This window comes from Ammospiza caudacuta, chromosome 12 (genome assembly GCF_027887145.1).
Source record: "Ammospiza caudacuta isolate bAmmCau1 chromosome 12, bAmmCau1.pri, whole genome shotgun sequence".
NCBI lineage: Eukaryota > Metazoa > Chordata > Aves > Passeriformes > Passerellidae > Ammospiza > Ammospiza caudacuta.
This window is the reverse complement of record NC_080604.1, coordinates 282,864-559,602: the sequence shown is the minus strand read 5'-3', so window position 1 is coordinate 559,602 and position 276,739 is coordinate 282,864. Positions and strand designations below refer to the sequence as shown.

Below are 276,739 nucleotides of genomic sequence, written 5' to 3'. Positions count from 1 at the left end.
TGCGGAGCCGGGGGCTGCCGCGCTCAGCGCCATGCGCGGGGGAAGGCGGGCGGCGGAGGAGGGGCGGCTCCGCCGAGCGTGCGCCTGCCCGGGTGCGCGGCGGGGCCGGGGGAGCCGTTGCCGGTGCGGGGCTTCGCGGCTCGGCTCGGCTCGGCTCGGCTCGGCTCGGCCCGCCCCTGCGCCGCAGCCCGCCCCCGCCGCAGCGCCGGCCCTGCCGCACCTCCCGCTCCGCGCCCGGCGGCTCCGCGCCCCTGCCCGCGGGCACCCTGCGGCAGCCCCGCCGCGCCTCCGCCCGCCGCCGCTTTTTTGTCAACGGCAGAGCTCCCGGGCAGCGCCCATTTCGGGCACCGGCGCTCGGCGACCGCCAATGAGGCTGCGGAGGGTGGGCGGCCGCCCCCCGACCTCGGCCCCCGTTTCCCCCGCCCCTCCCGGCCCCGCCGCAGACAATGGGAGGGTCCCGCGCCCCGCCGCCACCTCGCTCCGCGTCCGGCAACGTCCGCCCCTTGGCAGGTGCCCCCACGGGCCCAGAGCATCCCCAGAGAGCATCCTCCCACGGCATCTTCCGACAGGCATCCCCGAGTGTATCCCCTGCGGAGCAGCCCGCCGAGAGCATCCACCGAGAGCCTGCCCTCCACAGCATCTCCCCCAGAGCATCCCCCGAGTGCATCACTCCCAGACACGTCCCCCAGAGCATCCCCCGAGCGCTCAGTGCCCGCGCAGGTGTGCGATGGGTGCAGGGCGCGGGCCTCAACTCCCTCTGATTTCTGGATCCAGGAGGTGGCTGTGCCAAGAAGCCGATTGTCATGCCTGCAAGTAAAGGGAAGGTGACTTGAAGGGAACTGGATACTCTTTGCACACAGCGTCTTTGCATCAGCGTTCCTCAAATGCAAAATGTGACCAGGGACCGACTCAGGCGTGGCCACTGCAAACACCACACAGCCCAGCCATGTGCTGCGTGCTAGGTCACAACACATGACAGGCCTCATGACCTTGGGTTATCTTTTTTGTGGTTTTTTTCTTTATTCCAGGCAGTTCAATAATCAGTCTATGGATATTGACCCCATCATTCACTGTGACCAACACTTCAAATTAGCCTACATAGAGGGAAACTTTGATCTCGACACCCATCTGTGCTTCGAAGAACCCCCCTGGAGCACTGCCTCCAGTTCTGGGGGCCTCAGCACAAGGAGAATATCGACCTGCTGGAGCTGGGACAGAGGAGGCCACAAGAATGATTGGAGGGTTGGAGCCCATCTGCTCTGGAGACAGGCTGGAAGAGCTGGGGATGGTCACCTGGAGAAGAAGGGCTCCAGGAGAGCTGGAGAGGGACTTTGGGCAGCAGCCTAGAGGGCCAGGACAAAAGAGAATGGCTTCCCACTGCCAGAGAACAGGGTTAAATGGGATATGGGGAAGGAATTATTGCCTGTGAGGATGGGGAGGTCCTGGAAGAGGTTTCCAAGAGAAGCTGTGGCTGCCCCATCCCTGAAAATGTCCAAGGTCAGTTTGGATGGGGCTTGGAGCATCCTGGGATAGAGGAAGGGTTAGCAATGCCCATTGCAGCATTAGGAATGAGATGGGCTTTAAGATTTCTTCCAACCCAAACTTCTGTAATCCATCTTTAGGTGAGGTCAGAGACATGGGACACTGGCTTTGCCAAAGGCTGTGCCCTGTAACAGCTGTGACATTTCTGCTCTGTAAATTCACAAAAGGACTCTGATTGCCTCTACTGCCAAGCTGCTTTCTCAAGTATTATGTTCATACAAACATACCGTATGTTTTTGTTATTAAAATTTAAATAAATATAGAAAAATAAAAAGCTAAGTTTTACCAAGTAAAATCCCTGAGATTTCTGAAGGAAAGGAAGTTGACTGTCAGGCAACCATAATTAGTTCTTGTTTTAATTAATTAATTTTCAGTTAAGAATGATTTTTTAAAAAACCCTTTAAAATAAGAAACTGGGTAGTTATTGTACTGGTGTTTTATTTTTCACACTTCACTAATAATTCAGCCTCATGGATGCATTTGATCTTTCAGTGGTTTGCTTTTTGAAGTGTTCAAATATCAGTGATATTTCTAGGACTTGCAATTGTGGCATGAAACACGGATTTGTGTGCTGTATAGAAACCCGAATTCCCGAATATTAGTCCTATGTGCTGGGCTCTGCACCTCTCTGCACAAATGGAGATTTGGTACACAGGGAGCAGTCTGCAGCTACCAGGAGAAAAGAAGGGAAGGGGAAGAGCTCTGACACCTTCTCCTACTTATTACATAAATTGACCTAAAACTCTGTTCAGAATAACAGAAATTTCCACCACCATGTAGAAAAAGAATAAGTTTCAGCGTAATTAGAGGGCTAAATGTAGCTGGCAACATTTTGCTCTGCAGGTGGACAGGATAAAATGGGAATATTCTAGAGCTGACCAAATACCAACCCCAAAACCCACAATCAAGAAAAATATGGGGAGGGGGGGAAGGAGAGTGGATTTCCCTGTCTGCCAGGTCTTGCAAGAAGAAAGAGGGAATCTGTACACCCTCAGGTGTAGGGAACATCCCACCTCTGCCTCAGGAAGATACATGAGCACTGTCATGCTGCACCAGTGTCCCCTGACCCCTTCCCAGGGCTCCACAGATGAAACAAGACCTGTTCTCACAGCTGAATGTTTGTGCTGTCCAGTGCCACATGGTGCCCAGGGCTTTTCCTGTGTCCATATGCCTACTGAAAACTTAGCAATAATTCGCATGTCACAGACTTAATCATGATCCATTATCAAGTGCTCTGTTACATGATGATCTTTAGCATTCTAAAATGGAAAGAAAATGCTTCTTCCCAGACAGCTGTTTGGCCTTTTCCATGCTGCCCTCTGCCTGCTCAGCGTGCCCAGGTGGGCGAGCTGGGCACAGGTGTGACAGCACGGGCACCAAGGGCTGGGCTCCACACCCCCTGGGGCAGTGCCACCCTGCCGAGCAGCATGGCACAGCATGGGCAGCTCTGGCACTGGCCCCGGTCTGACCCAGCACTCCATGGCAGCAAACAATGGCCCATCCCAGCAGAGGCATGCTACCCAGTAGACAGAGAATTTTCCTCAGCCATCAGGAGCTGTCATTCCAGCCTTCCCGAGGGTCAATGACCACAATGGACACACAGCCATGGAGGGATCCAGTGCCCAGTTCTGCCATGCCCTGTGCAGTCCCAAGCCAGTCCCCTGTCCCAGGTTCATGCCTGATGGGTGAGGAATGCTCAGCAGGCATATGGGGTGGACTGCAATGGCACCCAAAATACAGACTGGCACACGCTTTGTTTCTGCCATCTACCCAAAGCCCCCAGCACTGGGAAAAGTCACCTACAAGCTACCTGTCCATAAGGGACAATGTCCATCCTGGGCAGGGGACCTCACACTGAACAGGCTGCACAGAGTGGGGCAGAGTCTCCCTCACTGGGATACTCCAGAGCTGTCTGTGCACAAAGTCCTGTGCTCTAGAATGATTCTGTTTGAGCAGGAGCACCAGGTGACCCACTGTGCTCCCCTCCAACCTTCTCCATCCTGTCATGAGCTATTTTATGGGGTTGCCTCTACTTTCCTCAGTTTACCCAAGACAGAAGCCTGTTATTGATTTTCCTGCTCACCTGTTTCAGCCTATGCAAGCCAGCAGACACACAGACACAAGGATGTTGTTTGCCCACACAGCTTACTACATCAGTGTGCTGTGTTACCAAAGGGCATGAAAAAAGATGAACAGTTGCAGTTTTCCTGAATGTTGGATCATCAACCATCATCAGAGCAAGCTAGAAGCAGCTTCACCCTTCAGAACTGACTGGTATGCAGATGCATTGGAAATTATAGCAGGTTTCAACTAACAGGCAGCAAAGGTGTTACCTCAGACTGTGACCTTAATCAAGCCTTTGACTTGGAGAACTGCTCCTTGCAGGAATGAAAGGATGCTCATCCCCCCGGTGGAGTTCTCCCTCCGTGCACGGTGCTGAGTGAGACACGTCACCCCAGAGCACAGATGGGCATTTGCACCTGACGAGCAGATTACCACAGGTGTCTCTGTGACTCGCCTCACTTCTGGAACAGTCAGTCACTCTCTGACACAGAGCAGGACAGCTTGTCCCAGTTAATAGCTAGTGTTAGTTTTCAAAGGGAGAAGAAGAACCATTTTCACTTTAATAACAGCCCTAATTTTCCTTCCATGTTTGTTAGTTTCGAGTGAGGAAGTTCAGTCCCGTTCAACCAGCTTGCCTTTCAGGTTCTCAGATACTGAGAAATTTTTTATTTGTTTAAAATAAATGCTTGCAGGACACCATGGAAACCTCTGTACTGGCCTCCAGTTTTCAATTAACTCAGTTTTTTATATAATTTATGACCAGATTGAAATCAGGTCAAACACCTATTGAGAGCTACTTTCAGTTGCACCCAGGGTATGCTCTTACACCTGCACATGTGCTACGGGCCCTAATGTAGTGTTATGTAGTAATTGTTTTTTCTTAGAAAGAACAATAATGACCATTTAAAAACCCAACTTCCCAATATTTTCTCCGTTAGGTCATCTGTGTTCTGTTCTAATAATTTGTTTATAGAGACTGTAGATACAGTGGTCCAGGTATCCTAAAAGGATTCCAGGTCATCTCATTCCACCCCCTACCACTGTCCCAGGCTGCTCCAAGCCCCATCCAGTCTGACCTTGGACACTGCCAGGGATCCAGGAGCAGCCACAGCTTCTCGGGAAACCTGTGCCAGGGCCTGCCCACCTTTATAGTAAAGAACTTCTTCCTAAGTATCGGTTGATCTCAATTTGATGGTTGGTCTTGACGTTGAAGGTCTTTTCCAACCTTAATGACTCTGATTCTATGATACTCAGTCACTGAGTTAATACAAACTAATCACAAAGGCATAAACAAACATCTCTTTATGTCAGAATGATGGATGCTGTTGGCAAACTCACCCTGCAGGTCAGGGAGCCAGGCAAGGGCAGGGAGGGAGCGGTGGGAAGGTGTGTGCCACCCTCCTCAGGACAGGCTGGGCTCCGTTTATCTTTCTTTGCCCTGCAGTGGGAATCTGGTACAACACATCATTCTAACATGCATGCCGAGCTTAGACAGAAAAAAATGCTCCATGTTCTTAATTCCTACAGATTTTAATAGGCATAATAATATGCCACCACATTACCTCTCAGGTTCCTTAAATAAACAAGCTTAATGGTGCTGCACAGAAGTTAATGGACAGTATCTTCATTGCTGTATGGATTTATGAGGTGTGATTGCTGCTCCCCAGCCCAGGAACCAGCTGTGCCTAGGGAATTGTGTTCAGGCCTCCCTAAAGGGCAGCTTAGTCAGCAAAAACACTGTTATTTTACAATTCCATGATTTACATTGAGCATTATCTCTCCACACCACTCTACAAAGGTGAGATTTATTTTTCAGACAGGCAGCCTGTCATCTTTCCCACACCAAATCTGACCAATGATGAATAGTTGTTTTAAAATTACTGTGTAATTTCAAAGTTTGTACTTAATTATTTATCTGCTTTTCTTTGCCAGAAAACAATGGCTTTCAGCCTGCCATAAGCCCAAATGAATGACCCAATTAATTTCCAAATGCTCCTGCGTGGCCACAGGGATTGCAAGAGTTCAAAGAGTAGATTGGGTTTTTTGAAAACCTCTTTCACCTCTTGTGCCATTTCCCGCTGTGATCCCTCAGGTACCTTTATAATGAAAACAAAATAGATGGAAGGAGCAATGTAAGAATTAGATCAAAACAAGGAACAGAGCAAAATAGACCAAATCAAGGAGTTAAATGTGCACTTAATAGCATGCTTAGGACTTTCCAAAATGTCAAATATATAAGTTGAGCAAGTGAATACCTTTTATTTTTATTTTTAGCATGAAGCTATATTTTATCAAAGAGCCCATCGAACACATGGTGTTACAAAATATGCAGATTTAAGACGTAACGACAGTGCCATTATTCCTCTTAACATAAAAGATGGGGCATAAGTTCTTCTAACTTCAATAAGAACATCTGCTGATCTGGTCTCCATGCAACGCTGCTCATATACTGAGCTCTTTGATCCTGGCTTTTCCATGAACTGAAGAAAGGGTGAGAGCACAAAACCTCAGCACAAAATCCTCCCTTCACGCAGTGTCCATTTAGTGACAGGCTCCTGTCACAAACGAGTTTGAACAGGTGCTGTGCTGTGAGGATTGCACCCATGTGCCTGACTGGTTCCAGTGCCTCTGAACACACCACTGTGAGGAACACCCAAAAGTCACAAGTACCTCTATCAAGGCATTAACCTGAAGTTAAAACAATATTTACAAAGGTTAACCACTAAAGGAATACAGAAACTGTGTCACACACGGATGGCAACAAAAGACCTGTGGAGTCAACACCTGTGCTCCAAACAGCCTTCGTGCTCCACCCTCCTCATGAGAAGCCTCCTGTTTGGTACACTGACACTGCATTTTTAAGAGCTTTTAAGTAAGCAGCAAACATCACTGGCTTCCTGTGGGGAGTCACCACACGGACACACAGAGCTCCAAGCCTGTTTGGGGGGCACAACAAGGACAAGGAACCTTTTGGAGTCCCAGGGTGACTGAGATACATGACCAGGCCTTTCAGCCAGTGCTGACTGCTCTGCTGGAATCATTGGGAAGCAGGCAGTACATTCGGGATAAATAGGTGCATCCATGGACTCAGTGCTCCGACATGGAGTGTGGGCTACACAGGAGAGGTGGCCTTGTGTCATCTGCTGCAGACGTGTGCAGTTGCTTAGTATAGTGTTGCTCTTCTCTCTGCTGGATCCCCTGCAAACATCTGAAAAAGCCACAGATTGGGAAAGCCCTCTAGGGTCATCAAGTCCAACCATTAACCCAGTACCACCTTAATCACCAGTAACCCAAGTGTCACATCTACACATCTGTTAAATCACTTCAGAGATGGTGACTCTGCCTTCGCCCTGGGCAGCCTGTGCCAGAGCTGGACAACTCTTTCAGTGAAGAAATTTTCCCTATTCCCCAATCTAAACCTCCCCCAGGGCAACTTGAGGCTGTTTCCTCTTGTCCTGTCACTTGTTAGTTGGGAGAAAAGAACCCCCCATCTGGCTGCACCCTCCTGTCAGGGAGGTGCTGAGAGTGAAAAGGCCTCCCCACGAGCCTCATTTTCTCCAAGCTACCTCAGGTTAAGCTGCATCACCCTTTTGGGCAGAATTACATGTGTGGCTTTTTTTCTTGTAATAAGAATTAGTGGAGAGCCACTGGTGTGTATGTTCAGAGTCACAGCTACCTCTGAATTGTTTTTAGAGGTCCTAATAGAATATCACTCTTACTCTTATGCCTTGTAGAATGATACTCCAGAAGAGCATTGATATACTACCAGTTTTCAGTATTTGGTGAATAAGTTTGGCACATTGCTATGTCAAAATTGCCTTCTCATCTGTCAGTCCAACACAACAAAGAAGAAAGTGAGAAATACCACGGTATAAAGAAACTGCAATTACTGTTTCCAGTTCCCAAGAAGAAGCCAGAAAATCCATTGAAGATCCTACCTCAGACCACAGACAATAGATTCCAGGACTGAGTCCTTTGTTCTTTTTCCTTCTTCTCCCTGACAGCAGCAAAAGGCTGCCCATGAACCCTTGATCTCGGGACTCTGCCAAGACAGTTGGCATCCTGCACGAGGAGGGTTTAGGAGGAGCCTTTGAGACCTCTCAGTTACAACATACCTCCAAAAATAAAAGCAACATATCTCACTTTGGGTACCAAACATCAAGGTCTGGAGTTCAGGTTCAGATGTTAAAATTCAGTGTTTTCAAAACATCAGATATCATTCATTGGTTAGTAGTATTTGTCTGATAATTTAGACTAAGTGTTGGACAAAAATAGAAAAATAGAACTCCATAAGATTTGCAGAGCAGCTAATTTATACTTAACAACAGATAGTTTAGATGACAACAGAGTGAAATTGGTGCAATGTGGTGAATTTCCAGGTAGGCTCTAAAGCTAAGGTGCCAGTTCTGGTTTAATTGCACTGACTGGCCATTGATTAAAATGAAGGCAGGATCAGCATGTGATATAATAATTTCCTAGTTTAATTGTGGGTCTGCTCACTGTGCATGTGCTTGTTGAGTAAAAACATGCACTCAAAAGAATGAGGGGTCTCCCACCCAGATACATCCCAAAAATCTGCAAGGGAAATTAAAACATGATTTTTAATCTGAAAAATTAACCAAACATGACACAATTCTACCCATCTCTCATCCTAGATATCATACATTCAAAGATTCTAAGCCCATATTTTAACTTTTTCCTTGAAATTAGCATACTACATATATTTTATTGCTTTTGAGAAAAAGAGATGATTATCAAAGTCATTAGCAGCTAGGCACCAGCCCCTTGCTCATTAGAATTTTACTTTCTGGGCAGGGATTTGGCCCATTTTCAAGCCACAGTGACAACTGGTTGTGCAATTGAAGAGTAAGTTTACAAAATTATGTGTGTGAGAGCCAAAATCACTAAGCACCACCAAGTGGCATAAGAGAGAAGGTGTTGCCATAACATTGAAGCATTAGATGGTTTCAAAGGAACTGATCTCTCTTTATGCTGCCATAATTCAGTCTGCAGCTACCTATGTGGCAGGTGTAGAGCACTGAGGGAGAGATTCCCTGCAATGTAATTATTATCCACTATTCAACTTGTGATCCTGCAGTACAGATCTACTCATCCACAGAATCATGGAATACCCTGAGTTAAAAGGGAGCCATAAGGATCATAAAGTCCAACTCCCTGTGTGTCTGTATTTTGAGCTATGGACACATCATGTCCTTTAAAATGTAGGCCATTAGATAAATATTACAAATAAATATGAACAGAAATAACAACTTCCTTGTTAATAGAGTGCATATTTGTCTACTTTGCTCTACTGCCAAATACTTCAGTGATCTTCTCAGTTCAAAACCACATGTTAAGAACACCTGCATGTTACGGTAATTTTGGCAAACATGTAGTAAATGTTTTTCACACAGAACTGCTGGTTGCCAATTCCACCCTGGTGTCATTACACAAGTCTTAAGTTAGAATTGGGTTGAGTTCAAAAACATGTCTGCTTTTTCCAGGTCTATCAGCTGATGTGATAAAGGCCACCATTTCCATCCAGAAAAAGCGCCCAACAACCTTCATTGCACAGAGCTCCAAGGATGTCCCTTTTAGAATCCCTTAACATGTTTAATGTCAACCCTAGCAGGGTGTTCTCTCTCTCAGTGAATCATTCAGAGCTGCAGTGCTCCCCCAGAGCAACGACAGAGGCTCAACATACTATGGGAAAGGTGCCAACACCCTGGGACAGGTCCCATAGTGAGAGTAATAATAAAACTCCACTACAACTACTCACAGTACTGTTATCAGCAGTGGTTTGGGGGATATTTTACCCTTTGTTTATTTTTTAGGGGACCATTACATGTCATATAACATGTTTTAAATTGTGAATTTGACATGGGAAATAAGCCAGATATACACTGGCGTGCCCAGAGCACTGGGGAAATAAAAGCAGCAAGCACTGTGCAGTTCCCTGAGTGGAATGGCGTGATGCAGTGGGGTAACAGGGAGAATGAAGCCACCACTGCAGCCACCAGGCATCTCAGGCTGCTGGCTGGTAACCACATCTGTCTGGGACTGTTGGGATGGCAGTACCACCAGTCAGGGAGGAAAGGAAGGAAAAACTGAGAGAAAAAACCCTCAACAAAACAGCCCAAACAAAACAGCCCCAAACAAAAAAAGAAAGAGTGAAAAAACTGCAGGACTGGATGATCCTTGTGGGTTCCTTCCAGCTTGGGGTACTCTACAGCTGTATGATTCCAAGTTTCATCAGTGTCTTGCTAGTCACACCAGAATGACTAAACCTCAGTTAAACCCTGCAAGCTATCTAAAAATAATGTTAGATTTTAATCTTTGCTCAGGATAATTCAAGGTATTTTTCTCTCTCTCACATATTGCTTGTCTCAGTAATGTCAGGACTGACATTAAAGCAGCTTCCCTAGCATAGAGGAGAAGCTATTACTGTGTTCCCAGGGTTTAAAGATGAATGACTTTTAATATAAAAGTTTCCTAGCAACTTGTGTTCTGAGCCCAGAACATGTTCCAGAGGCAGTGATGCTTTCAGCGTTGTCTCCATCTGAGGCAGTCGCTGTGCTCTGCTGCCGTTCCTGCCTCCACAGCACTACAGAGCAGCAGTCTCCCCTCGCCAGGTTCCTCTCTCACCGTCTCCCACTTCGCTCTTACACATGAAAACATCTACCCACCCCTGTCTAGTGATGTGTATCTGTTGCTTTTCTTTGGTGTTCTGAGGGAGCATCTCCTTTTCCCTCACTGAGTATCAGCCTCCTGAGTATTTCTGGCTCTCACATTACTTAGACTGCACATGCTCCAAACTAGGCAGCCCTTTTATCTGTGTTTGGAGAGCTGTGGGCAGCAGAAGGATGGCCCTGGACCTGCACCAGCACCTACCCTCCTGCAGCACCACATCCTCCAGCGTTGTGCATGAACACAGAGCAGGAGCACCTTCCACATCAGGAACTGCATCCCACAAGAGAAATAAACACAGGAAATGGCTTAGCAAACTGGGTTTTTTATATGATTGGGGAAAAAGAAGGAAGGAGGAAAGGAAGGAGGAAAGGAAGGAGGGTTATCCTGTAACTCCTTTAAAAGGGAATCATGATCCAAAAGGTTATGCCAAGCCACTAAGTCTTGAGGAAAATCCTTTGGGGTGTGGGTGTGGAGACTCAGGTCTGTGACAGAAGGTTCTTCTTCCCAGGAGCAGATCCTGACCAGACCACTGCCCTCTCTATCCAGGGTTCCCCTCTCATGATCAGGGCTCTCCATGAGAGAAACCATGGGAGAAACCATGGGGAGGGAGGGCACAGGTAGGGGGATGGGATGCTGGGGAATTTGTGAAGGTTGAGAGGAGAAAAAAAAAATTCACCCCTATTTATTGGAGGAATTGGGCCCAAATGCTGGGATTGTAAAGTGCAAACAGACAACTGTCTGACAACATGAAAAAATACTGGAAATACCAGTAGTGGGTACTGCTCTTCCCCTGGAAGTAGGGGATGCCAGCAGAAAGGCATGTTTCAGGATCAAACACAAGTTGCACAATCTCAGGGGGAACAGTGCCTTCCTCACACTGAGGTGCAGCTGGATCTCAGCAACTGAAGGGTGGATATCACAGAATCACAGACTGGTTTGGGTGGGAAGGCACCTTAGAGCTCTTCCAGTGCCACCCTGCCATGGCAGGGACACCTCCCACTGTCCCAGGTGCTCCCAGCCCTGTCCAGCCTGGCCTTGGGCACTGCCAGGGATCCAGGGGCAGCCACAGCTGCTCTGGGAATCTGTGCCAGGGCCTCTCTACTGAGCTGTCTGTAGCTTGGGTGGAAGTGCAGCTCCTTCTGGCTTTCACACTTCCTAGGAACATTTGAGAATTTGTGGCATTAGGAACCATACAATGTGCAAAGGCCAAATAATCCAGATCCTAAAGGGACATTAGCTCTGCCCTGAGCACTTGCTGCTCTCAGAGGAATGGGAGGGCAGTGGGATTTCCTTCCATCAGTTTCCTGCTAAATCAGGCTGTTCCAGCCCTGACTGCAAGGAGGCAGGCTGCTAGTGAACAGCCTACACAGCAGCATCTACGAGCAACATGTGAGCTCTTTTATGATCTCTTCCTCACTTATTTACTGCAAAAACATACTAATGAAGTTTTGCAAACACAAGGGTAGGCAGAAGCAGCTGAGATACCACACTGTCTCTGGTATATCTGTTTTGTGATACAGCATTTGCTTTAATGCATCCTTCAACAGCAGGTTGCAAGACTGATTTAGAGAAGCTTCAAAGAACATTACTTTCAATTTTCTCAGTTCCTACAAGAAGAAATTAATTTGTAATGTCACAGAATACATCTTGATTCCTTCATCTCACAGCAGTTCTACAGTGCCCCATCCCATTAATAAAGGTGCCTCACACCAGCTGTGCCAGCTCTGAACCCTGAAAGGTGCCACAGGGAGCACAAAGTCAGGAGTCAATCACTGGCACACAAAGCTCTCTGCCAAGGGCTGGACAGGCTTTGGAGTCACCTTAGGACAGGTAGGAAACCTTCCTTGGGTTTGTTTATAACACAGGTCATTCTGAAGCTGTAGGGAATATACTCTACTCTACACATGGACCTGATCTTGTTAGCAGCTCCTTAGTGTTTGCATATTATGGGATCTCTAGGCTGAGGAGCCAAAGTTGCCCAGAAAAATTCTAACACATAGTTCCTTGCAAAGGGAGCCATGACCCCAATTGCTTTGAGAATTCATGCACCTGCCTCAGAGATTCCTTCCACAGGCCAATAAGGATGTGAGTCCCTTTTCTTTGATTAGGGCAAATGTGAAGCAGAAATGGCTTTAGGGGAAAAGTTGTCTTTGTGCATCAGGGGCTGGTGGAGGAGAGAAAGGCTCTTCATTTCCCTTTGACCTCAGAGATCAAACCCCAGACACCTCCATTTGGGAGCCAGTGTGTTGCTGAGCACAAATTCCTTGATGCTGAATGTTACCAATCCAGCAGCATTCTCACAAGAGACAGATTTGGACTTGGCAAAGAGGAGGCATAACTGGGATTCCTCTGCTGAATGTCAGGGGTGTCTCACCCTCTCCCTTCCTCTCCCAGGGGACTGGGCTGCAAACCACCTCCTGAAGAGTCTGTATTTTTCTTGTTTCTGCTAATTCTGGGATAAAAGGGATAATTTAGGTTCTTGCTATGGGAGGAAAATATTCAGATAACCTTTACAGTGTTAATTGCAGCACACACAACCCAAGCTTAAGCCATATGTTTTCATTTGGCTCACAGAGTCACAGAGCACACTTTCCTCTCTCCTTATTGGGTTCTACATCTGATGCACTTTATTTATAGACATCTGCCTTTCTCAGGCAGCAGCTCTGGCCCTTCTCGCTCTCCAGAGCTCCCTGACAGGAGGCTGCAATCAGGGGGTTTCTCAATCTCTTCTCCCACGTAAAAAGTGATAGGACACAAGGAAACACCTTCAAGTTCCACCAGGGGAGGTTCAGGCTGGATATTAGGAAAAAAAAAATCACTGAAAGAGCAGCAAAGTATTGGAACAGCCCTGGGATATGGTGGAGTCCAGGCTGTTCAAAATGAGAGCTGACAGGGAACTTTGCAATGTGGTTTAGTGACCAGGTTGGGTTTTGGCTGAAGACTGGCTGACCTTGGAGATCTTTTCCAACCTTGATGATTCCATATCCCATGATTCTTCAGAACTACGTGTTACAGCTTCTATCCCGTAGCAGAAGCTAAACAAACAAAGGAAAAACACCCTGCAGCCCAGGAGCGCTGCCCTTCACACATTACCAAAGTCACAGTGAAGAAACAGCTGGAAAAGATAGGGTCCTATAGTGCCCTAATCTCATATTCCTCTTCTGCTACTTTAAGTGTGCAAGTATCACAGAACCAAGAATGGCTTGGGTTAGAAAGGACCTTAAAGCCCATCCACTTCCACACCTGCCCTGGCAGGGACACCTTCCACTGATCCAGGCTGCCCCATGCCCCATCCAGACTTGGACCCTGCTAGGGATCCAGGGGCAGCCACAGCTGCTCTGGGCAATTTGTGCCAGGGCCTCCCCACCTTCACAGGGAAGAGTTTCTTCCTAGTATCTAATCCAGATATAGAGATGTTCCCCCTTGTCTTATCACTGTCTGCCCATGTAAAAAGTCAGTCTCCATCTTTTCACAAGCCCCCTTAAGGTACTTGAAGGATGTGTCTGCTCCATTTCATTCATGCAGGAGTAAAATAATTCCTTCACAAACACAAACATAATAAATCCATAACGAGCTGTTATCATACATACTGTTGATTCCCTTCTTTAAATCCATCCTCTGGATTTCAGCCATGTACTCAAAACTACCAATAACCTATCTTAGAAGTTCTGATAACATTTAGTTCTTTTAAACAAACTTTTGAAAGCAGGACAGACCTCCCAGCTCCCAAGCCAGCCTTCCAGGGCCAGGCAAGGTATCTCCTGTTGTTATCATATTTCTAGAGTCCTAGCTCTCAGGCTGCTACAGCTCTTGGCCATCCTATCTTCTATCACATCGGGGTCACCAATTGTTTTATTTATATTGTTGTTATCATATTTCTAGAGTCCCATACCACCTGAGGGGTTTCTCACAAGCAGCTCTTCACAGCAGCATTGCTTCTTCATCAGGGCTCCTCCAAGGCTCTCCCTGACCACCCAACCCACCCCATTTTATCCCAGTTATCTTCATTGGCCACAGCTGCTGCCCAATTAAGGACATCAGAGCTGCAGCCCATTTAGAACAACTAGGATCAGGGCAAGGCCACTTATACAATACATATCTTTTACTAGGACTCCTACTATAATCTCCTGGTACTTCCAAGCTTTCAGTACTTTGGAGTTGTCATAGCTGCTCAAGGGGACCAGTCCTGCTTCAGCAGCAACCATGGACCCAGCCCTGAGGGAACAAGAGACTGAAAGATATCTGCCAATTTTCCTTTCTGCTTGGAAGGAAAGCAGGAGGGAACATTCTGATCCTACTCTTACCTCATAAAAAAATTGTGCTGAAAGTTCAGTTTTGCTATGTAAATTTAATTCCCTGATCCTGATTTTTTTGCAGATTCTTAGCATCATATTTTTAAGGCTTCATTTCTTTTTGCTCGTAAACTGTTGCTCTAAAGAAAACCCCGTGATGAACTAGAGGAGGAAAAACCTAGTAACACCTGTACTCATAATGCCCACTTTCTTTTCAGTTTTACACAGTCTTGTAAATGTTTTTGGAACAGCTCTTTAGTGCTGTTCCTGCTCTCTGCAAGTGACTGAGATGATGGCAAAGCACTCAGAAACTGCTTTGGGAACAGAGGGGACTGCCACTGTGATGAGACTGCTGCAAATCCTAACTCCATAACCATGCTGGCCTGTAGCCACTTGAGGAACTATTTTGCTCATTCCAGCAGACCACATTGTCATTATTAGTCAGTGCAGTTATTCCTTCCCCATGGGGCTAGAAAACTGTAAATAGCAAAAAGAATAAGAATAGGCAGCAGTCAAGCAACAGAATATTAAAAAGGTCATATGAAGTGCACAGCACCAAAATATTGAACCGGCTGTATTAGAAGATGGAATTCTGATAATAGCCACTGAATTCTAAGATAATACTAGTATGGAAAACTAGCACAGAATGAGAATTTGGAAACAAGAACTGTTTAAAAGACAGTGAAGGGTTTTCTTCAACATGCAAATTCCTTTTCACAATGTCAGATAAATTCTGTGAGCTTTATTATCCTTTTACCAGAGGTTTTGATGATGCTCCCTTACATGAGAATGCAGCAGAATGAAGAAGAGCCTCAGTTGTTCTGTTTGACCCTTCACTTCCATTTCTCATGACATGCTCTACCCATGCCCTGTGAAGCTCAGTAAATCCTGTGCATCTCCACAAGCATGAAACGACATCCAGCGCCCCACTGCTAAAGGATCAATCCATAATAATCATGGGTGCAACCCCGAGGAAAGAGTGGAAGAGGAAGATGTATAATTGCCTATTGGATGATAGATCAGTGGTTCATGAGCTCATGTCTCTGGGAGATGGGACCAAGCTGCCGAGTCATTGATCAAAGTTTCAAATGATGTGCACTGTGTCTGCTGCTCCTGAACGCCAGAGTGGCTTCAGGCACGTCAGACAATCTCAGTGTTTTCTCCCAGTAGCCTCCTGGAAAGGAAGCCAGTTTTCAAGGACTTCAAAATCTCTGTTATTTCCATAGCTGTAAGAATTGGTTTGCCTCTAGGAATTTCATCCGAAGACTATACATCACCTTTCAGGGCCTCTATCAGAACACCAGAGATGGGGACAAATCCCCTGCTGCTACTGGAGACCAAAGTGAGGTTCCAGTCCTGGTTTCTGGCAGCACCGGGTGACAGCACCGAGCGAACACAGTCCTCAGCTGGAACAACAGGCATCACCTGAATGTCACCTTTTATCTGGGCAAAGCATATTGGTATCACACAGGGAAGTTTGAATCAGACCGGGAAAAGATGTGCGTGGCTTTCACAGTTAAATGCCTGAGCAACAGGTTCAGGGAACTGTGAGCAAGTCACTAGGAATGAATGAGGGCTGGGTGTACTTCAGGGCACACAGGAAAGTTAAATCTGTAATTTTCATTACATTGGTAATGAAAGGGTGTGAGGATGGGCAGGCCCTGGCACAGATTCCCAGAGCAGCTGTGGCTGCCCCTGGATCCCTGGCAGTGCCCAAGACCAGGCTGGACAGGGCTTGGAGCAGCCTGGGACAGTGGGAGGTGTCCCTGCCCATGGCAGGGGGTGAAACAAAATTCTCTTTAAGGTCCCTCCAACCCAGACCATTCTGGGATTCTATGACATGTAATAAACTGCAAATAGGGTGACGGTTTCCAGAGGCTGAATGTGCTGTCCTTGGACAGACCAGGAGCTGAGGGTGGCTCAGCACTTCACCTGGGCACAGCACAATCTAAAGCTTGGCTTTTGCAGGAAACAGGATAAACAATGTTTCTGCTGGTACTGGTTGCAAGTGGGTTTTTAATAATTTACTTGCACTTTATAGGGGATCATAATTGTTTTCAAATAGAGTCACCTCATAATATCATTGCTTCTTAAATACTTCTGTAATCAAGGGTGCAGTGCAAAAATCCCAAAGATCTTAAAAGCTGGAAAAGCAGCTAAAACATGGGGCTTTCAGGTCATGCATCAGAGAAGCACTCTAATTATTTTTGGGCAACTTTTGACAACAGGACACAGACCATTCTGTACTGCATTTCATTACAATTTTGGACAAATCTGAATAAAAAAATCTGTTGTACAAAACCTGTTGTGCAGATGGACTTACAAAGTTTGTCAGAGGTTTGCAGAGAATATTTGCAAAAATTAAATAAAACCAGCTAATAAAATATTTTTAGTATTATTTTAAATAAAAATTCTCAGTTCTCCCCTTTGCGCAATATCCTGGTACAGCTGGATCTTTTCCTATTTCATTTTGTGGGGCACAACTGCACTCTATAAGGCATTAGGGTAATACCTCAGTAGGCAATTTTCAAGCTCACTCTTTTAAGCATTTACATTTTCTAAAGTGTTATTCTAGTTTTACCAATAGACTCCAACATCAATAAGTAATTGAAACTCTATCTGTGTTCAGTAGATCGAACATCCTTTATCTAAGCCACAGGGGAGCAAAAATAAACTTCTATCCTCTGCACTGGAACCCTGAATTTGACTCTTTCCAGTGATCTTGCAGATTATATTACATTATATTATATTGAATTAACTATTCAGTGCCAAATTCTGCTATTGGGTTCAGGTCCATTTGATCTAATTACTAAATAATAGAAATATCAGAACAATAAAGAATCAGTTTCAAATGTGTGCAATTTAAATGCATCTGCTTATCCCTAAGGTTGTTTATATCAAGGATATAATAGAATTAGTGCAGTAGACATTGGAGCTGCATCATAGCAAGGAAAACCCCACTGCCTGGAATGAATTTTCCCAATGTGACACATGAATATACACATAACCCCACCTCCCCAAACATGGCAGCTGCGGGGTCTTCCAGAGCTGGAAAAGCAATGAAGGGAACAGAGGTTCTGGGAGTGCCATGGAGAAGGACAGTGACAGCACCAGTAAAACCACAGACCCATAGATTCTCCTGAGCTGCAAGGGCCATCGAGTGCAGCCCCTGGCCCTGCACAGACACCCCAACAATCCCACCCCGGCTGTCCCTCAGAGTGTTGTCCCAATGCTCCTGGAACTCTGGCAGCCTTGGGGACATGACCAAACCCAGGGGAGTCTGTTCAGGGCCCCAGCGGCCCCTGGGGGAAGAACCTTTCCCTGATGTCCACCCTGACGCTGCCCTGGCCCAGCTCCAGCTGTTCCCTGGGTGCTGTCCCTGTCCCAGAGCAGAGATTGGAGCTGCCCCTCAGGAGGGGCTGCAGCCCCTGGAGCTGTGACCTCAATCTTCCCTTCTCCAGCTGAGCAAACCAAGTGCCCTTAGACACTCTTTGGAGGGCCCCTCCAGACCCCTCCTCATCCTGTGTCCCTCCTTTGGACACTTTCTAATGAATTTCTTAAAAATCATCACACGGTGTCTCTCTGACACGGGGTAAGAGATCACAGCAACAGAAATCTCCTCATGCAAGGCAGATGTCCTAAAGGCACTCAGCCTGATTTTATGAACGTTCTCTGAAATGCTTTGCCAGCATTTCTGTAGGTAGTTGTACGGTATCAGGCCTTGTTTTATCAAGGATGACACAAGCTCTGCAAAGCTGCCCAGGGCAAGGCTGGGCTGCCATGGCTCTCACAGCCCAGGACAAGAGACTGCAGCCAAGGCTAAACCTTCTGCGAGCACATGGCTGCATTTAATGCCTCTTCCAATATCTTAAAATAGCTCTATTTGCTTTTCTTTTGTCATGACACTTGCTTCATTCGCAGGCTGGAGCAAGAGTATTTTCTCACTTGATTAATGTCCCCCTAGCAAAATGACTTATAAATAGATATAGGCTGAGTGTTGCTGAAATGTCGAGGGCTTGAGCCTGTCTACCACTATGGGTTTCATAACCATGAACATGCTGCTTTCCAAAGCTTAGCCCTCCTCTTTGCCATTCTGCTGACTCAAAAATAGGCCTGTGTTAGGTTTTTTCATAACCACCATATGGTGCCTAGAAAACCTTTGGTACATTTGCAGTTCCCTGGGGCCTGCTCTGGATTTAAGAAGTAGATTTCTGAGGATGGCAATCATTTATGGCAGCTCAATAAATTTTAGGGGTGGTTTTTTACATCTTTTCTAGCGCTTAATGTCTGTCCAGCAAAGAGGCAACATCTGAGGACAAGTGGCTCCTCAGTGAAACTGTGTATTGCCTTTTCAATACATCAGATTTGGTGTCTCTTGATTTAAAACACTTGCTTCTGCAACCAAAGTACACAGAATGCGAGATTTCTCTTCAGATCTCTTAGCACGTCCCCTCTTGCCTGTATGCTCCCTGCCTGCCATTTGTCTGGCTTATTTCTTACCTGCTTTTCTCAGTAGTTTTTATTTTAAAAATCCTTTTTCAAACAGAACTGAAAGTTGTGCTGCAGGAGAGGCTGTGATGTGGACCTCAAACAGGATGTGGTTACATTTGCTGTGGCATTTATCTAGATTATTAACCATCTTCTCACATTTTATGATATGGCCACAGCCACACTCTGATCAGCTTCCTTTAATTTCATCTCTGCAATGTCTAGAGATGCTTCAAGTTTCTTTTCTATTGTGGGTTGTTTTTTATTAACCCTAAATTTTATCCATTTTGTGGCTTGGTTGGTTATGTTCATCTGAAGCCTTCAGGTTTTATCTATTAAACTAAATTTCTCCTTGAAAGCTGTGACATGAGTCATCCACATTTAATTCCTTGCCCTCTTCGCTCTAACGCCTTCTGCAGTTTCTTCTGTTCCAGAGACGAGAATAATTAGTACCCACTCTTAATTTTATAGTTTTGGAGTGTACTATTTTTGCTAGAATGAATATTCCCCTTCTTCTGAATGTGTTTTAAGACAGCTGGAGGTAGGTGACTTGATCTGAATAAATTAACAGCTAAACTTCCTTACAGAACAGACCTAGATATACTTTGATGAGTTAATTAATTATTTCCCATTTTTTTCTGGAAACTGGTTTTGACCCCCACAATGGAAACAGAAATATTTAATAATAATCACACAGGTCACCTTCTTTAAACCACTGAAATCTCAAGAACATTCTCCAGATTGTGCTGGCTGTTTGTTTTGGGGAGACTTCTGCCCAATTTATCCCCCCAGGCCTTTGATAAGCATTTTTCCAAGTATCTAATATGTAGCTGACATTAATTACAAAGTAAATAAAAATAAATGAGACCTCACTTTCATTATGAAAATTGTTTGGAACAAATACAACAGCCTGAAATTCATCTACAGTGGATGTAATATAACTTCCAGGAGATTACCTGAGCACTCTCATAAACATAGATTTACTGGAATAAGTCATTGGAAGTAGGTGCTTTTAGACGAGACCCATTAGGCTCTGGAATTTTCATTGAACACATTTCAGGTGTTAGCTGGGAGAACAGTTCAGCAGATCAGCTCCTATGGCAGAGTTAATTACTGTGACTTTGAAATACACAGTTTCAGACACAGGAATTGTCCAACTCCCTGCCTAATGCATCCACCTGGCAAAGCACAGAAACAGGCTCATGGTGCAGAACTCCCCAGCACGAGTGACTCTGGTGGGTAAATCTGCCCAAGAGACACCTGACAGGAACAGAGTAGCTTAGAATGTTGCAAGAATGGATTAGAGATGTGGGTTAGTGACAAACAGGGCTGGATTAACAGTTGGACTCAATCTTAGGCAGCCTTTCCAGCCTTAGTGATTCTGTGATTCTGTCCATCCGTGTGTTGCACAGACTGGGCAGCAGGCACAGCTCCACCTTAACCTCACCTGGCGACAAGAGCTCCCCACCAGAGATTCCCTTTGCTCAGGTTCCCCCATGCACACAACCAGCTGGAACTCAATAAAGGCACCTTCCCCGTTTGTTAGATGGTTTTCCTTCACATTTTCCACTTGAGCAGTTCAAACACCTTATCTGCTGGAAACACGCTGCACAGAGGAAGCTCCCAGCCAAACAGCAGAGGCATTTCCTTGTCAAAGCAAACAGTATTTTGAGAAACATAAGACCTTAACGACTATAATAAAAATAAGCAGGATAACCCACACTGCCATACATATGTGTTGCAGTGTGTTGTAATGTCCTGTCTTAAACTTCCGGGTCCCTTTCCCAGGTGTGCCAATACCTCTCTTCCACTTTCCCCCTTGCCCCCTTGCTGAGTGAGTCCTGTCAATCAGGCTTAACATTCCAGGAGGGTTGTCGTGTGGTTGGTCAAGTTCAAAATATGCCCCTATGCCCAGAGGTCATTGGCCTGTCTGGGTGTCATCCTCCCCTGAGACCCTGCCCCTCCCACCAGGTTGGTGGCCCACCTGTCCCTTCCCTCCCCCTCCTCCTGGAGCTTAAAAGGTCACTCAGGCCATGCGGTCAGATTCTGTTGGAGCTGTCACTACGATTCAGATCTCTGTGACCATGGAATAGAACTCTGGATATTAACCCTCCGACAGAATCGTCTCCTTCCTCCTCACCACAGCCTGAAGCCTTCGCACCTGAGCTAAACGGAGTTCCCAACAAGCCTGGACTTGTTCAGCTGCCCAGCTGCAACCTCCAGCAAGCTAAAGGTGTCTCTGGGGTGAAACACCACAGTTGCCGCCTTTGGCCCAGCAGCAAGGGACAGACTGGCCCAGGCACAATCTACCTGGTAATATTGGGATTCTATTCCAATACCCAACTGATTCTGAGTAACCTAAGACCAGGCTCTCAGAACCTAAAAACAGCCTTGCTCCCATGATTTCCAAATAAAACCTGGAGAATATAAAAAAAAAAAAAAATGGAGCTGTTACTACTATTCAGATCTCTGTGACCATGGAATAAACCCTCCGACAGAATCCGTCTCCTTCCTCCTCACCATAGCCTGAAGCCTTCCCTCCTGAGGTAAACGGAGTTCCTAACACATATGCACTTGTGAAATAATGTGCAGTTTCTAACCAGGAAACAACAGAAAGGAAATGCTACAGACATTCCTGCCAGCGCTGCAATGGGTGTATGCCTCGCTGGTCCAGACTCAGCACAGCAAGCAGCAGCTGCCTGCTTGAAGCAGGCTCTCACCCTGGGTCACTAACTGGTTCCTCACCATCATGGACCAGCAGCTATGGGAAGATGCATCAGGGTCTTGCAATCTTTCTTCCAGGTTTCATCAGTTTATAGGGAAACGTGCTGATTCCAGCTGCTCATTCTGGAGTTGAAGTTAATGAACACAACAACAGATAGAAACAGCTTCAGATACAGGAAAATAAGGAAAACCAGCAGGGAAACACTAATGGGGAGTTAAAAAAAACTTTAGTCAAGTTTTTTTTTACTGGGTCATTATTTCTGCTGTCAGAGAGGACATACCTTACCAAACAGAGACAGTTCCAGTGCAACTGCAGAGAGGTGCTGATTTCTGCTGTAGCTGGATGAAGACTCACACCGTGCAAAATCACTTTCTGATGCCAATAACACAAATAAAGTACATAATGCACCACACTTTCAACAGCCTTCTGCTTTCAGCAGTTCTCCAGCTTGTTGTGCATTTTCATTAGGGCTTCACTGCCATGCAACTCTATTCCTAACTCCTATTTGTTGACACCTTCCTTCTTCAATACAAACGAGCTTCTTCAAAGGAGGACAACTCAATAGCAAGAGGTAATGGACCAGGCAATGTCAGTAACATATCACAGCCAAGCTGTGAGGGAAGCCTGGCTTGAGGCTCACTTCAGTGAGCTGTGCTTCCTCTACCTGCACATTCCCTTCAACATGTTCTGAAGGCAAGACATGAAACAGGTGGACAAGATGCGCACACCGGGTTGAGGGTGCTGCATGTGTGGAGTGGCAGCAGTAGTTAATACCTCAGCTCCCTTACCTTTTCTAGCAGCTGAGATACACAGAATCTGAGATAGACCTGGTAAATCTTATTTAAAAACATGACAGTAAAAATATCTAAATGCAAATATGTAAAAAAAAATCAAAGTTTGATGGTAGTAGCTGCCGAATTTTGTGACTGTTGAGCTAAAATGAAGGTATGGGTAGGGAAAGGCTTTAAAGGGGGAAGGGCTTCAAGGCCCTTTCCAACCTAAACCATTCTGTGATTTTATTTGTCACAGCTGTAAACCAAGTAAAACCAAGCCAAGTATCATGACACTAACCAGCTAACTGATGATAAAGTAAATTTTAAGAATATTGCCTTCTTTATCATTAAAAGAAGACTGTATTAGTATGCACAAGATAGTAAAGCAAAGTTGTCTTTATTCAAAACTAAACAAGGGTTTCTTGCTAAATTTAGACTAGTTCAAGAGAGATAGAGAGGATTTCTGCCTGTTTTCATCACATTATTTTTTACTGGATACGTTTTTAACAATAATAGGACGCCCTAGGAAGGATCCAAATAGCTGTCAGTGGTTTTCACTGAATGCTGTGACATTTCCAGAGTACTCTGAATGATTAAAATAATGAAATGTGATAACTTCTGGAAAAAACCCCCATTGGATAGTTACTAGCTGAATATTGCTTAAACACCTTTTGGGTGTTAAATTGCCTCAGAAGGGACGAAGAGAGGAGTAATTTTGCTACATTCCCACCTTGCTCAGCCGACGACTGGATGAGATACATTTGCTTGGAGAAAAACAGAAGAAAAAATTTAAAAAGTAAGAGAAGGTCATTAATACTGATGCATCATAACTTAACAGTGTTCATCCCTGTCAGTCAGAACGTATTAAAACAACTTAAAACAACCCACTGATATTAACAGCATGACATCCACGACTTCAGGATGGTTGCATTTTCCAAGCAAATTTAGGCCCCATCCAGCTTTACCTGGATACATCATTCTAAGAATACAAAAGGCCTTCCATTGAATTACAGCCAATTTAAATACATTTCTTCTTATAATTTCTAAAAAACAAATACATTACACCTTTTTTTGCAAACTCAAAAGGTTACAAAGGCATGGGGTAGATTTCAAGAATTGCAGCAGGTTTTCCTAGAGGCATGAATTTTCCATATCTGTGTATCTTTGTCTTCTCTGTGTGCATCCTGCATTCTAAGTCCCCTTGACAGAGCTGTCCATCTGCTCTCCATGCTCTGAGTGTTGTGTGTGGGGCCCTTTGGAGTGCAGTGCCATGGGAACAGCTCATGGGCTTTCCCTCTCCATGCTCCCACTGGAGCTGCATGCTCCTCTCCATCTCTGCAGCCTTCCCCCGGGGTCTGAACCTCCACTTCTCTATCTTCTCACAGACAGAGATAAAAAATTACTTTGGGGGCAAAACTTCAGAACTAGACAGAGTTGTTGCTTAGCTACACACAGGCATTTACATTTGTATTGCCCGTCAAGAGGAAAAAAGACAACTCTATTGGAGTAGCAGGGATAAAACAGCACTGTAGAGAGTTCACCCAGCCCAGCCCGATGCTCTGAGGCAGGGTCCTCAAAGCATGCACCACTCCTGCCAAGTTACATCTTGTTCCAGCCTGTTCTTAGCAGACCTCCAGTGGTGGATAATCCACGTCTCACAATGCAGGCCAGCGGCCAGGGCCCCGGTGGAGGATCCTTCCCTCACACCAACAATGGTCCTTTTTATTCTGTTCTGGCAAACACAGAAAGGGATTTCTATCCCATAGATCAGGCTAATTCTCCTGCTTGGTTTCTGCCAGCTGAGCTTTGAAGATGCCCAATAATTCTAGTCCTACAAGAGTGTTATGAGCTGTTGCCTGACAAGCACATCATCAAGGGTAACATTGAATGGTTTTTAAATTGTTTCTCTTAGTCAAAGAATTAAAATAAAAATTAAAAAGAGACAGAAGAAACAGTGCAAGCTTTAGACAAATATAAAAGGAATGCTTAGACACTATGAAAACCAAGGGAGAACATAATTACAGACCATGTTTCACTGAGAGCATGACTCATTAGAGAAGACTAAAAAAACACCTTAAACATACATATCTAACTGTTTGGCTGATAATAAAAGTGATAATTAAAAACTCCAGACACTTTGGGACTCCTTGAATCCCTCAGATTCTTCCATCCAGAAATACAAATCCGAGCCCATCCTCAGGTGGTGCACGGAGTGTTCCAACTCCCCCAGGTGCCAGGTGGCTGCTGCAGCTGCAGAGCCTCTGGGCCTTGGACAAACCACACGTGCAGACCATGGGATGGTGGCAAACAGGAGTTGGTTGTACACAAGGCTGATGGTTGAGTGGTGCGTGAGCCCCATCAGGCTGGGCTGGCTGTGAACAACCACGTGTCCCAGCAATGTTGGGTGCACCAGTAATCTCAGACAGCAGCCAGGGGAGGTACTTCCAATTCAAAGAGATTTGAAAAGGCCATTTCCACCCCCAGTATGCTCACCTGCACCTGTATGAGATTACTGGAAGCTCAGTGTGTCACAGCACACTGTGTGTTCCATCACAGAAGTGGTTTGAGCCTGAGTTACCAGCAATGTCTTGCCAAGATTGCGAGGAGCAAGGTCATTCCAGATGTGCACAAGGACACAGCAGCAGCATGGTTTAGATTATGGTTTTGCCCAGCTTCCCAGCAATGGAAAAGTAAAGCAAAACTTGACATTTCTTTACTGAAAAAGCAGTAAAGCATTGGAACAGCCTGCTCAGGGCAGTAATGGAGTAGTAAGGTCAACAGGTAAGGCCAGCTTTAAGGTTCTATGATGCCTGTCTTTTGCTGAGAAAAGTGAAAGAAAAAGAAATCTGTTGATATCTGATCACTGAATAGATGTACTCCAACAGGATTTACATGAGCACCCACATACACAAGATGTTGTCTGATGTGTGTAAATACAGATATACCAAAATAGATACATGTATTGATTAACTCCTGCAGCAGTTTAAACCTCCCAGCTATTAAAAACTCCAAAAAGGCAGTCAAATTGCTTAAAAGCTTAAGGAAGAGCTACTTTTCAGCTTTTATTATTCTGCATTCAGTCCAAGAGCATTGCAGAAGTCTCAAGGCATGCCTAGAGAGACATAATCATGCTGGTAAAATAACCTCAAGATGCTTTTGTGGAAACCTGTACTATGCTGTGTCCCTGAAGTCCCATCATCCCCTGAAGATGATGTTTCCATAATGAAATTGCAGCTGCATGATATTACCACTATTGCATTTTAAGAACACATGCTCAACTGTGTAAGAGAATGAACAAGAGCACTGGAAAAAGCCATTGCACAGTAATCGTACTCTAGGCAATTTTCTTCAAAAAAAATTTAAAAACCCAGCAACCCTGATTTTACATAAGGTAATTGCAGAGGTGAAAAAATTTAATGGGAGGTGTTAGAATTGTGCCACAGTTAAAACACAACAGTCAGCAGGGCAAATTATGGACTGCTTTTAAAATTAATATCAAACACCATGCGCCAAAAACCTAAATATGTAAATCTTGGCAAAAATTCAGCTCTTTTCTTAAAATCAAATGTACAGATTCCTCTTTGGAGTGTATAATGTATCCTTTGTGCCTCTGCCTAGCAACAAGCTGCCTGGGGCTGGATGCTCTCAGGAGAGACATTCCTATTATCCAGACCTCCCATCTCTTCACATCTTCTGCTGGGTTTTTAGGGGAAGTCAGTCCTATTTCAGGTTTTCTCCACACTCATTCTGTCTGAAGCAATGGTGTAAGGTGGGTAGGCTGCAGAGTTCTTACATTAAACAGACTACTGGTGAGCTGTATTCTGTCACTGCACAGTTGTACTCACAATTACAGTCTCACACCCGATGTTGATTGTGTTTACTGGCAAGACCTATCTTGTCAATGATGACCAAAGCCTAATTTGTCACCTAATGGCTTGGACTTATTAATAGGACTGCAATAGAGGCTTTAGACCCAACCTTTGCTCTCATATTGCCAAAGGCTATAATTAAATTTTAATTGACAGCCTGAATCCACCCAAGAGTTATTTCCTCACCCCTCCCAAGGCTTGCAGGGTGCTGTTCCCTGGACCTGGCTTGCATTTACTCAGAGCTGAATAGTACTCACAGGAGCATCAGGGTTTTTACCAAGCTTAATTCAAGCCCCAGATCTAGAATAAAGAGTAACACACCTAACCTTTGTCTGAATCAAAGGCTTTTCCATTTTATGTGATGGATGAGCATTCCTGAGGATGGTGGCCATGGGAGGGCTGCCAGCCATCCACCATGTACCTGCATGAATGCCTCCTGCAGCTCCAGTCTGAACAGAGAAACCCCTTGACTAGTGGTCTCAGACCCTGTTTGTCAATGATGAGGTTTGATAAACTCTCTGTAAAGAGGATATCTTTGCTCTTCCAGCCCACACCTCAGCAGAAAAAGACCTTCTGCTACAACCAAAGGTCACCTTTGCAGCTGGGGTTGGAAGCTGTGGAGTCTCCCCCAGAAATGGGGGAAGGAAAACACTGGCAGAGGAGGGCACACATGAAGGTATTTGTCTCTGTACATGTTCACTTAACTTCATTTCCATTCTACACAAAACCTTCTCCCACCCAAAACCACCCCAACAAGACCCCACAGCAATACAGATTTTAAATAAGGGTTTTTTCACAGACAGGATGTGAAAGTCAATGGGACATTTGATGCAGGCAGTACATTTTTATCCTGGAAGCAGCCTGGTTCTCCCTCCTGCCAGCGTATATTATTCCTAAAAAAGACTACCAGCTAAGAAGGGAAATCCACAGCTACAGACTCTGCATACACTGAGTCTGAAAAAAGAAAAGCTATTGTAGGCAAGGGAGATCAAACATGCAAGCTACACAACAGGTATCAAATGTCTTTTTCTTTTTCATTTTAACACCAGCATTTTTATATGTTTTATCGCATTCTTGGTTCATGTTCAACACAGCAAAAGCTCACTGCAGGATTTCCTTCAACTTCGACAAGATCTGGATCAACTCTCAAAAATACAGGTTCTCTTTCCAGTACAGAATCACAGAACCATAGAATGGGTCAGGTTGGAAGAGACCACAGTGGGCTCACCGGGCCCAAAGGCCCTGTCAGTCACCTCCCTAAGGTCACTGGGAGCACTAGCCCACAAAAGATGCGGAGTACACACATGCATGACGAGCAAGAGGCTCACCCACAATCCACAGCTTGGAAATCGTGTTGGTAGCAGCCCCCTGCCCATGAGTGACTTCATCTCAACAACCAGAAGTGTCTGTAGAGATGCATCAGGATGCTTGCTCTGCACTGGCAGACTCAGGAATGTTGTCTGGCAGCCAGCACACACAGCTGTGCTCTGTACCACAGTACCACCCAGCTAGGATATAAGTATTGAAGTGGGGTAGGCAGTTTAACTCTCTTTCCAGTGCATTTTTCAGTATATCTATTAGGGAGATAATGCCTGGCTGTGCCAGGTTGTTTCTCAAATCACTAGCCCCATGAAAAAGCATTTTTGATTATGTTTGCATATGTCTGCAGATCTTCTCCTAAATTAGGCTGTTGGCCTTTCCAGTAACACTTAGGTGCTTTTTACAGCAAGTCTATAGTGAATTGTGTTTGAAGAGAATGGCCCTAGATATCCTTGAGCTGCTTTAAATCAAAGCAAGCTGTATATCTGAACCTGAGCAGATAAACAGAGAGACACAAGAAATACTTTTTAAATTTTACTCTCCTTTTGCTAATTCAGTGGCATAGCAGAAAAACCTGTGCAAAAGTCTACGATTGTATTCTAGAATCATACCTCGAAGGACTTACCTCAAATGTACTGTCTACAGGCCTGCTTTACCTTTACTAAAAGCCTTTGCTTATTATGGGTAATTTCTGAAGGCATGTTTCACCATACTTTTGATTTTTGGCTTCTAACTTGAGCTGGAAACTGAGAGCAGCTTTCTTGTTTCAGTGCATACTCAGGCTCCTCAGCACAGCAGAAATCTCAGGGCATCTGATGGCCTCAGCACAAAGCTGCTTTTTGTTCTGCCTGTCTGGAGCGCACTCGATGTGATGGCACGCCAGGTGCTGCTGCAGGGACAGCCGTGCACACCAGAGCACAGCTCCACGCAGAGCTGCTCCCAGGAAAACTCCACAGGCACAAGGCAGCAGCTTCCCCCACAGCCTTCCCAAAAGGGCAGAAATCCTGCACCTCAGCCACCACTCAGCATTACCTACAGACACAGTGTCATTACTTACTTTGTTTGCAGCTGCTTGCCCAGGCTTTGGCTCATTATTTAATAGGGCCCCCTATTTTGATTATTCAGGAATTTAGGAGTTTTGTTAAAACCTTTGCGAAAAACACAAAGTTAAACGCAGCAGCCATTTTCAAATCGTCCCAAAGGATCAAAGCAGGTTAAAGAACTACAACATGCAGTTGGTTAATTTGTGCTGGTTTGGCTCTATGGGACTGGGATTTTCTCAAGCCTTGTGTACCTGTCCTTAATTGTACTTTCAATGAATTCCTGAGCGGACAGTAATGCTGTCTACAGCAAGGCACACCACTTAAAAGCAAAGCAAATAATTTCTTGGGATCATTACTTCAACATGGTAACATAAACATGTATTTTGTGCCTTGAGCAGTATCAGAATAAGCTGACTCAGAGCACTGACCAAAGATACCCTTTCCTACTGCTTTTGCCAGATTTATGTAAAAAAGAAAGAAAAATAAAAAAATTTTAAAAAAAGAGAAAATCTACTGTTAGATAGTCAGAGAAACTGACAGACAAGCTTTGTATATATTTAGTGGATTAAATTTCCTTTAATAAACTGGAGCCATTTCAATAACAATAATAGACTCCTAGATGCTGGTTTCCAACAATTCATCCCATATAACAGTGCAATTTCACTTTGCATTGTTTTGTCTATGACTTGGATGAACACCATCTAAAGGCAGGATGTTGGGAGGATTTACATTGTGAACTCGCCTTCAGACCTTGCCCTAAGGTTACCAAAATAATTTTAAATTCCTGGAAAGCCACACTACTGATCCCATGTCACAGTGAAAATGGAATAAATATCTCATTTCTTTTCCTAACAGCTTTGCTGTTCTGCTAGAACAGAACAGGATGGATCTCTTTACCTGCTAGCTCCTATACATACCTCTTATTTTATCCCATTATATGGATGCTTTTAAGAGTCCACCAAAATTAATAAAGATGCATTTGACTATGTCTAGTCTGAAAAACGGTTAAGAACACTTAATAAAACAAAAAATTAATGATATTTGGAATCAGGATGTTAAAGCCCAACTTGGTGTCTAAACTGTGTGGTCTTTGAAATCACCAATGGATCTGACATAAAGATATCAAAGCTGAAGTTTTCAGGAGTTTTAATTCTGATTTCTTTAGTACATTAAGACAAAAAGTATTTGGAACATATATGTAACCAGAAACTGGCACCCCTGAAGTTGGGACAGTTGGACATCTTAGTTTTCCTATAATATTTTCAGACAGGTGGTCTGGAAAACAGCCCCAGTTTTAAGCTTTTCATGCTCATGGCAGTTGTACTAGGTTTGGTAGAAATGTGGTTTTAGGAGGTAAGTGACTGGCCAGTAGCAATTAAGTACATCAGAGCAGTTTTACCTCTCACACTTTGCATTGCTCCTGACAGGAGTTCTTTAATGTCTATGCTCAAGGTTTTAATGCCTCACTTCCCATACAGCAGCACCATTGCAGAAGCCTCAGCCAGGGAAATCTGCAATGTTACTCACCCAGAAGGAGACTAACCATAATTGTTGACAATAATACCTGTCAATATTTACACTGTAACATAAACCAAGGCTTACACTATAATATAAACATGGTGGCTGGAGCATGGTGCAGCCAGGCTAAGGAGTCCACATATAGATTTCTTTCTCAGCTTCCTAATTCATCTTTTTATCACCACCGATATAAAAAAAATGCAGCATTTCCAAGCTAGGCTGAAATTCTGTGTTTTCCTTTCTTAAAAATATGAAGGTGTTAATTTCTGTCTTGATAATTTTCTTTTTTTAATATTTTCAAAATTGCTGTTCTGTATTTGGAGTCTATAGTTGCAATGCTTTTATAAAGGTCCTGAGACTGCCCAGTGTTGTGTAAGTATTCGTTACTCTTAAACACTACCATTGGAGTTTCTCTTCTGAAATAAAAACCAAGTGCCTAGAGATGCAGCACACAACAGCATCCAAACCACAACTGCCCTGGCCTCAGCATTAGGACATTTCCTGTCTCTGTCATTGATTACCTCTGGTTTGCATATTAATCCTGCAGGAAAGTAATGGCAGAGAGAAAGATAAATTCATACTCAATCCCCCTGCCTACTTAGGAAGTCAGGAAAATGGTTTGGTGGTGCTCAAGAAGGAAACCCTCAGAAGGGACTAATGACTTCCCCTTGAATTATAACCCTTGTACAATCCATCACATTGATTTAGGGCCTCACAGTTCGCCCTCCTGACAGCCACTGCACTGCAGTGATTCTCTACAGTCCTACAGCAGAGACAGCTCTAGCTGAAAAGATTCAATTCTGCCTGCATCCACACCTTGAGCCCAGCCCTCCCTGGGCCTGTGGAGGCTGGCAGCGAATAAGAGCACAGGGGTGCAGATGCAGGCACCTGGAGTCTGCTCCAAGCACTGGGTCTGGCCTGTGTTTAGTCACTGCAAGCTCCCTTGGGAGCCAGGTCCACCACAGAATTGCATTTAGCAGTGCTTCATCCTGAAGCAGCTGATCCCAAACCAAAACTGTGACTGTACCCAGTTGTTTTATCACAATGGGATTGGACACAGCCAGCAGTGCTGGATTTCCCTTTGGGGCTTACTCTCATTAGCATGCCTGACTTGCCAATGCTTTGAGGCAGCAGCTTTTTCTCCTTCTATTCTCAGACATTCAAGTCACCCATCTTCAATGAAGGTTCACAGCCTAGAATGGTTTTCCTCCTCCAGCAGATGTGTGAAATTCTTTTCTGAAATGAAGGAGTGTGTTTTCCCTAGTAAAGTGCAGTAGTGTAGCTGTCAGAGCACTCAGCTAACTCCTTTATCAACAGGAGGGATTCAGGCCTGTGCCCCAGACACCATAATAGTGGCTTTGTCACTGTCAGGGTCATGGTGATCTGCCTCTCACACTGCAGCCATGTCACTTCCCCTGAAAATACTTGCTGGATCAGCAAAAGAGTGATTTTGGATTGACTTTCTCTTTGCTCCCCAAAGCACTGCTGAGCAGCTCCATGCTGGGCTGAGACCCTAAACTTCTCCCACTTCTGGGCATAATCCCAAACTTTTATCTAGTACTACCAATTTAGCTCCTCTAAGGCCTATGATTTAAAGTAAAATTGCATCTTCACCCTGCAGACAAGAGGGACCTGAGCCTTGTCAATATAATCTGGACATGCCTGGGGTGGATGGGGAACAGCTCCATGCTCAGACCCTCAGGGAGGTGAGTTAACCAGGGTTCAGCTTTCAGGCAGATTCGGCAGCAGGATGCTCAATGAAAGCATTTCTTTAGGTAGAAGCACAACTACTGATTTTAATCTCTGACTAGACAGAGGGTTTAAAAACCACATTTGCAGATCTTAACACCATTTATCTATTGGAAATTTCCTCCACGCCTCAGGATTTCAGTTACACTGGACTGATGTTCAACTCCTCCACGAGTAATAGGAGCATTAAACAGAGATGCTGGCAGCACAGTTTGGCAATGGCAGAAACTGTCACAGCAAAGTTTAAAAAGTAAAACGTGCATGCTAATGGGGCAGTTATCCTAAACTTACATTCCATGTAAATTTCTACAAAGCTTCTATGAAAACAGGTAGGAATTTATTAGAACAAATACCCTGTATTTATATATTCATGGGCTATATAACTGACATTATTATATTCTTGATACCTTTTGTATTTATTTTATGTACTATTACTTCCATGATCACTATACTCTAAGTCAAAGAAAATCATTCACAAGTAGTGCAATCATCAAGAATTAATAAAAACACAAGAGTCACTCAGCAAGTAAAAGTAGAAAAAACAACAATGGGAAATAATTGCTAGTATAAGGAAGTGAAAACATAGCAACAGTGCTAATAAACTGGTTGAGTTGAAATTAGTTTTATACACTGCAACAAATATTTGGTGAAAAAAAGGAAGAGAAAGCCAGATGGCGCTGCAACATGTCTTGCAAGGAAAAGCCCTTATGTTTATATGAGGTTTGGGAGATAGGAACCAGAAGAGACAAATATTTGCAATGTCTTTCTGATAGTCTGCCAGTAAAACAAAACAAAATTTGTATTTTTACAGGCAGCCCTCACCATAACTGCAGAGGGGAATACAGACCACAGGCAGAATTAATGTCTACAGGTTCTGCTGAGGCCACTTCAAGGTGAAACAGATTTTAAAATTTCCTTATGTATCATATTTAATGGTTTCAGTCCAGTCTAGTCTATAGGCTGAGATTTTACCACATCCCAAAGCTGTCAAGTTTTTTTAATATCAGCTTTAAAAGCAATGCCAAGGAGTCCAACAAAGCCAACTATCCTTCTCTGGTTCAACCACAAGCTACTGAGCAAACTGTGAATGGTGCTGCATGAAATTCAAGCAATAGGGATTTCTGGCCACAAAATTCCATCTGGGCTTGAATATCCTCTTACTATTTTAAACTGTGTCAGTAGTAAACAACAATCTGTCTTTGGTACCTATCTGGTCACTTTAAATCATCCAAACCTAAAGATTTCATGTGCTTTTCTTTAAAATTCAAACAAACAAATGAAAAGTTATACTGTCAAATTCCTCACTTTTCAAAAAGCTTCCATCTATGAATCTGGCAAAAGAAAGCATGGCAGGGATGGAAATTTATATTTGCAAATTCATATATTGGAATATTATCATGACAAAGAAACTACCAAAAAATGCTCAAAGGCCAATGAGCATGAGCCAGCCCTAAGTCACCTGGTGTGGCCTCACAGCTTACCCTACTTGAGCAAAATGTTGGTCTAGCTGACCTCCTGATATTTCTTTCAACCTGGATTATCCAGAGAATCTAGCAAAAACTTCCAGAAATTCTGGGAAAAACAACCTTAATAAGGAACTCTTTCTAGAGAATGAAACCAGCCCCACTGCTTGTTCACTCCAGACACGAGAGTTCCCATGCTGCACACACCAGTCACACTCACAAGCCTATTTTGCAGTATTTATGGGCACATGCAATGCATATAAACTCATCCCATTGCACACTGTGGAACCTGAACTCAGTCTTGAGAGAGCACAAAAACCCCAAAAGGGATCAGGCCCTACAGCCCTGTGCACAGACACAATCCTACTGCTACACAGCAGCTCTAAATCTTGACTCATGCTGCAGAACTGGGATAGCTGGCAAACATCACCTGGTTTTTTGTCGTTGTATTCTTGGGGGGGGGGGTTGTTTGTTTTGTTTTGGTGGCTTTGTTTGTTTGTTTGTTTTGGAATTTGTATGGATTTTGGTGGTTTGGTTTGGTTTGGTTTGGTTTGGGTTTTTGGTGGGTTTTTAAGGTCAGTAATATTAATAAAAGACACAACAAATGGGAACAGGCTGCACCTGGGTAATGAAGGCTGCTTCTTTCATGCCTTCCCTCTGGGCCATTGCAGGGCAGGAGCTTGGGCTCCTGGGGGCTTCTTTTTCTGCCTTCCTCTCTCCCTCCTCTCCCCATGCATCTTGGAAGCTGGGAACAACTCCTGAAAACATGAGTCTGATACAAAAGAACCCTTGGAACAGCTAATTTATTTCCTTTTTTCCTTTTCTCTTTTCTTTTTTTTTCTTCTTTTTTTAAATGCATTTCAATAGCATGCATTGTTCTATGACTTACATTTGGGAGTAACTCCATACACAAAGGCCTTTTCATTTAACTAGATTAGTCTTTTCATTGAATTACTCTTTCCCAACAGTAGTTCTAGGGTCTGATTCTTCTCTTATTGACCTGGTTGCTGACAAGTTATGTGGGGACATACAATTCAGATTCACACCTGTAATGAGACCTGGCATTTTAAACGGATGCATTCTTTACTCTGGTTTACAGATAACCTCCTTCCACTCCCTCTTCTAGACCACTGCTCCACTTCTGCACAATCCTGAAAAAATACATTAGGTTTGATTTTTCTTTGAATTCTTTCTTTTGGGGTATATTGCTGCAAATGGGTCATCTCTGACCTATCACTGCCTATGCATTTGATGAAAAAAGTTTAAATTTACCTTTCAAAAGTAAACATTAAATCCAAGATTTGCACATAGATGTATTTAAATCATTCTCCATCTATTTGACATAACAAAATCTATTAAAAGAATTCATTGATCATAAGAAAGTTCTGTTGGCTAGAATGAAACAATGACAACACAGTTCAGGAACATAAATGCAACTGATTCCTGGTCTCATTCATTACCTAGATTAAGATTCAGCACCTCTGAAGTGAACTGAAGTACATCCTCTAAAAACACACCACCACCTCCTAAACACTGTGTTGTTTGTGGATTTTGTAACAAACCGCTAAGTTACGCAGCTTCAGGCACATGCAAATGTGATTTTCTGAGCAAGACACTTTACCAGCTGACAGAAATCATTAACACACAGTTTTAAAAAAGACAATGCTCAAGCACAGCAGAACTTTTATACCAGGCTTCCCATGCCAAATTTGCAATTTTATATACCATTTCATTTCAGCTCCACAATTTCCTCAACAAATTTTGCAAAAAAACCACATCCTCTAATTGTACTAGTGTGTAAATACATATGCATATATATACATACATATATGCTGTGGTTAAAAAAGGTGCAGAGACTCTACTAGGACTTTTGGAAGAAGGAATTAATATATAGAAATAGACTAAGCTATGCAATTTCAGCCAGAATGTATAACAGCTATGAAGTCTTTAAGACCAAGGATAAAAACAGGAGTTTTATTTCCTGCAATTGAGTCTCTTCTATCCAAATTCTTGGCATTTCTTTCCTATTTTAAGTGCAAGGCTGCACCTAGTTTCTCAGCTAGCATTGTGTTGTCACTGTTGCTGAAGCAGGGAAGGTGCAGCAGTATAAGCACACCCCAAAGCAGGCGTTCCAGGAGGGAATTAATAGAGGGCTTAAGCCAGGAGTGCCAGATCTCCTCAGGAAGCGTGCTCCAGAATTAGAGAACAGTACCACCACCTGACAACCTGGCAGGCTGTCATAATTTAAAAAAAAAAAAAATGTGAAAAACTGATCATCAGACTCTCCAGGGAGGAATGCCAATAATTTGTGTAAAGGGCCAGGCTGGGGGATCACACAGCTGTCTCTGAACACAAAGTTTGGAGTCAGACAACACACTGCCATGCCATGCCATGCCCAGGCACAATCCTATGGTCTCCAGATGACTTGTGGCCATGCTGCAAATTTGAACTTCACATTCAGATGAGATACCCATGAGCACTCCCAGCCACCTCTGTTCCAGAGAAGCCCGGAGCCATCGGGTCCCTCTTCTCCCTAAAATCAGCCCTGCCAGGCATAGTCTGACTGACATCTGCACTGCAGGCACGTTGGCTGCCCACCAAACAGCAGCCAGCATTCCAGACTACGGAACAGCTGTTTGTACAAGGCAGAATGGAGCAGCTGAGAGGCTGATTCAAGTGTACAAGCGATGTGCTGTGAACACAGCACACTGCACAGCAATGAGGGACTGTGTGGAGGGCAGCAAGCCCAGGGGAAGTGAGCACTACTGCACAGAGAAGTCCTTTGTCTAATGGGTAGTACTTGCTCTTTACAGAGAAAATGAACTACCTTACACTTCTAAATGCACCAAAAAAATAATCCAAAAGAGTATTGGTAAACTGTGTATTCACGGTAAGAGCATTTTCACAAACTCCAGACATCCCCATTTTAATGCTAAACAACTTGCATAGATGTTTCTGCTTATTTCTACACAGGAGCTTACTCATTTCCTTCTGGCACAAGTCCACACTGCTGGAAACCTTCTCTTTCTCATAACGTCTGTTCCAAACATGTGTGTGCCAAGCAAGGCAGCACATCTTAAGCAAAAAAAAAAAAAAAAAAAAAAAAAAAAATTATATATTTAATCATTGGCTTCAAGATTTTAAATCCAAAATGGAAAAATGTGATTGCTGAAACTGATCTCCCCAACAACAGACGCTGGAAATTTCCTTATTTGCTTCAGGTATTAAGCCCACACCAGTTGCATGTGAGCAAGCAAAACCAAAATCAGAATCATGGAATGTTTTGGGTTGTAAGGAACCACAAAGATCGTTTTGTCACAACCCTCCTGCCATGGACAGGGAATCTTTCACTAATGTCTTTCCACAATGTCTGGAAAACGTTCTGAAATGTCTTTCCAGGTCCTGCTGATTAGGAAGGAAGGGCACTACCCTTTGCCTTGATCACTGGCTTTTCATGAAAGCTCAGAGTAAACAAAAATATTCAGGTCACTTTCAGGACTCTGATATTGTCAGAACCGCTGATTCCTCGGGGCCCGGGGCCGAGCGCTGAGCTCCGCCGGGCCCGGCCCTGCGCGGAAACCTCCGCCCGCGGGCAGGGAAGGGAGAGCGGGGAGAGGCAGGCAAGGAGGCGGGGAAGAGCCGGGAAGAACGGGGGAAGGCGGCCCCGGCGGCGGGAGTGGCTCCGGGCGCGCTGCGGCAAGGCCGGGCCAGCTCCGGGAGCCGCTGCCCCTGGGGAACCTTCCCCTGCCCCGCCCGGAGCAACAGGGCCCGGGCGGCCGCCATGGACTCTGGCAGCGAGACCCACGAGCTCAACGGCACGGCGGAGGGCGCGGACTCGGCGGCCGAGGAGCAGGTGAGGGCCGGGCCCGGCGGGGCGGGGCGGGGGTCCCGGCGCCGTGTCCGTCCCTCCGTGTCCTTCCCGAGACCGGGCGGGACGGGGACTCCGCGGGGTGCGGTGGCGGTCGGTGCTCTCGCCTCCTGCTGGCTTTTTAGCCTGCCGTTCCTGCGGGGAGGCCGCTGCGTGGGGCCGTGTGCCCGGGCAGGGCCGGGCAGAGCATCCCCGGCCGCTCCTGGCTCCTACAACTGTCACCCGGGGGCCACCAGGGCCGCTCCTGGCTCCTACAGCTGTCACCTGTTACCAGGGGCCACCAGGGCCGCTCCTGGCTCCTACAGCTGTCACCTGTCACCAAGGGCCACCAGGGCCCTCCTCGGCCGGGGCCCGCCCGCAGCTCGCCTCACCTGCAGGGCTCTGCCCACCCAGCTGGCTTGGGAGAGGACATCCGCGCGAAATAAGCAATTACAAAAGCAGGAAGAATTGCTGAAGTGGTTGTGCCTGTATGGTTAATTTCCGTGCAGTAATCAAAATAAAAGCCAGAATACGCAGCTTTTTCATACTATGTATGGTCAAAACATGACCAGACACCCTCACTGGGAAATGTTCATTCGCATTCTGTTTAAGTATAAAGGATATTTGCAGAACATGCCACTTATCTGAAGAAAACAGACGGGTAAAAGAGTGGCTTTTATCTTGTTTTGGAAAGGACTAAACTCTAAAGGCAGCTCTTACTCCAGCCTAAGTCTCTGCCACACAGAAACCACTGTACTAAACCCTCTTCTGTGTCGCTGGTAAAATGTTCTGGTTACAGACAGACTGGGCTGATTGTGTAGCACATCTGTCCTTCCTCCCTAACAAACATTTGCAGTCATGAATATGAAACCAAGAAAAATAAAAATCTGGTTTTAATAAATCCTGGAAATCCTACCTAAAGTTAATCAAGCCTAGGATATGCAAGTCAAACTGGTGGCCTGGAGTGGTTTCCTCTAAACTTCTGACTTCTCAGGAGTTCTCTTGTTTTCTTGATGCAGCTTTGTGATTGCATCACAAGTACTCTTGATGCAGACCCCAGTGTGGTCTGCTCCAAGAATTTTCCAGCAACTTTCCTGTTTTACTTCATCTTCAGTTGCAAGCAGCCCTCATTTTGTTACATCTTTCCCATCAAAACTCAAGTTCTCAGTGAGTGCCATATAAAGAATAAACAGTGAGACATGCTATTCCATTGTTTTAAATGTATACAGTGGCACTTCAGTGAACTTCATAAACACTTTTTAAATTTTCTCTCTCTCTCTCTCTCACACACACACTCACACACCCAAAGTATATGCCAGGTAAAACAAATGGATTTTCCAAGAACCCATCTCTGAATAGGAGATACCTTAAAAAGTCTGCCAGTGTTCACAATTCCCACAAACAAAAGAACACCCCAGCTCGGCAGCCACCTAAACCTGGAGGGACCATCTGCAGCTGCCTGAATCTTCTGTATTGGGGTCAAGAGTGTGTCTGAGGAATGCTCACAGGCATGGGAACATGGGTCACTCTTGTTTCCTTCCTGCCTGTCCCAGCATCTGTCCTCTCCTCAAAACAGACTCTCTTGCACACCTTCACCACAGACCACTGCCTTCTCATACAGAAGAGCTGGCATGAAATGCAGATGTAGTTGTTACCTTCAAAGCAATCAAAGCATAAGAATTTTAAAAAGACCAGTTAAGCTCTCGGTAGATCTGAACAAGGGTCACACAGTGGTTTGATGTGGTTTATTTTTACTCCAGCATTAATTTGAATACATTTTTTTAGCAGATGTCAGACTTTTGGAAGCAAGAAATTCCTTGCTTCTAGGATTGGTCTGGCATGGCACACCTCACTGACTAATATGTGGGATTACACCTGGCACAAGTATCTCATCTCTTCTTCAAAGGATCTGTTCATACAAATACAGATTATAACTAGTTTTTTATCCATCTAGTTGCTTTCCTTGTTCATTGTCCATATTGAAACACTCTCCATCCACCATGTTGTAAAATCTAGTTTAGTGTTTCCAAGATAACAGGACGTGCTAGATGAAGAGTTAAAGAAGAGCTATGAAAAAGGTGAACAAGAATTGCATAGTAGAAATAAACAGTTTTAATTGTGTTATTCCTAAAAATGTGTTGAAGTCCATATATTAATTCAGGGGTAATTTGGAACATGAAAGTAATTTGAAATGGCAGTTTCTTGGCATCATATTGCAAGTAACCAGCCTGTAGGAACTTGAAATTATTTTGCTGCATATAGCCTGAAATAGTATGTTCTCATTACTCATATCAAACTGAATTTGGAGTGTTCTCTATACTCCAAATATTGATACTATTGGTGTAAAGTTTTTGCTTGAATATTTTTAAGTAGCTATAATAAACAGTGTGTTAACCACACAAAATACACAGTCCACAGCCCAGTTGTGAGAAATAGTATTGTAAGACCAAATGAGTGGAATGAGTAGTAATAATGCAAGGCAGAAAAAATTATACAGGAGCAAACTTCTATTTAAATAGCTGTGTGAACAAATTTAAGTTACTCCTTCATTTCACAAATTTAGTCACGAGATGTGCTGATTATTTTACAGTAATTTAATGAGTAGAACTGGGCCCTGGAACCAGTACAGCTTTAGGAAAACAGTGCTAAAGCTGTTAAAGCTGCTAAAGCTGGCCCTCAGCAAACTGTACTTTTGCCTTTTTTAATATTAACTTCTTTAGCTCTCAGGACTCAACATGATTGCCACTGTTTTTTTCTTAATGTAGTCATGCTTGCATGATCTGTTTGTATAAAAGTGATTCTTCTTAAGCACAAGGTTTTGGAGCTGCTAGAAAATCATGACGTCTATGAAACACAAATACATGCTGAGTTTTTCCCTTTTTTCTTTTTTTTTTTTTCCTTTTTTTGTATTTGCCAGCAACCGCATCCTGTGATTGCAGAGTTCTCACAACTAGTTAGTGTTACACTGGGTTGCTACTTGGGTGAACATCTCCCCCCTCTCCTCAGAATGAAATTTCCATGGGAAATGAAACTGATGATTCATTCCAGGGCCAGAGAAGGGGTTTTTCTCTCTTGAGTCAGTACTAAACTGAGCAAGTGATCTGATGTGTTTTTGAAGGATAAACCACAGAGTATCCTCTGAGGCAGTGTACAAAGAATCCATTAGAGATAAGGAGGCCACGAGGATGGTGAAGGGCCTGGAGGGGAAGCCTTGGCCTGTTCAGCTGGAGAAGAGGAGGCTGAGGGAGACTCACTGGGGTCACAAGTTCCTTGTGAGCGGCACAGGAGGGGCACTGATGTCTCTGTGGTGACCAGTGATAGGACCTGCGGGAATGGCCTGAAGTTGTGCCAGGGAGGGTCAGGGTGGAGCTCAGGGCAAGGCTCTTCCCCCAGAGGGTGCTGGCACTGCCCAGGCTCCCCAGGGAACGGGCACGGCCCCGAGGCTGCCAGAGCTGCAGGAGCCTTTGGGCAGCACTGCCAGGGATGCCCAGGGTGGGATTGCTGGGGGGTCTGGGCAGGGGCTGGGCTGGGTGGCCTCTGCAGGTCCCTTCCAACTCAGCCTATTCTGTGAATCTGTAATCATCCATTACATGACTGATATGGCTTAAAATATTTTTGTTGGGCAAATACTTTTTTTCTTTGTTGAATATTTACCTGACTGTTTTTAGATCAGCAAGGTCTCTGAGATGGAGGGGAGGACTAACTTCAGAGTGGCCATAAATGGCCCTTTACACTTTCAGTGTGTAGGTGATGGAGATATGAAAATTCTACAACTATAAGTATTATTAAATACTAGTGCAAAGTTGCTAGTTCAATCCTGTAACTGTAAGTTTGATCTTACAAAAAAATAAAAGTTCTGAAATGGTGTTCTGTTTTAGTCCTGTATTATTCCTTTTATGTCTGATCCATCTCTTTTTTGATTTAACTGGAATTTTTTCCAAACATGAAATTTTCCCTCAAAGATCTGGAAAAATCATCCGTGTGGTATTTTTCTGAAAGATTAATACTTCAAAACCATAGTAAATTACTTCTTAAACAAAATTGCTTTTTAGCATCTTTTTATCCGTTCTGATTGGGAAGAATATTGCAGAACACAGTAAAGAGCAGCCCCACTAAGTTCAGTATGGCTCAGCTTTAGTTCTGCATATCTTCATTATTATTTAGCAAGTTTCCATTGTTTTATAATTCAGACTTATCCTAAACACAAGATTTTCAGGAAGCTTGCTCTATGGCATTGCAAACCCAGAGGTCATTCTGGTCCAGTCTCATTTTCAATCAAAGCTGTTGGCCCATAAAATTGCATTAATAACTAACCCCAAATAGAAGGAAAACTGCTGTAATCCTTTCTATAACAATTTACTGTGTTTAGCAAAGATACTTTATTGTTTTCAGATATTTCCATTTTCAGTGCTGTTTCCTTCCTGTTGAATCACCAGGTGGGGCTTCGCTGTCATACACTCAGCACCTAAGGACATTTGCTGCAGAGCCGCCTGTATTTGCTTTTTAATAAATGCAACCAATAAATTCTTTCTGTACTTGAGAGGGACTCAGTTTTTCTGGGTGTACCATTGAAAGGGGGGGTGAAGCAAAGCAGATGCAGAGTGTGTACTAACACAGAGGGACTTGTGCAATCTTGGAGCGAAGGTTCCGTCCTACAGAACCGGAACCGTGCCTGTTTATGACATGGCATTGTGGCTCTGTCCTTGCAGAGTGCAGTGCTCTGGGCAAGCAAACAGCCCCTGCTTCTGTGAGGAGACCCAGAGTGGTACTGCCTGTGGGACAGCACCATGTCACTGTGAAAATCAGCTCTTCACTCCCATTCTTTGTCTAACTGTGCATGGACCAGCAGGGCAGGTTGCTGTGCTGTGAGGCCCTGAGGGCAAGCAGGCAATACTGCAGGGAATGGTGTCCCAGCTGCACATGGCTCTTACATGTGAACACATGTGCTGGCTTTGCTCAAAGTCCTTTGGAGACACAAACACAAGGGCTTATCTTGTCTCTACCAAGGAATTTGAATGTTCAATGTGTGTGAGAAGATGTTTTGGTTGCCCTGAGGCTGAAGCAGGTCCTGTGCAATGCGTACTGCTCTTTTGCCAAGTGACACCTGCAGGAAGAGCATTCCTTTAGGTGCATCCTAGAAAATCTCCAGACATTCCACTGTCCCTCTGTACTCCTGTGGGTCATCAAAGCACAGCAAGTGTTGTTTGGTGCTGTGGGCTGCACACGTTGCTGCATGCCTGGAATCCCCCTGAAACCATAAAGCCACATAACCCAAGTTCTACTATAATTTCTGTTGTACAGACTGTCCCTCTCCTAAGGTTAAGGCAACATCTCTTTTGTCTTTACCTGTGTATATATTGCTGTTTTACACACAATCTGATCTTTAAAAGTACCCATGTAGTACTGACTGCATCAGCTTCAATACCTCTGGCAGTGGCCTTCAGCTGGCTCCCAGAAGACAAGGCCAATTTGCTCTCTTTTTTGGATTTTTGTTTTCTGGTTTTGCAACATCAGTCAGGAGGCAGGAAGTGAATGTTTCAGGGGTTTTCATGATTACAGGCCATTTTTCCTGGTGAAGGCAAGATCACAGGCTGAGAAAAACCTCTGACATTTTCTGCTGCCCTGTTACACTCAGTCAAACATTTAGGCTTGTGATGGATTACATGTCTGGTGAAAGCAGGTCAAGTTTGGTATTTAAATGCCCTGAAAAAACTGGCAATGTGTATATGAATATCTACCCTGTTTAAAAGGAGGCTTTTAGGTCTGGACTGTGGCAAGCCTGGCTTGGGAGTTGATAATGTTTGGTTCTGCTGAGGAGAGTAATTAGAGGGTGTCTTCTGCATTTGAGCTAACCTGCAAAGCCAGACTCCTTTCACAGGAGTCTGGCAGGGAGCAACACATCTGGGCAGTAAAAAAGTCTCTAAGAAGTAGGTTTAAAGAAGACAGCTAGAACAAGTTTACTTTTCATATATTTGTCAATTATTTTTAAAGTCTAGAAGAGCAGAAAGAATGAAATTGCTAACCTGTTCAGAGACAGCAGGATAGAGGATCACTTACTCTCCATTCCTCATGGAGTTGGGCTGCTAAGTCTAACCTAGTTATCCTAAGTGCATCTAATCCATAGAGAAATAGGCACTGCTGGGAGACAAGCAGTGAAATTGCAAGTCAGGTCACATGAGTCATCATCAGGAAACACTCATGTATTCATCCTGTTGGGTTAACTAGCCCTAAGTTTGCCCTGCAATTGGTTTTTATTTTCCTGCTTGTTTGCAGAGCAATTTTAAAAATATCAAACAAATTAAAAACAACCCAAAACAGCTGATGTGAAAATGGGGGAAAAAAGATTCCCTTGTAATTGGGCAATTCTTGGCAACAACACATCATATGATGTGATGATAGTTAAGTGGAAAAACATCTGTGTATGGGTGTATGGATGGCCCTGGACAGTGGCATGGAAAGAGTGGCATGGAAGGAAGGAGTAGCAAGGAAAGGAGGGCAAGCAAAGCTCACACATTGGCCAACTTCACATCTGTCTTTAAAAGAAGATTCATGAGAAATGACAGAACTTTTTGGATGTGTAAGGAGAGAAAGTGAATTTAATAAATATCTGTATTTTTAAGTGTGCCTTCAGGAGTAAATTAGTCACAACAACCTGTTGTTTGCTGGATTGTGTTACAGTGGTTTTTCCCTCTCAACTTTTTCTCAGTGCAAACTTTTCAGCCTTTCCAGTCTCTTCTTTTCCCAGGGTAGAAACATGCTGACTGTTTGAACTGATCCTATAGGCAAGCTGGAAAAGGTGTAAAAGGGCAGTAGAAGCAGGCAGGTTTCTGCTCTCCTTCTGGACGACGGGGGTAACAGGGGAAAGCTGCACAGAAGATCTCAGCACTGCTGTGGTTCTGCCCATGTAGTCACAGGAATCATTTGGTGGGCCAAGTGATGTCCCACTCACCACCAATTAAGAGATGTGAATAACCATTTTCCTCTCTGCTGGCTCCAGCGCAGAAGGTGGCAGTGGTTCCAAAGGAACAGACCCATCAACATCAACCACTATGCCAACAAGAAGAGCGCGGCCGAGAGCATGCTGGACATCGCCCTGCTGATGGCCAACGCCTCCCAGCTCAAAGCTGTCATGGAGCAAGGGCCCTCCTTCTCCTTCTACGTCCCGCTGATCATTCTCATCAGTCTGTCGCTCACCCTGCAAGTTATGGTGGGAGTGCTCTTGATATTCCTTGGTAGGTAGCAACACCAAGAACCACTGACTCGTATTTTTCTTATAGGACACAGCCTGTAGGATGGTAAATAAACTCCCTTTGCTTTTAAAAAGCCTTTACCTCAGAACCGATGCAGGTAAGGATCACAGAATTGTTTAGGTTGGAAAAGACCTCTAAGATCATTTAGTCAAACAGTTAACCCAGCACTGCCCTGTTCACCACTAAACCATGTACATAAACATCACAATTGCACACCTTTTAATTATCTCCAGGGATGGTGACTCAACCACTTCCCTGGGCAGTCTGTTCCAATGCTTGACAAACCTTTCAGTAAAGAAATTTTTCTGATATCCAAAAAAGCAGATTTTCTCTTGAAACCATAGAAATACTGCAACAAAGGGAGGAAGGGCAACGTTATGTGAAATCTTCAATTTTTGTCACCTTTCTCCTACTCATTTGCCCATACTATGAATATTTTTCCTCCAGAAAGCCTGAGGAGGAAGGAAAGTTATGAAATATTGTAAAAGAATCAGTAGGCCAGATAGGATAGTGAGGTCTATCAAGTTTCATAATAATGTTTTTGGCAAGACCTGTTACTTAATCTTATGACTGAAATGTGTTTCTTCCATATCATATAAGAAAATAATGTGAATGGGGAACTCCAAAGGGGAAGTGAAAGTCAAATGTCCATCGTCATGTTGGTGTGGCATGTTGTCTTTGGCTTGGCTGTGTTGCAATCAAACTGCATCTACCATTGCCCACCTGGAATAAATGACACTGCCAATGGTAGGAAACAGCTGTGGATCATTTCTGCTAGTGATATGGGATCATTTATTCTCATAACATTTTTCAAATCTCATCCTTTACCTCAGTGGGAACTAGGTAACTGACCTTGGGCCTAATGCAAATGAAAAGGCAGACTTCACACATGGCATTTAAAGAGTTTGGCATCCCTGACAATCTTTCAGTGTTGTGCTCTCTTATCACAGCTGAAAAAACAACGTTCTGTTCAAGGAGAAAGTTCCTAGGGATCCAGGATATGCATGACTTGTAATATTCACAGTTGATATGGCTTTTTTCTTTCTTACAAAAGAGATGGAATACAGCTGTCTCTGCATTTGTTAGAGTTGGTGCAAAAGCAGAATCCAGGTCTTGGCTCAGAGGAGATTGCAGAAGGGGACTGGAAAAAACCCAACCTGTTGATGCTGGCAGGTGTGGGAAACAAGTAATGGAAAAATGAGTAAAATACTTCCATGTTCCTCAGTTGAGGGCGTCTCACTGGTTGCTTCAGCAGGCTTTGAGGCTGTAAACAAGCTCCCTGTCTTTCTGCTGGGCAATAGTTTCTCAGTATATGCTGAGATACTGCTTTTTAACACTTGTTTCTGCAAGACACTGCTGAAATGGTTTAAATTGCTATTATGTTATGGGCCACATGTTCAGTCCCTTAGGTGGCTGGAGACAGGGACGACACACACACCTCAAAGCCCCATTTGACAAACAGAGTGTTTTGGTGTCCAAACCTAGTATATATAGGGGATTTGAAACCTCTGGTCCCAACTGCTGATTGATCTGATCCCCACACGGCCCAGCTCCTGACCAGTGAGATGTCTGCAGCTTAGGATGGAGTGTAATTGGTTGAGGTTCCTGTCTGTCAACCCAGGGGCCAGTTTATGGAACCAGTTGGATTTCTGATTTATAGCCAAATCAATTGCCCAGTACAAGCCAGCTTGTACTGTGACAAATTGCTGTCAATTTTATCTTTGTCACATTGAGGGTAACAGAGCCTTTGGCTTATGGTGATGCACCCTTGGAGCAGTGTTGTCCTGCTAAGGTAAAAGACAGGAAGAAGACAGGAAACAGGACACAAAGGTACGAAAATGCAGGTATCAGACCAAGAACTTGCTTTTCACAAAGTATATTTTATAGTTTTGGCTTGCAGGAATAGTTTGTTTCTGTCCAGCCATGAAATTCTGTCTCTTCAAGCTCTCACATGGCCAAACAAAAGTCTGTGCCATGATCCAGTTTCTTTCCTTGAGTCAGGGTTTTGTCCTGGGAGCTACCAATTCTCACATTTTCTACTAGGTATTAAAAGATTTTCCTCCTTCTAAAGAGCCTTTCACGAAAACAATGTGAGAAATGTTCAGCAAGCTTGTCCTTGGAAGGGATTTGGTGACCTTAACTTTTTGGAAGAAAAGCAAAGAATGTCTTGAAATAGTTTCAGTGGCTTGAAATCATTTTCACAAACACCCTCATCTTAAGTGCTGTAATTACAAAGATAGGATTACTGCAATTCTACTTGAAAGTTTAGAGCTTTTCCTAAACTGACAAGTATTACTTGTCTTCTCTGACCCTCCTGTGGACAAAGGGACAGCTCTGAAAGTGTCAGTTTGCCTTTCAGCGTGACTGCTTTTAACTCACATAACAGTCAGGCCATTATTGCCTTTCTGTTTTTATCCAACTGTCCCAAATGCTGTTATTCTGTGTTTCAGAACTCATGATTCAGTTTCATTTATTCTTCACTCACATGGAGTCCTTCCAGGTCCTGTTGGGGTGCAAGCATCCACATGCCTTCAGTAAGCTCATTTTAAAGTCAAAGTGCTTACTGAATTTAAGTTATTTAATGTCTGCAAAGGTGTGCAGTAGCTTCTCAGGGTAGTTCCCCCACACTGTTCTTCAATGCTTTGCCTGGCCTGTGATGTTTGACTACGCTGCTTTAGCAAACAGGACTTGAGCAGGTGCTCAGAATTCCTTGAAACCAAAGCAGCATTATTAGGGACCCCAGGTGAACCTGGCTGTTAGCACTTCAGCATCACAAGTGTGTTTGCCACCATTCAACAACAAGGGATACTGGTTCACTGGTTCACTTCTGCAGTATGGAATACAGTGATGATGGTACAAGCAAGTAACAAGATTTATTTTGTGTGGTAGAGTCATAAGTTGTGTGTCTATGTATGTGCCCATCAGAAGGAGCCCTAGGTTTTATGTTGCTGTAAAAACTTGTCTGGTATAAACTTTCTCTCACATGTTGTGCACATGCAGACACAAACTCCAGTGATAGATGCTGTTGAGAACTTGGAGTCTCAACAGACAAAACCCATTCTCAAAACATGCTCCAGAATTCATGAGCACTCACTCCATCAGCATCAAAGGAATGTAGCCAAGGGTCTCAGCTGCAGGGCCCTTCCTGCCAGGGAATAGAGACAGGAAACTCTTGGGTTTTCACATGGTATTTCAGTGGGCATAGTATTTGGTCAGAGTTGGATCTGATGACCTTGGAGGTCTTTTCCAGCCCTAATGATTCTGTGATGCCAGGCAAGTGCCCCAGACTTCTCACTGTCTTAAAACCAAACCTATTATCAGCCCGATGTAACTAATTTGTATGCTGTCACGAGGCCTGGAATCAAAGCTTACACTCCATTAATGCTTGTGTGAGCCTCCCTCACTCCCTTTAGCAGTTCAACCAAAAAACAGCTGCAAGAAACAAAGGAAAATGTTTACACAGCAGATGCTCTCTGTAGAAAGGACTGCAGCTACACTGCTCTGACACCCCCCTCTGTTTAACAGATAGAGTACCCTTGCTTGCTAAAAACAGAATCAGGGCAAAGGCAGGGAGTACAAGGGAATGTAAGCTGGCGAAGGGCACCAGTACAGAAAAAATCCAGCCCTGGTAATGAGATTTGTAGCATTTTAACTAGGAAATTTAACTTCATCCTGTCAGGGCTTCAAGTTTCATGTATTCAAGATTGAAATAATTTTTAAATGCTTAAAGTCTGCAACAAAGCTAGGCTTCAAAACCTCAAGAACTCGAAAGATTTCTAGTGATGTTAGTGCATCCATTACTTCCCATGTGTCTCCACAGAGATTAGATGCTAATTACTGAAGTTAATAAGCTCCTTGTGGTTACAGACCTTTCCCTTAGCACTTTCAGTGACACTGCAGAATCCGACTTCCTTTTAAATATGACTGATCCAAATAGCTTAGCATAAGATAAATTCTGTAACTGCAGCAGAAACCTTTTATTCTGGATTTTGAAATATACATATTATTAAACATTTTTTCTCCTTTCTCTTTGAAGTAAAATATGACCTTAACAACCCTGCAAAACATGGAAAGCTGAATTTCCTCAACAACCTTGCAACTGGACTAGTATTCATTATAGTAGTTGTGAATATTTTTATCACTGCCTTTGGAGTGCAGAAACCAGTTGCTGAGCCAGCATCAAGACAGTAAGGACCAGGTGAGTGTGGTCTCCTGCAGCATGAGGTAGCAGAGCACTGCATCCAGGAATGCAGGGCACACTGGGGCACCTCAGAAGCAGCCACAGGCTGATCTGTGCTGTTGAAGTTCTTGCAGATACCTGAGCTCACTTCCCATTAGTGCAAAAGCAGAAGCTGCTGGGAACTGGTAAGTTATTACAATGTGTTTGTGAATGTGGAGTTCAAAAGTTGATGGCAGCATTTGTCACCCGTCGGAAGTGTAGGGATTGTCCTGGCCTAGCCACTCCTTTTCCTTACTGCTGACTGAGACAATAAGGGAAATAATGTTGTTCTGCTTTCTCCAAATGCCTCTCCTTTTTTTGAGGAAGGTTTGCATCCGGTCTGTTACTTAATGCTGGAGACAATCTGTTTCCAAGTAGCTAGGGCTGTTCAATCTGACATGTAACCCTGCACATGCTGGAGTCTCTCAGTTTCTGGGCTGGCTCCAGATCGTGTGGCTGCTCTGTCCTTCACAGGAGGGGGCTGTGCTCTGTGGGAGACTCAGCTCACAGAGATGAGCACCGTCACTTCACATGTGCCCATTTAGGGCAATCTTGGTGCTCTACCTGCACTTGCAGCTTTGTTCTTTACTTATGCAGAAGGATAAATGTAGGGATTGTGGGGATCAAACTGGGTGTCTTCCTAGCTATGATGAGCAGTTTGGGAGGACATAAACCTAAATTATAAGCTTATAATGCAAGAAGCACCATAGTCAACATCTGCCTTTAAAATAGCAGTGCTGAGTCTGTGTGTGCCAGCATTGCTCTGGCACTTGGTCTCCCAGATGCCAGCCCAGGGTCAGAGACCCGCTGAGGGAGGAATGGCTGGGCTGCACTCTGTACCACACAGAGAGCCCGTGCAGGTAACATTACTGCTTTGTGCAAGCTTCTACAAGAAACCCTTTCTCCATAAAAACGATAAAAAGATACAAGGCCTTTAAACCATTAATCTGTAGATGAACAGCGCAACAGAAATCTGCGACAAAAATGGGAATCCAACCAAAATTTATCATCAGTCAAAACAGCATGAGGAGAAATCACTGTTAAAAAATTACTAGGAAAATTAAGAACTACAGTAATTTATCTCAGGATGTGGGTGTAATTTTCTCCTTTAACCAAAACCTGTGAAAATCTGGCAGTGAAACAAGCTAGTTTTAATGCATTTTATGGCCATCGTTGCTACAAACAGACTAATAAGTATTTAATTTTAACAGCGAAGAGCACATAGATTATCTGAGCTATTACCCAAAATGCAGGTAGAATGTTGACTTCAGGAGAACATGTTAAAGCAGTACTGAAGCAATAACCCCAAAATTAACGCTGGCAAAACCAAGGGAGCTGCATGAAGGATTATTGGAATTTTAGCTGCCTTCACGGGATGAAACACACAAAATACCTGGGACAGAGGCACAGACAAGGATCTGGAATAGGCATAAGGAAGCTCAGAACAGAACCCAAAGCTGTGGGCTCCTGCCTCCATGCTCTCACACATGTAGTTTCCTAATTAAACAGCCAAATGTGGTGTCCAGACCTATTTTTTGCTGCAGACTTATTAAATGTGAAAGTTCTTTATTGCTTTGGAACATTACAGCTGTTGTTTGCTCATTTGTACGCATTGCCCTTGCTAAAAACATCTTGTCATCTGAATGTAACCTGAGAAATAAGTGTTTTTCAGTCTGTTGCCACAGTCTCCTCAAAACCCTGAGAGAAATGAGTGGCCATGTTCTGGCTTCACCTTTACTATTATGCATCCTTTTCCACAGAAAACTTAATTGCCCCTTTAAAGTAAATGTATCATTTACTATAATTCCTGTATCACTAAAATATCAATGTCTTTGTGTTTCAGAGACCTGGAGCATCCATTTTAGATGCCATTTGCACTTGAGCCAGCTACGCTGGACACAGTGGGGAAAGAAAAATAATTTGAAGAAGCTGGACACACCAAGCAGCTTTCTCGAGCTTCCAACACACCTGTATACCTGAAATTTTCCCATGTGTTAATATTTAAATTGTCTGGCATCTAAGAGAAGGTTAGCTTTGCCCTAAGGATGCTGTTTTTCTGGAATATTGGCATTTCAATTTCTGAAGAAACTTTTTTTTTTTTTTCAGAGAAGTGACATAAATTCATGAAACAAGGAAATAGCATCTGGTAGCATTTCACAGGACTTTTCTTTTTACATGCCTTTGATTTTTGTGGCAATTTGTCATTTCACGATGGTAAGAAATGTCAGGCCTTTGATTCTGGTGTGGTCACATTGTCCTTCATTTCACAGCTTGGCACCAAGCCCATGCACTCTGTAGCCCAGCAGGGCTCTGGTTTGCAGTGTGTAAAGGTAGCTCTGCTTTTGCACAGCTTTTTGTTTTGCTTTTTTTCCCACTCTAGCTAAAGGAAAGATGAGACAAAAAGAAATAAGCAGCATTCTTTTGCCCAGTTTTGTTCACAGGTAACCATTTGAATTGTTTCTTCTGGACACACATGCACAGACACAAATCACCTAATTGTTAATGGCTTCTTACCATGTATTGCTATTCTGTGTATTCTGTCCATTATATGTATTTATTTGAATCATAGAGTAGTTTGCATTCAAGGGACCTTTGAAGCCCATCCAGTTCCACCCCTGCCATGGCAGGGACACCTCCCACTGTCCCAGGTGCTCCCAGCCCTGCCCAGCCTGGCCTTGGGCACTGCCAGGGACCCAGGGGCAGCCACAGCTGCTCTGGGCACTCAGCACCTTCATTGTAAAAGGTTCTTTCTTATATCAGATTTCTGGAAACTCTATTACAAGTGCCACCTTTTCTAGGCTCTACTGGTAAACTGGAAGATCCAGGGTGAACTTTACCTGTTAAACTGGTACCAAGTGCCTGTCATCAGCAACTCAAATGGCAAAATGAACTGAGTTTTTCTATCTAGTTTCCTCTCTCTCCTTCCCATCATTGATTGCTGCAGTTTTGTTCCTTTTATGAGTTTATGGCTAAAAGCAAAATAAAATTTTAAATTTTTATTTTTAAATATATATATAGAGTTATAAGTATCTTCTAGTCTCTTACCTGCTGGCTCAGGGACCTACACTTTTTCTAAATACACTATTGCTAATAATAGTGTAGGTTACAATAATTTCTTCAACAAAAACATTTTAGTAATTTTATTTCCTAAGTATCGTACCTACAATCAGAAAAATCTAAGTTTTCTAGATTGCACTTATATGTAAATGTAAGATGTACATTTGTATGAATCAATTTTCTCAGAGTCAATTTTCAAAAGCTCCTTTGTACATAAGAATAGAAGATTGACTTCATGTGTCTCATCTCATTTACAGGTTTTGTTACTGACCTTTCTCTTTGGTTATGTCTCAAAGCCCACTGATGTACCAGACTTTCATGTATATGTTCTGTAAGGATTACTAACAGAAAACAAATCAAACTCATGTGATTAGTAATGGAATAGATATTCGTTTTTTATTTTCTAATTTGTCTTTTGTTGCTTCATTTCCACTGTTACATGTATTTAACCAGTATCCAGCAGGCAGTGGTTTAATTTTGTGGGCTATACTAATGTAAACATAACTCAGAACAAGTTCTGAAGGAGGCATGCAGGACAACTTCCTTCCTGTATTTATTTTTCACAAACCACCAACTGCTGTAGGACTCTTCATGCCCACTGTCTGTCTGTCATGGCTGTCACACTTTTGATGCCGCTTCCCATGTCTTTTATTGTGATTAAGTAAGATTTGCAAAACATTCTTAGACATGAAATCTGTATTTTAAGTCTTTGAAGCCTTCAGAGTTCATGCATTTTTTAGCAGACAGCAGCATCTGCAAGTTGGTTTCAAGTATAAATAATTTAATCACAGGATTATTATTCTTTTAAGTCAGGTGCTGCTTTAAAATCCAGGCAAATATCTCAGAGGGGCAGCAAACAAATACATATGTTTGACTCATTCTCTGGTTTGCTGTGCTTTTTCAGAGTTTTTGGTTGGAGGCAAATATCTCTTTTAAAAAGAGGTCATCAATAATGAAGGGAGATGAATTTTCCAGGCTCTGTGGGGAGCAGTTCGTGCCAGGTCAGCCGTTTGCTCTTGTTTCATAAGCTCTGGGCAGGGTGAGCACTGCTCACAGTCCTTCTCATTAGTCCCTTCAGCATGCAGAATAGCCTGGGCTGGGATTTTCAGCGTAGCTCTACTTACTGAAGCAGGTGACAACAACCATATTTACTGGAACTCACTCTGAGTATTTGTCTTCTAAACCAGGTCACTGCTGGAGCTCGTTCTGATGCTGAGTCTTATATAAAATGGGCTGAAGCAGAAAACACCATCCTGGTTTCTGTATCCCCTCAACTGCCATTCAGTTGTTTGAATTAACAACTTCTTTACCCTCAGTGAGTTTGCACATGACACTCAGGTTGCTGGGAGTGCTGTCAGGCAGGAAGGCTCCATAGTTTTATCTGGAGAGGCTGGATCATAGGCCAGTGATTGAGGCTGAACAAGGCCAAGTGCCAGGTCCTGTCCTTGGGTCACAACACCCCCAGCAGCTCCAGGCTGAGCCAGAGGGGCAGGAAAGGCCCCGGGGGTGCTGTGGCAGTGGCTGAACAGGAGCCCAGGTGGGTAAGAAGGACCAGGGCACCTTGGGCTGCTCAGCACTGGTGTGGCAGCAGGGCCAGGGCAGTGCCCATCCCCTGTGCTGGACATGCTGGGGTCAGTTTTGAGCCCCTCACAACAAGAAAGAGCTGCAGGGGCTGGAGTGTGTCCAGAGAAGGGAACGGAGCTGGGAAGGGGCTCAGCCTGGAGAAAAGGAGGCTTGGGAGGGACCTTCTCACTCTGCACAACTCCCTGACAGGAGGGAGCAGCTGAGGGGTTCTGGCTCTGCTCCCGGGAAACAAGGACAGGAGGAGACAGAGTGGCTTCAAAGTGTCCCCGGGGAGGGTCAGGGTGGGTGTTGGGAGGAATTGCACAGCCCCAGTTCCTGGAGCAGGTGGTGTTTCTGATAGGCCCAAGAGAAGCTGAGCCCAGGTACATTTCTCAGATCGTGGTGCAACTTGAAAAGGGTCTGGGGGAGGCACCACCACCAGGACCCCACCAGCCAGTGCATGAGCATCTGCTGGGGGAGCCCATTACTATTCACAGGTGATCAACAAAGCCGAACCAGAGACAGGAGCTGAGACGTCCCTAGAGAAGGAAGTAAACTGAAATAAGTGAGAGAAGGTACTCCAGGAAGAGATAAATAACAACATGGTCATAGCAGGCCTTAGGGCAGAGTTTCCATCAGAGGCTGGGTGGCACCCAGGTGCTGCAGCATGACATGTCAGCTGTACTTGGAGTTTCACTCCTCTCCCCATCACTGAGTATTCCCATCCTGACACTGGAACACGTCCAGCAGCGGTGGGAGGGCAGAGGGGAAGGAGCATGGACAGAACTGACCAAACAACTTGAGCTGATTGATAGCAGACAGCTCTTGGGCATGTCAGGAGGCAAACACACATTGTTGGAAGTACATCTACAGCAAAGAGACAGGAGAAAATGTAGTATATAAAGGCTTCAGCTGTTTGCAGGAATTTCTTCTTTTCACACTTGATCAAATTATTTTCACTGTATGAAATCATGAAGTCACAGAATCACTGAATCATTTAGACGGAAGGGATATCAAAGATCGAGTCCAACTTTTGTCTGACTCCACCTGTAATGCCCCACCTCATCCTGGCTCCTGATGTTCATGTAGTCCCTGGCTGTGCCAGTCACTGACGTGTCAGTGCAGGATCAGGTGTGAAACACAGGATACAATCTTTTCAAAATAATATCTGACCAATAATTATCCAACTTCCTAACAGGGTGGTGACAAAACATAACCTGCCCTCCTATTGGATACTATGGGTAATTTTGAATTCACTTTTCTCCTCCTCCACAGTCTGTTGAAGATTTTCATGGTTCATTTTATCCCTTTGGGTTCTCATAATGAGAACTATTTACTAACCTGGCTGCCTCCCCAAGAAGAATGCCACAGCTACAAGTCAGGAACAGAGACTTATCAATATTTCCTCATCAGGCAAGTCAGGCTTTGTCAGAAATGGAGATGGCAAAAACTCCTTTTTCATTCAGCCTCCTTTCTGATGTTTTCCATTCCTCTTTTTCCAGTCTTCCAGGCTAGAAGTTGTCCCACCCCCTTTTTATATGGTACAAGTTTTAACAAGTTGAGAGGTGAGTGTAAATATGGTGCCATGCTAGGAAGCACCACACCAAGATTACTGAAACATTGCAAAACATTTTCACTGGTACCAAAAATATTTGAGAATAAATCAGCTTCATCACCACCCAACATTACCACAGATTTCTGGCGTGAAGGATGAAAATAATCTAAACTCTTGGGAAGGCCTAATGTTTCAGATTTGTTTTGGACTTGTGGAAGATATGGAGGGAGACAGCTATGTGTCTTTACCCTGAAATAGGAATCAGTTTTTTCTGTGTCAGAAAACATGATTCACCAGGCATGCCAGGGAGAGCATTGCTCAGGAAAGAGAGCCCTCAGGCCTCTCCGTCCCTTGTGGGGTTTCAAATCCTGGCAACATGACTTGGGAACATGACTGAACTTCACAAACTGTATGAAGTGCACTAACTGGGGAACACTGGGAGCAAGCCACAATGTGCCTGTGTGGGTCACTGTTCTCCTTCATACTCCGTAAAAATTCCTTCTTCTCCATGCTAGTAGTAGAAAAACAGGTTTGGAAGCCCCACATCCCAGCTGCACTGGTAGGATGCCTCACAGCCTCTTGAAGGGACCCTGGTTATCACACAGAAGTCCTGCAATCTTCAAACCTGGTATCACTGATAATATTTTGCTTAACTTGCATGTCCTCTTCACTTGCAGACACAGGAAGTGATGGAATGATGTGTCTTGTTCATCTTTCCAGAGTCAGGACCAGCCTAGACTCATCCAGGGCTGAATTTCATCCAGCTCAGAATGAGGAATTTACTTCCTACTTGTTTTCTTATTGACTCTGAGATCACCAAGATGAGTTTCACTTGTATCTCACAGGATTCGTAGCTTGGGAATACCCTGAAAGATATCATTGCAATTCTTTCATAGAAACCTGCTATCTAAATGGTTACCATTAATAATAATTTTTATTTTGTGCTATAATTTTACCTGTTATACCTGGACTGTGAATTTGGTTCCAATCTGATGTTAGTTATCTCCCTACCTCCTGGCAGAACAGAGTTCTTGCAAAGCAGAGCAAAGTAGCCACGTTAAATTGGCCGTGAGCCAGCTCCAGAGGCACAGGTGAAACAAAACCCAGCTCTATGCAACCATTGTGGATCAGGAATATTTAAGAGGCACAGGCATCATCTTTCCAGCCTTCACTGGGAGCTTTTAAAATGAATTAGCTCAGAGCCACAGAGGAAAAACAACGTCGGCTCTCTCAGTTTCTGCTGCAGCGGAGCGTTCAGGACCCGGCTGAGGCACCCAGCACAGCGCAGAGCAGCCCTGGGACAGCACCCGCAGGGCTGGAGCACCAGGACACCCCCAGGGTAGCTAAAGCCAGGACTAAAAAGGAAAAAAAAGCCACCTGAGCGTGATGAAATATTTTGCTATGGAGAAGATTTGCTGTAAATCGTGCTGTGAGAACATGTCTCTCCTGTGATTTATCCAAGCTTCATGTGCAGTGGCACTCTGGCTTCTGGCACCCGACTTCACCTGTTACCAGTTTGTGAAGCACAGAGTCTGAAAGGATTTTGCTTTACTAGACACAATGTTATTAAAGATTTATCAACAGCACCACGGCAGAAAGTTTTTCCTTGTGACAACAGTGTAAAGTGGCCTGTGCTCCAAAATAGCAAGGGCAGCTCAGGATTCCCCCAAAATGTTCTTTTATGCCAAAGCAATGGGACTGAATTAACTGGAGCAGTGTTGCTGCATAGCTGTCTCATCTCCTGCCTCTGACTTATTTCTTTCATTTGGCTCTAATAACATCTCTATGCAGTGGGTGAGATGAAGATAGAAAATTTCCCCCTCCATGAATCCTATAATTTTGTAGTTTCATCAGGCTGTTGTTTCACTCATATCCAAACCTTGGTGATGCCCTGACGCTGTGCTGTGGTCCCTTCACCTGGTGCCTGGCACAAGGCTGCTCCTGCAGGGGCAGAGGGTTGGGGCACGCTGCCCAGCACAGCCTCCACTACGAGCTGCTCCTCTCCCCAAAGGGCCACAGAGCAGCAAGGAGGGGAGCCCAGTTCCCACTCACCAGGGAGGCAGTCCACAGAAGGGCACAGGATGAAGAGGATCTCTGCTCCTGATGAAGTTATCTCAGAGATCCTCCTCCATCACCACTCGGGCCCTGTTCAACAGAACCCAGTGCCAAGCTCTGGGGCTCCTCTTGTCCCCAGAGTCTTGTAGCAGCAGATGCAATCCTGGCTCTGGGTTAGTGACTCTACCTAAGATTTTAAGTTGTGTCAGGGGAGATTTAGATTTGATATTAGGAAATATTTCTTCATGGAAAGGGCTGTCCAGCCCTGGCATGGGCTGCCCAGGACAGTGGTGAAGTCACCATTCCTGCAAGTGTTTAAAAAACGTGGATATGGCACTTTAGGACATGGTTGAATGGTGAACATGGTGGTGGTGCCAGATCAGCCTCAATTGTATTAAGAGCTCTTTTCCAACCTTAACAATTCTGTGATCCCATGATTATCCTGCTACAGCAACAAGTTCCTTTGGTGGGATGCTCAACACTCCTCATAGAGGCACCCATGCCAGCAGTTCCCCCTTACCCAAAGGAACAGGCCAGTAACAAAATGAAGTCCCTTTTCGGGTGGCCCAAGTAGCAGCTCAAATGAGCTGTGTGTCAAAGTCCCTTTACTGGTGCACCTCCAAGGCTTCATGGGCAGTGACCCTTGGAACTCCCAAAATGACACAAAATCAAGGATTAACCCAAACACACCCAGTCTTTGAACTGATGAGCCCTGTTTAACTCCAGATCCCTAAACAAGCTAAGCAGAAAAACTGCAATTGTGAAATCAGGTGAAAATGTTAAAAATCCTGGTGCAAATACCCAGAAAAATTTAACCATGAGAGGCAAGAGCCCAGGAGGGGTCGGTCAGCAGCCACAGGAGGGCAACAACCAAGGGGTGCTTCTGCAAGGAAGAGCAGTGCATTAACTACAGGAAAAACAGCAGCATTCTTCTCCCAGATTTTATTTCAATTTAATTGACAACTTCACCCCATTAAAAAAAGAAATACATTCATTCCTAAAGGAGGTACATCCAGGGAAATTAATACAGGACACAGGCCCTCTGAAGTGCAGCAAACTGATTCTTGCCAGCACAGCCAAGGCATGGCATAACATGGAGTAACATCTGTGCACACAGAATGGCAGGGAAAAGCATCCACAATGGCACATTTGGATCGAGTATGTTTTCAATTTATTACAATATGAGAAAAATAACAACAATTGAAAGAAACAAAAGGAATAACTTTGTCTTGGCAAAGGCACTTGTAACTGCAAACTCCATCCAGCAGCTGTAAAGCAGCCCAGTGCATCCCAGAATGAATCATCACTTCATTCCCATTCCAGCTCATCAGGCACATCATCCTTCACCAAGTCCTTTAAATAGCAGTCTGGCTTTAAAGAGAATTGTGCAAATTCTTTGTAGGATCTATCACTTTGCTTCCCAGCTCTCTGCACACAGATGGTCCTGTACTCAGCCTTGAACATTTCCATGGCTCAGGCCAGTACCTGCTCAGCTCCTGGACAATTCCTGCCTACAGCATGGCAGCCACAGTGTTCACCAGGAGGGTCTCCACCCTTGGCATGGAACCACCTACAACCCAGCCAGGACAACTTTCCTGCACAAAGTGTGAACCATGTTTATAAATTAGTACCAGCACAGTTTCAGCAGTAAAGGCCAAGCTGTTCTTGACTTGCCAGGGAAACCAGAATTCTGCAGCTAAACAGCTTCATCCAAGACCCTGCTTGATTTATTCCCAAGTCTGTAACACTGTTTGCCTAAAAGGACCTGACTCCATGCAGGTAGATGCACATGTGCTTCCTCCAGGAGCTGAAAATGGAATTATCACTGTGCTCCATATGTGCTGCATAGATGTGCTTGCAGAGAAGCAAGCTCCTAAAAGAAAAATATTCTAAGAATGTCTCCCAGCCTGTGCACATGCCAACTGTATAGGCAGCCTGACATTCATTATTCATGTTAATAACTGGCACTAATGAAAGAACAAATTGTTTTCTATTCTTTGCTGTTAGGTCCTTCAACACTAGGATGAACCCAGACTCACTTTTTCTTCCTCCTTCCAGCTCTAACCCTTGGCATAGCTCATTCTGGATCACTTTTTCCCTGAGAGATATCCTCATTTCTGGCAACCTCAGGAAGGGAGGAAATTGTAGCCCTAGCCATAGTAAAATTTCCTGTACCATACTGGGAAAGAATTCTTCCCCCAGCCCTGGCACAGGTTGCCCAGAGAAGCTGTTGCTGCCCCATCCCTGCAAGTGTCCTTTCAAAGCTCTCTAGTAGTTTAATATCTTTCTTATATTGTGATGCCCAAACTGCCCCCAGCGCAGAGCAGAGAGGGACAATCCCCTCCCTGGCCCAGCTACCCACGCTGGGCCTGATGCCCCCAGAACAGGGATGTTCCCCTGGCTGCCAGGCTGTGCTGACTCATATCCAACTTTCCACCCACTAGGATTCCCAGGTCCCTTTGCATGGTGCTGCTCTCTAGCATCTCATTCCCCAGCCTGTCCATACATCCAGGGTTGCACCATCCCAAGTGCACAATCTGGTACTTTCCCTCGTAGAACTTTACTGGGTTGGTGATTGTCCAGCCCTCCCACGTGTCCAGGTCCCTCTGCAGTCTCCCTTTACTTCACTGGGAAAGGGAAAGCTAAATGAATCTTGAACATTTTCTTGGTAGTCTGAAGTGCTTCAGGTCAGACATTCCACTCCCTGGAACAGCCCATGTGCTGGGAAGCAGCCTGCAACAGCTCCAGGGCATTCAAACCAGGGCCAGCAGCTGTGGCAGACTGGGATGAGGCACCAACTGGGAATCAGAAGACACAATGAATACAAGGCACACATCAAGGGAACTGGCGACCACAAACTTTTTCCAGGTGCCAGTACACCTGAGCTCAGGCAGTGACTATAAAGGGTCTAGACAAAACAGTTCTGAGATGGAGATCCATTTCTTAGTAAGGGCTTTGAGTGCATGTGTTTAAGTTCTTTTCTTAAATTAATTCTCACAAAAGGAAAGTCAGAGTTCTTCAAACAGTTGTGATCCTTCATTCCAATATAGAAAACACATATGCAAACATGGCTTCAGACCCATGCGCACTTAAGAGATCATTTTAAAGCTCATAATAAAAATATTTTTATACAAACAATAAATACTTCAAGCATTTACAAAAATAAATGGTCCATTCCCATAAAGAAGGACATTTATAGCTGAAATTTCGAATACATCTGGAGGCAAGGCAATTCTTGATTAAGCTAGTTAATAAAATCTTTGGTATGAGTACAGGACATTTTTATCCACTGTTGGCTTCCTTTGGTGTACTGTACAGACAAGCAAAGAGACAGCTTTTCCTTAATTTCTTGACATGTCTTCCAAATACAACATACAAATATTTCTAACATGTCCTCCTATGATAATAGGAGAAAAACCCAAGATTCTCCTGGCTCTTCCTATGACTTGCGTTTCTAAAATGGAATGATGAGAGGAAAAAGAGAAAGTGAACACAGTTAGATTTCATTTTGTCTAGGAAGCAGCATCTGCAAAAAATAAAAACCAATTAAAAATAACTCTAGAGGAAAGCCCATTTCCTTCAATTTGTAGAAATCAACTGCCAAGAGAGGTGAACAAGGAATCTGTTCAGATTCATTGCTGCAAGCCGAGACAGGAAAGGAGATTGATCAGCTGGGGAAGGGGGCAGCTTCACCCCTGAGCACAGCACTGGCTGGTGTGGAGCCAGTGTGGACTGTCAGGGGGCAGTCAGAGCTGACACCCAGAGCCAGCAGCGTGGGGCAGCTGTAGCTGCTGGAACTCAGCAAATCCAGCCAGCATCCCCCAGCCCTGGCCAGGCTTCCACCAGCTCCCATGGGGTGCGGGGCCAGAAGGTTTGGGGTGCGTCCCATGACTGCTGGGAATCATGACCCATTGCCATAGCAACAGGAGTTCACATGACTACTGCCTTTGAAAAGTGCCCCCATTTGTGGCATCTGTAGGCAGAATATCCATTATTTATAGCTCAGCATGTCTGCTGTGCAATTTGTATCCGGAGCTCATTAATGAGTGATGAAACCTTGACCCCCTCTGTTAGGGAGCCCTGTCAGGTGAGGAGCCCAGCTCGTTGCACCCCTGCTGAGGGAAGGCAGGCAGGAGAAGCCCCTGAGAAGCTCACCTGAGTTACAGCAGTACCAGAAAAGGGCCAGCCCTGCAGCCACGCTGAAACACGCCAGGAAAAACACTGGGCCTACAGAAAACGGCAAGAAAACACACTGAGACAGAGCAGGGCACCAGAAGTTTAGCTCAGCTCACAAATCACCAATTGCTATCAATATGCATAATTAAGCATATTCAAATGAAGCTAACACATTCACAATTCTGCATGTTCTGTAGCCAATGTACTGTAGCTAATGTACTGTGAAGCACATTTATTAGGCTGCAATTAATTTTTACTACAGTTGCTCTGCCACCATTCCCTGTTCCCCTCTGCTCATCTACCAGCTACAGACTATGGCATTTAACGAAAAGTTTCCAAACCAAATCTCCTGGAAACTGCCTGCCTGGAATTACACAGAGTTTAATGGTGATGGTCAGTACTGATGTTCAATAAAACCTTTCTAATTCATACTTATCCATTGACAAAACAGCATTAAGATTTATATCTGTTTCTTTATTACCTAATACTCTATTTGTAGTTACTATCTCACTACAAACAGAGATACAATTAAACTACACATCTACTTGTAGATACAATTAAGCTACACCTATCAATTTAAGGTCAAGTGTACTGCCTCAACAAATTCCTGGAGCTGACTGCGTGGACAAGGACACTGGAGAAACACCACAGGAGCACAGATTTGGTTGCTCTGTGGCATGTAACCTCCCAAGGAGGGTGGCTAGTGGCCAAACAATCTCTAGTCTGAGGCCAGGTCAGAAAAAAAAAAAAGTAATAAGTAAAAAAAAAAAAAAAAAAAAACAAAAAAAACCCAAAAAAACCCATACTACTTCATTTTCTTATTTCCAAACACTTTCTCTGTTCATCCTGTACTGTTATGCTGCAGACAGCAGCAGCGATGTGTAAACTCTGAACAGCAATTTGGTTCAATATTCACAGAAACACCACCACCACAGACAAAAATATACATTGAGTTAAACAGTGTTACTTATTTCAGTTTTTTCTCAGGAAACTGCAAAAAAGGCATAATTCACAGAAGGTGTTTTGAATCTCTCATTATTGTATCTAAATCTCTAAATAAAATACTGAACTTAAATGACACAATAGTTCATTATAAATGGTGAGAATTCTTCATCGTTATTTGAAATCTTCCTTTTCAAAATATCCTACCATGAAAAAAATATTTGTCTCTGTAATCTGGCATTGAACAGAGGAAGGTGAAACTAATTAATATGTTTTCCTAAGGAAAATATATTGAAGCTTTTCCTGCCTTTCCATCATTGCTTTCAAATCACTTGTAGTTAAATTGAGAGCTTAAAAAAAAACTGAAAAAAATTGAAAGCCAGATCAAAAAGTTATTGATGGCTTTATGCAAAATGAATAGACCTTACTGTTCAGGCATTGAAGAAATCACAGGAAATTAAGAGCTTAGCTGTTTTAGTGTAAGTAATACCATTGTAAATATTGATTAAACTCTACAGTCTCTTCAATTTCCTGGCACTGGTTTCCTCGACAGTAACTCAGTACATTTTCCTCCATTAATTCTATTTAACTTGTGACAGTAAACACATCATAAGCCAAAGTAGTTGCTATATACAGTGCAAATTACATGATATAATAAATTGCATCATAATCTGCAAAGCCATTCCATCCGGTGACACTGTATGATTTATTTACCCCTGTCATTTAGCATATATTGCTCCTTGTCAGTGTCTATCTCTGTGGGATCTGGGGTTTCTAGAAATAAAAGCAATACATGAAAAGTTAGTACTCAGCTCAAGCAAACAAACAAACATAATCAGCACATGCAAAATGGTGCAAAACACTGTATTTCAGAAAAATATCCAATATTGACATAAAGTATTAACCCCTCCAATGGTTAACCATTGCTAGAGTTAAAGCTGGACTGACCAGAAGACACAGGCAAAGAGCCATCTGATGCAACTACAAATAGCTGCAGCCCCACCTCTGATCAGCCTAAGCACTGACCACATAAGTAACATTACACTTTTTTCCTAAGTTAGGAAAGCAGTAGATAATCCTTCACAATACCAGCAGTTTTCATTGTAATACACAGAAACTCTTTGTTAACAGATGCACTAATCTCAAAACATCTCTATAATTTAATGTATCACCATTCTTTGTTCTTGAGCAAATCTCCAGGCATTGATGTATTTAGCAGGTAAAGCACATAGAAAGAACTTCTTGGTGTAGATTATTTACTAAATGCAGGTCTCAGCTGAAGGCATTCTGTAAAACTCTGTGGGTTCTACATGTTAACATTTGGCACAAGTAATTTCAGCCTCTATCTTTCTGCAAATTCTAGTAGAAAAGGAGGCTGGCCATAGGACGAGGTGTTCAGTAGTTTCCAGCCTGGGCAGAAAGACCCTTTCAGAGCTGCCTTTGCCACACAGATTTGGAGATTATGCTGTCTGCAGAAGGGGGATGCACAGCTGTCACCAGACACGGCAGAAGAGTGACTTTTCATAACACATCACTGATCTGCAACACTGTTTTAGCCAAAGCTTTCTGTAGTCATGCAATCACAGAATCATAAAGGTTGGCAAAGACCTCTATGATCACCAAGTCCAACTGTCAAAGGTCTAGGAGGGTTAAATAAGGAAAGGAAAAAAAAGTAAGAGTTCTGAATCTGGCTGTCAATGAGGAAGAATTTAAGATTGATTGGTTTCAACTGCTCTCCTTCTCTCACATGACACCAGGATGCAGGAGAGGTGCCTTGGAAACTGCCCAGTCCACCCAGGCAGGGACAGGGGAACACCCATCTCCCCTGCTAAAGGATATCCCTCTCTGTGGGGGGACAGGGCATGGCCTGGAGCAGGACAGAAGCATCTGTGCCCTTTGCTGTGAAGCCTGAGAGCCACCAGAGCAGCAAGGATTGCTGCAAAGCTCCCATAAGCTTGGTGTGCCCCTAGCAGCCTCACCCAGCCTGCCCCTTTGAGGAGCTGATGTCCTTCCTAGAAATTCCAACTAGGAAATCCTCACACCGCACAGACAAATCTCTGCCACTTCTATCGCTGCATGGGGCTGATCCAAGCCTTTATCCTTTAAGTCCATGTCAGCATGGAGAGAAATAAAAACATTTTCTGAGTCCCTTGGAAACACCCATTTGCTTCAACAGCTCTGAGGCTGCCCATACCACGTGCCTTACCTCCCCTCTAGTGGGAATGTTCAGACATTACCAGACACTTCATTGGCAATTTACACTTCAGGCAAAGAAATTTTGTTCTAGCATGAATTTTAAAGCTGTTTTAAAAATGAAAAAGAAATATTTGAAAGGATTTCCTCTGCTGAAAAAATCTGTCATATGTATAGCTGCATGTAATTTATTACAGAACTATGGAGTTCATCCATGAACCATCCATGTCCTCATTGATAATTTCTCCAGCTGTTTGTAATGCTGCTTATTTCAGCTCAGCCTGCATTTAGAAGAAAAGCCCCATGTTAGTGATTCTTCATATTTACAAATTCTAGTGGCAGCTCTGTAAATGCTTTGCGCTAAATTTAATAACTATTGCTAAGAGCATTATAGAATGACAGCACGGTTTGTGTTGGAAGGGACCCTGAAAACGACCCAGTTCCAACCTCCTGCCATGAGCAGGGACATCCTCTGCTGACCAGAGTGCTCAGGACCCCATAGATTTTGGCCTGTAACAACCCTTGAGCACTTCCAAGAAGTAAAATTCGAGTAACAAATTGTGCGTGTTGGAGGTCTGAAGGATAATGCCTTTAATATTGAAAATGTCCAAGTTCACTTAAAGGAAAAGTTACTCCTCATATTGACAAAAGGAGCTTTTCCTGAAGCATAAAGGTGTTTGCAGTTTCAGCTTCAAAAGCTGCACAGATGTTTCTTGACCATTCAATCCAGAATGCAGACATTTGTTTTAATTACAGAACTCTAGGAAGCAGCAAGCATATTAACACAATCATCTACATATTTATTTCTTAGGTCAACAGAAAGAAACTGCTGAATCTCAGCACACAGTAAAGTTTTAACTCTGTTCTTTAAATTATCCTTATCCTTCTGAGGATGGTAACATAAAAGAGTGTACCAAGATAACACAGAATTTAATGACTTTTCATGTTTACTGAAGTCAGCAGTTTGCAGCAGCAGCAAAACTGTTGGGTGCCACAAGGAGCTGTATGTTTAATGTGAAGCACTTCTAGCACAGGTATTTGCTATGCAGAGTCTGAACATGAGAAACCCTCACCCTGCCTACTCATGGCTACCTGAGGAAAGCTCAGAGTCACCACATGTGCAAGGATGAGCACGTTTCTGCTCTAGCTAAAAGTGGAAACATCCCACAGACCCTATGCAAGTCTCCTTGTAAGGATACATTTTCAAAAATGGCTTGTAGAATATGCTGTTGAACATCTAAAAAGCTTTAACTCTTAAACATCAAAACAGTCTTGAAATTTTTCTTCTTAGTGATTACACCAAGACTTCTCAAACTGCTCTTAATTCATAAAGGCTGTCTGCTAACTGCTAGTCAGCCTGGCAAAAAAAAACTTGTTTCTTGACCTCTACCAAAGTAAAAATGATAGATCCAAGACAATTTTATTGAAGAGCCTGTTCTCCAAAGTGCACAACTTCTGCAAGGTGAACATCAGACCAAAGCATTGCCTCCAAGCTGCTGCGAGGCTCAGTCAGTTGGGACTGGGGCTCATCTGAGATTCTGAGGCAGGATGGGCCCAGACTTCCCCAGTTCAAAAGGGTTCAGGTATGGATGTGGGGTAACTCTGCAGCCTCCCCATGCAGGCAAGAAAATGGTCCTCCACCAGTTTGTGCAGGGTAGATACAAATTACTTCTTTCAAAATGAAAGACAAAATGAAGGAAATTACAATTTTACATCACAAAATCCCCTTACAGCTTTTGGAAAACTCAAGTCAGAAGGAATTAAGGTAGACCCCAAAAATTATTTAAGTAACTTATTTATTTGTATTATTTATAATCTGTTTAGGTTGTTTAAATGACCTACACTGCATCTGAAATTAGGTTTTGTAATATGCTGGTGAGGAAATCCACAACTCAATCAACTTACAAATCAACTTACTCAAGATTTTCCTGCTTGGCAGGTCATTAAACAGCTGTTCAGCATTGATCTGCAGAGCCCTGTAAAACTCCTGACAGTGTCTGTCTCCTTTCTTTTGGAGGTGTTTTAGCAGATCTGAGAGCCTGGTATGGAGTGATGCTTTTGGGTTCCTGAACTGCAAGAGAAAAGTGCTCATCAGAAAAGAGATTAAAACAGAAGAGAGATTAAAAGATCAATTTTACATCACTGTGCCAGTTATGTAGCTTCTTTATAGAGCTTCTTTGATATTTACTAAAAGAATGGGCCAAAAAGGGAAACCTAAAAAGGACACACATGCAGCGCACAGCCCTGAGCTCCATGTGGTCAGCAGAATCTGATGCAGAGCATTTTGTCTCTGCCTCTCCTTCTGCTTTTTTCTGTCCCAACCAAGTGAAAGACACTCTGCATTTGACATCTTCCCTGCATCCAAGCTGACATGGTACTTGCTATTGTACAGTTTAATTCTGGCAGCTGTAGATAGAATATTTCAGCAAATCTTATCATTTGAAATAAAGTTTGATGCTTTCAAGTTTGTCCTTAGCTGCCTAGCAAGGGTCCCCTAAAAGGCACTTTATACTGCTTATCCTGGTCCCAGTACTGGAGTGTTCATCATCCCAAGATTTCATACTTCATGGGGTTTTTTTGTTTCCAGCCAATTAACTGCTGTACACCCACTTCAACAGGCACAAATTCCCATTACTCAGGTTGGCAAACAGTTGCAGTGGGAAATACATTTTTTCTGTAGTGCTAAATGTGATGAGTATTAGCAGACCTTACAAAGAGAAGGAAAATGCATCTCCAGCTTTACACATCAAACCGTTTTCAGTTTATTTAAAAAAAAATCCAAATCCACTCTCAGCAAAACACCATATTTCATAGCAGCACAGTGGAAAACCTTTGTAACATACTGAGTTGGGAACAATTGCTGCTTGAGGGGGACAAGAATGCCACAGATTTTACACAATACTTCTTATTCTGACAAAATTCCCACAGGGTCTTCCAGATACAGCTGAGATTATAAGCTTCCTAAACATTCAATAGAGTTGACACAAACTTGCCTGAATCTATTAAAAAGCAGTTCATTTCTGCCTAAGTGCAGAAGTCACAAATCATGTTTCAGATGCTTTATGGGTTTATTTTGAAACTCTTGAGGGAAGTGGCAAGACTGGCTCAGTAAATGATCTAGCTCTGCTCTACACCACAAAACACTATTTGTCTCCATGAAGTTTGATTCTGGTAGAATTGGACCTATTTTTCCTCATGTTCAAATACTGATACACCAAAACTCTTTGCAGACATGAAGCCAGCAGAGGGTAAGTACAAACTATGGTAAGTAGGATTGTGGAAGCTCTTAGCTGACTTTAATTTTGTCTCCACACAAGATTAGAAGCTTTTTTCTCCCTAAAGAGAGCTACTCATTTTTGAAAGCTTCACATCAGGGAGAGTGGCCTTCCTGCATACATGGTGGCACCACTGCAAGACATTTAACTCGACCCACCTCCCACAGCTCCACACTTACTAAATGGGACTAACACCCCCACTTCTCTACCAATACTTAAAATTATTAATTCTTTACCAAAACTGATTGAGCTAATATAGATGATTTTGTGGGCAGAGATGGATGCAGCACAGATCACCTGGTGTGCCACTCCACACCACCTCACGGGAGGAGACAGGCATGTCAGGCATGTGGTCACAGGATGGGTGCCCTCCTGCCCAAGGACTGGCTGCCCCTGATCATGGCAGGGACTGTGGCATTAAACTGCTGCTGAAGAGAGCATTCTCTCCCATGACCACTTGGCACAGGGAACGTGCCAGCCCTGTGACTGCTCCTTGTGCATGAGATGCCAGACATAAGTGGTCAGCAAGCAGGAGGTGAGGCAGGCTGGCTGCATGTGGCACCAAGAGTTGTGTCAGGAAGAGGGCAGCTGGGGTAGTGAAGCAATACAGCAGTCAGAGACACAGCAAAACGCCTCAAATTACCTTTTCTGCTTCTTCATTGGTAAGAATTTGGGGATAGACTCTGTTGAGCTGAAGAACTATTTTATCAACCACTTGCTCATTCAGTCGGCTAGTGCTTATAAGGAAATACATGTCATGCTGCAGCCGATGGCAATACGACTGATCTAAAGATAAAATAACACAGAAGAAACCAATGCAGTTAATTAATAAGCCATTTTTAAATTCCATACATTTCATTTTACTACCAGTGATTACATAGCTAAAATAAAATTATCCCCACCACCTAATATTAGCAAGCTGAACTATCTGTCAGGGAAACATAACACTGCCACGTGCTTTCAAAGACTCATGCACTTGAAATTACACTAATCAGAACTTCTGGCTGGTCACTCCTACTGCCTCTCTCCTTCCAAAGGGAGAAGGCTATAAATCATTTAGAAGTCAAGTTCTGATGGATATTTAATCAAATACAGCCTTAAAGTTAATTAATTACTGCAGATAAATACTCTATCACTTATGAAATCAGATTATGACATTTAAGACAGCTGCAAGATGCTTCTCCCGTCCAATGGGATGCTCCCATTCTGCTCCTGGAAATAATAAGGCTCATAAAAAAACTTATCATACATGACCATAAGCTGCCAGACTGTCTGCTAGAGCACCTGCAGAAAAAAACATCAGGGACACCCTTTCTTAAGTTCTTCAAACAGGGAGCTTGTCAGACACGATTCCCAACAGAGGAAGGGATGTGCCAGACCCTGGCAGCAGCCAGAACGTTGGACAAACCCATATAAAGCACTGTGCTTTATGTGCCTGTGCTGAGGTGTGTGGCCCCTGAAAGCTGTCACTAGCCACTGGCACAACACAAACTGGAACTTTCAAGTTACACTGGTTGCTAAAAACCCCTTTGTAGTTTTGTTTCTGCTTAACTATTTTTAGCATAAAACCCTCATGTTGCTTTCTGTACAAGAAACATCAAACAGGATTTTGTTCGTCACAATCCCCTGCGTACATTTCTTCATGATCTACTTTCACTGCCTTTCTGGATAAAGCCACAGGGCCCTAAGGAGTTGCAGTGCCGCTTCATATTTATCACAGTAAATTAATAAGTACAGCTGCATTTCAAATTTGTAGGCCGAGATCAGCCCTTCCCTGCCCCGCTGCAACACGCAAGCACTCTCATCCACACCCAGGTCCTGGGAGCTGCCAACCACCTTTAGTCAGGCAGGTACACCCTCCCAATTCATAAGTCCACCAATATTTACATAAGGACTCTGGACACTGTCTCTGACACCACTGCATCTTTATTGTGGTTTCATCTTTGGTTTGTTTTCCCCTTAAAAGCCTTCTTAAGTTTATCAAGCAAACAAACAGGATCATTAAGGAGATAAATTTAAATACAACAGACATGAAAACCGGTGCAGCTCTCTGATGTTCTCTGGAAAACACAGAACTTGCAAACATCCATTCCAGAAAGCTCAGTGGTGTCTGCTGTGCAGTGCAAACATGAATTGCTACTCCCTGTAAAACTCCTAGGTGATTTTCATAAATATACAGAAAAGCTGGCAACTAAAACCTGGAAGGTTTGGATCTGATGATCAAACCATTTGTACATGTCCATAAGAACTCCTTTCAGAAGCATTTCAGGAAGAGGAAAAACCCTCTCTCAACAAAATGTTAGCTTAACACTAATTTAGTTTTGCCTCTTCCCTTTCAAGATCACAAGAAAGGAATGCCAAGGATTTAAGACTGGCTGCAGAGAAATGGTCTTGAGAAGATCAGATGGCACTGGTTACCAAAGGCACCCACGAAGAGCAACTGGTCTGTTCCTCTGGGCTGAAAGGATGACAGAGAGGTGAAAAACAAGATGCCACCCTCCTCTGCTACTCTTGCCCACTGCCATGTGCTACTGGCAAGTTACCGGAAGTCAAGGGACTCTGACAGCAAGTCAAGAGAATCACAGAATCATTTAGGTTGGAAAAGAACCTTAAGACTTTTGAGTCCAACCATCAATCCAGTATCATCACCATGTTCAGCACTAAACCATGTCATGGAATGCCACATTCATATGTTTCTTGAACATTTCCAGGGACGATGATTGCCATGGGCAGCCTCTATCAGGCATGGGCAACCCATACCAGGCCTGGGCAATCCTTTCAATGAAGAAATTTTCCTTTATACACAACCTAAACCTCCCCATGTGCAACCTGAGATTGTTACCTCATCTTGTCACTTGGTGCTTGGGAGGAGACTGACACCCACCTGGCTACACCCACCTGTCAGGGAATTGTAGACTTCAACAACTGCAGTGAGCAAAATATTAAAAAGCATTTGATACTAGAGTGCAACGTTAGGTTACACACAGTCCAAATCCTCCAAGCTCCATAAGACGGCTAAAACAACCGGAGTCACCAGGAAAACTAACCTGTGTGCTCCCCAGGTGTAGAGGCACAATCCCAGGGAGCTAGATGGAGGCTGGGAACAAACAGCAGACTCCGCCGCCACACAACAGGCAGCCGGTGTGCCAGGGTGTGAAACGCGGCACGGCCCAGCTACCCCGGGCACGCCAGGCCGGGGCTCCGCACGGCCCCGCGGCCCCGAGCCCCGCGCCCGGCCCCGCCCCGCCCGCCGTCCCACGGCCCGCCTGCGCTGGGCCCGGCAGCGCTGCCCGGGCCGGGCCGGGCCGTGTCCCGGGGCGCTCAGCCCGACCCACGGCCGGGCCGCGGCCGCGCACCGAACCGCCGGGGCCACCCCCTGGCGGGGCCACTGCGGCGCGCGGCGACACCGCGACATCGGCGCTGCGGCCCCGGAGGCTCCGGCCGGGCCTGGGAGCGCGGCGGCGCTCGCCAAGCCGCCGAGGATCCCCGGACCCTGCCCGTCCCGCACTCACCGGCCATGGCAGCCCCGGCCCCGCCCGGCCCGCGGGCTGCGGCCTTCGGACGGCGGCCTCCGGCCTTCCTGCCAGGCCGGGCCGGGGCGGGGCGGGCGGCCGGCGCTGGGCACCGCCTCCCGGGCCCGGAGGCGGCGGGGGCAGCCGGGGCGGGGGAAGCGCAGCGCAGGGCCGGGGCAGCCCGGGCGGTACCGGGGCAGTTCCCCCGGAGCCCACACCGGCGTTCCCATCGCATTGACCTCCGAGGTAAAACATTTCTTCAAATGTCTGTGCTCACCAGCCCGTCCCGTGTGGAAGCATGAATTTACACTTGCACAGCCACAAGTTTTTAAACAATTAAAGCCGCGATTTCTTTTCCCAGAAGAAATTACAGTGTCCAAAACACCATGTCTACATCTTCACAACATCCATGCAGAATTTACATTTTCCTTGTGCTGCAGCACAACACGCATTTAAGTGCAGCTGGACACGTAAGGTGCATTGGGCAGGTAGTGACTCAAGCCCAAGGAGCAGGGACAATTTATCTCCTAGAAAAAGTTTCAGTGAAGCATGTAATTAGTTGGGATAGTTAACTTTGTGAGTGAAAAAGTACAAGCAAATGTGTGGATGTAAAACCTGCTATTTGCCCCAGATTTCATCAACAATTAATTACCTAGCAAGGAATGGAAGAGAATATGCCTTGCTAGGGATAAATGCTGCAGAGGATTGAAGCATTGTCAATTGCTGTGACATTCATGGTGCATATCCTTGAGAAGATTAGTAGAGTATATACATCCTGAGTTTATCCTATTTACCCTCCGGAATCCAGATCATCCTAACAGCATGAAAATACATTTTAAAATTATTATTATTATTATTATTATTATTATTGCCCATTGAGACCTTGATCACACCTGCATTGGTGTGATTTTTGGCAATGTATTTTAGTAAAGAAACAGAAATCTTGGGAAAAGTAACTTGGAATTTTGTAATTCCTTTTGTGATATATTTTAATGTGATTTTGGATGGGGCTGAGCTACCTGGCACAGCTGAAAGCGCCCCTGCCCATGGCAGGGGTTTGGAACAAAATTATCTTGAAGGTCCCTTCCAATCCAAACCATTCTTGTATTCTACGATTCACTTCCATATGCATATTAAAACATTACAGCAAGAGGGGTTGCCTAATATTAAGAAGCAGTGGGAGAATGCCATGCTGAGAATTTGTTTTTATGACCCCTTTATACCTCTGTGAATTCACTGCATTTTGTGCTCTACTAAAAAGTTTCCCTGGAAACTTTTAGAAATTTTAGAAGTTTTAAATTTAAAAGCTTTTAGAACTTTTGAAACTCGTAGAATCTAAACCATTAAACAGAAAACCTGGTCATCTTAGTGCGATATGGACTGAAATCTCTAATATAAATCTACATGTTTTTCAGCACACGGTGATTCAAAGCACAGTGAGTGAAGTGGAAACGAAAATCAATCCCTCAGGAATGCTGCGATGTACAGTGCCGCACCGCCTGGAGATATTTTTGTCCCGCAGACTCAGATAAATCCACAAGAAGCAGAGGTTAAACATATCTCCTCTCACGGCGGTGGCACGCAAGAGCTCTGCGGCAGGATCGCTGTCAGGTTCGCTCTGCAGACAGACCCTGGCGGAGCCCCCGGCAGCAGCGGCGCCCGCGCTCCTCGGGCGGGGCTGGGCCGGTCCCAGCGCCCCCGGGGTGACAGTCCCGCCCCCGGGGTGACAGTCCCGCCCCCGGGGTGACAGTCCCGCCCCGCGACAGCCACACGCACGGCCGGGCGGGGAGGCGGCCCCGCCAGCAGCGAGGGGAGAAACGCGCCCTCAGCCCGCTGCCCGGCAGAGCCCAGAGCCCTTCCAAAACCCGGGTTCGCTTCAGAGCTCTGCCTCCGCACTCAGCGGCCATGCGAAGTGACCTGCACAACGTTTCTTTCCCCAGCAGACTGATTTCCTGCTTAGCTAATCTCAAAAGCCAGTACTGTTTCCTCCCGCTAAAGAGACCGATTTGTTTATTTAAGCGAACTATTTTACCTACTAAATAACACCCTTGTCCTATCATGTAGTGTTTATCTGTTAACTGTTGGATCACAATACGCTTTGTTGTTTTCCCACCGCCAGAGGACTGAATCTCTTTAGCAACAAATTAAATCTAGATAGCGTAAGCAGTTCCTCTAACAGTCTTTCTTTGTGCTTAAGAAAATACAATCAAGTGTTTCTTAAAAAGGTCAGATAGCGCACTAGGCTCCCTTCAGTAAGTTTCAGTCAATAATTTACAAGAAGAAGCTCTAAAAGGGGGGAAAACGTGAAGGCAGTGACGGGTTGGCCACTCCCGTCACAGCCACTGCCCCTCTGTCTGAACTCCTGTTCCCGCAGATCTGCACCTTTCAGACCCTTGTTTTGCCCAAATTCCTCGCTACGAAGGTGCACTTACAGCTTCTGTAGAACATCATCCATGGGTTTCGGGGTGGGTGTGTGCCGTGCCCGGCACACGTCCCACGCGGGGCGGCCGCAGTGCGATTCTCCTTGATGGGATAAGCGGAGGTCACGGGCAACTTGGAGAAGCGAAAGTAAAACAGGGAGGGAGCGAGTCCGGTTGTGACAGCCGGCAGAGCTCCGCCGGCAGCGGGGGGCGGCTGCTCCTCTGCGCCTGGGAGTCAGCAGCAATTTGCTGATGATTTTAGGGGACGTATAATTAGCTCTGAAAACCAAGATGTTTGTTTGCTCAGAGTTATGAAGGCTTTTTGTGTGTATGCTAATAATTTCTAGAGTTGCTTTGCACATAAAATGGGTTATTTTCCAGTATTATTTATATAGTCAGAGCATGATTATTCGTATGATTACTTTGTTGGCTAGAAGGAGATGAAGAAAAGAATTATCTGACTCCAAACACAAAAGCAGAAGCTGTGCTGCAAATTCCCAGCTCTTTATTCCTAACCAGTTAAGCCAGACCGTGAAATCGGAACAGAACTGACTTGGATGAAACTTCCCCCAGAGGGTGCTGGCACTGCCCAGGCTCCCCAGGGAACGGGCACGGCCCCGAGGCTGCCAGAGCTGCAGGAGCCTTTGGGCAGCACTGCCAGGGATGCCCAGGGTGGGATTATTGGGGGGTCTGGAAGGGCCAGGGGTTGGACTGGATGATCCCTCAGGGTCCATTTCAGCTCAGGATATTCTATGATAGCCTGGAGCATCCACAGGTCTGGAAACCCCTGGTCAGTTGTAAGTTCCTGTATATTCACCCTGTACCTGGTGAATTACACACCCCTGGTTCTGCTCTATGCTACCCTATCATTGGACATTTTAACAACATAAGTAAAACAAGAAGATGATGCAGATAATGAAAAAAAATGTGTATCTCAGTCCTGGCACAAGGGAATAATGGGCATGTAGAATAAGTGTATAGTGATCACAAATAGTCCCTGGTAAATACTGCACAGATTCTGGAGAATGAACAACCAGCTTCACAAACATGTTCAATAATGCACTTGGCTCCTTATCTAAAGCACAAATCAAATTGTACCCATGAAAAAATACTCAGCTAATTATTTTTTTAAAAACCAAACAATTGAATTCTTTGAAGATAGGAAGCAAATAAAATTGTTACAGCATCCTCCCCTTAAAATAGGTGTGTAAATAAACAGTTGACAGATTTGGCAAACTGACATTCTGCAGAGCTGTGGGAAGGGAACAAAGCCACTTCAGGTACACGTCCTCACATGGAAGTCATCCCTGTGCCAGCTCTGGGCCTCATCTGACCCCCAGAGCCAGGAATGAACGAGAGGATGGTGTGCAGCCTGTGTGAAGTAAAGCTCTGGGCATGGGTTAGTGGAGGTCCCTTAGAGCTCTTGGGTTGATGGAGAGCTGCTGGGGTGTGATGGTCTGCTCAAATGGGTGGATGCCTTTATCTTTTGTAAAAGGGATTTTGGGGGTTTTAGTTGTTGTAGTCATAGTCTTGTTTATGTTTTCCTCTTTAGTTAAATGTTTACAAAAATCCATAGGAGAGGCCTTTTTAATAAATAAAGAAAGGGGAGTTGTGGAGGCATGTGGACCTGCTAGGGGATTTCCTGCGTCTTTGCCCTGGAAGAATGTCCACTGGAACTTCAACCTCTCCCATGGACTCCTGTGACATGCTGTCAGTCAACCTCAGTGTCACAGCCCCTGTTGGCCCATTGGCTGTTCAACTGCCTGCTAACCATATACGGTCACAGTTCCAGCAGTTTCTCTGTACCCTCGTTTGTCTGTACTCTCTGTTTACCCTTGTGTTTCCCTTTTGGTCACTGTAATATTTTTCTCGCTCACACAGTCAGGTGATTGGTTGTTGCTGTTGGCTCTGCCCCTTTGGAACAGTATATAGTCCTGGACCCTCCACCTCTCCCTGTCTTTGTCCCAGGACCCTTTCAGAGTGTAGGTGAAATAAGCTACCACTGGAAACCTGTACAAAGACCCTTCTGCCTCTGCTGTCTCACACAAGCAGCTGCTGCGTGTGAGTGTGGCATTTGCTGTGTGCTTGGTGGAGCGCTCTCCTCGTGGGGACACTTCAGGAAGGTTTCAGCAACCAACCATCTGCCTGTGCTGCAACAGCTTAGAGGCCACTGCAGATTCCAGCTCATAGACAGAGCATAAGTCCTGTGAGAAACACTTCTGTGAGCAGCGTGCAAGTCATCAGTTTTACAAAATGCACAAGGAAATGCAAGTGTTCTGTAGCAGAAATAGGAGCTTGAATCCAGCTGGAATCACTGGCCAGCAAACATTTAAGGTTACAAGGTTTTAAATGTCTATTTTAGAGTCTCAGCTGGTTTTGTCTCCTTCCTGCACAGCACTTACTTCCCTTCTGACAATAAATTACATTTGCACGAGCAATAAAGCTAACTCCAGGGGGTGCAGCCATCAGAACTAAGCACAGTTCCAGAGGAAGCCAAGCCACAAATCTTTCACAAACAGTTTGGGTGTTGCTACCTTACCTTGGTGTAACTTTGCTGCCTCTTGCATTAGCTGCCCAAGTAAATGACAGTCATTTAGCTCTGGCACAGGGACAGTGAATTTACCTGCCTTCTGGGGGGCTTCCCATGGCTGCAAGCATCCCTGCCAGCTCAAGGGTGCACTTTTTGTCCCATGCAACATTACTCAGCTTCTCCTCAAGCAGAACAGGAGCCAGGCTGTCTGCTCACACAAAGTGTTGACCCAAACATCCCAACAGGGAATTTATTTCACTTGCAGTCATATTATTGCATTTTAAAGCCAAATAATGAAATTAAAACACCAGGGAACTAAATAATGGAATTCTGTGAGCATAATCATAGAGATGGGAAGAGGAAGGAAACTGAAAAGAGCTACAGAGAGGCAGGATCAAGGATATCTTGGCCACCCTTCACATGTGTACCTTAAGCATAATATTGCCAGTAGGGCAGATCACCTCCCTCCTATGCCTGTAACTCTTTTTAATCCTAGGCTGAGCTGTATCTTCTTTGTGAAGGACTTGTTTAACCATTTGTTCTACAGTTCAGGGGATCAGAGAAGCCCTCCCATTCTGGTACTTTTGAGGTTCTCTTCTCTCCCCTTATTAAAGTTAAATTTGCCCTTTTCCATTTTCTAAGGGCCAGGCCCTCACCACCCTCTCAGACAAGAATTTCTTTCCTGTATCTCATCTAACCTTCTGGCAGTGGGGAACCATTCCCCTTAGTCCCCAGTTCCTCTCCAGCTCTCCTGGAGCCCCTTTAGGCCCTGGAAGAGGCTCTGAGGTGTCCCTGGAGCCTTCTCTTCTTCAGGTGAGCACACCCAGCTCTCCCAGCCTGGCACCAGAGCAGAGGGCTCCAGCCCTTGGAGCAGCTCCAGGACCTCCTCTGGGTCTCTCCAGCAGCTCCATGTCCATCCTGTGCTGGACACAGAGCATCGGATGAGATCCCAGCAGAGCAGAAGGACAGAACCATCTCCCTTGAACTGCTGCCCACACTGCTGGGTACAGAAGCTGTCTGGGTCTGACAGGCAACTGAAAACTGCAGGCAGAATAGTTCACAGCACAACTATATCGTGATAAACACTAGCTAGTACTAACTGGATGAATTGAGAACTTAATTGGGTGGAGTGATGGGAAGTACATCCATTCTCCTTTTTGCAGTGCATAGTGAGAAGGGTGTTGCAGGATGCACCTTGGAATAATGTACAGTAGAACTGAGCTTATCAGAAACAAGAAAAAAGCTCTTTTGCTGCAACTTTCATCTTACTGAGTTTCAAGCACGTGTTTTTGATCTCTGCAGAGTATGGCCAGGATAGAAGAGGGCATTTGCCAGCAAGCTACAGTAATTTGAATTTCAAAACTGAAGCTTCAGAACTGCAGGTTGTGAGACGATACCTGATTCATACCAAGGGAATATACCATAAAACAATTACTGCAGTCTGCTATAAGGTCATGTTTCCACCCATGAGAGAGACGTGATGATACCCATTAAACAGACAGCTGATGACAGTATTAAGTAAAGCTTCAATTGAAACAAAAATAAGTAGTATATATATCTATTTGCATATAAACAGTAGAAAAAGCACTGTATCTGTTACTTAACTATTCAAAAAGGACAAAACAAGAAAAAAACCACACCTTGTTTCCTCACATGATGTACAGGTGAACAACAGGAAAAGAAGGCAGGCTTTCAAAAGCTACCTCAGCCCTTTATTTAGAGAGGTCTCAAAGAGATGATGCTGCAGTGATCCCGAGCTGGTTGCTCCAGGAAGGCTGCACTGCTGTCCCCACCTGCACACCAACTGCTCTTGCACTGGGACACCAGTAGAAGCTACAGGAGGTCACTGGTGGGAGCCCCAAGGTGGGGACACCACATCCCTCCATGGGCCACCTCCTCTCCCTCAGGCTGGCAGACCTGCAGATGGGCCTCTGCTGCACCCAGTCTCACACGGTCTCAAAACACAGAGCAGATGAACTAAAGACCTTTCTGATACAAAACAATGCGGCATTTAATTAAAAATAAATTTTTTGTAGTTCTATCATGCTACTTTGTGAAAATATGGGGGACTTTTCTTTCTGAAATTCTTACAAAACCCACTGATTCAGAGAAGATTGGAGTCTGAGGGGTGTGTAGTTATTATCAGCAACTTCATATGAGGCAACTATGCAAACTGGGTACCACCTCTCTAGCTGTGCAGAAGGGCATTATGCTTTTGCCATGGTCACACTGCACAGCACACCACATAGAACAGCTCTGGACTGACAGCCCCAATATTCATATCTTTATTTGTATCACACCTTGAAGCATTACTCTTAAATAACCATCTTGGAATATAGAAAACTTACAGTTCATATGAATAATGAACTTTCTATGTTGTCTTTAAGGCACATATTTCTATCAACATTTCATTTTGGTCCAGAGAGCAGTTGCATTTGAGACACCAGCTATCCAGGTATCTGGCAGGTTGCTTTGTTGTAACTATCCTTATGACTGTAGACTTCAACAAGGTGTATGGAGTTCACCATCTGCAGTGCAGTGTTGTGTCTCGGTACCATGTGTGCCCCAGGTGCACCACTGCTCTTGGCTACCTTCAGGTGACTGTTGTCTTTGCAACACCCAGGAACGACGACATCCCGAGTCTGCTCTTCCTGGGACCTGTAAGCACAAAGGGAAAAGTTATTTCTGTTTCATTAATTCTGGTGAAGGTACAGAATTTGTGCATTTTATTGTCACATCAGGTGTTTCGCAAATGACTTGTGCTGTAACATGAAAAATTGCTTCTCCCAGCATCAAAACCAGTTGGCAGCAGTGGTACAAATAATTGTGTCTCTGTAAAACCTCAACAAGACCTCAAGTACCTTTTTGCTGGGTACCAACTGAGCACCACTGTGACCTGCCATCAGGGAACAGAAGCTACATGGGGTAATGCTGCACACCTCATTGCCAAAAGAAAATCTTCTGACATAACTGCTGTTGTGCACTTATTTATTATTTTTACAGTATAAGGAACTTGGTTCCATCTTCTTGAGTTGGTAGTCAAAGGTCAAAATAAAAATCAAATCAAAGCAGCACATAGACAGAGAAGGACTGGAAAAAAGCTTTGCCCGGGCCAGCAAAACAGCCTTTGAAAAAAAAAAGTCTTTGCAAATTGTTCTGCCAGGATTATAGCTCAAGTCTAGGTGTGCTGGTTATAGAGCAACAAATCCAGTCCACCTGGGCAGAAGTCATCTCATTCTGATGTTTTTCCCTATAAATCTCTATGTTGTGAAACACTTCAATTATCCATAGTCCACCACTCAGGAACCCACACTGGCTAAAACTGTACTTGGAGAAGAAATGTACTCCTGGCTTAGCAACCCATTCCTCCCATTTCAGGAACTACTAAGCTTTCATTGACATCTGCTGGCACAGGGTGCCCAGAGCAGCTGTGGCTGCTCTATCCCTGGAATTGTCCAAGCCAGGTTGGATGGGGATTGGAGCACCCTGGTCTAGTGGAAGGTGTCCCTGCCCATGGCAAGGGGGGGAATGGGATAGCTTTTAAGGCCCATTTCCTTCCAAACCATTCCATCATTATGTGATTCTGTAAGTGTAGGGTGAGACAGTAGGCACCTCTCTTCCCTGCAATAGATGAAACCCTGAGGACATCAGAGGGACAGTGAAGGCAGTGAGGTTTCACCTCAGCAGAGGATGAGAAGAGCTATTAAGAGGGTTGCAGTGTCACCAAGGGGCAACTGTGCATGCAGTGGGCTTTGCTCTGTGTGCATGACCTTCAGTCAGACACAGTCTTCAGTTTGCTCTCCTCTCATCCTTGGAAGCTCTGTACTTTGTCCTGAATGAGCGTGACTGTTTTTTCAAGCACTTCAACGTTCCTTAACTCCAGTTCCCAACTGAGCTACTTCAAAACACCACAGTAAGAGGATTAGAACCCTTCTCTTCACCCTTACCTGGCTTATATAAACCTGCCCGGGGCACTGCACAGCCAAGGGCATGATGCATTTGCCAAGGACAGACTGTATCTGACAGATAAAATTTGGAACTCCCGTCAGGGGAGAAGAATAGCCATTACAGCATTAGTCAATGGGATTTAGAGGATTCACAAGAATATTTTTCTGTGTGACTTGAGAGATGCTCCTTGCTGGAGGGAAAACACTGTTAACAGGACATCCGAGACGTGTGAGAACACAGCCACAAAGCTGCCTGGTGCTGGTACTGCCTCTCAAAACAGCTTTTATACTAGAGGATGGGAGGGGATTTTTTCCTTACTGTATGCCTAGTGGCTTTGTACAAGACCCTGGGGTAATCAGGAAAGCATTATGAAAACAATAATAGCAGCTCTATTAAAAGCACATGTTGCTGTACATGACCCTTTCGAGCTCTTGCAATGACAATTAAGACTGAAATTCAGAAATGGGTGTAACTTAAAAGCCAGTTTATCCTACCCTTCTAACAGGGCCCCAAGGTGAAACCACAGCTCACTTCTCCTGTCTCAGCTTTCTTTGAAACCTGCATGTCGAAAGGTACTGGGAAGATCTGAGCCTCTAAAAGGTGGTGGTGGGGAACACAGAGCACAGGAAAAACAAGAGTTAAAAAAAGAGTAACTCCATGAACAGAAAAGCTCAAGGCTGGACCAGTCATGGGCAAAAGCAGAGAAAAGGAGGGAAAGGAAATCTGCCCCTCTCCTGTGCTGCTGTCTTCCCTTCATGGTGCCATGCAATCAAACATTTTGTGTAGGGAACTGTGTCAATTCCATACAATTGTATCAGTGAATGCTCTATGCGATGCAGCATTAAACCCCGCAGTGATGCTGAAAATGCTGAGCTGCCTCTCCTAATAGCATGCTGGCTTTGTGATTTTTTACAAAATCTTTTCAGTTGGGATTCTTTGTTGTTGGATTGCTCTTATTTGCTTTTTGCCAAGTAGAATGGTAAAGCATCTTGTAGTCAGAAAGGTCTCTGGTACAAAAATTTCAGCAACCAAAATTATCTTCTGTGGGAGAATATACCAGCCTGCTTCTCTGCAGAAGGATTTTTTCTTCTTGGTAATATGTTCCAGCTGTGTGAATAGCTGAAAGGAGGACTTTAACCCTACTGAGACATGGGCTTTTCCACTTGACTAGCTTCTGCAGTCAGATTAACTGCTTCATAGAGAATGTTTTGTAACTTAGAGCTGTGAAAAATAATTCACCTCTAAGCAGTCCAAATTTGAAATGCCCAACTTCTTCCAAATGTTTCCATGCTAGACAAAAACAACCCACCAAGTTTCCTTGATTCTCTTTAGATTGCATTTTTGAGCTGGACTACTTTTTTTTTCTTGTTGTCATCTTAGCTGACAGAGAATGAAAAGGAGTTAGAGTACAGCTACATTCCGTTCTCCTGAGTATGGAAAATGCTGAATCATCAAATCTTCTTTACAAAAAATCAGCACATCCCTTGAGTCAAGGGAGTGTCTATTCCAGGACAGGTTACAGGACTTTTACACTGAAAAGCAGAGCAACAGAGCCAAGGTGTGGTTATTTCTGACCATCACTAGGAAGATGATGCAAACTGAAATGAGCTCTCAGCGATTTCTTTACACTTGCTATCTGTGCTGCTCCTGGGACAGTATCTTCTACACATGCAGAAGGTTGTGCATATTTTGTCAGAACAAAAGTGGTTCCAGTTGGATTCAGGATCCCATTTCTGGCACAGAACACTTGCATTTCTTCGTGCTTTTTATGGAACTGATGGCTTCACTTCCAGAACAAATGTAAATGCTACAAACTACTTAAACAAGCACAGGACAGTCCTCTTCCTGAATGGATGCTTACAATTTAATTGATGTACATTACAGCAGTGGACACGACAATTCTTTAAAAATTTTAAAACTGGCAATGATGTTTATCAGAGCAATTGCTTATTTGCATTTCCTCAGGCTGTATTCCTAGAGCAACAGCTCTGCTGAGGCTGTTGCACTAGTTTGCTGTGAAGCTTTGCCTCCTTGCTGAAAACTGAAGGCACTTTTTAAGCTCTGTCATTTTGGGGGAGGTTTAGGTTGGATATTGGGAAAAAATTCCTCACAGAAAAGGTTGTCAAACCCTGAAATACCTTCACCTGGGGAACAGCTACAGCTGACCATGAGCAGTGGGTGAGCTTAGGCCCCTCCAGCATTAAGCTGACCCCACTCTGCTTTTGGACACCCGTTTCTTTAACATAACACCTCAGTGATCTTCACTCCATCTCTCAAACACTACTAGCAGCTGGCACAGAGGAAGGACAGCTGCCATTAAGTTTTTCTTTACTGATATTTTACCCTGTGCCTGTCATGTGGCAGAGGACAACCTGCCTTCCTGGGCAGATGCCTGATCCTAGCTCTCCCACATTGCTGCTTGCTGGGATGGCAGAGAGCTGTTTGTCTCGGGTGGTGGGTGCCCAAGCAAGTGCTCCAGAGCACAGTTAGTGCAGGGTCAGGTATTATTCTTCATCACAAAATAATTGACTCAAAAATAACACATCCTGGTGCATCTTGCAGTCAGGCTCTGAGAGCCGTTCCCAACATGCTGACAAGCCCTCTGCCCAGCAGTCCTCCTGGGGACTGCTTTGGAGGTTCATGGACATTGTTCTCCTCTAACTGCGTGGCCCAGGGCTGCAGCTAATCTCCCTTCCCTAGACACAGACCCTTGTTTTCAGCTAATCTGGCTCAAACCTCTGCACCACAGAGGAAACTGCTATCTCTGCTGCTCTGAGCTTCTCAGAAGCAACGCTGGGGAAACACCTCCCTCCCAGCAGCACCATGATCTGTAACTTGTTTTTCCCTGCTCAGCATTATTTAGTGTTTTCAATAATACAATAGAGCAAATATGCTGTAAATACTTGCAGCTCATGCATATAAGACCTTTTTCTGCTAAACATTGGTATGTTCATCCTTATTATGATTCTTTACATCCAAATGAAAGAGGTGGCATCTGGAATGACAGCACTCTGTAGTTAATGATCCCAGGTGTTTGTACACATATTTCTTATAATTTTAAAGCAATTTGTTCAACCAGAAAAGCAGCCAGAATGAGGATCATTATAATTAAAGCAGTTGCCACTAAAATTCAATGTTTTCCTGCAAAACTGCATATTCACGATGTTTGTGATATGCTTCAAACATGAGGGGAGAAAGTTCTCATTTTGTGGCAGCCAGGTCCACAACAGCACAGTGGAGCCCCTACAGTCACACAGCTGGGCTTCTCTGTTATTTATAAGCTCTGCACATCAGCACTCTGCACCCACATTGTGTCACCTCATTGCAGCCAAAATTATCTTGTCAGCGTCCTAAGGCCCCTCTTTAACTGATTAGAGTGTTTTAATCTTAAATTTGTCTGTAAACTTTTATTTGTTTTGTAAACCTGTATTTGTTAATACCTTAACTGCCTGAAAGAATTGATTTTTTATATTATACTGCCTTACTTAAAAGAATCAGCTTTTTATTTTATCTCTTCTTACAGTATTTTGACCCTCAAGTACTGAATCAAAATGTTAATGTCAAAATCTATTCAATTAAGTCTGAAAAGTAGCACAACCTACATGATTTTCTAGTCAAAAATAAATTAAGATATACTCAAGAGAGTTTTCTTCAGGAATGGAAGAGTTCTTACTCTTCCAGATACTTCATATGCTACAAGAATATGAAGCAGAACTCTCTTCAAGAAAAGAGAGAAAGCTATCATAAAAATGACTGAATTTTTCATGCCTCCACCTTCTCCCTTGTCAGACATGGGCAGCACTCATCTCAACTTCCCCTTCTAAGTGGGCTGCAGAGCCACTTCCCATGGCTGGGTTGCAGAAAACAGCATGTACCACAGCCCTGGAAAAGGCAGGGAGGAAAGGATTCATCCCCTGTGCCTCTTCAGACAGCTCCTGCCTAGAAAAACCAAGCAGGATTGCTGCTGTGCTTGGAGATCTCATGATGCATTGGGCAATTCCTCCAAATGGCTGAAACTTTAACATAAGAAGAGGATAGGGTAGGATAGAACAGGGATAGGGTGCTGATAGACTACACTAGACTACACTAAACTAGACTGAAATATTTCAGTTGGAAGGGATTCACAAGGATCATTGGGTCCAACCGCCTGACCCCTTTAGGGCTGACTAAAAACTAAACCTCATTACTAAAGGCATTGTCCAAATGCCCCTTGAGCAATGCCAGTTTGGGCCACCAACACTGACCCGCTCCAGGACTGTGTTCCAGGGTCTGACCACCCTCTTGGTACACAAATGGCTACTCATGTCAAGCCTGAACCTTCCCTGAGGAGTCTTGGTTAAATTCTCTTTTGGTTCTTGACCATGGATATGCAGAAATATATGGAATCTTTCCTTTGGGACTGCCCACCCTCAGTTTTGCTGCTGTTTTTCAACCATGCCACATGCCTGTATTTATTTCTTTGGACAATCAATACTGTAACAGCTTCACCACTGCAGCAACATGTGCCCAGGTCTAGAGATTTCCTCCAGGCACAGGCTGCCAACATTCCCACCTCACACTGGAGGGGAAATGGTACCACAGCAATCACCCAGACAGGTAATGTATCCTTTCCTTCTGGTCCTCCCAGCACAGCCCAGCTCCATGTTTGCACCTCCCCAGTGCCTGCATTGTTCTCCTGCTCCCAGTAAGCCAGATGAACACAGGATGAGGAAACTTAGCCTAATTTGTTACACACACTAAAAAAAACAACTTGCAAGTGAAATACAAAACTGACAGGCCATTTGTTGTCTTCATGAAATCTGTCAGTAGAATTCCCACATCTCACCTTGCATGTCTATTCATTTTACAGAATTAAAGAATAGAAATCACTTGAAATTACTTGATTAAACAGCTCTTACTTGAGTGAAAAAAGAGAACAAGGAGTAAATGAGGAAGGGTCACATCCATTCCAAGAGCAATTCCAGGACAGTTTTATTTAGAATCACCTTTAATGACACTTTCATCTCTGATGAGAAGCAGTGCCCACTCTCCATACCCAAAACAGCCAGACTTTTGGCTAAGGGTGCACAGACTGATATACCTGCTCTCATAGCTGGTTTTAGCTCTGGTTAGTGTTTAGCCAGGATCCCATCAGCTCATTCAAACCTACTTTATTTTAACAGCCTTACCTGTAGAAGCCTTGGTTATCATATGCCATCTTAGTCATGTCACCGAATACAGATGTATTCCTGAGTTTCTTATTATTGTTGTTATTGTTCCTTCCCTTAAAACCAAAGTAAGCAGCTTGCATGTGCTCTAGTTCTTCAGTCTTCAGCTGGTACCACAGCTGCATTTCTCTGTGAATATACCAAGCAGTAGAAACACTATTGTGATATATGGCTGTACAGCTGAGCTGTTATCTGACCACAGGCCTGAGTCTCTAGAGCTTAAATCCCATTCCAGGTTTGTGGTGGTGTTTGCAGGGGTCCCAGGACCAGGGAAGAGATGAGGATCTGACTCCATGTTTCAGAAGGCTTGATTTATTATTTTATGATATATATATATACTATATTAAAACTATACTACAAGAATAGAAGAAAGGATTTCATCAGAAGGCTAGCTAAGAATAGAAAAAGAAGGATTCATAACAAAGGCTTGCGACTGACTGAGACAGTCCGGACAGCTGGACTTTAATTGGCCATTAATTAGAAACAACCACAGAGACCAACCACAGATGCACCTGTTGCATTCCACAGCAGCAGATAACCATTGTTTACATTTTGTTCCTGAGGCCTCCCAGATTCTCAGGAGAAAAAATCCTAAGGAAAGGATTTTTCATAAAACATGCCTGTGACACAAGTTTACTGAAAAAAAACCACTTCAACATGTGCTGAACTTCATGTGTAAGCCAAATTTGTATAGATTTAAATAACACCCTAAAATAGGGAGTTCTTCAATAGCATAAATATTATTGTGCAAAATAGTGTTATTTTAAGTACTGTCCAGCACTCCTCAAAAAACAAACAGACAAACAAACAAGAAAACGAGAAGATTTTCTTATGAGCACCAATGGACAGTCTGCTTCTTTTGGCTCTCAGCTGGTCACCTGAGAGATCATCTCTGCCTGCAAACCTGCCTTGGAGCTGGACTCTGTTGCCAATGGGATGGAGCAGCTCCTTCAGGAGACAGGGAAAGAAGCACAGGGGAGCAGGGAACTGAGAAAGTCTCAGCAAAAGGAATAATTTTACAGCCTGATGACAGAATCAGGTCATTATGTCCAGAGTGAAGGGCTTTTCTTTTGTAAGAGGAAAAATATCAAGTCATCAAAATAATGAGAATGGCTAGTTTTTACAAAACTTCATTTAAAATAAATTAATAACAAGGACTGTGATATGAATAGTCTTATCAAAAAGAAAAGTGGCAATTCCAAAAATGTCAATTAACCTTTCATTTCAAAGCAATTTATTTCATGCTACCAGTAAATACCTGAATATTATGACCGACACTAAGGACTCTCATTTTTTGACACAAAAAAGTCTTTTAAGAGAAACAGAAAATCTCTATTTTGGCTACACTTGGATTTCAAATGACAGAAGTTCCCCCTTCAGCTGGCTCCCACACAGCTTCAGATAAATCACAGCTCAGCATAGAAACCTTCACTACTGTCTTCCCCAGTCTCCCTCCAGTGCACTGGAGGGCCTGGTGGGAGTAACCAGCAAGAAAAGGGAGAGGTAAGCCAAGTTCCTGTGGAAAGCTTTCTGCAGCAGTGACTGCAGGAGGGTGCTCTCGTGAGCACCAGCAGCCTGGCTCCAGCCTACAGGCAAACACGCTCCTGCTGACACTATCCACGTTGAATTTTTATAATGAACTGGATTGAAAATTTGACTTTTTCCTATTCCTGTTTATAATCCACCAATTTGTGCTCCAAGCCAGAAGACAAAATCCTCCGTTCTTCCAGCCCCATGCTGGGACAGCTTTGAGGATGCTCAGCAGATGGTGAGGCCTTGGATGGCTCTGACACAGGGAGATTCCATTTCCCAGCAGTGTTCAAAGAAAGAAAGGGAAAAAGGAAAGAAATAGAGAAGAAGGGGAATGATTGCCAATCTTCAATAACTTGAGAAGAGAAATACTGTGCCAGAAAATAAGACTTGTGTGTTCAGCTTCTGCATTACCCTGGATAAATACAGATCTGCCTAGGCCTGTTGAGGTTATCGGTTACTAACAGGTATCAGGTATTTAAGTACTCTGGAATTCCAAGTCCTTCTACGCCTAAAGCCTGACCTACAAATTAGGGATTTTAAGTAATGAACATTATTGCAGTGCTGTAAGCAGCAAATCCTTTGAAGCATTTGTTATCACAGCAACGGGGTCCATATGATGTACAACTCTTACACTGTTATTAAAACTGTCATCTTGACATACCTTTGAGTTCTTCTCCTCTCACTTTTCTTTGCACATTTAATCAGACAGCAAGTTAAGAAAGCCATGGACATCAGCAGAATGACAGCACAGCTCACAATGGAGGCAATCACTGCGACCTTAAAGCCAAAAGTGTCGTATTTTGATATGGCTGCAACAAAGCAAACACAGAATTGTTTCTAAGATCAGTCCATGAATTTATCTTTCACATTTTCATTAAACCATGCTAAAGCCTGCCTGCTTCACACTTCTGCTCAGTGAGGACTTCCACATTACTATGTGTCAAGATACCAGAGAATCTTGGCTTCAGCTTTGACTTATGCAAGCCTCAAACTGGACTCTGTAAAAATCTCCTGTTTATAAGTTACCCATGAATTGTTCACAAGCATTTCACCACTGCAATTAATTAAACACAGCGCCCTTAGCACTGCAGTAGCTTAAAAGCACAAGTCTGCAGATGAGCTGCAAACTCTTTATTAACAAGGACTGAAGCTACAGAAATGAATACTAACACGGGTAAACGGGCTTAAAGAAGCCATTTAGAGCAAGGACAGTTCCATGTAATTACATCCTCTTTGGCAGGCGGCAAACAACAGGTCTTCCTCTGTTTGGGGAAGAATACAGGATGGAAGAAGTGATGTGCAGGGCTGAGTGTTCTCAAGGATCTGATGCTGGAAACGAGTCATCCAGACAAGAGGAGGAGTAGGAATGTGATGTGGCACAGCTAATGCAGATCTCTGCCAACTCACTTGGAGCAGTAAGCATGTCTTGCTTCAAAAGTCAGCTAGTTCTCCCAATGTCACAATGACCAGCATCACAAATGGTTCAGCTGACCTCCACACAAAGTATTACATTTCTGCAGCCTCTGGGGGAATGATTTCTCTCATTTTTTCTTTTATGAGATCTCCAAAGAAGAGGTAAGAATAGCTGAGTGTGGGAGAGAGCACTAAGTGTCTGAAGAGCAATGTATCCATTGGGGATTTAAAATTATACGAGGTCTGAGGCACCTCAAAGCTCAGAGGTACCAAGTTTTCCTTGGGTCTACTTCTGGTCAAACTATTAGCAACCTTAGAATAAATAAGCAGAAACACAGCTAAAAGGTAGTTAATGCTGTTGTCATTCAGACACTATTTATCTATATGGTAAATTTCCCATGCAGCTGCAACAACCAAGAATTGTTCAAAAAATATCACTGTGCTTCTTTTGCAGCAAAAACATTGTCAGAAAAGACTGCCAGGAGATAAAAGGTTCGCAAATATGTTTGCACATCAGTTGGTCATTCCCATAGTGTTGGGGTGATTTATGATGATGGTCCATTCCCTGATTCTCTGCTTTATGCCCCAATATGATTGCTGTGTCTTTAACGTGGGTCCAAGGGAAGGGGGAGCCTTGGGGCCCTTTGCTGGGCTCTTCCAAAGCCTCAGTGGCCCGGCGTCCACGAGTGTGGTGCAGTCTGGGTTTTGCTTTGCTAGTTTGGGGGTTTTTTGTTAGCCCAGGCGGAAATTTGTTTGGTTTTTTTCTTTGCTTTTCTTGGGCGTGGAGAGGCTGCAGCAGCAATCCTTCAGCTGCTTTTCAAGGTGAATTGGACAGTTCGGTTTTCGTCCAAGATCAGTGAGAACAAGTGCCAGGAGAAGAACTGGCTGGGCCCGGCGGGAGGGAGGGGCTGCTCCTTTTTGGTCCCAGACCTGGGAAAAAGCCAGAGCCGGGCAGGGAAAGCACATCTGCTTCACCGGGGGACCAACACCACACATTCACTGGGTTCCCATCTGCTTGCGCCAGCTGCTGCATGAACCTTTTGGTTTTTTCTCTGAGACAGGAGCTGGCGTCATCTTTCTCCCCACCCGCCTGCTGGCCGTTGTGGGTTTTTATCTTGCTCTGGTGTTTTGGGGTTTTTTTCCAGGGCAGGAGGGTGTGCGTGTTAAGGTCTGACGGTTCAATATCTAGCATTTATTTACCTTTTCTCCTGTGCTGCATGGGCAATCTGTTTGTCAATAAACGGTTGGGTTGTTTGCCTTTCATCCACTAGTATTCATTTCTTATTGGTGGAAAGGGATTGTTGGAACCCTTTTTTTTAGAGGAAACACTCATTCCAGAGTGTTTTTCTCCTAAATTTGCCTCTAAACTGAGACACCCATACATTCTCTAAAGAAGCATACAGCTTTTAGCTAGAGGCACAGTTATTCCAGGTGCTACCAGTGACATGAGATCAAGGACGAATCCAACTGAGTCTTTTCTGTGTGTCATGATAATGGCATATCAGAACATATATGGAGTGGAATTACCATCAGTGGGGCAACTTTGAAGAAAACTGAGTTTGTCTTTTTCTTTGCACAGGTATAATCCCAACATCGCAGGATAGGCAGGGCAAAAGGAAGGCACTGCATCCCAGAGGGAGGGGCAGGGTTTGGGAAGAACCTTACGCTTGCAGGAGGGCGCTCCGGCTGTCCACTGCGTGCTGTTCCCTTCCCAAACGCAGGTGACCATGGCCGCTCCCTCCAGCTGGTGCTCGGCGGAGCACTGGAAGGTGACCACGGTTCCCACCTCGGTGCCGTTGCCGTGCAGGACCCGCAGCGAGCCCAGCGGCGGCGAGAGGAGGCGGCTGCACTGCCCTGCAGAGCGAACACAGACACAACGCTGCCGGCAGGGAAGCCATCCACTGAGGTTTCACTGACACCAGACTGTAAATCGGTCGCAGTCAATGGTCAAAACAAATGCCAGACCTCGGGGTGGCCAATGCTGGCTGCTCTGCCAAGCATCAGCCCATGGCTACCCTCCATCAGTGCCCTTCAACAGCTCCCCTGCCCTCATCCCCAGCACAAAGCAACTGACGTCGTGACATTATCTGCTCAGACTGGTACATGTTGAACACTAAAAACACTTTAAAAAAGTAATTTCTGAGTAGCACAGTCCCCTATGGATCCCTGTATTGTTAGATTCTGATTAATTTAGTACTCAGGCTGGCTGGGAGTATTCATTATGTGTCTTCCTGCACACATATTTCCAAGATCTACTGGACTGGTCATGCAGTTCAGCGTACTTGGTAGCATCTTGGCATGATCTGACTGAAACTTCTTATCTTTACAAGAACTGCATGTCTGCTTGGCTTGGCTGAAAGGGGACAGCGGGGTCAAAACCACAGAGAAGAGCACAGAAAGACACACACATATAACTTATCTCACTTTTTGAGTGACAAACTCTGCTTTACAGTAAATCATCAATTTTTAATATATTTTTGTTCATTCCACATTTCTATTCCTTTGTTGTTTATACAGCTGCTCTCTGAGCTGTGGAGCAGTTCTCCTCTTGGCCACCTAATGTTCGCCATTAACTTCATACACTAAATTTTATTGTCACAACATTCCTTGTTCACAGTAATTTTAAACAAAACTTTCAATAAGAGATGATTAAAACAACATATAACATATAGATAACTTCAAAGGTAACAAGTACTCTTTCTGGGTCTGTACATGCACTTTGACAGAATCTAGAAACTCGGATATTTTTAACATTTACAGAATACCAGCACTGCTTCTGCATCAGAGCCCGAGTTCCCTATTTTTCACTGGATTTCCAAAGACTTGAGAAAACTCAGAGGCATAGTGCTGCAAGCACTATGATGACACATACAAAAATATTAAAAGCATGTCTACAGGCAAAAAGAAATTACAGCCTCCCTGAGAATATCCTGACAGAACCACATGTTGTTAGCAAATGTATTTTATTTTGAATGCTAAAACTCCCCCCGTGTCATTATTGTTGCTAAGCCCCCAAATCATACCACAGCAGGCAGGTGTCCCACTTATCTCCAACTCATGCTCTTAAACTCCCTGTCCCTGGAAAACAAACCCAAAGGAATCTCAGCAAAAGACCAAACAGAAGCCCCAGTGACAATTACTAGACTAATCTACTCAGTAAATATGCACCAAACACTAGCTTTGAAAACCATAGCTCTTTAATTCCATGCTGATTATTTATCTTTGTTTTGCCACTTCTTTCAGCCACTTACTATGGCAGAAATTGGCCTCAATGACAGCAAATATTTTCTATAGGACTGATTTCACCTCTTCCCACCCACATCCCATTCCTGGAACATACAGGATGCATTGGACAATTTTCCTTCTCACTCCAAATGAGTGTTACGAGTTTGGGCTTTTTTTTTTATTTTAATCACTCTGTGGTTTACCATGAGAAAACATTGTCCTAATCTCCTAATCTGTAAAATAAGGATTTTACATATAATTGTTTGGTTTGGGGTTTTTTTTTCATTTTACAATTTCAAGGCTATTTTTAGAAAACAGGCCACATTCTTAGAGTTCACATTGGTGACTCTTGTAGCTGCACAAGATGCAAAAAGTAATTAGAGCTGAATTGGACTTGATGCACACCTGCTGGGCCACCACATGCAGCCTCAGTAGAGGCATTCAGTATATCTGCCAGTTATTGGACTCATTGTTCACTCTTTGTTCTCCAAAGAACAAATAATTTGGCACTGGATCGTTTCTTTCAAGACATATTTCATTTACTCCAGCACTGACCATCCCGAGTTACACGTGCAGCTGCAGCTGCTGGTGTGTTCTGAACCTTCTCTGCCCCGTCCTTGCCCAAGATGGTGTGTGCCAAGACATCAAACCTCTGAATGGCAGTGACCTTGTCAGCACCATTCCTCACCTGTGGGCTTTAAATTATTTTTGCTCCACTTGAGCTCTACAGAAATGTCTATTAGCCAGCATCCCCTGAAAATGTGGGCATTTCCATGCTTTGCCCTGGGCTGCAACAGCATCACGGATCATGCCAGGATGATCATTCTCATATGAATGTATTTGGGGCTGGAACTACAGAGGTGCCTCTCAATGAGAGCTACACATCCAAAACCTTCTGTACCTGAGCTGAAAGTTCATCAACAACTTCATGTACCTGCACTTGTGCAGAGGAGAAATGCTGTTCTTCTTTTAAGAGCTTTCAATACCACTTCTTCTCACTAAGCCAAAAACTTAAATGTGTCACTGCTTTTTGCTTTTCACAAATGCATTTATTGAAATGCCCAGATGGAGCTTTGCCAGAATAACCTTTTGAAATTTCAACCAAGCTGAGATTCAGCTTCTCTGCATAAAATCTTCCCTAATTTTAATCATCAATTAACTTCTAAAAATGCTTTTGGAAAACTTTCCTGCAAGCTCTAGTGTCCTTCACTTCCTTCACCTGTAAAGTTTTCGTAGTTAGCCATGGCATTCACTTTTCTGCTGGGTTAATCTTACCCTTACATCTCCAAAGAATCATGTTTAAGTAAGCTTCCATCCTTATACTTACATAAGCAGATGGTCCATATAGACTTCTTTTTTGAATACCCTTCAGGCATGTTTATCAGACTAAATCTACTACAATCAAGAATTTTATTATTGTTTTTATCATTAGAATTAATTATATTTTTGTTTTCAACTGAGACTCGAGTCTGAGGCTGCATTGCTGCCTGGTAAAACACAAACATTTGTGCTGACCAGATTAACATTTAAATTTGTATTTCTTTTATAAATATCTAGAAAATGTTATGTTCAGGTCTTGGTTTGCATAACTGGCACCCAAAAATGTAAAAATGAAAAACCGTAAAATTGAATAAACCCCCTAATTAGAGAGCTGGAGGCTCTCTGCTCTGGAGACAGGGTGGGAGCACGGGCATTGTTCAGCCTGGAGAACAGGAGGCTCAGGGGAGACCTCAGAGCCCCTTCCAGTGGCTAAAGGGCCTACAAGAGAGCTGGAGAGGGACTTTGGAAAAGGGCCTGCAGGGACAGGACAAGGGGGAATGGCTGAAACAGGGCAGATTTAGATGGGATATTGGAAAGAAATTCCTGGCTGCCAGGGTGGGCAGGCCTGGCACAGGGTGCCCAGAGCCTTGAAATGCCCAGATGGACAGTGTCCCAGCTGAAGGTGTCCCTGCATGGCAGCGGTGGCACTGGATAGGCTTTAAGGTTCCTTCCAACCCAAAACCTCCTCTGATTCTACAGTTCTACGATTCCAGTTTCTGCAGCTTTTTGCAGAGCAGAGCTGATTTATACAAACGCAATTCTCAGCTTGGCCTCACACTGAGAGGATATCCGGTGCTCAGAAAATCTCTGAATCTGATGCTGCTGTCTGGCAGTGCAGAATGGCACTGGCTACAACAAACAGGTTATTGCATATGACAAATAACTGTCCTCAAAGTAAGACAGACACTAAAGCATAGTGTTCTCCATAAACTCTTAATTCACCCAACCTCTGGGTTCAGAAATAAACACATACATAATTTCTAGGCAGGGAAAAATAGTGAGTAATGTAAAAATTAAAATAATTCAAAATATCTCTTCTCATGTACGGCCAGGATTATCTGTATTGCAAAATTGATTTGCCAAAAAGAGGAAACATATGGTTTCATTGTCATCAAGCCGTGGGTTTATGTTTTGCTGATAAGAAAAAGAAATGAGAGAGCAACCTAGGCATGCCTGCCTGGTAACATTTCCTCTGCCCTTCCACAGCAAAACAGTGAGTAAAATCAAATGCATTGCATAAGTATCTACCAAAATTATCTAAACTGCACAAGTAATTACCTGGAAGCATGTTAGCAAGGCTGCCACTTGCGGTCTGTGCAGAAAGAGAGCAATCCATGTCTTTGTCTCATTATTCCCAGAGACACAAAGGTTACCCCTCTACATTGCTTACTGTTGGGAATTGATACCACTAAAATACGCTGGAATAACTAGATGCCAGAAAGAAAGAGAACACTAGGGTCTATCAACACTGTAGAAAATAAACACCAATATTATTGCTGCAAGTCTCTTTTCCTAGAGAAGCACACCTCAGAAACTGGTGTCCCTGACATCACAGGTGTGTTAAGCATCCACAGCAATCTCAAAGAAGAGCTCTGGGAAGAGCTCACTGTGTTAAAAAGCAAAAGAAAAGCAGCTAGAAGTGAAATATGAAATAAAGCAGATGTAGCAAAGCATCTTGTATAGAGTGAAACTGTCTGGCCCTGGCATTGGTCTCCTCACCACCAGGCCTTTGCTTCCTTGCAGAGCTGGCCTCAAGGGCTGCCAGGGCTGGCCTTTTAAACCAACAAATGGCCACCAGGATCTGATCCTCCCACGAGAAAATCCAGATGCTGGCATGGTTTTTAAAGAAGTTAGTGTAAGCATGATACCAGACCTACAGTAAAAGAGTGGGGTGAGACCTGGGCTATAGAAGCTGCAGAGATTAACCAAGGTCCCCAGCTGTGCTGCAATCCCTGGGCAGCTGCTGTGAACATGTGGGAAAGCTCTTACAGACCTGTCTGCCTTCCAGCACACAGGTATGGCTCTCTGAAATTCTTCCCTGGGGGGAAGCTTTGGCGGTTCAGGCGTGGCACAGAGCACATGCACCAAAACACAGCCCTCTGCACTCCCATCACTGCAGGGAGGCAGCGTCAGGCTCAGGCTCCACTGCTCCGGGAGCTTCACACCCCAAATCCTGATGGAGACCTGCAAGAACTGAGCAGCAGCCACAGGACTGTTCCTCTGGGTCAGTCACATAGAGGAACACCTGGACAACTGCACAGGGTAATTCTTGCAGGTACCCAAGGAACACATCCGTCACAGCACATTACCTGGAAAAAGAAATGCACCTTATTAATATGCGGTTCTGGCACCTGCCTCATATTAGCATTTCTGAATGAAAATATTCCCCATAAAACATTCCATGTTTCTATTGATCAAACTATTTTTAAAGTGTGATCCAGGGAACCCAATATCTGATGATTCTTACAGGCCACCATTAAATATTTGTAAAAACACCTTTTTAGAAAAGCCAGTTCTCCCATTAATATGTAACTTCCATGCAATTAAGAAGGACAGTAAAAAGGTATTTGAAGAGAGTTTATTTCTGTGTTCACAAATCCATGCTCAAATAAGCTCTCTGCTCCTACCCTTGTTATAGCAGATACCTCAGGCTCACTCCTACCCACTTCCTTTATTTTATTCAGTGTTCTGTTTAGTAGATAAAACTGATTTCTCGGCACATGTAATTTACAACATGCAAGGGTTCAGGTGCTGAGACTCCCACATCCATCACATTTTGGGCAGCATTGCTTTCATGGAATCACAGAATGGTTTGGGTTGGAAGGACCCTTAAAGCTCATGCCATTCCATCCCCTTCCATGGGCAGAGACGCCTTCCACTTGGTTGCTCCAAGCCCTGTCCACCTGGTCTTGGATCCAGGAATCCAAGGGGCAGCCCCAGCTGCTCTGGGCAACTTGTGCCAGGGCCTCACCATTCTTTCAGGTCACCATAGGACTTGCAACATGCGAGTCCCAGGGCAAGTGTGCACTTTACCTCTGCCACCAGGTCCCTCTGTTCTCAGACAGGTTTTGGTGGGCACATCCTTGCTGGTGTCCTTCATTGGACCAGTGAAGTCTGGATTTTTATAATTTCAACTTTCACCGTTATTTTTTCCCACTACTAATGAATAATCTCTCATTCAATAAACAATTGTAACATTTCTGCAGAGGGTGCAAAGTGATCCGCTAGTTGGAAAGCCAGCCACTGAAGAAGCCAAAAGAAACCCCAGATGTATTTCCACAGGGAAAGCACATCTCTGTTAGGAGCCATGGACAGAGGAAGGCTGAGGGATGCCCCACTAGAAAAGTGGACAGGACAGAAGTTGTGTGCTGCCCCATGGGAAGCCTCCTGCAGCATCCCTGCCTGTCCACTGCCCACTCCCAACACGCTCTACTCTCCTGCACTGCCCTGGGTGCTGCAAGACACAGAGCTCAGCCTGGCTGCAAATTTGTCTTGCCTGGCTCTGGGTTATCTGCCTGCACCAGCTCTTTGATCTGGCTTGTGCACAGCAACAGGCACGTGCTGGGGCACTGGACAGGGCTGATAAGAGCAGATGTGCCTGCACGATGTGGCCGGTGCCTCTTGCTTCTGCATGACACTTGCCACACTGGGCACAACCTCTATGGATGGCTGGGGCCACACTGCACTGACCTACTTGACCAAAAAAGTTCTCAAGGAGGAAGGGTCCAGAGCTGGACAAAAAACAGTTCAGTCATTAAAAATCCACCCCCAATGTGAAATTTTAGGTGGACCAGATCTGCATGCTACTTGATGGTCATATTTTAATTTTTTGCCAAAAAGCTTAAAACATAGGAAGTGCATTTCCACAAAGAACTGATCTGTAAAGAATATAGAAACTTTTCAACCTTTTATCTTTGCAACCACTTTCCTGGCTTAAAACAGATGATGGAATACAGGTTCGTTATTTTTCATGGGGAATTTCCAATCACCCTGTTAAGCAAAACAAGCTGGGATGCTACAGACCTTACCTGCATTCCCTTCCCCTGGCTGGCCCACTTTAGCTTCCCTAAGTCTTTCCCAAGAGCAATCTGAAGGTAATCCTGTCCTTGGTTTGCTGTGTTAAGCTGTAAAATGCACACCACAGAGCTGTGACCTAGCATCCACAACTGTCAGCAAGAATTTCTGTGAACTGATTTTTCAGACACCAGTCTGAAAAAGTTAGCAATAGCATGCCTTTTATTATGGTGACAGAAGTCATTCATGGGCTGAGAAACCAACAGCCAGATTTAAAACCCATCTCTGTGGTTTTATAATTTTTTATTTTGCTTCTCTCCCGGTTGGTTCTTTTCCTGACAGAGTTTGGCTTTCCTGTTCTGGGCTTCACGCAGAGGGACGTGCAGCCAGCAGCCTGGCCACGGCCACCAGAGTAAGCTGCAAACTGCTGGGTGAGAGCCACGCAGCATCCTGCCAGGAACTGCTCAGGCACAGCAACAATTAACAGCACAAGTCAATAAACACGCCTGCTTTCATCCTCCCTGCACACAGGAATTGCTGCAAGGTGGCACCCAGACAGACAAGAATGCCAGTATAAGGACAGGGAACCAGTGCATTGTGTTTGCTTTTTCCCATTTAAAAAGTCAAGGACTGCAGGTGAGTTATGCACAGAACGACAAACAGCTCGAGGGAGCAGAGCAGAGGAGGGCAGCCCCACGTCCTGCCCTTCCTTTGTACACAGCTGGGGAGCTCAGGGCTACACATGAGAATTCAGCTTCTGGGCTGAAACAGATTCAAATGAATCAAAACCTTAGTCCTAATCTAAATTTCTGCAGTATTAAGAATAATGGGCACCAGGGCTCTCCTGCCTGTGCAAAACTGCCCCTGGTTTTGTGGGGTACCACTTCTTAGAGCAAAGTGGAACCCCTGTGTCCAGTCCAGATGCCTCTTTTGACCCAGTCAACTAGCAAAGATTTTGGAAATAACTGTGGCTGTAAGCAGAAACCTTCCTGGGTGTAATTCTGCTTTTACATGAAGGCACACATTTCTGCTCTTCTGAACAGGAAAAAATCAGACCCCAAAACTTGCCTTTTGCAGCTCTCTGAGCTCCCACAGGCCAAATCATCCTCCTACACACTGCTCCCAGCCCACACACGCACTTAGGGAATTCTGTACACCATCCCTTCACCCTACTCAACTTCTGTCCCCATTTTGACCTCTCCTCAAATTCATTCCCAATCAAAGGTACTCTGCTTAGGAGTCTGGAATACACGAGCAGTCTTGTGACTGGCTTTATTTCATCCCAGAAATAACAATGGAATCATCTCTCCCAGGTCTACTGGAGGAAAGGCAAGCAGTTAACCCATCCCTTTCCCCAACCCTGCTTCTGCCAGCCACCACCACTCCAATCTGGGCTCAGGTAGCTGTGACTGCTGCCCCCCTGGCAGCTACTGACCCCCCTAAAGATGGTGCTGGGCCAAAGGAGCTGTGCTCTGCTGCAAAGGCTCATTTGTAATCCAGGCACCAGCTCAACCCCCATCCCTGAGACCCTCAGCAGACACAGGAATTGATTTATTTTAGGGAGCAGTTGCTCATTCTGCAACTTCTGCATTTCTCTCTGTCATCTGACAACCAAATGAGAGGCAGACGTTCATGCAGACTGCAAAATCACCTCTCTGCCAATCCTGATCCACTTGGCCAGTCAAAACTGTTCTTTAGAATAACATGCTTGCTCATCTGCAGCTGCATTTCAAAGACAGTGAGTCAATAAAGTGCAGAAACAAAAACTGACAATTCTCCTGTGTGTTAGCTTGTCTCCACCATAACATTGAAGGCAAGACTCTCCAGTGCACATAAAAAGTCGGTGGCAATCATGATTAGTAAGCAAAATCATGCCAATTCTATCATAGTTATAAATCTCTTTGCTGTAGAGTTGCAGTGATGCTTGGGGATGCTCTGCTTTTCTAGGGGATAGGTCCAAGGATGTCCTGGCTCTGACACAGTGGGAACAGCAAAACTGGCAGCAGTTCTGCCCTTTAAAATAGATTACACCACCCAGAAAATGCTGGGTTATCCACTGTCATTGGGGTGCTTCTGTGTTTTAAGACTGACTTGTGATTTTTTAAATTTCAATGTTTTGGATCCAAAGCATTCAGCTCACCTCATTCATTAGCTGAAATTCAGATGTCTACTAATAGTCTGTCTCTCTAGCCTAGGTAATTTCAGAATAGCTAGGACAAAGCATTGGAGAATACCACAGGGAATAATCTTGCACTGTGGAGGACTCAGAAAACCCAAAAGCTCTCTTCCTTCTCAATTTTGTACTGTTCTAATGGTTTAATGACAAGCACAAAAATCCTTCCCTCAAAGCAGTATCAATGTCTGGTGCAAATGCCTAACCATCCAGATTAACTCCTTGCAGTACAGGAGATAAAGCAAATTACCAGACACTCTGCAACTGTCACTTCTTTTACATTACTTAATACAAAGTTTGACTTTGAGGTCATGGATTAACAAGAAAGGAGAAATAACCCTGGGGAAATGACAAACCCATATATTCCAAGCTGTTTCACCTTCTGCCCTGTGGAAATGGAAATTTGGGATCCAGGTTTTCTTCTGCACCCTAAAAATGGAAACCACATGTGAGGATCGCAGGGATAAGGTGATAAAATTCTATGCGGCCGTACTACAGAACAGCAGCGCTCCTGGCTTCCAAGAACAACTTTGTTTTTGCTGTCCTGGAAGAGCAACTGTAAGTTCTTAGTTAGGTAATTTCAGTTTCTGCACTACCAAGGAAACTCCAGAAAAAATAAAAAGTTGCTCACAACAAAAGAACAGCTTAAGTCACACCATAGGTACATCCACCCCGGTGCCGGCATCCCACCACAGCCACCAACATTCAGGCTACAACTGAGCCAAAACATGCTGTCCTGCCTCTATCCTCCAGCAAACTGCAACTTCTATCTGTTTTAAGCAAGAGACCCCATCCCTTTCTTTCAGTGGTGTCTAATAGATAATTCCTTCCACAATTAGGTCTGAAGAGAGCATCCACTGCAGCCTGCAGCATTTCCCACCTCACGAAACCTCTCCCCTTCCCTGGAAAGCGGAGGAACAAGGCAGAACCACAGACAACAGCCCAGCAGTGAGACCTACTAATTAAAAACCTGTCATAATGAGTGTTTCTGCCAGATCCGGCATTCATTGTTCCTCTGTCTGTGGCTGCACGCATGTGTTTGTCGATGCATCTCTGTGTTGGCAGCAGTACATGCTACCTGGTCTGAAAGAGCTACAGGAGGGTATTAAGGAATGAGAGGAACCACAGCAAAAAAAAGGTATCACCCTGGATAACTGGAGGGCCAGAGCCTCCCACTTCAGCAACATAAGGACTAAAAATAATTATATGCCTTTGTGCTTCTCTCTCTTTTTCCCGTTTCACCCAAAAGACCCCGGTATAACCTGGGCAGCTTCAGAGGCACCGGTACCTCAGTGGCACAGGCTGACAACAGCAGCCAGGCCAATTCCCACAGGGCAGGAGAGTGCTTGGGTCACCTGACACAAGCCTTTCAGGATCTCAGAGGCTTTTCCAGAGAATTTACTGAGCCTGGCAAGCACTGGTTGATGAGTGTCCACAGAACACTACCACAGCATGACACTGTAAACACTGCTGTGACAGCACAACAGCCACAGCACAGAAGGCTTCTTCTCAGCTCCAGAATCTATTGTGCTCTTTCCCTACACATTTGCTGACCTTCCCTCGGGGTAAGCCCGGCTCCCACAGCTCCTCAGGGAACCACATTGCTGACCCTCCCCAGTCTGAGGGTGGGATCATTCTCCCCGCTCCTGTCAGCCCTTCAAACGAAGGCAAGACCAGGAAAAGTGCAGGGTGTTTGAATCTCACAGCTGTGTCTCAGGAAGCTCTAAGACCTCTAAATACCACAGGCATCAGGGCTGTACTAAGGAACTTCCTTTAATTTCTCTCTCATTCATGCGTTAATTCAAATGGAAATCCTGTCACATTTTTTTCATCCTCTCAGAAGGAACATGTGAGGGAGTTTATCTGTGCAAATCTTTATTATCACCTTATTGCTCATGGTCTGAAATAATGTAAGGGGGTAGTTAGCATCAAAAAGGATCACCAATAAGGACAGGATGCAATGAAAGATACTGTACACTGTGCAACAATTGGCAGCAAACATTGACGTATAAATAACACGGTCACATTTAGACGAACAAGAGTTTAATTTAAAATTATACAATTAGCCATCGTTTTAGCTATCTAAACTGCTTAGGGTTGCCACCAGTACATCCACCTGACTCAACAGTTCCAAATGCTTTTTTTGCGAAGGTGGAATTACACCATGGAAAAGCCCCATGAAGCAGCAAAGAGGGTGAAGAGCCGACACCTAGCTAAGGTCTGGCAAAGCCCTGGGTGCTCAAACATCACCGCTGGTCCTACAGCCAGTGCAGCACAGCCAAGCCCTCACCCAGCATATTCCAGTTCAGCACCTTACTGAGAGCTCCTGCTCCACAGTTTTGGTGTAGTTGGCTTGGAAAAAATGGTCTTTTTCATTCTGGCTGGAGACATGGCTCAGAGGTGCCAGGTCTATAGATACCCAAGGGATTAATTGAGGGTGGATTTCTAATTTGAACCCCAAATAGTTTTTGGCAGATTAGCATTCCTCGCTGTTTTGTCACAGATCTACACAAAGATTAACCTACGCAGAAACAGAAAGGCTGAGTGTAACACAGGACATGCCACTTCCAAAACTCATTTTAGTGTGGCCAAACCCAGTCCCACAAGACTTTGACACAACACACAAAAGCAGCTAAATATACATTATTTTAAATAAGAGAAAAGTCAGTAATTAGCAACACTATCAGACTAGAGCAACAGGGTTTACACTTGGGTTTGAGTTAATTCTCTAAGCCCATTTCCCAGAACTTGTTTAGTGTTTTCAAATTAACCGCTATATTAAATTCAAATTAAACAGTCAAGCACATTCAGAAGATACAATTTAAAGCACTGCTACTAGCATTTAGCTAGTAGCTAAAATACATTTGCCAATTTCCATAGGCACAACAAATTCAGGTCATTAATGAAGTCTTTTAGAACTTTCACGAGCCAAATAAATCGCAAGGATATGAGAGAACAGGCTGCACACGAGAAGGAGGTCTCTGGATTTCAGCAGCACTCAGCTCTGCTTGCACTGAAGCCAGGGAAAAGCCCATCTACTCTGTGATCTGAAGAAAAGAGGAAGAAACCCCCGCAACCAGCAGGTCATGGCAGCTGCACCAAGCTCTAGCATCCTTCCATCTCACCTTGGTCCTGGACTGCAGAGGTGGCTGTGGCTGGGAACATGCATCTCCTGCCGCCTGGGCCAGCAGGTCCAGACCATGGTTCTGCTCCCTCCAGGCCCAGACACCCACCAGCCCCACAGCCCTAGCAGCGAACATGTCCCACCAGTTCAGACCCTCCCTCACCTCACATCACCTCCAAATTATTGAACCCACTTAAGCCAAAGAGGTTTTAAAAGAATTTTATAGTCTATGCAATTGAATTGGGTAAGAAAACTCCAGGGAACAGAAAGATAAGAAGGAAAAAGCTTTGCTTGATTTCTCATTCCACCCCTCCATGTATTAACATATTCCATTAAACCACTGATATCTTAATTTCCTTCCCAGCCCGGTGATACACACCCAGGAGCGATGTCCCTGAGAACCAGCACTCCCTTCTGCCCCTATGCACTCGTTCCCTGCGCCGCGGCCATCCCAGCGACTGAACCCCAAACTTGTATCATTGAACCGCAGCGCCTCCTCTGCGGGAGCAACCACCCTCCCCAGGGCCCCGGCAGCCCCGGGTGAGCCGCTCGGACGCTCCGGAGCGCGGCTGCTGAGTGCAGCCCGGGCGGCTCGGCCCCTCCGCCCGGCCCGCGGTCCAGCACCGGCCCCGCTCGGCTTCCCGAGTGCAGCCCCGGCAGAGCCGCCCAAGGGCCGCAGGGACCCGCCGGGGCGGCTCCGGGACACCCGTCTCGAGGCGTGCCCGAGAACTTCAGGGTGCGGATCACGGTCCCCTCCGCGCTCCGCGGCTGCAGGGACCGGCCGGAGGCGGCACGGAGCGGGACGGGAGGGGCCCCTGCCCGGCGCGGGGTTCCGGAGTTGAGCGGGAAGGTAACGCAGCCCCGGCTGGGGTCTCCCGCGTCTCTCCCCGGGCACGTACAACACCTCTGTCCAGGGATACCGCATCCTACCCCGGCCACCCCGCATCCCTACGCGGGAGGGATCCTGCACCCTGACTGGGGTCTGGCGCTACCCCCGCTGGCATCCTCCCTCCCCTCTGCCGCCAGGCAGGAGGGAACTTGCGCGAGGAACGACGCGGGACCACGCTCGTACCTGCGTATCCGCGGGGGCCGCCGCCGTCCCGCCCTAGCGCGGAGGTGCGCGGCGCGTCCAGCTCGGGTGTGCTGGCGGCCGGCATGGCTCCGCCGAGCGCCGCCGAGCCCCGCCGCGCCGAGCCGCCCGGCAGGTGCACCGCACCCGCCCGCCCTCCGCCGGGGCCGGGCCGGGGGGAGCAGCGCGGCACGGCCCATCCCGGGCAGCCCCGCCGGGCGCCCGCCCCGCGGCCCCTCAGCGACAGCGCGGGGCGGGGAGGAGGGGCCGCGGGGCGAGGGAGGGACCGCTCGGGGCCCGCGCAGCCCGAGCCGGGGCCGGGGATTGCGCCGTGCCCTGACGGCCCCGGGCTTTGGCCTGGCCCTTGCCCGGCCCGCGCGGCGCCCACGGGCGGCCAGAGACCGCCTGCTCCTCGCTGCCCGCCCTGCCTAACCTGCTCGCCGCCTGCCCTGCTTCCTGCCTGCCACCCCCTGCTGCCTGCCATCAGCCCCCGATGCAGCCAGGCTGGTGCTCAAAACCTGCCGAGCCTCAGGTACCTCAGTCTGGGTCTAGTCTAGCAAACACAGTATACTGCTCTTTATGTGGTTATATTCCAGGAGCAGAATCTCTCACATACATCCAGTTTATGGTCTACAAAGTTGTGTTTGTTTTCACTGGGATCTGCAAGGAAGCCCAGTGGATGGTTCCCAGATCCATCATCCTGTCCGGAGCTGGGTGGCACACACAAACATGCACAGGCTACTTGGCAAAACCCAAGTGCCTTGTGCATGCTGCGTGTGTCATTTTGTGCTTGTCACATCCTGGCCGTGTCTCCCCTGCCACTTGCACTTGCAGCATCACCATAGTGAGTCTGAGTCTCAGCAGTGTTGGCTGAGATCCTTGATTTGCTGACACTGGCAGTGGATCCAAAAAACACCTTTAATGGTCTGCACTTGTGTCCACAGATAAGAGGAGGAACAACTAGCTCTGCTGAAGAAGCTCTATATGTTGGTGCTGAGCCTATAGTCTGGGGCCCACACCAAGCACTGCAGCTATTCACACTCTCTCCCACTTGTTACACCCTCTCTTTTTTTTTTTTCACCTGGAATTAGAATGAAAAAATAGTCTGCAGGAACAGATTAGAGAGATTAAATTCCAAGGTACTCGAAACCCAAATAGACTAAAAAAACTCTTAAGGCTCTTCTGGAAACATCAAATAGAGCAGGATCATGCCCACATGAAATGGTAACAGCTCAGTGTGCTGCTGGCCATAGCACTGGAGCTATGAGCTTATCTGTCAGAGAGGCCTCAGGAATATTGCAGATACAAGGGATTGCTATTTCTAGCTCTACCACTAAACCACATTCATAAAGCAATGCTTGGTCACATTATAGTAAAACACCAGCATTTTTGAAAATGCTGCAGTTTATGAATTGGGTTTGTATTTCTAGTAATGCCAAATATTAATCTAAGTCAAAAAGAAACTGAAGCTCCTCCAGTCAAGTCCAGTGAAACCAGAGGATTACCAAAGACAGAGAAGTAGTTTTTTCTGTAAGCCAGGACCCCTGCAGCTGCTGTTACAAATGCAAGTTGAACGCAAGTGTACACAAGCGAGTCAAATCTTTCCTTACAAGCACTTACAGAAGAAAATTCAGCAACAGCACCTGAATTCCACTCACCTCATGGCAGCATTCAGATTTGCTTCGTAAGCAAATCAGCAACAGCACTGGTTTTGCTCCACATGTCCTGGAACACCACAGGCAGCCCTGTGGCATGACACCCCAGAACATCACTCACCTCCCTAGCTGCAGGTGAGTGCTTTCATAATTTTTAATGCCACTGGTTTCACCTTGAGCATTAGGGGAAGCCATGCAGCCTCAGCCAGACACTTCCTGCTTTTTCTTAGGGATCATTTAACTGTTGGAGTTCACTAAACTGCCCTAAGACATTGCCTTTCTTTTAATCCTAGTTATTAGAGCTAGCCCCAGGCATGCCAAGGGCACAAGACTACTGAAGTGACAGTGCCCAGCAAAGCTGCCTGGACAGCTGCAGGCACCAGACAGGGACTGCCTGCCACTCACTGGCCACCCAAACAGGGACATGCTCCCAGATCCCAGTGGGTGATGGCAGCTTTCCAGCAGCAGCAAGCTGATCCCCTTTCTCCTCTCCTGGCTGGCCCTGCTGCCACCCCCTTCTTCCCTGAGCCTCAGGAGCTGAGGCTGGCTCAGCAGAGCATCAGCCCCTCAGACCCAGGCAGCGACTCCTGGGTTTGCCTACGTTGTTCAGAGCCTTAGGCAGACTCTGTTGCTTGTTCTGTAACTCTTGAAAAGGAGAATATTAGCTCTCAGCTTCAGCTTCTGTTTAGTTAGATCACACATGCACAGGTGTGATAGCTAAAAACTCAACAATTAGATTGCTGAAAGAAAAATGTGAACTTTAGAAATGACATGAAATTATCTGGTGGGTTGTCAGTTCTGTTGCCGTTATTGGATCAGTGGCGTGCTGCTGGCCCAGGGAGATGGCTTCACTCTGCCCCCGACTTTGCCTCTTCCTCCTCTCCCAGCTATAACCTTCACTCACAGTATCACAGGATTAACTAGGTTGGAAATACCTTTGAGATGACCTAGTCCAACCTCTGACCTAACACCACCTTGTCAACCATACCATGGCACCAAGTGGCATGTCGAGTCTTTTCTTAACCATCTCCAGGGATGGTGACTCCACCACCTTCCTGGGCAGCCCTTTCCAATGCCAAAGCACTCTTTCTGTGAGCAATCTTTTCTTTATGTTAAGCCTAAACTTACCTTGGGGCAGCTTAAGGCTGTCTCATCTTATCCTCATGTTGATTGCCTGGGAGAAGAGCCCAGCCCCCACCTGGCTGCACTCTCCTGTCAGAGAGCTGTAGAAAGTGATGAGGACTGATGAGCCTCCTCTTCTCCAGGATCAACAACCCCAGCTCTCTCAACTGCACCTCAGAGGACTTGTGTTCCAGACCCCTCACCAGCCTTGTTGCCTTTCTCTGGACATGCTCCAGCCCCTCCATGGCCTTCCTAAACTGGGATGCCCAGAACTGGACACAGCACTCAAGGCAGGGAGTGGAACGAGATGGGGTTTAAGGTTACTGCCCACCTAAACCATTCTGTGATTTTATGATAGATGTGGGAATAAAGTGTGGCTTCTCTAAGCAGGGAGGAGTGATGCTCTCCAGTGTGGAAGAAACCAACCTGGTCCTGTGTTGTCATCATATTGTGAAGCTCCTATACCTTCTCAGTGATTTCTCATGGGCAATTCCTCACAGCACTGACTCCTCCTTCTTCACAGTACAGCCAACAAACTCCATCTCTCTCCTCAACCAGCTAACCCACTCTTTTGTAGCACTTGTCTTCTTATTGGACACAGCTGTGGCCCATTCCTAATCTTTGGTGATTAGTACAGCTGCAACTCCTCAGGTGTGAGACCACCTTCTGCACTATATTTTCTTACATTCTATCCCTCCGCAATTCCCCATTTTCTTTTAATTGCAAAGTTGCAGCATCTCTGGAAAGATATGTTTGAGTAAATTGATATTATAACATATTCACATATCTCACTTAGGACTAACAGTATACAAATGTTCAGGCAACATGTCACAGCAAGGACATCAGCCTAAGGCTTTTAATAAACTAATGTGTTTCCTATCTTTTGCAGGGCCCTTTGCAAAAGATAGTAAACCCAGTACAATCATCTTTTGTGTAATTTCTGTTTAACTCTGGAACGTGTCTGTGCGCTGACCTTGATTTATTACTCAAACTTACATTACATATTACCAGAAACTCTTACACTTAACACTTCTAGAATATTGACAATATCAATAGATGTACAACTTAAAAGGCAACTCACAAGAATAAGTTAAAGGCTATGTATTAGGATAGTAACAAATCAACAGTTACATAATTTTATCAATAGCTATAGAATTCGAAGAACATCGATCCAGTATCTGTCGAGTGTACTTATGCTTATGGAATATAAACTTTTACATTTATGCCTAATCAAAGATTAATAGTTGCCATTCACAAACAAAATGCATGTTTCATCAGCAAACGAACACACCATACTGAATGATGGAGCTACTCTGTCCCCAGCTCCAACTGCTCTTTTAATAATTCTCTTCTTCCTTCTACAGTTCTTTGTTGTATTAGTTGGCCACCTCAAGCCTCTCTTGCTCTGTTTTCCATGTTGATGAAACAATCTATTCTTCACTTGATATGTTATTTCCCATTGTGTCTCCCGCGGCTCACCTGTGCTCCAGGTGTTGAAATTCGTCAGGTCTGGACCAGGCAGCCTCCCCAGCTGCTCTCAGTGTTGTGCTGGGCTCCCTCTCTGGCTGCACCTCGCCCTACAGCCCAATCCCAATCACATCAGGCTACTGTGGAGATGGCCTCTATACAGTTTTAGAAAACTTCTCTTACGTGTTGTCTGTTGATGTAGTAGCGCCTTTGCCATTGTGCCCTGCTGCACACACTGCCACTCAGGGGGAACCCGGCACCGTCCTGGGTCCCCTCTGGACTGCAGCCATACCTTGGCAGTGGGCACAGGGCTTGCTCCAATGCACCAAATAAGCAAAGTGTGTGGCGTCTGCTCCTCATATCCAGCACTCTTCTTCTTGGGGGTTGTGGGAACTCAGCACAGCAGTCCTGATGTGCAGAGTCACCGAGACAACCCTTGGGGGGCTCGGAGGTCCTGAAACATTGCCAGAAGTGTTTGGTGGTTGGACTTTGATCCTGCACAGGATGCAACACCTGTATGAGGATGGGAGGATCACACGGGGATAAATGGTGAAGGGATAGATTAATTATGGTGCGAAACACAGGTTTTAGAATCTCAGTACAGGGGGGTTCTATGGGGGCAAGATGGAGGAATTAGGGCATGCCCTGTCCTTCTTCTTCTTCTTGTCATCCATCTTCAGTGGTGGTGGTGGCACTTCGGGATTGGTTCTTACTGGATGTGCACTTGTCAATAAGGGTGAAAAGTATTGGGGGGAAAAGGTAAATATCTTATACATAGTTTTTAGTATAAAGATAAATGACTGCCCCGAGGGCAGGCAGTGTGCTCATGGCTGGCTTGCTGTGCGGACCTCTGTCGGGCTGGGGGAAAATATTGTAGATAAGATTTAATAAACAACACCAAAGACCGAAAAACCTGAAGACTCCTTTCGTCCTTTGGAGTGCAGGCTGCCCCAAGGCCATCCCGAGCCTTTCCAGGCCATTGGAACAGACGAGGGATGGGACAGGGGGTAGTATCCCATACATTGTCCCAACTTCTAGGCTCCCAGGTCTGCCTGGCTATAGCTCATGCAGATTTTTAGGCTCTCAGGCTCTTGGTCTGCCTGACTCCACTGTCTTATTTATGTCCTTTTTCCCAAACCACAACAGGATCACCTCCTTACTGTTCTCTCTACAGTTCTCTACCTGAATCGCCTCAGGATCATGTCAGAATCATAGGGTCACCAACTGTTGTGAAGCTCCCATACCTTCTCAGTGATTTCTCATGGGTATCTCCTCACAACACTGACTCCTTCTTCACAGCACAACCAACAAACTCCATCTCTCTCCTCAACGAGCTAACCCACTCTTTTGTAGCACTTGTCTTCTTATTGGACACAGCTGTGGTCTATTAAGGGCAGGCCTGTTCCTAATCTTTGTGATTAGTACAGCTGCAACTCCTCAGGTGTGAAACTACCTTCTGCACTATCTTTATTTTCTTACATTCTGTTCTTCCACAGTCCTGCACCAGGGAATACAGCATGCAGGGACCTGGAGAGTCCTTTCTGCCAAGGACACGCTGAATGCCCATGCCCAGCTCCATTTTGGCTCTTCTGGTGACTCCCCTGGGCTATCAGTGCACAGAGCTCTGCTGTGCTCGTCTAAAGATGGCTCATGGCTGATTACATGTGACCTGCTTGCTTGCTGCAAACTCCAGTGTGTTTTCCTTAATTCTAGTAGGTGTTAGGGAGATGGTGGATTCAGCTTGGGGCCACAGCCAGGAACTATTTTCTTGTATTACCATTAAGTGCAGTCCAGTGTCACAGTATAGAAAAACACAGCAGATATATCCCATCTGAGCCTGAAAATGCTAAACTAATTTGAGGAGGGAACATTTTTGTTCCTTCTTTTATAGAAATGAATAAATACAGTGTGACAGGCCAAATGGCATCAATACACATTCTGTTTGTCAGTAGCTTGGAAAAACAAACACTCTGAGAACAAGCATTCGTGTCTTCAGTCCAAGGTATAATGTTGCTGTGAACACTCACAAAAGCTATCTCCTCCAGCACTGTTTGAGGCTAATCAGAACGATTCCAGTTAAGCAGACATGGCCTTACAAATTCATTTGTTAATTTCCTTCTCCTAATATCAACTTTTTACAAATGTCAGGATATTCATTCTATACCTGGTCATTCTCTACCAGAGATGAGATTTATATTTTATAAACTTCAAGCAAACAGAAACAGAATGTCCATCCAGTCCATCCAGTTCCACCCCCTACATTGGCCAGGGACACCTTCCACTAGCCCAGGCTGCTTCAAGACCCATCCAGCCTGGCCTTGGACACTCCCAGGAATGGGGCAGCCACAGCTTCTCTGGGGAGCCTGTGCCATGGCCTCACCACCCTTCTAGTAAAGAATTTATTTTTAATATCCAGTCCAATACTGCCCTCCTTCAGTTTACAGTTGCTTCCCCTTGTCTTATTGCTCTATACCCTGGTGAATATCAAGTAAATTTCCCTCATTTCAGAGAAACACCACTCACTTGGTGGAACCGGCTCAGAACCTGTCCTGAACCACGGCGCCTTGGTAAGGTTTGTGTGGTGAAGTTGGCACGTGTGATCAAATCCTGGGGATCTGATCTGCATAACTCAGAAGAGGATTGAGCTCATGCGACACCAGCAAGTGCTTTAGACCCTTGCATGAGATGCGTATTAGATTTGCTTTTATCCTTTCAAAACAGCAAAAGGAAGCATTCTCTAAGGAGCATAGTAAAGCGTTAGTGTACTGTTCCTGAGTGACAATTTCATTACAGACTTATAGAAATACATTATTATCCTAAACCTACTGCATACTTCAGAAATCAGGGAAGTCTGATTTTTTTTTGTCTCAGGCAAAAAAAAAAAAAAAAAATAGCAGCTATTGGAATAACACTGTAGTGTCAGGTTCTCTCTGTGCTAGGAGAAATGGCGGGAAATTCACCATAGAGGGAGAACATTAACTATTTGCAAGCCAAGACCAATGAAAACCTGCTGGGTCTTGTCTCCAGATGTGGAGCAGACATCCTGCTCAAGTTTCTTGTGCATCTACAGACAGCAAAAGCTGTGCTGTAAATCGCTGACTATCTCAGTCTTGGTAGGAAGCAGAAATGCTTAAAGATCAAACAAAACTATATGGTTGGATCCTCAGCTAATTTAACAGAGAGGTGTAACTAAATCCATCCATTTACACCAGCCAAGGAGCTGCCCAGTGTCCATTCTAGCAAATAAAGATTTCTTTTATTTTATGGTGGATGCTCAGTACTTTTCACAGCTCTGCATTTCCTCTGTGAAATTTTAAAGGGATTGTTGTGTCGCCACATTTCTCTTCACAGAGAAAAGCAAGGCACAATTCTTCCCAAGCATATTTCTGGGTTTCACATTCTCTGAACCTCAGAGAAAGGAAAAATAATTTTTATCTCATTTGCTGTGCCTGTGTTTGTGTAAAGGTAGAATGCAATATGGAGATTGTTTACCCAAAGTGATGTTTTGTTTCCTTGGCCTATCAGGGCCAAGTGAGTGTGTGTCAGGACTGTTGGCTGACAGTCAAAAGATGCTGTGCAGTTGTATGCAGTTGAGTGCTTGGCAGATTCAGTTTAGATGTAATATAATATAGTGTAATATAATATAGAATAATATAGTATTATAAAGTAATTAATTAGCCTTATGATAAGATGGAGTCCTCCCTGCCACGGGGATCCCTGCAAATACTATATTGTTGCAATTCTATTAAGCAATTTTTATTTTAACGTTTTGCACTTTTCAATTCACATAATGGATTTGTCAAGGTCTCTGAGTGGTGCATTCAAATGTAATTGCACAGATGCTCTGCAACATTGTTAGTTTGCTCATTTAGCAAAGGGCAGTGATTGAAGGATATGCGTACACATGTCCAGCATCAACTTCAAAATAGACTGAACTGATATTGGTTAGTATTCCTTCTTCCAGCTGGCTTAAGGGACTGAACAAGAGAAGTATTGCCCACCAGCAAAGCCCTGGCACATCACTGTTGTTCAAGACAGTCAAAATGGCACAAGATGCTGAAAAAAGAGAATATTCAAGTATTCTTTGCCCCAGATATAAACAGTCTGGGATGGAAATGTGAGAAAAAAAATCCCCTGCCCCAGCATCTGCCCTTGACCCACCTCATGTCCTGTGTGGCCAAAGAAAAGAGACTCAGGGAGGGGAAACAAATGTGATCAGAGCTACCCAGCAAGGAACAAAGAAACAGACTCCTTAGTTACAGAAAGAGACACCTGGGAAGACCCAGGAGAGTTCTGTGCAACCTCAGGGTCCTGAGGAAGGTTACAGGGAAGCTGTTCAGTGCTGCTTCCCAGGCCAGACCTGGAAGGTGCCAGCACTACAGATTCAAAAAAGGGAAGAAGCTTTCTAGCCAAAGTGGGGTTTAGGTTCAGAATTCTTTGACACAAGATATTGTGGATATTAAAAAAAAAAAAATCACAGTGAAAAATATCATTGGCTAAGTTCTAAGTCAAAAATCCTCTATGGGGTTATTAAAAGCCAGGCCATCTGTAGCTTGGGATATCTTTCAGCTGGCAGTCACACATGTTCCTTCACATCTGCTTTGGAGACAGGTTCCTCACCTGGCTAAGCTGTGTGCTCTGCACAGGTACAGGTGCTCACCTCCCAAATCCACAAGCCTCATCTCCACATCAGTGTTGGAGAGGGACATACACACAGTCTCAGTGTGCTCCAGCACACAGTGACTACTTTGTTCCGTCTCTGAAGATGCTTATAATGGACATAAAACCATATCCCCCATTTTCACTGCTCTGCTGTATTTTATCTCTCTGAGCAGCTTCAGCAAAAAACAAGAAACTCACAGCTTTGTCATCTTTCTCTCTCAAGAAGCTGTGAGCATCTGTCAGTGACAAGGAATTCCATGAAAACAAAAGATCTGGGATTCCCTCCCTTGCATCACCTTTAGAAGCAGTTTTACAGACATGTATATGATTGTGCTCACCTCGTGAGGTCTCATGGGGTTCAGATTTAAGAAATAAATTAATTCTTCCCTGTGAAGGTGGTGAGGCCCAGGCACAGGATGCCCAGAGAATCTGTGGCTGCCCCATCCCTGTGAGAGTCCAAGGCCAGGTTGGGCACTGGGGCTTGGAACACCCTGGGATAGTAGAAGATATCCCTGCCCATGGTAGGAGGTGGAACAAGATGATCTCAAAGTCCCTTCCAATCCATACGATACTGTGATTCTATGATTTAGCAAAAACCCTCATTTGCTCACAACCAGGCATTGATATGGTGGCACTAGTTCTCCTAAACCCTCAGTCAATGACCCCTGTGTAACCCATCACAGCCAACAGAGGCTGGAAGATGAGTAAACCAAATGAGCACACTGAAATCTAGCCTTTTATAAGAGATTAAGGCAAATAATAAATAGTCCATCTGAATGGATCAGTCCCATTTGCCTCTGTGAAAACCTGGCCCAGATTCCCTGAAGCTGATGGTCTGCGGCAGACACAGCAGATTTCCCAGTTTTCCTGTTTCTTAGTAGATTTGTCCATGCTGACTTTGCCCCTGATGGACCCTGGACACAATACCCCTGATACTTTAGATACCCGTGAGCAATTTGGGGCCAGAGATATTAAAAGGCCACACATCATTTAGCAAAACCACAACTTCCTTCTTCATCATTTTGAATGGAGACATTGATTTCAAATAAAAACTCTTAACTGACTGGTTTGATTTTTTGTAGTCTTGGTGTTGACAGTGAGTCTCCTCCAAAGATGACAGCGGTAGAGCTCAGGTATTGCTTGTACAGTACCAAAGGCTCAAATGTAGGTGGGTATGATGTAGGTGAATCAACTGGATCCAGATAATTTCTGGAATGCTGTGTTTCTCAGAGTTGAATGTCGTTCCTCATCCTCATCACTTCAATTTCTCACCATCTACAAAATAAGCCACCCGCCAACATGCATCCCACCTCCAGGAAAGAAATAAATAATTGGATACTGGCCCCGTCTGTCTGCTCTGTCACTCCTTTTTCTCTTGCCAGTTCTTTGTATTTTTGCCTTTACCGGCTCTTCTTTCTGAAGGCATAACACCACATTTTAATAGGAAAATTAATAAATAAACACTCAGAATGAAAAATTTGTGGGAATGAGATTAAATACAACTAATTGATTTGTTAATGAAATCTTCCTGAAAGAAATCCAGGGTTGTTCAAACCCTTTATCTGTGATTGCCAATTTACACAAAAAAAATGACAGACATCAGTTTAATTCAGGCAAGAGATGATGGGCACCTTGGAGAGAGACAGCAGCTCCTGGAGAAGCAAAGGAAAGGAAAGGTTTATCCAGCTGTTGACAGGAAGGACCAAGAAAGCTCTCTCAAGATTTGTGAGGTTTAGCTTCCAAACACAGCAGAACTTTGGCATCCGGCAGTGCCTGAAAGCCCAGAGCCCCACAGCTTGGTTTAATTCTGCACCAGCCATGCTCAGAGCAAGAATGTTGTGTCTGTCTGGCAGGTAGGGTCCAGTGCCTTGACCTGATAGGCAGAATCAGAAAGACCTGGTGGGTTTTACTTCATGGTTGCAAGCAGCAAAGTGGAGAAGATTTGTTGGTGCAGCTCCACAGGCCACATCCTTCATGCACAGAGAAGCTTCTTGGCTTATTGTGAGATTTTGGCATCTTTTGTGAAATCTGCTGATGTCAGGACACCACAGCTATGGGTATTGTGCTTTTAATCCCCACTTAATCAAAATTCTGTCCCCTGGTCTGCTGCAGCCACATTTAAATTTTTTTTTCTCAGGTCTCATCATGGCCAGCATATATAATTCAGCTCTATGCAGAGCTAGAAAGGGGCTATTAGCAGCTTAAATCTTATTTATGCACTAATACGAAGGCATATGTAGTATTTATGGGATGCTTAATCCCTGTGCTAACTCTCTGCACAGAAGCAGGCTGAGCTAAGCAGCACAGCTTTTATGACAAAGGAAAGTCTAAAGCTTACAGCTTTTATGACAAATACTGTCAGCAACACCTATTTCTTCAGCTCTGGGAGTTCCTACTTCCTTCCGAAGGAGAGAAGATGAGGAAGGAGAATGAAACAAAGGTCCTAACCCTCCAGCCTTTGATCTGGATGAGATTAGATCCTGCTGTAAATTTAGGACAAGCCTTCAGAGATGTGTGGCGATTTCTCAGAGCTTGATTGTGGTTTCACAGTATTCTGGGGCCTTGTGCTAGTCAGTCAATGCCGACCAAGAGAGACTCTCCTGCAACAGCATTCTGTAGCCTAGGGCTGTTCTCTGAGGGTGCTTTGCTCTTGCATTGCTGCTTGTTGGTTTGTTAATGTACTCACTGTGCACATTTCCCTTGATTTGCTTAAAATCATAGAATGAGAGAATGCTAGTACATTGTAAATAAACAAAGAAACAAACAAAAAGCCCACCTCCAAACCAGAAATGTTTCTAAAAGAGTAAATTTTCAAGCACTCTACATCATTACATTTTCAAGGAAGCTTGGGAGAAGAAATAACACACACTGGAAAAAATTCCTTTTCATGGTAAAAGCTGCTCTTCAGGAAGTCTTTTCTGTGTAGACTGTTGGGAGAGGGTGGATAGGGAAGAAACATGCAAGTCTCAAGAAAATTTTCCAGTAGATAATCAAATACATGGCCTATAATTTTTTATCATCATGGACTTCAGATATATGATTTATTCACCAATGTAAAAAATAAACCAAACCCCAAACAAGGATAAGTCCTTTTCTGTAGGTCTGAAAAATATTCACTGATGCAGATCACTAATTTTCAATAATCCTAAAAAACTCTGTCTGTATGGAGCATTTATTCCTCTCTATCAATATCAGAAAATGTAGAAGGCTGAAGAGGAAACAAAAGTTAAACCAAACCATTAAAAAATACAGTACTGTGACAGATTTTATTTCATTTTGATCGATACTACATGCTTACTACGACTAGGAACAAACATGCCTTTTTTTTTTTTGGTTTGTTTTAGACTTTTATAATTTTTTTAACCTATATTAAATGTTGACCTAAACTTTGCTGTGCCTAGGAAATCTGGCTCAAGAGTTAACTGCAGGAATTTTTATTTAAATAGATAAGCATTTATGTTTGAAAATAAGACAAAAACAGGTGAACAGGAAAATTAAATTACAAATTCAGTTCATACAAATATTTCTTACACTATGTAATAAATCCTGTTAATTAGCTGAGGTCTTTTAAAAATTCTTAAAATACTTATGAAACATTATTTACAAATTATATAAATAAAATCTAGGCCACTTAAATTAACCAATACAACAAAAAAGTCACTTTTTTGTATGGTATGTACTAAAAATGTTTTTGTTTATTGATCATAACCCAGTTTGCAGTATAAAATGTTTGTTCACTTACATCAAAATGGGTTCCAATAGAAGGAAGGAAGGTATTGTTTCCAGAAGAAAGCAATCAATATAATAAATGCTTAAAATCAATGAGACTTCCTAATGTTCTGTTCTGCACCACTTGCAGTCATTTTTAGAAGTCCCTTCTACACTATTTGTCATTTGAACAGCTCATCTCAAAACAGCAGAGACATGGTTTTAGCAACAGGAAAATACTCAGTACATTGCTCACACATCACAAAGACCTTACCAGGAGGGCGAGGCAGAGAATGGAATGTCAGTGGCCAGCACAAGCCTTTACAACATTTAACTTAAAAGGCAGCATTTATAGAACTAATCACAGAATATACACATCCTGCACTCAACAGCAATCAAAAGGACTGGAAAATATACATTTAGGAAAACAAGACTGATGATTTTCCATTACCTTTGTTAAAATTAATGCTTTGCTCCTTGCCTTTTGTTTTAAAACCAGCATTGACACCACCACCAACTATAACTACTTTCTTTAACATAATATATGACAGGTACCTACTGTACTTGAAAAATGTACAATAAAAGGTGAGAAACCACTGAACTTCCTATGCAGACACATGAAAATATAAAGCCATATAGATTCCAAAGTGCCATGAATACCAAATTCAAGTGATGGTTTATAGCATAGGAAAGAAACTAAATGAAACTTGCTCTATGGGTTGCTGAGCCCTTCAGCTGTATCCTCAGTCTCTCCTTTGGCAGCTTTGGTGAGAATTTCCATCCATTTCATTTGCAGCTCTTCATCTTCTGCACTGAAATAGAGAGTTTGATGGGACTGGCAAAGCTTAAAAACATGCTTCAGATCAAACTTCTCACCAGAACCTGGTAAACTGACTTCATAGCCAGGCAGAGGGATTGGACGTGGGCTTCGTCCATCCTAAAGGAGAGAAAACAAATGTAAGGGTTCAGGAGGAAATGCAGTTTGAGGTGGGAGGAGGGCACAGTGCATGGAGCCAGCAGGCACACACTGCAGGAAGCACACAGACGCAGTCCCAGCTCCTCGTTCAGCGCTGCAATGAAGGAAGCGGGACAAGGCAATACCGACTGCTCAGCTTAAACCAGCAAAAAGCAATGACCTAGTGGTGCTTGATTCTTACTTCACTGATTTCCTTTCACAGTAAATATGGCCAGGGATTTTCATATAATTTCATGTAACTTATGCGTGTGCCTTTTACAAAACTTCCTCTGCATTAGGTACAGGCAACGGGAGCCAGCCTAGAAGAGTTTGATGTCCCTTTTGAACATCATGGGATATTTTGTAGGATTGGTTAAAAGGAAGCAATTAAGCAAAGCTGGACCCTGCGAGATACCAAGGCAACTAAAGGGCAAGGGAAAAGTCTTTGACAGAAAATACAATTTTTGATTTTCAGTAATTTATGATGCTTTTTGGAGATGTCAAGAAAGCCAGTGCTCAAATTCTTGACCATGCTTTCAAAGCCAGATTGACTCACAGATCTAAGGAGCAATACAGCTCTCTAACAGTCACATCTTGAGCATCAACCAACTCCTTTCCTAATCTCTCAAGAAAGACATATTTTAGCAAGGCAAGGTGTGCCATAGCCAAGAAACCTCTTCAACTGCTCCCAGCAAAGTGTTTCTAAAGATGAGTCCCCAAACTGAAGTCTGAATCACATAGGCATCAAGCATCTGTACAAAGCTACCACCTTCTGTAGCAGCTGCTTGTGTTGCAGCCCCATACCACAGCTAACAAAGCATCCCACAGAGAGGTGGCAAACTCATTCTTTTGTCAGCCCACACCAAATGCAGATGACTTGGTAAATCTGGAAGAGGACCAAAACTCTGAGAACAATGGTCAAAAAAGTTGCCTACTTTTTCCACATTTTGTCTAAAATAATTAAAGTATCAAAACTGCTCACATTAATGCAGACACATACATGAACTAAATTGGCAAGAAATACAGTAAAAAATGTATCACAGTTAATTAATAGTTTATCAATACAGGCTTCTTGATTTATTCATCTATTGCTTGTTATTGTCATGCAAAAATGCCAGAGTCCAATTGCTTGAAGATCAAGCACTGTTCAACAAGATTTAAGGCAGCTTTAGACTAAACACTAAAGTTACACTCAGTTCCCATTTGAGTGTAACTAGTTGTCCTAAATGCAGCACAGTTTCTATTCCCTGAAACCACAGCAACATCCCTAAAAACAGGAAGGTCTTGCCCATGCAGAGGAACTGGCATGTACAGAGCAGCTCCTGCACACGTGGCACTGTTCAAGCAAGCAAACACAAGACTGATGAACACATATGCACAAGAGCACATGCATGCTCAACCATGCCTGTTTCACTGGTCCTGGTTTGGAAGAGCAGACATTTAGACTTGTCAAATGGAAAATTGTAGGTTGCCCATGACAGTGACAAACGATATTATTTCTAGCCACAAAGTGCACTGTAGGAGCAAATTGATGTTTGAATTGTATGTGTTGCACCTACCCAACATGTGCAGACACAGGCAAATTAAGCAGTCTGCCTTTGGTCTCGCATCCTCCCTTAATATGCTGCCCTTGACACTTTGTCTGTACCTGCCTGATCCAAAAGGAAGGGATTTACATTATCTCTGAAAAGCTGTACTACTGAGAGGTAAAGGTGAAGCACTTGGCCTTGAGGAACACCCCACCCCCAGTCCAGACTTGTCTTTGGGACCAGCAGCATCCATGCATGTCCTTTGCCGCTGAGCCCTTCCCTCCTACCTGAAGCCCAGCAAATCCAGCAGCTATTATGCACCCATGAGGAATTTCAGCCTTATACTGAGTATGTAAGTAGGATTTACAGGCCTTATAAGAGAGATGAAATTCATGTTTTTAAGAGCCTACAGGATTTGGCTGGTTGGACTGTATTTAAAAAAAATATTTCTGTGTGCAACATAGTACAACTGCAAGATACTGGTATTTCATCAAACCAAAATACCCAGTGCTGAAAGAGCTTCACTTTAGGGCTGATTACAATAATTTTCCTCAGATAGTGTGAGTGATAGATAAGAATTTAGTGGATGTGTAATACTGTCAGCAATCACATGCACTGTGCACTCATCCTGGCTCTCAGCGGCACAACACAAATGGGTTATTTACCTAGGTCATTAGAGCAGCATGTATTTATTGTTTTGTTACAGCCATTGCAGCATCCAGGGTTTAAGATTTGGGAACAGAATACTCAGTGCCACCAGACAGGCAGTTCTGTTTCAGGCACCCCTGCATACAGACATGCCTCTGGCACTGCACAGCTCTTTGCAGTGTATAAGCCTTTGGACAGCAATGACCCACCAATGGCATTATCCACCTCCTACTTCCAAGTGGGCTTAGAAAATCCATGTTTTTTTCTACCCAAACTCTACTCTTTATCCACTCATGATCTAACCCCAACCTTACACAAGTCATCGAGAGACTCCTGTGATCTTCAGAACCATAAAAGGGCAAGCAGAGTTTACTGTAGGGCAAGGTAAAGCTTCTACTAAACAGGATCAACAGGCAAGCAAAAAACCCCAAACTTCTCAAAAAACCCTGAGGTCAATTTCAAACTTAGCTACTCCCTTATTTTCTAAAAGTAAATCACATTTACATGATGAATGGAAAATTTCTCTTCTTTATAAAGCAAAATTTTCTCTTGGATCAAGCCTGATCTGATAGATATATAAATATAGCTATATATCTGATATATACATAAATATAGCTAATGTACTAGTACAGCTCTAGCTATACTAGTTTTACCCTTCATATTTCTTCAAAATCCATTACTTTTTCAGCTATCCTGGAAGCCTTTGCACATCTCACTCAGGTAAGTTCATGTCAGAGCTTTGCAAATAGCTGAGCATTTTACAAGGCCAACAGGGGCACACGGTCCAGGTGGAGCCCTTGAGAAGACTAATTTATCTTAAAACTGCTGCTCCTTACACTTGAAGTGGCCTTTGCTTATAAGTAAACTCTTATAATTTCACTGAGATGAGCACGACAAACAGCTGTACAAATTGTGACTCCATTTGAGGACAAATCAAATTCATATGATTCCCAAACCTAAATAAACTGGGAAACCTGATGTGTGAAGTCTTATGCAAGACTTGAACTGTGAACACTCAGGAGATTAATTCATTCTCCTGGAACTAAAGAGCAAAAAGAGCAGTTTTCTTGCTATTTTAAATCTGTGAGTCAGGTTTGTACCTGCATTGGCATCCCTTCTTTGGCATGAGGGCCAGGGGCGCAGAGGAAGAAGCTTTCACTGTATTCAAAGCTCCAGATTCAGCTTGGTTTGCTCCTTCTTCCCAAGAGGCAGCTATTCTCTATTCTTTCTGTTCTTCTTAACAATAATCCCCCGACTTTCAAACTTCTACAGTCATGCTTTACTCTATGTTTCAAGAGTTTAATAGTATTGTTGGCAATATTATTCCCAAAAGACACATCTCAGGCCCTGAAATGCTTCTTTGCAGGTCTAAAGAGGTCTGTGAGATCCACAGAGGTGGTTATGCAAAAAAGAACTATGCCTGGGAAAAGAATATTTAAGCATATGAGTGGCTCCCAACTGATTCCAGACATTCAGACACCAGTAATGAAGCTCTGGAAGAGATTTTCCCCTGAATTTTAGTGTATCCTGTGTAAACCAGAATTAAGAAGAATGTTGGATTAATATCAAGAAATAGAAGTTCCTAATTTTTTTTTTGCAGTTGGATGCAAATTGAAATATACAAATGGGAATGGCAGGCTCTTGAAGAAAGGAATAACTTCTTGTTTATAGTCTCATTCCTGACAGTAAATGCTGGTTTTGGAATGTAAGATAAACCTTGTTCTTTTGCTTTCTTGATACTTTATTGGGAGAATTCTCTCACCCCTGAAATAGTTGAGGACACTAACCTCTAAATTTAACTGTCATAAAATTGACAATCAGCGCCAAAGGCACCCTTTTTCCCTAAAAAATAGGATCTCACTAATAATATCAGCAGAGGCTCAAGATCAAATTTGGCAGGACATGGACAAAGTACACAGCAACTGAAGCAGAGAAGTTCCCCCAGCTTCCATCTGTGGTTTTGCATGACTGTCAGGTGGGGCCTGCAGAATCATCATTGAGTTTGCACTGAGTGCAGGTGATTTATATCCATGGATTATTGGGCAGTAAGAGAAATTCTCAATCATACTGTGTAAGGGGTGTTGCTTCCTCCCAGCCTCTCCCCCCACCACCTCTTAGATGACACATGTTTCTGTGTGAGGAAGCCTAAAGAATTTAAACTTCTCTCCCTCTATTCCCACTCTCCCTGCCCAAGTGTGAGGCAATCTGGCTTGCTTGTGTGGATGCAGGGCTTGCACTGGCCCTTGGCTGAGCACAGCTTGCGCATCAGTTGAAAAGTTCTGCGGGGGAAGCTGCTCTCTCTGCTTGGCTTTTGAAAGCATTGTTCCTTTCTCCAGACCCTGGCTCCAGAGAAAGCCAGGCTGTTTGTCTGAGGCTGTTTGCTTTTCCAATGTGTAATTTCAGCCACACTGTCTGCAGGACAAATTGGAGGCTTACCCATTGCGGGGCTGGAACCACAGATGGAGCCAAGGGGCATGAAGCTCCAGATTCAAGCTTTCAGCCTTTTGGAGCACTGTGTTTCAAACATCACACAAACTTTCTAAAAGCCAGAGGTGCTCCTGCTGACAGGCTGCAAAATGAACACAGCTCTAACGACAAGGTGTAGTATTTGTCAATCAGATAAAGGGTGAGCTTTACTCTGAAATGCTTTATAAAATCACAGGGAAAATTTATTTCCTTGACTGATCCTAGCCACAAACAGACGCTAATAAAAAGAAAACCTTTTTATCGCTACAACTACAGCAAGGTAATTGCTGGCTGAATTCAGTTCCATTACTACTTCCATCCCACAGAGGAGATAAAACAAAGCTGTGTATAAATGTGTCAAATGCCAAATGCAAAACTGGATATGGGGAATCTCCTTTCAGCATTGTTGTTCTTCAGTGCTAAGGAAGCATGAGAGATATTCTGGTTTGGATATAGATGTTTCTATCCCTTGATTTTCATCACACACAAATGCTAGTTAGCTTCAACAGTACATTTAGAGACAAAAAACTTTTATAAATGTCAGTATTTCCATTAAAGATAAAACCCCATGATGCTATGACAAGGAGCTTTATAATTTTTCAGGCCGAAGAACATCTACATTTTCACAAATTCCTCTATCTCATCAATCCAGAACTAGGTTTAAAAAAAAACACCTGAACCAGCAGCTCCAGCAATTGCAATATCCAGCCTCCTTTGCAGCTCCATATATTTAATAGGAAAGTGCTTTCCCTAATGACAGCTTAATAAAACCTTTGATTACACCTGTATAAAAGCTTAAAAAAGCTAAAGCATATCCTAATTATCCTTGTTTTGTCCTCTTTTTTAAAAAAATTGAATGAAAAAGCATTGAGCTTTAATATTTGCTCACAATGGTATTAGCAGTAAGTACAGATAACAAGGTGTAACCTAAAATCTCTGAGGCTTTGTGCTATCCAGAATAGGAAATTCAGTTCTGTTGTTGAAACCAAGCCAAATCCTTTGACCCATTTCTCAGCTCGACATGTTTAAACTTATGCTTTTCTTTTTCTGTGTGTTAGCCCTCATGAATGCCATCTCACCTGGCTGCTTCCTTGCAGATACAGAACAAGAGGTTCACTCTTGGGGATGGTCACCCACATTTTGTTCCAAGTCTTCCCTTTTTCAAGGAACTGGAGGTAGCTGCTGAAGAGGCTGTTTTCAGCCACAAGGATGCTTTGCTTCTGGATGATGGGGAAAAAATTAAACAGAGCTGTTTCCATTTATGTTTAAGTGTGCAAAATACTTAAAATTAAATATAAAATACTCAAGTGGTACAGAGTCAAATAACACTTGAGGGCAAATGTTGGGTAGGCCAAAACCAAATGAGAAATTAATAATTATTATATACAATTAAGAAATAGCATAATTCTGTGCAACAGAGGCAGAACCACCATTCCCAGCAGACATGAAGCTAAATTCAACTTCCACCCAGTAAATTGAAAATGGTAATTAAGATGATGCACCTCATTTCTTGCTTAGCAAAGTAGGCTGGGAGATGACTTCAAATTAATGCAAAGGGTTTATTAACAGAACCTCTTGTGCATGGTGGAGCCAAGTCAGAGTGCAAAAAAAAAAAAAATGGAAGAAGCAAAGAAAATCAAAATTCCTGTTTGCATTAGGATTTGCACAGAAGCCTTCCAAAGATTTCTGGCAGCTGCTAATAACATTTGTTAAGTGGCAATCTCTTCAGATTCTACTGAGCTTGTTAAGAAAGTTTAATGTAAATAGAAGGGAAAGAAAAAGCCTGACTGATCTTTTCTTTCTATACCCTGGCTTTCTTGCATTTTACCTCATCCTTTGAAGATTTAACAAAAAAACTAGCAGCCTGAGTAGAGGAGGGAAAAAATGATACTTGTCCTTGGGTTTTTACAGCATTTTGTTGTAATCTGCTTTCTGAAGTAAAGCCATGGGTCCCATTTCATTGGTTTGCCTCTCAGCTTTTCAGATCAACAGGGCTCTCTCTTCCTGTGTAGGTGCAGGTTTGCACTGAAATAGTGTTGCAAAGTTTGTCATGAGATATCACAGACTGTATTGGCACCCATAAAGAGCTCACAATCGGTAGTCACAGCTGGAGCATATATCACAGAACCACAGAATGGCTGGGGTCAGAGGGGACTGTAAAGACCATCTCATTCCACCCTCCTGCCTCAGAGGGCAATATCTGATACCATATCTGAAGGTTTTGATGGGGTCAGCTTCCAGATCCAGAACTTTTACTGCACTCTGCAGACCTGGCAGCTCATGCCACGGGGGACTTGTGGCTTTACCCCACCCTATTGCTGAGATCTTGGACGTGTTTAGGTACAAAACTGTCAAAGCCCCCAAGCAACAGAGTTGCTACATGGAATTAAAAGTGAAAAAACAGATCTTATTTTTTGAAAAGTTACCATGCACTGCTCAAGATTGGAAATACACCATAATAAAAAGAAGTCAGAGGGTTTTCCTTTTTTTTGTAAGTTTGGAAGCTGAAGCTTAGCTGCCAAACCTGTATGCATCCATGTGTGATCAACATCCTATGATAAATGCTTACCATCTACAAACAGCATCCAGGCTGCAAGCGTGTTCAATAAGATTTATAGGTCAGAGGATTAAATACCATGGTGGGGCAGAAAAGAAAACTAATTTGATTAGCTTTTACTAAATACACTAAAAAAAGAGAGAGAGTCTCACAAGGTTTCTTAGCCAAAGACTGTACCTCTGCAGCTAGTCTTTTCTTCTGCTCCCCAGCTGCTTCCACGCCAGGGCTGCAGGGGCTTGCTGGGAGCTGCAGGAAACACTCTTTACACACGCGGTTGTGGCGGCTGTTATCCGCAAGTGGCTTGAACTCAGAGCATTTTGCACAGATCACCTGCAACAGACAGATGGGGTTCAATGGCGTCATGTTTAAAGCACAATCCTTTATCAAAGAAATTGACTTACAGAATGGTTAGTAAGTCAAATGGTTAGAATGGTTAGTAAAGCAAAGTTCAATGAAAGCTAATGTAAATGTAAGATAGAGAGACCAATAGAATATTCACTATGTCTATCTCCATTAATAATTAATGTGCTTGTGATCCCATGCCATATACCAAAATACCAAATTAAGGAAAACTTATGTCTTTGGGGAGATACTGTATGACTAACATCATGCAAGTTTGCTTTTCTTGCCTTTTCTTACAAGCTTTTATAAGTCAAAAAGAGCTTAAGTTGACAAAGCAATTAGTGCTTTTTAATGGTCTAAGAAAGACTCTTTTTCAGAATGAAAGTGGCTGACACTCCTCATCAATCAAGGACATCCTGGAGAACTGAGTAATCCAGAAAGTACCAACTATTTTAAGAACATAGTCCAATATATTATCCATTAAAAGTGATTTGTCTATCCCAGCTGCCAACAGCATGCAATAGCACATTGGGCCCAAGGAACCAGTGCTTGGAAACAGTGCTGGATCTTCAGCTCCAGAACCTGTTTTCATGCTAAAAATTTGTCTCTAATACACCTGCTCCAGGGAGACAAACTGTCCCCAGGGTGTCAGCCTGATGGACATCCATTCTGACTTTCTGTACAATAATAACCAAAAACCCACAGCACACATATATGTTGTTATATGGTTCACTGTTTACTATATATTTACTATATGAAGAAGACTGCCTTAATTCAGGCAATGTTACCCAAACAAAAGCAAGGCAGCATTTTTAGCAACATGATAGTCTTTCCTTCAGAAAAATTAACTTCTTTAATTCGAATGCTATTGCCACACCACAAGGCATTGCACAAAAAATGGTGGTTTAATGATAAATTATTCATTTTGTATTTCTTGTTATCTCTTTGTTCCTGGGGGAAAGCCATTATTTCATTTCTTTAGTGGCACTGACTTTGCAATGGGATATTTTAAACCCCCAGAAATGTATTTCATTATTTAATAAAAGCAAACCCAGAAGACTGAAAATCCCAACTCTAGGGTAGAAATGCCTCCTCCACAATTTAATTTCAGTTGCTAAGACTGAGGTTTCCTTTAACACCTTAACTATACATTTAGATCTTTCTGCAGCTGAAAATTTATCTCTACTTCAAATCACTAACGTTATTTAAATAACATTACTCTTAGTTACATTAGGAACACTGAATGAGGTTTCAAATAATTTTGCAGAAATCCATCTCATCTTGGCCATAGTTGATTTACAGAAAAAAACAAAGGGAATTCAGGCACTGATAAATGGCTCTAGGGGAGGTGGCTAAGGGCCTTTAGTAACCCAGCCTCTGGGATGGATTTTCTTTGGTTTTTCAAGCAGGAGGAAAACACTTTTGCACAACATGTCTTTAGGGAAAGAAACGCAGAATCACAGAGTGTGCTGAATGGGAAGGGACCTACAGGGATCACCAAGTCCAGCTCCAGGCCCCACAGAGGGCATCCCCAAGCATCACACCCTGTGTGCCTGAGAGCGTTTTCCAAAATCTCCTGGAGCTCTGGCAGATTTGGTGCTCTGACTGCTTCCCTGGAGAGCCCGTTTCAGTGCCCGACCACTCTCTGGGGGAAGAACCTCTTTCTAACATCCACCCTAAACCTCCCCTGACACAACTTCAGGCCTTCCCCTTGGGTTCTAGAAAGAGATCACAGAAAGAGATCAGAGTCTGCCCCTCCTCTTCCCCTCAGAGAAAGTTGTTGACCCCAGTGAGTCTCCCCTCAGCCTCCTCTTTTCCAGGCTAAAGAGAAGAAGTGCCCTCAGCTGCTCCTCACATGGCTCCACTTTGCCATCTTCATTGCCCTCTTTTGGCTGCTCTCTAGTAGCTTAATACCATCTTTAATATTGCATGTTCAGCTGTTCATTTTAGCAGAGCTGCTGTCTGGGTGAAGTGAGGCTGTCTAAAGGCCATTGTTTCTGCAAACAAACTACAACTCCCTTCCCAGATATATGCCCATCCCCACAAAAAGCACCACCTTTCTTTCTGTCCACTGAGGCATCGAATTTGCCTTTAAACTGGCACAAACTAGGACTCTTGCACCAGTTTTGCTGCTTTCCCCCGTGATATCCAGAGAGTAAGGCAAGTGGAAAAACCCGCTCTGTCAATGACTTGCCATGAACCAGGATGTCTTTTAGTCCCTGTACTGATAAAACAAAAAATTGTCTTCTATGGTCTCTGCAGAAGAAACCCAAGAGCTGAGCGTGCCAGGATACTTACAGCCCCACACTGCTTACAATGGTGCCGCCTCTTTGTGATGGAGTTGAAGCTCTCGCTGCAGCTCTTACAAGACTGTTTCTCTTTCTCTCGCTTGGATTTGGAAGATTTCCTAGAGGAATCACTCTGAAATTAAAAGTACAAGTATGTGATTAAAAAATAATGGCAACATTGTTCGTAGATCCTCTTTGGGGTTCACACCATTTTGGGAAAGAATTTGCATGACTCTGCTGCTTGCCTCAGCTGGGGGGTTGGCTCAACCATCAGGCGTCTCGGGAAGACACAATGTAGTCTCAGCCCCTTCTGCCCGCTCATCTCCTCACCACCATAGAGCAATCTCCTCTCCCTGTCTGTCAGCACAGAGGTGGAGGAATGGTCAAGGTGGGCATCTCAAGAAAACTTCTCTTCCAGCACTCATCCCTCCCTTTTTCAAGGTGCATGTTGACTTTGTGGGTGCGCTGTAAACCTCCCTCTCTTGCTGGGAAGGAGGTGTGAAGATTTGGGGGAAAATGGCTTGACTGAAGAAGGAAATGGTATTAGGAGTGGACTTTGCACCACCCAACTTCAAATGCTTAATTTAGAAGTTTCCTTAGTCTCCCTCCCAGCACAAGATGAAGCATAAGGCTCCTCAGGAAGGCAGGGACACCTCTGCCAGGGACCTGCACTCTCTGGGACCTGCTGTCGAGGTGGCCAGGCAAGGTTAGCCTCTAAATCCAAGCCAATACCTAAAGTCACTCAGCAAACCTTATTACACAATTTCCTGATAAATTGAATAGCATTACTGGATCCAGCATAAACTGGACTTCCCATGCCTGGACGTGTTTAAGGCCAGGTTGGATTCAGCTCTGAGCAACCTGGTCCAGTGGAAAGCATCCCTGCTCATGGTGGAGGTTGGAACGAGATGATCTTTAGGGTCCCTTTCATCCCAAACCATTCCATGATTCCACGATTAACATGCCAACATGCAGATCACAAAAATACAACATGTCGTATAAAGATGTCTTTAAGTGTTTGAAGAATGCCAGCAACACTTCACAGTATTTCTCAACATTGTCAGAATACAGTGAGAACAGAAGAGTTTGAAACATTGCATTGTAGCTGCAGAAAAAAAAAATAAAAAATGAAAAAGTCTTTATTACTTGGCAAATTCCAGAGAGCTACTATAAAAGAAAGACTTTTTCAACAAAATGTTATTTAACTACTGACACTGAAAAAGAATTTTTAAAAAATCCCTTTCCATTCCTGTGAAAAAGATGGGACCTTCCTGCACTGGCAATGCCCTCATGCCACCCAGTGATGGCTCAGGTGACTTTAGCACAGACTCATCACATATGGTCTGAACAAAGGGGCTTTTGTAGCAAACAAGGATACGCATTGTAACTCACATTGTTCACCCGAGATAAATTCAACAGTCACTTTGCAACTGTGTCACTTATTACACAAGCTACTTTATTTACTGCTGATCCTTTTAAAGGAGGTGCTAACACAGAGCTACCCTTGCTTCAGCATCTTGATAATAATGAGCTTGAATAATTGCCATATTTCTCACCTTTCTCAATATACCCAACTCTGTTTTGAAGCTGCTAAGTCTGACAGGAAAAAACACTCACATAAAATTTGTTCAGAGCCAGGATCTACTTCTTTCAGACTAGGCTGTTTTGACTGCTAATTTGCTTTTACTCTACTGCATTTAACTCTCTAAATCTTGACAGTTTCCTTGAATTTTAAAATTTTGGTGGAAAAATAGCATATATCCCAGCAAGAGGTACAACTCATGTGACTGCAAGATGAAGGCCTGTGGCAGGCCTTCTTAGGTGAGCAGACATCTTGAACTTAGTGAACTATGCAGCCTCCATTTGCTTCTGAAATGCAGGGGAGAATCACCAAAAAGCTGGTAGGAGCAACAAGGAAAGCAGGGGGCTTAGGAGGCTGCTGTTACCATTATTTATTACTTGCTATACAGTCGGAGAATCACGCAGTCCCAGAATGGTCTGGACCTTGAAGTCCATCCAGTCCCACCATGCCTTGGGCAGGGACACCTCCCTCTGTCCCAGGTGCTCCCAGCCCTGTCCAGCCTGGCCTTGGGCACTGCCAGGGACCCAGGGGCAGCCCCAGCTGCTCTGTGCCAGGGATTTCATTCTGTCTGGGCTAGCAGGTAGAAATTCAGCCCCAATGTTGTTCATGTGACCCATAAATACAGTCTGATGAGACTCTAACATGAGCAGACACATGAGCTACAAAGCAGTTTCAATTATTTTCCTTCTCATTATTCTCTTACAGGTGTATTTTCCATTTATAAATTAACTACCTGGAGCAACCCACAATGGGCTTGCAATCAGCAAGTGTTTCTGGAAATGCTAACTATAAGTGAAAAATAATTTTAAATTATATAACAGATTTTGTACTTTGTATCTTTTAGTTTGTTTCTCTGCATGCCAACATTATATTGGCAAGATTATGTGTAAGACATTTTAAACACAGGCTCACATTTCCTCCTGCATACAGAAGTCTGAGCATAACCTGCACTAGCAGTGCAGAGCAGCAAGAGAATTCAGCAAAGAGGTACCGTGACACAATAGACAAGCAGATGATCCTTCCTGCAGCAGCACTTCATTGTCTGGTTATGCAGGCGTGAACGAGAATGCTGAAGAAAATGCCAGAAGCCTCTCAGGCAGGCTGGGGAGGCACAGGAAGGAGCTCCCAGTGTGCTGGCCACCACTACCACCGAGTGACCACAAAATGTATTGCTTGTGCTCTCACTGAGCTGCACTAAAGGGATGCCAGCACCAAAAATTCATATTTTCTGAAGCTGCAACTAACGTTTTTATTCATTATTCTCTTGATATTATTCATTTTTAGCAAAATTAGAGCCCAGAATCAACACTAAAAAATTTGGGGTATTTTTGTCTTTTTTATCAACTCCATTTTTTTTTCTATGTCAGGAATTAAATTTTTCTTTAAATACATGATTTAAGGAAAATTACTTAACATATCAAGATATGCTATCATATGTAAATCACTGACACAACAATTTATAATCAACTAAAAAGATACAAGTTTTTTATTTAATTACAAATAAAATCTATATACTTAAGACCACCCAAAATTTTTATGTAGGCTTGGGGTTTTTTTTAATACTTTAAAATATATTTTTTTCTAAGTAGTTCACTAAATACAGCATCTGCAACACAAGGCACAAAACACTAATCACAAAACTGACTGTAAATAAAGTAAAAATTGTTAAGTGAAAATATTAAGACAAAAAAAATAACCAGCAAGGAGCACACTAATCACAAACTCTTATAACTTGGTTTTTTTATAGTCAGGTTGCTGGCTTGTTTAACAGCTTTGCATTGACACTGTGCACTCTACCAGAAGGTTCCAAGCTTGGCCAGAGGTCTGGAGGTGCTGCTAAATGGCTCCTTAGTTCCTAAAATCATCATGCTAATACATAACATCCTACAACATGTCTCTACAGGTAAGGGTATTTTTGGTGGTTGGTTGTTCTTGTTGAGGCTAATTTTTAGTAAATTCAACTAAGCCTAGGCATTTCCTGAAAATCTTTTATTCTAGAAGAGAGAGATAAGAACAATAAAAAATAGACCTTATTAAGGACTCGAACACTTGATTTGATTCAGCAGCAGTTATAGCCATTTTACTGAGCAAAATGAATAGTATCTTGAAAGTATATTTTGCTTTCGTGGCAGCCAATGTTTTACAGGCCAGAGACACACAAAAGTACTATCATCTCTTCCTCTGCATTCGCAGAAACATGGAAAGCATACTGTGGAAGAAGTGTTATTCAAAATGTCGTTCTGGAATGAAATCCTGAGTTATACAATGCAACAGCATTAATCAGATAGATTTCCTGGTATCTTTTTGCCCTTCTCCCTTCAATCAGTGTAGCTCCCTATCACAATTTAAATACATGCACACAAAGCCGAACAAACAAAAAAAAACCCCACCAAAAATCGCCAAACAACAACAAAACAAACAAAAAAGCCCACACAAATCTGCCCCTCTCCAAACCCAGTGCTACAAACTGAAGGAATCAACTCTGATGTGTGTGCAGCATGTATCTATTACCAAAGGAGTTATATTGCTCTAAGAAGTCTATTCATGCTTTGAGGAGAAACCCCCTCACATCCAGCACTGTTAGTAATGTCAACTTTCTAACCCAGCAAATTGGTAGAAGAGTTTATTTCCTGGTTTTTGTGACACATCTGAGCAGGATTCAAATTCCCTGATGCTGCAAATGGCAACTAGCTGTGGGCATAACTTAGCCAGGAAACTAATGACAGCACAGCTGAGGCCACAGACAGCAGGATATAAACTCTATAAAACCTATATTGAAGTATGATTATTTTTTCCTGCTATAAACATAACCCACCTCCCAACACAGCTCTGACTAAAGTATTAGCTTCAAATTACTCACCCCTCCTAATGCACCACCACCATCTGCTCCTGGCATTGATTCAACTGAGCTGGTGCTGGCTATCTGAGGAGAAAGAGAATGACACAGAACAGCTTCAACATGGACATTCTTCCTCAAATAAGGGAAGGGAAGGGAAGGGAAGGGAAGGGAAGGGAAGGGAAGGGAAGGGAAGGGAAGGGAAGGGAAGGGAAGGGAAGGGAAGGGAAGGGAAGGGAAGGGAAGGGAAGGGAAGGGAAGGGAAGGGAAGGGAAGGGAAGGGAAGGGAAGGGAAGGGAAGGGAAGGGAAGGGAAGGGAAGGGAAGGGAAGGGAAGGGAAGAAGGTGGGGGTGGTGGGGGGAAGAGAAAAGAAAAAGAGTTTGCTTTCAGCCCGTCAATTCTTTGCTTGTGAGCACACTTTAATTTATAGAATCAGATCACAGAATTATAGAATGGTCTGAGTTGAAAGGGATCTTACAGCTCATCTTGTTCCAGCCCCCTGCCATGAGCAGGGACACCTTCCACTACCCCCAGGTGCACATGTGCTCAGCCATCCTCAAATATGGGGTGGGCTGTGAAGTGGATGATTTTACAGATGGCACTGAACTGCCAACCTTCCTTTGGGTGCAACCTGTGCCTGTCCCTTACATGCTGCAGAAAGCCAGTGCCAAAGTTTGAAGGACACTTCTCTATTGGAGCCTGCCAGCCACACCAGCAAAAGCTCTGTGAAGGTACTTGATTCTGAGAGGAACAAAATTTACTCTATTAAAACACCACTCCATTAAGTTTCTCTTCTTCGTAATCCATTTCAATCCCTAAATAAATGTGAAGTGACATCTCCATTTATACAGTTATGGAGATGTAAATGTACTAAATACACATAGATGTTTGTATATCTATATATATATATTCCTATAGAGTTAATATATAATATTCATATATCTATATGTAAGCCATATATATACATTCAATAGTATTCAATAGATATAAAGTGCAAATAAGCTTTGTACACTGAGTACCAAAATCACAGGCTACATTCTAAAAAGAATGGAAAACCACCTTATCTGCAAATGAATTTACAGGGAGTTTGCGAGATTACACAAGGTTTTCAAACTGTTAAATTCTTTATGATAAATTCTCCTGTTATTCCCATAGGTCATTCTTCCTTTGCCGATCAGACAACATCTCTTATTTGAAGATTATCCAAATGGCCAGTGCATTTTGGCACTCTGGCTTCATTTCATTTTAAAGCAAGAAGGTTTAATCTCTATTTGAGTGGCCAAATTGAAGAGCTATTCATTCTGATGCCTCATTGAGTCTATTTATATTCTAATACAATCAATCAACTCTTTAGAACAAGGAAAGGAGCAAATGCATCCCCTGGGACCAGGGCTGTCCCACCCTAGAGCACTTCCTAAGGGAATACAATTGAATTAAGGGAAGCATCACTACTTAGCTCTAACCAGCTATTTCTGCCTCTGCAAAAACCCAGCAACCCTGAGGTATTCACATCATCTGTTCCTCAGTCCTCTGCAAAGGGGGCTCTTTTCAGTGGAATCCTAATCAACCCAGGGTTTTACTCTGCCTAGTAAAATGACATCTCTGGGTTCTGATGGGACTTGGAAAAAGAAAAATGTGGAGGAAAAACAAGATTTGAAGAAGAGCTTGAGAAAACCCCCAGCAAATTTAGGGAAAAGAGTCAATTACTTCAGTTGCCTATTCAGATCCCCTTGTTTGTTTGTCTATTTGGAATAATGGGCTAAATACCCTCTACTCTTACCTGGAAAATATTTCAAAAGGGCTTCCCCCTGTTACATTACCATTACCACTCACACTGTCTCAGAGCTGGTAACAATACAGTTATTGACATGTTTGTCAGAACCACTCAGATCTATGGGGAAAGAAACAGCAGCATCTAACATTCATGATTTAACTAACAGAAGCATTCTCAGTCTCAGATCCTAGAGATGTCACTTCCACAGAGCTCAGCTCTCTGCAGCACCTTTCCTTGCCAGCCTTCCAAGACTGCACAGATTGGGTCCATCACCACACCAGGTGCCTCCAACTCTTCTGAGATGAAGCAGTGGTGAAAGAGGTCCTTTTCCTTGGGAACATTTTTAGATGGTTTTAAAAACACCTTTCACACAGCCTGAAAATGCTGCAGGTGAAAAGGGAGGAAACTAAACCACAAAGGAACCCTAAAGCTTTCCAAAAACCCTTCTTAAATTACTACTGCTACCACACAAGCACGTTCAGAGTTGCATGCACTGGTCATGAACTGCAACCAGTCCTAAGCACCCTAACAGAGAAAATGTATGGCCAATGATGGGAAAAAAACAATGTGACTCTTTTTGCACAGGCTAATTTCTAGTGGCTGTTACAGATCCAGACAGGAATCCATGAGTGCATATCCATTTCTTGAGAGAAAAACAAGGGTCACTTTTCCCTCTAAAGTTGCTGCCCAGTGTTCCATAGATGATCTGTCTGGTGGATGCTACCTAGTGCAGTGTATTGCAGTTAGAATGTTCTCAGTATTTGTCCAGTTTTCCTTACAGAAATACTTTACCTTTTTTAACTGACAGCAATTTCTGTCACATTTAGCTGTGACATCAGTTTCAAAGCTGATTATCTAGGGAAGATAATCTCCTAAAAATGCAGGTTAGTATTCTGGCATTAAAGAAATTACAGTACAGACTGCATTAATATCACAGCCAGGGATAAACCAGACTCCTGCTCTGCTTGGCTTTTATGAAGAGTAGAATATAAGTAGGAGGCTACACCATGAACACAGAAGCAAAATCAAATTGAATTTACAAAGTAAGATAATAATAATGAACTTGACCAGATGCTGTGTTTTAATTCCATAGAAAGAAATGTGTTTATTAGTTTACTTATTATTTGGGCTCTGAATGCAGCCTGGCTGTGAATGCAGCCATAAGTTAACTGAAAAATATAGGCATGAATTGACTATTTTCTATTTTTTTTCCCCAAGTATTTTTAGCTGATGAATAGTTCAGGATAAGTAAACTACGCCAGATTCTGAAAATGGCTCATTGCTGGCAGCTATCAGTAGCACTATTCTAGACTCTACGGAGTGTTGAGATCTTCACTGTCAATCTGACTATGTGGGGAGGAAAGGCATATCCAACATCTCTCCTGAGGCCCCTGGAAACTCTGGCAGATAAAAAATCCAGATTTTTTATCTGAGTCACCAAATCAGTCCTGAATCTCCAAGGAGAGATGTCAAAAATGGTTAGGTACCAAAACAAAAGAACCCCAAACAAACAATTTAGTTGGCAGGGAATGGGGAAGATAAAAAGCTCCCAAAGTTCAATCTCTGCAGATGGATTTCTCTCCCTCTACTCCAAGATCCACCACGTCTGAAGTCATAAAAGTCATAGGCAGCACCATATGATATTCCTAAACATTTTGCTCTCTCAAGCCCCATTCCTCTGTAGTTTGTAGCAAATGCCTGTGCTAAGGTTATCACCATCATTTTCAAGTTGAATGGAGAGATACAGTCCTGATGTCAATACTTCTAAAACAAAATTCCTAGCAAACACAGAGTGATACCTTATGGCTGTAGAGAAACAACAAACTTTTAAGACTATATTACATATTCAGTTGAAGAGTATTTTTCTGAAATATATTTACTATCTAGAAGAACAGTATTTCAAGATCCTTTTAAAATGCATAATTTTCCTTCCAAGTCTTTAAAATATTTTAAATAATAATAAAATAACATCAAAGAAATAATCCCAAAATGCATCTCTGATGAGATGGGGAAAAGTAATGAATAATATCTCTTAGGGACACAAATAACATTCCAGACCACTAAGCACTTACAACATTGAGGAATTATACCTGTTCTGCTAAAAAAAGCCACCAGCCTGGAAAACATGCCTGATGGGTCTCAGGCAATTGAATTGTCCTGGGTAATTTATTCTGTATCTGCACGGCTGACTAACTGTGACTGATACACATTTGAAAGCCAGAGAAATGGAGATTACTGCCCTGTAATGTCATATAAAAATCCAGAACAAGACTCCACTATTTTAAAGTTAGCTGTGCAAGTCTCAACTGCTGGTAAAACTGTTCTGGCAAAGGAGAATGAAGCACTGGTACTTACTGAGGAATCAGGAGGATGCTCCTCCTCTTGTGAAAAAGAGCTATTGAAAGCTCTGAAGGTCTGGCTGTTCTGTTTGTGCTTTTCTATTGTGGCTTGAATGACCTGAGACAAAGATGTCAGCAAAGATAAGAAGCATCACAAAAAAAAACTTCTCTCATAGGAAGATCGGTAGGATTACCATTTGATGAAAAACCCTTACACTTGTATAAATGAAAGGGAAACTTAAAAGCCTTAAGTGGTGGTGTTAAACCCATTATTGTTTCAGTTAAAAACTAAGACTGCCATCAGACAGTATTTCTACAAGTCAAACTGGAAGAATATACAAGGTCTGGTGCCTCAGTCTCTTCTCATAGTGGGCTTGAGGAATGCAGGGAAGGGGAGCCCGGCTGGAGCCCCCAGATACTTTCTGGGGCCAGCTGGTCAGCACCAGGACCCTGACTGAGCTCCACACTTCTCCATGAGCAACTCCACCACACTGGCCCACCCAGCTTCCCTGCACAGCCACATTAATTCAGAACCCCAAAATGATGATTTCAATTGCTGCCTGCATGGTGATTGCCCTCCTTATCATTGGTGCTTTGTACTAACATGAATCCATTCCCTCTTCTCCTCTTCTGTCCTGTTAAAATAAAAGCAAAATAGAGAAAACATCATTGTTCTACTTAAAACATTTTCAGTAAATTCAATTCACAGCTTCACAGCTTTATATCCATTAGATTTTTAGCTTTGCTACCCACTATTTAAAAAACACTATTGATAATTATTCACAGCAATTATTACCAAATGCCAAAAATACTTGAATTGTTGACACAGCGGACCCTACAAGCACTAATATAAACACTGCATTCAGTAAAGGCAATCAACACATTTTGACTTAGGACCAAGATTCTCTTACATATCTGTTACCCACCTCTGCTGCTCACCTCATAATTTAAAGCTCTGTCACACTAGCACAGCCTGTAGATCAATTTCACAAACCTTCAAAGACAGAACAAGTATCATACCTGGCTTGCAGTTCCAATGATCTCTTTTTTCCTGTTATGGAAAATGTATGAGCCACATTTTGCTTGGCAATTTCTTGGACCTGTAAAAAGCACATCAGCTTTTTCACTCATTGAACTTGTCTTTCCAACATTTTTAATGACTTACAAATACAGGCATTCTTAGAAATGCTTGGTCAAAAAGATCAATTGGAATAAAGTATAGAAGTAGAAAAAATAAGGGACTGTTTCCATAGTTACCTGTCTTGTAGCAAAACTTGTGTGTCTGTATCACCTATGGCAGTAGGGGGAGGTGTGCCAGCCAGGGAACAAGGTAAGGCTCTCAATTCAAACATGTCACAGTCACCATTACTATACTCTCTTTTTGAATGATTCTTATAAAAATTTCAAAAGCCCAGCTGTCAGAGACTGAAATGTTATAATTTATGTCTTAAACATCTTCATGAAAGACTTTTGCTTGTTACAGCAAAACTGTACAACAGATGCAGAGAAAACCACAAAAACCCTGAATGGAGCCCTACACTGCTCTTTGATGAAGATAAGATAAAGTGACTTAGGGGAGAAGAACACATTCAGAGAGAGATCAAGCTTAGCACCTTCAGGGTGGAAGTCACAGCCCCAGGGCTATCAGCTGCCAGGCTGGAACAGACCCACACACCAAAGGGTGGGGGGAGGAGAGGTTTTGGGTGTGTGATGAAAAAGCCTCTGATTTGAGCAGTGAACACCCATCCCCTGCTGTGCAGAGGAGCTCAGCTCTGGGCTCCTTCACCCTGGCAGAAACCGCATCCACATGAAGGACAGCAGAGTCATGGTCCATCAAACACCCCCCTACAAAGGGGTCCCCAGACCCTGCACTAGAGGTGATGCAACAGATCCATAGTGTTGCAAAGGACAGTGTAAAATGTGCCCTACTCAGGGGAGGCATGTGGGTGCTCCCACCTGGCCCAAACCACTTTCTCAATCCACTGGATTCCACACTTTCCAGCGACAGCTGGCAGGGGGACCCTCACCACCAAGAAGAGCAGATGGAGGGGAGCAATGAGATGTTGTTGGGACCCTGGGAAGGGTGATATGTTTCCACCCAACTGGTGTCACCTTCTCCCTTTCTCCCCACCCATGCACACCTCTTTTTCTATTTCTGTCCTTATTTTCTCTTTCTTTCTCTTTGCCTCTTTTACTATTAAATAAAATATATCACTTATTTTTTGGCACCAACATCGAACTTCATTTGGTTTTAATCAAGTTTCAGGGTACATTTCGAACCTTTCTGGGTTCAATCCATTTTATTCACAGAGGCTTAGTTTCCTTTGGTCTTCTGTGTTAAACTGGTTCATAACACCAACCAACCAAAAAAACCCAAAAAGAGATAAAATCATAGAATCACTAACGTTGGAAAAGAACTTTAAGATCCTCAAGTCCAACCATCAAAACAGCACCATCACATTCACCACAAAACCATGTTCTCAAGTGCCACATCCACATGTTTTTTGAACACTTCCAGAGATGGTGACTCCACTTCTTCCCTGGGCAACCTGTGCCAGGGCTGGAAAACCATTTCAGTGAAGAAATATTCCCTAATATCCAACCTAAGCCTCCCCCAGTGCAACTTGAGGCTGCTTCCTCTCATCCTGTCACACGTTAGAAGAGGCCAACCCTCACCTGGCTACGCCCATCTTTCAGGCAGTTGTAGAAAGCGAGAAGGTCTTGCTCCTTATCTCCAGAATCCCCCCAGCTCCCTCATCAGATTTGTGCTCCAGACCCTTCCCGAGCTCTGTTGTGCTTCTCTGGACACACTCCAGAACCCTAAGGTCTTTCTTGTCATGGAAAAACTGCATTGATCCAAAGCGATCCAAAGCTGGGTTTTAGAATTCTACTATATGATGTTATGTATTTAGATTCAGCAGGGATCCAAAGCTATCAAGAACATTAAAAAAAGAGGAAAGAAGAGATGCAAACCTGCAGTCCTGCAATGTCCATCTTCTCTCGGACACTGAACTTCTGGCCGATCAGCCTCAGTTTTGGCACACAATACAGCACCATGCTGTTAAACTGCAATGAGGCAAGAGTTTAACTTAGGCAGTTACATGCTAGACACAGCCTGCACTGTGAAGGTTTAGGGCTCTGGTGTGTTTTACTCTAAGAGACAGCTCTCAAGAAGAGATTTAAGGTGAAAGTGAGACTGATGGATCATTACTGAGAGAAGTGGGCACATAGAAACACCTCAGCCAGTCACTTCTCCCTTCTGCCCCTCCCTCTGAATTGGACTGCCTTGAAAGCACGAGAGCTCTTCCCCCAGTGCCAGTGAGAGCTGGCCATCTCCTGCAGCAAGGTGGTTTGGCTGGAAACCACCTCCTGTGGCACTCTGCAAAAACTCAGCCTATGAGGAGGGAGGTGGAAAAGACCCCTTTGGGCCAGTAAAGGCACAGCATGAAAGAAAGAAGGAAATCTTTGAGGAAAAAACTACAAGAGAAAACTGCTGCTCAGAAGGAGTAGCTGGGCTCAGCTGGTGAATGCTTTTTGTCTTTAAGCTTGGGAAGATGTAAACATACCACAGAATCATAGATTCAAAGGATGGCTTGGGTTGGAAGGGACCTTAAAGCCTATCTCCTTCCACTGCCTGCCATGAGTAGGGACCCCTTCCACTAGACCAGTGTGCTCTAAGGCCCGTCCAACCTGAGCACAGCCCTGAAAATAATAGAGCAGCTGAAACACTCACCAGGAATAAATACCTATCCTGTGCTGTGCCATTCTTTGCTGAAAGTTTCTGAATTTGTCCTTCTTTAATGAGCTCGTTGGCTGGGTTAACAATATCCTCTTCACCACCCAGGCGCTCATAGACTTCCAAAAGCTTGTGCATCTTTTCCTGCCAGTACAAACATCCAGCAATTTAAATTAAAAAAAAAAAATTATTCCATGTGGTCTATTTGCCACTCTTTACATTCTGTGGTAAATGTATGTAAGTTGAAAGAAAACAGTCTTATATCTTTGCATTTATATTGAAACGCATTGCATATTGTTCAGTGCTATTCCCCACTCTGGATTTGTCATACTGGATTAGTTATACTTGGATTGTACCATTTAATGAGATAAATTAACTTTGAGATAAATTTATTTGATACTTTTATACTATTACTATTCAATGCTAAATATGTATTATAGAATCATAAAGGTTGAAATAAATCTCTAAGATCATCAAGTCCAAATATTAATCTTTGGAACTTTAGAAGCAATGTCCAATAAAATCACTGGCCAAGTTGGAGACCTGTACACTACCAAATAATGGAAGCATGATTTATTTCTTCTACTGCACTACAACAAGAGTAAGCAGCCAACAATTAATTCAACCCTCCACTAACTTTTGGGGATATTGCTACAGCATTCACTTTCCTTTCAGTCTGGCTTGGACCTCAAGCAGCAAAATTATTATAACAGCCTTTTCCAATGTGTTCTTGTGTACTAACAGAAAAAGCAACTGACACAGAAACCAATGAGCCAACGAGTTGTTTCATATTCCTTATATCTGCAGAGATACTGTACAAAGCTCCCAGGAGTTAAGAGGCCCAAAACCAGAAAAATTTCCACCAAAATATATCCTTATCAAGAGAACATGCCAGACTCAAATAGAAACAGATGGTTTCCTAACTATGCTTTCAGACATACTGGAAATACACAGACATCAGCTGGCTACTTCCCCATAGCAGCCACAGGAAACATAGTCTCATGGTGTCCCCACCAGCTGAGAGAGGAAGTAATGGTCTGATAGGGAAGTGAACATAAACCTTGGACCTAAGCCAGATACACAGCATTTCAGGTCTGTTTGATACAAAATACCCTGAGACACCTGGGTGCACCAAAGGGATAACATCTGCAGCTGTAAAGCCCATTTACTTTAACAGTAATGCACTAGCTCTTCTATATGTAAAACCTGTGCTAATGTCCAAAATTTCCACATCTGACTGCCCAGCTTTTGAAGCACAGCTTTCTGAAGCTACTGATGCATGCAAAATGCACATTCTGTGCACTTAAGATGGGCCAAAATCAAATCAAAGCAACCTTCATTCTGTTGAAGAACTGTAGGACTAAAAAAACAGTGTGAAAATCTGCAAGGACACCTTGTGAATGGGTCTAATTGGAATACTTCCAACACTTCTCAAGGACAGGCAAATAACGGGTTTTATGAAGACTTCCTTTTTCAACTCATTGGGTCCTTAAGAATGAGGGAGGTGGAATTTAAGCCAAACAAGCCACAGAAAACTGCATTTGCAATAAAAAGAACTCAGACATCCAACACATGTTTAAAGCCTGAGTGACAGGCAGATTTCCTCTCCAGTTACCGTGCTGAACCTGTTGCAACGGGAGGCCCTCAGCTGAGCCAAATGTTTCAGTCAGATCACAATTCTGTTCTGGAATTGCTACTCACCATCTTCCGGATGGCTGCATTGGAATGGTTTGCTGCTGTTGATATCAGCTCCAGTGACTCTGCAATAAAGGTACCAACAGTTATGCATTCTCTAGATTATATATTTTAATAGCACCTTGGGAGACAGGTTCACCTCTCTGAGTAGTTTTTCCTTCAAAATTGATGATACATAAGCAATTATGGACACAATCAGTTCTGCCTGTTCAACTGATCTATGTTTCATCCTTCTCTCCTAAAAATCTAGATGAGCCAAAGCACACAGTGACAAAGAACCCTCACTTTCTAGGAATCACCTATTAAAAGTCAAGTTTCACTTAAGTCTTCTCAAGCATATTTTTGTTTTCCTAAAACAGGGATTGCCATCTTATGGTGATATGGACACTCTTTTGGTTGAGAGCAAAAACTCCTTGTAATCAAGAGAAGTCCACTTCTCCTGTTTCACCATATAAACAGAGTCTATCTGGTTTTCTTGGCAAGAAATACACATTTAAATTCAATACAAATTTAAAACCATTCTTCCTTTCTTCCTCTGGCTACTGCAAGGATGTCTTCCTGTCTTTGTCCTGAGCCACACAATGGAGTAAACAAAAAACTTAGATGTTCTACTACAGCAAACTTCAACATATTGTCACTGTTTGTTTGCCAAAGCTGCTTTCATTCCTAGAGCAGGTATTCCAACCCTTTTCTTCTCAACTCCAAAAGCATTCAAAATCCCTTTGTTTGGTAATAATTTGATTAATTCAAATCTCCATTTCTACCATAGTCCTGGCTGTAAGTATCTGAACACACAAAGAAAAACTGCCCAGGATTTCATTGTGCTTTTAGACAGAGAGGCGTTTACATGTACTTTCAGCATCTTTCCTGTCTGGAGATTCTTCTGGAAGTTTCTTTAAGTAGTCCTTCAGGAGAAGCTCATAACGAGGAATCCTTTGCACTGGTTCAAGCATATGATGCTGCAAAGTCAGGTTTCCACACACCTCCTGTTTCTGTAATGGAGAGAAAGCAAGAACAGGAGGGTTTGATTTTTTCTGCCTTTGGTGTATAACAGAATGAAAAATGACCATTCACATACAACTAGAAGAGTGTACAGGAGCTTCTCAGGCCATCATAGGTCGACAGACTCATTAGGTTGGAAAAGACTGAGATGATTGAGTCCAAACATAAACCTAACACTGCCAAGGCCAACTAAATCAAGTCCCCAAGCACCACATCTGCATGTCTTTTAAATCCCTCCAGGGATAGTGATTCCAGCAGCCTGAGCCAGGGCTGGACAACCCTCTCCATCAAGAAATATTTCCTAATATCCAATCTAAACCTTCCCCTGGCACAGTTTGAGGTCATTTCCTCTTGTCATGTCTCTTGTTCGCTTTAAGCAGAGCCCAACCTATCCCACATCTGCCTCTTCCTGTCAGGGAGTTGTGCAGAGTGAGAAGGTCCCTCCCAAGTCTCCTTTTCTCCAGGCTGAGCCCCTTCCCAGCTCCGTTCCCTTCTCTGGACACACTCCAGCCCCTGCAGCTCTTTCTTGTTGTGAGGGGCTCAAAACTGACCCCAGCATGTCCAGCACAGTGGATGGGCACTGCCCTGGCCCTGCTGCCACACCAGTGCTGAGCAGCCCAAGGTGCCCTGGTCCTTCTTACCCACCTGGGCTCCTGTTCAGCCACTGCCACAGCACCCCCGGGGCCTTTCCTGCCCCTCTGGCTCAGCCTGGAGCTGCTGGGGGTTGTGACCCAAGGACAGGACCTGGCACTTGGCCTTGTTCAGCCTCAATCACTGGCCTATGATCCAGCCTCTCCAGAGCTGGAGAGCCTGACAGCAGATTTCAGAGCTGGCAGCTTTTATGTGAATCTTCATCCCACGTCGGGCATTTTCTGCTGATATGCAACTATCTTCTTTCAGAAGGCTCAGAAAAGCTTTTCCCATCCATGGCCCTGCGCAGCATTGTTCTCCCAACTTCATGAAATCACAATGCCCCCAGGAATGTACTGCTTGCCAGAGCTCACTGTATGAGCAGTAGGCACACTGCTCACACATCAGCTTTGAAAGGCAGAGCTCTCTCAAATTCTGCTTCTTTTTCACTTGGCCAAGAAGGGGAGGAGATTTGAGTCTGGTTACACAACACATCATCCAATAAGGCACCAATGTGCTCTGCTTACAATGGCACTGAGTATTGCAGTGTACTTGTTTTCATAGGATCTCGTGAAGCAAAAGAATATTTTCGTTTAAAAGAGAAGAGATGAGAATCTCAGTAAGAACCAGTAACTTGCTTTAAAGCACATAGGAAGTTTCTGCTAGTGATGTAATCTGACTCCACAGCAGCATGTTAACCACAGACACACACAAGCTCTTCTACACAGCATTATTTTTACATCAGCCCACTAATGTGGTCTGCTCTCATGTAAACAACCTCTCTATAACGATGTTAATCTCACTGTGTATTTCTCAGAGAAAGGAACTTATTTCAAGTATCTGCAATTTCCTCATAAATATTCCAGCCCACACCACACTGCTGACTCGCTCCATTCTCACAGCAAGACTGGAGATAATGGGATGAATGTCTGAGAGAAAAATATTAGCTATCTTTCCAGAAATTCAAAGGACTAAATTTGATAAGTCACAGTCATCAACTTATTAGTAACATTTGATTTTTGTTTTCTGCTTTCCCTAATTTAACATAATTAGTAACAGCGAATGCATAATGCTGTATATTATATATACACTATTCCATTAGCAGCTTAGGCAGACAGTGCATCCCTGAAGGATCACAACATACTTCAACTGGTATGTTGAAAACTATCAGTGGCTTTTGATAGTGCAGAGATATGTCAAATAAGTGAACTAAGCATTCTGGGTCCAATCTCTGCCTCCTGCAGCTATAATCACCGAGCAACAGAGCAAAAGGTGCTGTGTAGGTGTGACTAAATAAGCTGCAGTGCAATTCTGTCATCAGCAGGCTTCCGAGGCGCATCTCCTGCCTGCATCGCCAGTGCCCACACTGCCTGGCAAGAGCTCTGCTCAAGCAACAGCAGAGCTGCCCATGGTCTGCAACCGGTGAAGACCAACAGGCGACATACATTGTTTATGTTGGAAGATCCTTGGTGGGAAGAGACAGGTGACTTTTAGAGAAGAGAGTTGCCTGTGCTGTAGGGAAAACAGTCCCAAATAGATTACCCTGCAGAAAGCCATGACTTGCCACTGGCTGAGGACAGCAAAACACAGTGCTGGTGTGTGTGCCCTTAGTGGGAGCAGGACGGGTACAGGCAAAAGAAGGGTAAGAAAAGGTCCTGTGGAGCAGTAGCGTGGCAGGAAAGGACCTCTCCCAGTCCTTGTTTCTCCAAACTTCTGTCTTGAGTCTCTGACACAGCCCTAAACCTCCACTCAGGGCCTCTCCTCTCCTCTCCCAGCTTGGCAGGGGATTACTTGATTCCCGACAGCTGGCCCAGCCACAGTCCTGCCATTTAGGGCAGGCAGCTGTGCTCCCTGTTCAGCTTAACCCACTCCTTGCCAGCCCTTCCTTCCCAAAGGATGGTATCTGCCTTCCAAATACTGGCAGAGAGATGCTTATGAGCATCCGGGAGCCTGCATCCATTCAGCTGGCCCAGGGGACAAGCAGGATAGAACAGTTTTATGGATACACCAGCATAACCAGAGCTCTTCCCCTCTCCCTGCACAGCTTTTTGTGCAATTATGAGAAAACACATGAAAATCCATCTCAAGCATCCTCCTGTGGAGCTGTGATCCTGAGCGCAGCTTGCCACTTTAGAAGCCTCAGAAAAACCAGACAAACGGCAGATGCTGTTAGTGACATATCCAAACCTAAGCCCACCCACCTCAGAATGAAACTGTATTTAATAAAAAAAAATTAAAGTTAGAAATGAGGAAGACAAATTCAAAAGAGTCAGAATTACTGGGCCAAGGGTGAAGTTTGATTCTGTGATCTGATACTCTTCTTAAACCACAGAATCATGGAATAGTTTGGGTTGGAAGGGACCTTGAAGACCATCCAGCCCAACCCTCATCCACAGTCCCAAGTTGCTCCAAGCCCCATCCAGCCTGGTCTTGAACATTTCCACGGATCCAGGGGCAGCCACAGTTTCTCTGGGCAGCCTGTGTCAGGGCCTCACCACCTTCACAGGGAAGAATTACTTTCCAATATCCAATCTAACCCTGGCCTCTGTAAGTTTAAAGCCATATTTAAAAAAAAAAAAAAAAGTTTGAGTGGAATAAAAGCTGTGTGTGAAATCTGTGTAGCAGAAAAAGAGAAGAAAGGAATGCCACTAAAATTGTGTAATTTTAGTATGTCTTATTATCTTGACAATGTGTGTCATTAACTGGGAAACAAATAAATACACTGAATTAAGTGAGGATCTCTCACTCCTGGTTCTAGCCAGCAGAGCGTTAATTTTTTCCAGTAGCCAGGAGGGGTGTGGCCAGGGCCTCAGTGTTAGTGGATAACACCTCAGGTCATTGCCAGGCTGGAGGAGAGGGTTTCATTTCAGAGAAGGTTCCTTATGGTGGAGCAAGTGTGGCACACGGAGCAGTTTGGGTGATGCTGGTCCTGACTGGAGGGAGTGGTTTTGGTGAGTAGCTGCAGCTGGATTGAACTCTGCACTCTCTTTTTGGTACACCTTTATTTTTATTATTAATATTGTTGCTCTTACTGTTTGTTTTCTTATCTCATTGTTTCCAGTAAATTGCTCTTACCTCAACCCATGATTTTTGCTTTTTGGGCCTCCAGCTCTCCTCTTCAGATACTCCCGGAGGAGGGGAAAAGGGCAGTGGGAGAAAACAAAGGAGTAGTAGTGTGGTTTTGGAGTCTCTAAACTGGGGAGTATCATTCCTAAACCATTACAATCTCCAAGTCCTATTATGTGAATTAAAAACATACCTGTATATTCTGAACAACATCTTTGAAGGGAGAGGACCGCTGCATACATGTGTTCACTATGTCCATTGCCCTGTCAAAGTTCTTTACATACTCTCCATACATCTTCAGAAAAGGAGCAAGTTTCTGCAGGATATCTCCTAGCCGTGGGTTGACGCTCCTGTGGTAAAGAAACAGGTAAGTACTGAAATCTCTGGAAATGAATGGTATCTTCAGAGAGAAAACACAGCTGTAAGATTTCCACAGTTGTTTCCCACATGCAGAAGCATTTACACATATGTGCAATCAAGACAGGCTAAGTTCAGTTTATGGTAATCTATGCAATATCCTAGATGAAACTTCAAACATGAATCCTGTTGTAAAAGGGATGACATTTCTCCCCTCACTGTCTTAAGTGAAAAGCAGACTGACTATACATCATTAAAAGAACTTCTGCCCAACACTAAATCTTGTGGGAAACTTTTACTTATTAAAAATAATCTCTTCCACCACAGCCCAACATCTGAATTGGTTTTAATGCAAAGAGATGGCTCAATTCAACAGGGTAATCCCTAGGGGCTAGTAACCCCAGGCTGGAGCAGCAGTAGCCACAAATCTCTCTCTGCCAAAGACATGGCCAGGCAGAGAGCCAGCCATTCTCCCCCAGTCTACTTGCAAGCCCCTCTTTAGCCAGGTGACAAGCTTCTATCCTCCTCTGACTCCCAGACTCTGCAGTTTTCCTCTCCTCTGTTACAGCTGTCCCTGCAAGTGCAAGTCAGGCACAGAGGTGCTGAGACTCATTTACCCCTTCTGGTCACTGACAAACGTGTGAAGACTGGACTCAGCCAAGAGAGAGGCAAACCCTGGTCTTGTCTTGATCAATCAGGGGACCTGCAAAGGTCAGCACTATCTGCACCTGCCGCTGCAGGACACCATGCACCCAATGTGTCCCCTCAAATTGGATTTCCTAGATCTGACTTACAATTAACCTTTCTACCTATCACTGTGTGCCTTATCTACAGCTTAGAGCATCACAGAATCATTAGGGTTGGAAAAGACCTCTAAAACCAGTAAGTTCTACCTTCAACTTCATTAAAGCAGCCAAATTTTAAATGGTATTCGAAAATATTTATTTCAGCTATGGGGCCAAAAGAAGCAATTTTATTCCTTCCTAGTACTGTAATTTCATAGTACTGCAATAATAGGAGAGTAGGAATGCAGTAAGGAAAACAGCTCTGGTAATACTTCCAACTAAAAAAACGCTCGCAATGTATTCTGGAAATTTTGAGTGCTCAGGCCTACTCCTTAAGTCAGAAATGTTTGAGAGTTAGTAAATAACTAATGTAACTACTGCATTAAACAATAAAAAATTTGGACTTAGACTAGGCCTTATGGTTGCAACAGTTTCTTGAAAACATATTTTTTAAATAATTGTAGTGACAGCTACCTACCATTCTTGTGTAATTCTTGTTTTGAGCTCAGGAAGAAGAAATTGTCCATGGAAACAATAGATGGAAGAAATATTTGAGAAGATGCCTGTTATCACTTCAGATGAGATCCCTGCTTCGGACAATTTAGTGCAAAAAACCTGCAGAAGGCAACAAGACAGTACCAACATTTTTAACGAAAAACAGTCCTAGACATGCTGATTTTAGATTGCAATTTTGCAAAGCTGACTGCTTAGAACAGAGCTGCAGATTTTGACCCCTGGTAGCCAGTTCTTGGAGTCTTAAAGAGGTTCACAAAATTTAAGCGGACTGTCACCCAGAGTTAGATATATCACTATAGGCCATTGAAAAAACTAGGAAAATCTGAGCTATAATTCAAAAAACATTGAAATGACTGGGAAGATCAGACATCTCATATTTGAGTGCAAGCTGCAAACATCATTCAGTCCCTGAAAAGCATTTACTGCTATTTACACAAAGCAAAATAAATAATGTGATTGGGTTTTTCTCAGTAGGAAAAATTACACTATATTGAACAAAAGGAAAAGACATTCCCTAGATTTCTATGGTCCAGAAACAGTTTCTGTTAATCTAATACAAGCACTGTAAGTCTTTCATACAGCTCCAAGAGTTGTTAGGGTGAGGAATTCTCCAACTTACAGCTTCCAACAGTATTTCTTGCCAGGTGACAGTTTTCTATTTTTTTTTCTTCTACTCATTTTTAAAAAGCACTTTGCTAGAAATATGTCTCATCCTCATTTTTATTTCTTTCCTCCATATTCATGTTTTTTTTTTTTTGTTTGAGGTAATTATAGAAATGTCTGAATTGTGTAGCATCAACTCCAAGTCTATGGGGAAGAAAGTTCAGACTCATCAGACCAGTTTCACTTCATCCCCACGTGTAAACATGATGGGCAACAATTACAAAACAGACTGGTAAAAAAATAGCTTGCTGTAGGCTCAGGGCTAACACATGTGGCCTGATTTTAGTAAAACTTCAACTTCTTGCACATCAAAGAGCAATCACAGATTTCATCATTTCTTAGTGCCTTCATTATCCCTGTGATTTCCTCTCCCCATACACCCAGGGAGGAACCGAATGCTGGCAGTGTCTGTGTCTTGGACTGCTGCTTTCCCATTTCCCTTTCTGCCATCCCAATCCTCTGTTTCCTTTCAGAGAACCCTCTTGCTCAAAGCTCACATCTGGGCTCCACGGCACACAGCCTGACAGGCAAACTCCATCTTCCATCTACACACAGCATTTGTACTGAGCTACAGCTTAGGCACTGGACAGGAGACATCATTGCTGCTCACTGGAAAGAAAGGAGAGTTAATTCAAAATGGAATTACCTGGTCCAAGAGATGGAGTCTTTTAACATACGCTTCTTCTGTGTGGAGCAGCTCATTGGCGATGTTGAATAGCTTTTGGGGCTCTGTACACTGAAAAAAAAAAAGTTACAAATGACACAATCCATCTGCACCTCCACCCCTAAGTTCCACTAACTGTTCTGTTTTTCATTTTTTCAGTGGCCTAAATCCTACCAGCAGAGGAGCCTGGAGTGAAAGAGGTTAACACATTCCAGAATCTACCCCACACCTCTCAAAAGATCACTTTGTTCCAGAGATATTTTAATGCTGTTTTCTGAAAGAGCAATTAGTAATGCAATCAGTGTCTGGTCAGGACATCACTTGAGTTCATTACGACTTTATAAAAAGAACCAGAAACATCCTCTAAACCTGGAAATAAGTCTAGTTAATTGGAAAAATAAGGCAACAGATTGTAAATAAACTGTTCTCGTTTTTGGATTCAGGTCCTGTAACTAAAATGAAAACTAGAAATCAGGTTGTTTGGCCAGATTTCTACTCTTGCCAGCACAGCATTACTCTCTATGGCATATTTCTAAGATTTTTGTGCAGCTTTATACACAGGCCAGTTCCCTGGAAAGAATTTTCATCAAGGTAACCCAAATTACTCAGTGAAGTCTTTCATTATGCTCATTAAAAAAAAAAAAAAAAAAGAAAAAAGAGAGAGAGAGAGAGAGAGAGAAAGGACTACTTAAAAACTCTAAATACATTTTTAAAGCACTGACTTTAGGCACTGTTCAGCCAACAGCTACATAGACCCTTCATTCACGAAGTGCTTAATAATATCTGAATTACTAGAATACAAGTTTGAGCTTCCCAACAATCTTTTAAAGTGTTAGATTTTAAACACCATGCCTACATATAATGAAACCAGTCCAAAACAGTGCTGGCTGGCTTGTGTTCAGGAATACAAGCATGGAAAATGGGCAGAAAGGATGATCAAATGTAGGGAAACTTTACTGGGCTGGATCCAGAAAAAAAGACAAATGCACTGAAGGTAAGAGGTGCATTAACGATTCCTGGAATGCAGAACATTGACTGGGTGCAATTAATCACTATTTCTATGGGAAAACTGAAGGGCATCAAATAAAATCACCAAGGTGCTGCTTCCTCAAGAAACACAACATTTCTGGCAGTAACCTTCACACAGGTTCACAAAAGAACCAGAACTATCCACAGAGGAAAAATTTAGCTGAAGTTTATTAAACACATGGGGCAATTGCCAGTTCAGGAAGTACCTGGGCCTGTCACCAGCAGCAGTGCTCAATCCCAAATGTCTGTCTCTGGTGCTCACATTTGGGGCAAGGACTTGTAGATATAACCCTGTGAGCCGCCATCAGATTGTTGGAAAACATCAAATAAAGGCTCTCTTTAAGCTTCTTCAACATTACCGTGTTTTGTTTCCAAATAAAGTTGATGAGAAAAATTTAAACACCAGCCCTCCACAGAGATTCAGACAAACTGCAGTACAACTGAAAACTTCAAAGGTTTTTCAAAGAAAGCCATGAACTCCAACAAATCAGACCCACAATTATCCTACATGGAATGAGGTGCCACTTGGCATGAAGTACTCATAGCTCCATGATGTAAGTATTATTGAAGGAAAGTAAATAGCTTTCCTTTATTTGAAGCAACATCAGACTTCCTTTGAAGCAATCCAGGCACAAATTTGAATTATTTCCAGGCACAAATCTGAAGATAGGCAAACATGAAGTTCTGACAGGGACTCTATCTGCCCCACCTCTCAAATTATTCCAAGTCAAATACTCTTTTACACTCTTTCAACATGCTACACAACATCGTGCTCTGTTCACTATATATTAATATTTAGGGGAAGTGAAAAACAAAACAAACCACAGCACAATAAGTCTTGAAATTGTTCCAAGCAAATACATCTTATTACAGTTTACACTGCAGCACTCTGCTGGCCCAGTCAAACCCAGTAACTACAAGGATCTCTCACTGAGAAAGAATTTATCTACTGGTGTTGCTGGGCACAAAGGAGTGCTCAAATGACAAACACTGATGTAACCAGCTGGCATGCCAGTTACCAAGAGCATCCTTTGAGTTGTTTGAATTCAGAATTGGAAAAATACTTATTTCCAACCAAATACATTTGTACTCAGAAGTAAATCTTTACATAGCACAGGTAGTTTTTTAGCTCCTGACCTTCACCATCTGCAATTCAGCTTATATTTCAAGAAAACTTGCTGACATCTGCTTAAATACTAAACAAGGGCTTAATAGACTCAGCTTGAGCTCAGTTTTACAGTGACTCTGTCTTCAGTTGCTCTCTCTGCTAAGCAGAGAGGTAGGCACATTTTTCAGACAAATTTGCAACATATTTGCCTTTCAATGGGCATAACATTTTAAATGAAACTATAGATTAATTAAACGTGAGGCAGTCCCATTCTTCTAACTTCATTTTGTGCCATGGTGGGATAGCTTTAACAAAGCCCAAGCCATCATTCAGTTCACTAGGAACAAGATATTTCATGGTCCATGTTTCTAAAGGAAAAGTAAAACAAACCTGCAAATTGAGATTATGCTCTGCTTTGTGCAGTGCTCTTGCTGAGTGACTGCTTGCCACAAGCCCCAGCATCTCCTGTGCAGTCATTCCCTAGAACCTTACACCTACTGCAAAGGCTGGACAGAACAGTGTGGCTGGAGGGGTGACAAGAAAGATGAGAAAATTGAAGAGGGAGGTGTTGACTTCACAACACAAAATTCACTCCAGTGCTCAAGGCAGCATGATGCACTTTCACTTTGTGAACGATTCAAAAATTCATTTTCAGCTGCAGCTGTCCATAAAACATTTTAAATAAAAAGAAACAACAGCCTGAAATCAAACAGAACCAGTTTCTAATGAAGGTCAGATTCACACTTGGAATGTATTTGGACCTTAAATCTTGCAGCAACCATTTTCCATACAATGAGTGTGCACAACTACATTCAGTCAGCATCAGTCTCACATAGGGCACATAGGGCTTTCAGCAAATCTTGCAAGAGAGCTGCTGGGATAGAGCTTAGGTTAAAATCATACATGGTTATGCATCAAAACTCCATCAGTCAGCCCTGCAAAGACCACAAAAAGTCACAGAAATATTACAGGCCACTTCCTACTCAACAATCCTGAAAATAATACAGAAAAGTTATCCTATGCTTGGTTGTCTTTGTTGCACTGAAATCACATTTTCCTTAAGATATTTAAATCATCATGGTGTCATATCTGAATTTTCTCAACCAACATTATGACTAAAACATTGACATATAGACTTTTTTTCTGAATATACATGGAGATAATCTCACCCAAAGGTCATAGTAGCAGGATTGCAAGCCAAATTTTACAACACACACTAGACAATGAAATCAGATGCGAAACCCCAGCCACATACAGGCAGAATGGAAGCATGTGTCCATGAATGCATGAGACCCAAGGGGGGCTCCATTGTTACTATTTACACATCAGGAAGCATGACAGAGGGAGAAAAGCATTCTGTGGTGATTACAAATGAGCATATATGACTCTTAGTGAAAAAATGCCTAAAAAAACCCCTCTGAAGCACTGATACCCCTCCCAGAAGCATTACTCAGGCTCTCAGGCAGTCAGCAGAAGTCTTGGGACTTTGGAGCACGACAGTCCCTCAGTCTCACTTTTATGTCACTTCTTTTCTTTGCAGGCATCTTTGTAACCATCCATATTAATGTGCATCACTTCCTGGAGCTCCTGACATTTTCTGAGACATTATCAAAACTAATAACCTCCCCTTGGTTAATTTTTATTTTGATAAAAGATAACTGGAAATCTCAGTAAATCACTCCTGAGATTTAAAAACATAATTTGTGCTAATACTGAGCCCTGTTAGACTGCTGCAGACTCCTAAGGAATCACTGCATAGCTAAGCCTAGACTAAATAAAACATTACCACTCACATATCAGGTAAAGTTACCTTCCCCAAGCATGAGCTGTGTGCAAGCTTGGGTGGAAGATAGAGGGATCACTGAAGTAGAAAAGAATAGTTATTCATGATCTTCACTTACACTGATATCCTAGGAGTTACTGATCCATCATTAAATCACTCTCCAGCTGTACTTATGATTCTCCTCCAAGTAGAACAGCTTTCATATTTAATGAGACCACTGGCTACCTTCATGGTGCAGCTGCAAAGCCTGGTACTAGGGGTAGGAGGGGAAATGCAGGAAAAATGCTTTCCCAACTTAAGGCTTTTTGAAGGAGATGAGGGCTCCCCGGCTCCCAGGCCAGCAGCTGATGCCAATTGAATTCTCTCTTCTTTCAAGCAGGAAAATTATCAGTTTTGTCAAGGATGATGTGAAATTCCAGCCTAAGAATAACCATGGAACAAGTCAACTTTGAATCACGTTAGCTCTCCTTGCTGGAAGCTGTGGCCCTTCACTCTAACCCTGAGTCCATAGTGCCTCAAATCTGCAACAGAATCAAAGAGGGGAGCAGGAAATGACCTTAAGTTATGCCAGGGGAGGTTTAGATTGGATATTAGGAAAAAATTTATTCACTGAAGGGTCAGGCATTGGAAGAAGCTGCCCAGGGAAGTGGTGGAGTCACCAGCCATGCAAGTGTTCAACAGACAGGTAAATGTGGCTCTTCGGGACACAGTGGACCGGTCAGTGTTTGAGTAGTGGTTGGACTCAATGATCTTCAAAGTCTTTTCCAACCATAATGATTCTATGATTTTATGTGGACACTTGACACAGAAATTAGCTTCACGCAATGTGCCCCCAGAAGAGGGCACAATCTTTACACTGAAAGAAGAGGAAGCTGCCCTCTCAGCCTTCCTCCTCCATGTGACTGCAAAAACCAGGTAACTTAGTATAGCTTGGTGAGCTTCAAAACTGCCTTTGGGAAGGGGAAATAAACTCAAACTGCATGGGAAAACCTGCAGTGCATCACATAAAGGAGGGAGGGTAATACAAAAAAACCAAAACAAATGAGTTTTCTTCTAGAGATACCTCTCATAAATTTACCAGGTGAGCTCCAGAGAATTATAGCCTCATAATTTTGTGTCATCCTTATTTCCTACTATATGGACACATAACCTAAGGAACAAGACTCAAAACCAGCCATCAAATCATTGATATCATATGAAACAGTGGTATTTGTCATTAAAGCACTTCTTAATCAGATGGCAAAGTGTTCAGCTTGGGGTTGTTCCAGTTGGATTGATACAGCATTCCTAGTCCAAACTTTAAATTTAATTACCAGATTAAAGATTTTTAATGTAATATATTATTTTCCAGGAGTTGGTCTTTGATGATTGTTATGGGTTCCTACCAACTCAGGAAATTCTACAATTCTAGGCTTTCTTGCTGGCCTGTTGCAACTAATAACATATCTTTCAAATAATATTTCAGTGGCACACATGCACATACATGCACATTATGAATATAAAACAAATAAAGTATGTCACAGTGTGTGTATGTAGGTATAAACACACTTGTCAAGCTCCGAGGTACAGAACTTGCATGCCATTTCATCATTCTTTTATTTATATCAGATGATTGACCTAGAAACTAAGAAATGCATTCTAATGTCCACATTTCCCAAGGGGCAAGCCCTTGACTGGCACAAATCATTATATACTTGGTGATTTCAACAGAACCACACGATTTATAAAAACTGAAGTGTGGACACTGCATTTCACTAGCTACAGATCATTAGCTGCAGCTGCTGATCATATTCTTTAAAACACAAAAATCCCACATATTAACTTTACTATCATCATGGCTTGGGGTGGGGGGGGGGAAACTCTAACAAACCCAAACACCTGCAAGTACAAACAAAAACAGCCACCAAACAAAAAGTGCAAAAAGTGGAATATTTTGCAGATACTTTGCAATACTCTGTTCTGTTTTTCTGGAAAAATCTAATCCCTTTTAACAGCACTATTTCCAAAAATAACTGTCTTGATAAGCTGATAATCAAAGGAATCTGTCATTAATCTTACATAGCTGCTGCAAACACACAACTGGACTATATTACTCTGGAATCAAAGAAAAATCTCTTTTCCAGCTACAGTTTCCTGAAGAGTAATTTGACATAACTACCATTAAAACAACTTCTTTGCACTCAAGAAGTGGTCACATCAAAAACAGCAGAGGTTTCTGTAAAAAAACACTCCAAATTTTGTGTGAGACAAGATTCTGATCCTGCCCATTCTACTCAGATGCAAGGTCCTGACCCTGCAAGATGCACTAGCTGATTAACTCTGAATAACAGAGAGCTCCATGGAAAACAACATGCTCTAACAAGCTGAACCTAGACAAACCCAAGCAACAAACACAAGGTAGGAGTCTTGACCTACAAAAGTATCTGAATTTTAACAGCTAACCTCTGGCTGTGATGGATTCTCTTATATTAAACCTTTTGAAGTAGCTGGGAACCTTTCTAAAAAACTATCTAGGTCAGAAACAAGTTAGGACCTGCATAAAGCAGGAAACGATACTATCATGATCCTTTGATGAAAAACCAACGAAACAAATGATCCAAACAATGTATTAAAGTGATGCAAGTGTCAGGAACTGGTTTCTGAGCACACGAGAGCAATAAACAAACTCCCTTACCTTGTTTACATCCAAATACTCCAACTTTGGCACTTCTGCTATCTCTTGCTCCTCACTGCTTCCTTCATCAATGTCACTGTCGTCATCCTGCGTGGAGTCTCTCTTCTGCTCCACAGAGGAAGGTTTGGTGCCCTTTCTGTCAGGTTCCATCTCTCCTGGGTTCCCAGCCATGCTGGACTTCTTCTGCTCGGCCCCTTCTTCACTGGGGAATGTTTCCCCAGCCACACTACAAGAAGGACTGTCAATGCCACTGTCTCTGTTGGGAATTTTACCACTCCCATTCAGTTCTGCAGTTGAGTCTTTACTGCCAAGCTCTTCTTGGGACTCTTTGCTCAAAGTCACAGCAGTACAGTCTTCATGGCTTTTGCTATCACCTATGCTCAGCTCTTTAATTTTCATTATGTCTGTGTTAGTTAGATCCATGCTGCATGGTATGTTGGGCTCAGTTTCATCCAAGTCAGTTTTGTCATTTGTGGAAGAGTCACTGGAAGCCACTGTGTCACGGTCACACAAGCTCATCTGCTTGGATGAATCCAGGCCAGGTTCCATTTTAAGAGCTAAATTTAGCTGGTTTCTTTGAAGAATATGTACAGGTTGCCTGTGAGTGAAAACAAAGCACCACAGTCATATTAATACTCAGGTTTCACAAGTGCCCTGAAAGGGAGGGTGTGATTGTCATTTGATTCAAGCATCCCACTGACAATCCCAGAAGGCAAGAGTGTGTACATTTGCAATAATAATGATCACCCAACAACACCCAGCAAAAAAACATCACCCCTACATGCTACTGAAATGGCACCACCAGAATCCTGGGCCTTTTAGTGCTTTCCATGTCACCTTGAAGAACAGTCTGGTTTGAGGGTTTGGAGAAGAAATCGCCTCTAAAAAGAAGCAATTGGTTCTGGGCTCATTTAAACAGAAACTCTCATTCTTCAACAGAACCAAGCCCTTTTGGCAAGGTGTTTTCTGCCAGAGAGGATGTACTGAAGCATGAGTGGGCACTACTTTTCCTTTTTGAAAGACACCAGGTTCACCCAGGTGATAACACTCCAAGGCACAGTATGATGACTGTCTCCATCTCCCTCTTTGTGGAAAAAACCCCATCATTTAGCTCCATCAGGCAGAGCTAAGTTCTTGATGTGTTTGCTAACTGAGCTGGTTTTACACCAAAATATATATATATTTTATCCAATTTAGTGTCTTTCATTACAAAGTTTTAAAACAGCTGCTGTTCTACATGACATTGTTTCACAGTACCCTCTATCCTTCCCTGCCTCCAAGAAGCAAGATCTGATGTTTATTGTATGTCGGACAAAATGCTAAATTAGTTCATGTCATAACAATCAAGTTCCTACTATGCAATTCCCACATCTAGCCAACTTACCAAAAGCAGACTGTGGGCTACTTGCCTTTGTTAGAATCTTACCAAATTCAGCAGGTCTTAAGCTCCTTAAACATGACTGCATGTTACAAACTAAAATTTGCAGCTTGTATTAAAAATATTCTTTATACTCAGTGAAACTTTGCACTTCCAGTAGAAAACATCCCAAGAGGACTTTCCAGGGAATCATTATAGTTAATGTTTTCTACTATTACATTCTAAGTTAAAAATGCAGAAAAGGGAGAGGAGAGCAGATCTGGCAAAGCCATATTTACCTAATACTTTCAAATTTCTCAATGAGCGTGTTGACTCCTGCTGATATTGGTACTTCTTCCTCTCCAGGTGCTAAGCTCCTTGATGACTTGGGATCAGCTGGCAAAGGCCGAGATGGTGCAGGAGGAATTCTTTCCTGCCCCGGTTTGAGATGGACAGGCTTAGGAGGTACTAATGAAAGAGAAGAGAAAAGACAGGAGGATAAATCTCCATCTTCTTTATCCTAAACTGGGAACAAAATCCAGACCAAGAGGTATCCATTCTTTCCTCATTTTTTATGAGCGGCACTGGTGCAATCCTGAAGTATTGCTTGCACCAAAGCAAGCTGCTAAAGAAAATATGACAGGCTTCTATTTTGTGTCTCTACAGCTGGCTTAGCCATGCTAACAAACTGAGCAGCCTGCAGCACTGCACTGCTTCCTCATTACCAAACAGGATGCAGAGCTTACGCTTCAGTTTGCAAGTTTGCTTGCTCTCTCAATCACACTAATGAGCTTCCCTTTCCATGACTTCTCAAAATTCTGGTACCCCATTGAATGTCTTATATTGGGAATAAAAAGGTAGAGGGATGAATCATATCCAAAAATAAACCTTTAAAACCCAACCCCAGCATGGATTTCAGTGCCTTGCGTTTGCTTGGTCCAAAATGCCACAGGCTGAACATAATAGCTTTTCTTCCTCTCCTACTCTCTCCCCCCTCTCTTCTGTGGTGTACTAGTCTTCACAAATTTCCTTCCTCTTTTGGTTCTATGTTGCGTTGTATATGGTATAAATAAAACAAGTGTTGTAAGAACACTCACATCCCTCTTCAGGACTCACAAGGAGGCCAAGGCACAAAGTTTAATACAGTATTTTTTAAAAATGGCATTAAATTGTAATGTCATTCTAAAAAGATTATTCAGACCTTAACATTAGTTGCAGAGTAAATTATTTAGCATAGACAGGCAGTAACTCATGGCAACAAATTCCCATGCTGTCATGGTTTCATACAGGGAAAACAACTCCCATAGGAAAAACTGACATTGGAAGGCAGGAAAACTGGCTGTGGGATTGTTCCCAAAGCACACACTGCATGGAGTAGGATTGCCAAGTGTGCCCTCCAATCTAGACTATCCAATGACTTGACACATTACATGAGGAAATTCTAACTACATGTTGTATTTTGAAAAAACATTTTTGAAAACAGTTTCTTTCAGCCATTTCTGACTCTGATCATCCAGTTGGGACATGTGATCAGCATTGTAATGGGGCTTGAGTTGACAAATGTTCTGAATGTAATTCCAGGGTTACTTTCTTTAGGAGGATAAACTGAGGCATATGCACCCAAAAAGTAAATTCCAGTTGTCCCTTCCTTGCATAAGTCCCTTCATTCTGCATTTGTTCTAAGATCCACATCAGCCCAGATGTCTGCCCTGCTCCAGCCAATGGGGAGCTGCCACAGTAGTTCATAGCCAGACCGTGTCTGAGGTCAGTGATGAAGAGGTGTTAAAGCATTTTGGAGTTTTGAGTATAGGTCACATTTTAGACTTCCTACATTACTGAGTTTATTTCTGCATGAAAGAATAAAATCAAAATTTTTAAAGATTTGAGCCTTAAGAGGACACTTCCTATAAGAGGACTGATTTGCCCAGTCTCCAAAATCACCTGAAATTCCTATCATAAAATAAAGATGGTAAAATCCAATTCTGAAGGGACCTCTACAAGCCCTATCTTATAAAGGAATAACAGGGAAACAGGAGAAGAAAATCTTCTTGCATATAAATGGGATGGTGAAGATCTGTGTTTTGTTCACCAGGTTTTCAAGTGCATACCACGTGATCAGTGAGCGTCTGACCATGTTTCTCCATGTAAAAATAAAAAACAACCTAAAAACAAGTAACCACACAGCCATCTGGCCCATCAACCAAAGATAAGCTCTGTGCTCCTTACAGAGGGTGCACAGTGTAGCAGGCAGACATGTCAGAACCTACCCCACATACCCCATCAGGCCTTTCATACACCCAAGGTTTTATAATAATATCAAAGCATTTACACTGAGTCTCACTGCTGTCCATGTAAACATTTGATGTCTTTCCTGTTAGTGGATTCATCTGAATCGCATCAGACAACAAATTCTGCACTGGACCAAAAGGAAGCAGGAAAACCCTTTCGTTAATTCTGAATTTTTACCTACGAAGTAATGTTGAGAAATGAAGACTTCAACATGGAGGCAAAGCCACTAACCTTACCAAGGGCTACTTAGCAAGCAAAATTTCAGCCACACCAGATGTTCAAGGCCACTTTGGTTCAAGGCCAAGTGCACCTGTGTCAGGGCAATCCCAGATGCAGACTGGGTGGAGAATGGATCAAGATTAGCCCCAGGAAGAAGCACTTTGGGGTGTGGCTGTCAAGATGTTTCACATGACCTGAGCACATGCACTGACAGCCCAGAACCTCGTCGTGCCCTGGACTGCATCCCCACCTATAGCACGAGCACCAGGTAATGCAGATTCTCTGCCTCTGCTCCATTCTGGTGAGACCCCACCTGCAGCTCTGGGGCCCCCAAAACAAGAATGATGTTGACCGGTTGCAACCAGATGAGGCCACAGAGATGCTGCAAGGGCTGCAGGCTCTCTGCTCGGGAGCTGGGCTGAGAAAGCTGGCAGGGTGTTCAGCCTGGGGAAGAGAAGGCTCCAGGAAGAGCTTAGAGCCCCTTCCAGTGACTAAAGGGTCTCCAAGAAAAGTGGAGAGACTTTGGACAAGGGCCTGGAGCACTAGGACAAGACAGAATGACTTCCTGACTGACAGCGGGGTTAGAAGTGATATTAGGAATTAATTCTTCCTAATTCCTAATTAATTAGGAATTAATTCTTCCCCATGAGGGTGGTGAGGCCCTGGCACAGGTTGCCCAGAGAAGCTGTGGCTTCTCCATCCCTGGAAGTGTGCAAGCCAGGTTGGACACAGCTTGGAACAACCTGGTCTAGTGGAATGCATTCCTGCCTATAGCAGGGGATGGAACAAGATAAGCTCTAAGTTTCCCTTTCCACCCAAACTGTGATTCTTTGGCTCTAATTAAAACTAGAAGTTTGCTACATGGAAGATACCAACATTACAAAGCACTTTCAGGTGCCGCCTGAAGGCTGAAGCCATATGCTGGGAAGATATCTCCTCATTCCTCCTTCTCCTGAAGGTTTTACACAGCAGCTCATGGCTTCGAATCAAGCTATCTAGGGCCCCTCCAACTTTCTGAAATACACACATAGAAAAAACATCCTCAGTGATTGGAAATCAGTGCCCATGAATACAACAGCAAAGTATTTGCACCAGATGAATTCGTTCCAGTTCTCACTGAACAGACACTTTCGCTATTCCTTTTTGTTGCCAGTAATAACAACATTCATTCATGGAACAATCATTAATTAATCTTGGGCTACCAAGACCGCTAGGTGAAAGCTCCATAAAGACACAAACCTTGTGAGATGTTTCAAGCACAAAGTAGTATATTAATTTAATGTTTAAGGTTTACTTCCAGAAGCAGAAAATACTATGCTTTCTTTGTTGTTGTTTAAGGCTGAATTGCTTTTGTATAGATATTTTAATTGGGATGGGGTGGTAGTGCAATCGCTTAGAGTGTACAACACAATAATATCTTCTTTTTCAGATGACAATGACCATCTATCACATGAACCCATATCTTCTAAACATTTTGGTTTATGAACTTAGTATCTCCTTGAGGCTTAGCTTCCTTTGTTCAAATACCTTTCAAGTTCCGTGCTTTTTGCATCTGCAATTCCCTTGAGGCAAGCACCTATTACACACATAAGTGCAATTAATTCTACAAAGCATGGGGTGGTAAGAGTAGGACTCTTGGCAAGCTGGCATTACAAAGACCACATGTCATTTCACTGATGAAGAAACATGAAAACAATTTCTACTCTTTCAAGAATCTGCAATCTTTTTTGTAGAATTCAGAAGCCTGGGGAGACCAGAAGAACAGCTGGAACACACTGCTTCCAGGCTCCTCTTCCATCATATTTTGGGTGTGCCATCTATTTGACTATTAGCTGGCAGTTCTGTGGAAGTACCACAACCCACGGGTGATTGGTTTAGCTTCTACGTAATATTTTCAAAATATATTTGCTCCATTTAGGCATTTCCTGTTGCCATATGTAGTTCTTAAAATAAATGGAAAACAGACAAGGTTTTGACAATAAGATATTATTACCTAAAATACTTCTAAAAAATTTATCAAAAATATAAACAATGTTGTTAAATTCAACTTACGCTTCACAGCTGCATGAGGTACACCAACAAGACAAGAAATAGAAAGTGACAAGTTAAGTAACTGGTTATTGCTGAATCAATTTCTTCTTGAAGGCTTCTCTAGGTGGTTATTTAACATTGGGAAATGAAGATAATAAAACCATACCAGCTATACATTAGAATGCAAAAGTAACTGGTTTGCTGTGACTCAAACTGAAGCAATAATTTTAAAATATTATACTTCCTGTGCAATAGAAACTTGTACAATTTCTAGAAGGACAAAGCCACCTACCTTGGGGTTTCTGTAGAGGATGCATTTTGGCCAGTGCAGTTTTGGTTTTGGGCTTCCTTCCAGCCTGATGGAGACATTGTGCTGAGCTGATGTGCTGCAGTTCCCCACATGCTTCCAACGCAGGACTGGAGTCAATGTGACACTTGATTTGAAAAGGAGAACAAGGGCAACCTGAGGGAGGGAGGGAAGGAAAGAAAGGAGGGAGGGAAAGAAAGGAGGGAGGGAAGGAAAGAAAGGAGGGAGGGAAGGAAAGAAAGGAGGGAGGGAAGGAAAGGGAAGGGAAGGGAAGGGAAGGGAAGGGAAGGGAAGGGAAGGGAAGGGAAGGGAAGGGAAGGGAAGGGAAGGGAAGGGAAGGGAAGGGAAGGGAAGGGAAGGGAAGGGAAGGGAAGGGAAGGGAAGGGAAGGGAAGGGAAGGGAAGGGAAGGGAAGGGAAGGGAAGGGAAGGGAAGGGAAGGGAAGGGAAGGGAAGGGAAGGGAAGGGAAGGGAAGGGAAGGGAAGGGAAGGGAAGGGAAGGAAAATGTTAGTATGTGTTCTATTGATCCTGAAGAAAATTTGTGCTACTTCTGGTATTGTATCACTCATTCAAGTTCCTGAAGAAGGGAAGGGGGAAAGGAGAGGGATGAGCCATTCACTCACAAGTTATTACAATCAATATACCAGCATTAATAATCCTGTTAAACTGCCTGACTGATAAGACAGGCAGAATTTCCGCAATCCTGTCTTTAATGAATTATTTACAGCTTTACCATAGGCACCCAAAATAAAAGAGCAAATATAAAAGTTAAAAAACATTTCAAAATGATTTCTCCAAAAAGAAATACAAGTGTTGCAGCATATAATATTCTGTTACTTGATAAAATACAACTGTATAAGGATGATTCAGAAATATGTTCCATGTGGTGGGAATGGTACAAGTGACATTTCTTCAGATTTAATCCCTCCAGTTAGTTATTATTCCTCCTTATGTAAAAGATTAACATGCCTGCAAAAGCTCCAGTGTAGAAGATGCCATTAAGATACAATCCAGTGGCAACAGAGAGAAAGAAGTGATTAATATGATTGTTGTTTTTTTGTTTTACATTCTTGATTCAATTCTGTGAAGACTCAGCAAACAAACTAACATGGACCCCGCAGTATTTAATTTGGAGTTTTTTTGGATTTGTGGCAAGGCTACACAAAACCCTTACATCAGCTTTTCTAGTGTGTGATAAGAAGGCTGAAAAAAGAATTTAAAAAGGAATGTGTTTTAAAGTTGCTGCTTTTGAACATATAAATATATGGGGTTCTGGCAGTACTCAGAAATGGAAAACATATCAAATTTAGAAATTTGACATAAATGCACTAAAAAATGGCAAAGAAAACATTCTTTCCCTATTACTGTTTTGAAATGGACTAGCTGAATTTACCAGAATCTCACCAGAGTGGAGGGTGGCCTACATCACATAGAAAGAATACATCTAAAGGTGAAAAACCCATCTTTGCCTTTCTGTGATATCTTCAACAACATGGCTTTAGCTGCAAAAATGCAACCTACTTTCTCCCAGATTCCTATTAAGATCAAAAGCCTGAAATGAAAAGCACTCCCATTCACATCAACTAAATTTTCCTATATTTATATTAATGGTATTAAATCAGGATGTGACCTTTTGAATAAAGCCCCTGGAGTCCGAGCCATGCAGACTGCAGATTTTGTTGTCAAAAATAGATTCAGATGGCACAAATCTACTTACTGATCTCTGCCACCCAAATATACAATCCCTGAATTCCCCATGTATGGATGCCAGTTGCTGCTGGTCGAAGCTTCATTAGCATTTCTACCACAAATATCTTCTTTTCAGCAGATTTGAGACCAGCTATTAAAACATCCTTCCAGCTAAAACCAGGAAATTTTAAGTATTAAGTTCTATTCAAATATAATTTCATTTAACAGAAAAATGTGGTGAAAACAGAAAGGATTATTAGAGCAGATTAATAGATTACTGCAAACACATCATCACTGACAGAATTTACGCTGATGGCTTGGCTCTGGGTACCAAAAGCTCCCTGTGACAGCAGCAGTGCTGCCACAGGCCAGATTTTAAGGGGAGGGACTAGAACTTCTTCCTTATGAACAGTAGCGCAACACAGCCAGAAATTAAAACGGTGCACAAGGGAAAAGCCTGAATTCGAGAAAATTAAAAGGGCAGCATGCAGAAAACAGAGCCCAATATTTCAGCAGGTATTCACTAGCATGTGACTGGAACGCAATCTAACAATGTTGTATGTTCTTAAAAACTGCTTCACTGATCCAATTCCTCAAGAGACAAATCTCTGCCCCTACCATAGCTCTAGAAAATATGAGAAGACCCCTCTAATCTGTGCTCTGTTGTGTGATGACACAGGCACAGCACTGGTTTCAGATCTGGCAAAGCACTGAATTCCTGGTAGATGCCAGACACGTTCACAGTCCCCCACCGGCGCTGAAGCAGGAGAGCCACAGCTTCTCCTGCCCTCAGGCACCACATCCCCAGGACATCCCCAACTGGACATCCTAAGCTGAGCCCAGCTACCCCATGCTGGCTTGGAATAAAGTACCAGTTACCCTAAGCATTCCTCATTCTTTTTCAACCACTGTCACATGTTGGTATCATTTTGTGAAATTTCAAAAGGAATTAAACCCCAATTCCTGCGTCTTTCCTCCTGGGATTCATTGCTGTGAGCCACCTTACATTTATACTGAAAACAAAAGCTAGTGGTTCCTTCATTGGTTTCAAATGTGTGGCACCACCAGACACCCCTTCTGTCTAGGTCAAAACCTCTTACGAGCTACTTACAGTACTGCAAAGTAGGTGTTTTGACCCTTATTTTATAAATTCACACATTAATTCTTCATCTTATGCTGCTTTATTAGCTCCAGCATTTTGCTCAAACCTACTTAAAGTTCATCTCTTCCTCCCGTCCTCCTGCTGAGACTTTGGCAGGGGTGTAAGGCAGTGTTTGTGCTGAGGCTGTACAGCCCTGCTATAGAACCCAGCTCAGTGACACTGACAACAATTAGCTTACATTTTTCAGACATTCCAAAACATCAAATTCAGCAAAAGGAGTGATAGCAGAGATACCACCATAAGCTTTCGGAAACAGATGCAATCAAACAAACATTATGTTCCAAAGCAAGCAAGAATCTGGCATGGACTGCAATTCCCCACCAAAAGAGAGGCATATCACTTACTTGTGCTTGAGCAGAGACTCACACATTTTTTCTTACTTGCTTAAGTTGTAGGACAACTAAAAAGAAGGAAGAACAGCTCCTGCTGCAGCTTTCATTTCATGGGTTAAATGCCATGTTCGCAGGAAGTGACCTCCCCCAGCTCACTTCCGACCACCACTGCGGTTGGTGAGTCAAAGCATATAAACGTGGCAAATGCCCATGGAGGAGCTGTGCTAAGCACAAGTCACACGAGATTACTGCTGGCTTTGACTTTCAAACCGTCTGAAATGCGATACAAAGGATGTGGATGGTTTAGAAGCCTGAATCTTCTGAAATAGAAAAGAGAAAGCTAGATTATGGAATCATAGATTCTCAGAATGGTTTGGAGCAGAGGGCACTTTAAACAAAAACCATCTTGTTCCAATCACTTTCCATTAGACCAGGTTGCTCAGAGTCCCATCCAGCCTGGTCTTGGATGCTTCTGGCTATGGAACAGCCAGAGCTTCTCCGGGCAACCTGTGCCAGGACTTCACCAACCTCAAAAAGAATCTCTTCCTAACATCCAACCTAAACCTAAGCTCTTTTAGTTTGAAGTCATTCGCCCTTGTTCTATCACAACATATCCTTGTAAAAAATCCATCTCCAGCTCTCTTGTAGGCCTCCTTCATATTTTTATAGAGTTTTTTAATTAAATATAGTTTGCTATTAATGCAAGAACAGTCAGTAACAGCAGTAACATGTCATGGAAACCAACAAAAACACAGTTCTCAGCATGCAAACTCTCAGTCTGCTTCACAGTCTGAGAAGGGAAATGAGGGACCACAAAAAGTGGCAATAATGAGGGACCACAAAAGTGACAATAAGTGCAATTCTACCAGCATGGGATGGAGCTTGCTCAAAGATTTACATCAAATGTCTTGAAGATGTTCAAAGATTCTTCTCCTATCTTGCTCTCCCATCAGAATCTCCATGGGAAATGATAAAGGATGAAGCAAAATCTAAAATTTTTGAATGAATGCTGCATTGCAGGGCAGACTCCATCTTCGAGGAGACACAGAGGGGCTGCTGCTTTGAACTCTTACAATAACCACAAACCTGACAAACCCTGACAAATTGCTCAGTCTGAGCAGGGCTGCCAGAAATTTGGTCTATTCAGTTCATCTCACCCCACCACAGAAACACAGACACAAAAAAAGGTTTTTGTGAAAGAAGCACATTGCTGAAATTAACAAATTTGTGCATGTAAAGCACAAGAAAGGACCAAAAGCTTCCCTAGACCTATAACACTATTTGGGATTTGGTGTACCTTTATCCTGTTCTGACTAATTTTAACTGCCTTAGGTGAGAATGCTTTCTCTAACAGATGTTTCATAGCTTCTCAAGTGTCACTACTGAACATCATTGTCATTGTATCTTCCATAAATCTGGATCACAATACCCCACCTTTATTCTCATTAGATTTTCCTATGGTACATTCCTGCAAGCTAATCCAAATAAAGGCTGTGCTTTACCAGCACTAGCACACACCTTACATCTCATCATCTGAATCACAGCAGGCATATTCCTGAGGAGTTTTCAGCTCTGACTTCTGTTCTCCTTGAACAGGTTTTTACATACAAAGAGTAAAAACCTCTTTTACACACTCATTTGAGTGCAGTCTCTGTATCTGTCATTGCATTCTTGTTTTTATTGCCCTGTCCAGAACAGCACATAACCCAGGTACCTGTGCAAAGCTTTTCCGACACTTCTCTGCCTCTGGGACATTTTACACTTGATCCTGCAGCAAAGGATTTCTCCACAACTGCTTTAAAGGAACCATTACAGAATTTTCATTACTCATTTAATCTGGTATACTTTCATTTGAAGAATTAGCTTTTCAAGAGATGTACATCAGCCCTTTCCTCACAACAATAAAGCACACTCCTTGTCCCACTCAATGCTCCCTAGACAGGGTAGTACAGTACAGTCTTCATTTTCTATATTGCATGTAAATAAAAAAAAACTTCACACTGCAGACCCACATTTCTCCAGCTAGAAATACTCCTGGCACTGTTAGTTCTACATGAAGCAGGAATGCAGTGTCAGTACAGGCTCTCTGGTCCCCCACCATTGCAGGGGCAGCTTGGGCACTAGGGCTTTTCTCTTAGATATGGGTTAGCTGGCAAACTGCTATTGAAAACTGGTTATAAAAGTGATTTTTAAGTGTTTACTTTACATTTATATAATTACAATGGTCAGGAGAAGATTTCTGAGTGACATAAATGAGAAGCATCCACATCTAATTCTTTATTGCAGCACTAGTTAACACAGATGTGTGAAACAAATTCCTGACAAAATCTTCATACTTAGCCAATGACAAGGTAAAGAAAAGGCAAAATTACAAGCACATCTCAGAAATCCTGCTGCTATAAAGTCATTACATACAATTTTACACTGGGGCAAGGAAAAAAAAAAACCAGACAAAAAAAATCAAGCAGACACTCTACTGTCAGGTGTTTTATGTTGCTCTGAGTGCAGCTGGCCACTACATCCCCCACAGACAGCACAAAGCAAGGATCCTTCCAAGGCCAGTCAAATATGCCCCATCATTTCTACCATAGTGGCAATGATACCATCTCTTGAGACATAATACAGAATCAACTCAACTTGCCACTGAGTTGCCACAGAGAAAATTTAAACTCCTTTCCAGAACAAAAAACCAGAATCTGTCACTAACTGTATGGAAGGTCATCCTTCCTTAGTTAAGAAGGAAAGTGGTATTTCTTATTTTATTTTTATTTTGTAGCAGGCTGCCAAGCAAATTCTGTCCAACAAATGAGTGAAGGGGAAAACCACATCAGCTGAATGGGAAGAAGGGCCAGCTTCCAACCCTAGGGATTCCAAGGGGGCCTGAGGAGTGGAAGCAACAACCAGAAAAGCCATACTGCGAACAGAATAAATTCACTCAAAAGGAAAATGAGAAAGAAAAAACACCACAGAATATATTCTCCTCCAAGACTAAAAACAGGCACAATAAAGCCTCAAAACAAAAATATTTTTCTTTCCTGTATGAAACAGGATGTGGTACTGCAGTTAGCAAGAACTTACCTTCAGCTCCTGGGGTTATTGGTACAAAGTTAAAAAAAAAAAGTCCTGTGTTTTTACTGACTGTGTTTTGAGCCCTCTGTAAACATGCACACAGACTGAGGATATGCAGTCTGCTGCTCAGCCCCAGCCTCCCTTCAGCCACAGCAGTCAGCCCCAGATTACAGGGCTGTACTGAAACCCCTCTGTGAGAAGGCACCTGGCTCATCCAGCTGGCACTCCAGGGACCAGCCCAGCCTGAGGATCTCCTGCAGAGAAGGAGGGACTGTGGTGAAGCAGCTCCTCCTTGTGCAACACTGTTATCAAAGCTCTACGTGGACCAAAGTCCCAAGAGTGGAAAACTCCACATGTAATTATTTCTTTGCTAATAAACTTCTAAGTGATTATAATCTAAACTCTGCTGGAGAGTAGATGAGGATTAATGGATTTTGTGGGGGCTTGGGAGATTTTTTTTAAGTAGTCATATACGTTCATGTGGTTTAACACAAATATTGTAATTTCTAGATCTATGTCTGCAGTGTGATAATGCTGCTGAGTGTGATAATGAACTACACAGTAAATGTCCTGAACCAATGTCAACGTTGTGTGCTTCTCCACAGTATCACAGGATCACAGAATGGTTAAGATTGAAAAAGATTTCTAAGAGCACCAGGTTGAACCATCAATCTCCCCATCATCTGCATGTTCTCCACTAAACCATGTCCCCCAAGTGTCACCTCTACACATTTTTTTGAACATTTTTGAACACTTCCACTTTTTGAGCACTCCACCACTGTCCTGGGAAGCCTGTGCTGGGCTTGACCTCCTTTTCAGTGATAAAAATTTCCCTAATATCCAACCTAAACTTGCCCTGGCACAACTTGATGCTGTTTCATCTTGTCCTGTCACTTGCTACATAGGAGAAGAGACTGACACCCACCGAAGTGGCAATGCTCAAGTTCTTCCATGCTATTCTGTGACAAACTTGTACCAAAGTTATTTTTTCAGATTTTGTTTATATTTGTATCCCTTTGGAGAGTATCAGTTTGGCCTTAGGTTTTGTCTCTCAGTTAACTTGCACACAGATGCCCATCAGTAACTTTTGCATTAGCATTTCTGTCATACCTCAGAATTTGTCATATCTTTACAGATCTGGTCCCTGAAACTTTGGCATTATGATTTCAAACCTCCAGTGACATTCCCGTACAGGAAACAGACAAGGCACACAGAAAACAGGTTTCCAATTGTCTTTGTCTAGGGCTGGAGACTATTCATTGGTAAGCAAATTCCTGCATTTAGCCATAGTCTTCTCAGTATTTACATTTGGCCTGCTCTTCATATTGACATATAGAGAATGGATGTTAGGGGATACTGAACATCAAATCCCCATAAATGAAGGCAGTTACAAACTTTTATGATCTAACAAAATATAACAAAGAGGCTGTGAAAATCTCATTCTTCTGGAAGAAACATTTAGCTGATTTTCCCCCTCAAATGAGGAAATGGTTTAATTAGGCAAAAATGATCATCACAGTTACTTTCTGTGACACAAGATCAAAGGTAGAAGAGAAAAACCCCTGAGACTCCTCCATCTAGTAAGAAAAGCAGGTTAGATGACATAAAAAGACTGAGGCATAAAGAGTGACAAAGAAAAGGAGAAGGAGCCTGGGGTAGGTGTCAGCCAGGTTGACACTGAAGGAGACAAAAGCCCTGCCAGAACGCTGCACACAACAGGAGATTCAGCCATCACATGGGACTGTCAAACACTGTTCCTCTACTAGAGAAAATGGAGGTAAGAAGGGATGACCAGCCAGACTCATTTCTTTGGTGCATACATGTCTTGTCTTACTTTTGTGTGATGAAATGCAAAGCAACTTGTTTAACTTCAGCAGTAGATTTCAAGACTTAGTTCCTGCATTGGCCAAGGTGCAGATGCCAAGGTCTAGATATCAAAGACCATCTTAAGTTGTTGCATGTGCCCAATTTAGAAGGGAAAAGGGGAATTGGTTTTCATTCATATATTTCATTATAACTAACATGAAACCCAGAATTCATTAATTCAAAAGACCGTGTTTTGTTTTGATTTTTTCTTTTGCAAAAGGATTCATTGAAAATGGAAGATAAATGGGCCTTCCTCTAATTTTTTCCTGAGTTCAGGATTGAATATTGGGCAGATAACATGCACAGAGTAAAATATAAAGTAAGCACTTGTAACAGACTAGAACTCTCTCAAAGGAAGTTCTAGTTATAGTGAAGTATTTCTGATCATAATTTTACCCTCATTGTTCTTATTCTAGCCAGGTGAGCATAAGCAAGGGCATTTCTCTGACTTGTCCCACACACCACCACTTTTCAGTCTTTCAGCAACAGCATTTTAACATATCTTTTCCTCCTCCTGCCTCTTTCCCATTCAAACTCACTTTGCATCTCATGTTTCTGGTAATTAACTTGGTTTAGCTCTGGTCTCCAGATTTAGTCTGGTTGCTTCCTCCATGACACAGGGATGCTTACCCACGGACAACTCCTGGTCTCCCAGAAGGGAACGCCCCACACCAAACTGATCTCTCTACAGTGTCCCCAGAGGCAGCTGAGCACGAGGTGCAGTGTGTAGCTGCAACTATAAATGCATTTTCACCATGGATTTTCAAAGATGAAGCTATCATTTTGCCTGACAGCCTCAGAGCCCTCACTGATGTCAGATATCTATACCACCTCTAAGATGCCCACACTGGATGAGCCTCCTGTAAGATGCACAAACCAGATCCTGATGAAGGGATGCAGACAGAATCTTTATTCAGCATTCCTGAGGCTTTCCTCTTAGATGAGCACAGTTTGTTTTTTTTTTTTTTTCTTTTTCCCCTGAGAAGTAAAAGGTTTTTCATTATGATGAAAGAGTCCCAATTAATAATTACACTGATTTCTGATTTTGCAAATCAATGAACTATTTCAGCCTAATAATATACCCACAACTTCACATCTGTACTACTTAAACACAGGAATTGCAACACCAAAGCGATCCATTAATGTGAAAACCTAAAGAGATTTATTCTACAAACAAATTACTGCAGTCAGAGCCATCTCAATTTGTTCCTTTCAGGTTACCTGCAGCTGTGTGATGTATTGTCTTTGGGATTCTCTCCCAAGAACAAAGAGAAAGATGGCAGATCTCCAATTCCCAGAGTTGTAGGAAGAGTTTCTCTGTTCTCCGAACAGAGAAAAGCATTACACTGCCCACCTTCCAGTGATTTAAAAGACAAAATGATGAGAAACAGCCCAGTCAAGTCCTATGAGCAAATTCCAGCCTTCATTCAAAACCATGTCAAAAAATGCTTTGTGTGCTTTGTTTCTTCTCTTACTGAAAGCTTACTAAATTATTCCTAACGACAAAAGCAGCATGCAAGGATCTCTCTTTCTGCTCAGCAGATGTGCCTGTACATCTTCTTAATGCTACACATTGCAATGTGTAAGACCTTATTTAACCAGCAAGATGAGTAAAAATTACCCTCCACTTAAGATTTAATGACAACATAATTCATCTCCAACAGTGTCCCAACCAACTCGCTTTCTCTTTATAATCCTGAATTGTTTCATTAGTTTTAGTAAACCAATAATTAGCCTTTGCTGATTTAAAAGTCTATTTAGGTACTAAATAAAAGCAGGTAAGTGAAAAGTAGCTCAAAACTGAGCTCAGGTTATTTGCTACAGAAGCAAGCTTTGCAGGGCAGGTCTAGCTTTTCTGTGTGATCACAAAGTGCTGTCACTCCACACTGCAGAAATTAAGAAAATACAACTTCGTTATTGAAACACAAAAGGAGTACTTTTACACTATTTTGACAGCAGAGCTGCATGTTTCAAAATCCAGAAAAATTTCAAAATAATCACTAGAAGAAGACATATTTCAGCTCTCAGTGTGGCTCAGTAACATTCTACTTGAAGTTGAGAGCTTTGATGGAAAACGGCCAAGCCACAGATTCTTTGAGTTTGGAAGGAACTTGTGGAGATCACCCAGTCCATCCCCTCTGCTCAAAGCAGGGCCACTCAGAGTAGGCTGCTGGTTTGACTAGGTCAATCACACATATTACAATGTGACATGTATAATATTTTTTATCCCATTTAAAACAAACATAACAAAATAACAATGTAAATTACCAATAAATAACGTTCTCGAATATTAACTCCTATATTGAGAAAAGGACACAGAATGAAACATTTTTGACTGATAATCTGAACATGGGCAGCAATGAGAAGCAAACAGGTTGCTGTGGTGCCCCGGCTGTGGACTGGGTGATTGAGTGCCACGTGGGCTCACAAAAGCACAGTCGCAGTTTGGAAGAGCCTTTAAGAGCCTGGACAGCACTGAGAGGATAACAGCAAAAGCATCCCTAGTCTTGTGCCTCTTTCTCATATCTATACTTCCAACAAAGCAATTCCACACAATGACTGCAAATCCAGCTCAAGAAAATCTTGGAGGGATCTAGCCACTGTGAGTCTCTACTTTTTGGAGACTTGGAGCAGCCTATGACATTGACCAAAGGTCCACACTACACTGCACTGATTTCTCAGCTGAGTAGAGAACACCATCTCTGTGGCCTCAGGCTCTGCACCCTGCTCCTCCAGAGACCTGCACACCCAGGTAATCCCAGAGCCACTCCTGAGGTCAAACTCCACATCTCTTCCAGCTCTGAGGGGACACACAACCACATTCTGTACATTGCAGATGGAGGAACCAAGAGCAAAGAGCACTTTTTCACTTGCATGACCATCTCCTTATCTTAGATGAATGCTTCCTCACTCTGTGATCCACAGTCTCTAAGATCCAAAGTGAGAGCAAGAAAAAGAACCTGGGAAAGGTTAAAGGTGTCCATGGGAACAACACACAGAAAAATAAAGTGGAAGAGACTGAAAACCACTGAACCAGCTCCAGTATTTTGGATCCCAGTCACAGGATAGGATAAAGTATCTTTTATTTCAGCCTGACAAGCTCCAAAGAAAGTAACACCAGATCAAAGGCCTGTAATATAGAGTACAGAGAAAAACTGGAGTAAAAGGAATTAGTATTAAGTTTTCTCAACAAAACTTCAGTTAATTAATTATATCTATAGCAGCTATTCCATCTCTCCAGTTATCTACAATTGCACTTTCATCCAATCCATAGCCAATACAACATGAAAACAAAGGACATTTTTCAAGAACCCAAGTTATCATTTGGGACATAACTTATAAATCACAAAAAATAAAATCCGAGTGAATGACTGCTAAATTTCCATTCTAAAGAAAAAAAAAAACCACAATCTCAAAATTGAATTTCAAATCTGCCAGAAATTACTTTAAAATAATTTTTTAAAATAAATAATTTTTTTTAAAGCTGGACAGGAACAGGCAACAATTTCAGAATCAGATCATTAACCCAAAATATGCATTCAAATTATTATTGTGAAAATAGTACACATTCTGTCTTGCTTAGGTGATAGCTTTCAATTCTGAAGTTAACTTAGAGTGTGGTCTATCATTACATAAAATATAACAGGCAACTAGCATTTTCCAATATGCATGCATAGCCAACGTGGATAATTATAAACTATGTCACTTGCACAGGATAGCTGAATGTTTGTGTTTAAAATTATATTGCATAAAACAGCAGATACTGCATGGCAGTCACTGTTTCAATAAATTACTGGTTTCTCTATAATTTCTGCAATGTTATTCCATATTATTTTTTCATTATTGGAGAAATCTCCATGCATACAATGTATGTTTGTTGGCAAAGCTGCATTATTAAGAAAGGATGACTGGAGGGATTTAAAAATAAAAGTCAATACAGAAATTTAGATGCTATTAAGACAAATGCAAAGAATTTTCACTGTACAAGAAAAACAGTAAAAGAAAATCATTACAAGATTATTTCAGATAATAAATGACTCTTGTAATGAATTTACAATCTTGAGCTCGTATAATAATTGACAGTGAAAGTGTAATTTAGTAATAACATCATAATCCTATCAGTTGCTTAGAATGGGTTATGGATAAATAATTTTTGTTTGATTGGATTTTTTTCAGATCTATTATGTGATATTGGACCCAGAGAGCTTTAACTACTGCCAACTTCACAAGGAGAGGAACAAGACACCTTTCAGAGCAATATCTTTACATGTAAAGTGAGGATCTGAGTTGGCACCCATCAATAAAGAACAAAACAATAACATTAATACAACTCCAGATTGCCTAGGACACTTCCTGATTCCTTTTGCAGCATGCTGGTGTCAGCAAACACCACTGAGCCCTCCATAGCCCTTCCAAAAAAGAAAACCAAAAACCACCAAACACATGCATACACAAATTGCAATAAGGCCTGATTATGCCCTGGCCATCCTGCTCCGCTCTGGGAATGATTGACCCACCCCAACTCACTGACTGTCATTGATCATGACACTGTGTGGCACAGTCCTTAGCCACACTCCCCTGCAGCAGCTGGGTCAGCTTCTGCACATGACGGGCAGACCCCTTAAAACACTGCGATGATTGTCACCACACAAAGTTACTGCTCAAAAGGCACCTTAAGCCACATTATCCTAGCTCACAAATAAACTGAGGCTAATTCAGAGATGCTTAGAGCTCAGATGTCATCCCTCCACATTCAAATCTGGCATTCATAAATGTCTGCACCAGTCATGTCTCCCCACCTGCACTGCTCAAGAAGGACAGCTCTCCTCAGAGAAGCCAAACAGGATTGCTGCAGTTCTGGCAATTTCTATGTTAGGCCAAGTGCACAGCCCGTCGTGCACATCCTATCGTGCACAGACCTGCACACAGTCCTGTTGCTCCCCCACCCTCACTCCATACCACACCACTGTGCTGTGGGGCCATTCCTCTTCTGTGTTCCCTGCAAACACTCCACAGAGACACACTCAGAGGGACCAGCCCTGAGCTCCAGTATCTACTGGCTAAAGCTGTGTTCTCAAAATGGAACACACTGATCAGTTTCTGTGAGGTACTGTGGCAAAGGAAAAATCAGACTGTTAAGCAAAATAATTGCTTCAAGATGGCTTTTAACTGAAAAGCCCATTTGCACTAATGGTCAGGAAGAATCAGGTATTTTGCTCCCTGCAGAGTTATAGAATCACAGAATGGTTTAGGTTGGAGGGGACCTTGAACTATATCTTGTTCCAACATCTGTCATGGGCAAGGACATCTTCCACTAGACTAGGTTGGCCAGAGCCCCATCCAATCTGGCCTTGTGAAAAAACAAACAAAATAAAACTAGAAGCAAGTTGAAAATCCTAGGTAATCTCTCCAATTTTCTGGTCGCAGATCCAAGAGTGTCTTCTTTCTTACCACAGTGAACCTCCTCTTCCTGCCCAGATACTTGAATGCAACTCCTACAGCACTCCCAAACCCAATATCTACAAAGAACATTCTTGGACCAAACAGATCCCTCTTCCTCTCAGAGCAGCCAGTTTGGAATTCTCAGATGCACAAAAAGGCAACATCCCCTGCAACAGATATATGTTCAGAAAGGCATAGAGCACAAGATGCACTCTACTGAGGATACTGTATTAATCTTCTACTAATCTTCTACAAGATTATCAACATTTGATGTATCTTCTACATTTGATAATAGGAACGTGTGACTGGCTTAGTATAACAAACATTAAGTGCATCAACCTCCAGTTCTTTTTAAACTTAATAGAAGTGGCTACCCAATACATGTTGTAGCAATCTTATAATTCTGCACCTGTCATTTAAAAACATTAAATAACATTAGAATGCCAGAGTGCATAGCATACACAAAGCATAGGCAGTTTTCAGAATAAGTGACCCAACCAGGGATGTTGTCCAAATATTTCAGTTTAGTGACCTCATCTGATGATGGAATTACAACAGCTATATTACAGTTCCATGAAAGAATTCATTCTAGCTATGAAAACTATACAAATTTCTTAATATCAAGTAAAATTCAATTTATCACACATTCTAAACTATTATACACTAGGGTTCCTCCTTCTTCTGTACAGTAAGATATGCCTTATTTCAAAACATTTTCAGAATTAAAAATATAATAGTTATATACAAGCCATAACAATATATTGGCTTCTTTGACTAAAGAACCTAAATTGCAATAACATTTAACAGCATAAAGTTCCAATTCACTCAGCAATCTATTGGAAATACACATGATAATGTTAAAACTACTGGGTTTTGACATTTGAAAAAAAATTTAAACAAACAAATTGTTACATTTGATTGTTTAATCACCTGAAAGTGACAAAGGCTTCAAGCAGTTTTGGTGTTCAAAGAGGATGCAAACAAGCCTTTTAAAAGTCACCACCATCTGGGCATCAGGGACAGCAGGCAGGAGTTGCCTCTCTCCCCAGGGACATACACACAGTGTAAGCTCATCATTACCATTCTTATGCAGATCACACCATGGATCTTCAATGACATTTTACAGACAGATAAGACTAAAAAGTCCTGCCCTTAGGAACCAAAGCCTTAGAGGACAGGGCAAAGCCTGTATACCACACTTTTCAAACTGGAACTATCCATGTCATTGAGAAGTGATTTATGGGTCAGAGCCCTGCAAAAAGTCAGTAAGACATTGAATTTTGTAATCATTTCCTCAGAAAAGACTACAAATTAATTACCCAAAGATTAAAGGTAATCTTCAAAATGTCTGCGATTACTAGGAAGTCAGCTCCGACTAGTGCTGCAGGACATGATGAAAGACACAAGTAATGGTTCTAGAAAGCCCATTTAGAGACTTATTGAACATCTCACATCTTGCAAAGCAACAGCAGTGCAACTAAGAACACAAACACAACAGAAACTACAATTACAAAGTCAAAGTCTGGTGCTACTACTCGACAAGATGTCCCCCAGTCCATTACCAACATAAACCCCCCTGGCTTGTCAGTAATGTTCTGTATTTCTCCAGTCTCAGTCCTCCATGACCTAAATATTCACTGATTAATACTTCTGTGTATTTAACTCTTTGAGGGCCCTTCATATTTTTCCATCCAGGCTGGTCAGAAGAAACACAAGAACACTGGGCAGCTCCTTTGGAAGGGAAACTCAATACCTGGTAAGAACAGCACACTAGCACCACTAGCATTCCATGTTTTGGATCTACTGTCATTCTGCTTCTCATAGCACTATTTTCCATTTTAACAAACCAGACCAAACACCCAATTGCAGAAAGAAATGGTAAATCCTGGGCTAAAGGACAGAATTTTTCACAGGTGCAAGATACATGTGGTGGGACTAATGGTGTGGTTTAATACTACCCTTAGCATCCTCCTACTGAAAGAGTCTTCCTGCCCTGCTCCCTCAACCACAGGCATTACATTATTCTTACTTGGAAGGTTTTGACCCGGCTCAGAACTGATTGAACTGATCCCATACACAGGGCAGCAGTAGTGTGAAAGCTGCACTCAGGATGGAAGCCAGTAAGACCACAGGCAGCAGAAATAGGAATTGGGCTTGGAGGCATCTTCTACAGTGGAACTGCAAGCAGGGCTGCTGTTGTAACAGGTCCTACACTCTGCAGAACCCTGGGAATGACATGGTTTACTGCAACTCAATTGGCCAGCAAACAGAAACATTTCATCTCAGTTATTATTACCTAATGGCATGGAAAAAAAATATATCAAAACCTCTTGTTCTGCAACAAAATACTTTTTCACTGGGAATCAGAAGTATTGAAAGAAGTATTCGAAAACTGATACCATTTATTCCTCTTAAAAGCAAAGTCACCTTTACAAGGAAAATAACTCTAGTTTGATCTTTCCACCTTCTCAGATCATAGCATTTTTACCACTCATTCACTAAATATAACCCAAGTTAAAGCAGTTTGTCTTTTATAACCAAAGAGGTCAAGACCTTGAGCTTTTTCAGTGAAGTGTGTTTTCTAGACATTTACAATTTTTGTGGCAAGGGTTTTTCACTGCCATATCACATTTACAGGGGAAATTAAACTTCAGCTGATCCCATGCTTAAGTGAAAAGGCTGAGTTTTGGTTTCCTGTTGGAACTTGCATATGCAAAAACTTCTTTTTTTTGGGGGGGGGGGAGTAGGAGAGCAAGGCAAAGAACAATAGCTCTAAAAAAAACCAAGATTCAGTTTTAACACTGAATTGTGAATTTATACACTATGATGAAGTCTTTCCTTTTTTTGAAGGGGTGGTAAGTGGGACCCAGTAAGTGGGAAAGAATTTTTAAACTTTGGATGCAGTTCTTCATGGCAGTCCATACATCCACACTCTCCATGTACTAGGAAGGGACAAGAAGCAGGATTAAAGTGCAAGCTAGTGCCAGTCTCTGACACACAGCAAAACCAGGTTGTTCCTAATAAAATACTGCAAATTAATTTAATCCTATTTTGTAGGACTGAAGCCAAGACTTTTCTTTCCCCACTTAGAAATGAAAAAATTAATAAGAAAAAATAAATACAAATGCCTTGATTTCAGGTGACTGTCATTGACTCTTAGAGCACTACTGCTGAGAGCAGGTGGAGTAAAAAGCATCATTTTCATCATCAGAATCCTAAAGTACCAAGACTGCTGTAATGGCATCACCAGTGTCACTCTGCCCTATCCCCACCGGATTTTCATATGTTAGAGCTATTTCTTTCGGTGTTGATTTCCTTACAGCATCAAGCTTGACTCTAACCCTAGAAGTAAGAAGAGGTTTATTTTGTTGTTTGCAGCTGGAGATTTTTGGCAGGGAAAAGAAGGGTGGGTTTATGTTTGTTTTGTTTATTAGCTACTCCTGAATCTGGGACTTTCAAGTTTTTGCCTCTAATATTATGTATCATAACTGTAAGAATCTTGAAAGCAAGGTATGTAACCACAGAAGTCTATATAACAAACTCCACCAGTCTCTTGCTTTTACTTGTTTTTTCTCATAACAGATTTATCTCATTATTTGAGCCTCTAGCTCAAAATAAATCTTTTCTCAGAAATGTGAGATGGATTTCTGAAGGACTAAATTTTCCTCACATTTTCTATATTCAAAATTATAACATCGGGTAACTTCAAGAAAAAGGGAAAATAGGCTACATCACACAGACATACTGCTCTTCAAAGGAGATAATCCTACCCAGATGTAGAAAATTTCTTTTCAGCATTACTTGAAAATTTTGCTCCAGCTTAAGACAGAACTCAACATTTTTCCAAATTAAAAAAGTCATTTTATTATTCATTTGGCATCCAATAAAACATTAGATTAATGGGTGTCAAGAGGAAAATGCATGGTTCTTGACATTTTCATGTTAAGATGTAGTGTAATAATACAAGGTGAAAGTCACTGTCATGTTGTACTTACTTTTCAGTTGCCCCAATACTGAAACATACTCACAGCTCTGCCACAAGGGCAAGTCAATCCATACACTCTCAGAAAACGTCACAGACCTACTTTCTCTCCAAGTTTAGATAGGCACAAGTGACAACTGCAATGACTTTACTTTCATTTACCCAAATTACCATGGTTTTTTTCCATCAAGTATGATGATAACTGAGAAGCATGTAATTACCCTCCTCTGCTGACACTGAAACACCACTTCCACAGAACATCTAGTACATCATTCCACCAAATTCACTATCAATTACATAGGTTGCTGCTACAAGTATGAAACAAACACCTCTCCAACCCTAGTAACCCTGCCAGGAGGGAGCAGAAGACAGCACCAGGGAGATATCTATAGGTAAGATGTCTCCTCCCCAAAGTAAATACTCTTCTAGAAGATTCCTAAGCTGGATCACCCTAAAATATTAACCACAAAACAGGCACATTTAGTTCCACACACGTGCCCATAGCTGTGCAGTGGAGACCAGAAATCAAACTCCACAACTCCCCATCAAAGCCTTTTACTGTGCTGACACTACTGCCTTCCCTGCACACCCTAACGTGGGGAGTCTTTCATTCCCTTCTGAACAGTGCCAGGGCTTCAGGAGAGCTCAGAATGCCCTGTATGGTCCAACTTCTCACAGTCTGTGTTCACCACTCCAAAATCTGTAAGCGGTGATGGAGAAAGGAACTGAACACAAACCTTACTCCCCTTGGGCCGCATTACTTCACTATGTCCCAACAAGTGCAGAGGAACAGCCAGCAACATATCTCGCAAAACCCTCTTCTTCCCTGAGAGCTACACTCAGCATCCCTTAGCAAAGGAGGGTAGAAGAACTGTTTGTTTCTTGACCATGATCAGTCCCTTTTATTGCTGTCCCCGAGCTTGCCCCTAACTCCAGGCACTCCTATACAAAGATTCTCTTACACCTTAGCTTAACTTTCAGGAATCTCCAGGCTCTGGGTCCTACATGGGAACACCACACAGGAATCCTCAGGACCATGGAAAAGCTCATCAGAAGTTTTCAGATCTGCAACACCAAAAATTGCAGTAAAGGCAGACCCTTAACTCCTGCTGAAGGTGCTCATGTCCTTGTTTAGATTCTACCTTAATTATACCACAAACTGAATAACACATTGGACTGAGCCAAAAAAGCCCTGCATAAATAATTTACTTTAAGAGCTGGATATCATTAAAAGTCCTATACCAACAGGAGCTGTAAGATACTCCCTCAAACAGCTTAGGGAATGCCCAAATAACAAATATTAAACAAAAAAAACCAAAACAGCATAAGCGTGGAGAGAAGTCTGATCCAGGTCCCCATGTTGTCATGGTGACTTCCCAGTCATTTATGTACTTCAGGCACATTTAGAAAAAGGCTATATTTTCACACGTCCCTGCCAAATAATGTAAGAATGGAAAAAAACCCTGCTCGCTTGTCCCAAGCCAACCAAATGGCAACCAAATCCTTTGATCAGGCAGCACCCCTGAAATATTTTAACCAATACTTTTCCTGCACTGTGAATCAGATACTCAGACAACATGGAATACATCAGCAGAAAATTCTAATTAATAATCCATCCAATCCCTTTATCATACAAGGCTCAGAACACACTTGAACCAGACAGGTTTCTGCTTTCAGATTATTAAAAAAATAATTACTTACAATATCATTTAATTCATCCCCCATTTGCAGACACTGTTTGCAAGCAATTGGTTTTCTTTTACCAAGTACTCTGTGTTCCACATGCCGCTGTTATCATACAGAGCAATCAAACAGTCTTAGCCGGTTCAAAAAGCATAAAATCCTCTCAACATTTACATGCAAATACTGCATAAATATGGATTAAAAAAGGCAAAAAATCAATACAGCTCATTATGGCGCTGTACAGAAAGAGCAAATGTTTTACTACCAGTACTAAATTGCTCACACTCAGCAAGCACTGCCCAACACTGCCAAACCCCCCCACTTCTACACCAGGAAAAGGCTAATGCATAACACAGTCGAGGAGGAGGCATCTAGTAAGACACCATTTTCTACATCATACCTGAAAAAGCATTACAGACTCCACAAGAAAGCGCTATTTGAACAGATCGCAGCATGCACACTTACCGGCAGCTCACCAGCCCAGCCTGGCCAGCCATCTGCCCTTGCCCGCCACCTCCCAGCATTCAGGAAATCACTGCATTTGCTTCACAGACAGACCATTCTGATGACCGTCACCCTCCCCATTAATCAATTAATGAAGCAAGACTGTTTTTTCCTTACTAAGCAATGTACGGACACTAAGCCACTTGAAGGTTGCCTGTTCCTTCCTGCTGCAGGGCCTCCCAAATAAAAATTGCCCAGCCAAATTCAGGCTTTTTCTTTTTTTTATATTCATTCAAAGCTGTAGGAATACACTCAGCCCTTGACAATGCCAGCTTGCATGATGAAAGAGCAAAAGTAGTTTTGAGGCTGCAGAATGCCTTCTGTGGGTTACCATGGAAATAAATGTGGGAAGGGGAGGGGGCTTCACCGATGGCAATTGCTGCTACTCGGTGGAGATGTTCTAAAGCCAGACTGTGTGGGAGTGTAGTCCAGGAGAAGAAAATGTATTTTACTATTACTACTATAATTTTATCTGCACTTCCTTTCATTTGCACCAGATTTCACATAGTTGAAAAGCATGAAACTTCCCTGAGATGCTGAGGGGATGCTGGTTGAAACAGGTGCGGTGTAATGTCCCTCCAATGAGGAGCTGAAGAAAGTTTATTTACATATTGGAATTTACACAGATAGGAACTAATGCTCAATCGCAATTAAAACTTGATTGACAAAGATGAACATGTTGCAGAGCTGAGGATGTAGCAAGGAGGACTAGTTTCACAAAGGCCTGATAAGAAGCATCACTTTATCATGAAAATACAAGGTAGCCTTTCCTTTACAAAAAATTCTCGGATATAGTATGAGACAGATCACCTCAAGGATCTTGTCCCTTGTGAAACTGAGGAAAATTCATCAACAAAAGCAGGGGGGACACTGTGGCACACTGCTCCACAGTGCTCCTCCATGAGATCCTGACTCACATCATCCCACCCTTCCCCTCCTTGTGTCTTGTCAGGGTCCCCATGGAAAGTCAACCAAAATAATCCACGGGAGGTGGAAGCCTGGCACCAATTTCATCAATATATTCATTATATTTTATGCAAATTTAATTAGTTTTTTTAGGATATTATTAGTAATATTTTTTAGACATTAAGAAAATTTCTTTCATTGAAACAGAATGGCTAAACATTAGAACAGGCAAACCAGAGCAGTGGTGGAGTCATTGTCCCTGGAAGTGTTCAAAAAACAAGCAAACATGATGCTTGGTGACATGGTTTAGGGGCCATCATAGGATTCCGTCAAATGTTGGACTTGATGATCTTGGAGGTCTTTTCCAACCTCAGAAACAAGTAAGAGCTGCTCACTACAGTGACATTAACACATTGCTTGAACCAAAGTGCAATACTCACTGTCCAATACTTGCCACAAAACAAAGCAACTTCCACAGTCATCAGTTTACCACTGATTATTACCAATGTAATTTAATTTTGCACATCAAAAAATTCTCCAAGCACTGTCTCTGAACACACAGAAAACGTTTTTTAACAGTAGTTAATTGATAGAGAGCTCCACCTTGGCACACTAGCCAGACCTCCTCCTTCCTCAGCCTCTCTGCAGAGGATACCAAGAAGCCTGCACCAACACAAAGACCACTTTGATTTGCAAGAACAGCAGCTAAAGGCAATCCACTTCAAAATCCACCGTTTATTTACTTGTCAATTCCAATGGGCTTGTTTAGAAACTTCAGCCAAAAAGAGAGGAGGTAAGCAAGTTGTGGGCCATATAAAAAGACAGAGTAAAGCCAGGGTGGAGATACTGTGAGAGCAATTACAAGCCAGCTGGGCACAAGGCTGGAAAAAACCTGTCAGGCTTTGCAGTTTCTTCTGAAAACCCCAGTGCTGGCTGCTCCATCTAGCCAGCCCCCACGCGCTGCCTGCTCCCTGGAGCTCCCTCATCTCTCCAGTCCCATGTCAGAGAAAAGGAGGCCCAAGAGAAGTGGCTGATATCGTCTACCAAAGTGGGACCAGGGGAGAACTGGTTTGAGAAGTAACCTAGGCTAGGTCCCTTTCTGACTCCTCTCTCACTTGCAGCAATTTCTGTCCCAATCTGAATTCAGAGAAAGAAAAAAAAAAATGAAAACATTGTTTTTGCAACATGTCACAGCAGTAAGATGAACTAGTACATTACATTTACACATATAAAATCCCTAGAACACCTGAGGAACCCTAGGGACCTGAGGAAGGCAGGAGCAAACAGTCCAACCCATCATTTCCACCTGTGTTCCTCCTCAGCCAAATACAAGTTCAACATTTCTTTACAAGACCACAAACCAAAAACCCTAATACAAATAAAACACAAATTTGATTTTATGGTATCACAATAAAAATCAGTTTTGCTGATCACACCTGACCCAGATCACACAGTACAACTCTCCATGCTTTCCCAAGTTCCTCCAGGCGGCCTCGCCATCATGTCTTTATAGCTGCCAACAGCAAAATTTCACTCACAGCAAAATCTCACTTCATACGCAAAGTCAAGGAAGAGCAGAATTAAATCTGCCAATGCAAGCCCAGCAAAGTGCTATAAAATGCTAGCTACTACACACAAGCAATGGAGAAAGGCTGAAAGGGCTTAAAAATCCAAACAGCTGGAAACCAGAGCAAGCCAAAAGCACAGAGCAGCTCTGCAGGGCTCACCTGGCATGGGTTACGTGTTTCTAGCCACATTGCCTCACACCATGCCAGCTTTCCACTGTGCCCCTCTCCCAGCTCCAGCAGGCACCAAGCGGTGCAGGATGGGGCTAGTCCAGAGCAGCTCATGTCCACTGTCCAGCTGTCATCCTGATGCTTCTGCCCGCTTGTCTCCTCTCTAGGAACCAGTCTATCTGGCTAATAGACTTTAGGGAAAAACAGAAAGGAAAAGGAAAAAAACATTTGCTTAGCTCCTTAGCCCTTCTGTTGACCAGTCTGAAATGAGCCCGAGGAGGAAGAAGGGACAGAAAGCACAATGCATAAACCTCACTTACTCAGGAAACCAGATTAAAAGCCACACCATCAACTACCAGGGAAGATCAACAAGACCAGGGAGCAGCTCAGATTGATTATTCTTTTCTTTAAAAGGCACCTGCTAGGGCGAGACAAAGGTATACAGTGAGGCTGAGCAGAAGGCCAAGAAATTGCAGGGAGAGCATATATTGATTATTAAAAGTCAAGAATATATTGATTTTTATGTGTATCATACATACCCAGGTATGTCTTGGAAAGGGCAGCCAGGAGATTTCTTTGAAGCCACCCTGAACAAACAAAAAAGCATCACTGTTTTAGACTTTCTAACAGCTAAACAGCAACAGACTGACCGGCCAACATTTCTGTGATTATGTGGCTAAAACCTTTGTGCTCCAGGAACATACACATCATAAAAATCATACCTCGTCTCCTAATATCAAGGCAAGGTATCAGATGTGCAAAGCTGAGGGGAAAAACAGACTTTAGTCTTTTATTGCAAAAACATAAACAGAACAAAACTGACAAATGATTGGCTATTCATTATTACATGATCCTCCTGTAATCTTATTGAAGCTTTTTATCAGAACACTGCATGTGCAAAGAAATGAAGAGTTGATCTCATGGGTGGTGGTAGCTTTTAGATGACTGATAACCTCTTATTGGAAGAACAGACATAAAATTACAAAAAAAAACCCCAAAACCAAAAAGGAGACATTGTTAAGGATAAACTACCATTTCAAATAACGTACCCAGAAGAACAGGGAACAAGTTGATATCTATTATTTCTTTACCTTACTTTTTGTGTTCTGACAACTACATTCATCTGCCAATGAAACAAAGGAGAAGTCAGCTTGCCTAACTGCAACATCTGATGCAGGCACTTGCATTGCTGTATATTCCTACTTTCACTAGTTGCATGCACCAAAGTTAAACAAAAAACCAAACTAAGAATATGCAATAAATCTCTCAAGCCACAGTGGAGCAAGCCTTCTCCTTGAGTTTTCAACATTTTAACACCATCTCTGCTAACACCCAGCATTTCCTTCTCATACGGCAGCAGAAAAATTCCTCATATGCACTAATAACGCATACAGGTGCTACCTTACAGACCCTGGCTGCTATAAATATCAATTTTAAAAAGCTAAATGATACAGTGCTCATTAATTATTATTTCCCCTGCATGTGCAATCACTACAGGGGCACTGCAACTTTAAAGCTTGATCATTCTGATCCACTAGGAGTTATCTTAAAGGCATTAAGACAGCAAGGGGATTTTATCACTGTTCTGTTGCAAGAGCAGCTTTTGAAAACCAAATAACTTTCGAGAAAATAGAAGTAGGTCTGCTGTCAATCACTTCTGCTGCCAAAATATATTCCTTTAAGAACCCAATATCTTTGCTCTTTTAGTCTTAAACAAACTAAACAGAAATTTTTGCCTTGGTCATACAAATTTCTGAAACTTATTTTAGAAACTCCCTGCATTAAGGCCTGCAGTAAAAATAGAGAGGTTTAAATGACTTGCATGGTCTAAATGGCGCCAAAAAAAGGTTAAACACCCAAATAACTTCACCTACTTAAACTGGGTAATTTTTCTACTAGATCAACCAAAACAAATACTCCTCAATAAAGCTAGAAAATTGGTCTTCAGACACCTTTGATCCAGCCATTTCATACCACATCTTCAATAAGTGCATTAAATTTCACTGTTCTAATAATAGGCTATAATTGCTCTTATCATCACTGACAACAGACAGGCAGTGCTGACCATTTCTTTAAGCACAAACACTTCTGAGTTTCATCCTGGAGCTGCGTGTCCCCAGAGTGTTTTGCTCTGGAATCACACCAGGAGAAAACCCAGAACTGAGCCAGCATGAAGTGGGGAACAGGGGGAGCTGGAAGTTCAACTCAATGGAATCTGTCAAACAAGTATGAGAGGTATGAAGTGCCTTTTTCAACTTTCATTTTATTTTCATAGTCAGAAAATGCTTTGAAAATAAATAGAACTTATTTGTACGAGGTCACTGATGGGAGTGTATTTTTCTTCCAAAACATTTGGAAAAGAGGAACCAGACTTGAAAGCAGAAACTATAAACTATGACATGCACATTTATTCACAGTTGACTTTGCAAGTTCCAGTTTGGTTTTTATCAGGACAAAATCTCATGGTCTCATTTCCTTCAGTTTACAGTGAACTTCATTATTAAAACACGAGGTTTAAAATAGACCATGACTTCACCCAAAAAACAAAGGTTGTCTTTGTGCAAGGGGAACAACAGTTGTATGCTCTGAATGGTGCACAACACCACACAACTTTAGTAAGAGCATGAGCCAAGCCAATTATTCTTAATTTTTTATATGTAATTCTTAATTTTCAATACCTGTATATATGCATCCATACACTATACATATATATATATATATATGTACTCATATACACCTTGACAACCACTCCTTTTAATAATTTCAAACTTAAGGAAACATAGTTTGCTAATGTTACAATAATTGTTCATGATTAATTTTATGTATCATCTCTTTAAGAAAAATATTAATATAAATCTATCCATAAATAACATCACTGAACAATTTTCTTCCCAAAATCCCTATCACTGCTCCCATAGCAAACAGTGCACAAGAGCAGCACACTGTGCTCAGGTCTGTGACATACTGAAGTGACCAGAGAGGAGCATGAATCTCTGCAATTGGCTGAATACGTGCGTATGTATAATGAAGCAACTTGCTGTCTGCATTTCCAGGAAGCTGTCTGCATTTTTTGGAAGCTCAGGGATGTGGAACACCAGAGCTTGCTCTTGGTGAGAGCCCTTTGATAGCAGCTTGTTGGACCATTGGCTGTTTCTAATTTTATTATTCCTACAAAGGCACACAACAATCCCAAAAGAAAGCAGAGCCCATCAAGATAGGCACTGTACAAATACTTACTAAAAACAGGCTTTGTTCGCAGTTCAATCAAATAATGCTTTAAAATGGAAGAAATTAAAAAAAAAAAAGAAAAAAGTTAAGTGTTGCCAAGGTTTCACAGCAGGAACAGAAGTGTAGCATGGACTCCTGGCCAGTGTCCTACCCAGCTCCTGGGCCAGGGCTAACTCCCTTCAGCACTGGTTAGCGAGCTGGTAGTATTGTTTCAAATAAAAAGAAGTAAATAGGAACCTTTGTTCTCCCACCCCACAAAGTAAATAACTGAAGTATATGTATTCTTGGTGCACACAACTCCTCCACATGGCGGAGGCAGGGGAATTCTTGTGGGAATCCCCTACTACAACACTGGCAGAACATCACTGGCACTACAGAAAGCAAATCTGTACATTAGTCACAGCCCAATGCAAACAGCATGCACAATTCTGCAGGAAAAAAAAATAAAAGGGAAGAAGCACAGAGAGACTGACATCATGCAGAGAAGTTAGTATCATTTCATGCAAGAAGCAGTAAAAAGAAGAGAGAAGTATCCCATATTGATTCAGTTGCACTGAGCAGTAAGAGTATTTGAAAGAAATCAGGTTTAAATCAGTTCTTCCAAGCAAAACCCCAAGTTTTTCAAAGAATCTAAATCCTCTTCATGGCACACTAAAACAGGGTCATCCCACTGCTGCCATACAAGGTTTAATAGATCAAAGATTTTGTCTTCCACAAGTAGAAGACCCTTGGATTGATTGTCACAAGCCCATTAAAATTGTTTTTAAAGATACTTGTGAGCACATGGAGAGTGTCAGGTGGGCTCATATAAGGATTTATACCAAAGTAACACTAACCAGAACAGAAACCATATTTCTGTAACAATCTATAATGTAAAAATGGGATGTCCCAAACAAGGGCCAATTCCCATCCAAATTCCATAATACAGCAGCCTTAGACAAAAAGAAGTGTAAGGATTCATTCAGTTAACATCTATTCTTCATGACTAAGGGTGACAGAACACTGCAATCATAGAATCATTAAGGCTGGAAAAGACCTGGAGATCATGAAGTCCAACTGCCAATCCAGCACCATCACGTTCACCATTAAAACACATCCTTGAGTGCCACAGCAACATTTTTTTAACACTTCCAGGGATGGTGACTCCACCACTGCCATGGGCAGCCTGTCCAATGCTTCACTTTCAGTGAAGGAACTTTTCCCTAACAGTCAATCTAAATCTTCTCTGGTGGGGAAGAGGTCATTTCCTATTGTCCTGTCTCTTGCTCCCTGGGAGCAGATCATGATTTACCTCTGGCTGCCCCCTTCCTGTCGGGGAGCTGTGGAAAGAGACAAAGTCTCCCCTGACCCTACTTTACTGCCCCCATCTCCCTCAGCCACTCCTAGCACTCCAGACCCTTCCCTAGCTCTGTTCTCTTTCCTGGACACGCTCCAGACTCTCAAGGCGGGGCCCAAAACTGAACCAAGGATTTGAAGCACAGCCTCATCAGTGCTCAGCACAGAGGAAAAGCAGACCGCCCCTCTGGGCTTCTGTTGGGTTCAGCACAGCATCTCCTGCTGGAGCAGGCAGAATGCTACGCTGCTTTCCTCTAATCAAACATACAACTGGACCACCAGCGGTCCTTCTTTCTCTTACTTAGTTCCCAAATTGATTCAGAAACACCAAAAATGGTGTTAAAACAAAACACTGCAGAAATGTGCACAGTAAAAAAGAGCCTGTGATTATATCAGCAATTTTTACATGGACTATTGCTCTACTTCTGGTTTATGAAAAAAGCTTTAACACTCAAAGCTTTATTCTGCAGCTTTTGTAATTAGTTGTATATATGCATGCTTTCATGAAAAACAAAGAAAAAGTCTTTTTGTTCAATTTTGCCTTTCAATTTATCCTTTGCTGTAAAGTAAATGGTTACAATTGACTCAATTGGTCATTTCTCTACCAGGCCTAAGAGGTAAAATGCTCTTGTTTCATTGCCAGCAAACAGCAGCAGCACACTTGCTTGACATGGCAAATCCATGCATCTCACTCCACACCAAAGGAAAAGTTTAAGCTTTATAGATACAAATTTAAAAAAAAAAATTAAAAAGGAAGAAAAAAATTCTACTAGTTTCAGTATTGCATTGATCCAAAATCAGTGCCTGTACAAAGATCTGCAAAATTCAAATCAACTCAAGCCTGTAGCTTTTAGAGCCCTCATCTTGGATTTTTAAATGTGTTCAATCAGAATAAATCCGGCTTAATAATAATCTTAATATACAAAAGGTGTTTTTCAAAACCCCCCAAAAATCCCAAAGCACTTCATGAAGTAACATTTCCATTCATATGAAACAATATATCAATTACAGACATTCAAACACTTCCTAGCTGAGATTTTTATAAGCTTTTGGTGAAGGCACCTAGACAAAGAACTACAAATCAAAAGACTCAATTTTGAATTTTGCCAGCTGCCATTTTTGGCGCTGAGCATGGCAATTTGGAGAGCACTGCTCTGTGACCAGAGCCTGGTCTGAGATGCTCTGGACCCAGAACTAGCTCAGTACCTGCAGAAGGAACATTTACTTTAGTCCTTTGATTTTTCAAATAGCCATGAAACTGCACCCTGGCTTGAGGAACAAGGTCACAATGCATTTGTCTTGCACTGAGTTGCCTATTTTATGGCATGCAGGGCTTCTGGTTTGAATGTTGTTCTTTTAAGCACAGCCTCTCACACAGGTTTAAATGTTTGGCACAAGACAGTCCAAAAAGCTCTTTGTTGTAGCTTGCTGCCAAGAGGTTTGGACTTAGGATGGCTATCATTTGTTCCCTCCATACTAGTGACATCCTTTAGACAAACATTTGGCAATGCACTCTTGGCTTAAAAAAACTCACATTTTCTCAAGGAAACATCCTCCCAAGTTAAATGAATATGAAAAATTAGGATCTCTGTATGAAAAAGGTGGAGAACTACTGTACTGGTTATGAAACTTGGACCTGTTGGACTACAGGAAGAAAAGCAAGGCAAAAGTGAAGATAGAAAAGGCAGAACACCGCTTCCAATAAATTCCCAAGTTTCCCACTTTGAGAAAATGTGTGCAAATGCAGTCAAACAAACCACCCATGCCCTCAGTTAATGCCAGCAGCACTAAAACAGAGCTGCACTGAACCACTCTGTGACTGGTGTCCCACTCCACTCTTCCCCAACCTGTAAAACATGATTTTCCACACAAGTAATTTCACATTCATATTAAGGTAAATATTTTGTTGCCCTTGGAACATTAGAGTCTTCTGCCTGCCTTTAAGAGCTCTTCAGATCCTCTTCAATCCAAAAGAAAATAAATTTTATGCATCTTTTGCCCCCTTCAGTAATACACCTTGAGAATATTCTGGATTTTTTTTTTTTTTTTTTTGAAGTGAAACAAGTTGATTTTAAGACAATTTTCTGGACACTTGTAGTAAACCTTGCACAGCGGACAGAGCCCCAGGACTGCTGGGACTGCAAACACATCACAGCGCAGCTCCTCCAGAGTCCCACAGACACCCAGGAACTGCATCTGAGGCAGCAATAATCTGCTATTACTTATTAAGTTGGGCTTCAACAGATGTTTAAACAGGACTGAGGTTTATCATCAATAAATCTGTCATGCTTACTTAGCTTTGCCTCTAATTAGGGATGCATAAACCTCCCCTTGTTCAATTTCAAATCTCTTTTGAACACAGTTTAAAAGCTCCGTTTGTCTCACTTACTGCTTTATGGTTTTGATCTAATTCTTTTATGGGGTTTTGAGACAAAACTGAAGGGAAGGGAACAAAAGAGTTGATCATGAATGCTAAGAAAAGTTGTGAAAAAAGAGTTAAAGTGAAAAAGAAAAGATTTGGGGAACAGATGGTAAGGGAGGAGGGAGGGCAGCAAAGAACACAACAAACACATACCATGGCCTGTAAAACCCCAGCCTGGAGGATCTGTAATTGCTGCCAATATTGTGGTAAAACCTGCAAAGGCACCGGGGCTCCACCACACTAATGGATATTAAAACTACTCACATTCTGATAAGTTTAACAGGGTAAGAAAACACCCTTCTGAGAGTCTTTACTCCCACCAGTAACCTCTCATTAAACAAGAGTACAGAATCATGGAAGGGCCCTCAAGGTTCATCTCATCCCATACCCTGCCATGGGCAGGGACACCTTCCACTAGCCCAGCTTGCTCCATGCACTGTCCAGCCTGGCCTTGAACACTCCCAGGGACGGGGAGCATCATTTGTACATACCCCTCAAACTTCACAAGTATCAAAAGAAAACGTTTTGGAAATAAGATGATCTGAAATTTTTTCTAAATCAACATAGGAATGCAGAATTTTTCATGCAGGACCATTCATGTTTTCATCCTTAAGCATCAAGTGTCATCTGGTGGACTGACTCAGAACTGCACCAAAGAACCTCACACAAAAGATTTTGCTAGGGAGGAAAAAATAAATTAACTAAACAGGGACAATATTTCATTCCTGTGGCCTCAGGAATGAAAAGAACAGAAGTACAAACCTCTGCCAGGCGCAGGTATTGTGAAATCAGCCATACAATTTTTATAACACATCCAGGGATTTGGTGGACTTAGCTCTCTGAAATTTGGGAAATGCAATTTTTTTATGACTTACTGTCTAAAAAGCTGTATGCCTCCAACAAAAACATTGAAAAATCTCAGTCAAATATTTATTTAGTTGTTTTAATCTAATCTGAGATCCATAAGTAACTACCTGAATCTAGAACTGGAGCTTTAAAGGAAATCTGTCACCTTGGGTAAAATGTCAGGCTGTTTTCCCTCATCAAGAAAAAAAAATTCAAAGGAATTAAAAATCAGATGCCTTAATCAAGGCAAACAGAGATGCTGCAAACCTTTAAATAAAAGTAAATTTTTAACTAGAAATCAAGCTTTGTATTTCTTTCTGTGCCTTTGAAACGTATATCCTGTGCTTCTCTCTCAACCAATGTTAATTAGCTCTGATATACTGATTTTTAAAACCAGACATCCCCTTTTTTTTCCACTAAAGAGAAGTAAGAGACTGAGCCAAGAAGAAAAAGACAGATTACAAGAAATTCCTACTAATGAAGCTCCTGGAGACAAATAAAAATAATTTTTTTTAAAAAAATGAAACCTAAATAAACAAACAAAAAGGAGCAATTGCCAGGATCACCACAAAATTATTTTCTATCAGTTTTAATGCTTCAGTTTTAAAAGTAATCCCCCCTCCAAATGAACATATTACTTTAAAGACATTGATTGTAAAACATATTTAGCAATCTTGATAAGCTAACAATGGGGTATACACCTCCAGGAAACACTCCAGTTTATAGGAAGAAGACAAGTGTTGATCAACTTAGGAGGCAGAAAAAACAGCAACATCTTCCTGACCTTTCAAACAATTTCATTGCTTATTGTGGAAGGTCATGGCTACTGATGGCACTAAAGCAAGTTTTAATTGTTTGAAATCACAGCAAAAGCCAATTGTCAGAGAAGGCAGCCCAGCCTTCACAGCATGGCTTTATTTGTCAAGGTCCTAAAATGATTTGGGCTCAATGGCAATTTAAAGATTGTTTCATTTCAACAAGATGTTCCTGCCATGGGCAGGGACACCTCCCACTGTCCCAGGTGCTCCCAGCCCTGTCCAGCCTGGCCTTGGGCACTGCCAGGGACCCAGGGGCAGCCACAGCTGCTCTGAACAACCAGTGCCAGGGCCTCACCACTCTCACAGCCAAGAATTTCTTCCTAAAATCTAATCTAACTCTGCCTTCTGCAGTGGGAAGCCATTTACCGTCACTGTCACTCCAGGCCCTTTTCCAAAGTCCCACTCTAAATCTCTTAGAGACTCTTTAGGCACTGCAAGGGACTCTAAGGTCTCCCAAGAGCCTTCTCCTCTCCAGGTTGAACGCCTCCAGCTCTCTCAGCATAGCTCCAGCCCTAGATGGTACAATCATGGGACTGTATGCTTTTAATTCCTCTTGTTCATTTCCCATGCTGTACTCATGTGCATAGGGGAATTTAAGCTGGGTCCTAGTGATGCCAATCTACTGGCTTGGAATTGCTTTGCACTGTCCTTCAGGTGCTCTCCTGCTGACCTGTGGTCCATCTCCAGGCTCTGGGTATCTTTTGCTGTCACTGCCATCAAACCAGAAGGAGTGCAATGGATTGAGGTTCTCCTACTTTAGTTTTTGGGTCTAGTGGCTGAGTTCTGCGTTAGACTGGCTTGTTCTGTGTTATGCAGTCAGACATTTGCAAACATCAATTTCATCATTATCCAAAGTCAATTTGATGAGCAAAGAACACCTTACAGACACAGAATTAATCTGCTCTCTGATGCTTCTTTCCTATGTGGGATCAAAAAGAGTGGCCAAGGCTCAATTTGAGCCTTGAGTCATGGCCCCACAAAGGTGGCTGTCAAACTCCACCGTGTGGGTTTTCCAGGGGATGACAAGTGATATGTCACCATTGATCCCCATCAATGATCATCAAATGATCCCCATTTTAGTGCTAGCCAGAGGGGTCCTTTGAAGCTATCTCCCACCTCACTTCATACCACTGTGCTTTGGTTTGTAGCCAAGCACAGCCTGGGAGCATATGACCTGCTCTCTCTCAAGAGGACAGGCATTCAGTGAGTGTGCAAGCACACAACAGCAGCTGACAGGCACGTGGTCTTTCAGGGCCTACCGTGAGCTGATCTCAAAGCCCTTCACGCTCACACCCAGGGCAGATGGTGAACCTCAGCACCATCTTCCTTCCACAGATCCAGTTCCACAGGCTGATGTAGACATAGCAAATACAAGCTATTCTTCTTTCTTTGATATTTTTAAGTAAACATCTTACCTAAGCAAAATCTACCACTAAATACCAAAAACTAAGAATACATCCCAAACGGAACAATGTCCGCTATAACTGCTTCCCACACCTCAATCAGAAACACTCCAAGAATTTTTTATACTCCTCCCTTACAAGCCAAATCCAGTCTTTCCCCAAAACTGACACAAGAGAGAAGGCAACCACCAAGTCCAGTCTTGTGAGAGCAAGTGAGACCAGACTTCTTATCAGGAATTTCTAACAGGAAGCATTCACTAAGAAAAGGTTTGTAGAGACTGTTAGTCTCTGCATCCCAAGTCACAGTTGCCACTAATAAATGCCAATGCTACAGATGGAGAGAATCCATCCAGCTGCAAGGGAGAGCGTGTGTCTGTGCACTCTGCATCAAGCTGAAATCTTAAAGGTTATCCAAAATACCACTAGTTCTTCATGCCAAGAGGTGTCTTATTAGCAACACACTAGCCTAGATATCCAGCCCAATCTTTTGGGTAGCCTTAAAGCTGATCCAAGTCTAACAGGGTTTTCCAGACAGCTCAAATAACCTAATCCTGTTTTTTACAGACTCCAAATAAAGTCCTCAACTGACCAAGATGAATTATGGAAGAGACAAAAAGCTTCAGGAGGTCAGAGGAAACACAGCCAATCCTCTTCTTGACTTTCTCAACTGCTGTCAGAGGTCCAACTGAGCCCACAAAGACCAAAAAGCATTACCTCAAAGCTCAATTCAGAAGTAGCTGATTAAGTCAAATTGTAAGCACTGTATACTAATACCTAAAAGTGAGTTTTTCAATTATACAGTGTAAGTCAGTACTTGAAACAGGACAAGCTTCTGATTCTCCTGATTAGAAACCCTCAAGCAACCAAGTGCAAAACATGGTCTGCCTAACTGCAGAGAAAGCTAGAACACTAGAGCAGCACCTTACCTCTCAGTAATCTCCTAGTTCCATGCCTAGTTGTTTTGGGTGAAATCTAAAAATACTCTAGGTAGCTAAAGAGGTTAATAAAATTGTTAGGGTTTTTTTTGTTTGTTTTGTTTTGTTTTTTAATCAGTTTACTGCAATATACCATGCATTTAGTCCTGGTGCTCCTATGTAAATATGATCTTGCTATTAGTCCTAGCAGAATAAAACACTCTCTATACATAATAAGAGGAGCCCTCCTCCACAAGCTGCAGGGCAGCACCGTGCCAAAATTAAGCTGTGTTACCTCTCAAGGCATCAGAATGTCTTACCACAGTGCCAAGTAAAGCCACTTCAGCGAGAAGTCTTCATGCCTAATTAGGGATTGCAAACCCTCTGTTTAGATGCATGGAAAGAAGCCAAGAGATTTACAAGAATTAGCAGGGCCGTATCTTGAGTTTCCTACAACATCCACTTTTTCCAGTGAAGGAGATCTGTGGTCTTCTGATGACTCCATCAAATGCCACTTTATCCAATACAAAAAGATGTAAAGCCACCATGACACCAGCTTCTAGCTCAAGGAATCTTTTCCTGACATACATCTTACAGATTCATTAAACACACATCTTTCTAGTTTTGCCTTTGGCGCTGGTGCCAAGACTGCTGGCTGCCAGTACAGTAGTAACTCAAGTTTGTAACGGGGGAGGGGGGCAGAGGACCATTCCTGACAATATTAGCAATTAGGAGTTTCCTGTAACACCAGCAGAGCACTGACTGGTGAACACCTCTGAAATGCAGAAAATTATTTTCTTCTCTCAGACCGGATCAGCCATTATAAGACAACCTCTGTTACCACTGTGACTGCAGGGCCCCGTGAACTCTGCAGAGACAACAGTTTAGATTACTCACCAATGAATAAGACCATTACAAAGCTCTTTTCTTTGGCAGAACTCAAATTCTCCCACTTTTCAGCATCACATTTTTCCCTTGCCTTCACATAACTATCTTAGGCACTGATCACTAAATATCCTTTGTTTACTTCAAAAAATGACAGATACCTTTCTGTGACTGCTGCAATTTTTTCCTAATCCCCCGAACTGAAAGAAATCTAGTGTTTCCAGATGGACCCATGCAGTTCACAAGCTGAAGCACAAAAATAACTTCTCAAACAATTTCTACTGTAACAAACACACCCCCTCTGACAAAGAGGAAAATGAAGGGGGGGGGAGAGACAAAATTTTGTTCCTACTTTTATTTTCCCATTGGAACAGAGTGGTGTAACAGGCAGTAAAGATTTTTTTTTTTTCCTGTCATTTCCTGCTCTTATGGACCAAAGTCTTTCATGCCACATAAACAATAAAATTTCTATCAAGCCTGTAAATACAGAGTGGAAAAGATAATAGAAGAACTATTTAGAATAGCCTGGGCTTTTACCTAATGATATTGACATGTTGAAGACAATCCTCAATTGCTAAGCACCCCAGATCCTAAACTAAGATTATTTTACAATCTGTATCCTCAAACTCTTTTAAAGATAATCTAAGGAGATTATCCAACATTTGAATGTGGAGAACACTCATAACACGACTTGTAGGGAACTCTACATTTGGTTCAGATCTCTGAGCATACTTGGGACCTAAATCTGGAGAAAATAAATATCTGTTTTCTTACAAAGCTGAATCTGCAAGGGAATACACTGAACCCCCCATGAACTCAGAAGAATTTTTTTTTCCCTAACAGGACACACATTTTTCCTCTGCTGTACTGGGTCTGCTTAGTATTGCAAGCTGACTACAGTACTAAAACCTCAAGTGTCAGTACTTGTTTCTGAAGCATCATCCCAAAAAGAACACTTGTCCTGGGCTCAAGCCAAGACAGAGTTAATTTTTACTGTAGAGCCCAGAGGTTATGCTGTACTACTTCACATCATTTTCCAGGATGGGGGAAGGAGTCCCTTCCAGGTGGCACAGCATGGTGTGGTCAGGTATTGTCAAGCGTCCTGCATGGTGATGAGCACATGAATTGTTGGCCTCTTTCCTGTTCATTCTGTATTACTATTGCTGCCTTTACTGTTAATTTTCTAACCTCATCGCTGTTTTCAGTAAATTGGTCTTCTCTCAACTCATGATCTTTATCTGCTGCTCCTCCAATTCTCCTATCCAGCTGCCACAAGGGAGAGAGAGCAAGTGGAGCATGGCTCGGAGAGTCTAGGTGGGAACACTTAGCTGGGGAGTACATTCCCAAATCATGACACTGTGAAACCGAGCACGTCAACAAAGAGCAGAAAACACGTAACCACAATCCTGGTTACATGATATAAAACTATGATGTGCCCACATTTACAAACACTGCAAGCCAACTTTTAATAGTGGGCTAGCCTACTTGAACTCAGAAGATAATGCTTCTTTTCTAGTGGAAAATCCATCCAGGGATCAAAAAACATATAATGGAAACTAAACCTGAGCTTTACCATACTGAGCTATACTGCCAAGGATCTGCTGCTTCCTTCACTGGGATGAAGCTATTCCAGCATGTATAAAACACATAATGTTATTTTTGAAGGTCTTCTTAAAAACCAAACACACTAAAAAAACCCAAACAAACAAAATAACCAAACGAAACAAAACAAACAAAAGAAAAACCCCAAACAAAAAAAATATCAAACAAAACCAACCACATCCTCCTCCCACAAAAAAAAAACACAAATCACCCAACAAAAACAAGAAAATCACCCCCAAAACAGTACTTGTAACAAAGATTTCTTTATCTTCCCAGGTAGAAGACCCTTAGCCATGCTGGCTAGACTCCAGGTGAGTTAACAGGGACAGCCCCAAAAAGGAAGGAGCTGACTACCTGCAAGTTGTTTTAGCAGAAGAGAGCTTAATGAGTGCTCCAAATTTGGAGGCTAGCACAGGGAAACAAATGAAATCTAGACACAAATAGCTTTTTCTACATGGTCAGTATGACAGAAGCTGCAGGAAGAAGAAACTGGAGGTGTTTGCATTAGCTTTCTGGAATAGTTAGTGTGCTGGGAATGTATTCAGAAGCAGGTCTGCATGATGGAGTGTGGATCTGTCAGCTCAGATCTAACATTCAGGAGACAATTGCTAGCACTGAAAAAAAAAATAGAAAGAAGGAAGCTATACTTCTGATTTCCCTCAAAAAGCAATTAGTTAAAAAAAAAAATCCCAACCCCACAAGACAAAACCCTAGTCAAAAAACACATTAGATTGAATATCAGCAATTAACAAAACCAGAAAATCAGAACAGATATAATGTGTAGGATTGACAGAGAGCAGCAACACTGACTATCTAGGTTAACTCCAAGAGACCAGAGATGTCAATATCTTTAATGAGTATGCTACCTATTTCAGCCAAACAACAGAACCAAACACTGTCACTATCTAGCCTCCACAAACATTTCTACGCTTTCTATAAACTGCTGTAGAAATCCACAGCTGAGCTACACTTCAAATCCTGCATAAATCAGCCTCTATCATGACTGTCATTAAATAAACCTAAAAATAACAATGTAGAAAAAATACAGACTTCCAGTTTTTGAACAAACTTGTTCAAATCTTGCAACTGTGACATCGAGCTCTTAAAAAATGCATTTAATGTATTCCAAAAGGAAGAGGAAAAAAATTTGGGCACTACAGTTTAATCAATATCAGCAAGTGGAAATGAAGACTCTACACCACATCTTGAATAGACCAGCTGGGTGCAGGGCATGGGGACAAATTCAGAGTCAGCTGAAGAGTCAGCTAAAGATGCAGCAATACATTTTCATCACTGAAAACCAAACCCAGTACAAGTCAAAGCCAAAACAAGAACCTATAACAATCTACATTCAGTTTCTGCATATTCATATTACAGAATTACATATGGTTTGCATTGGAAGGGGCCTTAAAAACCACCACATTCCAATCCCCTGGCTATGGGCAGGGACACTTTCCACTAGACCAGGTTGCTAACATAGAAAAGACAAACCTATTTGATAAATGCGGTCCTTATGAAGAAAAATCTTGTTAGTTATATTTCCTCTATTCTGGACACTAATTACGCATTTATTCAGTAGACACATTTACACAAGTCTATTACCAAGCTGCAACATGATCTAAAAATACATAAAATTAAGATGCATCATTTTAAGCAGAACTCTGATTATAAATCCATCCGTAAGTTGAACATTACCACCATATTTCCAGTTCAGGCTCCCTTTTGGATAAGCATTTTTTCCAACAGATTCCCCTTCTCTGGGGATGCAATCTGGGCATGCAATCTGGCTTATCAGCTCTAGTCCTGCACTGGTTACCCACTGACATTGGAAGACATCGAAGAAGCAATACCCAGGCAAAGCTCTGCCTACTCTGTTTAGAGAAGGATTTATCTTGCTCCAGGCTGTGTTAATCCCTGGAAGTGTGACTGCCCTCCAATAAATCTATCTGGCAGCAGAATCATCAGGGGGAAAGCTGTAAAATTTCTTTGGGTTGTGTCTTTTAACACCAAAGTTGCTGAAAAGCCTACTCTGCTTCTTAGTGAAATAAATTAACGGAATCTTCACTACACCAGACTGAAAAGTAAGGATTTGGATTTGAAGGTCTGCCACAAGCCTTCTCAGCAAGGGCACACCACTGCAATCCCCAGCATCAACTTAAAAAATCCTTAAACCACCATCTGATTTTCAAGTCTTAAAAAAACAAACAAAGCCAAAATGGAAGTTAGAGAATCATATTCTAACTATTCCCCCTTCTATAAATGTGATCCCTTGAAAATTCTTACTAACATTTTAAAAAGAAAAAACAATTTTATTTCATAAAAAAGTATTTTAAGGCCTTTACTGCAAATGATGATTCTGCAGTATTTTTAGAAACTAAGACATATGTTATTTAAACATGTTTAATGCATTTCAAAAGACAGATCAATATATTGATTTACCAATCAAATGGATATAAGATTAAGTCTCATCTTATTTTCCTCACTATCTGGTGAAATAAAAAATCAGCTTTTAGTGTCAAGCACCTCCTCAGTAGGTGCCTGAAGGGATTCCCTGTGGGATGCATGGTACTTAGGAATGACAATTACAATGGATTTTGTTATGTATCATATTACCACACCCAGAATTCTTCAAGCTACACCAAGAGATTACATGCTCAAAACTCTCATTTAATATGCAAAATCACTTCTTCCATCACAAGATAGAGGAACATAAATTCAGTGGGAGGTGGGAATTAAATGAAATAAAATTAAAAAATGAGGGAAACAGCAGCACAGAGTTATCATAACTCCACAAACACAATCTATCTAAACCTCAATAAGTTTTGGATATGAAACTAAAAGTTTTAGAGGACAGAAAGTAATGCACAAAAATGTGCATTTTTGCAATTTGGTCTCCAGAAGGATCTGAAGATCAAGGCTAAATTCAGCTCCAACTGCAGTAACTTGGGGTTTATTAATTTTTATTAGTCCGCCAAGCAGATGCAACAGCAGAAACATTTTAGAACAGATGTCATCAGGAATATCCTGGAGCTTCCATAGAACTGTGTCACTCAGAACTGAATATGTCAGAGGGAAGAGACCAAGAATAGTTGGAAATGAGGAAAAAAAAAAGTGTTAGGTTGATGCTAAGCCACATCAGTAGTACTCAAGGATTCCTCAGGCACTATGAAGTGGGACAAACAGATGACCAGGACTCAACAGGAGTTTGATGTTCATCCTGTAAAGCTAATGGAACAGATCAGGAACCAGGAGACAGGAAAATCTAATGTGTTTGGCAAATTTGGAATATAGTCTTAGCAGCCAAGACCTTTGTGGTTGGCAGACCCAAGCAATGTAGGTGCAAAAGCAGATGTAGGGGAATCAAACAGCCACATTTAAAAGCCGTGTTCTCACAGTTTAAGATTTTTAAGAGCATTTCACCAAGGCTCTCCCAGATTACAGGCACCGCCTATGACTCCTGGGTTTCTGACCCTCCATGGGAGAGAGAGGAAGCCACCACCCTATGGAGGCTCTGCTGTCATCAAAAATCATTCAGCAAGATCCTGCTCAATTCTCTATGAAAATCCAACAAAGACGGAGTAGAGAAAAGGGAGCAATAAAACCGTGCACACTGTGCAGCTGGAGGCAACTCACCTGCGGGTTCCTTACAGCTCTGAATGAATCAGCTCAAACACAAAACTCAACACTTTGTACAGAGGAGTGGGTTGGAACATCCACCCCACTCTCCTAATATATTGTCATGATACAACATTTTAACACTTCAAACATGCAAGTAAAGCAACTTGGCACAACTCTGTATACAGCTTCTGAACGACTAGAAATTCTTTACCAGCCATAAGAAAATGTCAATTTCTGTGGAGGCCGTGAATTCTGTGAGTCAATGAACCCTCTATCTTTAAGACAAAACGGAATTTTTAAACAATTGAGAGTTGGGGGAAGAAAAGAAATAATAAAACCACCTCTTGCTGCCAGTTATTCCATAACCATTTGCTACAAAGGTTTTCGGTCTGTGGCCAGAGCCCCAAAGTAAATGGACAAGTAACTCAGCAGCTCTCCTATACTCAACATTTGCTGCGGCAGTTTCTTTGTCCTAAGAGGATTAGCAGTTTTAAAAATAACTTTTGGGACTTGCATGGTCTGGAAAATACCAATAAAAAAACCAGACTATCCTTTCAAGTGAATAAGAAAAGCATCTGTTCTGCATTCCAAGTGAAGCAACTTTTTTGACTGCACAGCCATCAAGATCAAGCAGCCATAACTCCAATCAAAGACCCAGTTCCAACAACACCACACAGCATGGATGAGACAGGACTTTCTTAAATTACTACTTTTATTTTACTGTTTTGAGGAAATCTTACTCTCCCCTAGCTGGGAACACTTGCACTTCCAACAGTAAATTAGAAATGGCAAAGCAAGGCATGTATTTGCATAAGAGGAAAAAAATTTTAAGACATGCATTTCTCAACCATGCCACAATTAGAAGGGGACTTCTCCCCACAGTGCTGATATTTGGCCCTGGAATTTCTACAGCCAAGAAACAGGCTGTAAGAATTTCAATAGCAATTAGTAAAACAGATCCAGGAGAATACAGCAGGCAGCACCCTTTGTTTTTCCGTGGGAAACTTCTCTCTGAATGGATGACTCCCACAGCCAGTGAGAGCGATTCACAGAGGTGGCACACCTGGGTCCAACAGGAAATTGGAATGGCTGAAGTTTCCTCTGGGCAAAATTCATCTACCCCCAGTGAAGGGCTTTGCAGATATTCAACAAACAAGGAAAAAAGGGGAAAAAATTAAATAGAAAAACCATATATGTTATTTTAATACAAACCTCTAAGAGTTTCAAGATGTACACTACTACAGCCTGGGGGATAGGCCTTAATCACTGTCAGTTTTTGTAGGTTCAGCACAGCTCCAGTACAACCATGTCACCCAACAGTACAATTTTACCTATGGGGGCACAATCCCCTTTTCCATCCAATTTAAGAGGGAATACAATGCCCAGCTTGCACTGGATTCTGTGTTCAGCTATCCCATGCAGGTGCACACAATCCTGCTCTCCTGGCAGCTCACCAGCAGCAGCATGGAGCTGCAGCGTGACCCAAGGGCCACACCACCACCAAATCTCTGCAGCTCCAAACACATCTCAAAAGGTGTGGCCAAGGTGGGCTTGTATGAGGAAGCTCCATCCTCCACCAAGAACCTCCATGAGAAACCTTGCATATTTCTCCCCCAAAAGGTGTGGGAACTGAGTACACTCTCATCCCCCGTCTTTCCCAGAAACACTGCAGCCAGCACAGGGCACGATGCTGGATTGAAACTGCAAAATCCAGGGAAAAAAACCAAACCCACAGGAAGCTGAGATCTGGTGGTATTTTCATTCACTGGTCTGCAGAGAGATCACTCCTTCCTTTACTGCATTTATTCAGCTCTCTGCTGGTGTTACCATGGAGAACTTTCCCCTCACTTCTGCAGTAAGGGAATTCACCTGCCCACAGGTTAATCTTCCAGAGTGTTTCGTACAGGTTTCCTTTTCCACAAAATTCAGATTACTTACTAATTTTGACTTTAAAACCCTCTTTCTTCAAAATCTCTTCCTACACCCCTATGAGGTTTTTTTGCATGGTACTAACTTTTTCCTTCTTTTTTTATCTCAGCCTTCTATTCTACTTCTTCATTCCATTCAGTTTTTACACAAACAGTTTTATTCAGCTTTTTAAAATTCAAATCACAAGCCCCCATCAGACACATAGGGCCAGTGGCAGAAAACACGGTATTTCTGTAGATCTCGTTCTGGAAGTGATAATCAAATTACACTTAGCAGGTGATTCATATCAAACATGGTAAACCCATGGCTGGAGGCTTCTTTGGTCTTCCTTTCACAGTTCCTTGCCCCAGTGTTTGGTACATTAACTTTCACCCTGTCCCAACCTCACGGTTCAAAATGATTACTGAAGTAGCAAGAATCTCATGAATGTAAATATTTGCTCAGGGTTAAATTACCAAGAGAGAATTTCTGCTCAGAGCCTGCAAGCCCAAAAAGAAAGAATAAAAAGAGGCCAAGAGTTTAAGAAAACTAGAGCCCAGTGATAAATTCCTTCATTATAGTCAGACACCTGCCTGTTTTTCAGAAGTATAAAATAAAGAGGAGAAACCTCCGACATCCAAGTGATATTTAGATGTCACCCTGTCTTTCAAAAAATACTGGGACTATTGGGTTCCTCAGACTTTTAGAAATTAGATTCTTTAACATGAAGACTGCTATCCTCCAAAAATCTCCATCCAGGTTGCCGTGATGCCATGTAGAGGTGTGTATGCTGTTTGCACACACTGTACCCAAATGCTCCATCCCAAGGATAGAGGCTGGGCTTCCAATGACAGGCTGACATCTAACCAGCGTCAGCTTTGGACTCTCTATTAGTGTTTTAGCCATTCACATTAATTAACCAGCTCGATGAGTACCAGAATCTACCTGTAAAGGTACTACACTTTTAGCAGTGATTCTGTATACTTCAGTGGAGATTACTCAAAATGCTTCAAGAGAGAAAAATGGCAAATTAGATGTGCAATTGATTCGTTCAATAGTCCAGCATAAAAATGCTCTCTCCTTGAATATTCATTAAACAAAAGAATTTCTGCGAAGCAGCATCAAGTTAGATGAATAAAGAATAAATAAAGAACCAGAGCAATCTTGCAAAAGGGGACATTTCAGGATTTTAAAATGCAATTACAGTAAAGTACTTGCTCATGGCCATGCTGAAATGCATGAGGACCTAAAAAGTTTCAAAGCTCCTCACCTCTCACAGCAAAGGTCAGTGGTCTGCTCCGTCCCTGCTAGTACCTTGAAGGTTCTGTCATCCCAAAAGATGCATTTTTACTATGACTAGGAAAAAAAAAATCAACAGATTTGAAGACCATTAATTCTACCTTACTCTATTCACTGCCCAATGACTTCTGACCCAGCCTCAAGAGTGCTCTCTGAACAGCTATCAATACTTCCAGCACATTTAAATGTACTCTAGAGGCCTATGAAATTTTAAAATTTAGAAACAGTTTGCTAGTTTTGCTAGTTTACTAGTTGCCTCTAGTAACTCTGAGCTCTCTAGAAATTCACCAGCATTTAAGACACCAAAGCTGGTAACACTCGACATATTTCTTTGAGACACAAAACATCCTTCTCAGGTTATTGGTGCCCAACACAAGCACAGAGAGGGACCAACAATGCCTCTTGGGGATGCCTTGTGACAGTGAAGCCAGATTTACTAGGCCCACCATTAACATACATTACATCATTCAAGCACTGCCAAGCTCCTCAACAAAGGAGAAAAATCCCATTTTAGCACTCCTGCAACTTTTTTATGCTGATGGTTATCTGTGGAAGAGCTGTTGGTTTTTAGAGTCCATAACCACAAAATTAATTACACTAAGACGGAGAAAAGAAAGACTGAGGGACAAAAGTATTGTGCCCATATCTGAAAGGTTACTCAAATGGCCTAGCTTCACAATAGGAATTTCATCCCTCTGTTATTACAAATGAGGAGTTGATGAACTCACTTTGCTGAGCCCCTTAAGGATCCTGCAGTGAGTCTTGTATGCCATGATTGAGATTATGCTATGTCAACAACCTCCACTTCTCAGCCTTCCACCTCAATTCTTCACCTAGCCCTTTCACAGCAGTTGAATCACTCGCTTTCTGTCCCACACAAGGGTCTTAATCCCAGACAAATAGCAAGAAAAGTGCAACCCAGAAAACAAGGAAGCAGGTAATACCAATAAACTCTTTCACAGAACAACAAAAAAAGCAATGGAAGTCAGTAAAACCAGAAGAAAAGGCAGGGAGAATAGCATTTTGTGAGGTAGTGCTTAGGAACCACAGAGGCAATGTGCTTTAAATAATGCCACTTAAACTCAACAAGTTAACCCTGAGAAGCCAGACCACAACTGCAGACCTGGGTATTTCTCACAGAGGACATGGTGACCACTGACAGAAAAGGTAACAGCCACGCCACCAAGGGAGTGGAGATGAGCATGAGGCTGTCACTCCAACGAGCATCACCAGCAGGGACAGCCCATACCAGCACATCTTCCTGCACAGGCTGGCACAGCACTCGCTGGGTACCCAGGTAAAGCAAACACTCAGTATTGTAATATCAGCAACTCCTAACTGCAGGCACTACAGATAGAATGAACAGCCACAAACTGTGAAATAAAACCCAAAGACCCATTAAATTTTAAGATGCTGCAAAGTGTAAAATGTAAATCAAGTTATAATAACCCTTGCTTTTAGGACCTGGCTGTGAATGGGAGGGGGGAGAGTAGAGGGAGGGAAAAAAGTTCTCCTGGAAGCACTTTCCAGTATACCTCACTATTGTTCCACCAACAAAGGCATCTCAAATTTCACCACTCATAACCTCCAAACCAGCCAGACTTCCGTGCTGTGACTTGACTGCCTCCCAAATGCTCCAGAGAATGCAACAGTGAGCTGCAGACATCTATTTTCAATTTCACATGGATTTTCACCATGGAGGTCTGGGGTCCTGTGCTCAGGGGTGCCAGGCTCAGCTCTCAGCAGGGTGTTCAAAGGGGTTGGCAGAGAACAAAAAGAGAGCCCTGAGAGCTGGTGACGGGCATGCAGCATGGCTCAAGAGCTGTCACATCATGGAAAGGACTTCAACGATACTCCCTCCTACTTTCCTCCTCCTCTCACTCATACCCAAGTTCATCTTAGCTCAGGTTATGTCATATGCTCTGTTCCCACATCTGAAATATATGAAGTCACATTATTTTTTTTACCTAAAAGGAACTTTCAACTAGTTCAGAGAATTTGAAACAAGAGATATATTTTCAAAAGAGTATCAATATTCACCATTGTGTAAGAATCACAAGTCATTGTCTCAAGTGAAACATCAAATTTCACAAATCTGATGCTGCCAATACAAATGGATACTACAGTAGTTATTACTGATTTTATCCACCACTGTTCACTCAACTCAAATGCAATCAATGGCTCAAATGTCTAACACAATAGCTGTATCCAGGGAGCTAGAAATATTAATTACTTAGGTTTTACCAGTCACCTCTTTTAGTTTCAAATTGAGTTTTCAGTAAATGAAAAATTTAAATTTAAAAATTAAAATGTAAATTTCAACAAAACAGCTTGAAGAAGAAAATTAATCTTACTCAAAATCTTGCTCAAAAGTATTTCAGAAGTTCACAGCTTCTGTGCGCTATGTGGTAGAAAGCAGTGCACAGTCAGAGAAATTAACTAAAGCATTAATCATATCATTGCTGCATGTATACTCCCTGCCCTTTCAATTCTCACATAGACCCCTTGGTCACACGCACTGATCAAAGCAGGACTATTATTGATCTCCAATAATCTTATCAAGATCCCTAAAAACTAACCAGACAACTTGGAAAAAAAACCCCATGCATCCATAATTATTAAGCTTGGTCAGCAGGAACAGACATGCTTCAGTTAGGAAAATTCAGTGTTTTTTAAGCTTATAGACACATGGGAAGACATAGGTGTTCCCAAAACTTCCTGCAGAAATTAGTTGTACATTTTTCATTGAAAAGCAGTAGGAAACAGTTGGACTTGAGGTCATATTTCAGAGAGCAGCCCTGCCCACACCACTGCACCTCACACAGCTTTTTTGAGAACAAAGCTTCCTCAAAACCAAACACATTGAACCTGATCAGGGAATTCAGAGTATAAAACCATTGGAAAACCATGCGACAAAAACCGCCTTGAAAACAATGCAGTGCAAACAATGCACAACTAAAAAATCGTCACGTGGGATTTTGACTTCTCAAGTCTGTCACTCCTGGTGTCACAAGGTTTCAATATCCCACTTCCACTACCACTGACCTAAGGCAGTCTTCCTCATTCTGGACCATGCTACAGAAGTTCATCCCACACAAAAAGCCATGGGGACCATCATCACTATGATTCTACTGCTTTTATTGTTTTGAATGTAATATTCTCTCTTGCACCACTGAGACACTCCAAGACCAAATACACTCTGCAGTCCCAACCTTGTCCTACATTATCACTTCAGCCATTGTTAGGAGCTGGGGAGACACCCACAAGAATTGTGTCGGTCAGTATTTCCATAGCATTCGCATGCTACACTGGATTTCATTAAGGAAAGGGCAACCTAGTATCAACTCCATCTTTCTTCCTGCTTCTGTAGAAGTTACCTGCCAGGCCTTAGATCTGCACACTCGGCAAGAGGCAAAGGTCCTCTGGAAAGAGAAAGTCCTGACTCCACTTTCAGCAAGAGTTTTAGACATACATTTAAATGCAGGAAACTGTGGCAAATATGACCGAACAACAGCAATTCCAGCTCCATTCAAGAAGGATTCCAGCCAGGACTATGCAAGCAGGGCACATCAGATCAGAGCCACAAGAGCAAGCAAGCTCTATTTCCCTTATATTACCACACTGAGTCCCCTGACTCTGGAAACAGGAGTAAGGCTCACTGGTTGATGCTCTTTAGCGAGATGCACCACACTCAAGGAAATCACAAACACACACATACAGAGGGACACATATTGCACCAATCTACAAGCGACTGACATTGCAATTACATACTGCTTGTATTGCAATTCACAAGCAATTGACATGAGAGCCCTGACCCTTTCACTAACAGAGCACGAGGCTGATAGCATGGGCATTTCACTACCGCAGGCTCCATCCCATGTGGGAGGACCAGCCTCTAAAAATTAATGTACTGAAGATTGGTACACAAAGTTCAGGAGGTGCCAGAAGTCAGATTGCCTGAATATCTCTGGATCCAGGGCAGGTGGGGAACTTCAGCAGCTCTGAAACTCGCCATCATCTTTCCTAGGTTGACCCAACTTTTGTAGGTAAAAACAGGACAGAAAACTTCCACTTTTTAAAAATAAGAACTTATTTCTGTAAAAGGAGTTCCTTCAAACTCAGTGTCATTTTTATAATTTTTCTTTAGCATTATTAAGGTAAGAACACTTACAACATAACGAACTGGGTCACAAATGAGCTAAATCAGGAACAACCCAGCTTGATTATTCCAAGGGATATTATAAACACAGCTCTGCTAGATGGAGTACAAACTCTAAAGCATCTTCCTAGCATTGTGAAAAACAGCTTTCTATGAAAGACAAACTTCTTCTAAAGAATGCAAGAATCCTTTTATCAATGTATTGGTCGCCATACATAACCCCTTTCCATTCTGCATGCTTCTCAACAAAACCAATTCTGGTCATTAACAATTGCCAATAGTCTCTCCGATTCCTTGGTGCCGCTGTGTATCAGGCACTGCAAGATTCTTTTATGTTGCAGAGCTGTTTTCCTTTGTGTTAAAATTCCCTAAAGCATGCAATGGAAAGTAGAGTATATCCCTTTAACGTAGTTACACCACTCTTAGTATTTGGAATGGAAAATGTGACATAGGTACTGAGGTTTAAAAAACAGCTACGATGAATGTGGCCAGTTTTCTAAACATAAATCTCTTCAGGGTTTTTTGGGCTTTTTCCCCCGTTCCTTCCTTGTTTCTGTTTTTTGGGGTTTTTTTGTTTTATTGGTTTTTTTTCCCGCGAGAATCCTGGTTTTACAGAGGCAGCCAGCTAAACATAGCAGATCATTATGGTTCAGAGATTTCCCATTTGCAACTGGAAATGGTTTATGTTTAGAGTACTAACAGTTCCAAAAGGTATTGAAAAAGGAGAGAAGGAAAAAAACCTCAGCATTTCATAAGTGCCTAAATATGGATTGGCAGGAAATAAATTTAATCTCTACAGTTAATAGCAGTCTTAATGAAATTAATGTTTAACAGAACTGATTTTGTGTTGTTTTACGAGAACTAAAAATATATTTACACAACTCAGTGCTGCATTTACTCAAACATGGATTCCCTGGCCATTGTGAGGCGCACAGGGACGCCGGGTCCGGAGTGCGTGTGCGGGGGCAGCTCGGGGTGAGCCCGCAGCTGGAGCCTGGGAGGCCGCGGCCAGCGCGGGCAGCGCCGCTGCGGGTCCAGCCTGGGGAGGGCGGGCCGGCCCCCCGGGCGATGGGTTTGCATCAGAACCGCGCCAGCCGCTCGCGGGGGCAGGGAACGAAAAGAAAAAATCAATTAAAGAAAGAAAGTTAGTTGAAGGCGCCTCCGAGTCCGTGCGAGCTGCTCCGCTGGGCCCCCGCCTCCCCGTGGCGGAGCGGCCCGACCCCAGGCTCCCCGCCGAGGGCGCGGGCGGAGCGGGGCCCTGGCGCCAGCAGAGCCGGCGGGACCGCGCCCGCCCGCCAGCCGGCGAGGGGAGGGCAGCGAAAGGAGGCGGCGGCGGGCCCGCACACCTGGAGCGGGGCCGGCCCGGGAACCAGCCTCCCGCCCGCGCCGCAGAGACCCCGCGGCCCGCCGGGACCACGGCGCCGCCTCGCTCCCGGCCCAGCTCCCCGCGGCCGCCGCAGCCTCCACCGAGAACTCCCTCCGGATCGCGGCCGGGGCGCGGGGAGCTGGGCGTAGCCTTACCCTCCGGCTCCATCTGCTCCCGCCGCCGCGCTCCGGCGCTCCCCGAGCCGCTGCGCGCTGAGCTGGGCCGGGCGGTTACAAAGGCGGCCGCCGGGCGAGGGGGGTGGGTTTCCTCTCCCTCCCACTGCAGCTGCATCGCGCCATGAGGCGCCGCCAGCGGGACGCGGCGCCCCTGAAGGCGGCGGAGGCGGGATGCGCCCGCGCCCCCGCCCCGGCCCGGCTCGGCCCAAGCGGCAACGGGACACGCCGGAGGGGCCGCCCCGGCTGCCAGGGGACCAGGGGCTGCGCCCGGCCCGGGGGCAGCGGCGGGGAAAGGGCGCACCCGCCGGGGCTGGCCCCTCCCTAGGGCCGGGAGCGGGGGCCAAGGGGAGGGGGGAAAACACCCTTTCCTGCCCCCTTCCCGGCCGACCCTGGGGAAGCAACGCCTGCCGCTTGCGTGGCCCTTTGCGAGGAGCTCCCGCTGAGCCAGACCCGTCCTGGGCTAACCGTGCGCATCCCACTCGCCCCTGAGCGAACCAGTGGGCTCCGGGATGCAGCTGCAGGGAGCAAGAGGCTCTCAAGCTCCTCATTATTCGCATGCCACAGGGGTGTTTATGGGCCCCTTAGTGGACGAACCCAGCGAGAAGCTCAAAATCACGTCACAAGGATTAGGAAAGGAAAGGAAACCTAAGGGCCACAGGCTCTACCCCGGCTGTTGCCCTTGGAGCCAAAAGCTTCTCGGTGCAGCTGCTGGGGGCGGCTGTGGGACACAAGCCGAGAGGAGAGACCCCGGGCTGTGCATGGCTTCTCTGGCTGATCTGTTATTCCATGGACGCATCAGAGAGCAATTCAGATACGAATTTTGTCTGAGGGAACCAAACCCTGCCAGCCTCTTCCCAGCTCCCAGAACCACTCCAAAAAACAAGAACTTCTTAAATAGCCAGACCCGAAAGCCCACCTGACACACTACTCTGTGCCTGGACAGGGAGTAGGATGCTGTAAGTAGGAGGGATTGCAGCAGAGTTGGAGGGCGATGCTCTCTTTTGTAGCCCTGGTGAAGTGCTCCTTCCACAGAGGTAAAACCCTGCCTCTTCAGGTGAGGCACATATTTAAAGGAGAGCTTTCTGAGATTTCCCAGCTTCTCATCACAAGGAGTAAATTATACAAAGAAAAACAAAAGTACCTATCAAGCAATCTGTCACTGAAAACAAAAGATATGTGAAATGGTCTTCACAAAGGCATTTACCTTCAGGAAAAAAATAGCAAAGCAATAAAATGAAAAGTTATCTGTGTTGGGCTTCAGTCTATTTTTTATTACCCAGTAGTTCGTCATTGCTCTTTACCTTCCCCCTAAAATAGCCAATGTTGATGCAGGCATTAGTGTGGAAATATACTGTCAAGGACTTCAATAGTGTGCTGGAATGGAAACACAGTTTTGCAGTGACATTCCCAAAAATAATTTCCATGGACTAATCATTCCAGAACAAAAGTAGCTGTTCTAGATCAAGTCTATGAATAGGGTCTAGATAAACCAGAGTAAGAAAGCAGATTCATCAGTGATGAACCAATCTGGATTTTTTGTCACTTTGAAAATCCAACCTGTTACTTTCCAAATCCTACCTTAAAGCATTAATATACATACACAAATTTAATACACAACAAATTATTTCAGAACTATATTACTGTAAAAATGGATATGGCTCTCTTAGATTAGTCCTGTCCTTTAGGTCAATGAAGTGGGTCTTGTCCATAGCATTTTCACCAGAACAGAGCCAAGCTGGCCAGCCATCGCTGCATGGTTATCAGGTACAATGGAGATACAGCAGCAGAAACAAACTTACAAATTGTTGGAAATTTCCCAGGTTCTTTGCTCTCATGGAAGCAAGGTCCATGCTATAAAGTGTGAAGCTGAGACAAGATTTATTTTAAGCATTTAAACTTGTTAGATATAGCACCAGAACACCAAATAACCAGCATCACTTAAAATTACCTATTTATGTCCTGTCCAATTCTTTCCCCACCCTAGCCAGCATTTTGATTTGTTTTTTTCTTGAGAATTGGACCATTTTTCATTTTAGGCACTCAGTATCTACAGTCTGAGTTATCTGCAGCATTTGTTTCTCTGACCAGAATCAGTTAAGTTATTCTGGAGTGAGTTAACAATTTAAGCAAGTTGTAGCCATCACTTTTGAGCAGCAAAATTGTAACAGAGGGCCGGTGTCAGTTTCTTTACATCTGGGAAATAAGCCATGTCTCCAACCAAGGTAAATTGTATGGTCTCAGAGAGAAGTTTCAGCAGGTAAGTAATAAAGAAGGGCTCTGTTTTGCAGCTCTGCTAGGAACTGGAGGGAATAAAAGCTAAGAAAAAGGTGGTATGACACTGCCAGAAAAAGAGCAAAACAGAACAGATTTAGGAAGACAAAAGAAATTGTTGGGACACCTCCCCTGAATCTGGAACTTTCTTCCCACCTGAATTGAAAGGCATGCAATCCTTTAAAACTGTGAGGAGCAAAATGTTCCTGAGATCATTTACAGCACAGTTTGTAATGGCGACTCTTGAGTAACAAGCATGGGATGCCACCTTTCTCTGAGTTGCTGGCAGTAGATATATATTCAGCTCTATAGAGCCCTTTTCTTCTAACCTGTCTCATTAGGTTAGAAGTTGTTACATGAGCTGTTTCCCTTCATGTCTTATGAAGGAAGTCATAATAGAAACAAGTCTGCCTTGTCAACATTTCTGTGATTTCTGCCATTCACAATGTTAGTCTCAAAGAAGTTGAAGATTCTTTTAAATAGATTAGAAACTGGTTGGAAACCTCCTTCAGTGACCTGGATCTTGCTGAGGACCTGAAGGTCTTTGTTTTATTAAATTTTAGCAGTGAATTCTACTTTGGGCCCAGTACAATGGGCTTAAAGCTTCTTTAAGCTTTAAAGCACTGGGCAATGTCATTGAATATGGTCCTTATCTTGGGTCGGTTTTAATTGTTTTCAATCCCTTGGTATCTAATGCACGTGTGTGCAAGGGTAAGAGTAAAGGGCCAATAAATGCAGTGTGAGCAGTTAGCAAAGTTCATACAGATATTCTTTCTCTCCAAAAATAAAAAACTTGCCTGTCATATTGCATTAAAATTCTGTTACAAGATGAGCTGTCTCAATACAAAGTAAATTTTCTTCATGATAGGCTTTGCAGTTCGATGAGGATTACCACTGCATGTCCAGGAAAGATAGATTTAATGGGGGAAAGAATAGCCTCTTCTATATTTAAAAAGACATTGGAGACCAAAAAGCCAAGGCTTTGCAAATACATGGGGTTTTTCTGACACGCTTTTCCTGTAGGAGATGCATGTTGTGTTTTGTTCCGGATCACATAATCCTTGGGGTGACCTTCATGTGCTTTAGCACATGACACTCTACGGCAAACACAGAGTTCCTTTGTGCACAGAGTCCTTACTTATAAATCTTGGAATTTTGATTGGAGTTTCTTCTCATTCTGAAAAGACTATTTTTCATGTGAAAATTAAGATTTGAAGATTACTGTGATGTCTTTTGAGTATTTGTGCAATCTCATTCTCATTAATTTGAGGCTGGGCCTTAGCACTTGCAGATAAAGCAGAACTGCTTTATTTCTCATTACAAACTAAACCAGAAAATGCAATAAAAACAAATAAATTTTATGGGAGCACTGAAACTTATTCAGTTGCTTTTAAATTTGAAAAAAACAAGTTTGAAAGAAATTGATCAAAGCTAGTTTTCAAGGGAAAATTTATTTAAGCCAAAACTCTACTGTGGTAGGATTTGGGTTTTGTTTTAATGATATCTTAGGCAATAGTAAGTCTATTCCTTATTCACCAACACCTCTTACCACAGCAGCCAAGAATCCAGAAGAAAAAACCCACAGAACAATATACAGAAATAAGGAACTGCAGATAAAAGTAAAGCAGCCCTCCATTTGGGACACGGGTCCTGTGGCAGCCTTTAAACTCTTGCATGAGTTTTATAGCAGACTGGAATAGTATTTTAGCTGCACATCATGAAGTAATTGAATGTAAATATTTACTGGGGCTTGAATGTTAATTTTTCTTAGCAATGAGGCATTTCCAATCCTGGACTTTCTAATATCACTAGTATTCTTTATACACTGACTTCACAGGTTTTTTTTTTTTTTTTTTTTCATTTAAATTGATTCAGATATTTCTAAGGTAATACACCTCTGATTTATTATTTGGGCTCTCTGAAAGCAGAATTAGGTTCATAGAACAGGTAATGGAATGATCAGTGCATCACCTGTTTTTGGAGCCTGATCTTCACAACTGAAAATGTCCTCTATGTCCAAGGAGGGCACAAGAGCCATTCTTCACCTTTTAAATGCTGGGCTGGGTAAAACAGTAATCCTGTTGCCAATGCTTGACAAAAAACCATTGAGCTACAATACAAGGGTGGTGGATTCATTCACTTCTGTCTCTGGGGTATAAAATGAGGGTGGATCATTAGGGGACTCATAATATGCTGACCAGAAAGGCTACACTTGATGTGTGACTGTCCTCACTGGAGAGGATGATGAGGATGAGGAGGTGTTACTGACCACTAGCTAACAGCCAATACGTGTGACAGACACCAGAATCCTCACCTGTTCAGTCAGTGTCTTTCTGTTTATTGGCTGTTACCAGAATGCCAGGGCTGAACTCATGACAGAGCACAGTAGCGTTATAGAAACTTCTGTGTATAGATTAGGTTCTGTTTACTGTGGGTTTGCATTATATTTTGGATTACTTAAAGCTGTAGACTTGTCAGATATGCACATTAATTTGCAGCAGTGGGGGTGAACTCAGTGACCCAGAAGATTTTTTCAGGTCCATGCTCATAATTTATTCTTGTATCACATTATAAAGTAAATGAGGAGCTATAGCTTGTCACCATTCAATTGAACACTTTTAATCAACACTGACTTTTGCATTACCTTCAAAAACAAGACGTGCTTTAAGAATTGAATCATGCATCAAGGGTGATGTGTTTTGCAGTCAATGACTTTCAGGAACACAAATCTCATTATTCAAAAGGAAAAAGCACAGAGGTACCTAAGTGCTTTTAACAATGAGCAAATTAGAGTTAAGCCCTTTCAGAAATTAAATAATCTAAAGGACATTGCAGATTTTGCTCAAGATTTTCAGCACCCTGAAATCAGCCAAACTGAGGTTCTGTCAGATTGCTGCTTTGATTAGAAAGGTAGTAAAACTGGAATCTCTGTCAAACAGGAGAGGTAAATACTGTTTTTTCCTGGGCACCACTAGATTAGAAATTTACTCCAGAAATGTTGATTTCTAATACATGCCACAGTGGTCTGGCAGACATAAGGTATAGCTTTTAAACAGAAAGAGGGAACTTTCAGCACTTGATTTTTGTCACCCTAGTCACTGTTAATCTGGGTTCAGAAACAAACACTGACACATTTTGAATTCTGATAAAAGAGTTCTCATCTCTTTTTTTTTGTTACTCTATTTGTACAATTCATCAATTTTGGAATCACTCCATTACTGAAGGGTGACCCAGCAAATTAGCTGAAGCCAAAATATTTAGTAAAACTTAGCTCTGAAAAAAACCCAAAGCAAAATGGTTAGTACAATATTTCTGTAATCTATTATTAAATTATCCAGAATACAGATGTATGCTTTTTGAAAACAAGATTCTCTATGACTTTTCATGAAACTACACAAAGGTTCTCATAAAGTTTCACACCAGCCATCATCAATTACTCTTCTCACAGACTTGGCTGGTCTATGTGTTACCAGGATCTTGGTGATTTCAATAGTGTCATGAGCTATTCAAGCATCCCAGGGTGATCACCAAATTCCTGCCCAGCCTGGTCTACATACAGCCCCGCCCTGCAATGACATGCCTGTTTTCTGTCACATGGGAGATATAAATTACATAAAGCCTGAACTTCCTTGAAAGTTACAATCTGTGGATTTTTAGCCAAAGCACTTTTTCCCCTAGATATTTATCTCCCCAAATATATACTAGATTTAGTTTTTACCTTGTGTATACTTAATATATATACTTAATAGATATACTTAATAGACAGGAGATGTTAGACTGTTTGTCTTCACATCTATATTTTCTTAGCTGTCACTATTATGAGCAAAGGCAGGCTTTAAAGTAGTGTGGTCTTCACTAGCAATCCATTTGTGACGCTTAAATACCTTTCCACCAGCAGCAACTGTTCCACCATATGACTTCACTCACAAGTAAAAAAATACAATTGGAGATGAACTGAAGATCCAAGAGTGGAGTTTCTGGTGGAGCTCCTTCAAATCTCTGAGAGAAATCAAATCTTTCCAGGAGTGCTATTAGCCTTTAATTGTTGGTTAAATAATAGAATTATTTACTACTTTTCAATGTAGCAGGTTTATCTGCTAGTGAGAAATTACACCAATTTTTGCAGCTATGCCACTGGGACTTATTGTAGCTTCCACATCAGCTCTTGGCAGCAAAACTGCCTAAACTAATGAAACTAGGCGTGTATGCAGTGTGTATGTGGCCATGCTATTATTACCTAATGAGATTTTTGATTGATTTCAGTAATGTTAGCTTTGTTTCTCTCTGTACAGTAGGATGATGTCTGCTGCAGGACCCCCAGCATTGCCTGCCTGGCTTTTTACCTTTCACAAAGTCCCCCCGCAAGCTGGCAACGCCAGTGAGTGGTGAGCTGAGAATATGTGGAAGCGCTCACTTAGAGGTAGCCACATCTCCCAGCCTGGCTGCTGGCCGCTGGACTCAGCTGGGATCAAACCTTGGCCATGCTGATTGAAGCAGTGCTCTCAGACTTGGGGTTATGGATGGGCAAAGGGGAAGGTGCACACCGAACTCCCAGTGGTTGCCAACCACTCTGTCAAACCTGTGACCTGACACACAGCTGAAGACAGCTTTTGCTGCCCCAGCCTATTCCTGCTAGGCACTGAAATTAACAAGCAGTTAATTTGTGCAGTGTTCTATGCCCAACAGATCCTGCACAAGCCCAGAACAGTTATGTGAAACACGGACAAACGGTGAATACTCAGGAAGTGAACTGTGTTACCATACCAGAGCAATTAAAAAAAAAAAAAAAGAAGAGAAAAAAAAAAAATTCTTCACAATTGTGGTTCCATTTATTGTCTCTCATGTGACTCAGGGTAATCACCTGCAGCACTGGCATCCATCCATAAAGCTTCATACCCCTGAGCTGCCAAGCCAGTAACTCACTCAAAGAACAAGCAATATATCTAAGGTGAGCTGTACAAAACCACAGGTAACCATGGCAAACCTGAACAAAAGGGAGAAGGGCAGGGGTGAAGGGGAGAATTCTTGAGACAAAAGTCAAATCTCTTAGTGTAGAAGTGTGACCAGCTTTGATCTGCTCTCAGCTCCCATTTTCCTTGAAGCAGCAGAGGGTCCTGTGAGTTGATGAGTCCTGCTGGCTGGTGCTGCCTGGCCCTGCCTGGCTCTCTCTGGACCTGTCTGGCTCTGTCAGGCCCTGCCTGGCCCTCTGTGTCTCTCTCTGGCGCCGTCTGGCACTGCCATCACATGTTCTTTGCCAGAACTGCTTCCTGATTCCACACAGCTGCCAATAATTATATTTTGCATGTTCAGGCATAAGGGCCACATCCCTTTTATGTTTCTTACTATTTTTCAACTCACACCATGGATTCTCCTCCCTTCATGTAGAACACAGTCAATGTTATTTCTCCAAGCTGACTTCCAAAGGGAGTTGCTCTGGACATTCAGCAACTGGGTAATAATGTGTACTGGTGAGAGCTGGTAGCTGGGAATTCTGTCCACTTGGAGAAAAACAAAACCACAAGGAACTTACTTTTACAAACTGAATCTTATTTTTGAGACTTTTTACTAAACAACCTCTTGATTACCAGCTAAAAAGAATTAATGCTTTTCCCATCTTAATAAGGCATGGTAATTTTAGGATACTCCTTAGAGCCAGGTAAGATCACATGATAAAACCTCCATCCATCACTGTGCATGGCATGTCAGCACTGCTTCCTGGTGGAGACATCCTGCTAAACAGGAGAGAGGTTTCTGCACCAGCTCCAGGGCTCTGATACATGGCTCAATAAAGGTTTGTTGTTCATCTGGCAACAGAAGGAAGCTGATGATTCACTGCTGGATCAAATATTTCATTCTTTATCCTTTGATAAAGCTTTGAGGTGCATTAATGTGAATTCCAGGGTAGAAGCCACAGAGGAAAAAAAGCTAAGAAACATTTGAGATTGGTAGAAGCTGCCTGAATGTTTAGTCAATATAATTGGAAATAACTGTCATAGTTAGTAGCAGTCTCACCATATGAAATTAAGGGGAAATTGTTGGTTATTACAGAACTGCCAAATTGAGTTTTTTCGCTAAATGTGAGGTAGCATGTGTCTGAATGCTGAGACAATGTTGAAAATTTCTGTGTAAAAAATAGGGAGTAAGGTTTTGTGGAGAAAATATAAAAGAAATTATGTCAAGCAATATGAAGAAACATATAGTTAAATCAATTTTTTCTTATTCTCTCCTTAAAAATGAAAGATTGTAATTCCTCAAATAGATTACTGTTTGAAAAGCAGAAATGATCAGTTTAAAAAAAAAACCTTAAATGCTATTGAGAATGGATTGTGTGATTGCTAGTGAGAATTCAATTTTACAAGTTTCACTCTTTTAACATTTTTTTCTTCCTCTTACGATTGCTTTAAAACCATATACTAAATTATCAGTATGGAAGTTGTTCCTGCCTGTTAAGCCTGCTACAGTATTTTGGCCTAGCACATTCAGAGCCCAAATGTCCACCTGCTGATATTTCTTTTAAAAGTAACATCAGAGATGCTTCAAATATATAAAATTGTTCAAAATTCTTGCAATGCAAAGATAGTCACAAGGGTAGATATTTGGCTACATACAGTGTAATTCTAATATGACACGATTCAGTCAAAAGCCACAGTATTTGGGGGTTCTACCCTGAAAGTAATTTTCAGCTCAATTAAATTCATATTCTCAGGAGGCTGATGGGAGGTCTGGACATGCACTAACTCACTTCAGCCTGCCTTAAACTCACCTCATTTACATCTAGCTAATTCAAGCTTTGCTCATGTATGTAACTTTCAACTGCAAACAACACATTACACACATTGTCCTGGTTAGATGTCAGTATAGATTTGGTCTAAATTTTAAAATTTTTCTCAGGTTTTCTCCAGCACAGTCACAAAAATCAGCTTTCATTATACTGCTCCCACTCAGTGTATTACCTTTGCTTCAGAAGTACTCTAGAATCAGATCCAGATTGTTAGTTGGCTTTCTTGGGCTTTTTGAGATTTTTAAACAGTTGCTGGACCTAGGGCATTTTACAATCCTTTCACTTGGTAACTATCAAACCTGATGGCTTAGTTCAGGAGCAGTGTGTCCCAAAGTGACAGGGCTGGGTAAGGTAAGGGGCAGATCAGCTTTCAGGTTACCTCTGAGATACCAGTAAGGATAAGGAAAAACATCCCCTCCTCAGCTGTGATTACTTCCTTCTTGGGGAAACTTGCATTTGCATTGGGAAGCAGTATCCTCCCCTCCTTTCCTGGGAAAGGACAGATGAAGCTATCTTTTGAGTGGTTTTAGTGATTTTCCCAACAATCACTAATGAATGTTTGCTTGAAACTTTTATAGATAAACATTCAAAATAACACTCAAAAATAACAACACACTCAGAATAATCACATTAACTAGCACTTTGCTTAGTTATGAGCTCCCAGATGTCTCTTTTGTTTTTAATCGTTTCTTCAAAGTTCCATGCAAAAACACCTTTTCCTGTAGGTCCATCTACTACATCAGCCTTTAAAAATCACAAGAATGTGAATATAATTTTTAAAACTCTAACTATTGTAATTATTTGTCTAGCTGAATTTTCCCATGTTATCTAGTGGGATCTCCAAAAAGCACCTCAGTCTTAATCTTCATCCAGGTACCTGGGAAATTCCAGGTCTCTGATCTTTAGGCATCTTGGTACATCCAGAAATCTGCCCTGTTCCTCTTTTGGGAAGCGAGCAACTTGTTTTCAAGCCTCACTTGCAAGAAACAAAGAATCACTGCTGGATTACTGACTCCACAGCAAGCAGGAGTGTGACATTTGCTGGCAGATTCCTCTCCCAGAGACTTAACTCCAGCCACATCTGCAGTTGGAATGCTGAACCCACCCTCCATCTCTGCAGAGGCAACATTTCCCCCAGGGCTTAGGGAGGGGATTTTTCTACACAGAAGAGAGTCAAAGAAATGAATGTTTTCATTAATAGCCATTCACCAGACAACCTTTTAATGTAAATACTCTCCTTTGACAGTTTTCTCATTTTCTTTCTTACTAAAGTATTCTTGAATCCTGTTTTACTGTTTCACAGGTCTGCTCTCACATGCATGCAGATGGATTTACATGTTTCTTCTGCAGATTACCCTGCAGGTAAAGCTCCTGTTATAGAAAATGCAGACCTCTACAATCAGGGCAAGTGTCCCAGCACACATGCTCTGCTAGTTCATCGGATACCCCTGAACAAGTGTTTTCAATGCCCAAGGAAAAACTGGCATCTTGCGCTCCAGCTATAATTTATGTTGATGAGCTGGTGTCATGCAGCTGACTGCTACCAGATAGAGAAACAACCAGCAGAATGGTTCTGAGAATCCTGCCTGGGGGCACAAGAGTTGTTAAACTAGAGTATAAAACTATATAGAATGTTTCTTGGGGACAACATGAAGTCACTGCCCCAGGAATATCTTTGTATAGATGGGGCAAACCTCAGCTTTGCCCTCAGAATTTTGGCATTCTCTTTCAGGGGCTTTTTGTGAGTTTGTTTGCTAATTCTACTGGACAAACATCAACTTAATGGATTTTCACTGAATCCCTGACTGGTTGGAAGGGACTTTAAAGACCATCTTGTTTCTCCTCCCGCCATGAGCAGGGACATCTCCCACTGGACCATGGTGCTCAGGGAACACTGCCAAGCCAGTAAATACTTCAGGGAAGTGTTCACAGCCAGGCTGGATGGGGCCCTAACAGTAAGTGAGTATTTTGGAGAGTATATGAGAAATTAAGATGCAATTTCAGGATGAATTGCCAACACTGATACCATAGTTCTACCCTTAGTTTCCCTGTACAAGTGTTTGCAAGAGTGTTCAGTGACACACATTAAACCAGTCGGATCCAGGCCAAAACTAACCCATGAAGATGTCACAGAATAGGAGAGAATGGTGCTTCCTGAACGCGAGCACAAATAATTAATTTTCTAGTTCTGCAGAAAACTTCATGTGACGTATTCAGTTTCTTTCAGATAAAAATTAGTATTTATTTGGCCCCTGGCTGAAAATCCCCTCAGCCAACTACTTAAACCAGCACCTTCTTAAATCACAAAACCAACAGGCAGAACACACAATTCCTTTTGTCTTTTATTGCTCCTGCCAATGTGACTACCTTTACGCAGGCACATTGCTTTCCTAGATTAAAAACTGTTTTATTAATCTGGAAGCAGTATTTTGACCTCCACTCCTCCTCCTAAGGTTATCCAATTAACACAGTTATCATTTTAAGAAGCATAACTTTTTTGTTTTTCAGGTCTGTGTAAAGGTTACTTGGCAAGAATACATGCACAGGACGTTAAATGGAGACCAACCCACCACTAAAAGGTAATGCACATGGAACATAATACAGTACTTTGACATAATTTCAAATAAATACCCACATACAAATGTAGTAATTTTAAATGCAACAATATTTCTTATGAATCAATAGTGTAACAGAAGATGGAAATATAAGTCCCCACATCTAGGAATAATAACGCTTTTTCCAGCAAACAGAAATCTTCTCTGCACTTTCAATATTAATTCAATTTGTACTTTTTTTGAGAAGTGGGAGGGCTCCCCTCCAGCAAGTACCAATTAAATCATCCACATGAGCCTCACCAAGCCATTGAGAACCTGGCATGGCTTGTTGATGAGCTTCTCTCTTTCTGTTTGCTGAAATCACAATTAGATACAACATGCAAAGGAGATCCAATGTGCTGCGGTTCACATATGCACACATGTGCCGTGGCTCCTGCCCCCACCACCGCCCACAGTCAGCAACATTCCTGACACATTCCCAGACTGATACCATAAATGTGGCCATATACTGCTCATCTGCTCAAGATGAGTCCATCTGGCTCCCAAAGTGTAGTCATGTTTGTTCAGGTTTGTGGTTTTGATTTTTTCCTGTCTATACTCTGAATTTGCAAGGATTTGCATGATGAAATATCATTGACTAACAGAATTTTTTACAATTCCTTGAATATAAAAACTCTATAGTAAGCCTACCATTAAAAATGTGCGAAATGGGAGTTCACTTTGCACTTATTGCTCCACATCTTTAATAAATTCCAAACCAGCCATTCCATTCCTCCTAAGTGACAGGACTTTAACCTACGCTACTCTAAGAGTCTCCTTTCAAATTATCAAAGGCACTACTGGCAATAATGAGTGACAGAAAGGCGCTGACAGATAACACCCTATCACTGACCACTTTAGAATTTTTCTTTCTAAATGTACCATAATTTGGCACAATAAAATGAAAAAGTAACAAAACAATTCCAATTTGGAATTTAACTGGTATAGTTGTATAAAATTCTGTTAATCGATAATACTTCAACTTCCTAAAACCCAGGAATTCTGGAATTTATATGTAATACTACTTATTTAATATTTTTCAAGTGCCTATTACTGTTTTAACCAGAGCAAAGTCAAGTTTTCTTCTTGTTACCTTGAACTATTCCTAAGAATAATAATACAATATGAAAAAAACCCCAGAATTGGAATACCCTGGATTTCTTAATGAACATGGCAGTTAAAAAAATCAGTAATTTAAACATATAAAGCATAACATTTTAATAAAAAAAAAAAGATGCTGAAGCACAGCACATAGTTCAGCAGAGCTCCTGCTTTTTGTTGAAACTCTTTTCTAATCACAACCTAGAGCCCCCCCCAAATCTCTGCCACATGCTGATATATAATTCATAAGTCACAAGTTTCAAATTGGAGAGAGACTATGAGCACAAACCACTGCATTTATATAAACCTTCTACATAAGGAATTAAAGAAGCTAAAGAAAAATATCAAAAGTGCACAGGTTTAACAATCAGGTAAAAATGAGCATCTGCAATGAAGTAAATTCTCCCATCCAAGATTTCTAGGACAGCACAGACTAATATGGTGAGGATTACAATTGAAGTAGGTTTCTTCAGCACTTGTAAGGTTTCTTACTGCAGCAGCACTTATAGGTAAAGCTTGTTTGTTTTATAGCTCCAGGCAGAAAGGGAAGGTTTCAGGTAGTATATAGCAAAAGGTGTTTTCAAAAGTTAGGATCAGGTCAGTGGTTTCCATTCTGTGTGCAATGGGCCACCACTTTGAACCAGAGTGAGAAGGGTTAAGAAATGTGTTGCACTGTTGGAAAGGCCTTCTCCAGGGACTACTCTACAGCTGAAAAATGGAAAAATAAAATAGCATTAGGAAAAAAAAAAAATCAGTGTTTATTTCTCAATCAACTGAAAACTTAACCCCATTCATGTGCTGCACAGGCAGGTTAGTTGGCTGAGGGTCTGTTATCTGGCTGGGGGAACAGCAGCCACTCCAGCTCGCAGATGCCTTTCCAGTGGGTGAACAAGGCTTTATGGGCTCAGCCTGGAAGCAACAGCTTTGCAGAAAGAAGGATTCTTACAAGTACTGAATACAGCTTTGCTATTCAAGCATAAGTTAAAAGCAGTGAGTGTGCAAGAAATGTTTTCAGCGAAGCTTTAGGTTCTCCAGAAACATGCAGGTCAGAATATCATGCAGGCCTATGCAGAGAATCATTCAGAAGAGCCTGCTTGCAGAGGTAGGTGATGGCTTAAGGAATTTTCCATGCTTTACCCCAACCCATTGAGACTAATATGAAAGACTTATAGTAAATTAACATCTCAAGAAATTGTTAATCAAGAATTAAAAGACTCAGTCTTAAATATTACCTAAAAATACAAACAGCAGGATCAAGTCACTTTACACCATTCCTCAGTTCTTTTTCTCACAGGATAAACCATTACAGTGATAGACTCAAACAGCAGGCTGGCTGTTAAGGTTTTTTAAATATTTGCAGAAATGACTGAAGATGGAAATGATCACTAAGGCTACTGGGCTAATAGCAAAACTGCTCACACTTGGAACTGACAGAAGGAGCCAAGCCTGAAAGCAATAGTCACTGTCTGGTAACACCAGAATTGTTACAGAAAATTCCAACTAATTCAAAGAAAAACCTAACAATGCATTCAATTAATTTCTCCAGTTTACCTTTTTGACATCAGTATTTTGCAAAAGTACTGTCACTAGAGACATGGAAGCAGTGCAAACTGTGTTAAAGCTCGCTACTATGGTGGAAGCAGAATTGTAACTGAGTCTATTAGAGCAGAGAAAGTTAGCATTCAAAAGCCTGCTTTCACAATGTATTAAATTGTACTTAATGTAGGAGTGAGAAGAATAAAGGCCTTTTGGAAGATTGTGCAGCAAAGAGAAAAGCAGGACTGAAAATTATAAAAGGTATCTCTTCTAAAATATCAAGCCTGCTATTTAGCAATATTAAAGCTCAAATTCAGGAGAATTCAGTATTTTCTACAAGTAGTAACAGACACACAGGGCCTAGTTTCTAAAACCAGAACTGAAATTTATTTAAGCCCCAAGCAGCCATGTTTTAGAAATGTATTAGAATTTAATCACTTGAGGTTTTTTGATTCTTCTCAAGATCATTAGATGAAATTCTGGTTCTGGGCTGCAGTATTTCCATGGTTCCCAGCTTTGAAGCCAAGTTCCATTTGTTTAAAATCTCACTGTAGTAATTTAGACTTTCCCCCAACATGCCTAAAAATATCTGGGAAGCCAAAATTTCCCATGGTTTCTCCTCAGTGGGAAAACCAGCCATGCTCTTATTAGCTTCTGTTAGCACTGGATATCTCCTGCGTGTGCATGGGCAGCACACGGAGCAAGCTGGGAGCAAGGACAGGGACAGGCAGGGGAGCACAAGCACAGCACAGGGTTAGAATGGCTTTGGGAACCATGCTATCAAGCACTCACCAGCACAGGCTCACATTTCTTTTAGTAACACTACAGGCATATAAAAGTATTTGAAAGAGTACAAAATGAACAGGGCTTTACATTAAAATAAAGTCTGAGGCTAGGCACTTCAAACTCCAGGTTAAACAAAGAACTGTGCCTTTCTGTGCTCCACAAATTTTCCACAATTTTAGAAGCAAAGATTTTAAATCTTTTTCTGTTATGTAGGCACCAATTAGAAAGTAAACTTCTATACTGTCAAACATATTGTAATTAAGTGGGTAGAAAGGCCCCTTAAAAGTTCAATATCAGACAAAGGTTTATTAATTTTTAAACATTAATATGTGCACTAAGCTACTTCATAAATTACTATTAGCAGGATGATCTGGATCAATTTCCTGTGCCTCTAATGTAGAGCCCTGTGAAACACATGGCTTGTGGAATGCAGTATCTTCCATGTACTTAAAAAAATGATCAGAGGTCTGAAATGCTACCTATTTACGTTAATACTGAGAGCTGAGAAAAACTGTTTGTGACCAACAATGCTAGACCATAGTCACATTAATTCTACACATACACGTTGTGTGGCTACTTTCCTGTAAAGGGTATCTCAGATGGGTTCTTTCCAAAGTGTTATGCTTGCAAGGAGCAACATAAGACCACACAGAAACTTTCAGGACATAACTTCTTAAAGTGGAACTATCTACCAGGTAGAATCCCAATTATTAATATTTTAACTTTTGTATCAGATGGAGTTAATATTGCATATTTTTAATATAAATGTGCAAGTTTCTTCTGATTATCCCTCTGAAGAGAAGGATGCAGAGTGTCCCTAATGCACCTGGTTTTGTTTTAGCTTTTATAGCCTATAAAAGCTTTAGGACTTTGGTTAGTGGTGATACAACAGCAAGTATTTAACATCCACTACCACAGGCAAATTAAGTTTGACTCCAGTTTCCAAATGCTCTGAATTCTGGAGACAGCTCTAATTTTAACCTTTGTTTTTCACAACTTAAGCCACAGTAACAAAGAAGGTTTTCCATTTGTTTCTGCCTATGAAAGCATTTATTGAAGTATGCTGCAACCCTGGAGAAGGGATCACATTTGTGCTATACAAACTACAGTAAGTAACACCAGATACATACTCTATCAGGCGTACTCTTAACACTTACCATAAACAGCAAACCCCAGATATGTTAATTGTGGAAAAAGCTAACAGGTTTCCACTATTAACTTGTTAATAGCATCCCCATACTTATGCATTAGTTACAGTTAGGACCACTGTAATACATTTGTATTACCTGGTTCAACAACATACTAGTAGGAGTCAACTCATTGTGACATTAGATATCGGGGATTTACGCTGACAGTTACAGCATAGAATAAGATGCAGAATATGGTTTTTCTAGACATGTGTCCTAGTCACAACAGATTTTATATTTCTCACTACAAAACACCTGGTTGTTCAGGACAGATCCTTCAGACCTGTCCCCACAGGACCGAATGGGACTTACACTGGGGTTACTGCCCTTGGCTTTGGAGGCAGACTTTGTGCGCACCCTTTTGGACTGCTCGTGGTCCAGTTCCAAATGTTCCAGGCGCTGGGTCAAGGCCAGTTTCTGTTGGATAGCCATCCGAAGCAAGGAGTTCAGAGTCTTCTTCTCATCCTCGGCTGCTGCAAGTTGCCGCTGCATTTCATCCAGCTGTGTGACATACTCATCACATCTGCAATGAAATACATCAATCTTTAGCAATACTGGTTCCATGATAAACACCTTCCAACATAAGCCCATGTGTCCAGCCTATACAGGAGTGATAGCTTTGCAGCTGCTTATATACAAACTCTTAAACAGGAACTTCAACTAAACTTGTAGAAAACCACAACTACTTCTCACTGGGGTTCTAAGAATCCCACACTCAGCACTTCATGTTTGTGGTTTTCAAGATGGTGTATAATTAACAGCCTCCTTGGAGAGAGGAAGTGTGGAGCCTGATGTATCTGTACTCATGTCTGAATGTCAGTGAGATGTCCTCCCACAGCAAGTAGACCCCATGCAGTCATACTACTTTTGTCTGTGCTTACAGAGTGGTTCTAAGCTTCAGGCTGGAAAGGGTCTGAGGGCAGCAACAGGAGCGTTGTGAAATGGCCACCTGAACTGTGCTGTTTGTTACTTTACACAAAGTCCAAGTAAGAAATCTTCAGCGGTGACTGAACAGTGCTATTAAAAACAAGCATCCTTCAGAATTCTACTTTAACCACTCTGATTATGCTGCAAGTAGTGGCTGTCTTCTCAATAGCAAGTGGCCTTTATTTAATTGATCTCACCATCAAAATCAATTTCAGAACAATTAAAGGAACTATGTTAGTGTGAAGGCTGTGGTAAAGCTATATGAATGCCTCAAGCTGTTCCATCTACAGTCATTGTCACTGAGTCTGGAAGCTGCTTAACTTAAAAAATTAAAGTCTACCTGTAGATCCATATAGAGACAACAATTATGCATATGGATAGAGAAGTAAATATTCATAGGTACCAGCTGGAATTTACCATCTGCAAAGTACAACTTCTTCATAAAAGCAGAAATATCAGCAGAGAAGTTCCTTTAAATTTTGAAATGGAAAAGCCCCTGACTTAAAGGGACAGTTATCATTAGGTAATATAAAGCAGACTGCAAAAAAACCCACCACAAAACAAAATCTCATTGATATGCAGATTCATCAGCTGTGCTTATGCTATCAAATTCTAGTCTCCCTGACTTTAAATAGGAGGATTAGGCTTATATGCCAAATTATATTTGCTTGGGAATATAAATAGGAAAAAGAAAATCCAGATTTTTAGTTTTGAATATACAGAGATGTTAAATAGCAACTCAGTAACATGAACATATAGTTCATATGCATGAACTATAACTGCACTGCAGCTTTACAGACCAGGAAGTTTGGGTGAGTTTGGGGCCCCCACATGCACAGGAATCTGTCCCCTCGCCTCTCTGGGCATCCTGCTCTGGAGTTCCTCACAGCCTCTCCCACACTGTGCAGCCCAGGAGAAACCAGTATGTGAGGGGTCTTGCTTTAAAAAAAAAAAACAAGAACAAATAACCAAACCCAGGAACCTTAAACTTGTTGGAACACTGACACCCGCCCTTCTCAGTGTGGTCAGATGGACTTATACCAACTGCTACACGCCAGGGAGTGGAAGCCAGACTCTGGGCCAGATCTTGTCCCATTGACCCATTTCAGCTCTAGAGACAAAGTAAGATTGAAACAGCCCTGGGAAGTCTGAAAAGACTAAAATAATCTTGAAAGTGTAAGAGTCTTCCCCTCTGAGGGAAGGTGTCACCAGCTTCAGAAGGAGGGTGTGGCCACAAAACTGAACAGCTCCCAGCATCCTACTGACCCTGGGCCCTGCTGCTCCAGAGTGTCAGAGAGGTGTTTTCTTCCCCTTTGGGGTGGGAGCAAGACACAAGCTTAAGATTTCTGGGAGGACAGAGAGGCTGTGGGGTTTCACCCTAGCTTTCAAACCCACTCATGCTATCTGAGGTGAAAAGCAAGGTCTGGTTATATTAGAAGTGAGCTTTCTGCTATCTTTTCTGTGCACATCTTGAACCTGATTCTTCCCAAGCTCCACTATTGCAAACCAGGGGGATGTCCAGAGTAACATTACCAATTCCTTGAGAAATGAAATGTGATTGCTTCAGCAAAATATGATCTGGCACTGGAGTGACCTGTCCCTGTTGCCCTTGTTCATGCTCAGTATTATGGTCCCAAAAAATGTGGGACGCGTAAAAAAATATGCAGAGGTTCCCCCCCACTCTCTTCCAGCTTCTTTCTTGTGAATGAAAACATATCCATATTTTTGTACAGAACACATAGTTAATGTAGCCCCAAAACTTGCAGCTCAGTGAAACAGCACCAAGATTGCTGCTGTCTTGATTTGTCATGCAGCAGAGAAGTGTTAATCCAGGCCAGCTAAAGCAAGGGGAAGAGAACTCTTCACCGCCATCCCATTTGGAACAAAAGGAGATAAGGAAGAGAAAACCAAACCATTGCAGTAAAGCAGAGCAGGGACTTCCCACACCATCTTACTTATGTTCTGGTATCACTCCTGCGTCTTGACCAAGTACAGCCAGTTGTGCCAAAGCAAATGGCTCACTGGCCTTTCTAGGCCTGGCATCTAGCCTAGAAAGCAGTGAAGTCTTTCCCATGTGAGCCAAGCTGTAATTAAAGCCAGAATTTTGACTCCAAAAGATTATTGTAGCAAGTCATTATCTCACAGAGCTTCCTGTTAGCACAGAAGTTTACAACATCAACTTACTGGCCCTAGACATTACAAAGTATTCACTATTTCAAATACCTAAATTGGTTGTTTGGTTTTTTTGTTTTCCATAGAACACTATTCGGGGAGTTTTTCCTTTCTTCCCTACAAAAAGGGAAGTGTTGTCAGTAGCATATGCGCAGCTGCAGCTTGTAACTGTACCTGAGCGACCAATTTCTTCTGTAGAAGAGACGACTGGGGAGAAGCAGGAGCATTAGCTACTCTGCCTACACACCATCCTTCACCCTGAACCTGCTTTCCTGATTCTTTAATCCAAAAGGAGTAATATAGCCGCGTACTCAAACCTTGTCCTGGTGCAAGCACAGCTGTCCTGAGTCAAGGAACATCACACTGTACAAAGCACAGCAATCATTTACTGGAACAAGGGGATAAGAAGTTTTCTAGAAGTGGCTGTAGATGTTGCACACAGAGGTGGACTGGGATCTGCACTACTTTCTTCCTTCACACTGCTCACTGACTCTCAATTTCATTTTCCCAAAAAAACCCAAACCAAAACCCAGCAATGTTGCCTCCTTAACCATCTAGGAAGACACAGGCTCTGGACCTGCTTTAGTTGGTGGCAGCAGCAGCTATAGCAGCATATCTTTGTGCCCTGTGTATTTTTACTGCTTTGACAGAACAATAAAGGCTCTTTTACCATTCCATTTGTTACGTGCTAGGCAACTTCCCAGCTACATATTCAATAAAATCAGAATAGAAGATGTCTTTCTTTTAAAAACACCTTTGAAAGAATATAATTTGGCTTTCACGCTTTTAGGAAGAATGTGAAATTAGTATCAACCTGCTATACTTTCACACATTTGCAGCTTTAAGTAGATAGTGAACACAAGGCTCTGATTCTGCCCATTTTCTTAGTACTGGTAATTAACAACAACAAAAAAAGAAGCTTAGGAAACATCAACTAGATTTTTAAAAACAACACCAGCTATATACAAATATATACACTGAGAAAATAAACATTCTGAGTATTAAATATAATGGTGAGAAATAAAAACTAAATCTTCTAAAACTCTCTGAAACCAAACTATTGAAAAACCTAACTTGGCATTTTCCAAACCCGCATATGACTGCTTCCCACAAACATTGGTTTGGCCTTAGTTCTACAGACCACTTTATGTAAGGCTCAGCATGTAATAGTTTTAATACCATTTATATGTAAATTCATTAGTAAGTCAAGCCCTGTTCCAGGGAAAAAAAAAAAAAAAGAAAAAAAAAAAGAAAAAGAAAAAGTGAGGCAACCAAAAGCACCTGGGCATACCCATATCCTTCCCCTCTTCCCTGCAATCAATGAAGACCACATGACAACTTCCAAGGAAACAAGACAGGTGACTCAACAGTGACAGAAGGAGGCACTAGAGAGAAGCATCAACTACGTCTACCTCGAGAGACTACTGTCAACTCACTAAGGAAATTCAAACATGCAGGATTAAAATCACAATTTCTCAGCTTTATTAAAAACTGGGAAACGTATTAGCAGAGACACAGTTAAAATGAGATTAAAATGAGCACTGACTGCATTCAGCTGTAAGAGATCAGCCACCTGCTGTTTCTAACTCAATCTTTATATTAGAAATTAATAGTAAAGACAGATTTTAAACACCTTCCCCCACCTTTTCCTTACCCCAGGCTCTAATTCCAAGCTCTTCAGCTCTCCCCACCCCATGCCACCCAAGCCGTGCATGTGCTTTGCTTTTTACATCATACAAGCACTTTCTATGAATTGTCAAACATAACCAGGACTTGTGAATCTAAACCATGAAGACAAATAGTTGTTGCTGCAGTAACCTCCTGTATTTTAAAGTAATTCACTTTCCACTTTGATTAAAACAAAAAGCGCAGACAAACTGCCAAACAAGAGCTGCCACGGTGTACTGTGTGGAGCTCTCTGCACCATTATTATTTCACAAGAATGAATCCTGTGGTTCACTCTCTTAGCACCAGTGTTCAAGCAAAGCACCAGGAACATGGGAAGCTGGTGTGACATAGACACTTCAACAAATCTCTGGAAGAATGTTACAACCCAGGTCCAGGGCCTATCTACAAGAGGCACCTTCACCAAGGTTGAATGTCAACATATGCAGCCCTACATTTTAGTTCTCAGACACAGAGTCTAGAGCAGGCACCTCAGTGCTGTAAACGTGAGTGTGTGCACAACATCATTTATGGGGTTTTGTAGCATGCCCATTGGATAGTGAAATGCCTTTGCCATGCCTGCACATCTCCTTGCTTTCACAGGGATGCTGACAGCCCAGACCTTTTTTAGTCTCTAGATGCCATTCATCACCTCCAGATCTAGCACCAGGAATAGGAGGTAAATGCTGTTATTCCCATCTGGGAACCCCTTTCTGGAAATGCTCAAAGTCACATCTTCTGTGTCTAGCTTTTCTGAATATTAATGAGGAACAGCTGAGGGAGCTGGGTTTATTTAGTCTTGTCAAGAAGCGGCTTGGGGGGATCTCATCACTCTCTACAACTGCTGGAGAGGCAGTAGTGAGGTGGGGCCAGTTTCTTCTGCTGTGCCTGAAGTGAGAGGAGCACAGGAAATGGCCTTGAGCTGAGACAGGGGAGATTCAGAGTAGGTATTAAAAAAGTGTTTTCACTGTTCAGGTGGCCAGGCATTGGAATAGGCTGCCCAGGAAGGTGGTGGAGTCATCCTCCCTGGAGGTGTTCAAAAAGCATCTGGACACAGTGCTGGGTGATGTGGGTTAGAGGTTAAATGGTAGTGCTGGGTTGGCAGTTGGACTTGATGATCTTAAAGATCTCTCCCAAACTTGATGATTTAGTGATTCCATTTATCACACCATAAAGCACAACTAAGAAGCAGAAGCAAGTTCCAAAGACAAAGCAATCAAATCATCTGACACAGGCCAGTGAAACGACAGATGCCAATTGCAGGATGGACAGCCTAAGAATACCAGGATGTTTGCAACATCTTTACCTCTTCCTAGATCATCAAGGTCAAGCATCCCATCTTCCGTGTACAATAAATGCTCATTTTCCATTGTTAAATGTCACTCCTTCTCAGAGCTAATCGCTTCAAGAACCAGGGAAAACAGGTAATCAATCTCTCAACCAACTTGAATAAACACTGCCACAACAGCTTTATGTTTTGTAGCAGCACACTATATCCACACATGTTCCTCATCAACAGGAGCATATCACAGACACACACACACACTGCAAGCAATGATCTTGGGAAGAAGCACCTACTGCTTCACTCTCTGCATGGTGGATGGGAAGGATGTTCAACTCTTCCCCACATAAGCAAGGAATTAAATTTTGGGGAGTTCATTATATTTGTTACCTTGTAGCAAACATAGCTCTCAGGGAAGAGAAGGTGGCAGCATCCTCCTTCAAAGCCTTCAGCTCATTTCGCAGCTTCATCATGGTCTCTGTAACCATTGCCTTCTCATTCTCATACTTGCTTTTTAAGTTGGCAAGGGCTACTTCTGCAGTCTGTTGGTTACCAGGGAGAACAGAAACATAACATTTAATGAAACTCTTCATCAAATGTCTGGCTAAAAGATTTTTAATCACTATTCACATAATGAAACATTTACTTTGTACTGGAATGTTAAACCTGTGGTCAACCTATCTTGTATAGATAAAATTTCATTTCTGAACACTGGGAATAGACACAGTCATCTCTTACTCCCATTAACCATGCAGCAGCATTAAGAAAGTTACAGAATATAGATGTAGCGAAACCTATCTACTAGCAACACAAAGGAACAAAACAATCTACTTAGTATCTCAATACTTAAATGCATTTGTCAATCACTAGCACAGTTCTCTCTTACAGCGTCTTACTTATCTTACATTTGGGACACCTTTATTAAAATGTGCAAAAGAAAACTTAATGTGTTTATTTCATTCTTAAACGCCACTAGTAGTTTAGTAGACTAAACTACCTTTTTTTAAGATTTAAGTGTAGAGAAGAAGATGAAGCATGTCCCACGGTTCTTCAATGGCAGTAATTTTCACCTACTGCATTGCTAATGTTGTTGTAATGTCCAATCCCCAAAGACTATTTTTACCTTTCACCTCTGTTATTTTGATCACATTCTTATATCACATTCTCATTTTGGAAGGCTCTCTTTTATTTTGGAGTTTGAGAGAGAACAATACTTAAATTTCAGAACTCTTTTAAGGGTAACTACTAGAATTCTTTCAAGTAGAAAATAAGATTACCTCTTCATTTTAGGTGTCTGCGTTAAAAATAACGGATCTAATTCAGACAGACAGTAGATTGAAGCTACCTTAACCTTAAAAAAGTCTCAGGAGTACGTGAGGAGCTGAAATCAGTTACAGCCCCAGTGCTCATCTTTAGATGGGACAGCTGGGTGCCTCTAATGGAACAGCCAGCTTCAGCCTCAGACTAGTGAAATAACACCAACGAAAGCCCCACAGAACTGAGGGAATGGCAGAATGAATTACAAGAAAAATTTTCTTTTGTTTATGACCTAGTTGCCTAACATTGTAACCTTCAAACCTCTAAGACCCAGTTACCTGTTTGTTGGCTTTCAGCACAGTTCTCAGAGTTGCTATCTGTTCCCTCTTGGTGCTCAGCAAGGATTTCAGCTTCAGGATTTCTTCCATAAGAGCTTCCTTGTCTTTGTCCACCACTGGGCCAAGCTCTTGAGTAGCAACGCGCTGCCTGGACAGCTCAGTTGTTCTGTCCACAGCAGCCTGCAGGTGCTTGATCTGATCCCGAATGATAGCAATCAAGTTGTAAATGTTCATCGGTTCCTTCCGAGGATCTGACACAGGGGATGGCAGAGATGACACCGGGGATGGGCTGCTGTCACCACTTCCATTCTCTGCCTTTCCCAGCTCAATAGTTAACAGCCCTTTAGAAAGAAGAATGGGAGACCTTCTTCCCTTGATGTCTGGACTACTGCGTTCACCTTTACCTTCCTTGTAGTAGTCCAGCATCACTCTGTTTGGAGTTTCATTGTTGCACATGCAGACATGGTGGTACAAATTGGCCAGCTCTTCACTGAAGGTGACTAGTTCATCTTGAGCCACGCTGAGGCTGCCCTGTGTTTCTCCAGCGACATCACTGACCTTCTTCAGCTCCTTCTCCAGCCTGGCCATCTGTTCTCTATCATGCCTACTGGACTTTTCCAGTGAGGTGATCTTTTCAGTGAGAGTCTGGCTCTCAGTCTCATATCTACTCTTCTCTTCCTCATATTTAGACTCACATTCTTTGTATTTTGCCTTCAAATTTTTGAGCTCTTCCTTCAGGTCAGTAATTTCTGCCACAGCCACTTTGTACTTGCATTCCAGGATCTCTGGCCCATTGATGTCAACTTCATAATAGTCTCCATCTTCATGGCTATCTCGGTCCTTCTCGTTATCAAGGGCAGACTGACGCTCCTTACTGGCCTGGAGCTTCTTCATGGCATTCAGATTTTCAGTAAGCCTGCCAATTTTCTCATGCTGCTCTGAGAGGGCCCCCCGTGTATTTTCCAGCTGCTTCTGAGATTCCTGCAGCGTTGTTAACAAGTTAACCTTCTCTCTTTCCATCTGAAATGCAGGAACATAGACATCTATGTTAAGGGAATTGTATCACTTAAATGGTTTTAACTCTAAGAGACAGCAACTTAGCCAACAGTCCATATGGTTACAGAAATTCAATCACTTGCACATTATAAGAAAGTCTCCACAATGTATTCTAAAATTATCTTCAGTTACAGTGTTCATAGCCAATTCTTTCCTATCTCCTGGTCAAAATGCACATTTTTACACATTTATTCCCTAGGTGATGGTCTCATTGTGAAAACGTCCTTTCAGCTAACAACAAGCTAAAGTTCATTGCTATCTTCTAAATTATCAAGTAAATTCTAGAAAACACAGAGTTACTCTATGGTGAAAGCTTGGAACTTCATGAAAGACTCAGAAATACCAAAACCTTTTCAAGTTTCTCTTCTTAAATTTCTCATTTTTAAAAATTCTGACAGCTTTTTGCATAAGGGCTTTTTCTTATGGAACATAATTTAAAACATGTCTGAAAAAATATTAGTAGGAAACAGAAAAGTGCACCTTGTTTTAAACTCTCCAACCTCCTAATTGCACAAATATAGCACAGAAATGCTTAGTGCTGATCACAAATATAGCACAGAAATGCTTGGTGCTGATTAAGACTTTATGCTCTTTGAACTAATTACAGAAAATATGAGTACAAAACTTCTTTTGATGAAAGTGATTGGAGTACCTTTCAATTTTGAAACAAACCACTATTGTTCTTGGTAGTGACATAATGAAGTAGACACAGCAAGTATTGCACAGGAGATGCATTAGAACTTTCCACCAAGGAAAGGACATGACTACCAACTCCATTGCATTAAAAACAAAAAAGAAAGGAAAAGAAAAAAGCTGTGGTTTTTCACTGACAAACACTTAACACCCTCAAATTCTAAAACAATTAAAGCCTTTAAAAATACAGTATAAACAGTAGCATGTGAGATACCAAAAAGACTGAAATTACATCCCAAATGAACTTTAGGAACTATTTGGAAGTAGACAGCTTTTAGGAAACCCATTTACCTGTAAAAGCTGCTGTTTCAGCTTCTGGATTTCAGAAATGTTTAATTCACTCAGAAGATCTGAAACCAGACTTGGGGCTGGAGGGAAGCTTTCATTTTTCTTGGGCGTTGAAGTACTGTTTTTGCCATTGCTGAGTTTGCTGAGGCAGTTTTGTTCAAACCCATTCATGATTTCATCATTATTGGGCTCTGTGGCTTCATCGCTGAACTTCAGCCCATCCAAAGAGATGTTTAAGTGGCTGTTGTACATGGAATCATTGATGTTCATGTAGTGAGACAGCTCCTTCCGAAGGTTGTTCTTCTGCTCCCGCTCTGTCTTCAGTGTTTCCAAGGCCTCCTCAAGTTGGCGCTCAGAGATCTCCTTCAGCCGGATGGCATCTTCCAGCTGGCTATTGAGAAACTCGGTTTCCTCTTCCAGCCTTTTGATTTCATGTTTCAAGCCTTCAAACTCCACCTGGAGATATACAAAATGGGGGGGGAAATCTCTGATGAAAATGTCTGCCTGCAAGGCACTGAGTCATTTTGCTTTTGAATGTTTGATGTCAATTAAATATTATAGAAACAGAATACTTTTTTCGTTTCTGGAGTCTAGTTTTAGCACTATGACTGTAAACATGGTTTACGTAATTTACCTTTACAGAGACTATAGAATAAATTCACTAAGCAAACTGTCAAATGAGCTTGTCTATTCCAGCTCAATCAGAACAGGTGGGAGATACAATGTGTCTGATACAGAAGCATCCAAAAACAGTCTTTCCTAGCTCTACATGCAAACATTTGTTTGATTAAAAAATTCCCTGGCCAGCCTTCCCACAAAGTTAAGCTTCACATTTCCAAAACTGGCACGATAAAGGTACACTTCGACACTCTGCTTCACTGCCATTCAAATACACACCACTGGGTTAAAACTGTGATCAAGCTCTGCTTTGATACATTTTAATTAAAATGTTTTAACATTTCTCTCATTTTCATTTCAGCACATCTTGAAAGGGCTACAATTCAGATTCTACACTTGATATTCACATTTATCAGTTTGATGGCATGCTATCTATCACATCTAGTACTGGACTTTTCTAAATCTCTCTTGCATTGAAATTATGTACACAAACAATTCATGTAAAATTTTTAATCACTTGGGAGTAGCAGGGAGGAAGCAAACAAAGAATATTCTTCTTTACTCTGAAAGAAAGGAACTCATACCATATGATATCTCACATTATTTATTTTTTGCCAATTGCTAAATAAATTTTAGATGTCAACATAGAGCCACCTGGGAGTGCGGACCACACCCAACTTATAAACCAGGAATCAAATATGTTAATTCAGTGTTGCCTGGGAAAACTTGATGGCTACTTCTAGTTGCATGAGTAACTAGAATAATTAAAAACTAGCATAATTAAAGTTCATCAAGTAGGATTAGGACAAGGTAGAAAATTAATCCACTGCCATGAAAAGAACAAGCTCTTGGTTCTGTATACTTCCACTAAGATAAAATACTTCAGACTGTAGTCTATTTTCAAAGTTTCCAGAATAAAAATACAGCAGTCAATAACTACTAGCAAATATTGAGATAGCATCTGAGGTTAAATTTAGCTCAGGCCAGAATGGCAGCATTCTCCAGTATTGTTATTCTAGAATGAGAACATGGAGCTGGGAACTTTCACCTGCTGCTCTGAATATGATGAATGAGAAAAAAAGGTAAAATCCAAAAGTAAACATAGGTTTGATTTTGCCAGTTCCCTCTCTCTTCCAGCCTGCATCAAGAGCACAACAGCCCCTTTTGTCTCTACTACAGGATGTCAGAGCGCCCAAAACTGCATAATTAAACCAAATATATGCAGATGAGAACATGTCCAACCTGGAATCCTGTTTTGCACAGTGAGGCCCAGAGTAACAAACAGAGATAGATACAGAGTTTCACTTGGACATAAATAAAATACATTCAATACCCCACATATCTAGCCTGACAGGGCAGCTTTCATTCATTACACTGAAGGAGTTCTGCAGCAAATTCTACAGAGATTTTACTATGTGCTAAACACAACAGATGGTATTAACATTGAGTTTTCTAAAGAATTTTGATTTCAGGAATATTTTCATGGAATTATAGAATCAGAGAATAGTTTGGGCAGGGAGGGACCTTAAAATTAATCTCATTCCTCCCCCCGTCATGGGTAGGAATGCCTTCATCTAGACCAGGTTGCTCTTCCAAGCTCTGCCCAACCTGGCCTTGAACATTTCCAGGGATGAGGTAGCTGCAGCTGCTCTGGGCAACCTGTGCCAGGGCCTTACGACCCTCACAGCCAAAAATTTCTACTTAATATCCCATCTATCCCTGCCCTCTGGCAGCGGGAAGCCATTCCCCCTTGTCCAAGGTCCCTTTCCAGCTTTCTTGGAGCCCCTTTAGGTACTGGAAGGTCTCCCTGGAGCCTTCTCTTCTTCAGACAGAACACGCCTAGGTCTACCAACCTGTTTCCAGGGCAGAGAGGCTCCAGCCCTAGCAGCATCTACATCCTTCACTTTCCCAACTGAACTTTATTTATGCAATGGAACTGACAGCTACCCGAAGAATAAAAATAGGAAGTCACACACTGATAGATGAAGATAAGTGAACCATGCCAAAGACCACATCTATCTTAATTAGCTCCACAAATGATAACTCAGGGAAGCTCTTAAGAAATTCCAAGAATGCAGTTTTCTAAAATTCTGGAAATAGGTGGAACTGTACAATTAAATATGGCCTTTCAGACAAGCAGTCACACAGATGTGACAGTGCAAAGCAACTATAACATCATTCCAGGTTTATTGAAAGTAGCTAGAAGAGTAGCACAGAAATGGAGAGAGAAGATAAGGATAAAGTAGCAATTAAAACATGTTTCAGAAACACTCCTATTTCCAGATACTGTGGAAGGAAGGAAATGGCGGAAGGGAGGGAGGGAGGGAGGGAGGGAGGGAGGGAGGGAGGGAGGGAGGGAGGGAGGAAGGGAGGGAGGAAGGGAGGGAGGGAGGGAGGGAGGGAGGGAGGGAGGGAGGGAGGGAGGGAGGGAGGGAGGAAGGAAGGAAGGAAGGAAGGAAGGAAGGAAGGAAGGAAGGAAGGAAGGAAGGAAGGAAGGAAGGAAGGAAGGAAGGAAGGAAGGAAGGAAGGAAGGAAGGAAGGAAGGAAGGAAGGAAGGAAGGAAGGAAGGAAGGAAGGAAGGAAGGAAGGAAGGAAGGAAGGAAGGAAGGAAGGAAGGAAGGAAGGAAGGAAGGAAGGAAGGAAGGAAGGAAGGAAGGAAGGAAGGAAGGAAGGAAGGAAGGAAGGAAGGAAGGAAGGAAGGAAGGAAGGAAGGAAGGAAGGAAGGAAGGAAGGAAGGAAGGAAGGAAGGAAGGAAGGAAGGAAGGAAGGAAGGAAGGAAGGAAGGAAGGAAGGAAGGAAGGAAGGAAGGAAGGAAGGAAGGAAGGAAGGAAGGAAGGAAGGAAGGAAGGAAGGCATTGTAAAGATACACTGAAAAACTACTGCAGCAAAAGGACTAAAACAAGTAACAAAGCAGAGTGACAGAGACTTTTCTTTCATCAGAGAAAGAGAAGGCAATGGAAGGACTTGGAAGTCAAAGTATTATGAAGTATTATAACTGTGTATAGAGTCAGAAAGGACAAGTCTTGGTGCTAAAATGTAGAGCTTATAGTCTCAAAAGTAGTACAAAGATAGAAAATAAGTAGGTGTATGCTCAAATGAGACAGAACCATGCTGTACCACAGGAATTAACTGGTACTGCCAAAGCAATGCCCACTGGTTGGAAAACTTGCCTGACTTTGCTTCAGGACAGACACTTGTTTCTGGAGACAGATGTTTTCCTCTTCAAGTTCAGTATAGTCTTGCAGCAAACGTGCTTCTCGGAATTTATATTCCTTAATATCATCTCGCAGACGGGCCCTTTGGATCTCCACATTTTGGTTGACCTGGGAAAACAAACAAAGCAAAACAAAAATGGTGGCACCTGGATCAACTACAATTAAATTGCAAAATTTTATATCTTTTTTATCTTTTTTATATGCACAAATTATGAATTATATTGAAACATATTGAAATTATATATTTTCCCCTCACCCTCCAAAATTACAAAAAACCAAGTCATTTACACAATAATTAGATTTTGTATTCTTGATTTTCTTACAAATTCTCACTATTGACTCAAAAGAAGTCAAGAAACAAGCAGGGAAAGCAGCATTTACACCTGTGTTGTTTCACTGGCTGTAGCAACCAGCAGAAGTTTTCCAGACCAGAAGTCAGTACCCAAATCTGTTTCAACTTTAACAAGAAGGGCTTTTTCACAAGAGAAAGTCAGAGTCAGATGAGTCCAGATATTCTTATTTGGACATGTATTTGCTGCTGCTTTTCAACAGATATTTTCTTTATAACCAGAGCAATAAGTTGAAAACATGAGAGAATTAATTCTTCTGGAGAAAGACACTGAGTTAAAACCCATGAAGCCTAAGATGTCAGGGTGATGAGAAAAAATAGAAACTAGTTGACATAAAATACTCCCGTCCCTTAGCCCCAAGACTTACGCAGGACTTAACGGAAGACTTTAAAAAAAATTAGCATTTTTTTGAAAGATAAGAAGTAAAAACCAATATATTGGTGTAGTATCACCTTGGGATCTTTCATGAACGTACACAGACACTTGAATAAATTGAGCTGGAACATAGAAAGCTATAGAAATGGCTCACTGCACTTATTTTTTATTTTTTCCAATATTATTTTCCTTCAAGTCCTATCTTCAAACACTTAACTCATACAAAGTGAAAAAGTATGTTCTAAAACATTAACAGAATCAGCTTCAGATATAGGCAAACAGGGAATACAGTTGCCTAAAAAAATAGTATTTTTGTAGCTGTGCCCATGATATGATGGAGTAGTTTTCCACACTTCTAATTCAAAACCACTGCTAGCTGCTGACAGAGGCAGCCTGTCACTTCAGCTGGCATATGGGACCTGCTGCCTGATCTCACCTGCCTGCAGCCCAAGAAAGCTTCAGCCTCAGGCCTACAAACTCAGATTCCCTCCGAGCTCTCCACTCCTGGCCAGACACAGGCATGTCAGTGATGACTAAATATGGTCTCAGCCCTTGAGAGTGTGCAGCAGGGTTCCACTGAATAACCACACAGGTACCAACAGGCACACACAGCACACTGAGATAAGGGAAATGTTTGCAGCTGGAGGATGTGCCAAGAACTGAATCTGGCATGTTTTGAATACAAATACTGAATCACCTGCAACTGTTAAGACTAATAAACTTAAATTACAATTCCCTCACACGTTAGGTAAAGACTAGACTATATAAAATTGTCCGTTTGTTTTTAGCCTCAAAGAGAGCACAACTTCACAGCACACCAAGAAATCAAAATTGCTGGAACCAGACACTACAGTACACCAATACAAATTACAAGTTGCTATAGCCCATGTTCCATGCCTGAGTAAGTGTTGTCTCTCTATGTTTGCACAAACCCAGGGCCACAGGGAAAGCTAAGGGCTGACATGAATTCACATTTTTATGTCTCCTTAAAAGGTGACTGGAATGTGGCAGTATCTGGAAAGAAAAATGGCCTCCAGTTGCAGTGACACTGGAAGTAGACCAGAAATCTGCTGCTCAGCACACTTTGAGAAGGGACCAGAATCCCTCACAGACACTGTGCTGCCTCTGGAGTGGGCAGTTTTTCTATTAAGCTAGTCTTAAAGGTTGGGAAATACAGACAAAGAGTTGTGTCTATGTTTCTAGAACTGCTTCCCTGTCTAAGGAGAAGGCATGATTCCAACTCTGTTCCACAAAGTTAAAGGAGAAGTTAACCGGCATATTTGATCACTTGTGATCGCTTGTGACCACAAATCTTCTCTGTCATATCCCAACACGAAGCATCAGTGAATCCCCACATCTCCAGAAAAGTAACCCACATTTCCTCATTGATTTTACCACCAAATATTATCCCCATATTTGTTACTATGTCCTAAAGAAATTACATGAGACACTTGCAGCTGAGGTCACATGGAGTAAGTTGAGATTCAGATATGGACTCTTGGATAGCCTTCCCTCATGGCAGGGGAGGTCAGTTGATTAGCTTAGGACTAGACGAGATTAGACCCCAGTGCTTCAAAGGAAGGTGCAAGAAAGCTCAGGAGTAATAACTGCTGACTGTTTTATTCATCCATCTGTGGTTTACAGTCTCTGTATTTTACCAGACTGAATTTAAGCAATAGTTTGAGGTCTCAAAACAATAATTTCTGCACCAGTACCACAAAGACTTCAGCTGAACTACAGATTTTGTAAGTAATTAAACTCTTAAAGTAACTTCTCAGCAATTACTTCCTCTTAAAAATATGTGGTTTCAATAGCAAAACAATAAAAGGTCGAAGCGATTATGTTTAAGCAAGCTACATAAACGTAAAAGCCACCGCTTCATGAGAAAAAACTCAAGACTATAAACCTTCCTATCCCTCTCCTTGTGCATTTCAGTGTTTTGTTATAATCCCACACCTTCAGAAATTAAGGAGGAAAAACGGATAAAAAGGGAAATGATGCCACAAATATTGTGCAGCCAGAAAATCTGCATTGGGAATGAAGCAGCAAAGTACATCCAAGGGTCTCTGTGCTTGGCCTAAACAGGTTCCTCTGCTTTTTAAGGCAGCAATTTGGGAACTGAGGGAACTGATGTGCAGTACCCACAGGACCAGCATGACCAAACATGCAGCCATGTGTCTGTCAAATCACCTTTCAGCTCAGGAATCTTCCCTTTTTTTGGCTACATAGCACCAGAAAATGTAACAAATCCAAGCTGCAGTGAACCCCGTGCATCTTCGCTCACCTCCTTCAGTTCCTGTGCAACAGAATTAAGGCGTTCATTTTCAGACTGTGTGTTGGCAAGGACATTTCTTATCTGTTTCAATTCTGTCTGCAACTCCATAACCTTCTTCATGTAGTATTCTTCTTTGGTAGCTGATTCTTGAATCAAGGTTTCCTCTCTGCTCTCTCCATCTGCTGCTACTTTCTTGTGGTTGGTATGGGCCTGTCCAAAAGCCTAGGAAAGTCAAAAAACACATTTTTTATCAATAAACCTATAATTCTGCATAAGTAAATTCAATGTTAAGTAGCTGAAAACATTTACCCTCATATAGTTCTTCAAGGCAAAGGAATGTAACCTCTTCCTACATCCTCCAACTCAGATTTACAAATCCTAATAAGTTGCCAACACTGTGTTCTTGAAAGTAAACCACAGCACCTAAACAGTGTTTTTTGATGCAGAATGCTTAAATAGAACCTCATATAAACCCTTGTGGGAGGGAACAACAATGTAGTGACTCTGCTGTTGAAACACGACTGGCTTTCAGCCAGATGACTGCATGACCAGACACTACTGCACATGCATATTCTCTATAGTGGAGTTAGATTCACTTCTGCAAAACCAGAATCACTGAGAACACATCTGGCATTAGCAGCCTGTTCCCTTTCCCAGGCTGGGAGCTCCCAGCAGCTGCTCCTGGCTGGTAGATTACAGCCCCCTCCCTTGGGCTTGAAGACGTTGGCAGGGCTGCTTCAGATCCAGGCTAAGCCAGTGGGGTCACACTGGCTGAAGTAGGTCAGCGGACAATCCCCCAGCCAGCTCGAGACATCAATCCCCAGCAGTGTGCCAGCAAAGGTAGTCAGAGGCAGGTCAGAAGTCCAACCCACTTGGCACAGCCTGCCTCTGGCTAGTCCTGACATTGGCATTATTTTGTCTCCTCACATTTCTTTTTTGGGGGGGGGGTCTTCATTTTGCTTGAAACCCTTGCAGGTGATGGTCCCTGTGGTAGTGGTCTCCACACGTGCCCCCAACCCACACAGACACCCCAGCTGCTGCCGTGCGGAACAGCCTATGGCTGTCCTGGCACGTGTTGGAGAGCAGAGCTGGCCACTTCCAGTAGTTCTATTTGCAACACACAGCCCAGCAGATTGGCCATATTCAACAACATTAAAAATGTGATCTTTTAAGTGTTGCACACGCTTGCACCACAATTCAACCCAAGGTACACGCTTACACCACAATTCAACCCAAGGAGCTTTCAGGTGCCACAGTATCTTTTCAGGATGCCAAAACATGGCAGATTTTCCCAGTCAACATTAATATCAGGTCAAGTAAAGGACAGAGAAGCATCTCATGAAACTCCTTATCTAGTCATGCATTTTCAATTGATGCCAGCTCTTCAGAAAAATACTGTCAGAGAAGAAAAAAAATATGCTTTGAAGAGAAACAGATTTCAGTGTTTTATTACTTCTGTATATTGCAGCAGGCACATTAATAGCACAGAAACTACTGATTATACCAGGGCTGAAACAGCTGATCAAGTACGCTAACTCTGCCTATGATTAAGGGCACACAGATATTGCTCCTATCAGACTACATTTTATTTCAAATAAGCAAGTCAGAGATATAGGAGACAAATATCCATTGGAGAAATTCTAGCCAGATTCATCAAGATAACCTACGGGAAACTAAAAAGTGCCATATTTCAGACAAAAAGCACCATCTGGTGCTGTCAAGTCCTTGTCAAATGAATTTCAACAAAGCAGCTTAAAAGCCTAATACCCAAGATCTCCATAAATGTTAAAGGGATAACAAAAAGCACACTAGCTCCTCAAATACACTTTTTTTTTTCTGTAATAAACTAAGATCCACCTTTAGAGATCAGTATGGATGACAAATCTCTGGCACAGAGAAAGAGGCAATGGGTATCTCTTTGCCCAGTGAAGTAGCACCATTTGCTCAGCTGCAGGATGCCAAAACAGCAAATGGAAGTTCAGGATGCTTAAAGCCACAGCTGATCACCCAGACCTCAGAGTCCAGGCATGATTCCATCAAGGAGCTCAGTAATGTCACTAAAGGAGGGATTCTTAGGAATAATTGTGGAGACTCTGGAGGGCATTCCCTGGTTTAGGGACACACAAGAAGCCTCCCTCAAAATGCTGTTAAGACCCCATTGTCTCCTTCCCTTGTTCCTATGTCCCTGAGCCACTCCTATTCCCTGATGGGCCCTTATCTTTGTACTGCCCCAAGACCAGGGTCACCCTCAGGGTCCCTTGGGAGAGAGAAACGTGGACCCTCCATGAGTGTGTGCCTGGGACCTGAAAATGTTACCAGGCAGCTGAAGAAAACATCTGTGGATACCATGCAAAGGCCCTTTTTGCTTCCTTACCCTGGACTTTATTAGCAACAATAATGGCTGCAACAAATAATGACTAATTTGCTTGTGAAAGTTCCAAGGCAGATGCTAGGCCATGGGTTTCTTTGATATCTGGAAAGAAAATGTCATCATTTTGCCCAAGTCACAACTGACAGGGAGTATTTAAACACAGAAACTGCCATAGAGGATGAGACTTTTTAAAAATCCAATATCCTGTCTTCTACAGAGGCTAAGGCCAGATGCTTCAGAGAAAGGTGCAAGAAACCACATAAGCTCTTCAAACTGGGGATTACCTTAAACTTTAATGGAGAATGCCTAATTTGGGAAAGCTACTAACTTTGAGTTACCCATGTAAAACACCTCCTTATTTTTCAAAGGTTTATGCATTTTTTGGCCTCAGTAAAATCCTACAACAATGAATTCTATATATAAAATCTTACTCTTACATGACAGCTTTTCATCAGTTTACAAGTTTCCCACATTTCCATAAAAGAACACATATTTTTGCTCAGGCTTGAAGGTGTGGTGTTAATCCCATGATCAGCTGTCAATCACTCACTATTTTTTGAGACATAAATCACAAGTCTCTATTCTCTGGTGATGGCAAGGTGAAGTTCAGTAAATTATCACTACTTTTATGTGTGAGAGGTTTTTCCATTCACTACAGCAGACTCCCTTTACAGAAACTGCCTTTTATTATGGCTTGTCCCAACAGGTTGACCCAACCAAATGGAACTGCTCACACACAGTAACTGCAGAAACAAGCTCATGGTCACTCCTACCAAAGGATGCTGCTGCTCCTTGTGGGCTCCAGTTATTTCTGCACAGTAAGTATTATTTGCTCTTGGCCAGCATGCTTGTGAAGTGTCAGCAGAAACCCTGCCGTTAGCTTGAGTATATTGCTGCCTGGAGTACAGAACTGTGTGTAAACAGCCTCTGACATAGGCAGAACACGAGAAACCTCCTTCAGAGTCATAGCCATCAGGACAGACAGCCTGGAACAATGCAAGCTGCGTGCATTTATAAGACAACACTTGAAAAGCACTTCCATTCCAACCAAGCTTTGTTATCTCTCTTATATGTATTTAGAAACAACCTCAGACATCACTGTTACAAGCCATTTTCATAACTCCTATGGAGAACAGGAAATTAACTTTTAACAGAACTGTGCAAAATTACAGGGCAAAGCAATTACCTGCCATAGCTACAGCCTAGACTTGTCTTAAATCAAGCTAGGAAAACTGACTTTTTACTGCTATGCACGAAACCCCTAAACCTTCATACATGCTGGAGTCCAGCATGTGCCCATTTACTTTTGCTTCAACATTATCTAAAGCACAGGAACAGAAGTCAGTTACCTTCCTCTTCCTCCTCTTCCAAAACCCCTACTTCCATCTACTAGGGAAGAAAACTGTTCACAGTTATACTGGAATGATAGACTTTGGAGTATCTCTTCACAAGATAAAAGCTTCTGATGCGAGGGCTGCAAAACATCATGTTCTGCTCAACAGCTGCCTCTAGGAATTACGAGACATTAATGTTAAGGGATTATCAAAATTCTTATCTTCCAGATTCCCAAGACCAGGGCAAAAGCAAAATCAAAGAGTTCATGAACCAAAATGCTGTCTTACTATTTGCTCAGCTGTGCTTGTCAGTGCACTGGAAAGCACTTTTCTGAACAAAGGTACAATTTAGTCACAACTATCTCTTCAGAGAGCTGCACGGGACACACATCAAAAGCTCTCCTTGGGTTTAACACTATCTGAAACCAACATAAATGAACCTCTACCCCCAACACACAACCTCAAATTCTGTCATACACAACTCCAAATTTTGTATAGCCACTCACCTCTGGACCAGGCAAACATGGAACATTTCCCAGTGGGGACTTGCAGTTATGTGGTGCAAGTGCACTGAATGATTCAGATGATAATTTTTGGTCCTCACTCATAACCTGCTGCCAAAGCTGCAGATCAACTCAAACCCTGTCAGGTTTCCTTTGGTCAAGCTGACATCCCCTACCAGCTATGCCACTCTGTGAGGTCCTTCTCCTCTTCCTTCAAATACACTAAGACAGCATTGCCCAAAGGCCAATTACAACATCCCTGACACATACAGAAAATTTACCATAATTTGCTGGTGAAGGTTTACCAAAATTAGTATTGAAAATGCTATTAAATGCACTTTCATGTTTACAGAATTACTTACATCAGCAGACTTAAGGCATGTAGAAAATACATGCTATCATATTCTTAAATAGCCCAGAAAATATCATTGCTAAATTAAGGAGATTACTACAAATTTCAGATGATAACATCTTAAATCTCAAGAATTTAAAGCTCTCCACAACCATTATGAATGGAAAAAAGAATCTGGACAGCAAATGGATGAGGCATACTCATGCAAAAACTGCAATGCTATATAAAATGGTCAAACCCAGTTCACTTCAAATGAAGCCCTGGATCAAGCTACATTTAGACTGAGTTTAAAGTACTGATTTCCAAAAGACAGACTTAAAAAAAGGTGATGCTTCCTCTAGGTTTGATGATAATACAGATTCATCTGTTTATGTTGCAGGAGGAACAAGATCCCAATCATGCAGATGCAGATAAGCTTTCTGCATGAAACCCAGTACACTGAAGGAAGCTTTCATATAAAACTCCAAGCTTTGAGAAGAAAGTTTTCTCAATTCTGTGAAGTTTAGCATACTGCTAACATATTAAGTTCTTAAAAACATGGTTAAAATTTTAAACATGATCTTTTGAAAGAAGTTCTTTATCACAGTGCAGCTGTTCATGGAACACATGAAACGCGAAGAATCTCTGAAACACACTTCTTAGAGAATTCCAAATGCTTCTCTCAGAACAGCTGAGAGAATGCTTCTCTCAGAACAGCTGTGATATGGGAGATGCACAGATTGATCTCAGCCATGCTCAAAACAAGACTCTCAGGCCTTCAGGAAAATCAGAACAGTTATTAGCCTCTATAATCTGTCACACCAGACCTCTACTTAGCCCAAAAGTCATCCAAAGTATGCTGGTTATGCTTCCATATTTTCTGGGATCCTGAACTAGACTGCTAAAAACAAGAGTAATACAAAATACTGGGATGCCACTATCAAATAAAACCTCCCAAAGAGATGCTGGAAAGGGCTTTTTCTGAACAAGCCCTGTATGATCTCAAACCCTCTACTAACCTCTGCAAGGAGGCAATGTTCCTAAAGCCCTGCCAAGAGCTGATCAGAATCCGGATGCTGCACAGGGACTGCTGGGGGCTCTGGAGGCTGCCCCTGCACTGTTCCTAGAGCACTACCTTCACCTGTACCTTTTTACACACATCAAAGCACAGCAACTAGGAAAGGGCAGAAAGAGAGTCTCATGGATACTTAAAGCTGACATACTAACAAGCAAAGTCACAGCCCACTGGCCTTGAGATGACACAGATGAACAGAGGAAGTGACATCCCACTCATACTCAGTCAAAATCACAGGGAGGTTCCTGTGCCATGCACAAATACACCCAAACAAACAGAAAACAACACAAATATTTCAGTGAAGGAGTTTCATAAAATAAGTTGCTTAAAAATTCATTTATCATCTAAATCTGAACATGTATTCTCCTTTTAAAGGAGTAAGGAGGGAGCCGAGAGAGACAATTGCTTATACACAAGATGAAAAAATAATAAAGAGGGAGAAAAACCTTAAAAGAGCACAGAACTCCACAATACAAATCAACTTCTGGACACCACTGATCCCCATGCTCATTTCTTCTCCAATGAAGACTCCTTTGCCTGTGCACCTCATTTCTTCCCATTTTCCAAGCTGTGCATCCAGCCACACATGATGCTGAAAATGTCAACCAGCAAGGGCAGTCCTTAGTAAATGTCACACTAGCCTTTTCTCTGCAGTGAAACACTGCTATATGACGCTAACCATCCTCAAAAGATGAAGCAGCATGAGGCATTAACCCTTTCCTTCACTCACACAGTGATGTTTAATTGATGCTTCAGCCCTTCTTGCTATCACAGTCACATTAACATGGCAGCTGCATCACCATAAGCAGACTAGAACATGCATAAGTTCCTCAAATAAGCACATTAGGAAGAAGAGGAATTAGTTTTAAACTCATTGACAAGAAAAGCTGACATAAACACGAGAGAAAGGCAATAAAGGAGAGCTTGTCTGAAAAGAGTCCCTTGCCTTTCTCAATCAAATTTGAAAAGCAGAGTGATGCCCATGTGCATGCATGCACCAGAAGAGCAGTACCATGTACATCCACCACCAGAGGAAACACACACAGCGGTGCCTATTCACCTTTGTGGTGAGGTTTGAGAGCACTCTAGTAGATGTGTTTCTGTTTCTTTTGTACTGAAGATCAAGAAGGATTTGCAGAAACTGCCCCTTTTAGAAAGCTATGATTAGCTACTTTTGCAGTGAAAGAATGGTTTACCCATAAAAATTAAACAGAACCCAAGCCCCCAATAAAAAAGGTGCCATTAATCAAGATGCCCTTTTTTAAAAAAATAAGGATAAAAGTCATGAGACTAAACATTAAACAGGACATTTTCCTTCAGTTGCTCTCTACCACTACTCAAGACAGATTCAAGTCTTTTTTCAGGAGGCTTTCTACCAATTAACAGATATTAGCACTCATCCTTCCCCTCCTAGCAGCAGGCAACAAACTGTGATCAAGGTACACATGCTGTCTCCCTTTGGTGTAAGGGAATAAAGCCAGCCCTGCCAGGAGTCATTTCTGTCCGCTCTGACTTCCAAGCAGAGGTCCTGGAAAGCCTGGAGTTAAAAGCCAAGGACATTAGTCTCAAAGTATTTAATCCACCACTGTCATTCATCACAGCCAGGAAAGACTGTGGGCTTCACTGCTCTTGAAGATGTGAATGCTACTTTTGTTTCAAAGTTTGTGCTATAAATTAGCTAAATGCATACCCTCCCAAAAGGTGGTCTCTGTCACTTATAAACACATGTGACTACTGACATCAAAAGTACATTTCCTGACATGATGGAGCATCCCCAGTGTCCTGCTTGGGGACAACCGGCAGGATGGTGTCCTCATGGCCACCTCAGAACCTGCTGCTGCCTTCATCATTAATCAACTTCCCAGGAAAGTCACACAATCAGCAGACCCCTGCACAGCCCACCAGCAAGTCCAGCTGTTGCCAGCAACTTCAATGGGCATTCAGCCAAAGCCTGGGGTTTCAGTTTTGGTTGTTTTCCTTGTTTGGTTTGTTTGTTTGTTTTTTTTTTTTTTAAGAAAAATTCCTATAACTGTAACAGGGAAGTAGAATTAAAAAGGACCCAATTGCATTCTACTGAGTTTAAACCAGAGAGGAATGGAAGTTTTGGTAGTTTTGGTGAGCAATTCATTTCCGCTTTCTTAAAAATAAAGAAAAGGTGCATGAGAGGGGTGCATGAGGTGGAATGACACACAAGTCAACAGAAAAAAGTACTCCTTTTAGGATAATTTTAGATCTGATGGGTTAAGAAAGAACATAAAACAAGCTATCCTGAGGCATCTTTCTCTGCTGTGCATCGTAACAGATCAATGAACTACTGCAAGGAACATCTACACAGCTCCAGACCAAGCCTCAAAGAAAAGAAAGATGGAAATGTGTAGGAGAAGGAGATGATGCTGCTGAATATCAGCACTATTTAGGAGCTAGACAGCAGAGGAGACTAGAGATTTCTACTTACAAGTCCAAAGGCTCCCCTTACCTGCCCACTGTGATATCAAAACATAGGTGAGACTCACTCTTCCCAGACGTCACACTGCAGGAAATTTGATCAACAATTGCTCATTTTTAAACCCTTCTGCTAACTTTGATGGAATTATTTATTTGTACAGGCCAGTTCACAACGTTGGCTGATCCTGTTAAGCAGGTCATTGGGTCATCTTCCCCTGCATATGAAAGAAGAAGTGACTGCAAATGGACTCTTTACAGTAGTGTCTTGTTAAGACTGTGTCTCCACTGCAGGCACTTGAGCTAAGCACCTGTCAGGACACGCATGACAAATAATTCTGCAGAAACTTGATGTGGGTATTATCTACAATGAAATAATTTTTAGGAACTGAAAATCAGGTGCAGTGATCTGTAAGTATTACACTAGATCTCTAGCAGCTGATCTCAAAGAATAATTTCAATAAAGCCCATAATTACTCCTGAGAAGATATGTTATGAACCTTCAGAGGGTGTAACAGAGGGTGCCTCGCATAGCCTTTATAGTAAAAATTCCTAGAAGAAAATCTTTCATCTAGTGTTAATAATCAAATGATACCCATTGCTGTTCAGTAAGTGCCTGATCAATAAATCACTGGAAAGTGAGCAAATGCACCATGGAGTACCTCTGCTGACACCATTCTGCCTTCCTTCTCATCTTCACCTTTGATAAGAACAATACATTTTTACTCTTGCCAAATAAAGGGAACAATGCAACCTTGGAGAAATAGATATGGCTAACAAAGCAGAAGCCATGCAAAACAATGATATTATACTTCCTCAAAAGTGAGGGTTGAAAAACAGTCACCTAAAAAGGACATCAGAAATTGAAGACCACAAAAGAAGACCCCAAAGAACACATTAGGACCCTCCAATAAGGAGGGCAACAATGTAAAAGAAAGTATCACATACGAATCAAGTAAGCAGGCACAGCTAATGAATATACAATCAGAGTTTACCATTAAACCTCCGTTTACCAGGGCACTCAATCAGAGCAGGAATTCTCCAAGTGACCATGGCTGCAAAAAAGAACACCTGCTTTCTAATACTCAAAACCATGTTAGACAGTTTCCACCTGGCTAATTCTGGTACCACCTTAACCTATCCTGTGGCAGTGTGGGGCTTGGAGGCTGGATGGACTTAAAACACAACATTTCCACTAAAAGGTCCCACAACAGCATGAAAGAAAAGTCAAATGAGATCTCAGTCCTCTAAACATGTATGTGTCTGTCTTTAAAGTTAGGAGGAGTTATACCTACCTAAAACAACTCATAAACTTACTAAAACCAACTTATACTTAACAAAGCCAGTATATGTATTCTGTCCTTCACATTAGACCAAAATGGAAATAGTTTAACTGCCCCCCACATGACCTGCATGAAAAACCTTTCTTTTTCTATCTGAACACAACATTTTGCCTGCAGTCTGTTAGGCATATGCACTGGAATGTGTGTGGCCTTGCAAGTAGCAGGTGTGACCGAGTTACTCTTGGCAACTTGGATCTCTGGACCAGCACCACTACCTCCTTCATCCACAGCCCAGCCCACACACAGCCTGTGGCCAGCCACCACTTGGGTGCCAGTACAGCCACACAGATCTCAGTTCCTCATCTGCTCCTCACCATCGCAAAAGCTCTCACACTTCCATGAGTTTGGGAGTAGGCTCTTTCTCCCACACACAAATATCCCCAGGGGCCAAACACTACCATAAACTACACAGCAGGTGTAGATTCACGAACAACAGCTCGAAGGAGATTTGGTACCTTCAGGGAAGTTGTGAGGCTTTTCAAAACATTACATCACTTCCCACCACATCAGCCCACTCCATACTGACATACATCAAGCATCTTCCAAATCATCATGCAACAGTGAAGATTTGTGCATGCTCCAGGAAAGAGTCCAGTCCTTGATCTGGCTTTCATTTTGTTAAAATAATGGTCTACACTTTCTTTGGAGAAAGCCCAGTTAACACAAAATAATTCTAGACTGCCTTCCATAAAATGTTATAGTGTGAGCTGGAGAAGGATTATGCCTTCCAGAGTGTCCCGGCAGCACAACCCTACAGCAGAGCTCAGTTCCCCTTAGGTACCTGTTAAATAATACATTGTAAGGAAACAAAGTGACATTGTAGAAATTTGAAGAATCAGGCTACCCATCTACAGCTGTAAAAGCCTGCTGAACGTGCCTCAACATGATTAACTCCAGAACTCAAAAAAGCTGCTGCAAGATTATGAACTACTTTTCTATAAAAGGAACATAAAAATAAAGCACAAGATATAACATTGTTGCTCCCACACAAGAAGATTACTTATTACATATGAGCACAATCCACTTATGCAACCGATGTTGAAGTGTAGGCTTCTACAAGGTCAACCAAGAGTTTAAGCTGGCACCAAAGGAACTGCTCCCTGGCTCAGCAGACAGTCCCAAGAAATCAAGTTTAACTTCTTTCTCACCTCCTCTGCCCCAACCCAGCACTTGAAATTAGAAAACCAAGAAGACAATTGTTTTAACTGGGAGCAAGATTAAGAGGTTCAGGATGAAAAGACACTCCTTCCACTCACTCTTTAATTATTGGTAACCAAAGGAGCACACACACACAGAGATGATAGTAAACACTTTCCATCCTCTTCACTGGCTTTGCTTCCCAACCAAGGATGTTTTATCTGTATGGATAACAGTAAGCATGAAATCCTCCAGTGACATTCAAGTAAATGTTTTCCTTTTTTTTTTTAATACAATAGCTAATAGCATACAGCTCTCATTGCAAGAGGACTCCTCCTAAGAACAATGCTTGCCTGCTGCGCAGGCACACCCACTCTAGAAATAACACAAGGAAGTAAGTTGCATCCTGCAAAACATATGTAATGTACAGCTTATTACACTGCTGCTTATTTACCAGCATAGTGGCTTCCCCTGGTTCTGACAATAACAGAAGCTTCCAGGAACAAACTCCACAAGGAGTCAGAAATATGGCTGCATAAACACAGCCCACTACATATAAATACCTACTAGTTGTTGGTACCAGAATGAACCAGGGCATGAGGCACTTTGCAGGGAAAAAAAATTTTACAATCTCTGACTAATTATTTAAAATACCTAAGCAGATTTTCAATTACTGAAGTATTAAAGGAGACTAATGCTAAGTGTGGAATTACTTCCTGCATATGTCAAAGTTACCAGTGCTCACGTGAGCTTTGTTGTTCATGTACTTTCATGCAGAGAGCTTTATAAAAACCAAAACTACCCGTCAGGCTTTCTGGTTTTAGTTGTCTTCAATCATTCTCACAGAGGTGTGCACACGTACACGTGCACAACTGCACAAGGCATTTCGTCCAATGTACCATTGGTAGCTAGTTCTGTGTGGCAAAACCAGACATTTTCTTGTTATCTAATTGCCCTTTAATTAAGACCTCATTACACCTGAATAACAAATTTATTTCTCCCCTAGAACCTAAGCAAAGGTCCAGACAGTTGAACCTAAATATAACTGCATAATCTATTGTGTCCTACTAGCACAGTATTTTCAACAAACTCCAGAGGAGTCTCTTGATTCCTTTTGACATGTTCTGCTTGTAACCTACATCCAGGAAGAGTAGACATATTTGAGCCTCTATTTTAAGGTTTAGGTTAAAAAGCAAGAAGGGAGAGGGACAAAACCTGGCCTTCTTCTCGCAATGCAATTTCTACAAACACCCTGTAGAGAACAACTGCCAGCTGCAACAGCCACATGGCCAAGTCACCGGCGCGCGCCAGTTAATCTGGAGCCCAGAGCTCAATCGATACTTGCTGTGGCTGGCGAGACACTGTCAAGTGCCCTCCGATGCCTGCCTGACAGTAGTGTCAGTGTCAGAAACAATTCAAGGATGGGGTTTTACCATCGCCTAAAAAAGGGAGGACAAGTGCATTTCCATCTGTTCAACTCTATGAGAGACTTTCTGGAGTAAAGGAAGGATTAGGAAAGAGAGATACAAAATACAGGAGGAAATGAAGCCCTGGTGCATGACTTAAACACTGGCAAACAGGAAACAGAGGCCTCCCTTAGGGCCCCATCCCTGCAGGGGTCCCAGCAGCACTGCACAGGAAGGGAGAAAGCCCCTCAGCACATGACAGCACCAGCACGCTGGCAGCTATTTTTACAGGGCCCTGTAAATATTATAGCAGTCACTGCTCATTTTGGAGCAGAATACCTGTCAAAAACAGAGCAATAAGGGGCACTGTCTTTGCTGGCAAGAGCAGGAGTTTTGGCAAAAACAGACAGCCCAACAGAGAGATCTGCACACCGTCACATACATGCTGAAGATGTTATGGATCCTGCTCCTTTGTTCAAGCCCATTCTAGCAGCATCCAGCACATCTAAAGAGACTACAGGTTATCCTGGGATGTGTCACTGCTCTGTGGCCATCTGAGAGGTCCTACATCACCATGACACTACCAGCTGCAAAGCAAGTGCCTCTTCTCTCCAAACATTCAAATACTTTTCATTATTTAAGTTTAGCTTTGTTTTCTACCTTATGAGCAAACCCACAGTCTCCAAAGCTCAGGCCTGATGGTACCACGGGAAGTCAATGAGTCTCATTGCTTGCAAGACAGAGCTGCCAATTACAATGGGAAACCTTACCTCAGCAAGGCCCAATGTCCAAAATCAAGATAAACTTGGATAAACTTGGGAATTTGCTAAATTGGATGTAATCTGAGAAACCCACTGATAGCTTGTGAACACAGTCTGTTCCTGACTTCAGAAATCTTTCACAGAAACTGTAACTAAAAAAAAAAAAAAAAAAGAAAAAGAAAAAAAAAATTAATCCCCACCAGAAACCAAAATGGAGCTTCAGAAAACACCCAAACAAAGCCCACAATGTTCTGTCCTTGCCAGGAATGCAGCAGCAAGCAAGCAACAGCAAAGGGTCAAGAAAAAACTGTCCTCAGATTTCAAATTAATCAAACACAATTGCTGGCTACTGAAAAGGGAGAAGAATTAGTTAAAATAAATGACTGAATAATAACAGGACAAGAGCCTGATTATTATTGGACATGGTAAAGGGTGATCTTTTTTTGGTTAATTACAAGACTGTAAAGAGAAGTTGTGTAGATTTTTAAATTATTGGCTGAACTGTATAACACCTTGTCAAAGAAGAAAAACACATAAAAATTTCTTCAAAGTTAAAAGATGCATAAAAACTCACAGGATTCAACACAAAAAAGATGGAATTACCTAACTCTTCAGTAAATTGCACAGCAAACATTAATTACACACAAAGAACAACTAGCTACAGTTAGAAATTAACAAAAATATGGATCATTACAAGTTCCAAAGGATGTCTTGATAAAGCTCTGTCTTGGGAGTCCAAGGCCAAGGTCTAAAACCTGAAATCACAGCAGTGCTTCAGAGGATCCAGTGAAAAACAAGGAAGAGTTGGAAGAGCACGATGGATTCACACACAGTGAGAAACTGCCAAAACCATTAGAAAGGAAATTGTCAAAGACAAGAAACTTGAATAATCTACAATGTTATTTTATCCTAAAGCCTTGGACATTCAAAATTAAAGGGCAGTAAATTAAATCTGTGAATTTTGGAGACTTTGAAAGCAGATCACAGAGCTCCTAAAATAGCTTTACACAGCTAAGTCAAACCATAAATAAATCTTATATTTCATTAAAGAGTTAATTAACAAATAATAATATTGAGACTTTGTAAGTACACATAAGGGAATTATTTTCTTCCCCCTCCAGACAAATTTAAAAATAATTACATGTTCTTCATCATCTCAAGAGATAAGAATCTCCACACCTCCTGTGTAAAGGTGTGCAGAACTATGTGGTCTGTGTGGTAGGAAATAAATACAGCCACCACAAGAAAAATAAAATCCTGGCCATGAAGAGCAGACCCCAGACTGCAACAACCCAAGACAGAAATGCATACACAGAGGTAAGGGCTAAGTTCAGACTCTCTTTTTATAAGGAGTACTAATGAAGAGACAATAAAGTATTACTCAAAAATAAAAATGAAGCATCTTTCTTCCAAATAACGGATCTTATTTTATTTTGTACTCATAATTTCACCACATCCCTGATTTCAGCAGGGCAGGACACTGCAGCAAAGCAGAGCTGAACAGCAGGAAGCAGAAGGAATGTTTACATTCCTGAGCAGTGCTCTCACTGACAGATCCACTGAAAAGAAATCAATGTTATTATCATCTTTTAAAAAAATGCATACAGGAAACCTCATTTGGAATTTTGGACATGTAAGGGACTATCACTGCTTAATTGTTCCAAACATTAATTCAAAGGCCACTTGTCACCACAACAGCTGTTTGACCAGCTCTTCTGTTTTGCCTATGTTTTTTTTTCTTAGATGGGGAATGTCTGTGACAGATTCATTCATGTCTGTCACCATCCTCCAGCAAGAGGCCCTTTATGTGGTTGCTAACTGAAAATGCACTTTAAAACAAATAAACACATCTTGACTTAAGTTCTGATCTCACGTTCAGTAGGAACGCAATGCAGGTTTTGTTGCCTCTATTAATAATTTTAACATCAATATGAAGGTTCACTTGCCCAAGGTCACACACCTGAGGAGGTGATATATGTGAACCCCTCTGCCAGCACCCCTCACTCTTGCACTTGGGTGAGGATCAGACTATTCAGGAGCCATCCTACTCCTAGGCCACAGACAGATCAAGAAGGCCCACACCAGGTCTGATCTTTGTAGTAATGGTACAGACACTGCTATATAGAATCATAAGTGAACAGGATGGGAAAAAAAAGTCTTACATAATAAGGATTTTAATAGAATTTTATATAGTAATATATTTCAGATCCTATTGCTAGAATCCCACTGAAAATCTCCAAATTACTCTTTACCCCTCAAGGAACTTGCATAAAAACACGGAATCAAAGCAAGCTTCTGGATATGTTTCACTGATAAGCTGCCCACAAACTTCTGTCCCCATTACTGCTTCCTCCTTCCATCCTATTTGACTGCATTTCTTTAAACAAATCCACATATTTATGAGCAAATAAACATTTTGACTGCATCTTGCTCTACACAGTAGTTCCCCCAAGGAGAGGCATAAAAGCCTACTCTTAACATGGGCTCAAAAGGCAGTCTCCTCCTGTTCCCAAAGGTGAAATTTGTTATTTAATAATCCAGTTCAGCAATTCCAAGAGCAGTGAAAAGTTAACCCCCCTTCATTGATTAATGTTGTGGCAGTAGCCTCACACAGTAACAGTAATTTAAACTACAGTTTTACACACACAGCTGCCTTGATTAAAACAAACCAATCCATACTGCCAGGACTCTTTGCTTTCATGCAACACTTATACAGCGCATGGCTGGTGAGTGGACAGCCAACAGCATGGACCCAGCACACACAGTCACAGGCAAAGGCATCTCCCATCACCACAGCATCCCCCACCACCACAGGGTCAGGACTTCAGCAACAGCTACCTCCCAAGTTTCATATGGTATGAGCCATACAAGGAAGTGGTAAATAACTACTTCTCCATAGACCTCATAGGGGACTTTGGAGTTCTATCTACAGGCAGATCAATAAAAAAGCGTGAGTCCTCTCCACACACAAACCATCCCAGGACCATTGATGTACAGGTTGGTTGGACAGTGGCCCAAACAATAAGCTGTTTTCAGAAAACCAGGGATTCATCCTCTTATGTGGCATGAGGGAGGGATTAAGCCTTAATTTAGCACCATTTAGAAAAGATTACCCTTTAATTGCAATAGGAGTTGGCAGACACTGGCAGCAATGAAAAGCCTTTATCCTGCAAAGCTTCCAGACAGTCAGTGACAGCTCCCAGGCCAGCAGCAGAGAGCCAGCCCATGCTGTCCCCAGCCAGCTGCTCAAGGCTACTGGACCGCTGGGGCAGAATGCGGGAGCCACACAGCTGCATCACAACTGCAGAGACAAACCCCTCATTGATTGGAACTCATTGGGTAGGGTATGTGGGGCTGCCACAGTGCACTGAGGAGCCAAAGCTGTCAGAAAGGCTCAGCTGCCAGTACCACCCAGAGCTCTGCCCGGTGGGACCCAGCTGGTTTGGGCAAAGATCCAGTACTGCGGATCTGCCCACTTCCTGCCTACTGCTATAAGTCTGGCCCAGTCAGCAGAGGAAGATCCCCACTGACCTCAGCTCTGCTGTTCTCTGGTGACAGGGCAAGAGAGGTGTCATGCTGTATTTTCTGGCACTGAGAACTCTGCTAAAGCAGATACCTGACATGCCTCAGGTGGAAGGTTGGCAGATCCCTGCCAAGGGTTCCCAGTAGCCCATTGCTGCTCAGGAGCCTGTTACAAATGTCTTCTGATTTGGAGCAAAGCTAAATGATCTTCCAAATTGGCACCCAGGAAAATATAGTTCTTGTTCAAACAGATTTTGTTGCAGCAGTAACATGTGTTTTAGATCTGTGCTGGATTAATCCAAGTTTAGGCTGGCATAGGACATCCCAAAGCCTACAGCAGTTTAACTCAGGCCAGCTTTATTTTTAAAGGTTCAGTGAAAAGTAACAATTTCTATGCATAGACAAGGCTTTATATCAAGGTTTAACCCCCTTCCTCTCCACTTCTTACCCATGCTGGGCAGCGCCTGGCATTTCTGACAGCCTCAGGCCTGAAAGATGAAGCCATTGTTCAGCTGGCTGAGCCATCTCAGCTTACTGGGAACCAGTGGGGGGAGAAAGAGCTCTGTGGCATGGAGGCTGGGAGCTGCAGAAGAAAACTGTGTGACTGATTAGATGAGGAGCCATGAGAAGTACTAGTGTCAAGGGAAAAAGCAGGTCTTGTAAGGAAGAGGCAAAAAGAATGTATCCAAGGGAAAAGATAAGAGATGACAGTCAAGACAGTGGCACAGGGCAATAGCAGCAGGATGAGGGTAACAGCAGCAGGATAATAAGCGGCTGCAATGGAATTCAACAGGAAACCAAGGAAGAGGAACAAAACCAAGCACAGGATGAAGTAGGAGTGGGAAGAAGAGACATGAGCCTGTAAGCTGCTTGTCCACTTCAGATATGAAAGGGCAGCCTCATCCTCTTTGTGTCCTAACTCCTTTCAGTTTCTTAGCCTGCGGCTGAAGTTTGCCTCCTACCCTGGAAGAAAACCTGACCAGTAATTGTGTAATTTGCTCAGGGCATTCTTTTCTAAAAAACTTTCAAATTTTGAAAGTTCAACACCAAGTAGTCCGGCATTGCACTCAAGAACGTCTTAGAAAAAAAAATTCAAGAGTATATTATTAGTTATCCTTGGACATTATTACACTTTGCATTCACTGTCACTGTTACCCTTGCTGCTCATTCTCAAATGAAACACTGGATACAATCATACAGGACTGATGTCTAAAGCACAATTATTCCAAAATAAAATTCTGATCAGAACACAGAACTGAGAGTTGCATCTTGTACTCTATGACACACTGAAGCAGACCAGTGTTACTTTTTAAGAATACAAGGAAGAATTTTGTCTCTCCAGGAGTTCATTTCATATTTAGAGCTTGAATTTCAGCAAGTTGATTTGTTGCATTATAAACAGACACTAGTTTTAGGCACATAAAGGCCATAAAGTTAAAGAAAAAATGAAAGAAATTGAGTAAGAGGAACCCTAGCCATCCACACAGATGTTATTCAAATTCCTCAAACATAACTTTTCCATTATTACTGCAGTCTTCTGCACTACAAAAACAAAGAGAAACAGACATATACCTATTATCTACAGACCTGAAATTTCAAGACACTAAATCAGTAATCCAACAGCAAAACACTACAAACTACACTCTGCTGCAGCACCAAAGGCAGCATTAAGACAGTTCTTAAAACACAAGAAGAGAAGTTAAACAATTCAAGAGTTAAACAACCTAAGCCTGAACACTGGAGAGCATTACTGGGTCCACAGACACCAAGTACTAGGCTGTTCCCGATAGATCTAGAATCCTTTAGAAGTAAAATCTAGCTTTAGAGACTCATTGAACTAAGAGGCAATGCAATAAAACTTGGATCTGCATGAACTCCACATCTCATGGAGACTCTGTTCTCTTGTTGAGCAATGCCTACTGAAGATTAAGGCCACATTCTTGATACAAAGCCTAATGTTATGAGCAGTAAGACAAAACTAACACATGACTAGCACAGCATGGTACCAGGCAACAAATGGAGCTCATGGCAAGAAAAATACTTTCATCAAATTAATCACTTTCTATGGAGATGACCCCTGCCACAGAGAACGATGATAATAAAACAAGAAAATACATTTCTCATAAAGCACACATACAGTGTCAACCTTAATGCTCTTCCAGGTCTGTTATGGGAAAAAGAGCATTCACAGCTACATTGAGAGCAGCAGACCACAGGGCTGATAAATGCTCTTTAAGGCCTGTTCTCACAACTCCCAGAGCCAAGAACCTTAAAAACAAACAGATGCCTCACAGAGGCTTCACCAGCCCCAAAAGCTTCCCTGGAGGAGCCAGATTCCAAGATGCTCCCCAGTCTGTCACACTGAGGAGCATGAAAGGAATTTATGCCTTTCTATCCTCCCCAAAAACTCTAACAATAGGGAGGTAAAAGGGAACATCAGATCAATTTTCATGTTAACGGACTTTGTGTCACATTAAAAGGGCCCATTTGCTTCAGTCCCAATAAGGCATTTATATTTTAGGGCACTTGGCCACACAGGCTACACTAGAACAACCAGCTACAAACCAGTGGAGTAGCTATTTTTCATATGTGTGTGTACATATATATGTATATATATGTGAGTCTGCATATAACAGCCTCTCTGTCCCACAAAATTCCTTTACTGTACTCTTATTGTTTGGCTTCTACCTGTTTCCCAAGTGAAATGAGTAGGCATTTCTCCCTGTCTCCTTCTACAGAGAGAAAATAAGACTAAGCTGATTTATTATTAAGTGCTCAGATGTAAAAGCTGTCTGAAACATAACACTGCTAGGAAAGCTGCACTCTTCCTTTCCATGAGAGCCTGGAAAACAGAATATTTCAATGGGAAAGTTTTCCTCCAAACTTCCAGGACAGACAATGCTCAAGTCCACTATCCCAGCAGCCTTGACAAAAAGCCTACAAGCCACCCCTCAGAGGCCCTCTCTAATTCCTAAAACCCTCCCAGATTTCAGAAAGAAGAGATCGCAAGGTATGTACTTAAGCCTCAGTCAAGCCATGAAGAGTCCTAGCTATGGTTTTACTCCAATTCACTACTATGCTTACCTCCATTGTGAACCCTGAAGGACAGAAAAGTGATACATCTCACATGAGTGAAAACTAGTCCTGAAATACAAGCTTTCCCCACCCCAGAACACCACGAAGTTAAAGGTAATCACAATTCATTCACATATATTGTATAGATCACATGTATTGTATATAATGTAACTCCTTGTTTAAGGAGTTACATTAGCAGTTTACAAGTATAGAGAATTGAATGATGCAGAATACACGCAGACGTGAGAGGAGGGCATCAAAATTGCTAAACAGCAAAGTGATTAATAGGATCACTGCAGAAGTCTACATGCACGAATAAAACTATAAAATCTATGAAATGCCTGACAATGACAGATAATTAACTCTTCTCTGCATTCCTTTCCTAAGGGGTAATACTGCAAGTATCACAGTAGACAGCATTCCATCAGCCCTCCTGAAGTCCAGACACACAACTAATATGTCTCATGTGCTCCACTTGGTAAAATACAGATTCAGCTACTCAATCCTTCAGTGTGTATTCACTGACTAAATAGAGCAGGAGGGGATAAACAATATGAATTAGTTCAAACTTCAGAATTTAAACTATGGGGCATATTTTAAAGCACAGTATGTAAAAAACATACATATGTAAGCAACAAAGTAACAGAATTGTAGATACTGAAGACTGGAAGGGAGCTATTGAAGGTTATATACTCCAACCTTCCTGCTTAAAAGCAGGGTCACCACTAAAAACATGCTCAAGACATTGTCCAGTTGGGATTTCAGTGATCCCAAGATGAAGGCCACATAGCCTATGGGCAAAGAATAGAAAATAAGTTACATATGGCACATTGTGTTTGTGGTCACTCTTGTGCTCAGTCTTTAGTTTTTATGGACTGCTCTGTAGCAACATAAATAATACTGGAGGCTAGCGCTGAACAACTCCTCAGCTTGATTTCTTCCAAGTGACTCAAATCTGGTCTTTAAATATTTCTATGATTACTGAAGGATCTTAGAACAAGACTTTTTTGTATCCACTGTGGAGAGGGGGAAATGTTTTAAAACAATCCTACTTCCCAAGCACTGCTCTAATTTAGCCATTAAGTGCAAGTGGTCCTGTTTCCCAGGCAATAGCTTGGATATCTTGGCTTCAGCTCACCTTTAAGTAGCTTCCTGAATTGGACTCAATTAGTATAAAACATACATGCAAAAAAGAGGTATCAATAACCCCTAAAGAAGAAACTTGCAAAAACGCCTTCTATTTTGCATTTTGTCTCTGAGTCAAATGTGTCTGAAAGGCAATCTGACAGAGCTTCAGGTGGAAGCAGATGTTATACTCAACCCTGTAAACTGCACCAAGAGCCAGAAGTGTCTAGTGCATGCATATGAACCTTCCTACCAGTAGATGCTCCTCATCAGCACCCTCGGAACCCTTTTCATCTATGCCAACCACTATAACACGAATCTCACTCAAAAAATACAATCTCTCATCACTTTCTAAATCAGCTACGTGCTGCAGTGTGGCACCTTCCCAGGGAACATCCCATCTCTGCTGCTCACCGTCACAGCACCTAGCACACTTGCCCCAATAAACCACCTTCAGCAAGCGAACACCAAGCAATTAACAGGCAAATCTGGTGTAAGACCAATATCAGCTCTCCACCACTGACAGACTTGACTTATCTGTCTGCAAAATCAAACTTTCATGTGAGGCTGGCTAGCCATTTCTTAGTTAAAACCATATACTTTCTGAAAGCATTCCCAAAAGGGAGCCAAGTGGAATTGCTTTGCACAGCTATTGACCACAGTGAACCAAGACACAAGTAGGACAGAAGCTTTTATTCACATAGATACAAGTCTCATAAAGCTACTGCATTATACTGAGCCTGAGAAAAATTCAAATCTAGACTGCTGCTGGATGATTTCTGCTGAATTGGAGACCTGCATTTATTAGAGAAGAATGTTTTGGCATGATGATCTTTCTTTGTTTGATAGTATATACCAAAGATGGGGGCACATGCTACATGACACACTCGTTACTGCTTGTGACCTGTTGGGGACAGTCACACTCATCCAACAATACTAGATTCCTATTTGGAATCCAATTCCTATTTCAGAGGCCAAATGCTCTCTCCAAATGACATCATAGAAAACCACTAAATAATTATATACTGATTGCTTGAAAATGCATTTTTCATTTCCTTCCTAGTATCACACTGGTGAGAAGTTTCACCCACAGCTTCCAAGAACTAGAGGGCTGAGTGGAATACAGATATGTCATGCAGCAGCCAATTTGGACATCACAACCAAATTTCTCCCTCAAAACACGCACAGCCTTGTGCAGCAAGATGCGAGAAAATCCCTTCTGGTTTAGAATTACCCATTCATACAATAGAACAAGCTCCAAACAAACACCATTCTTCATCATCGGAAAACACAGTGGATTCTGGCCTTGGAAAATCAGATGTAGCAAATTCTCTGTGCACAGGAAGCAATGAATCTTGTTTGATTTGGGCAGGCTGGATCCCAGTTATGGTATTAGGTCAGTATACTTCTCTGCCTTAGAGCCAGAGCTGAACTACAGGCCCAGTTCTGTACAGCACTGACACTGAACATGCAGAAGGACTTCCTAATGAACTTACCAAATACTGTCTCACTGCCTACAGCACAGCACTCTGCACCATGCTGGGAGCTTCCCAAGCCCCACACTGCACACTGGCAACAACTGAGGGGTGCAAAAAAATCATTTATGGAGACCAAGGACTGCAGCATGCTGCAGAGTCTGCGCTATCCAGCACGACTCAGCACCCCACCAGACATACCACTTGCTTCAGCGAGAGCTGTATAGGGCCTCGCATGGCACAGCTGCTTTCCAAACACGGACACAGGACTGCAGAGAATTCATATCCATTCCCACACTGAGCTTCAACTACGCTGGGGCCGAACACCCCAAATTAGCCCCATATCCCTGCTTGCTCAGAGTCCCAGTGGCAAACCTGTCTGTGGGCAAGACACACTACACCTTTTAGAAGATTCCTCAGGTAAGTCCCCACTCCAAAGTGAGGTGAGCCTGACATCCGCTGCCTCGTGTATATTTCAGCCAGAAAACAGCAGAGAAGAGAGGAGGGGGAGAAAAGTAGGAGGTGGAAGGAAGGAAGGAAGATGAGCTGGAGAATGGGGAAATGAAGAAAAAAAGCTACAGTTTACAGCTATTATACCTAAAACTTTGGCTCTTCCCTGAAATGGAGGGTCTTCCATTCATTTGGATGGCAAAGTTGATCTATGTCATTTCCCTCTGCTGAGGTTTTGTAGGCGATATTTCAAACCCACACTATATTCCTCTGTTGCTGGGTTACCAAATCTGAACAAACAATTCTCTGCAGTCTGCCAAAAGCAGAGAAAGCAAGCAAATGAATGCCTGGAGTATGCATCACCCTCTGGAAGCCATCTTACAGCCGAAAGCTGCTACAGATTACTCACAAGCTTACATACCATAGAGTGAAAGAGGAAATGGTGAACTTATTAAGTCTGGGGGCAGTGCATAGACTTGAGAACTGCTGCTCCCACCCTCCTACCTTCTCCTAGTAAAATCAGACAATTTTCCAAATCATTAGAATTCTCCTGCAGACTAGAAGAAAGTCTGGTCAAAGGGATATTTTGGGTATTAAGTCAAATATTGGGTATTAATACCCCTGAAACTAGCAAGCATGTTTCATAGATTTTGAAAGGATGAATCAAGATTTGAAATGAGGAAACCGCAACAGCCCATGTGATGAAACACCAGCGACTCTAGGTTTAAGACTTTCAGTTTCCAGGCAGGACATCTACCACATCAGCGGTTGCACAAAACTTCCGCTTCAGGGGTGTGGGAACACATGGATATCCCCCACTGTGAAGCCCTCTGAGTTCACTCCAGTCCTCAGCAATATTGCTTGGAAGGAATCTTCCCCTGCAGCACCCGTGCAGAGAAGCCACAAGCGTGCAGCATTTGGTCTAGTGTTTTGTATGCGAAGATGGTCTGCCCCTGTTCTCTGAACACCCAGGCAGCTTCCCATCCCACCTTCAAGCCCCAGCTCCCAGGTACCCTCATGGACTGCACATTGAAGGATGCCAAATGCAAGGCTCTAAGGAACAATTAATTTGTGTAAATACAAGAAATGCTACAAGAGAGACTATATCCCAGGAGAGACCTCAACCAAAGCCACCAGCCTGAACAACACTGCCACTGCAGTATTCCCAGGACTGCTAATTCCCAGCAGCCAGGCCAGACAGATCCCGCTCGCTGTGCTGCTGCTCTCTGTGGTGTTAAGGCAGCAGCTTCGTCGCCAAGCTCAGCAGAAAGACTAGCTGAAGCTGCTCTTCTCATTCCTTGTTTGCTGCTGCTTTAACACACTCTAGGTGAGGTGGTACCTGCACAGCCACGTAGAAAACGCCTGTGACACAAACTGGGGTAATGACCTAATTTAAGAACAAAACCAAAAGAAAGAAAAATAACAAAGAAAATTTGGCACAGTTCCACAGCATAGTTTTACTATATCCCCTCCACTGGACAGCAAACACTCCATGTTGCCACACCTCCAGGGAAAAAATAGGTAGCAAATTGCACTACTGCTGACGAACATCAAAACCTCGGGTTAAACTTAATGAAGAAACTTAGAAACAAATTATCTAATGTCTACTAGCAGTCAGGGACAGACCTCATTTTGGGTCAAGGCACAGACAAGCATCACAAACCAAAAGTAAAACATGACTTTTCCCCAAGACCCAGCTCTCAGCTGAGACTACAGCAATTTAGGGAAAACTACTTCTGCAGAAACATGGGGGTTTTTAAAATAAGTTTTAAAAGTTCCTTACTATTCATCCAAATACTTATGGTTGTTCTAATACATAAGGTATATTAATTTTATCAGAAAAAGACCAAGAAGAACATTCAGCAATTTCATAAAATAATCTGAAATCATAATTTCAAGAATATTATTTATTATTTTTAAGAAAGGCAGTTCAAGGAACAACAGCAAAGAAAATAAATTTAGTAACATGAAACATTACAGGTTACTATTTCTAGTACACCAGGAAGAATTGGAACATTTAATTTTTCACATTTTGGTTTCTTCCTAAATAAGGATATGTGAGAAAAGTAGCTTTTCCAAAACATGGTACTAAGTGTCTATACCACTGCAAACATCAGATTAATATCAGGGGTGCCTCTATTCTTCATATAAAGCAACTATGATTTATCAAAATATAAGAGGCTTAATTTACACAGGAATACTTTGCTTACCCCACCCACAGCTTTCAGCCTGATTTGACAGTAGAGACAGCAATTGTGTTCTAACATTTCAAGTGTGGCAGGTGCTGAAGTCCAAGTAACAATCACCACTAAGTCCCCAAGACAGATTCACCAAAGCATAACCATTTTCACCTAATATGCGCAAATTTGCTATCAGTTTCCTAAATTCAATTTGCAGTTGTACGTTTCCTACTCCAAATTTACATCTGTATAACCAGAATTAAATTTCACCTAAGCTGGCCTATTTAAGTAAACATTTATTTTATTAAATCCTTTGATTTTAACTGCGCTGCAAAGTTAGAGGCAATCTCAAAAATATTAACATCCTTTCCGTTCAGCAGGAATCAATATATCACCTGAATATTTAATAGGAAGAGGCTGCAGATGTGTACCTGAGGCTTAGAGGTACTGAAACTGAACATCATTATTTACCATAATTAAATACAAAGACTTGGTCAATCCAGCATTGATTCATGTGCACAGAGGGTCTAATCCCAGTCTGTCATGAGTTTGTTAGGTACCTTTAGCCTAGCTGTTTCTTCCCTCTTTGCCTTTATGTTCTTACACACAAAATGAGAACAGCAGTACAAACTGGCAAAAAGCACTGGACAAATCCAGTGGGGAAAATCACTGCTACTTCAGCAAGCAGTTTACAATGTCTGTCTACAAGGTACACAGCACTATATGAGGTAGACAGGAAAGGCAATGATTTCTCCTTCACTTCTGAAGAAGCACAGTTAAACATTCATTAATAAAATGTAACATAACGAAATGTTAAACCAGCCTGGATGAAATATAATGTACCAAATTAACTAGTACATATGTAAGTCAATTAAGTAAAACTTCTGTCAGCGATCACAGATCTTCTACACCCCACCTCAATATAAATTCAAACAGCAGAAATACTACAGCCTCAGAAATACTACATCACCTCAGCTGCATCATACACCCCACTTGGGCTTCTTGGGAAATGAAGCAGCAAGGTCTTATCTGAGTGTGTCTTTTAAAGTCAGCTTGCAAGATTACCCAGGAATTGCCAACAGAGAAGTCATAAAATGGCATTAAAGTCAGTACATGATTCTTAAAGGCAAAAAACAGAAACAAGGGCCACTGTTACCATACAAAGAAATTAAGAGCCCTGTGGAGATCTTGTAAGCTTGTTCCCTCCTTAAAAACCACAAACCATCTATGTTACGCTAACTGTGACACACTAACATATGCTTTTAGACTTTAAGGATAGACATAGTCTACTTAGGAATTTTTGCATTGTTACAGAAATGATTAATCATAACGCCCATGTTTTCCAAGGGTTTAAACACAATTCTACAATCACCAATACAAGAAAACCTCTTAATCAGAAAGGAGCTTTGGACAGCACCCAGTTTCATAACTGAGCTAGTAGCTGGTTATGAATCTGACATCTCAAAGCAACCCTGAAGTACTGAGCAAAGCCAATAACCTCTTTTTCAAGCAAACCTTCCATGCTACATTCCCCCACAAATCATCAGGAAAGCAATAACTGAATCCTCAGATGATCACTTTGTGAGCTGGAGTGCACAAAGGTGTGATCATATGTATCATCCACGTAAGAAGTGTCTCTGCCCAGGCATGTAGTCAGCCCCGTCATTTATATAATTGGCAATATCACAAAGGCTTGCAGGGTGACTTACCAGCTGAAACAAAGCCTACAGAAAAAAACTTAAGTTACTTCATCTCCTAGAGGGAGTGAAAAATGAATAAAATTATATGTTCACAACACAATGTAGTATTTTACGAAAACCAATATCTTATTTCTCTGAACTAGGGAAAATATTTATCATAATCTTTGCTACAGTTTGAAATTAATTCCTTTTTACAAAAGCAAATAACAGTAAGTCTTCCTGGGAAGACAGTTTGCACTTCAGTTTTGTTCTGTCAAATAAAATGACAGAAGAAATGCAGCAGAAAGTACCTTAAAAGATATATGAGATCAAGTCAGCACACATACAAGTAAAAGAACAAACTTAGAGAAAACCTGACTCCTGTTAAAAAGGGGTTGGTGTGGAGGTTCAGCACGGCAAGGACACAGCAGCTCCCCATTTTCAGCAGGACAACTTGGATTGCGAATACTGAGAGTACACTGACACCTTTACCAAATGGGATACCGCTCTGACAATGCCATTCACATTTACCAAAGGGATACAACAGTGGTGGTTAAGGCTCTGAATTTCTGACACATTGGAGACTGGGTGGCAGGGAGGAGAACCTGGCCAGAAAGATCTGATGACTACAGCAGAAAAGCCTGTACTTTCAACAAACTGTATAATAAAGTTCCTACGCTCTGACCACGTTTACCTATGGTATGAATAGGACCATTATACAGGAGTTATAATATTAAACTAATTAAAGCATATCCAAATCTACAATAGCCAGCAGGACAGAAAACCACCGCATGCTTGCCCCACACCCTGCCTAACATGGCCTTGTGCCGCTTAGCTCACTCAACACAGATGAACAAAGTAAGCTCTATAGAGACTAAAAGGGCTATACATTAAAAGGCTGTATGAAGTCACGGTTAAGAAGCAAGATATAGAAAGCAATACTGTTCTAGTTTCACATCAATCTCCCACAGTCCCCAAGAACAACTTCAGTAACCCAAAGTGGAGTCTCTTTAGGTTGGAGTGTGACATGTAGTAAGTCTCATATGCAGCATTCCTCTAACTGAGTGTGGGAAAAACAAGAAGTTGCATAAAACAGCAACAATGATAAATTCCTTCTACAAGCATATGCTTCATACATCTGCTAAAGGCTTACAAGATCTACAGCAAACCAGATTCCTGCACAGCATCACAAGAAAGCTAGAGGAGCAATGCTCTTTCCCTGAGTAGGCTATTAGAGGACTCAAGCTGCTCCCAGAATTGTCTGCTTCCCAGGTTTTGACTTAATTAGAGCAGGACATGAACACACAAAGCAAATCCTTCAAAATGTTAAAAGCCAAAAAGAGTGAATCATTGCTGATTCTGCCATTTTTTTTCCTTTTTAAATGCTTTTACATGCTTCTCAATTGTAACAGCCCTAAATGAATAAAAATACAGTATCATCAAGCTTTTTTCCATCTGCAAGTCAAAACATGTAATGCCCAAACACACATAGGACAGCCCAGTGACTAAAGCACTACCTGTGATGGAGGCATCTTGGCTCCCACTGGTGTGTCAGGCACTGCCCTGCTGAATGAGGTTGGGCCAGACCCATAATGCCTCCATGCTATGTCTCTCATTCCACCTACCAACTAGGTTTACTGACTTTTCTCTCCCTTGAGCTCAGTTCTACAACTGTCTCTGCCCTTGACTTCCAAGTTTCTGCTCCTGTATGCTGCTGTAACTGTGCTGGTCTCAAGTGGCTTTAGGAATAGCAGCATATCCATTCAACTTGCATATTTAGTTAACAAGTTTATAGCCATGTAATTCAAAGTAATTAATCTCTTTGCTTATACTTGTTTAATGCAATAAAAACAAAATAAAGCTTTATTTACAAGACCAAAAGATATATAGTAAGCAGGAAGGGAAGGATTTCACCAATTCAGCTGATTTTATACCAGTCTGTTACCAGCATTTATTTTTCCTTTGAAATACTGTATTCTGATTTTATTTTAAATCCATCTCCAACTGAATAAATAAAAGCTAAATCCCACTGGATACAATTCGTACGGGTCAAATCCACCTATATTCACCTCTTAGGCTGTATCACAAGGCAAGGCCTTAATCAGCTGAAAAGCAGCACAAGGTTTGCCTGCATGCCAAATCACTGAACCAAACAAAGCTATACGCAGACAAGTTCCCATGGGCCATGCTCTACAGTGGGCTGACAGGATCAGCTCATAAGGAGCGCAAACCACCACTATGCATTCTCTGACTGCTCCCCCGATAGCACTTTTCCCACATTCCACACCTAGAGGAGATCTTGCATGAGAAGAACTCAATGTGCAAATTGCCTAATACAGCGTTTCTACTGACAAACTTTACTCTCCTGTACAGATTAGGTTTGGAATTTCCCTTAAAATAGAAAGTAATAAAAAATATGCTAAGGGCAGGACCTGCACCAAGGCTATATGAACCGAAGTCTGCTGTATTATTTTCGTGGTGGTCCCCACTGAGTAAGTGATTAACACCAACGTACGATTTCTCCTTCCACACAAAAACAGGCATATGACAGCATCGCCACCACACCTTGGTCCCGGCCCTCGCCCCCCGCCGCCTGCTTGGGTTTTGCTCGGGGGCGCGGGGGCGGCAGCCCCAACCCCGGGGAGGGGCAACCCGACCCGGCTTCTCGCCCTACGCAGCCCTGGGGCGGCCCACCCACCGGATCCCGTGGCGGAACGGAACGGGACGGAAAGATAAAGAAAAGCATCTACTCGCTTCCCTCCCTTTTCTCCGGAGCGGAGGCTGGAGCAGAAAGGCCTTTTTTTCCCATCCCTTCCCTCTTCTGGGCCGGCCTGCTGCCAGGCACCTCGGAGCTGTCATTTTGGGGAGGGGGCAACCGCCCTGCCAGAGCCAGACGGTGGCCCCACAGCACCCCGGGAACCCTCAACCTGCCGCCCCCCGACTCCAAAGCGGCCCCGTTCCCACCGCTCAGCGCTGCCTTCGCCTTTCCACCCGCCACGGCCGCGCTTAGGACCAGGCCGCCCACCTGCCGCCGCTCCGCCTCACCTCCTTCAATTGCTCCATCTCGGTGCGGATGGTCTCGTACTCCAGCTCCAGCTCCTCATACTGCTGCTTCAACTGCTGCTTCTCTTCCAGCACTGCCAGCCCGTACTCCGCCGCCTGGATCTTCTCTCGGGTGGTCTCGCCCAGCTCCTGGAAGAGACGCTTGATCTCGCTCCGCAGCCACTCGGGCTCCGACTCCATCACCAGCCGGGCGTACTCCTCCTCCTCCATGGCCAGCGACATGTCGGCGGACGGACCGCCGGCCGCCGAGGCGGATGGGCGAAGGGGTGAACGCGCAGGCCGTTTACCACTCCTAACAGCGGCACGGCTCGCAGGCGGCCACGGCAGGGCCCGCTCGGGCCGCCATCGACGGGCCAGGCGCGCGCCGCACCCGCCGCAGATCCTCCCTGGATCCCGCCCGCCGCCGCTGCACTCGCCGCAAGCGCCGAACGCAGTGAAATCATTCAAAAGGCACGGCCGGGCCGGTGCCCCACGGGACGCTGGGAGTAGGAGTCCTCAATACTCGCCGCGCCGCGCTCCGCGCGGCTTGCCGAACTACAGCTCCCAGCAAGCATCAAGGGACGAGCGAGGGAGGAGGAGAGCGACCTCTGCCGGGCGGCGCGGGGTAGCGCGACGGCGAGAGCGTAGGGCCGGCGGTGCCCAGGGACGGCCTGGCCGGACGACACCCCGACCCCCCCCAGTGACCCCGGATACAAATTCGGGCACAGGCCCCGGGATCACGGGCACATAACCCATGCACACAACCCGTGTACACGCCCTGACGGCCCAAACCACGCTCAGCAGGGCTTTCGTGGCGGGTTTGAGAAAGCGTCGGGATCAGCTAGGTACGAAAGATAAGGCCCGAGCACCACAGCGTGTGTGGGGGAAGACGTTCCGGTGCGGCGGGCGGTGCCACAGCAGCACGGAGAGGACAGAGGGTCACAGAAGACTGGCACCAGCCCCACACCAGCCAGCCTCACATGAGAGCTTCCAGCATCCCACTGTTCCCGGCGTTGTGCATGTAGGGGTGGAATATCTGCTACAAGGCGTTCTCTACTCACCGACCGGGACCAAACCATGTCCCCGAGTCATCCTGAGGATAACCACGGCCACGGGACAAGGTGTTCCTCTATGGCTGAGCTACCTGATGAAAGGAGGGATAGGTTGCATCAAGAGCCAGTGCCGTGACTAGCCACGGAACCGTGACACTTGGGCAGCTGTAATGTGCTGCCTGAAAAGGATTTGCCATCCTGTGAGGAAAATGGCATCAGTCTTTGCCCCAGGTTACACCCATTGGGAACATTTGGTGGCAAAAGCACAGGGACTGGGACACTCATTGGGGCACCACGAGTAGAACTAATTTCTAAAGCATAGTGATGGCTGAACAGAGACAAACCTCTACTAGTTAGACCATTGCAATTCCTAAGCAGCCCCATAAAGGTGGGGTGTGTCCCTGTGGGGTGGGGAGATGCCTCACTGCCATGGTCAGGAGCCCTACAGCTTCATCATCCCTTCATACAGCAAGTACTGCTCGGATTTTCTTCCAGTGTCAAAAACAATTGGTGATGAACTGGTGAGCAAATAGCAAGCATAATAAAAACAATAATGTGTTTGAACACTCCTCAGTGTCTCAAATATAAAGCAACGTATTTACTCACAGCTGCAGGGTTTTTTCAAGCTACTTTGAACTTCTGCCTGTGCGCTTATTCCTTTAATAAGCTGTGTCATGGCTGAATGCTGCCTGTTAGTCATAAAGCTGTCTTGGTCAATTTTTCTTCAGGGTCCTGACACTGTCTGGAGCTCCCTGTGCTTCAAGTGCAGGTATGCATTTTTCTGTGAGCACCAATGTGGCACTCAGTCACCCAGACCTTAGAAGCAGCAAATCAATGTCCGCAACCTAGTGTGCATGTGAAATTCCTTTAGTTTTTTACTTTCAGAATTCTCAGTAGAAGGCATTTTCACTCTTGTGTGCCTCTGTACCATCATGACTGTCACAGAATGTTTTTAGGGGTTTAAACATTCTGATTCTTTGATAAAGATAAGTGGGAAAATAACAGCATTACCTCTCCTCCACACACTGTTTTTCAGTATCAGGACTTCTTCATGGCCTTTTATGTTTTTCTTCTGTCTGCCCAAGCAGGTAGTATCACTAGTCCCACCCATTCACAACTGATTCATCATTAAGATATTTTTAATAATAAATACTGGCTTGTTTTCTTTTACCTCATACTTTCAGAGCCTTCATTCCATGTTTTCTCTGCAGGTCTGTGCTCAAGCACATTAGCTACCCTTCAGTGCTCCTCCCTCTCCTAAACTGAAACCTGCATGTAATGACTTGCTCTCAGGACACAGAGCTTCAGTCCACATCCTGAATATTTCTGGGATTACAAGTTAATTGTGAGATCTAAATGCTTTGAGGGGTTAATAGAGATGAGCTGATGAACTCATCATAGCACAAGAGACTTCACTGGGTAATTTGTTTTTTAGGTCATATCTAGAACTATTGCTTTTTTCTAGGTTTCAAACTTTCTTATTTTATAAACTGCCCAAGATGCAAAGGCAGCAACTATAAATACTGCAATAGCTAATTTGAAAGCATTCCTGCCCATTTTCAGAAAACTGCAGTAACTTGTCAAAGTTAAGGTTCCCATCTTCCTTCAAGGTAGTGATGCAGGATGGTAAAAGCTTGTATAATGAGTGGAGGAGTACAGCCTGGCTAGTGCCCACCACCTGCTCCTGAACACAGCCAGAGACCATTGCCCATTTCTCCAGGTCACTGTCCCCAAACTCTATCAATGCAAAGACTTAGCTGCCACCACACTGATTTAAGGTGTCATGGCCAAGTGTACTTTGGTGACATAGACTTACACGACAGCTGGAGATTGTTGCTCTTCTTTTTCCTGTTGAGATTTTAAAGCTGTCCCCTGAGAACAAAGTGGTACAATTATACAAGAACCATCTTGAATGCTAAAATAAATTTGGGTAGTGTTTCTTCTTGTGGAAATTAACCTGCAGAAAAAATTTTCCCTAGTGTAAAAGTCATAGCAAAGGCAAAGCCCTGCAATGCTAATTTTATTTAACCTCAGTCCAAATCCCAGAGCAGGTAGGCACTCTAATCCAATGCTGGAAAACATTCAGGTATCTGAATGTGTAAACCAATCTAACCTGTGCTTAAAATTGGGGTCGCTGCAGACAGGAAACTCCTTCTAGATGTTTTTCTTTTCATACATTACTTTGGATAAATTCAAGTGTACCACAATTAGGGTGGTACAGCACATCATAATTTCAATCTCTTTTTTTATCCACTGCATTTGTGTACAGCTTAGCTATAGCAAACACCAGAACAATAAAGTCTTTCAGTTGGCCCTGAAACAGCCATAAGAAACCCTAGCAAGCTATTCCAAATTTCTCATCTTATTTTCTACAGGAAAAAACCCAACTTTAGGCAGAAGACTTTGGGACTGCTTAGATCTTTGTTAAAAGTATGGTAATGACCCTAGGCGAAAACGAACTTAAAATCCTCTAGACTGTTCAGTATATGTAGCCTATATAGAGTAAAAAAAAACACCATTATTTTTCAAAGTATTAAAACTCATTCTGGAGGGAAAAAAAGAAACTGCATGATCACCTTGAAAATACTCAAAGGGGGTTTTAGGAGAGGAAAAGTTTTTTCCTTCTCTTTTACACAACAAGAAAATTCCAGAGAAATAATCTGTCAGCACCAAGGTACTTAATGAAGATTGGTGTAATGACTTGAATGCTCTTTCCCTGTTTGTCACAGCTATGAGGATTAACAATTAACATGCTCTTGTTCAGTGCAGTATGTATTTCTCTTTGGTTGAGATCTTTATACACAGACAGTCAAAAGAAATTTTTTAAAACCCCAAAACACAGAATCCCCCCAAAATAAAAATCCACCCTGCCAAAAGACAAGAAGCATGAAGGAAACCAGATCCCAGTACTGAAAAGGCGCTGATATCTCCATCCTCAGGCTATTATCACAGGGACTCTGATTGTTGACTTAAGGTGACCTCTGTCATCTACAACAAAATTTCCAAGCAAAGAGCTAAATCAGCTGGTGAATTAGCACAAATTCTCAGATCACTCTGGCTGGCGGGAGAGGGAGAAATAAGAGAGGAAAAAGAGAGAGATGTCTTCAGATTTCAGCTTTACTCTAGTATTCAAGTTCATCTGTGTTGCCCTCAAAATTACAGTTGCTAGAGCTGCTACTGCCATCAGTTTTGCTCACTGCCAGTTGAAATGCTGCTCTTCCCATCACAGACAGCCGTTGCTCTTGCCAACAGCATGAGAAAGGAAAAGCAACTTCCAGGTGGCAAACTGTCACCTCCAGTGGCAAGAGCCCTTGGTCCAAGGCTTCCATGGCAGAACTGCTGTCCTCCATCCATCTCTCTGCCATTCCACATGATGCTGCCTTTAGGTCTGGGGGAAAATACCTTGAAAACATCAGACACAACCCACTTCCACAAGCACAGATGCACAGGAACTGCAGTCCCAGTACAGACCATTGGGAGTGGGTAGGAAAAGTGAAGCTAACTAAAGCTATAGTCAGAGAAATATTCCAAGAGAGCTGTATGAACCATGGACATGGGTCTGAGCTGGTGGAAGGTGATGTGGTGTATGGCGCTGAGTGATTCTAGCTGCTAAGTAAAATAAGTATGCTACTAGTTCAGACACATGGGCTGAACAGAAAAACACCCTAAACAATACTAAACAATACAAAACAAAACCACCAGAAAAAGGGCTAAACTGAGGTAAATAGTAATGTCAAAGGATTAATAGGATCCACTGGGATTCCCGGCCCTTTCTCTGGTATGTGTGATGATTGTCTGGTAAGTTGCTGTGGCCTTGAACATAGAGTTTAAGAGCTTCTTATTTTACCTTCAGGAAAGCACAAGAGCAATTAGGGGTCAAGCTGGCTGTAATAATTTGTTGGATGCTTTCAGCGTGTTTACCCCCATTTCTATACTGGAGGGAGAAATAGGAAAAATGTCTATTTAGTCACTATTGGAGAGAAATTATCTCTTGTCCAATTTTGAGACAATTACTAAAATTCAAAGCATGTTTACAGAAGGAAATATCTGGAACAAGTAATTTTGCAGCATGACTGAAACAGTTTCTGCATCCTTTCCCAGTCACTCAGTTCTGGGATCATGGTGCAGGCAGCTCTTGTAAACAACAAGCATCAGCCCTGCACCTCTTAGAGAGATTTCAAGAGGAGAAGAAATAACGAAATAGAGAAGGCAATAAAGAGACGTGTTTTTAACCAAGGATGGATGTGCTTCCAAAATTCAGGCCAGAATTTACTAAGTTCAGATTATTTGTAGGAAACAAATGACAGAGAGATGGCTCTCTCT

General features: G+C 42.7%; 5 protein-coding genes across 15 annotated transcripts; 1 reads left to right on the top strand and 4 right to left on the bottom strand.

Annotated features, from left to right (window-relative positions):
• The first annotated feature begins 37,180 nt into the window (after positions 1-37,180).
• On the top strand, positions 37,181-52,316 carry NINJ1 (ninjurin 1). Of its 4 annotated transcripts, XR_009275276.1 has the most exons (5): positions 37,181-37,389; positions 44,381-44,615; positions 48,670-48,831; positions 50,696-50,879; positions 50,959-52,316. XR_009275276.1 is itself a non-coding variant. In XM_058812998.1 (4 exons), exons 1-3 carry the CDS (start codon positions 37,318-37,320, stop codon positions 50,830-50,832), a joined length of 444 nt encoding a protein of 147 aa, XP_058668981.1. In that variant the 5' UTR covers positions 37,181-37,317; the 3' UTR covers positions 50,833-50,879; positions 50,959-52,316. The 4 variants fall into 4 exon arrangements, 3 of the variants coding, with proteins under 3 accessions (XP_058668981.1, XP_058668978.1, XP_058668979.1); XM_058812998.1 differs by lacking the exon at positions 48,670-48,831; XM_058812995.1 differs by having other exon boundaries at positions 50,696-52,316.
• Positions 52,317-58,236: 5,920 nt separating this feature from the next.
• CARD19 (caspase recruitment domain family member 19) lies at positions 58,237-78,697 on the bottom strand. Of its 4 annotated transcripts, none has more exons than XM_058813168.1 (6): positions 78,479-78,697; positions 68,312-68,454; positions 66,311-66,464; positions 62,915-62,974; positions 61,238-61,309; positions 58,237-60,536 (listed from the first exon to the last, which is right to left on the bottom strand). In XM_058813168.1, the coding sequence occupies exons 1-6, from the start codon at positions 78,483-78,485 to the stop codon at positions 60,424-60,426; spliced, it is 549 nt and encodes a 182-aa protein (XP_058669151.1). In that variant the 5' UTR covers positions 78,486-78,697; the 3' UTR covers positions 58,237-60,423. The 4 variants fall into 4 exon arrangements, with proteins under 4 accessions (XP_058669151.1, XP_058669149.1, XP_058669150.1 ...); XM_058813166.1 differs by lacking the exon at positions 78,479-78,697 and adding an exon at positions 73,613-73,723; XM_058813167.1 differs by lacking the exon at positions 78,479-78,697 and adding an exon at positions 71,181-71,269.
• Positions 77,639-103,392, bottom strand: SUSD3 (sushi domain containing 3). Of its 3 annotated transcripts, XM_058813163.1 has the most exons (6): positions 99,343-99,489; positions 94,770-95,085; positions 89,897-90,085; positions 87,480-87,627; positions 85,247-85,414; positions 77,708-78,788 (listed from the first exon to the last, which is right to left on the bottom strand). In XM_058813163.1, the coding sequence occupies exons 2-6, from the start codon at positions 94,885-94,887 to the stop codon at positions 78,578-78,580; spliced, it is 834 nt and encodes a 277-aa protein (XP_058669146.1). In that variant the 5' UTR covers positions 94,888-95,085; positions 99,343-99,489; the 3' UTR covers positions 77,708-78,577. The 3 variants fall into 3 exon arrangements, with proteins under 3 accessions (XP_058669148.1, XP_058669146.1, XP_058669147.1); XM_058813165.1 differs by lacking the exon at positions 85,247-85,414 and having other exon boundaries at positions 77,639-78,788; positions 99,343-99,521; XM_058813164.1 differs by lacking the exons at positions 94,770-95,085; positions 99,343-99,489 and adding an exon at positions 103,160-103,392 and having other exon boundaries at positions 77,709-78,788.
• An 11,898-nt stretch (positions 103,393-115,290) lies between these two features.
• FGD3 (FYVE, RhoGEF and PH domain containing 3) lies at positions 115,291-209,820 on the bottom strand. Its single transcript, XM_058812733.1, is given in 20 exon segments — positions 115,291-116,707; positions 122,448-122,588; positions 124,103-124,255; positions 126,566-126,688; positions 130,998-131,060; positions 135,103-135,204; positions 135,691-135,721; positions 136,107-136,186; positions 138,060-138,152; positions 138,820-138,966; positions 140,524-140,582; positions 141,371-141,509; positions 145,409-145,565; positions 146,836-146,972; positions 148,183-148,272; positions 154,795-155,392; positions 156,451-156,619; positions 160,983-161,153; positions 209,326-209,706; positions 209,709-209,820. Coding segments are annotated over 20 exon segments (3,171 nt in total). The 3' UTR covers positions 115,291-116,482.
• A 10,780-nt stretch (positions 209,821-220,600) lies between these two features.
• Positions 220,601-271,713, bottom strand: BICD2 (BICD cargo adaptor 2). Of its 3 annotated transcripts, none has more exons than XM_058812837.1 (8): positions 271,368-271,712; positions 242,123-242,335; positions 239,069-239,221; positions 235,284-235,736; positions 233,244-234,263; positions 232,039-232,190; positions 225,960-226,125; positions 220,616-222,801 (listed from the first exon to the last, which is right to left on the bottom strand). In XM_058812837.1, the coding sequence occupies exons 1-8, from the start codon at positions 271,605-271,607 to the stop codon at positions 222,796-222,798; spliced, it is 2,403 nt and encodes an 800-aa protein (XP_058668820.1). In that variant the 5' UTR covers positions 271,608-271,712; the 3' UTR covers positions 220,616-222,795. The 3 variants fall into 3 exon arrangements, with proteins under 3 accessions (XP_058668817.1, XP_058668820.1, XP_058668818.1); XM_058812835.1 differs by having other exon boundaries at positions 220,696-222,801; positions 225,915-226,125; positions 271,368-271,709; XM_058812834.1 differs by having other exon boundaries at positions 220,601-226,125; positions 271,368-271,713.
• Positions 271,714-276,739: the final 5,026 nt, after the last annotated feature.

What these genes read in the sequence shown, in the direction of transcription:
- NINJ1 (XM_058812995.1), top strand. Translation starts at nt 37,318, where the DNA reads ATGGACTCTGGCAGCGAGACCCACGAGCTCAACGGCACGGCGGAGGGC. An exon ending in ACTCGGCGGCCGAGGAGCAG is followed by an intron (nt 37,390 to 44,380) that starts GTGAGGGCCGGG and finishes TGCTGGCTCCAG; the next exon opens with CGCAGAAGGTGGCAGTGGTT. An exon ending in AGTGCTCTTGATATTCCTTG is followed by an intron (nt 44,616 to 48,669) that starts GTAGGTAGCAAC and finishes TTCTCTTTGAAG; the next exon opens with TAAAATATGACCTTAACAAC.
- CARD19 (XM_058813166.1), bottom strand. An exon ending in CCAATGAAGAAGCAGAAAAG is followed by an intron (nt 66,465 to 68,311) that starts GTAATTTGAGGC and finishes TTTCTCTTGCAG; the next exon opens with TTCAGGAACCCAAAAGCATC. An exon ending in CTGGTACTGCTGTAACTCAG is followed by an intron (nt 60,537 to 61,237) that starts GTGAGCTTCTCA and finishes ATTCCATTTTAG; the next exon opens with AAACGCAAGTCATAGGAAGA.
- SUSD3 (XM_058813163.1), bottom strand. Translation starts at nt 94,887, where the DNA reads ATGGGAGTGCAGAGGGCTGTGTTTTGGTGCATGTGCTCTGTGCCACGC. An exon ending in CGGAGCGCCCTCCTGCAAGC is followed by an intron (nt 87,628 to 89,896) that starts GTAAGGTTCTTC and finishes GCTTTGTTGCAG; the next exon opens with CCATATCAAAATACGACACT. An exon ending in GAGAGGAGAAGAACTCAAAG is followed by an intron (nt 85,415 to 87,479) that starts GTATGTCAAGAT and finishes GTATATTCACAG; the next exon opens with AGAAATGCAGCTGTGGTACC.
- BICD2 (XM_058812834.1), bottom strand. Translation starts at nt 271,607, where the DNA reads ATGTCGCTGGCCATGGAGGAGGAGGAGTACGCCCGGCTGGTGATGGAG. An exon ending in TGAAACAGCAGCTTTTACAG is followed by an intron (nt 234,264 to 235,283) that starts GTAAATGGGTTT and finishes CCTGCATTTCAG; the next exon opens with ATGGAAAGAGAGAAGGTTAA. An exon ending in TGCTGAAAGCCAACAAACAG is followed by an intron (nt 232,191 to 233,243) that starts GTAACTGGGTCT and finishes GGTAACCAACAG; the next exon opens with ACTGCAGAAGTAGCCCTTGC.